A 288,358-nucleotide genomic window follows, 5' to 3' on the forward strand; every position below is an offset into this window, starting at 1 on the left:
GACCATAGATGGCTATGTAATGCAAGCAAACTCTTAAGAAAGATCATATGTAATTGGAAAACTTATCTTCTGATTTATTGGTAAAAAGATACTCAGAAGATGAGCAGTGATTATGTTCATAATTCTTTTCAGTATTTTTCCTCATAGTTATCCCCGTCCCTCCAACCAGTGGAGATGGATGAACAATACCACTGCCCAGGGGTTTATCTAACTGAACTAGTAATCTCATTTTTTCATTTTTACCCATAAAGTTCATGTAGACTTTTAAGTATTATGTTTAATTATAAACAGAATAGAATGCTTTGTAGAGTATTCATGTTTCAATAATCTTGGTAGAATTATGTGCCAATTTAAAAATCTAATTTATTGAGGTAAACTTAGGTACAATAAAAATTGCCCAGGGATGCCCGGGTAACTCAGTCAGTTAAGCCTTCGGCTCCAGTCATGATCCTAGGGTCCTGGAATCGAGCCCCTCATCGGGCTCCTTGCTCAGCAGGGAGCCTGCTTCTCCCTCTCCCTCTAGCCTTCCCCCAACTCATGCTCATGCTCTCTCTCAAATAAATAAATAAAATCTTAAAAAAAATAAATAAATATTATTTAACCCAAAGTCACAATGATTTTCTCCTATGTTTTCTTCTGGAAGTTTTACAGTCTTAACTTTTATATTTAAGCATATGATCCATCTTGAGTTAATTTTTGTGGATAGTATGAGGAAAGGATCAAGGTTTATTTTTTCCTGTATGGCCGTCCAATTGTTTCAGCATTATTTGTTGTAAAGTTATTTGCTTTCCCCATTCAATTGTCTTAGCACATTTGTCTATGTGTCTTGGCACTCTCTGTTCTGATCCAATAATCATTTGTTAATCTTTATGTCTGTACCACACAGATGACTTGATGACTGCAGCTTTCTAGTTAAGTCTTGAAATCAGGTAAAGTCTTTCCACTTTGTTCTTTTTGCAAATTGTTTTGGCTAACCCAGATTCTTTGTATTTCTATGTAAATTTAGAACCAGTTTGTCAATTTCCATTTTTAAAAAGATTGCTGGGATTTTGATTGATATTGTGTTAAATCTATAGATCAGTTTGGGGAGAGCTGACATCTTTTTTTTTTTTCCCATGGGTCAGCTATTTATCACAGTATAATTAATTGGCCCAAAACATTTATTAGATCACAGGTGCTGTGAATCAGGAATTTGGGAGCTAGGTAGTTCTGACTGAGCTAGGTGTCTCAAGGAGGTTGCAGTCAAACATCAGTCAGGCTGCAGTCATGTGAAGGCTTGACTTGGGCTAGAAGATCCATTTGCAAGGTGGCTCACTCATATGCCTGGCAAGTCAGTGTTGGCAGGAGGAGGCCTCAGTTCCTCTCCACATAGACCATAGTGCTGCTTGAGTATCCTCACAACATGGCAGCTGGCTTGCCCTAGAGCAAGTCATCTCTCTGGGACTCTGCCTCCCCATCTTCAATGGGCTCTGAATGCGTCCAGCACAAAACAAGATGAGGTGGAATCCGTAGAAGGGGACTCTGCGGGCGTGGCATAGCTGGGGAAATAGTTTACGTGGCCGGGTCGGGACCAGCAAGGACTTGGACCGAGAGCTGACATCTTAATAATATTGAGTGTTCTGATCCATAACAGGGCATATCTCTGAATTTATTTAGGTCTGTAATTTCTCTCAGCAATATTTTGTGGCTTTTTTTTTTTTTTTTTTTTAGATTTTATTTATTTATTCATGAGAGACAGAGAGAGAGAGAGAGGCAGAGGGAGAAGCAGACTCCCAAGGAGCAGGGAGTCTGATGCGGGACTTGATCCCAGGACGCTGGGATCATAACCTGAGCCGAAGGCAGACGCTTAACCATCTGAGCCACCCAGGTGCCCTATTTTGTGGCTTTTAACATATAAATCTTGTACATAGTTTGTTAAATTTTTCCTGAAGCATGTTTTTTGACACGATCTTAAATGATATTTAAAATTCTTTCTTTACATTAAAAAAATAAAAGTTGTATATATCTAAGGTGTACGACATGATGAGTTGATATACACATCCATAGTGAAACGAGTACAGTCAAGCTAATGGACATATCATCTCCTCACATAATTACCATATTTTTGTGTGTGATGAGTGCACCTGAAATCTACTCTCTTAGCACATTTCCAGTGTTCAATACAGTATTATTAAGGCTAGTCATCATGCCTATGTATTAGCTCTCTAGTCCAACTCATCCTACATAACTGCAACTTGATACCCTTTGACCAACATCTCCTCATTTCCCCATTGCCACCTACCCCAGCCTCTGGTAACCACCACTACTCTCTAGTTCTATGAGTTTGACTTTTTTCTTTTTTCTTTCTTTTTTTTAGATTCCCCATATAACTTAGATGATGTAGTATTTGTCTTTCTCTATGTGGCTTGTTTCACTTAGCATGCTTTCAAGTTTCATCCATGTTGTCACAAATGGCAGGATTTCCTTCTATCTCATGGCTGAATAATATTTCATTGTATATTTATACCACATCTTCTTTATCCACGCATTTTGTCGATGGACACTTAGATTGTTTCCATACCTTGGCTATTGTGAATAATACTGCAATAAACGTGGGAGTGCAAATATCTCTTCAAGATCCTATTTTTATTTCCTTTGGATTTCATTTTCTTTCCTGAATTGGGATTGCTAGATCATATGGTTTATTTTTAATTTTTTTTGAGAAATCTCCATACTATTTTCATAATGGCTGTACCGATTTACATTCCCACCAACGGTATACAAGGATTCTCTTTTCTCCACATCTCAACAACATGTTATCATTTGTCTTTTTGATAATAGCCATTCTAACATGTGTGAGGTATTATCTCATTGAGGTATTTACTTGCATTTCCCTGATGATTAGGGATGTTGGGCATATTTTCATAATACCTGTGTACCATTTGGATGTCTTCTTTTGAATAATATCTATTCAGATCCTTTGCCCACTTTTTAAATTTAAATTTAAATTTTTTCTTTTTCTTTTTTCTTTGCTATGAGTTGTATGAGTTCCTTACATATTTGGGATAGTAACTCTTTATCAGCTATATGGTTTGCAGGTATTTTCTCCTTTCTGTAAGTTGCCTTTTCATTTTGCTAATTATTTTCTTTGCTGTGCAGAAGCTTTTTAGTTTGGTGTTAAGTCCCACTTATGTATTTTTGCTTTTGGTGCTTGTGCTTTTGGTGTTATATCCAGGAAATCACTAATTTTGTTGTCTATTTGTGTGTGTGTGTTTTTTAAGATTTATTTATTTATTTGAGAGAGAGAGAGAGTGAAAGCATGCACACGAGTGTGGGGAGGGGCAGAGGGAGAAAATCTTCAAGCAGACTCCCCAGTGAGCAAGGAGCCCCACAAAGGGCTTGATCTCATAACCCATGAGATCATGACCTGAGCCAAAACCAAGAGATGGACTCTTAACCGACTGAGCCACCCAGGCGCTCCTATTTGTGTTTTCTTGTTGTTCACTGAATTTCTTTCAGAGGATTATTCTCAATTCTTTGTCAGATAGTTCATAGATCTCCATTTCTTTAGGGTCAGTTATTAAAGCTTTATTAGTTTACTTTTGTGGTATCCTGTTTCCTTATTTGTGATCATTGTGGCCTTATGTCAGTGTATGGGCCTTTGAAAAAGTGCAGGCTGGCTTCAGTGGGGGAAGCCCTTCACCAGTCAGCCCATCCAGAGATCCTGGGTGGGGTGTCTGGTGATGTCCGTGGGTGGGTTTGCTGCTGGAATCCTTAGTCAGGCAGATCTGGTGCTTGGGTCAGCAGCTGGGCAGGCTTTGTGCTTTGGTCCAAAGGGACCAATCTGGTACCTAAGTCATTGGGGGGATGGGCCTGGAGCCCGATCCAAGGGCGGCAGTCCTAGAGCCGGGTCCATGGGGTTGGCCCAGTGCCAAGGTCTACTAAGGCAGGCCTGGGCCCTGATTCTGCTGGACCTGGGGCCTCAGGGGTCCCTCTGGCACTGGGGTGTGTCTGGGAGCTGGGGCCAGGGGAACCAGCCTGGAGTACGGGGCCACCCATCATTGGGTTGGGCCCAGTCGTGGGGTCTACAGTGAAGATGAGTATTTGCTTCACTTACTTTCTCCCGTTGGGAGGGTATATCTCACTGTACTGGACTGCCTGGTCTCGAGGAAGGAGTGACAGGAGTAATGTGAAACTGTCTTTCCTACCCTCTCAATGCATCTTTTCTTATTTCTTCACTCTACCCGGGTGCCATAATTCCCACCTGGAATCCTTAGCTCTTGTGAAGGTATTTTCATGTGTAGATTTTTGTTCAAACTGATATTTCTGTGAGGGGTCAACCACTGGAAACCTGCTGATGTCTGAAAGCCAAATGATATATTTTTAAATTTTAAATTATCCATTGCTTGTATATAGAAATGCAATTGATTTTTGTATATTAACCTGTATCCAGTGTCATTCTTAAATCACTTACTAGTTTTAGTAGGGTTTGTCTTTTAGCTTCCTTAGGATATCCTATATATATATCATCATGAGGTCTATGAATAAAGGCAGTTTTACTTCTTTCTTCATAGTCTGTGTGTCACTCATCTTCTTCCTTCTCTTATTGCATCAAGTAAGACAGCCAGTACCATATTATGAAAAATGGCAAGAGTGAATATTCTTTTTATTTTTTTTAAGATTTATTTATTTTAGTGAGAGAGAGAGAGAGAACATGCAGAGGGGCAGAAGAAGATGGAGAGAGAAACTCAAGCAGACTCCTTGCTGAGCGCAGAGACTGATAGTGGGCTTGATCTCATGACCCTGAGATCAGACCTGAGCTGAAACTGAGGGAGCACCACCCAGGCGCTCCAAGAGTGAATATTCTTACCACATCTGCCATTTTAGAAAGCATTTGTTCTTTTACCTTTAAGTATGATGTTACACTAGTTCTTTTTTTTTTTTTTTAAGATTTTATTTATGTATTTGAGAGAGAGGGAGAGAACATGAGCAGCGGGGAAGGGCAGAGGGAGAAGGAGAAGCAGACTCCCGGCTGAGCAGAGAGCCAGACGTGAGACCTGATCCCAGGACCCTGGGATCATGACCTGAGCTGAAGGCAGACGCTTAACTGACTGAGCCACCCAGATGCCCCCTTTAGTTTTTTTTTTTGTAGATGTACTTAATCATGTTGAGAAAGTTCCCTTTTATCTATGGTCAGCTGAAGTTCTGGGTTGTTTTTTTTTTTTATGAATATTTGTTGAGTTTTGTTGCATGATTTTTCTACATCTATTAAGATGTAACTATAAAATGTCTTTTCTGTTTCCCAACACATTAATTTTTCCAACGTTTCTCATTCTTTGTTTAAATCCTAATTTACAGGGTCCCTGGGTGACTTGTTAGTTAAGCGTCTGCCTTCAGCTCAGGTCATGATCCCAGGGTCCTAGGATAGAGCCTCATGTCAGGCTCCCTGCTCAGTGGGGAGTCTGCTTCTCTCTCTCCCTTTGCCCCTCCTCCCTGATTGTGCTCTCTCTCTCTCTGTCTCTCAAAAATAAATGAATAAAATCTTTTAAAAAAATAAATCCTAATTTACTAATTCTTCTACTAATATTTTCTTTTCCTGAAGACTTAAAAAACCCAGTTCTTATAGTGCATGTCTACTTGTAATGGCTTCTCTCACCAAATATACACCTGAGTTGGGTGGGGTAGTGATGGTAAAACACTCCAACCAGGTGTATTTTGTAATAGCTTCCTAGGTGATTCTGATAAATCTCTTCCTGTGAGAGGTTGTGAAGGCCTAGAACATGATAGGGATTCTCATTTTTTTTTTTTTTAAGATTTATTTATTTGAGACAAAGAGAATGAGAGACAGAGAGCATGAGAGGGAGAAGGGTCAGAGGGAGAAGCAGACTCCCTGCTGAGCAGGGAGCCTGATGCGGGACTCGATCCAGGGACTCCAGGATCATGACCTGAGCCGAAGGCAGTCGCTTAACCAACTGAGCCACCCAGGCGCCCCAGGGATTCTCATTTTTATAAATATTTTCCTTTATGTTCTTTCTAGATGATGTAATAAACTAATACTTGGTAATGTCATATGATGGAATATTTAATGACATTGGAAATGCTTATAATTATATATTTTTTTATCATTCTGTAGAGAATGATACCTAAATATCAAAAGCTGGTATCTCTTTTTTTTAAATATCACGGTCCTTTATTAAATTATGAACACTTTCCAATATATTTAAATGTTTTAATAGCTGCATAATATCCCATTTAATAGTCATGCCATAATTTTAGTATTAGCAATTTTTGAAAATTTTAATAATGGAATAATGCAGTATATATTCTTTTATGTCTGACTTTCTTATATTCAGCTTTTTTTGTTTGTTTCAAATTTTTATGTAAATTCTAGTTAGTTAACATATTAGTGTAATATTGGTTTCAGGAGTAGAATTTAGTGACTCATCACTTATATATAACACCCAGTGCTCATCACAACAAGTGCCCTCCTTAACGCCTGTCACCCATTTAACCCATCCCCCACCCAATTCCCCTCCAGCAACCCTCAGTGTGTTCTCTATAGTTAAGAGTCTCTTATGGTTTGGCTCCCTCCCTCTTTTTTCCCCCTTCCTCTATGTTCATCTGTTTTGTTTCTTAAATTCTACATATGAATGAAATCATATGGTATTTGTCTTTCTCTGACTGACTTACTATTTTGCTTAGCATAATACTCTCTAGTTCCATCCACATCCTTGCAAATGGCAAGATTTCATTCTTTTTGATGGCTGAGTAATATTCCTGTGTGTATGTGTGTCTGTGTGTACCACATCTTTATCCATTCAGCAGTTGATGGACGTTTGGGCTCTTTCTCTCCATAGTTTGGCTATTGTTGATAATGCTGCTATAAACATCAGAGTGCTTGTGCCCCTTAGAATCTGTATTTTTGTATCTTTTGGGTACATACCTAGTGGTGCAATTGCTGGGTCCTGGGTATTCTATTTTTAACTTTTTGAGGAACCTCCATACAGTTTTCCAGAGTGGCTCCACCTGTTTGCATTCCCACCAACAGTGTAAGAGGATTCCTTTTCTCTGCATCCTTGACAACATCTGTTGTTCCCTGAGTTGTTAATTTTAGCCATTCTGAAAGGTGTGAGGTGGTATCTCATTGTGATTTTGATTTGTATTTCCCCGATGATGAGTGATGTTGAGCATCTTTTCATGTGACTGTTAGTCATCTGGATGTCTTCTTTGGACAACTGTCTATTTGTGTCTTCTGCCCATTTCTAAACTTGATTATTTGCTTTTTGGGTGTTGAGTTTGATAAGTTCTTTATAGATTTTGAATACTAACCCTTTATCAGATATGTCATTTGCAAATATCTTCTCCCATTCTGTAGGCTACCTTTTAGTTTTGTTGATCGAAGTTTCCTTCTCTGTGTAGAAGCTTTTTATCTTGATGAAGTCCCAATAGTTCATTTTTGCTTTTGTTTCCCTTGCCTCTGGAGACGTGTCTAGTAAGAAGTTGCTATGGCCAATGTCAAAGAGGTTGCTGCCTGTGTTCTCCTCTAGGATTTTGATGGATTCCTGTTTCACACTGAGGCCTTTAATCCATTTTTTTTTCAAAGATTTTATTTATTTATTTGACAGAGAGAGACACAATGAGAGAGGGAACACAAACAGGGGGAGTAGAAGAGGGAGAAGCAGGCTCCCTGCAGAGCAGGGAGCCAGACTGGGGAGGCGGGCTCGATCCCAGGATCCTGGGATCATGACCTGAGCCAAAGGCAAATGCTCAAAGACTGAGCCACCCAGGTGCCCCCTTTTCCATTTTGAATTTATTTTTGTGTATGGTGTTAGAAAGTGGTTCAGTTTCATTCTTCTGCATGTTGCTGTTCAGTTTTCCCAACACCATTTGTTGAAGAGACTGTCTTTTTTTCCATTGCATAGTTTGCCTCATTTGTTGAAGATTAGTTGACCATACAGTTGTGGATCCATTTCTGGGTTTTCTATTCTGTTCCATTGAATCTATGTGTCTGTTTTTGTGCCAGTACCATACTGTCTTGATGACTACAGCTTTGTAATATAGCCTGAAGTCCGGAATTGCGATGCCTCCAGCTTTGTTTTTCTTTTTCAAGATTGCTTTGTCTATTTGGGATCTTTTGTGTTTAGGATTGTTTGTTATAGTTCTGTGAAAAATGCTGGTGGTATTTTGATAGGGATTGTATTAAATGTGTAGATTGCTTTGGGTAGCATAGACATTTTAACAATATTTGTTCTTCCAAACCATGAGCATGGAATGTTTTTCCATTTCTTTGTGTAATCTTCAATTTCTTTCACAAGTTTTCACAGATCTTTTACCTCTTTGGTTAGGTTTCTTCCCAGATATCTTATTGTTTTTGGTTCAATTGTAAATGGGATCAGTTCCTTAATTTCTCTTTCTGCTGCTTCATTATTGGTATATAGAAATGCAACAGATTTCTGTACCTTAATTTTATATCCTGTGTGACTTTCCTGAATTCATGTACCAGATCTAACAATTTTTTGCCAGAGTTTTTCAGGTTTTCTACATAAAGTATCATGTCATCTGTGAATAGGGTGAGTCAGGCAGTTAAACAATGAAGAAGAGACTTCTTCTTCAAATGAAAATTTGACTTCTTCCTTGCTGATATGGATGCCTTTTTTCTTTTTGTTGCCTGATTGCTGAGACTACAACTTCCAGTACTATGTTAAATAACAATGGTGAGAGTGGACATCCCTGTCTTGTTCTTGTTCTGTTTTTCCCCACTGAGGATGATGTTAGCTGTGGGCCTTTCGTACATGGCCTTTATGATGTTGAGGTATGTTCCCACTATCCCTACTCTGTTGAGGGTTTTTATCAAAATGGATTTTGTCTAATGTAATGCTGTATTGTATGCAATATAATGCTGTCCAATATAATGTCCAATGCTGTATTTTGTCAAATGCAAAAGCTGATATCTCAAAGGCTAATAGGGTAGCTGGGGATTTGTACTTTCATATTCTATTTCATTTTTCAAATTGTGTGCAATAAGTGAGAATATATTAAGAAATTCATACAATATGGATAAGAGTATTCCCCAGAAGTAGCCTCCCGCTTTTCATTTTGGTGTATACTGCCCATACTTTTACTGTGTGCATTGAAATACATATAGAAACAAAAATTTAAAAATACAACATATGATCTAGTACATATAATTCAACAATTTGAATTTTTCACTTACTATTTTTCTATTTACTATTTACTATTCACTTACTATTTTATGCCACCACCTCCTTCTCTTCTTCTGTTGCATGATGTTCCCAAAATTAGATATACTATAGTTTAACTACATGCAGATTGTTTCAATTTCTTATAGGCAAAACTGTAGTGGATCGGGTGCCTGGGTGGCTCAGTTGGTTAAGCGACTGCCTTCAGCTCAGGTCATGATCCTGGAGTCCCTGGATCGAGTCCCACATCAGGCTCCCTGCTCGGCAGGGAGTCTGCTTCTCCCTCTGACCCTCCCCCCTCTCATGTGTTCTCTCTCATTCTCTCTCTCAAATAAATAAATAAAATCTTTAAAAAAAAAACCAAAACTGTAGTGGATCTTCATATACATATTTGTTAGTGCATACATACAAGTATTTCTAGAAAGCGGGTACCAAGAAGGGAAACTGCTAGCTCAAAGGCTGTGCATGTTGTACATTTCAGTAAGTACTAACAAATTACCCTCAAAAAAACGTTTTTCTAATTTATGCTATCATTAATAGCACATGAGTTCTCCACACCCTTGCCTACACTTGATATTATAAATGCTTAAAATTTTTGCCAATTTTATAAGGGAAAAGTATATATCTTATTTTAGTTTGCACTTCCTTAGTTACTGAGTTCCACCATTTTTTTAAAGTTTATTTTTGTCATTTGGATTTCCTCCTGTCTCAATTGTCCCCCTTTTCTATAAGATTTATTATCCTTTGTGATTTAAGGTGTTATTTAGATATATTTTGAATATTAGTCTTTTGCTATACAGGTTTCAAAATTTTTCTGTCAGCTCACCGTTTGTGTTTTGTCAGTTTTGAAATAGTCAAATATTTTTCTTTATGACTCTTGGGTTGTTCTTTGATGTCCCTTCCTATCCCATGTTTTCCTAGATTCTAAATATTCTTAGAGCTTATTTTGAAAATTTAGTCTTTTTTTTTTTTAAAGATTTTATTTATTTATTTGAGAGAGAGAATGAGAGAGAGAGAGCATGAGAAGGAGGAAGGTCAGAGGGAGAAGCAGACTCCCTGCGGAGCAGGGAGCCCCGATGCGGGACTCGATCCAGGGACTCCAGGATCATGACCTAAGCCGAAGGCAGTCGCTTAACCAACTGAGCCACCCAGGCGCCCCGTGAAAATTTAGTCTTTAAACTATGTGGACATTAATTTTTGTGAAGACATGGAACCTAATTTGTTTTTCTTTCTTTTTTTTTTTTAAACACTTTTTTTAAGATTTTATTATTTATTTGACAGAGAGAGACACAGAGAGAGAGGGAACACAAGCAGGGGGAGCAGCAGAGGGAGAGAAAGAAGCAGGCTCCCCGCTGAGCAGGGAGCCCAATGTGGGGCTCAATCCCAGTACCCTGGGATCGTGACCTGAGCCAAAGACAGACGGTTAACCGGTTAACCGACTGAGCCACCCAGGCGCCCCCTAATTTGTTTTTCAAACGAATAACTAGTTGTCCAAACACTGTTTATTTAACCTTTCTCCACTGACTTGAAATGCCATCTTCCTCATATGCAAAATTCCCATATATACATAAGACTGTTTCTGTATTATCTTTTCTGTTTCATTATCTATGCTTATCTCAAGGTCATACATTTAGTCTATGGTTTTATGATATGCTTTGATATAGGGCAAGTTCCACCTTCCCCGTTATTTCATTTATAATAAAAAAGGTTTAAAAAAACTCTGTTCTTTGGGCGCCTGGGTGGCTCAGTCGGTTAAGCGACTGCCGTCGGCTCAGGTCATGATCCCAGGGTCCTGGGATCAAGTCCCACATCGGGCTCCCTGCTCCGCGGGGAGCCTGCTTCTCCCTCTCCCCCTCCCCCTGCTTGTGTTCCCTCTCTTGCTGTGTCTCTCTCTGTCAAATAAATAAATAAAATCTTAAAAAAACAAAACAAAACAAAACTCTGTTCTTCATTGTTTAACTGCCTGACTTTCCCTTCTTCCTTGAGTTCCACATGACAGGGAGGTAAAATTAAAAATATCCATAGGCATGGGAAAAGAGAGAAAGGAGACAAAAAAAGAAATGTTCTCAAGATGGTATTTTTTCCCCTATACTTCAAGAAGCTACCCTATGAATTATGCCACATACAAAATAAGGTAGATTTTGTATGTTCAGCCACTGTCTAAATCAAAGCTGTTTCTGGTTTCATTACTAGCCAGTCACCAATGGCAGGGACCATGTATACGTAAAATGTGAATTGATGGGAAATAGAAACATGACTCAGTTTGAGAAAATGAACAAGGACTAAAGTGAACAAAGAACATGGTGAGAACCAATAAAATACTTATTCTTATGGATCCACCCGTCAGGAACTAAAATCTCTTAAGCTTAGTGTGTCTACGGTATCTTGAGTTTTTTCTGCTGCTTCTATTTATGCCACTTGATGTTTTATATGGATTATAGGGGGATCAATTCTTTATTTGATAACTGAAATGACAAAAGAAAGGAAAAGTATTATTAGGGATATTATAGTAATGAGTAACAGAAAATATCATGTTAATTGGAAGTTGGTAAGCATTAAAAAGGGAACTTGGCAAATAAACAGTTTGACCTTTAAATCCAACCATTGTACACAATATGGTTATATTCAATATAAAGTTGTACCTGTTTTCATAGTGAAGCTAATGTTACACCGGTAGGAAAAGCTGTCAGGTGGGCAAGAGTGGCTTTACCCCAACAGTTAATTATTTACAATGAACTTAATTGTTTGTTGCGCGGGGGGGGGGGGGGAGCATGTTGATAAGGCACGATTGTCAAGGGCCTTGGCAGTGTGTACTCTAGTTGCCCTCACTGAATTCGTATTTTACTTTATTATTATTATTTTTTAAAGAGTTTATTTATTTATTTGACAGAGAGACACAGCGAGAGAGAGGGAACACAAGCAGGGGGAGTCTGAGAGGGGAAGCAGGCTTCCCGCTGAGCAAGGAGCCCGATGCAGGACTCGATCCCAGGACCCTGGATCATGACCTGAGCCGAAGGCAGTCGCCCAACAACTGAGCCACCCAGGCGTCCCTGAATTCATATTTTAAAGTGCTCATAATCTGTTAGCTCCATGAAACCTAACAACCTTTGTTTTTAAAACCAACTTTTTTGTAAACCTAAAAGTGTAGCTTTTGAGGAAAAATTGAAAACAGTGTAACTATTTTACGTATCATATAAATTATATAGCAAATTTTCTCTAGGTGGAGTTCATCCCGATAAGTTGTGGGCATTTTCTAGGAAACTGGTGCTAACGAATCTTCTGTCAAGTTGCTTCCAAACTACTCAAACTCTTAGTGGGGCGCTCGGTTAGGAAGTGTGCTTCTGAGTTCGTTCTATAGCGGGCGCTGAGGAGAGGCAGGAGCCTACGGACGCTCTGATGCGGTTGCATACGTTTAAGATCTTCCCGCTCTTACCCGGTGGGCTAAGACTTCTAACTGCCATCTGACTGGTCTGGCTTCCCACTCTGTCTGGTGCCCCCTGGTGCTCATCACCTGTACAATCTTGAGTAGTTGCGAGGAGCGAAGGGGTTCGGAGAGCCTAAGGATGCTTTCAAGGAGAGCATTCCATTACTGTGAACTACATGGATCTAGATTTCCTCTAAGTCCAAAGCCACAGTATAAATTACATGTGTACATTCATGTACCTCTAGAGAAAGGGGATGTTGTTTTACTAAGCCCTCAGGCAAATGAAAGATGGAAATTAAGCTCAATCGACTACATAGCAAAAGTCAACTCGGCTCTCTCTTTGTGGTAAAAGACGCAAAGATACGTGGACCTTCTCTATTCTCGAATCCTCGCTCACCGCACCCTTAATTTTTTTCTGGCATAGCAAAGGATTCAATATGCTCCTGGATTTCAGGAAGGCAGCCCATCTTTGAGAGCCAGACTATCTATCGTGGGGCTCGAGCTGAGAGTGTGGCCTTAATTGTTATGGAAGGGAAGAGGAGAGGAGGTAACACTCCCTGTCTCCTTCTGCAACCCATTTCATCACTATTGATCCCATGCACAATTTTCACAAAATTTCTTTTACCCTAGGGAAGGAGTTTTCAGCCCCTCTGGCTCTCTGAGCTCAGGTTCTGGTTCTCTTTGCTTGCTTTCCTCCTCCACTCCCACACCCCTACACTCAACACTACTGCGGCTCTCTCCATTAAAGATGAACAACAGATCATCTTTCATTGAATGGCAACCTCTTAGCGCTCTCTCGCCTCAGCAGTGCATGACGGGAGTCTCTCCTCTCGTCCTGCCTCCCTCTTCTTTTTTTTCTTCCGGGCCTTTTTCCACAATTAAACGCTAAATAATGATTTTCCTAGCTAGCGTTGACTTAAGGATGGGGTTTAGCGACCCACGGTGACGCTCCCATCAGCCTTCCAGAAGGGGCGGTTTCCAAAGAAAACTACAACTCCCATGAAGCATCAGGCTAAAGCAACCACAGAGCATCACGGAAGTCGTAGGCTCCCTCCTCCCCAATCCCTTTCATGCTTCACAGGCAAGAACTACAAATCCCAGGGAGCCTCGGTACTAGCACGCCTGCGCGAGAGCCCCGAGAGCCGGTGGGGGTGGGGCGCCCCGGGCGGCGGGGGGCGGGGTCCGAGCGGGCTGTGTGGAGGCTTCAGACTCCCGGCGCCATTTAGCGCGGAGAGTTTCCCCGGCGGACGCGGCTCTCCACGCTCGGCCACTCTGCACCCCCATCTTCGGTGACAGAAGGAGCCTGGTGGGGGTGACTACTCTTTCCTCTCCCTAACCCCCTTCACCCAGTCCTCTCGGTCTCCTCTACTCTCGGCCCAGAGAAGCCGCGGAGCTCGGGCCCCGCGGTGAGCGGCCCTCCCCTCCCCACCGTTCCCTCCCTCTGTCAGCCCCCGGCACCGGCCCGGGAGGAGACGGGGGTTTGCCAGGCCCGGGGCGGGCGGGGAGGCCTCGGGGAAGGGGGGGCCCGCTCCTCAGGCACCGAGGCTTCGAGACTTCGGCTCTTCCCGTCCGGGCGATGGGCGCCCTGTGAGACTGGTCCCCCTAGCTGGGGGCGCGTGTGGGAGGAGGCGACCGACTGACTGACCGGGAGCCCCCGGGCCGGCCCTCCCTCGCCGTCCTCGGCCCCTCCCACCCTCTTCGGCTCTGGGATTGCCACCGCTCGGGAGTCCGTGCTCGTCCGTTCCTCGCTTTGCCGCCGCCCCCGGGGCCTAGCCCGCCCAGCTCGGGAAGCGGCGGCGGCGGCGGGGAGCTGGAGCCGCCGCCGCATCCACCGCATCCGCTTCGACTCGGTGCCGGCTCCTTGCCCTGCCCCTCATGACTGCGGCGCCTCTGCTGCTCCAGCCTTCCCGGCCTCCGCTCGCTGCAGGATGGATGCGGACCGTGAGGCGCTAACCCCCGTGGCTCAGCTCCTCGACCGCCCGCCGACGAGCCCCCTCGTGAGCCGCAGCAGCCGCCGCAACTGGGCCCAGTGGTCCGCGTCTCCTTCGGGGCGGCTTGTCAGTGCTGAGTGAGGAGCCGTCCGGGTGCATCCGAACCCGCCGGGAGCGGGAGCCCTAGTAGCGGGACCCGCACACCTCCGCCGCTCTTCGGGCTCGGCCCCTCGCCCTCTCTTCATTCACAAGTTCGAGCCCGCTCGCCTCGCTTCTGCGGACCGACCATGTCAGGCGGCGCCGCAGAGAAGCAGAGCAGCACTCCGAGCTCCCTGTTCCTCTCGCCGCCGGCGCCTTCCCCCAAGAATGGCTCCAGCTCCGATTCCTCGGTGGGGGAGAAACTGGGCAGCGCGGCGCCCGACGCTGGGACCGGCTGGACAGAGGAGTACCGGCGTCGCCGCCACACTATGGACAAGGACAGCCGTGGCGCGGCCGCGACCACGACCACCACCGAGCACCGCTTCTTCCGCCGCAGCGTCATCTGCGACTCCAACGCCACTGCGCTGGAACTGCCCGGCCTTTCCCTTTCTCTGCCCCAGCCCACGGTCTCCGCGGTCGCGCCGCAGAGTACTCCGCCGGAGCCGCACCGCGAGGAGACCTTGACCGCCACCGCCGCTGCCCAGGTAGCCCAGCTACCTCCCGCCTCTGCCGCCCCTGGGGAGCCAGCCGGCGCGGGCCCTGCCGCCGCGACTGCCCCCAGCAGTACCAGCAGAGATCGCCAAGTGTCCCAGCCCAACCATGTGGGGAGCAAAGAGGAGCCTCCGTCGGCCAGAAGCGGCAGCGGCGGCGGCACCGCCAAGGAGCTACAGGAGGAACGGAGCCAGCAACAGGATGATATCGAAGAGCTGGAGACCAAGGCCGTGGGAATGTCCAATGATGGCCGCTTTCTCAAGTTTGACATCGAAATTGGCAGAGGCTCCTTTAAGACCGTCTACAAAGGCCTGGACACTGAAACTACAGTGGAGGTCGCCTGGTGTGAACTGCAGGTATAGCCCCACTTCTTTATTTTACGGTGGTTTGGATCTACATTTGGCTCGGTGAAGCCAGTTTATCGAATTCCTCCTTTACAAGTCATTCTCTTAACTGTTCGCTCTGGCGGGGGGGGGGGAGTGGGAGGCCAACTTTTGAAAGAGATTGAAACTAGAACTTGGGGCATGACCTAGGTAGGATAAGAATTATTGGTAGCCAAAGAGGTTTGCTACTGGGGGGGAGTGGTGAAAATCATCTTAGTACAAACGCATTACCTGCTTGTTACTGTTTTAGTGTCTGGCAAGAAACTCGGAGTTAGTGGGAAAGTTTCTGAGTTAGGAAAGTACAGAGTCTTCTTGCCTTGTGCATTTCAATCTCAGCAGAGGCTCTGCATTGTTGAGCTGCTGGTGTGTTACATGCGAGTTTCCATCCCCGAGATCAAGCTGTACTTTTAAAATAAGAACGACCTTGTTCCTGAATGACCTTACTTGGGATATATCTTAGTTGGTGATTGCACAGGCATTTAATATAAACTACAAAAAAGACTTTCTTCTCTGGATAAATGACTTCGGACTAGAAAGGTTCAATAAGTGTTTGGTATTGTCCCACTTGATGATGCTTAAGGCTTTTGGTAGCTAGAAGTTACCTGACAGGGTAAATTAAAACTAGTAAGGCTTCACCCCATTCACTATACAGTGACTAGTACAAGAGCCCATGTAAAACTGTGTGCTTTGAGATTTGTAATGTCACTATGGTTATTTTAAACTTGTTATGAAAGGTTTTTAAGCCAGACTTTTCCAAGAGTCCAAAGGACTCAAAGTGCTTTGCTTTTAACCTCTCAGGGAGGTTTTCATGGTGTAAATAATGGTGTGTCATTCTGGTTGACAAGTATATTCTACTTTTAAATAGCTAGTTTTGGGCAACTTGTTGCTTGACCTATAGCAGCTTCATTGAACGTTGCTCGCATCCGGAAGTGAACGGAGGTTGTTGGAAGAAGCAGAGTTCCACTGAATGAAAAAGTCAGTTACAGTATACAGGAAAAATGCCATTGTCTGTATTCTTCTTGTCAAGAAAATGGACTGAATGGATCAAAATAGGATATGAAAGTAACTGAATAGTCTAGGAGTTTATTTTATCCATGAATGAATATGTTAGCACTTAACCCTTTGAATGTCACCTTCCAAATGACCAAGGCCATATCAAATGTGAAGGGAAGTTAACTCAACATGTGGAAGGAAGTGAACTTAAAAACTGACAAGTTCTTTAGGAACGTAATAATTTCTTAAGTTTTACAGTAAATGATGTAGAACTTCTAAGGCATTGTGAAATAAAAGCTCAATTTTATGGTGGTTTATATTGAAAAGGGTGCAGACCTTTTTGAAAAAATCTTGTCAAACTATAATTTATTCTTATTGGTAAGTCATACTCAAAAACTTAGGTCTGATTCCTTTTGGTTTACAGGCAAAAATTCTGTTTACACAGGGACACTTTTTTTTTTTTCTGCTTTTGTACCAGGGGTGCCTATTGCTACTGATCCTGGATTTTATTCTTTTGTTAAGGTTTTACACTTGAATAGGTGCTCTATAGATATATTTTTTTAGTTGGTTACCTTACTTTCTTAAGACTGGACCCAAGTAAATGTTGAGCAGTTTATGGATTAATTTTGTTAGTTTCAATTTGAATTTAACTTTGAGGACTTACAGAGTGTAATGTGTGTATTTTCCTTAATCACCCGGAATTTTTTTTTTTTTTAATTTTACTTATTTGAGCAAGCATGAGTGGAGGGGGAGGGGCAGAGGGAGAGGGACAAGCAGACACTCCCCCCACCCCCCACCCCACCCCCCAGCAGGGAGCCTGTTGCGCAGTTGGATCCCAGGACTCTGGGATCATGACCTGAACCATCCAGGCACCCCTCACCTGGCATTTTTTGATAGTTTATTTATCTTGGAACTAATGACACAGTGGGAAAAATCAATTTGTCTAATGTCATAATAATTTTGTCTAAGCTCAGTTTTTCTTTGAACTCATTGCTTTTTGGATTTTTGTTCTCTGTCTAGACATGGGCATGGTCAAATTAAAGAATATCGGATGCTTTATATATAATATCACCATATTATTTTAAAGCCAGTTGAGGATTTGGCTGCAGAACCAAATAAATCCTAGCTCATTGAGTGGTACCCTGGTTTAGAAACTTTCATATGTCATTTGGCCCTGTTTATACAGTTTTTCGTTTTGTTTTTTAAAATGTGATTTTCCCAGCCCCAGGATCCTTTATAGCAGTAGTTGGGTAGTATTTTTGGTTTCTTGACCGGGACATTTTCCTAATAACCTATTCATTAGGTGAGTGTTTGAGTTCTTATCTTTGGATACAAATTAAAGGACAAGTCAAGGGATTATTAGCGCATTGGAAAGAAAGCAAAGCTTTTTCATGAAAGTATACTTCTAACATACATATTTTTCGTAGGAAGATAGGAGAAATACTGTATTCGGTTGTTGAGTTAAAAATCTTAGTGTATTAAAATTGGAAGAAATCTTATGTTATTCTGCCCAACTACTTACTTAATAAAGAACCTAAAATCATGGAGCAGGTAAATGACTTGCTTAGATTGGTAAAGAACAAATTTTAAACTGGTTAGGATCGGGGCACCTGGGTGGCTCAGTGGGTTGGATGTCTGCCTTCAGCTTAGGTCATGATCTCGGGGTCCTGGGATTGAGACCCTCTTTGGGCTCTCTGCTCAGCGGGGAGTCTGCTTCTCTCTCCCTCAGTGCTCTCTCTCTTTCTCAAATGAATAAATAGAATCTTAAAAAAAAAAACTGGTTAGGATCTAATGATTTGGGAAATGTTAAAACATTTCTAGTCTAGTAAATGGCTAATTAGTACATCTCAAATGAGGCAATTGTATTTTGGTGTGGAAGTCACTATCAGATTTCTTCAGAATTCTGTAATCATAGCAAATTCAATACTTTGGTTTGGGTATTGATTTTATCAATTCAAATGTATAAATAGGCTTTTTGGGTTGGAGAATGAGTGAATGTGGTATACAAATCAAATTTGTTTCCATCAAGCTAATTTTTAGAATCACAGTATGCATAGCTATCTATTAAAACAGGTATCAATTCCTAATAAATAATATTAGGTAATACTTTGATACCACAGGATCTTAAGTACTAACTTTGATCTTTTAAGATGCAGATTTCTTTACTTGATTTTATTAGGCAAATGACATGCCTTAAATTTTAATACTCAGTTTGCCTTGGTCAGAAAACGTTACTGCTGGACTTTGCAGAGTTTACATTGCTTTTCTATGGAAGGATCTTAGTTTTTTAAGAAATGTAGCATAATTTTTTAAAGAAAATGTATTTATACACAGAATGATTTTACTTACTTTAAGTACTTTTCTCCCCAAATTGCTTCTAGCATTCACTTGATAACTTGATACATTCACTTTGTATATTGATGAGATTGTTTCCAGATCAACTTGGAAGGGGAAGTCAAATTTTGTTTAAGCTCCAGTGTTCTTAGTGCTTGCTTTGCTCTGGCTTCTTCTTCTTCTTCTTCCTTTTTTTTTGTGTAAATTAAGGGTCATGTCTCATCATGAGTATATGATACTAATTTTTTTTGGACTTAATTTTCTTTTTTTAAATTGAAGTATAGTTGACACAATGTTATATTAGTTTCAGGTGTCCAGGTTTTTATTAATGTTTTATAAAAAGTTTAGCAATGCTGCAGAAATGTGATGTGGTTCTGTGATTAAGAAACCATAATTTATTTCTTTGCTTTAGTTCTTAAAATAACTCCTGAACTGAATCTTCCATTTGAATATTGATGGGTTTTTTGCCTTTATTTTTTACATTTGTGCCAAATTCCTTGTTTTTCAGGATGAGAATCTTCAGTAATTTTCAATCCCAGGAACAAGGTTTCAGGGAATGGTCTTCGGAGTTTTTTTTGTTTGTTTATTTTAAAGTCTCAGAGTCACTGATGAGTATGGGCAACATTGAGATAACTCAGGTGTCGCTGCTGTGCAAATTAAAGAATGATTGGTAACTTGTTTGAAGTAATCCTTTTTCCCTCCTAACAAGACAGAATGGGATTAAAAATAGCATAATTTTGGTTTGGTATGATTTAAAATATATGTAAATTTATTGCTGTAGGAAGTAATCTTTGTGGTACAGGAATTGAGAATTTAAGTTAATTCAATGATTTTCTTAGCGTTAAGGATTTAAATGTTTTCCTTTTCTGTTTACCTTTTTTCTCATCTTAAGTATCTTAAGTATCACAGTTGTTCCTAGTGTAAGGTTGTTTTTGTGTAAAACAAATGAGGAATCTATTGTATGGTGATTGAGTTCATTTCTTGATATTTAGGTTTTAGTGCAAGATCCTGGTCATTTGAAAGACATTCTACTTAATCTCTATGGAAACATGCAACTAAAACTGAGCTCTCAGCTTCGGAAATTCTTCTTTTTTTTTTTTTTAAAGGGGGGGCCAAATTATATTATTACTTTAAAATTTGATTACAACCAATTTTGTTGGCATTAAAATTAGAGGTATTGTAAATTTGAATGGATAAACCTAAAACCAGAAATTAAGTTTGGTAAAAATGGGAATAAGAGTTTTTATTTGGGTTTTCTAGTAGTTTTTAAGTTTTTTAGATAAAGCTGTAAAAGTAGCAAGAGTGGTTATGCTCAAATTATAATTTCTGAAAATGTTAGTATAACATGAAAAAATTTATAAGTTACTAGGTTTTGCTGTACCAGTTCTTTGTATTTATTTTTAGCATCTTGCATTTTATTTGAGGAATTTTTTTTTTTTTTTTTTTCTTAACAGGACTACTGTAGTGTGCAGGAATAGGTGAGACTTACCATGCATGACCTAAATTTAGATTTGAAGAAGGCATTGTTTTCTGCAGTATAACATAGTCATTAAGAACATAACTGAATTCAAATCCTGACCCAGCTAAAGATGTGTCACTTTGGGCAACTTCTGTGCTAGTTTCCTATTGATAAAATGGGATGTAATGAGAGTATCTACTTTATAGAGTTGTTGTGACAGCTGAATGAATTATGTAAATATAAAACATTTGGGACAGGGCCTGCCACATAAGTATTAACTATGATGATACAGCATCTTTTTAGGCTGTCTCTTTGAGGATATTTGTGAATATTTTGTTTGATTTGTCTATACTTACGCTTGAAAATTCACGTAGCAAAACTGTTATTGTTGCTGTCATTCTTACAGGGGGATCTTTGGAGTTGAACATGTTGTCATCAATGCTTTGAAATTCTTTAGCTTTACCTGTCTTCTGCCTAACTGTAATTTCATGACCTGTCACTTTCTAAAATGCCAGCCTTTTTGAATTATTACCTTCCAGAATTTGCTGAGATCGTTTTCCTTTTGGGATCATTCTTATGGTATTCTTTGGAATGATTCGAAATTGTTTATATTCTTTGTCTCCTTAACTAGTCCTTGAGCTCTTTGAAGATATAAATAGATTCTCAAATTACTTTAATAAATACTATGTTCTTTTCTAAGTTAGAAATAGTTGTAGATCTCAGGGTTGTTTTATCCATACTCCTTGCCTCTCTTTGGTCCACAGCAGATTCTCTAATCTTGTATTTGGAGAGTTCACTATAGTATAACACAATAGTCTATAATGGAAAAGACCTCTAAGGCAGAACATTTGGGTTCTCTGTTACTCAATTATCTGACCCTGAGTAAGGAATTTACATCTGTAATGCTGATTTATTAGTAATATGACTTAACTGGATTGTTGAAGATAACTGAAAAACTATGTGAAGGTACTTTGTAAAGTGTTATAGATAATAAAAGGATAATAGTGCTTTAAAAAAAATCCTTTTTTTTTTTTTAAGATTATTTATTTATTTATTTATTTGACAGAGAGGGAACACAAGCAAGGGGAGTGGGAGAGGGAGAAGCAGGCTTCCCACTGAGCCACCCAGGTGCCCCTAAAAAAATCCATTTTTTAAAGGCCTTATGTTGTCACTTGTTACAAATTGGTTGGATATTTTAAACTTCTTAAAGTTGGGCTTTAAGACATGCAATAGAAAATTAGGGAAAAGGCACTGGAGTTATAATGTTTGAGTTAACAAGCTACATTGGAACGATGATATTGCTTTGTTCACTATTTTGTTTAGCTCTGTAAAAGTTAAAAAGCAAAATTTTTAAAATCTGGAAGAGAATAGCACTCATGCAGATTCTAATATTTACACAGATTCTCTCCTCTATCCCCACCCTTTTTTTTTTTTTTTAAAGATTTTATTTATTTATTTGAGAGAGAGAGAGAATGAGAGAGCACATGAGAAGGGGGAGGGTCAGAGGGAGAAGCAGACTCCCTGCCAAGCAGGGAGCCCGATGCGGGACTCGATCCAGGGACTCCAGGATCATGACCTGAGCTGAAGGCAGTCGCTTAACCAACTGAGCCACCCAGGCGCCCTTCCCACCCTTTTCTAATTGACCTCAACTGGATTAATCCAAATAAAAATTAGTAAAAAATAAAATAAAGTTTCTAGTTAGAAAAAATAAAGTTGGCTTTTAGGAGCTTTTTGGTTTTTCAATTTTAGGAATTTTATCAAATCTTAAGACAAAGGGGAGCAGCTTTTCAGACTGAAGAGAAGTTGCCAGAAGCTCTTCTTAAGAGTGTTTTTATTTGGGAGAGGATGGTGTCTTTATCAGGTGGTATACTTAATATTGTGTGTACTTTTTAAAAGGTTGGTTATTGATATTCTACATGAGAAGAATGATGTCAGTAATTTGCTTGGTTTTGTGATTGACGTGATCATATCTCCACCTTAATTTATATTAATTTAGATTTTTCAGATGGGCTCTTTTTTTTTTTTTTTTTTAGAGTGGGGAGCAGAGGGAGGGAGATAATCTTAAGAAGAGTCCCTGCCCAGCACTCAACTTAGCTCACAATCCTGAGAGCATGACCTGAGCCAAAATTACCAGTTGGACGCTTAACTGGCTGAGCCACCCAAGTGCCCCTCAAATGGGCTTTCATAATGAATTTGCTTTTTGACATCGTGACTTGAATCTTGGCATTGCAAGATTGACATATTAATTAAGTGCGCTATACTAAATGAATGTGCTTCATGATTTTTAGGAAGGAATCCTCAGGTAAATTGTCATCACAAAAGCAAATACAATTTTTCTAGGAATTCAAGAATTCTTTTTTTTTTTAAGATTTTATTTATTTGACAGAGGGAGAGTACAAGCAAGGGGAGTAGCAGGCAGAGGGAGAGAGAAAAGCAGGCTCCCCGTGGAGCAGGGAGCCCGATGCAGGGCTCGATCCCAGGATCTTGGGATCGTGACCAGAGCCGAAGGCAGTTGCTTAACCGACTGAGCCACCCAGGTGCCCCAAATTCAAGAATACTTAAGAAATTTAAGAATTTAGGAATAATTTTAAGAAGTGTTTAGAATCTAGTTGGTATAATCATCATATTCAGGTTAGTTAAGAAAAACCACAGTATTTCTGTAGAAATAATTATCTTTTATGCAGCCAAGGTTCAGCTTCTTGGAGACATGATTTTTTTTTTTGGTCAGTATGTGCATGGTGGATGGTCTTGTGTTAATTAAACACAAACTAATACATAAACCAAACAGAGGTGAAACTAATTAGTAAATCAAATCATTGATGTGCACATTTTCTCTATTAATAGAAGTAAACAGCTTGCTTGGGATAATGACAGGATCATATTATTTTTTAAGATTCTATTTATTTATTTGAGAGAGAGAGAGACAGTGAGCGAGAGAAAGCTTGGGGGGGGGCGGGGAGCAGAGAGAGAGAGAAGCAGGCTCCCTGCTGAGCAAGGAGCCTGATGGAGAACTCAATCCTAGGACCCTGGGATCATGACCTGAGCCCAAGGCAGACACTTAACCGACTGAGCCAACCGGTGTCCCTAACAAGATCATTGTAATGGCCAGTAGTTTTGTGCTAAATAACCTGATATCCATCTCTGTGTGGATACTCTCCTTACTTGGACTGGGCATGTCATTGTGGGTTAAGATAAATTTGGGAAATGCACAGGTCATCTCTTTAACGTGTTGAAGAATTCCTAGACATCATTATCATATTTATATTTACATGCTCTTTGAACGTTCCGCACACTCCTCCCACACAAATACTCAGCTGTAGGCAGTGGAGAGTAACTAAACAATTATAAACAAAGAAGGTAAGTAGATTTGCATAGTAGTAATTGTGGAGAATGGATTTAAGGAGTACAAGGTATGTGTAGAGTTTAGCTGGGGTATGAGTATGAGATTTCTATAGCCTGAATGAAGGCAGTAGTAGAGAAAAGGAATCTTTAAATATTTCAGAGATAAAATATTCAGTGTTTGGTGATGAATTGGCATTTGGAGGAAAAATGAAGCACAGATAAAAGGGTAGGGATCTGATTGTGCTGTCAACTGAGGGAAGGAATAAGAAAGAATTAGGGGTGTTGTTTTTTGGGGGAGGGGAAAGGCTATGGAGATACATTCAATTTGACATGTTAAGCCTGAGGTACTTGTGAAACCTCCAGGAAGAAGTTCAGTAGGCAGTTGGATATATTACTGGAGCTCGAAGAATAGGTCCAAGATTCCCAAATGTCTATGTTAGTCATAGCTGAAATAATGCAAGTACATGAAATCATCGAGGGAGAGGATATATATAAATATATAGAGAAAAATAGAGGAAGAGCCAGGGGAGGATAATTTTCCTGGGGCAGAATAGGAATAATTAATGGGTGGGCAATGGAAAAAAAGAGCCCAGGGGTTGGACTAAATAGAACGCTAGAAGAATGGCTGAATCAAGGGAATAAAATTTTAAGAAAGGAATATAGTAGAGAAGTCCAATTTGCATAGTAGTAATTTTGGAGAATAGATTTTAGAAGGACTAGAAAAGAGTTGTAGAGATTAGTTAGGCTTTGGAAATTTATTGTATTTGGCTATTAAGTCATTAATAAATTCAGGATTATCTAAGAGAGGGGATGTGGTGAGCAAGGGTGGATGGAAGTCACTGGTAACATCCTAGATTTATGTATTGTTCGCTAGCCTCTAATGGCTATTTAACTTAATTAAAATGGAATAAAATTTAAAAACTCAGTTCTTCAGTTAAACTAGCCACATTTCAAGTGCTCAAAAGCCATGTGTGCCTATCGTATTGGATGGCACAGATAAAGAGCATTTCTATCATTGGGGGAAATTCTATTGGAACGTGTATCTAGATCTTGGGTTGACTTGTGTGTGTGTGTTTAACAGCTTGATTTAGATACAGTTTACACACCATAAAGAACATACAGTGTGGGGGCACCTGGGTGGCTCAGTTAAGTGTCTGACTCTTGATTTTGGCTCAGGTGATGATCTCAGGATTGTGAGGTCTGTTGTGTACTGGGTGTGGACCCTGCTTAAGATTCTCTCTCTCCCTCTGCGCCTCCACCACGCCCCCCCACCTCTTAAAATACACACACACACACACACATAGTGTATTGCTTTTATAACTTGTTACGTATTTTAAAAATTATTCTGTATTAGTAAAGTAAAATAGTTCCTTTTTTGGAAAAGCTATACAAAGGATGTTATCACAAACTCACGTATACATGCAGAATTAACAGATAAACATTATGTCACATCTGTTCCAGGTATTTGGTGATCTTACAGTTTGAGAATAGTGGAAAATTTGTAGTGGATTTAAGGGAATGGCTGAGGAAGATTAAGAACTATTTCTTTTATTTAGACAAGTTTAAATGAGTATGGGGCAAGAAAGACTGGCTAAGTAGAAGGCATGATCAAGGATGAGATGGATAGATAAGCAAGGAAAGGGCTTTAAAACTTGAAGCATTGAAAAAGTATTTTCTCTGCCTTAGTACCTATCTTAAGGGTCTGTTCTAAGCTAATTATTTTAGTTTTGGTTATTTTTTGTGGATAGTTAGATTTAGTCCAAATAAGTTTTCATACTTCATGCTGTTTATCAACTAGTGTCCAGAATACTCATTGGAAGTAATGTTCTGGTTAAAGAGAGTTTGTTTCTCTCCTATGATCTCTGGCCTTCATGTTTCATTTACATAATAGTATGGTGATATATACTTCAAAAGTGAGCATCTCTCTGAAATGACCCATCTTTGTGTGTCACTTGAAGAAACTGCAAGATTTCAAATAAAATTTTGTTACAAGAAAGATTCTGAATTACTATACTGTTTCTAGAATGTGGTAAAAATGGACTTTTCTGTAACAAAAGCCCTAAATACTGCATACCTTTCTGCAGGCCTTTTTTTGCAAAGTGTTCCTTGCTAATTAAGCTGGAAAGGTATTAGTAATCACTAATACCTATCTAATGAGAGCCTTTTTTTGCAACAGGCACAGTACAAGGCAGATATTTTCTTAATTTTATATTTGAAGAAACTAACTCAGGTTTAATAACTTATTTAAGATCATGGTATATCTTGTTCTTTCCACTGCAGATTACTTCAGTTAAACCAGGAAGAAGAGTTTGAATTCTTGTGGAATTCTAAATCCTTTTGCTCTATTTAGCAGTTATAATTCATCATTGAGCATCTTACACCTTTATATTACACTTCATGAAATAAATCTCTATTTAAATGTTCTTTTAGCCAGTATTTATATGTAGATTCTATAAGGAGGGAGATGGTAGGGTCTTTTTAATTAACTTCTTGGTGTGTTCAGAGTTTTTTAGATGCTATTTACATTCATTGGTTATCACAGGATGTTCTGTTTAGACTTACTTAAGGTAAAGCGGTATTATTTCTGTGGTTTGTGTGTATCAAATTTCCATCTAATAGAGACAAATTGAATGGCTGTAGCGTTAGTAGGATTTTTGTCAGTGGTCTTTAGCAACTTCTGTAAAGATTGTTCATTTTCAAGTATTACATTGTTAGTAAAAATTAATTAAATTCCTAAATTCCTAAAATTGTTAGGTACCAATGCTATTTTTTACTCAACCAGGAAAGCAGAATTAAGAATATTGGAGTACTTAACAAATAGATCAACATGTTAATTGTTATTGTATAACTTCCATAGGACTTAGTTTTACTTATTTTGGAGATTGAAATTAAAGTTTGTTAGGTTAGCTCTTGATGCTGACTTTTTTCCTTGATTTAAAAAAAAATCTTCTTACCTTTTTTTTTTTTCCCCCACTGTGTACTTTGACATATTACAAATGCTATTGAGAAGGATTTGGCTTTCTTGTTTGTATGAGCTCCAAGTAGAAATCTCATTTAAATTACATAATTATGTTTTGAAATCCTTTGGAACGTTTAATTTATTCAGCATTGTTATGGGACTAAGATGTTACCTCAAGTAAGATTTCCAGATAAATGAGATTTTCTTCTTGAAGTATCAAGACTTCTATTAATTTAGTAAAACACTTAAAGTGTATCAGTTGATATTATTGGCCTATGTATACACCAGGACAGACTAATAAACATATCATCCCATAGGCCTGGATTCCTTGATGTTCTTTAGACTAAAATGGTTCTTTGAAGTCAGACAATTCCTTACCCTGTTATACCAGGGGTAATCCAGACTTGGGCACATAAGATCTCACCTCACAGTATGGAAATTGTTCAAAATGTTCTTGTTTTGTTTAGAGTAACTGGGTCTGTAGGGGTTTTCAGCTTCCCTCTTTCATCCTAGGCATAGGTTTAGGCTTTCATTCTCTCTTCCTTCAAGGTAAGTTGCATTATTGTGGATGTTGAGGATGGGGGAAACTTTCCAGCCCGTGGACCATGTCATTCAGGGCCATTTCTAGTAACAGTAAATTTAAAAGGGAAGGCCTTGGAGTCTGCATGCTTATTACCAAGAGCCTTTTTTGTGTGTGTATATTTCTACACACTTTCTCTTAACTTGGTACCATTTAATATTATTGGTAGGGATGCTTTTATCAAGTCAAAAATAGAGCCTGGTATATACCTTCTCTAGGGCATAAGATATCTATTTGCTTCAATTACATTACTGAGAAGGGCCACTTAAGTGGTTCTTCCCAGAACAAAGAAGGTGACACTCAGGTGCATTGCTCTTTTCTGCCTAGACAAAAAAAAGCTACCAGCAATTTTAAAATGGTAGACTCTCAACTTAAATATTAGTTCTGCCTGACCAGGCACCCTATTACATGGAGGTGCTAGTTTAGATACTACTTTTGGTGGACAAATTGTGTTGCATCTGTACCAGCTTCTTTGTCTCTAGATTCCACCCCCCGGCCCCCCCAACATAAGTGGAGGGGGTGGGGCATAGTGATATTCTTCTGGGGAGAATCTTGACCATTTTCTATGCCTCTTACAAGGATAGAAGGGAAGCTTCCATATTTGCCGTAAATGCCACTATTACAGGCTTTCACAGATCTTACTGAATATGTATTATGCTTAAGTATCTTATTTTAGTTTAATGTTTTAAACATCTGTAATCCTTAGCCCTTTTCACAAGATGACTTCTTTTAACAACCAGTACTTAGCTAACTATTACACGACAGAATTTTTTTCCTCTTGTCTTTATGTGATAGATACACTAATAACCTCAGAAAACCTTTTTACTATGAAATACTCAACAGTTGTACCGAATTGGGCCAGAAGCTGCCTTCTGTGTCCTTTTTATTAACATGTCCCTATCGTTTTTTGATGATATCCTTATTTTCTGCACAAGATGTTCTTTCCCCACCCTGGCCCTGGTATAGGGGAAACAGGTTCCTTACAGTATAGAACAAAGATTCAGAAAGCAATGTGTACTCATGGCTATTGGGGCATCACTGTCTCCAGATTTTTTAGTGAAGAGTTAGGAAGTATTTATATATGTATGCATGAATGTTTGTGCGTCTGTGTATATATGTGTGTTTGTGTGTATGTGTATACTTTTTTTTTTTTAAGATTTTATTTATTTGAGAGAGCAGAGCAAGAGAAAGAGCACACATGAGCAGGGGGGAGGGGCAGAAGGAGAGGGAGAAGCAGGCTCCCCGTCTGAGCAGGGAACCCGACTCCGGGCTTGATCCCAGGACCCTAGGATCATGACCTGAGCCACGCAGGCACCCCATATTTGTATATATTTATATCTCTCTGTATATATTGGAAGCCGCAAGTTCACATTGATAGATCTAATTCCAATTCAACTTAGAGTTCATTATAGCTTTCCCCTTTTCCTGCATGTATGCTTCTCTTCTCCAGTAGTGAGAAACTTGGTTCTCATCTTGCTAAATATATGGACGAATTTGCATAGTTCTGTTCATGTAGAAGTGGCATAATAAATATATATTCGATCTTTGCCCCTGGCTCCTGACCCAGAGCTCCTAAACTTCTTGGAATTTCCACAGTGATATCTTGTCCTATGTGTCTTCCATCTGGCTGGCCTTAGATTGCATCCTTAAGCATTAACTGGTAAGTAAACCGTTAGAGTTCTTTGAGCCATTCAAGCGAATTATCAAATGTGAGGAGGGGGTCATGGGAACTCCGATCTATAGCATGTTGGTCAGAAGTATAGGTGGCAGCTATACTGGGACTTCCAGCTATCATCTCAAGTGGGGGCACTTTTGTGGGACTGAGCCCTTAATGCTTTGCACTAACTTCAGGTAGTGTCAGGAATGACTTTCGGAGAATTGAAAAATTTGTTGGTGGTGTGAGAAACACCACACATTTGTCAGAAGTGTTGAGAGTAAAAATATGAATATGAATATAATCTCTTAGCTCCCCTGGACTGAAGTCCCCTCTTGCGACCCTTCTCACTGCAGCAGGGCTGCCTTCCTTTCCTCTAATATCTTCCTCTCTGGCAGTGGTACTCTTTTAAAATTTTTAAAATTAATTTACTGTTTTTACTTTGACATTCTTTCCGCTGTTGCTTTGGGGATATGATGCACTTTTTAGCCTTACAGGAAAACAAGTGATATAAACTGTCCTGATTTTATTTTGAAATTGCAAATATCTTGAAATATTTGGTAAATGCTCTTATTTCACATGAACTGCTAATACATGTTTGGATATATACTAAATGTGTAAACTTGCTGCTTTATTTATATTCTTTAATTATTTCTGGCCATTGTGTCTCCTTAAACTTGTTAACCAATTTAGTGCCTATATCCATATTTTAATATTGAGGAAAAGGTTAAGTTGATTTTTGATATCGATAATATTTGTAGTTTATTTATGTTAACTTTTTCCAAAATAGTTAATTTGTGGCTAGTTCTTCCTGTACAGTAAATAAGGGTGAAAAGATTAGTGAAAATATCTCTAAGTGCTTTATTTTAATAAAATTATAAAATACCTGAGATGCCAAGGTAATGCTTTTCAAAATCTAGATGGTAATTTAATATCCACAGAAGCCTACTTTCCTTTTGTAGAAGGTCCTTTTGATAGTCATTGTTTAGAAAATGGTAATTTGATTTTGACTCCCATTATCTAAGTTATAACTTTACTTGTTTCTAGCTTGGGTTTTGTGATCATCCTTAAATCACACACAAAAAAGATTTTTAAGAAAAAAATTTATAGAAGTAATATATTCTCGATATAAAAATTAGGAAATTAGAGGAAAAAATGAAATCAAAATGACCTGCAGTGAATCCCTTCATCCAAAGATAAGCCTTGTTACCATTTCTAACAGTCTAATTTCTGTGTGTTTGATTTTAGTTTTTATAGTGTGATCATACTGTATGGTGGCAGTTTGCCTGTTTTATTGCATAGCAAAAGCATTTTCCCATTTAAAAATTTTAAGTGTTTAGATCAAAACAACAAATACTGTTGTATACTGTAATCGTAATTGGGTTATGTGTTCCCATAGTTGTGATTGTTTTGTATAGTGGCATAATTTGCCTGATTTACCTCACAGAAAAACTCATTTCTTATGTTAAAAGTTAAAAATTATAGATTAAAATATGTATTATTTGTACACTGTCATAATTGTTTTTGAGACTTTGTACTACTACTGCACATGGAATTGTGATACCAGTTTCAGAACTAACATTTTGATCTTAAGAGTATGTAACACTTGAATTCCTACTTGACTGTGTATTTCTTTTTAATTCTTAAACAGAATTAATTAGAATGTTTGGCCCACAAATGCTAACATTTAGTTACAACTGCGTTTAGGAAATTGGTCATTGATGCATTTGATCACTCTGAACAGAAATTTAAAAGTCATGGTTGATATATTGCAAAGCTGATTAATTTTTTCACTCTCAGTCTTTGTTCAGAGATTTGCAGAAAGTTCATTCACTCCTCTCATGATTTGGGGCATGGTCAAAATATTTTAAATCAGTAGTTTGTTTTTAGAACAGTGTTACTGTGCTGATACAGTTGTTGTTGTTTAAGATTTTATTTATTTATTTGACAGAGAGAGAGAGAGAAAGACAGCGAGAGAGGGAACACAAGCAGGGGGAGTGGGAGAGGGAGAAGCAGGTTTCCTGAGGAGCAGGGAGCCTGATGTGGGGCTCAATCCCAGGACCCTGGGATCATGACCTGAACCGAAGGCAGACACTTAACGACTGAGCCACCCAGGCGCCCCTGTGCTGATACAGTTTTTAAGAGCCAAGTATTAGTACATTGAAAGATCTTTGAGGAAAGTTCTTTGTATATTGACTGAACTATAGGAGAAACAGCTTTAGTGTGCTTTTTTACTTCCTACCCACTCAAGATAACTTAAATCTTCCTTTATTTAAATTTTCATTTGTCTGTTCTAGAGCATACCGAAGATGTTTTGAAAATATAGGAAATTCTTAAATGCATTTAAAGGGAATTACTTCCTAATTTTTTTTTTTTTCTGTTATGGAAGTAATACATAGTCAGAGACATCTTAGAAGACAGGGAAGAATAGAAACCAAAATAACTCCACAAAAGTTCTGTCACTAAAAGACAATGCCAGTGTATCAGTTTGGAATATTTTCCTTTTCTCTCTCCCCTACGATGGGTTTTATATTTATTCAACAACTATTTATTAAACTCCTCGTATGTGCCATTTTATAATTCATTGGTACATAGGAATTAGTATTAACATTTTTTACAGCTGTGTTTAACAGCAGTTCCTTATGCAGAAACACCACGATTTACCCCCAATTGTTGTTTTAAGTTACGTTTTCTCTTATATATACAGTAGGCCTGAGTCTTGTCTGTAAGGTTGTAACTGTGAAATATATTCCCATTTTACTAAAATTTAATATGTTGTGTTGTGACGTCACCTAATTTTGTTGGTCATTATTCCCCTGTACAACTCCTTCTTCCCCCAGTCTTTGGATAGCTGCATACATTCTAGAACACTATCAGGAAAAGGCTTTCCAGTTTTCCATCTACACTGTTTATCAATGACATGCTATTTATATAAGCCTGGAAGGTTCTTTTGAAGGCCAAGTTACAGAGAACCTTGAGTAGTAGGATCTTTCACAGAATTTTTTAAAACAAAGTTCTTAACCGTCATTGTCTCTCTCTTACCCCCACTGCACCACCATCCTCTTCTTCCATATGCCACTCCCAGTGGGCTTGGGGGCAGGGCTATTGATCTTGATCTGGGTGAATCCTTTAAGCCCCTTGTTTTCCCCCAGTTTCTACCTCTTCAACTCTTCATTCTTTCCATCCCCTCCCTCTCTAGTACAGTCCAGCTGAACTTCTCTCTTTGGGCCTGGGGCTTGTCTTCTAACTGTTGGTTCTAAAATAACACAAAAGACCTTGGGCGCCTGGGTGGCTCAGTTGGTTAAGCGACTGCCTTCAGCTCAGGTCATGATCCCACCCAGGGTCCTGGGATCGAGTCCCACATCGGGCTCCCTGCTCGGCGGGAGGCCTGCTTCTCCCTCTCCCACTCCCCCTGCTTGTGTTCCTGCTCTCGCTGTCTCTGTCTCTGTCAAATAAATAAATAAATAAAATAAAAATAAAATAACACAAAAGACCTTGAGACAATGGCTTTGGAGTGGGGGAAAGGAATCTACCTATTGCCTTGTGAACAAAATACAAATTAATACCTCGGATTTCACTATTTACACCTAATTTTTTTAGGATTAAATTTCAGAATGTAATTATTGGTTTTCTAAGGCTATGCACTTAAATATTTTCTACAGTCAGATTGTTTCCAAAAGAGAGATGCTCATGTATATTTTCAGTGCCCCAAGTGAGAGCTGTTTTATTTATCAGTACTATTATTTTAAAAATTTCTCATTGCTTTATATTTATTTCTTAAGAACTTTCCCCATATACTTAATAATAAATTATATATTCTCTTTTGTCTTTTGATATTTTGCCTACTTCCAGGTGCTTTACTCCCATAATCAATTTCATAAATTCTTCAAAGCAAAATTAATAATCCTTTGTTATGTTTTTGGAAAATCTTTTTCCGTGCTGGGAATCAAGTGTCAATAATACAATATTCTCTTTCTTCCTTCATTAGGCTTAATTTTTTTAGAGCAGTTTTAGATTTATAACAAAATTGAGAGAGAAATAGAGATTTTTCTATACACCTCTCTGCTCCCACACATTCATAGCTTCCCCCCATATCAACATCACTGACCAGAGTGGTACTTTTCTCTTTTTTTAACCAAGGATGAACCTACACTGACACATCATAACCACCTAACGTTCATGGTTTTCCTTAGGGCTTTTTTTCTTAGGATGTTATATATTCTGTGGGTTTGGACAAATGTATAATTACATATATCCATTATTGTATCATTCAGATTATTTTCAGAGCTCAAAAAAATCCTTGGTGCTGTCCCTATTCATCTTTTTCTCACCCTCACTCTTAGGAACTACAGATCATTTTACTGTCTCCACAGTTTTGTTTTTTCCTGAATGTCACATACCTGGAATCATACAGTGGTATTCTTATTCTACTTAGTAGTATGCATTTATGGTTATTCCATGGAACCTTTTCATGACTTGATAGCTCATTTCTTTTTAGTGCTGGATAATATTTCATTGCATAATATACCAGTTTATCCATTCATCTACTAAGGGACATCTCGGTTGCTTCCAAGTTTTGGCAGTTATGGATAAAACTGCTATAAACATCTGTGTTGCAGGTTTTTGTGTTGACTTAAGTTTTCAACTCCTTTGGGTAAATGCCAAGGGGCATGATTGCTGGACCGGATGGTAGGATTACGTTTAGTTTTGGAAGAAACTGCCGAAGTTTTCCGAAGTGGCTGTATCATTTTGCATTCCCACTAGCAATGAATGAGCGTTTCTGTTGTTCTACATGCTGGCCAGCATTTGGTATTATTGATGATCCAGATTTTGGTCATTCTAATAGGTGTGTAGTGGTATCTCACTGATGTTTTAATTTGCATTTTCCTGGTGACATATGTAGAATATCATTTCATATGCTTATTTGCCATCTATCTTCTTTGGTGAGGTGTTAAGTCTTTGGCCCATTTTTTAATCAGGTTGTTTTCTTATTAAGTTGTTGTTTTTTGTTAAGATTTTATTTGAGAGAGAGAGCGAGTGAGTGAACACAAGTGGGGGATCGGGGCAGAGGGAGAGGGAGAAGCAGACTCCCTGCTGAGCAGGGAGCCTGACCTGGGGTTCGATCCCAGAACCCCAGGATCATGACCTGAGCCGAAGGCAGATGCTTAACGGACTGAACCACCCAGGTGCCCCTCTTATTGCTGAGTTTTAAGAGTTCTTTATGTATTTTAGATAATCGTCCTTTATCCAGATGTATCTTTTGCAAATAATTTGTTTGTGGCACATCTTCCAGTTCTTTTGTATTATAATAGATTCTGTTTTCTTCATTACTTTTAATTATAGATCTGCACTCTAAAGTTCATAAGTGAATTTCTAATTTCTCATCTTCCCAATCTTGGTATTAAAAAATTGGTTTGTCTTTTTGAGCATATTTATGCTAGAGTATTATCCAAATTTTAATGTAACACAGAAGTAGATTATTTTAATGTTTATTTTTCCTTTTATTTTTCCCAACTCATCATGTGTTTAAAATTTTATAGTTACATTAGTGGTTATTCTCTCATTTCTGTGTTTTTTATTAGTATTTAGAGAGTAAATTAACAGATTACCATTTACTTGAGGTAAATGGCACATTGAGTAAGATGGCTTCGTGTGACACAGAACAGTTTTTAATTTAGTTGTCTTTTAAATTTCTGTCTTATTGTGACAGATTGTGTGTGGCTTTTTTTTTTTTAATGGTGGTTAGATTTTTTTTTTTTTTTAAGTTTATTTATTTCAGTAATCTCTACACCCAGCGAGGGGCTCAAACTCACAACTCAGAGATCAAGAGGATCATGCACATCCAGCTGAGCCAGCCCGGCGTCCCAGTGACAAATTCTGTTTTTATTACCAGTTGCTTCTAGGGTCTAATATGAGGTTTGATGAGAAATTTGAAGCATATGTGCGTTTGTGTTTAAAGGACTTGAGAAAGGGGTGGGAATTTGGAACTATTTATGGGGGTCCTGTGTTTTACATATATTCTCATTTAATTCTTGTGACATGAAGAATTCAATCATTTTATAGGTGGAGAGGCTATAAAAGTTAAATAATTTGCCAAGATCACAACTAGTAAATGGTAGAAGTGGAAGTTGAGCATGGATCTTTCTTGTTTCTTTTTTTCTTTTTTCATTTGTGTTTTAAAAGCTAGCATGCTTTTCTTCAGACTTTGTAATTATCTTGTAGTGTACACTAAAAGGAATAGTTCAAGTTGTTTCTGTGACCTAAAGACCAAATTGATAATTTTTCAGTTTTTAATCTGGTGTTTGAAGTATATGAAATTAAAATTGGATGTCAATGTGTTCCTCCTGTGTATGGCATTTGTAACTGGTCTCATGCTTTGAGAAAGAAATTGTATGGGTTTTCCAATGACTTCCAAGAGGCAGTAAAATAAAATAAGGATCTAGGTAAGAATATGAACTGAAGGAAATTAACCAATAAACCCGTGCTGGAGTCATAATTGTTGACCAGAATGTTTACAAATGCCTCCCAGAAATGGGTGCCTGTTCAAAAGTGTTGCACACAAAGGATTGGACAGATGACCTTTTATTACCACTATTCTGTGAGTTGAGAATTATGTGCATATGTTAAACTCATTCCATGATGTACAGTGTGACTTTTAGTTATTCTCAATGGATAAAAATCAGTCAGCATCTGTGATTTTTCATTTGCAGTTTTAATTTATTATTTATTTATTTTAAGATTTTATTATTTGAGAAAGCAAGTGAGCGAGAGAGAGAGTGAGCAGGAGCACGGGGGAGGGGTAGAGGGAGATGAAGAAGTAGACCATTCCCAACAGGAAGCCTGATGTGGGGCTCAATCCCAGGACCCCAGGACCATGACCTGAGCCAAAGGCAGACGCTTAACCTACTGAGCCACCCAGGCACCCCTCATCTGCAGTTTTAAATAGCTAAAGGGTTAGATTGGCTTCTTTGTGAAAGACAAGATTTTATCATGGAGGTAGATGCTTCTGTTACTTGGAGCCAAACATAATCTGCTAGAATTTTGAGATACAGCTAGATAAGGTCTACCATGGAACTATTACCAGCTATATAATTTCTCATTATTATTCTGAGCTAGGAAACATTTGAAGAGAAACAGTGAAAGCAAAGCTTGCTTATAAGTATGGTATTTCTTTTGAAATGATAAATGGTAAATATTTAGTATCAAGGTTCCTTGTAGTTACTCAAGGAAACAAGTATTAATATTACATGTAGCTATTTTAAAAACAATTTACTACAGACTCCGGAAACTTTAGAATGTTTGGCTTCCAAAAATTTATTTTTTTCTTTGTGTCTTGTCAAGATATATGGCAGGATTATACTATTACACTTAACCTTTTAGTAGTATTTAGTTTTGAGTTGTAGCCACAGGTAAATATGACTCAAACATATTTCAGAAGTTTTGGTGATGGAAGCCTTGTTAGTTGATTTAGAAGGACTTAAAACTTCATTTATTTAGTGCCCTAGCTAGAAATCTGTAACTAGTAGCTGGCTTCTGGTTTCCTAGTGATTTAAATTATATTTTCATCTAAGAGAAATTACATTCCAGCCTAAGTGATTTCATGTCATTGCTTATAAATGAGGGTTAAATTTTGTTTAAACTGTTTAGTTGAGCTGTGGGAAACCAGAACAGGACTATTGTCTAATAGTATTTCACGTCTAGATTTTTCATACCTGTGAGTATGATTTTTTTAAAACTTATTTTACTCCCTGCCCCCGCCCTCCCCCCCCCTCCCATAACACCCTGAGCTCTTCCATCTACATCATCTTCCCTCCACTCCATACCCCAGGCAGGGCGCTGATTGGCTCCAGTGCCCTGCCAGCATACCCCTGCCCCACCCCGCATCGCGTCTTTAGGGCATCGCCTATTTTCATTATGTTTTAGAAAAATGAATGAATGGACTTTGGCAGCTCTTATATTTGGCATGTGAGTGGTACTTGCTTTGAGTTAGAATTCCCTGTTGGGGAAACAATCTCGGTTATGTTGCTGTGAGTATGATTTAAGCATATACACATACACACATATTTATAAATTCCCCTTCCCTTAATCTTCTAAGAGAAAAATTCACATTCAGTCTTGTGAATTGGCTGGACTGTAGATTAAAAATATTGGATTTTCTCTAGTACATTTAAACCTGTACTATAAAAGTAAAAAATAGGACATTTCTCTTTGGGTGTGAAGGACAGTGTGCCTCAGTCAGTTTCCCTTTCCCCTTCCCTGTTTTTGTTTGAAATTTCTATGTACTTCTATACGGCTCAAAAGTCAGAAGAAATAACTTTATAGCTCTGCTATTCCCAATGTTTAGCAATTTTTAAAATCTGGATTTTGTTAGTAATTATTAACAGAATCGTTCAAGTGTAAACAATGATTGTTCTTTATAGAAGTAATTTGAGGCATTGGGGGGCATTCTTTGCAAGTGTTATGAGTTACGGATATTGGGAGAGAGGATGTAGAAATGTCTTTGCTTGTAGTATGAAGTGTTGATAATCTGCTTCCTATTTTCAGTGTTTAATCTTTTTAGCTCTTTGTAGAGATATCACTTATGTTTAGACTTCAATCCTTAAATGTTTCTTTTCTTACTGACTTTGTTGTTGGTGAGTATTTATTTGTCAGGGGATGGGAATAAAATATTTTGCATATGCTTCTCACTCAGATCTCGTAAAATGTTTATGTTTTATATAGAGTGAGGTATACAGATCACAAAAAATATGGTCTGATTTAGTTAGAGTTGTAGTATGTTGCTTCTAAAATTTGGACAAAATATAGAAATTTACGAAGATTTCAGTTATGTTATGGTCCTGGTCGTGCATTTTCAAAAGCAGTGTGTTCCATTCCTAACCAGTGTATTGCATGCACTGCTGAACATAATGGGAAAAGAAAAGTGCCATAAAAAGCTAAGTACCAAGTAACTAGCTGGAAAAAGCTTTTAATGGGAAAGCTGGCGAGGTCATTAATCTGTTAGAATAGTATTTGAGGAAATAGTTGCATGTGTTAAGCTGCTATTTCTTTTGGTTATTAGAAAGCAAAATAGGAAATTCAGAATTAGCATTTAAATGCTGATAACTTTTTTTTTTTTTAAGTGGCTTTTTGCAGCCTAATTTAGTGCATTGAAAATTAGAATGGAAGACTTGGTTTTAATGCTAACTACTGTATAGAAGAATGACCTTGGGTAAGTATGTTGTCTTATTAGTGAATTGAGTGGTAGAATTGTTGAGGATCCTTTCAGCTTTAAGCAGTTGCCTTAAATGTGCCTCATATCCTCTTGAACAATCAAAAAGGAGGGTTTTTAGTTTGATTCAGTTTTATTTCTCCCAACAGTCCTCCAATTAGTAAATGTGTAGTAGATTTGCTGTAGGCAGGCTATGCAGTGTCTTTCAAACCTTTTTGACTGAGACCCATTCTAAGAAATACATTTTACATTATGATCCAGCACATTCACAGACAAAAAGACAAGTTTCACCAAATACTTACTAGTGATGAGTTATGTTTTCTGTTCTATTTCATTAAGGGGGGGGGAGCTTTTTTTTTTTTTTAAAGATTTTATTTATTTATTTTAGAGAGAGTGTGAGTGGGGAGTGGGGGAGGGGCAGAGGGAGAGAGAATCCCAAGTGGATTTCTCCTGGGGCTCGATCCCAGACCCTCAGATCATGACCTGAGCCTAAATCAAGAGTCAGCTGTTTAACCAGCTTAGCCACCCAGGCACCCCAAAAGCAAGGAGGGGCTGGGGGGGACTCTTTATAATCCACTCTCTTTTTTGTTTGCTTTTTTAAAGATTTTATTTATTTATTTATTTGACACAGAGAGAGCACAAGCAGGGGGAACGGCAGGCAGAAGGAGAGGGAGAAGCAGGCTCCCTGCAGAAGAGAGAGCTGATGCCGGCCGGGCTCCATCTCAGGACCCTGGGATCATGACCTGAGCTGAAGACAGACACTTAACTGACTGAGCCACTCAGGCACCCCTATAATCACTCTTTGAAAAATTATTTATTTAGAGTATAAACTTGAAGTCAGATCTTTTTTAAGTTAAATCAAGCAATAAGTTGTTTTTAAGTACTTGCCACAAAATGAAGATATAGAGGCTATATGAATTTTAGCTCCTGCTTTTGTTAATCATAACACAAGCTTTGAACATATTTGTTCCCTCCTAAGAAGCAACACTGATGATGATTTGGGGTAACAGCTGAAGCTAGGCACATGTAAAATTCAAAAGTTGCTTGTCTTCAATACAGATAATTTAATGAACTGTTAGTTTTATTTAACTTCTTTAGTCCCTTATCAATAGACACAATACTAGCATTGGCTGTAACACAAACCGTGGCACTAAAAATCTTTAGCACCTTTTTGGATTTGGTTTTTGGAAGGTAATTTGTGGAGAACACATTTAATTTTCAGGCATACTTGTGCTGTTAAGTGAGTTTTTTGCTCTTGTGTTTTAATCATCAAGATACATTTTTTTTTAACCTTAAATTTGCCAATCTCCTAGTTCTATCAGATTCCTTTATCTCTTTCCCCTGCCTCCTTACAGGATTTGTAGCTTACTTTTTCTAATCTAAGGATTAAAATAAAGTTTTCTAGGGGGACACCTGGGTGGCTCAGTCGTTAAGCGTCTGCCTTTGGCTCAGGTCATGATCCCAGGGTCCTGGGATTGAGCCCCCCAGGCTCCTGGTCTCAAGCCCCGCATCAGGCTCCCTGCTCGGCGGGAAGCCTGCCTCTCCCTCTCCCACTCCCCCTGCTTGTGTTCCCTCTTTCGCTGTGTCTCTGTCAAATAAATGAATAAAATCTTAAAAAAAAAAGTTTTCTAGGAATATTACTTAATATTTGTATGACCCTGAACAAGCCCACTCCCTTAAATTCAGAGCCTTTTCCTTATTTGAAAGTGATAATTTTGTATGGTAGCTTCATTGTATAAGCATGAGAGAATGGAGGAGGGGCAGAGGGAGAGGGAGAGAGAATCTTAAGCAGACTCCATCCCCAGTATGGAGCCAAAGTGGAGCTCGATCATTACTTGAGCTGAAATCAAGTCGGTCGCTTAATTTGACTGAGCCCCAGGCACCTCGCAGGGCTACTAATTTACGGTAAGAGTCAAAATTAGGGGAAAAGCTGTAGCGCAAAAATCCATTGGTTTTCCATTCTAGTTATTGAGAAGTATGACAGTGTACTCTGTATAGACAAATAACATTGAAGAATAACATAAAGCCACACAATATTTTGCTTTTAAAATTAAAGCATAACTTTTAAGCAAAGTATAGTATGTTGTGGTAAATGACATACAATACTAGTCATAACATTTATATTCTGTCCCCAATTCTATCTATATTAGTCCTTCTTTCTCTCTTCAGTGCTCAGGTTAAATGTATCACTTTCACCTTCATTTCTCTGAGGTAGAAACTGTGTGATTACATCTCAATTCTTCATTAAACCTCACCTATTCGGGGCGCCTGGGTGGCTCAGTTGGTTAAGCGACTGCCTTCGGCTCAGGTCATGATCCCGGGTCCTGGGATCGAGTCCCGCATCGGGCTCCCTGCTCGGCGGGGAGCCTGCTTCTCCCTCTCCCTCTGCCTGCCTCTCTGCCTACTTGTTCTCTCTCTCTATCTCTGTCAAATAAATAAATAAAATCTTTAAAAAAAAAAAAAAAAAAAAAACCTCACCTATTCTATCTCAGAAATGCCTCTCCTTCCATCTCCATTGCCTTAATTTAGGCCATTATGTCATCTGTTTTGGTAATCCAACTGACTGTTCAGCATCCAGCTGCATCACCCCTGTGCAAGTACCCACACTACCCAACCCATTCAAACATACAGATCTTTCATTTCCTGTACTGCCATCAGACTCATTTATATGAGACAAAACTTCATGTTACTTTCTATTGCCTAAAATTTAACTTTCCTGACTAAAATTTAGAAATTGAGAATGCATATTGTAGGTTCACAAGAAGCCCTACGTTGAAGAAACCAGTTTAACTTAGTTCTACCAACATTTTCCACATGCATACTCTTGTTAGTATATCTTTTAATATTCTAGAACAGTATTCCCATTTTGGGGAAGATAAAGTCTAAATTCCTTAGCTTGATCAGGTTTTTAGTCTTGCTCCAACAGCATTTTTAGCTTTATCTCTTTTCTATCTTATACAGATAGAGTTATTCAAGGAACGAATATTGAGGATATACTCTCAAGGCACTGCAAAGATCAAGAAGCCATTCTTTGTCCTCAGGTTGCAAATAGTCTTTGTAAAAAGTCCTGTGGTAGCATTTTCTGTGATAAAGTGTCTTCTGAAAGGACAAAGAACTTTCAGGATGTTTTTGGCTACAAGTATCAGAAAATCCAACTTTAATCAATAAAAATTTATAAGTTTTCATAAGAGAGAAGGCATTTCCATATAATTTGATTCAGTTATGTTATTAAAGATCTCTTTGCCATTGTCAGCATGTATCTCAGACCAGTGCTCCTTATGGTCCCATTCCCAAGTGTCTCATGCATCCTGGACAGCATTCAACAGCAGATGTAACAGTTTCTTTTGGATTGTCTCATGCCTCACTGGCCAGAGTTGAGGTCACATGCACACATTCCCCTTGCACTGGAGGTGAGGCCTACCCTTCTTTTAGCACAGGATAGGTACTTGAACCAGGTAAGTGATTATGGTTAACAAGAAGAAGGGGCCTTGGGGATGGCTGGTAGACAGTTGCTAATGCCTGCTACTTAACTCAGTCTTAATGAATGGGGAGGAAGTAGAGTAGAAGGAAACAACTTTTTCCATAAAGTGATTTTAAGCTGAGTTTTGTGGACAAGGGGAGATCAATAGAGAGACCTTTCCTTATCCTTCTAAGCCACCTTTATTATTGCTTATATTTTCTTTTTTAAGAATAGTGAACATGTTTAACATATTTCTCTAGGAATGTATCTTGACCTTCTGTGTATATGTGTGTAAAAGCTGTATCATTTACTTATTTAAAAGGAACATGTAGCAGCTGGTTCAGCTGAATGAAATACGTTCTGTAGGATAAAGGCTTTATAGGAAAACTAATCATTGTTTTAAAATGACAAAAAAAATCTATTGATGTCTCATACCTTAATGTTAACTTTTTTTTTTTAAACTTTAGAAGATACTAAGAATTTACAGCCTGTTTGTCATTTTGTTTAGTGTTTATTCTGTCTCTCTTCCTTCCTACCTTCCTTCCCTCTTTCCCTTCTTTTCCCTTCTCTTCCTTAAGAGAATTCTTTTTGAAATGGAACTTGAGTACATGTTTTGGTTCTCTCTGCCTGATCTTGTCCTTCTAATTTTAGAGGTGAAAATGTAGAGATCCAAAAAGACTAAATGATTTGTTTGAGATCATTTGGCTAGTAGAGCTAGGTTTAGAAGTCATGTTGTTTAGGGAAATGAAATGCAGCTGTAGTGGAAAACTAAGGGAAGTACACTATGTTAAGATTCTAGAGACAATTGTCTTATAATCTTTTTTACCCCAAAAGAGCCTGATATTTTGAAAAGGGGTATAAAACTGTTTTTGCTAGGGCTGGTGGGTTATTATAATTTTGTGGATGTCATAGTACCACAGTATATAGTAATTAAGTAGCACCCTTAGAAATCTACAAATGTCAGGAACAGAATTTTACTATTTTTAAATTATGAACATATGAAAAAGGTCTTTCTTGGACCTGTGAGAAAAATAATTACATGAATAATGAGGCTCTTTTGGAAATTTTAATGTGCATACATAAAATTTTAGTGATACCAGAATGCTATTATAAATATTGGTTCTTTGTAACACTTAGGTGATAGGAACTTTTTGTACAACATGGTCCTTAACTTACCTAAAACCTAGATCTGTGTTTTTCTATATTCCTGGCTTAAGTTAACACTTGTCCCAAGAAGAGATACTTGGCTTGGAGAGCTGCTTTTTTATTTTTATTTTTTTTTATTTATTTATTTATTTATTTATTTATTTATTTATTTATTTATTTATTTATTTATTTATTTATTTAAAGATTTTATTTATTATTTGACAGAGACACAGCGAGAGAGGGAACACAAGCAGGGGGAGTGGGAGAGGGAGAAGCAGGCTTCCCGCGGAGCAGGGAGCCCAATGTGAGGCTCGATCCCAGGACTCTGGGATCATGACCTGAGCCAAAGGCGGTCGTTTAAGGCCTGAGCCACCCAGGTGCCCGAGAGCTTCTTTTTTAAAAATAAGATTATATTTCATAGGTAATCTACCACCCTAACATGGTAAGCCATTTTATTTTAGTTCATCAGGTATTTATTAATGATTTACTTTGTGAAAGATCCTGAGGAGGGCAGATAACATTGTCTGTGTTTACAGCTTACTTAGCACAGGATGTTGTACTTGAAATTTATAACTATTAATATGATTGATGCCTTTTCTGATAATTTTCTATTTCTAATCTTAAATTGGGGGAGGATGTTTGCTTTTTAAATCTAAAATACATATGGTGATACAAGAAACATTTATTAGTCCAGGTTTAAGACATTTCATAATACTCACACTCTTACCTCCAGACCCCCTTACTGAATAGTTTTATTTTACTCGGGACCTGTAGCTAGACCAATGGAGGAAGGAAATTAGGGGATTCCTCATTACATCAAACTGACTGTCTGCCTTTTTCCCCACCTAGACCTAAACACTGCTACTCCTGTATCCCCAGGCTCTCAAAAGTGAGAGATGAGAGAGTTCATTAAAGTTTTCTGGAGGGAGAAATTAGCTACATAGAAGTGGTGGAGGGAAATAATGTATGTTGTAGGCTGAGGAAGAACAGAAGTCTAAAAGTAGAGAACTTGGCAAAGAACTATAGTAGTATATGTATTAGTTCTGATTAATAAAACTATTTTTTCCATTTTTGTAATATTGTTATTCTTATAAGACAAAAAACATACAAATAGGAAAGGGTTTACACTGTTTAATATTAAAGCCGTATGTACATGTTTACAGCAGAAGCTAAAAGTTCCTTCTTGCCCCTTACTGCTTTCACTTTGCCCAGAGGCAATCATATATTTGTGTGTGCTTGCAGTTCTCCATACATTTATATCAATATATGTTCCCATTAAAAAACAAAACCAAAAAACTTGTAAATACTGTTCTTTGACGTGCTTTTTCTTTTCCTTAACTCTGATTCCTGGCAATCTTATCAGGTCCTGTAGAACTCTGAGGAAAAGAGACATCATTTGGATTCAAATACTGCTAGCCGGGGCGCCTGGGTGGCTCAGTCGTTAAGCGACTGCCTTCAGCTCAGGTCATGATCCCAGGGTCCTGGGATCCAGCCCCGCATCTGGCTCCCTGCTCAGCAGGAAGCCTGCTTCTTCCCCACCCACTCCCCCTGCTTGTGTTCCTGCTCTCGCTATTTCTCTCTCTGTGTCAAATAAATAAATAAAATCTTAAAAAAAAAAAAAATACCGCTAGCCATTAAGCCTCTGTTTTCTTCATTTGTGAAATAAGGGTAATGATAGCATCTACCATTTAGGGTTATTACAAAGATTAAATGAGACGTATATGGGCTTTTTAGCGTGGTAGTTCTTGGTAAACTAACATGTGGTAGCTACTATTATTAATAAACAAGACCAGTACATTTCTATATTATGCTCCTATACTTAAGAAATGAACTTGTGGGGTGCCTGGGTGGCTCAGTCGTTAAGCGTCTGCCTTTGGCTCAGGTCATGATCCCAGGGTCCTGGGATCGAGCCCCATGTCGGGCTCCCTCCTCCGCAGGAAGCGTGCTTCTCCCTCTCCCACTCCCCCTGCTTGTGTTCCCTCTCTCGCTATGTCTCTCTGTCAAATAAATAAATAAAATCTTAAAAAAAAAAAAATGAACTTGTAGCAATAAAGCTCAATCAGCCTACCCTCTAAATCTAGAGAATAAAATCTTTATGGGGCCTACCAGTGATGGCAGTGATGACTGTTACCAAATGATTAAAGGGCTGTTTCATGAAGAACAAATCAGACCTTTCTCTGTGGTTTTTAGAACCATTGAGATACCAAATTATTAGCTGTTTATGGAAGAACTTTATAAAGCAGAGCTTACCAAAGTTTGATGACCTGAAAAGTCTATAAAATGATAAAGGAGAAAACATACAGGTCTTCCTAATTGTCATATATTAAAATAAGGACACACCCACAAAAGAGCTAAATAGTAAATTTAGGACAAAAATAAGGATTATATTTCTCTATTCAGTGGGTAGTAAACATTGGAACTAATTATTTTAAGTAAAAAGAGAGGGTGATAACAGTTTTAAAAGGATTTAGATAATAGAGATTCATATTGAGTGATAGTATTGTTTTAGAACTCCCTCCACAATTCTTTCTAAAGGAAACAGACCATTTCTTCTTACTGTACAGTATATATGTTATTTTCTAGCACTGAGAACATGGATTAAATATGGCAATTCTGAAATTGGTGATGGTTTGTATTACTTTATTAACTTGATGTTTGTATTTTTAAAAACAGCTTTATTGAGATAATTCACATATATTACAACTCACCCATTAAAGTATACAGTTCAGTGATTTCTAATATAGTCACAGAGTTGGTGTAGCCATTATAAGTCAGTTTTAGAACTTTTCATCACCTGCCAAAGAAACCCCATTTCCCCCATTTCTATCTAACCCTTCTAGCTATGGGAAACCACTAACTTATTTTCTGTCTCCATAGATTTGCCTATTCTGGACATTTTATATAAATGAAATAATACAATATATGGTCTTTTGTGACTGGCTTCTTTCCCTTAGCATGTTTTCAAGATTTGACAGAACTGCTGGTAAGGGGTTTTGTTTAGGGGTACTAACTTGTGCTTTAATTGCCCCCACTATTTGCGTTGATTTCTTTAGAATAAACCTTAATTTTCCCCCTACCACCCAAAGATAAACTCTTGACTGAGCATTTTCTCATGTACAAGGAAGGGAATGGGCATTGATTAGTATGCCCTACAGACTCTTCCCTTTTTTTAATTTGATGTCCCATTTCTGCTTTACTGAGCCTTAATGTTTTTGAGGAAAGGATTGGCTCCCTTCTTAGATACCCTCTATATTCTAGGCTGTTACTTTTTGGGTCAGAATGTCAGCATTTGCCAGACAGCTTTTGCAGAAGGCTCCTCTCCATCCTTTTACTGTTTTGCATTTAGTATTTATTTCTCAAACTTTCTTGGGTTACTGTGGTTAATGCGGTCTGGAGGGAAAGTAAGATAAGATGTTTATAATTTTAGTTGGAATCTCCTGCAAACTTCTCAAATGATGTTAATGATGTTGAATCACCTTTCTGTATGGAGTTGACAGGCTTGTTCCTTGGTGTTTGTTACTTAGCAGAGCTTAAAAACTCATGTATGGGGGTGGGGAGGTTTTAAGATGGTAGCTAACAGTTGCAAATACAGCCTTTCTTATTTTTTTCACTAAAATAATCATGAAATCAGGAATGAATGACAACTAATATTACTAGGAATGAAAATTGATAGACCTAAAGACAGAACTGGGAATAAGTGTTACTAATGATGAGGCAGATTCAGCCAGATAGAGGAATACTACGTAGATTTCAGCACATGGAGTTTATATTGACTTTTTTGAAATGAAGATCACCAGCAGGAAAAAAAAATCCTTATCTATCCTCATTATTTGTTCAGAAGTGTGACCTGGAGCCTGAGCTAACCAGAAAGTTGATCAGCCATCAACTTTACTCACTTACATGAGATGAACTGAGTGTCCTTTTTCCATGCCTCTAGTATGTGCCCCTCACAAATTTTCTGTATGTAAACATATCAGTAAATGAGGTTGGGGGGGAGGAGGAATGTATAGGTGGTAATTCTGTTGTACATGTAGTATACTTGGGATTGTTATCCAAAATATGGTATATATACTTCTAGAGATAGAAGATATTTTTAGGTGATATATGAAAGAACATTTGAATACTTACAAATTTTTTAAGGGGCAGAGGGGGAGAGAGAGAATCTTAAGCAGGCTCCATGCCCAGTGCAGAGTCCGACGTGGGGCTTGTGTTGGGGCTCAATTGCACAACCCTGAGATCATGACCTGAGCCAAAATCAAGAGTCAGATGCTTAACCGACTGAGCCACCCAGTCTCCCCACTTACAAATTTGTTTTAATCGCCGGCAATACTAATTGGTTAAGAGGATGCCAAATTATATACTAAATAAAGTGATGTCATAAATAAAAATCAAGTAAATATTATTTATAGCTGGTATTGGTGTTGGAAAAAAATTGTGGAAATGATAGGCGAGTGACAGAACTTTGAGAAACATCACTAGATAAAAGCTTACTAGGAACTGGCACTAGTATTGCTATTTATGTATATCACAATATAAATATGATAAGGGAATTTGACTTCCACATGTTTGACAGGCCATAAACCGTGAAAGATCTGTGCTGTCCGCTTTATTCCCATGGCTTATTCATTTCTAAAGGACCAATAATTGATAGACTAGAAGAAAATTTTCTGAGTTTGAAAATAAAGTTCTTTGTACACAGACACAAAGAACTCACTTTGTTCTAATCAAAAACCAAGGAAAGAGGCCCACATCTTAGATACGTTCTAGCAAAATAATTGAACTTAAAAATTGGGGGAAAGGGAAAATTATAAATACCAGTGTATAGAAGTGCTATTATTTTTTAAAGATCTAAAATCAGATTCTTCACTCCAATGTTAGATGCTAGAAGACCATGGCATCTACTGTGTTTAAAGGGACTCTAGAGTATAGGGGCGCCTGGGTCACTCAGTAATTAAGCGTCTGCCTGCGGCTCAGGTCATGATCCTAGGGTCCTGGGATCTAGCTCCGCATAGGGCTCCCTGCTCAGCAGGAAGCCTGCTTCTCCCTCTCCCACTCCCTCTGCTTGTGTTCCCTCTCTCACTGTCAAATAAATAAATAAAAATCTTAAAAAAAAAAAAAGGGACTAGAGTATTGAAACAAGAATTAGGGTATCAAAGATTGGAGTCTTTTATAATGAAATGGTTAAAATTGGAAACATGGCTATAAAGGGAATATAAGTGCCATGTGACCAATAGTCTGTGGCATCAAAAAGGAAGCAATAATCAATATTTAGATTACTTTAACAACTAAGAAGTAGGTAAGGAAGGTGGTAAACATGTTTTGAATTCCAATGTAAGGCACTCCAAAGAACCTGATCCTAGATATAAGTTAAAGAATGTTGTTGGAGGGGGCGCCTGAATGGCTCAGTTGTTAAGTGTCTGCCTTCAGCTCAGGTCATGATCCCGGGGTTCTGGGATCCAGCCCCTCCTCAGGCTCCCTGCTCAGTGGGAAGTCTACTTCTCCCTCTCCCATTCCCCCCCGCTTGTGTTCCCTCTCTCGCTGTGTCTCTCTCTCTGGCAACTAAATAAATAAAATCTTAAAAAAAAAAAAAATGTTGCTGGACAACTTAAAAGTAAGCACTAATAGATTTAAATAAGGTATCTTCCAAACCACTAGGAGAAAAAATCAAAGTAATTCCATCATATGTTAGGTTGAATTATATGATATAGCCTGTATTCAACCATGATGACGGACAAAAAGACAATTTTATTTGGTTCAACTTTATAATATGGTTAATTATATTTCTGCGTTTTTAAAAAATCCTGAAACCCCCACCCCTCTTTGAGTTTCTCAAGTGCAAGTGCTACACCCTTCTTATACTTTGAATTGATTGTGTTTTAGCATTGTCTTCAATAACCTTGTATATAATTTCAATAAGAATTTGGTTTTGCAGGGCGCCTGGGTGGCTCAGTTGGTTAAGCAACTGCCTTCGGCTCAGGTCATGATCCTGGAGTCCCGGGATCGAGTCCCGCATCGGGCTCCCTGCTCAGCAGGGAGTCTGCTTCTCCCTCTGACCCTCCCTCCTCTCATGTGCTTGCTCTCTCTCATTCCCTCTCTCTCAAATAAATAAATAAAATCTTTAAAAAAAAAAAAGAATTTGGTTTTGCAGAACTGACCTTAGGATAAATAACATACTTTTTTTGATAGTTTTATTATGATTGATTATGAGATACCTTTGACTTACTGCTGAAACCGTAATACTAACCATATCTGATTTCCTTTCATTTCTATTTTCCCCCTTCTAGAAATAAAAGAAGGCAATGGAAAAAACTCTTAATTTTTAGTTACTCTTTGGAGAGAAGTATGGAAGTATAGGGGATTGGAACTGATATCTATGACAGGGTTTAAAGGCTGAAACTGGGGAATTGTTTATTTCTAAATGAAACTATTATATGATTCTCTATAAACTGAAAGTTCATTGTTGAGATGGGTGGTAAACAAGATACTTTTGAAGCTGCGATTGTTTTCCTTGTCAGAAAAACTTTCCAGCCAACCTGAGGCCATATATAAAATACAGTTAGATCTAATTTTGTAAAATTAGGTGGGTATGTTCAATAAATAACTTTCCTTTACAGTATCCATAGTTTGAAAATGATTTAGCTAAAAGTAAATGTGCATGTTCTTTTTTTTCTAATTGACAAGCAGTTTCTAAAAGTATTCTAACTCAAGGATTAGTTTTATGTATTGCAAATTATAATAGGTAAATAACGGTTGCTTTGAAAATCCATAATTATTGTTGCTGATTTGACCAGGATATTGCTGCTGATTTGACAAGGATATTATTTAGTCAGGTATACTCGAAGAATGGCCTTCTCTGTTGGGATAGGAACATTAAAAAAAGATCATAAGCAAAAAAGCCAGATTTGGAAAAAGTTCAGAAATAGCATTTATTTAAAAATCAAAATATATAAAGCAGTATCATTCATGAATGTGTATATATGTTGTAAAAACTTTAAAAATATACATTAGGGTGATAAATGCCATATTCCAGACAGTAGCTAGGTATGGGGAGGGGGAGAAAGGAATGACATTTTATTTTATATAAAATAACCTAAAACAAATATGGCAGAACATTAAGATGTGACAAATACAGAAGGTGCATACATATATATATATATATATATATTCTACATTTCTCTTTGCTGAGAAAGTTCATGTAAAGTTTCAAAGTATTTAAATTCCCATATACCCACTGATCATATTGTAACTGATTTTTTTAAAAAGATACATTAAAACCAATTCATGGGGTGAAATGACACTTGGTTTAGGTTTTAATAATAATGAGAACTAGTCTAGTTCCTAGTTAAACTTATCGAGAGGTCAGTATTGAGGTAGAATTATTTACTTGTCTTGGAAATAAGAAAATGTGAGATTTGTAACTTATTTTTTCTCTTATTTAATAGGGAGTTGATAAGATGATTAGTAGATATTATTTTTCTCTTAAGTGTAAAAGAATTATAGACAATATCATATAGGTTATACACAACTATGAAGTCAAAACACACTTTTGATTTAAATGCAAATTAAAATCAACTAATCAACTAAAATCAAATTAGTGCTTAATTCGTAGTCTGAATCAAATTGTTGCAGTAAGTCTTCCTTTATAAATAGCTTAGTCTTACGGGAATGTCTTTTTCAGTTACAAATTATAACTGTAGCAATTTTGTCTATTTTTTTTTTTTTAAGATTTTATTTATTCATCCCCGTTGAGCAGGGAGCCCGATGCGGGACTTGATCCCAGGACCCTGGGATCATGACCTGAGCCGAAGGCAGACGCTTAACCATCTGAGCCACCCAGGCGCCCGATTTTGTCTGTTTTTTAAACATTTTTTTTTTAAAAAGATTTTATTTACTTGACAGAGATCGAGATAGGGAGAGAGTGAGCCTGTGTGCACACACGTAAGCAGGGGGGAGTGGCAGGCTCCCTGCTGAGCAAGGAGCCAGATATGGGGCTCAATCCCAGGACCCTGGGATCTTGACCTGAGCCGAAGGCAGACTCTTACTGACTGAGCCACCCAAGTGCCTCAGCAGTTTTCTTCCTTTCCTTCCCCTTTCCCCTTTCCCCCTTCCCCCTTCCCTCTTCCCTTCTTTCTTTCATTGACAGAGAGAGACAAGAGAGGGAACACAAGCAGGGGGGAGTGGGATAGGGAGAAGCAGGCTTCCCGCTGAGCAGGGAGCCCAATGCGGGGCTCGATCCCAGGACTCTGGGATCAAGACCTGAGCCGAAGGCAGTTGCTTAACCAACTGAGCCACCCAGGCGCCCCAGCAATTTTATCTTTAAATAATAAAGGAATTCAGAGTAAATAATTGGGGGAATTTGCTGACATTAGGACACGCCAATCTTCTGCAGCCAAAATTAATTTCTTAGCAAAATTAACAATACATGGAGGGCGCCTGAGTGGCTCAGTTGGTTAAGCGACTGCCTTCGGCTCAGGTCATGATCCTGGAGTCCCTGGATCGAGTCCCGCATCGGGCTCCCTGCTCGGCAGGGAGTCTGCTTCTCCCTCTGACCCTCCCGACCCTCCCCCCTCTCATGCTCTCTCTCTGTCTCTCTCTCTCAAATAAATAAATAAAATCTTTAAAAAAAAAATTAACAATACATGGAATTTATAAATTGCCCCTTAGCTTATCATTTGGTTGCTAATGTAATTTGTAAAATAAACTGCCTCGTGAAATCTTTCAGTCAACTAGTTGAGTCAGAATATACACATATAAATTTGTATTTGTCTAAGAGCACAGAAATCTTTTACTTATTCCTGATATGTCTGTAGTCCCAAATTAAGGAAATGCTACTTCTGATGACTTTCTCGGTAGTCTCTTTCACTGCAGTGTAAAAATGGCCAAATGTGAATTATATTCAGGAATACGTATGAGATAGTAAATCCCTATGAATGGAGTAGCTGCCATAAAAACAATGTTCTTAGGGATGCCTGGGTGGCTCAGTCTGTTAAATGTCTGACTCTTAGTTTCCGCTCAGGTCATGATCTCATGGGTGGTGAGAGATTGAGCCAGGCATTAGGCTCCGGGCTCAGCAGGAGTCTGCCTGAAAGATTCTCTCCCTCTGACCCTCCCCGTGTGCATGTTGATGCTCTGTTTCTCCAATAACTAAGTCTTTTTAAAAATGTTCTTTAAGTATTTTGATAGTTTAAAAAGTTTACATGCAGTATGTTAAATTCTCAAAATAATTCTTAAGAAAGATGATGTTTCCATTTTACAGGCAAGAAAACTAAGACTCGTGTCAGTTCAGCTATAGGAGTGCAAAAGAAGAGATAAACATGGCATATGAAAATATAGGAATCCCTCCTATCTGGTGGGTTATTTTGGAAAGTGTTGGGGGGAAAAAGGTGAATCTGAGTGGCTTTTGAATTTGGATTTAATGTAATAGAGTACTTTTCAAATATACTGGTCATAAGAAGTACTTCCTCTGGTGATTGATTCACTGGGGCTAGGGTAATGCTCCTGGAATCCTTAGTTGACAAGTGCCCCAGAAAATTCTTATAATTAGGCACAGTTGGCTAATTTTACACTCGCTCTTTCTGAGCAAGGGACTTGGCATGATAAAAATAGTGTTTTGGAGCACATCAGCCTTCAAAAGGATAGATTGACGTAGGAGAAGTGTAATGGTTGTTTTGATATGAGATAGTTGTATGTTTTACTAGTATGTGTCAATGGAAATGAGATATGGAGAATGATGGAATTATGGAATTACAAGGATTGAAAAAGTTCCAGTCTTATTGCTTAGGAAAACAAAGAGAAACTAGGAAATTGAAATTGTTAATAAGCTAATTTGTGGAAGAAACTTTGTAGGGTTGGAGATATATTGAGTCTTGGGTCATAAAATGTGCATTAGACCTTTGTAAATGCTAATTCGAATTCCAGAATTAGTAAAGCGTTACATTAAAATAGACCCTACCAAACATGAACATAAAACTGCGTTAAGGCAGGTGCGCTTATGCATATGAGGCTTTTTGTTTTTGTTTTTCTTTACTCTTTGAGTCTTACTTCTTTCTGCATTTCTGGGTCTCCCTGTAAAGTGTAAATATTTATTCCCTGCCCCCCAAAGTGGATTTGAAAAGAAGGGAGAGGTTAAGATTGAGCTGATAGGGAGAGGATCCTAGAAGAAAAAGTGATACGGAAGTATTTCAATTTAATATGAATGGGTATATTATACTCAAGAACCCTCTCCATGTGTATGTGGTGTGCGTGTGTGTGTGTCTTTTTAAAGAGTTTTTGAAATTGTGCTTTGGTCTTATTTCCTTAGGTCATGCCTATTGAAAAGCTAATGCATTGTGTTCTTATATACTGGACTTAATTTTATCGATTTCTTTTCTGGACAAATGAGACAAGTTTTGGATATCAAGCTCAGTGAATTCTTTGAGATTCTTTTTTTTTTTTTTAAGATTTTATTTATTTATTTGACAGAGACAGAGACAGCGAGAGAGGGAACAGAAGCAGGGAGAGTGGGAGAGGGAGAAGAAGTCTCCCCACAGAGCAGGGAGCCTGATGTGGGACTTGATCCCAGGACTCTGGGATCGAGACCTGAGCCGAAGGCAGTCACTTAACCGACTGAGCCACCCAGGCGCCCCTTCTTTGAGATTCTTGCTTTGCAATGTGCACCTATAGCATTTGCTTTCCTGTGGTGGCCGATTCTTAACAGGAAGATCCACTAAGTTTCAGTGCTGATAACTCCATTTGAGTTTTCAGTTACGTTTTGTTGGTCTCCCCTTTGGAAACCCTCCATTCCCCGTTCAAAAAACTGGAAACTTTCTCATACCCACTGCAGGGTATCATTTATCTCTGAAGTGTAAAATTTCCTTCCTATAGTGAGCAAGAATTTTTTTAATCTTTCAGTCCACATTCAACTTACCTTCTTGTCCCCTTCTCAGTCCTTTTGCTTTCTTTAGAAAGTTTTAGTCTAAGGTCCTACCTATAGCAATTGGAGTTTAGCTCTCTCCGTTAATTGCCTTCACATTCAAATTAACCTATTTCAATAAAAACTTTTGAATTTATGTGGATGGCTTAGTAGTATTCTGAGTTTTGCTATTACAATGGATATTTTAAGTGATTTAGCGAAAATAGTTTGCTATTTTTTAATAGGACTGTGTTTACTTTTTTTGTGTGGTTCATCTATTATAAGTATCCGCTATATTTGTAGCATTAACATAAAGCTTTCTGTTTGTGCCAGGTTCTAGATATGTTTGAATTATCTGGCTTTTGTGCCCCCTACCCCCACAAGTAGATAGGCGGAGAGAATCTCTTAGGCTCCAAATTTACATATTTGTGGCCCAGATTTGGGGATGGATTGGAGAATGCTTAATGAGAACTCTGTAAGTTAGTCTGGTTTGAGAAAGCACTCTTGACTTTTTTGTGTAAGTAGATCATTTTTTCTTGCTGCTTTGAAACAAATTACGTTTTTGTAAATAAATGAAATACAAATAAAGATGAACCAGAATGGGAAGAAGGGATTGATTGGGAGTTAGAACAACCAGGGTTTTTTTGTTTGTTTATTTGGTTGGTTGGTTTTGTTTGGTTTTTACTGTTATTTTGATGACCTTTTTTTTGTCTCTGAAACTGGTACTCACTCTTTCAGAATAAAAGACTCCATGGAGAAGCAGGTGATACAATGTTATTTTTAAAATATCCTTCTACTCTCCCCCAACCCCATAATTATATCTATTGACCTATTGAGTAAAATTAAGCTAATGTAGACTCTTCTCTATGGGATAGACCCAGTTCCTCTCTAAGGGTACCTGATAAGAAGGCCATAAAGAAATTTGTAGTAGAAATTTACTCTGTAGATTTGGCCACTTAAAATCCAGGTTTAATTTTCATATTGTATTTCAAAACACCTTAATAGCCCTGTTAATAATTTTTTGTTGTTAACATTTAAGAGTTTTTGCATGAGAATCATTATTTTGCTTCTCTCATTTATTTTCCCTTCTTTCCCCAGGCCTCCAATCTCTTTTCTGAAATTTTCAAGACAAAGAATACAAGTTACCTATGTAATTTTTTTTTTTTAAGATTTTATTTATTTATAGAGAGAAACAGCGAGAGAGGGAACACAAGCAGGGGAGTGGGAGAGGGAGAAGCAGGCTTCCCCAGGAGCAGGGAGCCCAATGCGGAGGCTCGATCCCAGGATTCTGGGATCATGACCTGAGCCGAAGGCAGACGCTTAACGACTGAGCCACCCAGGCACCCCACCTATAAAGTTTAAAAAGCTAAGTATTTAGTAGATAGAAGTATTTAGAAGTACAAAATATATTTTTTAAAGATTTTATTTATTTTATTTATTTGAGAGAGAGAGAACAAAAAAGAGAGCACATGAGAGGGGAGAGGGTCAGAGGGAGAAGCAGACTCCCCGCCTAGCAGGGAGCCCGATGTGGGACCCAATCCAGGGACTCCAGGATCATGACCTGAGCCTAAGGCAGTTGCTTAACCAACTGAGCCACCCAGGCGCCCCAGTACAAAATACTTCTATCATCTTGAAATTGTTATTAGACCACGTAGCCCTAGGAGAGATAGATAACACCAGACATAAATAGTTACTTATGTGATTCCTTTCTTTCAAAATAGGGAATAATTCTTTTAAAAAAAAAATTACTACTTTACTAAGTGGTAACTGAAACCCATGCTGCACTGGAAAGCAGTGTTTCAAACTGCTTTCCCCCTGAAGACAAGTTTTTATTTCTATATCCCAACACCCACAATTAAGCGTCACTTTAAAAGATGTAATAGATGCCCAGGTCTTTGCTAATAAGTCAGAGTGGTGCAAAAAGTGATAGGAGGGGGAGGACTCCAATATTGACTGAAAACATTTTAATCTCAGAATTCCAGGCACTTCTCTCCACCCATATTTTGATATGTAAACTTATCATCTGTGGTCTTAATTTAGCAGTAAAACTTTGACTATTGCTAAAAATAAAATGCTACAGAAGCTTAAATGCTAATAAGACTTGAGAGCCAGATATTTTGGGGGTACAGATGTTAGCCAATAAAATTAATTAATGAAAACCAATCTCAGGGCACCTGAGTGGCTCAGTCGTTAAGCGTCTGCCTTCGGCTCAGGTCATGATCCCAGGGTCCTGGGATCGAGCCCCGCATCGGGCTCCTTGCTCTGCGGGAAGCCTGCTTCTCCATCTCCCACTCCCCCTGCTTCTGTTCCCTCTCTCGCTGTCTCTGTCTCTGTCAAATAAATAAATAAAATCTTAAAAAAAAAAAAACCAATCTCACTTTCATTGCACAGTTTGGAAGATTTGCTTCTGGGGCTAACAAAATAAACGTTAGTTAGGGTTAGGATTGCTACTTTAGGAAATACAATAGTGAAATTTGGGGATAAAGAGAAAATGCCTTTAGAGGATGTTTAAAATAAGCTTCTTAAAAGCAAGCAAATGAAGATGTGTGATTTGCTATGAGGCCATCATACCAAATAGTAACATCGTGATTTTCACCCAAGAAGAAATTGCATCAGCAAATAATCTACTGAGCACTGTTATTTGGATGGTACTGAGATGAACAATTGTTTCAGTTATTGCCCAGCTCCCCACCTCCACCCCTCAGCAGCCTGGAACTGTGCATATTATGGGAGGCCATGTGACAGTGATCCTTGGTTTTGTTCATTTAGCCTGTCAAAACAATTTTATGTAGGTGGAAAGAAATGAATGAAATGAATAGAGTGGGTTAGCTGCATCAGCTCTAGTTTACACTGAAGTAAAAGAATGATAGTGTATCAAGCCCCCAGGAATATTCAGCTTGATAATGTTGGGGAGAAGGTACTAAAAAGCAACAGTGGCTAATCTGTTCAAAATCTCATTTGATTATTCTAAAATTTTATCATTGTCTTCCCGATAATTTGATTGACGGTTGCTAATATTTAAATAATATATATTCCTCTTACTCTGTGTTCAGTTATAATTTAGTAAAGTGATAAGTCCTTTTCAGCGATCCCTAGTTAATAGAAATATCAACATGGCTTTTCTGAGAACATTGTTTTAGAAGCTTCACAAAATGTTAAAATGTTTGTTCTAGTATAGTAAATGGAACATGAGCTTTGAATCAAATCCTCATTTAATTCTTGGTTCTTTTTTTCCTGTGAACTTAAGGGATATATTAAATTTTTTTTCTGAGTTTGCTTATCTGTTAAAATAGTCATACTATCTAATATCTCACAGGTTTTTCCTGAGGATTAATGAGAACAATTAAACAACCAGCTGCTAAGTAGCAAACACTTAGCAAATATTTTTGAAACCCCGCCTGTTCTTACAGGTCTGTGTGCTTGTTGGTTTTGATTGGTTTTACTGTTGTCTTAAAAAATTTGGGGGATGCTAAAATAATGTCATTCTGAGGTATTTTATGAAATGCTTTTAGATAAAAAATAGAAGACTTAGTTATAGGTAGAGCAAGTTGACAAATTATTGAAAGAAGCACCAAGTTACTTGTTTGGGTTTTTTCCCCACTTGGTTGATAATCTGTACTCATGTAATTACATATTTCTAATTTTAAAGATCTAATAAGGTTCTCAGACTTCTTAAATCATTAGTTATTTTCAAGGATGATAAAAATCTGCACAATAAATATTTAAAATAGCCTCTTACAGTATAGATGACTTATAGGCAAAATTAGATAAAAGTTAATATTTTGATAGAATTTTAAGACTGCCATTTATTGTGTTTACAAGGAAACAGGTTGTAGTTTTTTGGTGAGGAAGAAGTCCCTGTTTGAGCTTTTTTCCCCTTTTTTTGTGCTTTGCTATAAATAAGTAGTTGGCAGCTTTTTTACAATGAGCTTTTACAAATTATTTTTAAAAATCAAAATGGCTGTGACCTTTACAAGTTGGTCATTGTATTAGACTTAGAGAGACTCAGTGGCCCAATTTTAATTCTCACCTTTCTTTTAAGTCATAGAAATTTCTTTTATTCCTGGGGAAATGCTAACTGCACATTAAGGATATACACATACTTTTTTTTTCTTGGAAAGCACTTTCATGGATTCATTCAATACCTGGCTGTTGAATAAGTCATTATACTAGGTTGTCAGATACTAAAGATAGAACACTGAAAAAGCATTTTGTCACTGCTTTTAAAATAAGTCTCAATGTAGTATGACTTGTGATTAAGTGCTATAAAAGAGGCATATACATAGTTTATAAAAAGGTGTGTGTGTGTGTATAGGGGGTATGATGACCTAGAGTAAAGGACAGTTAGGGGAGGTGTCTCTGAGGAAATGACTTGAATTGATCTTTGAAGGATGACTGGGCATTAACTAGGCACAAAAGGTTGATAGAAGGGTGTCCTAAATATAGAGGAAACAGAATGTATGAAAGACCTGTATGGGAAGAAGCATAACATGCTTAAGAATGGAAAAGGTTAGAGTGATAAGAAATTAGGCTTGAAGGGTGGGCAAGGACCATATTATGTGGGACCTCATAGGTCACAGTGATTTTCCCCTTTGTCCTAAAGGCTGTAGAAAGTTATTAAATGTTTAAACAATATCATGACATACAGTATTTCATTGAATCTTAAACTCCAGTAGTGTGACACATTCTAATTTCAGATATAAGAAAAATGTGAAAAATAGTATTTCTAAAAATTATGTAGACATTCTTTAGAATTGATTAAATTGGCACTTAAAACATTCTGGCTATATATGGACAAAATGGAAAACAGGTTATATAAGGGTAAGATTAGATTTGGGAAACGACTTAGTAGGTTTCAGAAGAGATCATGATGGCTTGACATAAGATGGTGATACTAGAGAAAGATATAAGTAAATTACTTAGAGTTTCAGCAGAAAATTGACCAAACCGTGTGTACTTTTTTTTTAAGATTTTATTTATTTGTCAGAGAGAGAGGGAGAGAGAGCACAAGCAGGGGGAGTGGCAGGCAGAGGGAGAAGCAGGCTCCCCGCTGAGTAAGGAGCCTGGTACAGGACTTGATTCCAGGACCCTGGGATCATGACCTGAGCCGAAGGCAGATGCTTAACCGACTGAGCCACCCAGGCATCCCAAGCTTTGTGTACTTTAAAACATTATTGAAAACTCTGAATTGTAGATATGATAGACAGTCTCTAGATTTTTTTTTTTTTAAGATTTTATTTATTTATTTGACAGAGAGAGACACAGCGAGAGAAGGAACACAAGCAGGGGGAGTGGGAGAGGGAGAAGCAGGCTTCCTGCTGAGCAGGGAGCCCGACGCAGAACTCGATCCCAGGACCCTGAGATCATGACCTGAGTCAAAGGCAGACACTTAACTGACTGAGCCACTGAGGCACCTCAGTCTTTAGATTTTAAAAACAATTAAATTTTAAGTAACAACATAGAATGATTTGTGTTAGTGTCATATTTCCTATCTAGTAACAATTTCTGTTTAAAATTATCAGTTGAGAGAAAACACTTCACAATTGAAGGTTCAGACGTAAAGGTTTTTTTTTTTAAACTGCCTAAAGATTTTGTGAAAGCCCTATACAGAGAATTATTCAGACTTAAAATTAACTTCCTATTTGTACAACAGTGACTATATTTATATAATTTATATGTAAGCTATTACTCGTGAACAGTATTCTCCCTTATCCTTATTCCGAGTTTCAGCTACAGTGGTCTACTGTAAGTGATATATTTCCCAGCAGTTCTAAACTATGGGTGAATAAAATTTAAATAAAATAAGTTCAAGTTTCAAAGCTCACTGTTATTAAAGTTTGAATCTCCTCAACCCGGTTCTATATCTTACATTTCCAAGTTTACCTTTAGCACTTTTTACAGATTCTTGTGGTCTTAAGCATTTCAAGTATTATGTGACCAGAACCGTGGGTACTTTCATGCCCATGATCTCATTTAATCCTTAGAGTATCCTGCTGATATGGTTCTTCTTTTCTTACATGGTTAACTCTAGCTTGTACACAATCATGTATACAGAATTGGGTCTTTTGTGATATGTTCTCAGAATACCCAGTTTTTTCCTCTTCATCATACTTAATAAAATTCATGCCTCTGCCTCTTACACTGTAAAGTCTAGGATAGCAGGAACTTTGTCTCTGATGTTCATTAAATCCTGTTGTCTGAGACAGGGTACCCAAATACTTATTAAAATTAAGCAAACAGGGGCACCTGGGTGGCTCAGATGGTTAAGTGTCTGCCTTCGGCTCAGGTCATGATCCCAGGGTCCTGGGATCGAGCCCCACATCGGGCTCCTGGCTCAGCAAGGAGTCTGCTTCTCCCTCTCCCTCTGCCTCTCTCCCTGCTCATGCTCTCTCTCTCTCTGTGTGTCTCAAATGAATAAATAAAATCTTTAAAAAAAATAAATAAATAAAAATAAAAAATAAAATTAAGCAAACATTTATGAAGATGTACAATAATTGCTAAAAACTAAAATGGATATTGCATGCTACAGAAGATAAGAATACTCATCAAGGGGGCTCCTGGGTGGTGCAGTCAGTTGAGCCTCGACTCTTGATTTCAGCTCTGGTCATGATCTGATGGTTGTGAGATCGAGCCCCCAGGGGATTCCTGCGCTCAGCATGGAGTCTGCTTGGAGTTTTTCTCCCTGTACCCCCCAGAACCCTGCTTGCTCTCTTTAAATAAATCTTTAAAAAAAAAATACTTATCAAGAAAATCAAGAAAGGCAGACTATATATTAAAATATAAAAAATAAACGTCTATTAATTGTAGGTAGAACATCATAATTCATTTGGCTTATGTGATTACTGTCTTCTAATTGTTTTGAGCTGGATTAGCTTCACAATTTCTTTAAAATAAGTTTTCTTAATTCAACTATAGTAAGGTTTAGTAATGTATAAGGGGGTCAACAAGTGATCTAGATTTTTCTTCTGTTTTCTATATAAATTTTCCTTAAATGAGGAACATTTAGGAATGAATGTATGGTAAATAAGATTTTTTTTTAAAGTATATTGGGAGGGGCGCCTGGGCAGTGCCATCAGTTAAGCTTCTGACTCTTGGTTTCTCCTCAGATTGTGATCTCAGGGTCCTGACCCCTGTCAGGCTCCATGCTCAGGGTGGAGTCTTGAGACTCTCTCTCCCTCCCCCTTAGAATAAATAAATAAATCTTTAAAAAAAAAATGTGTATTGGGGAACCCTATCATAGGTCAATAAATTGAAAGCCAAACAAGCTGAAAACTCTTCCCACTGTAAAACACCAGATATTTTGTGGAAAATTTTTATTAAAAGAACAATAAAAACCTACCCTAAGCTTGTGGGAATTTAAGGATAATCTCGAAGGTCTAAAAACTAAGAAGAAACGAAAAACCAGAGTGGGAGAAGTGTGAACTGACAGGAGGATTTTTCTGGGACAGTTGCCAGTCTTGTTAATAACAAAGAGGCATGGTTTTACCATCTATCTAATGGTAGATGGAAGTCTTAAGCCCAAGCAGGTACTGGAATTGAGATGCAATGAAGTTGTTCCTTGAAGAGAGCTACACCTTTAATGAAAATACAGACTAGAGAAAAATTCCCTTTCTTTCTTTTTTTTTAAGATTTTACTTCTTTATTTGAGAGAGAGAGAGAGGGGGCACAAACAGGAGGAGAGGCAGAGGGAGATGCGTCTCGATCCCAGAACCTGGAGATCATGACCTGAGCCGAAGGCAAACGCTCAACCATGTGCGTGCGCCACTCAGGTGCCCCAAATTCCCTTTCTAAGACAGGAAAAGACAAGCTTCTTCAGGTCAGGTGAAAGAAAAGTTTACCCTTAAAATTTATAAACAAGGACCTGTATTCACACAGGTGATTATGATTTTGAACTGATTGCATGGAGTTAACGGCCAAGGCTAGTAATATCCCTAGGGCACTAGACCTAAGCAAACTCCAAACCATCTACAGGGATACACCTGTAACTGAGGATATTCCAACAGACAAATCACAGTTTAAGATAATCATTTTAAAAAAAGAAGAAGAAGAAGAAGGTAGCGGGAGGGGAAGAATGAAGCGGGGGAAATCGGAGGGGTAGACGAACCATGAGAGACGATAGACTCTGAAAAACAAACTGAGGGTTCTAGAGGGGAGGGGGGTGGGAGGATGGGTTGGCCTGGTGGTGGGTATTGAGGAGGGCACATTCTGCATGGAGCACTGGGTGTTGTGCACAAACAATGAATCATGGAACACTTCATCTAAAACTAATGATGTATGGGGATTAACATAAGAATAAAATAAAAAAAAGATAATCATTTTATTCAATATTGTAAATCACATGAAGAAACAAACCCACCACAAGTGAATCAAAACAGTAGGTAAAATTAAAGCCCCAGTAACTCAGATAAAAGATTGAATTGAGCCTTTAAGGTAAGTTATTTTTAAAAAGTTAAAGGACTAAAAACATCAAGTTAGTGTTGGAGGGGGGTAGTGAATGACTGATTTAATAAAGACCTGAAAAGAGATTCAAGAAATGAAAATGCATTGCGATTAAAAACTAAATGACAAGTGCTACTTTCCTCAGTTATCTGCCTTTAGATATTTTGACTTTATCTTTTCACTGTCTATTCTCTTCAGAACAGGAACATTTTAGGAGGATAACCCAGGACAAAACAGCTCTGCTGCCATAGATCTGAGTCTCAGTGGACAGGGTATATGACTTGTGGATGATTGTAGCCCCTAGTTGAGAGTGGGAATAGAAGTGATTAAGGGCTGTGAAAAGGGGCTTTTATGGAACTTTGAGAGAAGCCAAGTTTGCAGTGATCATTTGGAGATGGAGCAGGACTCCGGAATAGAGGAAATTCCAAGGAAGGTGCTCGGAAAACTTATATGTTCATGAAGCAGGGAATGGGGTGAGGTTGGAGGGGTTCTTTGCAAATTGAGCTGACAGTTATCATGTCTCATTCAAAACCCATGTGTTAGGGTTGCCACTGAATGGGGAGGGACGTATCCTTTCCCCAGGCGTTGGGCCTGGTGAAATGGCAGCAGAATTCCTTCCCCACTGAAGCAGTTAAGTGCCGAGCCTTTTTGTTCCTTTTTTCCCTCCTCGCTTTATGATATTAGTGAGGAGAGTAGGGACTGGAGTGGTGACTGAGTTCCTTTTATCAAACCCTTTGGTGGGTACTTTTGGTGACAGACTGACAATTTTATTTTCTTTGTGGATGTCCAAATATTTGCCCTTCTTACCTATATACCTAGCCCTCCAAGACTTGTATGGTCAGTGGAAGTGTTCATCTGGTTTGTGTTCATTCATCTCTTATTTCTGGAGCAGGGACTGAGACCTGGCCACATGTCTTTTGCATCCCTTCCTCCTTTGGACTATTTATTTGTTTGTTCGTTTGTTTGACGGAGAGAGAGACACAGCGAGAGAGGGAACACAAGCAGCGGGGAGTGGGAGAGGGAGAAGCAGGCTTCCCGCTGAGCAGGGAGCCCAATACAGGGCTAGATCCCAATCATCACCTGAGCCGAAGGCAGACGCTTAACAACTGAGCCACCCAGGTGTCCCGTCCTTTGGACTTTAAAGTTTGATTAATTAAAAAAAATTTTAAAAGAGGTAATAAGCAGTTTAGATATAATGACTCAAGAGAGACTTAGCGAACAAGAAGGTAGATCTGAGAACATTGCCCAGAAGGTATAAGAAATGGAAAATGAGAGAGAAGTTAAGATAGGAAGGATAGAGTAAGGTTGTGCGCGTGCACACACACACATACACACACCCTCACACATAACACATAAATCTTACAAAGAAGAGAAAGGGAAATAGGAGGAGGCAATTTTCAAAGACATAATAATTGAGAATTCTCTGACTTGAAGACAAATATTTGAAACTTTTGGCTGAGAAACACAGCCCCATTATATATACATAAAACTAGGTGCATGGTACTGAAAGTGCAGAACACAATTAAAAAAAAAAAAAGTCTTTGGAACAACTAGAGAGAAAATACAGATAAATTTACAAAGGAGAACATTTATACTGACAGCTGCAGTAGACACCAGAACACCACAAAACAGTATCTTGAAAATGCTGGAAGAAAAATAAGCCAGCCTGGAATTCTACATCCATCTAAACTGTCATTCAAGAGTGATGATGAAGTAAATATTTCAAACAACCTAGGATTATACCACTAATGGAACGTTTATTGAAAGAATTTTGAAAAATATATTTCACAGAAGAAGAAAAATGAACCCAGATAAAGAGAATAGGGAGCAAAATGGAAAGGCGAACAAGAAGATATGTGGGTATATATAAGTAAGCATATACTGTTAAATAACAATTATAATGTTATCTTAAGGAGCAATAGGATAAGAGGGAGCTAAAGTATTAGGGAAATAATGTATAAGATGGGAAGAGATGATGAGAATAGTGTTTTTTAGTGGTATGTAAATTTATAATAAATTTTTAAAAATTAATATATACAGCTTAGGAAAAAGTTGAACAGATGATACAGTCTCCATATCATTACAAATTATATGCCTTTAATTAAAATTCTTGATAATGTTCTGATAGTTTTAGTTGGCTTATGCTATAATTTCTACATTATAAAAATAAAAGTCTTATTGGAAAAACAAATAATTAAGATAATTTAGAAAATAAAGTTGAGGAAGGTGTTACAGGAAGTGGTTCTGCCAAGAATGAATTATTTTAAAACTATAACAATTAAGAAAATGTGGTATTAGTGCAGAATAGACAGACCATTGGAATAGAATATAGAATGCAGAAATAGAATTACACTTATATGGGAAGGATGGATTGTTCATCAAATGGTATTAGGTTATTGGTTGATATAGAAAAAAACAGCCAATCCTTCTTTTATCCAACCAAATAAATTCCTCAACGGATAAATTCCCAAGTATGGCGAACAGAACGTTTATATTTTAAAAAGAAGAAAAGGTATGGCCTCAGTGTCTGGAAGAATTACTGAATAGATAAAGCCCACCTACCATAAAGTAAAAGATTAATTGAACTACAGTGAAATAAAAATATCAAAATCAAAAGACATCATAAGCAAGGTGGAGACACAAACCACAAATTGAGAAAACATTTGTAACATAAAATTAATAAAGGATTTGTATCCAGAATATATTGAGAACTTCTACAAAAAAGGAAAACAACAAATGATAAGATTAGGCATCTCACTGAAGAAGAATCTCAAGTAGCCTGCAAAGAAAACAAAAACTTTTTTTCATTCTTGCCTCTAAAAATGTAAATTAAGCAACAGGATATGAGTTTATACCCATCACATTGATAAAAAGTTAATGTCTGATAATACCAATTACTGGTGACCCTGTGTAGCAATGGAAACCTTCATACAATGCTATTAAGAGAGTACATTGGTATAGTCCCCTTGAAAAGCAGTTTGTTGATAGCTATGAAAATTGAAGGTGTGGGGCGCCTGGGTGGCTCAGTCGGTTAAGGCTCTGCCTTCAGCTCAGGTCATGATCTCAGGGTCCTGGGATTGAGCCCCACATTGGGCTCCCTGCTCAGCGGGGAGCCTGCTTCTCCCTCTCCCATTCCTCCTGCTTGTGCTCTCTTTCTGTCAAATAAAATCTTAAAAAAAAAAGAAAAATTGAAGGTGCCTTTTTCTTATGATTCAGTAATTCTCAACATGATAATAGATGTTCTTTTTTTTTATGCCTCATATCTCTTTTGAAGGCTAGAGTAGTGTTTTAAGTCTATACAGTAAAATACATAGGATTATAATGGAAACTAATTATACTAAAATAGTTATAAAAATTTTAAAATTTATGATATAGTATGCATTGTTAGTGTATACTAATCAGATCAACTGAAAGATCTAATAACTGTCAATTTCAAAGTAATGATTAATGTAAATGTTATTTTGAGACAATCTATAACCACTGTTATGTGATATCAAAATATCTAGGGCTGTTGGTGACAAAAATCACAAGGATTACTGAATACTCTCAGGTATATATATTCATAATTGATGTATGGGCTTATTTCCAGACTTCCAATGCTATTCCTTTGATCTACATATCTATCCTCGTGCCAGTACCACACTGTTTTGATTACTGTAGCTTTGTAATAAGAACCTGTGTCCTAGAGACACATTTAAATGTATATCCAAGGAGATTAATAGTGTAACACCACTATAGTATTGTAGTAGCAAAAAATGGGGAATAGCCTAAAGATTAATCAATAGGAGATGATATAAATTGTGATATATTTAGGTAACAGGTAACTGTGTAACAGTGATGATGAATAAAATCAAGTTATAATAATATGGTAGATACCTTGTAGTGTCTCCTTATATACCATCACAGGTGATCTCAAACAGTACTGAGTGAAAAAAAAAGCTTTCAAAGAAAACATACTCTATAACATCATTTTATGAAATTTTAACATTTTAACCAAAGCGTAAAAACCTATATGGCAGTGGTATGTCCAAATTCAGTCTAGTAGTTACTCAAGGGTAAGGAGTAGTGATGGGAAGGACAATCTTGTTACATAGGGGGCTTTTAATTATGTCTATAATGTTTATTTAACTGTGATGGACACATTGTATGCCTGAAATCTTTTGTTAAAATATGTATTGCATGATTTGACAGAATATTAATAAGACAGATAGTTTCAATTTTAATATACAGAATAATTTGGAGTTTGTGTATATGGGACCTTGTCAAGGGAAGATCAGCAAATTAAGTGCTTTCCCCCAGTTCATCTCAGAGAAGTGAATTAACCTAAGAATTGCCAGGTGCTTTAAACATGATGAAAGCATACCTAGTAGATTATTTAATATATTCATAAAGAAAATTCTAATCAAAGCAAAGACAGAACTAGAATTTATATTTAGATCTTTGCCTCCAAAATCTCATACTTGTTCCATGTTGTTAAATTGCATATATTGCATAGCAATGAATGATATATTTTAGAAGTGGTAAGTTAACTGTACCCACAAAATGATACTGTATCTGAGGCATATGTTAACATAAAGACATTGAAATAATCTCAAGCATGACATTATAATCCAGTTTTCTTAAATATACTTTAGATTGTTCTCACGCTCATGAAAGGCTGAAGAAATTATTAGTAACTTTAATGTTACAGCATTCCTGGTTTATTGATCATTATAATTTAGTATACGTTTGGCATTTGAATTTATTATTGTGGAGTTTTTTTCTATTTGAACTATTTTATTTAAGTATAATTAGCAGATAGTGCTATATTAGTTTCAGGTGTGCAGTATGATTCAACAGTTCTATACATTTCTCAGGGTACATCAAGATAAGTGTATTTTTAACAGCATTTAAATTTGTGTGACTTGGTGTTCTGTTATTTTAAACCACATTCTGTTTTGGTTTTGATTTTAGGATCGAAAATTAACAAAGTCGGAGAGGCAGAGATTTAAAGAAGAGGCTGAAATGTTAAAGGGCCTTCAGCATCCCAATATTGTTCGATTCTATGATTCCTGGGAGTCCACAGTAAAAGGAAAGAAGTGCATTGTTTTGGTGACTGAACTTATGACATCTGGAACACTTAAAACGTAAGTCTATCGATGTTATAAAAGTTGACCAAGAAGTTTGAAAGAACTTGAATTGTCTCATGTCATATTTTATCAGTCCTGCTTTTGTTGCCCAGCATACCAAGAAGGGAACAATCCCTCCAATTCTTGGTAGCACATTTTCCTGCCCACTAAGTCCTCTGGTGCATAAAGTGATTTGATAATTATTTAATGGTAATATTAAAATAAGTTATCACAGAATAAACCTAGTTCTTTTAAATCATGTTGCTTTGCAGTTCTAAAATTGAGTGGCTAAGGGATCACGAACTCATATGACAATGTAGCCCTCTAGTGGTTAAAATGAGGTTGAAGCTTATTTGAGAAGCTTTCTCCATTTACTTTACCACTGTGTATTGGATAGTTTTTGCCACATCTATGCAACTGTTACGTCACATTGAAATTGTACTGTGACAGTTATTACTAGATAAATCCATTTGCCATAGTATCAGAAATTAAAGCCGAAATAGCTAGACTCGTCGTTTCTTTCAGGAGAACAGGTCAAATGCAGAAATTTCTTGTTCTCCATTTGAACAGTTCCCAACAAGGAATTCCCTTTCCCTAAAAGAGTTTTAAAGTAAGAATGGGAGTTTGCCTTTGAAATCCCAGGTCTCTCAGATTACCTGTACTCAGAGAGGAAACTACGGTCGACCCTTGAACAATGTGGGGGTTAGGGGCAATTGACCCTCCATCTAGTTGAAAATCCAAGTATAACTTTTGAATCCCTCAAACTTACTTAGTAGCCTACTGTTGACTGGAAGCCTTACTGATAACATAAATGGTTGATTAACATGTATTTGTATATTATATGTATTATATACTGTATTCTTATAATAAAGTAAGCTAGAGAAATAAAATTATGAGAAAGTACATTTGCAGTACTATACTGTAAAAAGTCTGCATGTAAGTAAACCCAGATAGTTCAAACCTGTGTTGTTCAAGGGTCAAATGTAGTATAAATTATATGGTTTAAATTTTCTATTGTGGAGGAATTGGACTTTTAAAAATTGTCTCTTTAGTATGTATTCATTCCTTACTACTTTCTTTAATTAATACTACTGAGCTAATTCATCCCAAATCTTTGAAACAGTTTTGTATCTCCTGGATGTAATGACTTGCATGTGCTCTTGGATGCTCAAGATTAACACATTAAAAAGCCGACGGATTATTTCCCTCCTGCAAATTCTAGTTTCCCCACCTAGCTTCTCCAATATTTATGGCAACACCTTTATCCTAGTCATCCAAGCTGATTGCTATATGTCTCTTTCTTCCATTAGATTGTGATCTCTAGCACTATGCCTGAAATTTAGTAAGTATTTGAATGAATTAAGGAAAATTGTGCGGTAGTAGTTGTGTATATCTGTACCTTGAGATTCTTTTCACCAGTTTGGATACTTTAGTGGGCTGTCAATAATCTGTCAGGCATACCCTACAAGAGTACCCTATGACAGTTTATTTGTTTTAAAAAGTTTGAGGGACTTTGGGTAACATGGTAGGCTAAGCCTCTGTGGAATTGTCCCTTAATTGGTGGAGCACACAACTCTTGATCCTCGGGATCATGAGTTCTAGCCCCATGTTGGGTGTAGGGATTACTTAAAAAAAAAAAAAAAAAAAAAAGCTCAGGTGTAATTAGAAAAGATCCAAAGAACTTTTAGAAATAAGAATAAATACTTAAAATTAAAACTTCATTGATTAGGTTAAACAGCAGACTAAATTGAACTGAAAAGAATAAATATGAAGATCAGAAAGCAAAAAGAACACAAGACATGGAGTGAGAAGACATTAGATTTAATTATCATTCTAGGAGGAAAGAATCAAGAGAAAGACTTGATGTGTATATAGTTCTAAGCAAATAGATTTATTTAAAAAAAAGATTTTTAAAATTTATTTGACAGAGAGCACAAGCAGGGGGAGTGGCAGGCAGAGAGAGAAGCAGGCTCCCTGCTGAGGAGGGAGCCCGATGCGCTGGATCCCAGGACCCCAGGATCATGACCTGAGCCGAAGGCAGACGCTTAACCAACTGAGCCACCCAGGCACCCCCCGCCCCAGCAAATAGATTTAAAACAAATCCATATTCTCATATAGTTATATATGACTTTTATACAGCCATTAAAGCAAGTCCTATAAGCTGCTTCTTGTTAATACTTTGTTAGCAGTTCAAATGAGTAGCAGGACATTAAGTTGTTTTTCTTCACAGTACTTAATAAAGTTGACTGTAACAAACAAAGAACCAAATCCATATTCATACCTGGAAGAACACAGAATAATTAGGAATATTGGTAGCATTTAGAGAGACAAATGGAGCGAAAGGGATGGGAATTGGTTCCAACATACATGCTTTTTGGACTTTTTAAGTTTCTACCTTTGTTCCACATATTTATTAATACCTAAATTGAAACAAATAAACACCCATACCTGAAAAATAATATGGGTTAGAAAATTTGATTCAGGAAATATAAATAAAGCTAGATTTTTTTTAATTGAGATGAAATTCACAGAACATAAAATTAACATTTTTATTTATTTTTATTTTTTTTGAAGATTTTATTTATTTAACAGAGAGAGAGCGAGAGCAGGAACACAAGCAGGGGGAGTGGGAAAGGGAGAAGCAGGCTTCCTGCCAACCAGGGAGCCCAATGTGGGACTTGATCCCAGGACCCTGGGATCATGACCTGAGCCAAAGGCAGACGCCTAACTTCTGAGCCACCCAGGCGCCCTAAAATTAACATTTTTAAAGTGTACGATTCAGTGGCATTTTGTACCTATACAATGTTGTATGACCACTATGTGATCTCTCAAGTTCTTAAACATTTTCATCACCTCAAAGGAACACTGTACTCATTAAGTAGTTATTCTCCATTTTCCTTCCCATGCAGTGTATTTACTCTTTAATTGCCCACCATCTAAGTTGTTGGCATTTTTCTTTCTAAGCTTAAAGTTCTCTTTTCCCATCATTTCTGTTGGCCTCAGAGCTAAGGGAACAAGAGAGTTAATAGAAAGAGCACTAGGGCACCTGGGTGGCTCAGATGGTTAAGCATCTGTCTTCAGCTCAGGTCATGATCCCAGGGTCCTGGGATCGAGTCCCACATCGGGCTCCCTGCTTAGCACGGAGCCTGCTTCTCCCTCTCCCTCTGCCCGCTGCTTCCCCTGCTTGTACACTCTCTCTCTCTATCAAAAATAAATAAAATCTTTAAAAAAAAATAGAGTACTAGACAGAGTAGGAGTGATGAGTTCTACTCCTAGCTCTGCTTCTGCCCAACTGTGATTTGGGGCAAAAAGCTTCCCATATCTGGGCCTCAGTTCTCCATGTGCAAGATGAGGAATTGTACTGACCTCTAGGATTTATGGATAGGAATTTTTTCTGTGATAAAAAACAGGGCATCTGGGTGGCTCAGCCAGTTAAGTGTCTGCCTTTGGCTCAGGTCATGATCTCAGGGTCCTGGGATCCCTGTCAGGCTTCCTGCTCAGCGGGGAGTCTGCTTCTTTCTCCCTCTCCCTCCGCCCCTCTACCAACTTGGGCTGTCTCTCTCGCACTCTCTCTCTCTCAAACAGAATCTTAAAAAGAAAAACATATAAAATTTGCCATCTTAGTCATTTTTAAGTGTGTAGCTCAGTAATATTAAGTATATTGACATTGTTGTGCAATCATTTTTCAGCACTCTTCAGTCCTACAAACTGAAACGCATTAAACAACTCCCCATTTCCCCCTTATCCCAGCCCTTGGCAACCACTAACTGGTTTTTGTCTCTGGTTTTATCTGATCAAGATATTTCATATAATTGGAGTCATAAAATAATGGGGCCTTTTGTGTTTGACTTTCACTTAGCATAATGTTTTCAAGGTTCACGATGTTGCACATATTAGTACTTCATTCCTTTTTATGACCACATAATATTTTGTTTCATGGATGTACCACAACCATTCCTTTGTTTATAGACATTTGATTTGTTTCCACCTTTTGGCTATCATTAGTAGTCCTGCTGTAAATATTTGTGTATAAGGTTTTGAGTATATATTTTCATTTCTTTTGGATGTATGCCTACAAGTGGAATTGCTAAGTCATGGTAATTCTATGTTTAACTCTTTGAGGAACCACCAAATGGTTTTCCACAGTGACTGAACCATTTTACATTCCCACCAACAATCTGTGAGTTTCAGTTTCTCCACATCCTTGCCAACACTTGTTTATTATTTTCATAGCCATCCTACCAAGTGTGACATAGTATCTCATTGTGGGTTTTGATTTGCATTCCTAGTGTCTAATGATGTTGAGCATCTTGTCATGTGTATGTTGGTCATTTATCTATCTTTGGAGAAATGTCTATTCCATCATGTCTTTTGGACAAATCTCTGTTCAAGTTCTTTGCCCATTTTTAATTTTTTTTATTATTGTTGAGTTGTAAGAGTTCTTTATATATTCTGTAAGCCTTTCTCAGATACATGATTTGCAAATACTGTCTCCCATTCTGTAGGTTGTCTTTTTACTTCCTTGATAATGTCCTGTGATGTATAAAGTTTTTAATATTGATGAAGTCCAATTTACTTGTTTTTTCTTGTTGCTAGTACTTTTGATGTTGTATCTAAGAATCTATTGCCAAAACCAAGATTGCGCAGATTTACCCGTAAGTTTTCTTCTAAAACTTCTACAGGTTTGTCTCTTATATTTACATTTGTTTCAGTTTGAGTAAACTTTTATGTATGTGTGAGGTATGGGACCCAACTTCCTTCTATTGCATAGGGATGTCCAGTTACCCAGCATTGTTTGTTCAAGGGACTGTTCTATCCCTATTGAATGGTCTTGGTACCTTTGTCAAAAATCATTTAACCATAGATGTATGGGTTTATTTCTGGACTCTTGATACTATGCTGTTAGTCTGTATATCTGTCCCTAGCCAGTACCACACTATTTTGATTACTGTAGCTTTGTAATATGTTTTCAAATTGGGAAGTGTGTGTTCTCCAATTTTGTTTTCTTTTTCAATATTGTTTTGGCTAGGGGTGCCTGGGTGGCTCAGTCAGTTAAGAGTCTGCCTTCAGCTCAGGTCATGATCCCAGGGTCCTGGGATCGAGTCCTGCGTCGGGCTCCCTGCTCAGCTGAGAGCCTGCTTCTCCCTCTCCCTCTGCTACTCTCCTGCTTGTGCTTTCTCTCTCTCTGTCAAATGAATAAATAAAATCTTTAAAAAATATATATTGTTTTGGCTATTTGAGGTCCCTGCAATTCCATGTGAATTTGAGAATTAGTTTTCCATTTCTGCAAGAAGGCTGATAGAATTTTGATAGTATCTGTAGATAGAATCAAATATATTTATAGATGCATTGACTCTGTAGGTCACTTTGGGTAGTACTGCCATCTAACTAACTATATTAAGTTTTCCAATCCATGTGACAAGATGTTTTTACATTTTATTTAATTTTTCAACAGTGTTTTCTAGTTTCTAACGTATAGGCCTTTTACCTCCTTGGTTAAATTTATTCCACTGTATTTTATTCTTTGGGATGCTTTTGCAAAATGGAATTGTTTTCTTAATTTCCTTTTCAGGTTGTTAATTGTTGGTGTATGGAACACAACTAATTTGTGTATGTTGATCTTGCAATCTTGCAACTTTGATGAATTGTTTTATTAACTCTAGTTGTGAGAGTGTGTGTGTGTGTTCTTTGGTATTTTCTTTATATAGGATCTTGACATCTACAAATACAGTTTTACTTCCTTTCCAATTTGTATACTTTTATTTCTTTTTCTTGCTTAGTTGCTCTGACTAGAATTTCTAGTACAATGTTGAATAACACTGGTTATCCTTGTCTTATTTCTAATCTTAGTGAGAAAGCTTTCAGTGTTTCATTATTGAGTATGATGTAAAGTTTGGTTTACATCAACTTTGGTTTGTTACAATCTTTTCATAATGTTCTTTATCATATATTCTCTGCTATTCGTAGTTTGAGTATTTTTATCATGAAAGGTATTGGAATTTATCTACTGCTTTTTCTGTATCGAGATGATCATGAGGGTTTTTTTGTTGTTTTTTTTAATCTTTGTTCTACTAATGTGTATTATGTTGACTGATTTTCTAATGTTGAGGGATACTTCCATTTTATGGATAATTTGTACTTGGTGTATAATTCTTTTACCATGCTGTTAGATTCAGTTGGCTAATGTTTTCTTGATGATTTTTGCATCTGTATTCATAGGAGATATTGGTATGTAGTTTTCTTGTGGTGTCTTTACTGACAGGGCAAATGAGTGACTTATGAAGTCATTTTCTACTTTTCTGCTTTTTGGAAGCGTTTCCTCCTTTTCTACTTTTTGGAAGAGTTTGAGAAGGATTAGTGGTTTTCCTTTAAATATTTGGTAGAACTCAACAGTGAAACCATGTAGTCCTGGACTTTTCTTTGTTGGGAGGTTTCTTGAGGGAATGTTCCATGTGTTCTTAAGAATATGTATTCATCTGTTGTTGGGTGTCATGTTCCATATATTTCTCTTATGTTTAGGTGGTTTATAGTATTATTCAAATCCTCTACTGCCTTAATGATCTTCTGTCTAAATGGTCTATCCATTTTTGAAAGTGGGCTATTAATTCTCCAACTTTTACTGTAGAACTGTGTACTCCTCCTCTCAATTCTGTCAATATTTGCTTCATGTATTTAGGAACTCTGATGTGTATTATGTTTATAATTGTTATAATCTTGATAAATTGACCCTTTTATCAATACATATTCTTTATCTCTTGTATCAGTTTTTTCCCCTTATGTTGAAATAATGCAAAACATCTATTTTCTATATCAGATAAGAACACAACTAAGTAATCCAATTCTACTGCAGCATTATAAAAATCATCCCTTCACCACAGTGTAATATTTAAATGCATCTGCACAAGGGTACACACTCTATAAAAGGGATAAGGTTGCTGCTGCCCTGCCAAGCACTTCCAGTCCCTACCCAGGTCCTACTGCAGTACTGGTGGTCCCAGTGGTTTTATCCAAGTAAATTGTGTTTAAGAAATAAAGCATTTTAAAAAAACAAGTCAGAATGCCTCAGAAACCATATCTCCAACTCAGAATTCATCTATTTAAATGTTATATTTGCTTCCCACTAATAAACCTTTATTTCACTCAGCTGGAGCAATAAATCTTCCACACTGAAGTATCTTCCTTGCCCAATTAATCCAAAGGAAAAAAACTGAAATGATTAGTAAAGAAAAATGTAGGGACTAACACACCCTTTTAATATGTTTTTAAATATTTTTATTTAAAGGTTTAAAAAGTGTTTAAAGTTTGTAATTCCTAGTAGGAAGACATTATCCGAATGAATACCCTAATGGCAAACCACAGTAGAAATATTTCAGTTGCACGTGGGGCAGAGAGATGGGGGTTCTCTTCACAGCACCCCAGCTTTCTTCATGAGAAGGTCAGAGGTACACTGGTTTGTATTATTGTGACATCCATTAGGTGATCGAAGTTGCTTTTCCTTCAGCCAGGGCTTTATTTGTCAGAAGGGCATTATGCTTGACCTCCAAGTTTGGCTGACAATTTACTGATGAGATTCATAACCTTTGGGTTGCTCTGATATTTTGACATATTCGCTGGGTTCTGGGCCACATTCTGGAAGGCCACCATAACTTCTGGATCCTGCATGGCTACAAGAACCTCTGGATCACTAAGAATTTCATTGAGCCCAGGTATTCCTGCCATTCCAGGCATCCTCCCTGCCATTTCAGGCATTCCTCCAGGGAAATTACCAGGCATTCCCCCAGGAAAGTCACCTGGGAAAGAGCCATACTGAGCTCCTGATTGTCTTCTGGCTTCTTCCTCCCTCTGGGCTCTCTCATGTTCTTCCCGAGCCTTCTTAACCCTTTCTATTCTTTCTTTGATCTCTCGCTCTTCACGTTTTTTGCTCATACTTTCTCCGATGTTAAGCAATTTTCTGGGCCCTCAGTTGAACTCCCTTCAGCATTGCACTAGCTTCTTCATCGTAATCCAGTTTACAAGCAAGGGCAAGATCGTGTGCTGCTTCTTCCCAACGGCCCAGAAATCTTTGTGCTTTCCCTCGCCACTTACAAGGCTGAGCTGAATCAGGATTTATTTCAATAGCTCTGTCACAGTCTCAAATGGCAGCATTTGGCTTCTGTAATTTGATGAAGACACTGGCTCTCTTGGCATACGAAATGGCCAAGCGAGGATTCAGTTTGATGGCATCTGTGAACAAGTCAAAGGCCTTCTGTAGTTGACCATCATTTAGGGCATCAGTGACAGCCACTTTTTTATCATTTGCCCGATCCATCATTTCCTCGGTTATCTCTACATTTTCATCTCCCATTTCTTGAGGGGCATCAGTATCTGGTTCAATCACACCTTCATTGTCATTTTCTAGATCACTTTCCCCACTTGATGGTTTGTCTGTCTTTATGTTTTCCTCCACCTTCTTACTATCTGTTTTTTCTTCCTTGATACTGTCTTCTGATTTAGTTTTATGAGTGGCAGGTGGTATTTTACCATCCATGTTCTCCACGCACTCCCGCAGGAAGCTCATTTGCTCAGTTTGCAGAATACTCGGATTTTGCTTCCACATTTTCTCAAAGGCCCAAAGATCGCTCACTTTGCAGGGGTCCATGGTCCAGAGGCGGTGGCAGATGTTGCTGAGGTTGCAGCCCAATTCCAGGCGCAGGCACTAGCTCAGCATGATCGTGTTTGTATCAGTTTTTGATTTAGTCTATTTTGTCTGATATTAATATAGCCACCTCATTCTCTTTTGGTTACTGTTCACATGGAATATCTTTTTCTGTCCTTTCATTTTGTGTGGGTCTTTGAATCCAAAGTGAGTCTCTTGTAGACAGCATGTAGTTGGATCTTAGGTATCTCCATTCAGCCATCTCTGTCTTTGATTAGAAAATTTAATCCATTTATACTTGAAGTAATTGGTGATAAGCACTTTTTGCTGTTTGTTTTTTGTATATTTGACATCTTTTTTGTTCCTTGTTTTCATTACTGCTTTTTAAAAAAATTTTTCTTTGTAGTGTACCATTTTAATACCCTTCTTGTTTCCCTTGTATATATTTCATAGATATTTTCTTAGTGGCTACCTTAAGGATTACAATTAACACCATAAATTTCTAACAGTCTAGTTTGAAATGTTACCAACTTAGCTTCAGTAGCTTCAAAATCTTTTCTCTTATATAGCTTTGCACCTGTTTTGTGTTTTTGTAGATTTTGCACAGATGCAAATTGCATCTTTATGCATTGTGTTCCCATTAATACAGACTTATAATTATTGATCTGTGTTTGCCTTTTAAATCATGTAGGAAATGAACAGAGAGGTTACAAGCCAAAAATACATTAATACTGGTTTTTATATTTAGCTAAGTAGTTATCTTTACCAGAGATTTTATTTTTTCCTATGGCTTCAAATTTTTGTCCATTGTCCTTGCATTTCAGCCTGAAGGACTTGCTTTAGCATTTCCTGTAGGGCAGGTGTACTGACAACAGTCCCTCAGCTTTTGTTTATCTGACCATGTCTTAATTCTGGCTTCATTTTTGAAGGATATTTTTTGCTAGATATAAAATTCTTGATTGACAGGTTTTCCCCCCACCTTTCAGCACTTTCCTCTGCCTTCTACCTTCTATGGTTTCTGCTGAGAAGTTGACTGTTAATTTTATTGAGGATCTCTTGATTATGATGAGTTGCTTCTCTCTTGCTTTCAAGATTCTCTTGTCTCTGGTTTTCAACAGTTTGAATGTAATATATAAATGTGAATCTCTTTGCATGTGTCTTTCTTGGAGTTTGTTGAGCTTCTCAGATATGTAGATTCATGTCTTTTATCAAACTTAGAAAGTTTGTGACCATTATTTTATCAAATACTCTTTCTGTTCCTTCTTATTTGGGGCTCCCATCACACATATGTTGATCAGCTTGGTGGTACCCCACAGGACTGTTAGGCTCTTTTTTTTTTTTTAATATTGTATTTATTTATTTGACAGAGAGAGACACAGTGAGAGAGGGAACAGAAGCAGGGGGGAGTGGGAGAGGGAGAAGCAGACTTCCTGTGGAGCATGGAGCCCAATGCAGGACTTGATCCCAGGACCCTGGGATCATGACCTGAGCCGAAGGCAGACGCCCAACAACTGAGCCACCCAGGCGCCCCAGGACTATTAGGCTCTATTGAGTTTTCTTTATTTTTTTTTTCCTTTCTGCTGTTCAAACTACATGATTTCAGTTGATGTGTTTTCAGGTTTGCAGCTTCTTCTGCTTGCTCCATCTGCTGTTCAAACTTTTTAGTGAATTTTTCATTTTAGTTATTTTTCAGTGATAGAACTTCTGTTAGTGTCTGTTTAATAATTTTTAATTATTATTATTATTAGCTAAAATTTCCTGTGCTCTAGTTTTTGGCAGCCATTGTGCTTAACATTTAGTCCTCCAATTTTGTGGGATGAGTACCATAATTAACCCTATTTAACCATGAGTTGGTTGTCAGTTTATATTAAATAACTCAGCATTGAAAAGCTGATTAGGAGCTATGGTTATGAGGGCAAGACTTTTCGACTACTAGGCTTTTCTTCAAGGTGATTGGGCATGAGTCAGCCATAATGAAGGACTTAGAGATGCTGTATTAGAGAGACCCTTTATTTATTTATTTAGTCGGTCTTCTGCACTGATGGTACTTTTCTTGTTTGGTTCTGGTGGTTCTTAACTAATATCCCTATCTTTGGCACCACTTTTCATTCTCAACCATATTTAGCTTTTTGTCCACAATCTCCTCTTTAAAACAATGCTACAGTTATCATGTATATACCTATGTCCTTATTTATTTCTGTACAAATAGGTTTCTAAAAATGAAATGTGACTCAAAATATATAATTTTAAATATTTATTTTATTTTTTAATTAAATGTATGCATTAGAGATTGAGTAGCCAGTCAAGCAGTAGCAGGAGTTCAGGCTTAAGAATTCACTTGCCATCTCTATCTTGTAATAGTTGTATAACTTTGGGCTCACTGTCTTCATCAATAAAAAGAAAACTTACTACTCTCTACCAGAAAGCAGAAGTGACTTTGTTATTAGTATTGTCTGAAATGTATGCCATATATCAAAGGTTTTTAAATCCAATGTGTTTAAAATTGGACTTTGTAAAAATTAAAAACTTCTGTACATTGAAAGATATTATTAATAGAGTAAAAAAGCAACTCACAGAATGGGAGAAAATACTTGCAAATCATATAACTCAAAAGGGATTAATATCTGGAATATATAGAGAACTCCCAAAATTCAACAACATTAAAAAACCCTATTAGAAACGGGCAAAGGACCTGGATAGACATTTCTCCAAAAAGATTTAATGGCCAACAAATACAGGTCATTATGGAAACATAAGTCAAAATCACAATGAGATACCACCTCATATCTGTCAGAATGGCTATTATCAAAAAGACAAGGAAAACAAGTGTTGGCAAGGATGTGGAGAAAAAGGAACCCTTGTGTACTGTTGGTGGACATGTAAATTGGTGCAGCCATTGTGGGAAACTATATGGAGGTTCCTCAAAAAATTAAAATTAGAAGTACTGTAATTTGAAAAAATATATGTACCACCTGTTCATTACAGCTTTATTTACAACATGAATGGATAAAGAAGATGTGGTGTATATGTATGATGGGTTATTAATATTGTTCATCCATAAAAAGGAAATTTTGCCATTTGTAACAATGTGGATGGACTTTGAAGGCATTATGCTAAGTTAAATAAGTCAGATAGAGAAAGACAAATACTGTATGATCTCACTTATATGTGACGTCTAAAAAAATTTAAAAATACTCAAAACAAGAAAAAACTGAACTCATAAATACAGAGAACAGATTGGTGATTGCTGTAGTTGGGGGCACGGGGGTGGAGTGTATGTAATGGGTGACAGTGGTCAAAAGGTACAAACTTTTAGTTATAAAATAAGTAAGTCCTGGGGATGTAATATACAGCATGGTGACTACAGTTAATAATGCTGTATTACATGTTTTAAAGTTGCAAAGAGTAGATCTTAAAAGTTCTCATCACAAGAAGAAAAAACCTGTAACTGTGTATTGATACATAGTAACTAGACTTATTGTGGTGATCGTTTTGCAATATATATAGATCATTTTGAATCATTACGTTGTACATCTGAGACAAATATAATGTTATATGTCGATTATATCTCAACTTAATTACCATATGACCGAACACTTCCACTTATGGGTTCATACCCAAAAGAATTGGAAGCAGGGTCTTGAAGAGATATTTGTATACCCATATTTATAGTTGCATTATTTACAATAGCTAAAAGGTAGAAGCAGCCCAAGTGTCCATCAAGAAAAGAATGGATAAGCAAAATGTGTGTGTGTGTGTGTGTGTGTGTCTGTCTGTCTGTCTGTCTACACACACAGTGGAATAGTTTTCATCCTTAAGGATGGCAAGGAAATTCTAACATGGGCTGTAATATGAGTGAACCTTGAGGACATTATGCAACGTGAAATAAGCCAGTCACAAAAGTCACATACCAATACTGCTTGATGTCACTTTCTATGAGATACCTAGAGTAGTTGATTCATAGAAACAGAAAGTAGAGGGGTGGTTGCCAGAACCCAAGGGGGGTTGGTTTTGGGGAGTTATTGTTCAATGGGTATGAAGTTTCAGTTTTCAAGATGAAAAGAGTTCTGGAGATAGTTGGTGGTGATGATTTCATAACAGTATGAATTAATTAATATCACTTTAAAATGGTAAGTTTTATGTATATTTTATCTTACTAAAAAATGGGAAAATCCACTGTGTTGAATTTTCTCAAAAAATAGAGGTGGAACAGTTAGAGTCTAACTCATTTTATGAAGCCAGCATAACACTAATACCAGAACCTAAGATATTATGGAAAAAAATTTTTAAAGAACAATGTCCTTCATGAATATTGATGCAAAAATCCTTTACAAAATAATAGCAGATTGGATCCAGCAATCACAATACATCAATACCAGAGGGTTTATCCCAGGATCACAAAGTTGGTTTAACATTGAGTGAATCAATGTTATTCAGCATTAACAGAATAAAGGAGAAAAGCCATATTTTCAAAATCTGTCAAAAAGTATTTGACAATTCAATATCTATCTATTCATGGCTAAAAACTCTTAGCCAAACTAGGAATAGTAGGGAACTTCCTCCAGCCTATAACTAATATGTCAAACTTAACCATTGCCTCTGAGATTAGGAACAAAGCAAGAATGCTTGTTTTAACCACTTATATTCACTATTGTTTCAGAGGGCCACCCATTGCAATAAGGCGTAAACACAGGGAAAACTAGTAAAAGGCATAAAGATTGGAAAGGAAGAAATACCACTGCCCTTGTTCGCAGGTTATGTAATTGTTCACATAGAAAATTCCAATGTTTCTAAATAAATTTAATGAAATTATAAGATACAAGGTTAATATATAGTTATCTATTTTATATACTTGATCATTTTATTAATTTTATTTATTCCATTGTAAGTTGTAGACATCAGTATGCTTCACGTAAACACTTAAGTGCTCATTTCATTAAAGTTCTAATATTTATATGCTTTGTTTTTCCTTACAGTAATATTTAAATATGATGAAAAGTGTAATCGATCATAATGGTATCATTCTATGAATTTTGACAAAGGCATATTCACTTATGTAATCAAAATCCTGTTAAGGTATAGAACATTTTTATCTTAGTAAATGCCCTTATGGCTCCTAGGCAGCCCTTCCCTCACCCTACAGAGGTAATATGTTTCAGTATTTTTTTAAACCATAAAACCAATTTTCACCATTAGTTTTAATTACCTCATCCAAGTGAAGTAGAATTTCATTTTAGTTCCTGTATTAGCTTTTTAGTTGAAACCTTCTTGTGTTGTTTTGTTGTTGTTTTTAAAAAGCAATTGCTTTTGAGATTGTGTTTATATCTTTAACTTTTCACAATAAACTTTGGGTTGATATTGTACAATTTCATGTAAAGGAACCTTGCTACAGATAAAGTTTCAGTTGTCCCTGATACTTGTTCTTTGTGCTATAATTTTTATATATGTTACATTTAGGTATTCTATAGACCCTATAATACAATGTTATAAATTGTTCTTTAGTTAGGCATGTGTATTTTAAAGATACTAAGAGGCAAATGTAATTTTTTATATCTTCATAATTCTGAATATTTTCAGATGTCTGAAGCCAATCCACAAACTTTATCTTTCCAGCAGTGGGTAGCATCAGAAATCTCTGTTCTATTCTTTTAGCATTAGCTGGGCTGCTTGGAATCTGCTTCACAAAATACGTATTTCAGAGGTCAACCAGAGATTTGGGCAGAATGAATATTCAGGATTTGGGGCTCCCTTTTATACCACCCTTCTGGGATTTCCCTCCTTTTTTTTTTTTAAAGATTTTATTTATTTATTTGACAGAGAGACACACAGCGAGAGAGGGAACACAAGCAGAGGGAGTGAGAGAGGGAGAAGCAGGCTTCCCGCTGAGCAGGGAGCCCGATGCAGGGCTTGATCCCAGAACCCTGGGATCATGACCTGAGCTGAAGGCAGACGCTTAACTGACTGAGTCACCCAGGCGCCCCTGGGATTTCCCTCTTTTACTTTCTAGATCTCTGCTGTCCACTGGAACTCTGTGCTGATGGAAATATTTTATAATCTGTACTATCCTAAATGGTAGCCACTTGATACATGTGGCTGTTGAACACTTAAAATGTGGCTAGTGCAGCTGAAAAATGGAATTTTAAATTTTAATTTATATTTGTCTAGTGAATACTATATGGAACAGACTATCATTATAGAAAGTTCTTTTGGACAGCACTGTGCTAGCTGCTGTGGTCATCTTGAACTCTGTCTTCCTGTTTCTCAGCTAATAAGACTACAGGCTTCTGTTTAGAATTGAGCTGATCTGCATGTTCAGGCTGGCACCTTCCCTCAACTGTGAAAAGATTTAGAAAATAGGAAGCTCAAGCAGTGCTTTCTTTCCCCTCATGTGAACTCCCTTCCAATTTATGCCTAATTTTGATTGCTCTCAAGAGTCTTGAAGTAGTTGTTTTTATATTTTTTACTACAGTTCTGTGTCCAGTAAGAATTACTCCATTTACCAGAAGTCAAATTCCACCCCTTAACTTTTATTTTTTTATTGTTGTTGTTTATTTTTTATCTCTTCTAAGTTATTTTATTAGTTAACCCAGTTTTAAGGAATTCACTTTCTGTGCTTTGTTGTTAGAATTCATTTACCAACCACTTGTTATCCTTTCCCCTTTAACCTTGCTAAAAGTATCACTAACTTTTAAGGTTACTGAATCTTAATAGTGTAAATTTGATATTCCCATCTCAGATATGCTAGAATTAATGGAATTCTTCAAAGCAGTAAACTCATATCATTGATAACCTGTTTGGTGTGCTTTGCCTTCTCTAGGTACCTGAAAAGGTTTAAGGTGATGAAGATCAAAGTTCTAAGAAGCTGGTGCCGTCAGATCCTTAAAGGACTTCAGTTTCTTCATACTCGAACTCCACCTATTATTCACCGAGATCTTAAGTGTGACAACATCTTTATCACTGGTCCTACAGGCTCAGTCAAGATTGGAGACCTAGGTCTGGCAACCCTGAAGCGCGCTTCTTTTGCCAAGAGTGTGATAGGTATGTTTCAGGTGTGCCTTGCATCCTAACTGGTTTTCTGATAATCCTTTTATTTAGAAACCTGACCCTGTCAAAGCTTTTATTATGTGAAATAAGCCTTCAAAAATTCCTAGCTTGAACTCAAGAAGTGATCAGTTTTACTTATGAGATGTGGAGTTCTCTATATGCTTCTAGAATCATCTGAAGACTAACAATGTTTTGTAAAGTTACAAAGTTACGTGAAGAGAAGTAAGGTGAACTTTGTTGACAAAACCTTATGTAACTATCAATCTTATTGGGTCATTCGGTTGATGTGTAGTATTATGTACTTAATAGAGTTACTTTCTTATAAAAGAAATTAAATTTATATGTAGTTTACTTTCTCAGAAAGTGTTAGATATATATGTATTCAAAAGTTTCTACCTGTTAAGACTTTGTTTCAAAATGTGAAAATGAGTTTATTCCGAGAACTTGGTTTTAACTTTTCTTACTCCTACTCTTCAGAAGATATATCTGAAACAGCTTTTCAACCCAATATTATTTGACATTTGGGGTTGGATAGTTCTTTGTTGTTTGTAAGGGCTTTCTTGTGCATTATAAGATTATTTAGATGCCAGGAGCACATCCCCTTTCCAGCTCCCCCACAGTTGTTACAACCAAAAATGTCTCTGGACTAAATGTCCCTGGGTAACAAAATTGCCCCCTTGTTGAGAATCACTGATCTAAAGAACGAGGCTGTCCTTTCAGACTTTCAACTAAATGTTAGAGAGTTGCAGCTGGAAAAATAATTTAATGCTTATTATTTTGATAAACTTTCACTCTCTGAAGAGGATATGACACTTTGAAAACTTGAAATCTTTACAAATACTCTATTCTCCCCCCAAAGGTGGTGACAGCAAGGAAACCATTAATTTTTAAGTGGGCTAGAATTTTATGTATTAAAAGAAAACCATAGAACACCAGTAATTTGTACATTCTTATAAAATAGTGTTCTCCATAGAATATTATGTGACTTGGATTCGGAATGCTATTTTTAAATTTTCTTAAAATAGATTAACAAGAAGAATTGGAAAAGAGTTATTTAAAGCTGAATTTCCTTTTTGCCTTCCTTACAGGAAAAGGAAACATTTCTTTGTCTTTGGCTCCTTAAAAATCTCTAACCCAAGAGAGTTTTCCCCCTCTTTTTTTGTTTAAATCGTAGTATGTAAGCCTATTCTTGGAAATGCCCTATAGTTTGAGGTATCCAGACTTAATTTCTTTGGAAACATTGGAAAACCTGGTCTGTGAGACCACACTATTCTTATAACTCACTCTGTATTTGAGTTTTCCATTTGTGTGTATTTATTTTTTGTCTATAAAATCTGTTAAGATGCCCTTCACTATTTTTCTTGTTATCTGCAGTAGACTTATTTGTGTACTGCAGGTGGTATGGTAAGTAGGTGAAGAAAGGGGCTCTGGTGAATGGCCTTTATAGACAATTACACTTTATTTTTTTCTTTTAAAAAACATATTGAATGTTAGATTTTTCACTGCAAGGCCTCCTTAAAAGTGAAACTGATCAGGAGGAATGTTAATGGCCAAAGACTAGCTATAAATATTAACCTTACAGCTACCATACAGTAGGGGGCAGACAAGTATTTTGATCTTTTTTAACCCACCTTGTCTTATTGGTAGATGCCATTATATCCTCTTTATTTCTTGCTAGTCTCTTACTTTTCCTTCCATTTGTTTTCGTTATGAGTTATATCAGTTTTTCTCTTATCCAAGTCTCCATTTTGACATTGTATAACAGTAATCCGTTTGAAACAGTAAATAGACACTTGACCCTGTTCTAGTTTCTTTTATGAAGGCCATGCAGCAAAGAGACTAAGATTTTCTTCCTCTTCCCTGCCCCCACCACTCTTCTCTCTTCTCTTCCCTCCTTCCACTTCCTTCTATCTCACAGGTCAACCCCTCTGCTTCTTCCCCAGGTGAGTAATATCTGTAGCCTCTGCTCACATTGAGTCTGAATTGTTCTTTTAATTTAAGGTACCCCAGAGTTCATGGCCCCCGAGATGTATGAGGAAAAATACGATGAATCTGTTGACGTTTATGCTTTTGGGATGTGCATGCTTGAGATGGCCACATCTGAATACCCTTACTCAGAATGCCAAAATGCTGCTCAGATCTACCGTCGAGTGACCAGTGTAAGTCTTAGCATGATTAGTGAGCTTAAGTCACACCAAAAAAGGAATGCCAAGCTGGATGTCATCGAACCATGCAAAAGAGAACAATAGAAAGCACACTCAGTTGTTGGGGGAAGAGGGAGTTGAGGGATTTTATTGCTTCTGATTTAGTGAGAGCAAAAATAAAGATCAAAGAAGTACCAGTATATTCTGGATTCTCCTTGCATACATTTAAAACTTTATTTTGAGATATATTATGTTTAAAAATACTCTCATTACTACTTTTCAAACCCTAACTTATTCATCTAGGTTCTCATTCCCTCCAACCATAAAACAAATTTCTGAGTTAAAAATAATGCTCTTAACTCAAGTTGCTTTGTTCACAGATCTTTCCCTAAATAGTTTAAAATTGATTTATGAATTTATTAAATCATTTATAAGTACCACAGAGTTCAAAGCATAACAGTAATTTCTGGATCATCTAAATATCCTAATCTATTAAGATATTTCCCCTGATGTTTCAGAGATGTCTGTTTACAGTCGGTGTTTTGTGGACCCCGTCAGGGTCCACAGAAGATACTTTATTGTTATGTCTCTTAATTTACAACTGTTGCCCCCTCCTTTCTTTTTCTCAGGCTGGGTGAGGGCAGGAGAAATGTAGTAAATGTAGTTTGTTTAGCCTTCAAATAATTCTGTGATAAGTATCCTAATCACTATTCTATTTTGCCCTTAGAAAGTTCATCTGCTTTGCTTCTTAGATAGAGTTCTGTATCTATATTCCAAAGTTCAGTATTCCCTATTCTTCCCCCCAATGCCTAATAATTTACATTATCACTTTTTTCTTTGGGGGTAGGATGGGGTATTCACTGGATGGTTCCTCCCTGTGTTTTATTTAGAATTCTTGAAACCTCAAGAAGTACATTTGATTCCTTGTTTTTCTATTCACCATATCCTATTTATCAGGTTCTTGGTTCAGAATAACTCTTAGGTATAGGCCTTTTTCATTCCCATTGTCAGAACTCTGCTTTCACATCTTACTTACTTCACACCTTACACTGTCATCCTGAAGTAGTTAACAGTATGAATTTGTTTTTCTGCTTCACTTGAACTAGTTGAATTTCCTTGCTATTTCTTTTTGGTGTAAGAAACTTACATGATACCAGTTTGCTTATGAAAGCATGTACAAATTCTTATTATAATCTTTGCTGTTCCTCATCTTTATCTAAACACCTTTTTTTAGTGAAGCCGGTCCTCTTTATTATCTTGCATATATGCCACATCCTTTCCTTTTTTCCTCTCCATTTGTACATGCTCTTTACTTTCTGTGTGTGCTCTTCTACTATCCAGTCAGTTTTTATATACAGGATTTAACAGACTTCCCCCACAAAATTTTATCTGATGGGCTTCACTACATAATGATTTTTGCTTTCTCTGAGCCTCTCAACTATTCTGAATCATAGCATTTTATTTGTAATTGATTATTTTACTTAGGAGTTCAAAAATTGAATTAATCTAAAGCATTTAAAATGGTGCTTAGCATATAATAAGCACTATATATAGGTGCTTGCTGTTTATTTTTATTGCTTTATATTCTCCTTTAAGATTTGTAATCTTATCTTTACAAAGTATTTGTTTAATTCTGTCCTTATCTTTAGCACTATCCCAAATATAAGTCTCAAATGCAAATACACGCAACATTTTCTGAATCCCTGCTACATGCCAAGTCCAGAACCTGACAACAGGTAATTAAAGATGAATAACATATATATTCCCTGTCTTCAGAAAACTAGCTCCAATATAGAAGATAAGTGTGTAAGCAAACAGTTGTAATTACAGTATGATGATAAGAGCTTATTGACTTTTTGTCTTTTCTCCTTTGGAAAAATGCCTATTCAGATCCTTTGCTTGGTTTTTAATTGGGTTATTTGTCTTTTTATTATTGAGTTTTATGGGTTCTTTATATATTCTAGATAGAAATCCTTTATGAGATAGAGGATTTCTAATGTCTTCTCCCATTCTGTCAGTTGTATTTTTTTTTTTTTTTTAAGATTTGTTTATTTATTTTGAGAGAGAGAGCCAGGGGGAAGGACAGAGAGAGAATCAGAGAATCTCAAATCTCAAATCTCCACCCTCAGTTCGGAGCCAGACACGGGGCTCAGTCGCTCGACCCTGAGATCAAGACCTGAGCTGAAATCAAGAGTCAGACACTTAACTGACTCAGCCACCCCAGACACCCCAGTTGTCTTTTCTTACTACTGTCACTATATTACTAGTGCCCTTTAGGACATAAAAGTTTTTCATTTTGATGAGGCCAAGTTTATATATTTTATCTTTAGTTTTTCTCATGCTTTTGATGTCATATCTAAGAATCCATTTCCAAACCTCAAGTCATGAACATTTACCCCTATGTGTTTTCTTCTATGAGTTTTAGTTCTTATAATTAGATCTTTGATTCATTTTGAGATAATTTTTGTATGTGGTGTGAGGTAAGGATTTTAACTTGATTCTTTTGCTTGTGACAACTATCCACCTGTCCCAGTACCATTTGTTGAAAAGACTATTATTTCTCCATTGAATGATTTCACCCTTGCTGAAAATCAGTTGACCATAGGCACATGAATTTATTCCTGAACCCTCAGTTCTGTTCCATGATCTATATGTCTTGCTTTGTAGTAAGTTTTGAGTTGGGAAGTTTGAGTCCTCCTATTTATTCTTCAGGTTTTGGCTCTTCTTGGTCCTTTGCAACTCTGTATAAGTTTTAGAATCAGCTTGTCAATTTTTGCAATTCAGCTGGAATCCTGGTACATATGGCATTGAATCCATAAATCAGTTTGGAGGTTTGCCATCTTAGAACATGGGATATTTTTCCATTTACTTAGATCTTTTGTAATTTCTTTCAGTGGTGTTTTGTAGTTTTCAGAGTATAAATCTTGGACTTTTTTTATTAAGTTTATTCCTGAGTAATGTATTTTGGGGGGGATTCTATTATAAATGGAATTGAGTTTTTTATTTCATCTTTTCGGATTGTTCATTACAAATACTGTTGGTGTTTGCATACTGATTTTGAATCTAATAAACTTACTGAATTTATTCTAATAGCTTATAGTAGATTCCTTAAGATTTTCTATATACAAGATAATTTAATCTGCAAATATAGTTCTTAAAGAAACATAAGGCTTGGCAAGTGTGGGTATACGCTTTACTTGTAAGAAAGAATTGGGGGAAAAAAGGCTGACTCTTAGTTTAATGAACAGAATTTAGGGATAAAGTTGAAAAAACAAAAGACTGAGTAATGGTTGGCTTCTAGGAATTTTCTAGAGAAAAAAGAGACCTATCTCTTGATATGTCAGATTCCTCTCCCGTAGTAATTATACAGTCTGTGTAAGAGAAGATAAACATGTAATTCTCAACTTTTTCACTGAAATAACCAATGAGAGTTTGTTTTTAAAAATTAACTACAGGAATAATAAGTAAAATTTTATAAGTGAATTACTTTTATTTTTTTTTTTACTTTTCCTAAGGGTAATTTGCTGTTTTTTTAAAGTTGCCTTGGATTTTATTTCCTTTCATTAACTCTCCTGATTTTGCTAGAAATGACAGAATAGTTGACAAATTAAAATACTGAATTAAAACAAATCTGAACCACCCAGTTGTTTCTATAGGTCCTGTACAAATCCTTGTTTGAATCCAAATATGTGAATTTAATCATCTATTCTATTATATCCTATTACATTAAGCTACCTTACTATGTCCACACATATTGATTAATTTTTTTTAACCTAACTTGCAAGGAAGAGTTGAGGTTTGGGGTATAGGGAGACACAGGAAATGTATACACCTAAAGTGTAAATTGGTTCACCAAGTGTTTGGGCATAGTTTTCAGGGGCTGTTATAACAAAGAGCCACAAACTGGGTGATTTAAACCAGCAGAAATTTATTGTCTCACAATTCTGAGGCCAGAAGTCCAAAATCAAGGTTATAGCAAGGTCATACGGAGGGGAAAAATTTTGGTTGCCTCTTACCTTTTCTGATGGTTTGCTAGCAGTCCTTGGCATTTCTTGGCTTGCATCTGCAGCACTTCTGTGTCTATCTCACGTGGTGGTGAGGATCCAGGATGACCTCACCTTAACTGATTATAATTGCAATGATCCTGTTTTCAAATAAGGTCAGATTCTGAGATACTGAGGGTTAGAATTTTAACATATCTTTTGGGAGGGCAACAATTCAACCCGTAATAGTTCAATAGTTCATGGGTTCATCCAACAAATATTTAAGTCTACTCTGTTCCAGATTTTTTTCTAGATACTAGGTATTAAATATTCTTGTTAAGTAAAACCCAAATCCTTGTCTCTTAAGAACTTATTAGGTGAGGGAGAAAAGACAAGCCAGATAGTTACCATATGGTATAAAACCAGTTATTCTTGGGATAGCTACTTAATGGAAGCATTAGAGTGGTGCCTAATTGAGTTTGAACAGGTTGGGAAAATGATGTTAAATAGGGAGAGACTAAGTTAATAGTGTTGCATGTGAGAAATCTATTATTTGTATGTCTGTAGAATTTGGAAGTGGGAAAAGAAAGAAATAGGATAAGAGAGGAAAGGAAAGCTTAAACTATACTCGAGCATTGGGGGAACTATTGCAGTACTTTAAGACTGGGTGGTAGGTGTCATAAGATCAAACTTAAATTTTAAATTTTTAGAAAAATTATTCTGGGGGTGCCTGGGTGGCTTAGTCTGCCTTCAGCTCAGGTCATGATCCCAGGACCCTGGGATCGAGTCCTGCATCGGGCTCCCTGCTCAGTGGGAAGCCTGCTTCTCCCTCTCCCACTCCCCCTGCTTGTGTTCCCTCTCTCACCGTGTCTCTCTCTGTCAAATAAATAAATAAAATCTTTTAATCAATCAATCAATCAATCAATCAATCAATCTGGCTCCAGAGTGGAGAATGGATTTATGAAGGACTAAAAGCTGAAAACTCAGTTAAGAGGCTGTGGGAATAATCGAAAGGAATGACTGATAGACTGAAATAAGGATTTGTAGTAGAGATAGCCAGAGTGAAAGGATGAGAGGTTTATTTTCTTTATAAATTAGAATTCAATTAAGCTAAGTTATTTTTCACTTGCCATTTATGAAAATAAATAATACAGAATAAATACCCATTGTAAATACATATCCTATTAAGAAGATGGATCTTGATCATTAAACTTGATTATAAGGTTAAATGTATAACTTTAAGACTATAAAATTATAAATTTGCATATGGAATGGTTTGTGTATTTTATTTACTAACTTACAATCTATTACTTTTCTTCATTCTATCATACTCTAAACCAGGGATTAGTGAACTATGACCTATGGGCCAGATCAGGCTGGCCATTTTGGTACAACCCATGACTAAGAATGGTTTCTGCATTTTAAGTGATTGGGGGAAAAATCAAAAGAAAAATATTTCATGTCATGTGAGCACTTCAGTGTCCATAACTAAAGTAATAAAGCATAGCCACACTGATTTGTTCTGTATTATCTTTGTTTTCACACATTACAATGGCAGAGTGAGTAACTGGAACAGACTGTGTGGTTCCAAAAGCTTAAAATATGTACTGTTTGGGCTCTTAACAGAAAAAGTTGTTGACTGCTATTCTAAACACATGTCACCAGAACTTCGTAAAAAAATTCTCCACTGAAGAGTTCTGTAAGTAATTACTAATCTGTAAAAGTGGTGATAATGTTCCTCTATTAGAATGCTGTTCACCTCTGTACTTACAGTAGATGTGAGAATCTCAGTGCAATCAAGTAGCTACTTAAATTATTAGCTCTGAAAATTTGTGGGCACTCTTTTTCTCTCTGTCAGAAGAGAAATTTCACTTTAATTCTGTGATGAAAACATAAGAGGTTTTAACATAAAAGCATTTTTTCAGTGGCCATACTTATTACTGGTATTGGTCTTAGAAATAACCTCTTAAACCCAATTTTACTGCTTGAGGTGATCATTCTGGACTTGAAACACAAAGGTTTATGAACCAATATCTTATTTACTTGACAACAATACTAAATTTTTTTTTTAATATTTTATTTATTTGTCAGAGAGAGTAAACAACGGGGGGGGCAGCAAGCAGAAGGAGAAGCAGGCTCCCCGCTGAGCAAGGAGCCCGATGCAGGACTCGATCCCAGGACCCTGAGATCATGACCAGAGCCGAAGGCAGACGCTTAACCAACTGAGCCACCCAGGCGTCCCTGAATGTTTTTTTATATCAAACAGACTGGATAGATGAAATACACATTAGGTAGCCATATATTTAAGCACTCTCAGCCATACCAGCCTCCTTTGTTGGTCTTATAATATTTCTATTTTGAAATGGGGGTAAATTTTGTTATGTACCAGCAGACAATGGCTCTGCTGTTTTGTAGGCCGTTGTTAGAGACACTGAATAGGTATTGACTGGGCTGTCTCTGTTATTTAGTGATAAGTGTCTCTGATTAATCTTGCAAATTCACTTATTATTTTTCTAAATCAAGGTTGGTATTGAAAATGTCTCAAGGGATCATGGAATTTTAGGTTTCTTTATGTAAAATGAAGTATAAAAATAACTGCTATTTACAGAAATCAAGTTATAAATTATATGGTAGTAACAGTTTTTTTAAATGCAAGATGTATAGGTGACTGACACTAAATTTTATGCTTGTTCTATATCTAATCCAACAAATATGATTAGCTGATTAAAAGTAATGACTATAAGGATGAGTAGGTGGAAAACATAGCCAAATACTGTTACGGGTTTTTTTTATATTTTTATTTTTTTAAGATTTATTTATTTATTTGATACAGAGAGACGGCGAGAGAGGGAACAAAAGCAGGGGGAGTGGGAGAGGGAGAAGCAGGCTTCCCGCTGAGCAGAGAGCCCGATGTGGGGCTCGATCCCAGGACCCCGGGACCACGACTCGAGCTGAAGGCAGACGCCCAATAACTGAGCCACCCAGGCACCCCGTAGCCACACTTGATTCAAAAGTTGCTCATTAGAGGCTGAGGACTAAAACCAGTGTTTCAGAGTTCTTTGGCTTCAGATAGCACAGCACTGCCATCAGATCAGATAAAAATTTATAAGTAATTACTTGATAAAATAAAAAAAAATTTGATTTTTAAGAAAAGGCATTTGAGACACTATACTAATAAACAAATGTATCTTTATTTGTAGATACAGACTCAAGCTCAAAATCCCCTTCTTAAATCATTGAGTTTTTCACGTTAATTTAATAGAACTGAGAAAGACCAGTATCACTTTTCCATATTCTTAGTATAGTATCTACCCTGTTTTCAGTTTTTCACCATTTTTTAAAGATAAAATTCACATACCATAAAATTTATCATTTAAATACTTTAAGGTGTACAATTCAGTGTTTTAATATATTCATATTGAACCTTTCCATCAGCCCCAAAAAGAAATCTGATACCCATTGGCAGTCACTCTCCATTCCCCCTTCCACTGAGCCTCTGTCAGCCACTAATCTACTTTATGTCTCTGGATTTGATTTGCCTGTTGTGGACATTTCTTACAAATGGAATCATATGATATATGACCTTTTGTGTTATACTTTGTTTTTCTGTTATGCCTTTTGTATTACGCTTTGACTTAGCATAATGTTTCCAAGGTTTATCCATGTTGTAGCATGTATCAGCATTTCATTCTTTTTTATGGCTGAATAATATTCCATTGTATGGCTATACCACATTTGTTACGTTCAACAAATTTTATTTCTTCCTCCTTTTCTCATTGTTAAACTGTTTGAACTGATAGCCACCCTCCCTTCTGGAGAGGGACTGGGAACAGAAAGGATGAAGTATATAATGTCTTAAAAGATACTGTCCCAGAGCCTGATTTACCAAGTCTTTGTTTATACAATATTATATTGATAGCATAGCATATGGAACATTGTAGGCACTTAGTAATATTTTGAAGAATAAAAGATTTTTGATTAAAGGAATCCCAAATATAGTCAGTTAGACACTATGTAAGTTTGGAAGTTTGAATTTACCTTGCAAAAGAGGAATGAAACTTAAGGCCACCTTTGAAGTATTAACAAAATTATCCTAAAATGATATTGAATCGTAGCAAGTAGAAACTGATACACATATAAAAGCAATACATTTTATAGGATGAGTAAAACTATTTGGTACAAATAGAGCTGGAAACAATGACTTTAATAGTTAGAAAAAGTCAAACTTCCAGGATATGAAGTATATTCAAGAAAGTCACCTATACACATACTTTTCCATCGATTCTCAAATCTCATACTTGTAATTTCTTTTTAAGATTATTTATTTTAGAGAGAGAGCACAAGTAGGAGGGGCAGAGGCAGAGGGAGAGGGAGAGACAATCTCAGGCAGACTCCGTGCTGAGTGTGGAGCCCAATGCAGGGCTCATTCCAGGACCATCAGATCATGACCTGAGCTGAAACCCAAGAGTTGGACGCTAACCGACTGTGCCATCCAAGCGCCCCTCATTGTTGTAATTTCTAAACAACTATTTTATAAGTAACTCTTTCCATTATGAGGCTAGGTCTGTATTTTGTTGAAGTGTTTCACCATAATTTTTACCTTATGATCACTCACACTTCCTTCTCTGAGATTTCGTATAAGATCATAATTTCACTTGTTAATACCTCAAATGTTTCGAAGTCCCTGGGTGGCTCAGTAAGTTGGGCAACTGCCTTTGGCTAAGGTCATGATCCCAGGGTCCTAGGATCAAGCCCCGCATCGGGCTCCCTACTCCATGGGCAGCCTGCTTCTCCCTCTCTACCATTTGTGCTCTCTTACACACTCTCTCTCTCAAATAAATGAATAAAATCTTTAAAAAAAAAAATACCTCAAATGTTTCAGGACAATTCCTGATTCATGAGTCCTTCTCATTGAGACCCATCATTTTCAGTTTTTAGAGCTATAGGTTTCCTTCGCTATCCACAAGCAGAGCATTCCTGTGAAATCTTTTATAAGTTGAAAAAGGCATAAAGTGAAGGAATAATTAACTTATATTTATATCAAAATATTTTGAGTACTCGCAAACCCCAAAAATAACCACTCTCAGACTTTTCTAATACCTTAGGACATATCTTGCTAATAGTTACTTAAAATAAGTCAAGATAAAGCACAGGTGTTCATAGGCACAATTCAAAGCTATGTAATTTGGATGCTGGATGTAGCTCCCAGGGGAAGGAGTTTGGCATTGCCATTCTTGCTGCTCAGGGTATGTACTGTGTCTGTACTGGCTCATTGTAAAACAAGCCCTGAATCCTGTTTTCACTTTTTGCCCTTTTTCATAAAAGCAAAAGCCCTCTTTGGTTTTCTTTTGGTTAGTGAAAACAGGTACTAATGTAGATCTTTCATAAAAGCAAAGTGGCGTAATGCAAACTTTCGAGAAGCAAGGATAACCATTCCTTTAGATTTCTTGAGTGAAGGGACTTAATATGCATAATTGGAAGAAGGGACTTAATATGCATATGCTCAGCAATTGTTTTCTTGACCTAGAGGAGACTAAATAAAAAGGAAGAAAAATCATAATTGACGATAAAGAACTTGGTTAGATTATACAACATTGGAAAGGCCTGGTAGAGGTTTAAGATTCATCCATTAAGATCTTTGAGATTAACATAGCAGCTGCCAGACTTGAATGATTTAGTTCAGTGGCTGTCAAAGTCTTTTTATCAGGACCCTTTTATACTCATAAAAATTATTGAGGACCTCAAAGAGTTTTTGTTTATTTGTGTTATACCTATTTTACCATATTAGAAATTATCACTAGATTTTATAATGTATCAATTAATAATATAATAAGCCCAATATATGTTGACCTCAATAACATTTTTGCAAAATACTATTTTTTCCAAAACTAATTTTAAAGATTTAGTGAAAAGAGCAGCATTTTTATATTTTCGCAGCTCTCTTTAATGTCTGGTCAGAAAGAAGACCATTGAGTTCTCATATCTGCTTCTGTATGAAATCAGTTGCAATATTTTTTATTTGGTTGAAATGTATAAAGAAAATCTGGCCTCACGCAGATATGTCATTGGAAAAGAAGTACCTTGTAGGTCCCCTGATAGAGTTTTGAATACTACATGTTGAGAGTCTCTAATTAGATCTTTGCTATGCAAAGTGTAGTTCCCAGATCAGCAGAATTGGTATGCTAGGGCACTTGTTGAAAATGTAAAATTTCGACCCCATCCCAGACAGATCAATCAAAACCTGCATTTTACAATATCCAAAGATGATTCATGTGTACATTAAAGTTTGAGAAGTGTGGGGCGCCTGGGTGGCTCAGTTGGTTCAGTGACTGCCTTCGACTCAGGTCATGATCCCGGAGTCCTGGGATCGAGTCCCTCATCGGGCTCCCTGCTCTGCGAGGAGCCTGCTTCTCCCTCTGACCCTCCCCCCTCTCATGGGCTCTCTCTCTCTCATTCTTACTCTCTCAAATAAATAAATAAATCTTTAAAAAAAAAAAAGTTTGAGAAGTGTGAGTGAGAATAGTGATCACCTGAGGTCCTTTCTAGTTCTGTGTACCATAGACTAAATAATATAATACCAAGACATTAATTGAAAAGTACTATTCCATCATTCATGAAACTTTTTTACTAGCAGTCTAAGTAACCAGACTGATTTAGAAATTTTACCCTATTTAATTGCATTTTTTCTGACTTACTTAGGAATTGCTTTTTTTAAAAAGCAAAATAATAAGTCAAGCTGTAGAAAAGATGGAGTAAAAAGCTTGAGGAGTTCTTTAAGTCAGTTGGAACTATGTTAGAATCCTTAGTTTCTAGGGGCTCCTGCGTGGCTCAGTTGGTTAAGCATGTGACTCTTGATTTTGGCTCAGGTCATGATTTCAGGGTCATGGGATTGAGCCCTAGGATGGAGCCCACTTAAGATTCTGTCTCTCTCTTTCCGTCTTCCCATCTCCCACTCTAGCACGCACACGTGCGCTCTCTCTCTCACTCTCAAAAAAAAAAAAGAATCCTTAGTTTCTAAGCATACTGCAGGCATTCACTTGTGCTTTATTTTTCCTCTAGCTGTGAAAATTTAGTTCTGTATTATCTATAGTCCCTTATTCTGTTCTGTCAATCATTAAATTTCTTACCTGGGAAATGTCTTGATTTCACCAACCTCCATCCCCATCTTCTGGCTTCCAATGAAGAATAAAAATAGCTGTGTCCTTTTTTAGTTTTCTAAAGTTTTTCTCATGTTTTGGGTGCTAAGATAAACGTGGGGGATTAAAGTAAATCCCTAGATTATATAATGATATATAATTATATAAGCAGTTAGTGATGACTGTTGTGATGAAATACACCTTGAGTCTGCCTTGGATATTAATCTAACTAATTTTATTAAAGTAAATGTTAGCATCAGTGCCTAACTATTGCACATTTATTAAGGAAGCATGCTTGGTTATCTGTTGAGAGATCATAGGGCTCCCTAATGCAAATTCTCCTCGCCCTGCCATTCCGTCACCACCACCAGCACCAGCCCGTGCCCTTACCACTCCATATTTCTGGTTTTCATCCCAGATCTACCATGTATACCCTATTAGTAATCAGTAAACATTGAAGTAGTAATTGCACTAAAGTAGATGGATTTTATAGACATAAAGAAGTAGGGGATTTGATCTCCTTCAGAGGGTCAAATGACAGTATTCCTGAAAAAGTATGTTTAAGTTGAGAACTTTATTGGCCCCCTGTCACAGAGGTGGTGAGACAAATTTTATATGAAATAATTATCAGAAACTTCAGCCCCCTGGCACTTTTTACTGGAAATATTTTAGGATTCTTGGAAGAAAGTCATGACAGTATCATTCCCTCTTCTATGTTCCCATCATATGCTACCTCTGTTTTATTAATATAATAATTAATATATTGATATTAACTATTGTCCCCCCATTAGAACTGAGCCCTTCAAAGACAGGTTTCTTTTTTCCTCTGTAGGTCAGTTCACTACTACGTGTCTGACCCTGCAGTGGTGCACTGTCATACAAATAGTGAGTAATAACAATGTAAATATTAATAAATATACATTCTTTGTGCCAGACATTGCATTAAACACTTTGCATATATTAACATAATTTAATTCTCCCAACAGCCTGGAGTGGGAAGTGAGTAATTGCTACTCTTACCAGCATTTTGTAAATAAAGGTCTCAAGCCCAAGAAGGCTAACCCAAGATTATATATCTAGAAGATAACAGAGCATTCATGTTATTTCTGTTATTATCTGATTCCAGATCCTGTGCTCATACCAAAATACTATACCGAATCCATAACTGTCAATTACAGTATCAGTCTGTGACCTAAGGTTATTTAAACCTGTCTGTGTAAGTGCTGATGTAGAGGGGGTAAATGTAGACTGTGGTTTAACAATTACGTTCTACAGTGCACTGATAATAAATTGTTATATGTCATTGTACATGCAGTTTATTCAGGCCTGTACTTGAAATGTTACTTGCTCAGAGAGCTTTCCCTGCCCACCCTCTCTCAAATATTTTTCAGTGTGCACACACTTTACTGCTATTCCTTCTATTCTTTTCCTCATGGCTTTTTTTTAAGATTTTATTTATTTATTCATGAGAGACAGAGAGAGAGAGAGAGAGGCAGAGGGAGAAGCAGGCTCCCAAGGAGCAGAGAGCCCGATGCGGGACTCGATCCCAGGACCCTGGGATCATGACCTGAGCCGAAGGCAGACGCTTAACCATCTGAGCCACCCAGGCGCCCTTCCTCATGGCTTTTATCGCAGCCTTACAGCATTCATCTAAAGCCCCAATTAGAATACAAATTCTATGGGTTGGGGGTTTTATTTGACTTGTTCTTTGGTCTATTCCTAGTGTTTAGAGGTTGACAAGTCACAGGCACTCAGTTTTTGTGAAATGAATACAGAACTGCAGAGAGTAAAAGCCAGTTTTCCGTTGCTGTGGAGAAACTGGGCTCTGGAGTTGGGTCTGCTTAAGTTTAAATCCCAGCAATGTCATTTCCTAGCTGTGGTACCTTGGTCAAGTTATTTAACTTCTCTGAACCTAAGAGGTTTTTGAGGATTAAATGAGAAATGCATGTAGAACATATATGCCTGGTATATAGTTATCAGTCAGTACTTAGTAGGTATTGCTGTTGTTATCATTAACATCATTATGATATGCTTAGTAGTGTAATAAGTTGTCTCTTCTTCCATTCTTTATCCAGTGACATTCAGTAATTTGCAGTTATTAAAATGTGTTTAATGAACTTAAAGTCAAGTTTTAGAGGACAGTGAATGCGCCAACATTTATAATCTTGCTTCTTGCCAATAACCTTGGAAAGTGCTTTACATATACTATCTTAATTTTATCCTGGTAAGTAGATAATATCTTTATTTCACAGATAAGAAAATAGAATCAGAGGTTAAGCGTTTTGTCCCAAGGACATGAAAGAGAAATAGTAGTAGTAATAATAATAATAATAATAGTGGTGATGATGGTGGTGTCAGAAATCAAGCATCTTAACGTGACATTAATACAAACCTTAAAATTTTTTCTTTGCCTGTTTTTGCTGGTTTTCTTTTTTTTAAGCTTTTATTTATTTAAGGGAGAGAGACAGAGAGAGCATGAGCTGGGGGAGAAGGACAGACTCCCCCCTGAGCAGGGAGTCCGATGCAGGGCTCGATCCCAGGACCCTGGGATCATGACCTGAGCCGAAGTCAGATGCTTAACTGACTGAGCCACCCAGGTGCCGCTGTTTTTGCTTTTTTAACTTTTTTTTAGACCTCAAGGGGAAAAAATAGCATAAAAAATATTAAGGTACACGGACAGCATAAGACTGGTATTACAGGTTTGAGCCCAGTATAGAGGGTTCATGATCCATGTTTAAAGGAGAAAAGGTTCAGTTATCTTGAAAATCTGCCATTGGTAATGAGAAAATCCAAATAAGAGTAGTAATGTCGTTAGCACAATTTTTGTCTGCTATTAAAAGAATAGAAACTACAATAAGCAATGGCATCAATTTTTTTATATGAAGGATAGTGCACTTGAGGTTGGAGCCACACACAAGCTTTCATGTATCCAGAGAGTAATGAGCCTTGGGGAATCATGAGGTAAACTAATTTCCCTTGACAGAACTAGCTAGATTTGGTAGAGAGTTTGAAGAGGTTTGTTTCCAATGGGATCATAAAGTATGTTCAAATTCCTGTAAACTAATGGTTCATACCAATAAGAATCTGGCTGAATCCAGCCTCATAACAACCAAGTTAGAAATAATGGGGATTTTTAATTACTTTGTTTGTGTAATTTGACTTTGTCACTGATTCTGTTAGCCATTGGATTGCAAGGTTTGAACATTCTGTCTGGGAAAAACAGAATTAAAGCAGTTAGGGTGAAATTCCTTTTAGTTTTTTATATAACAGATTAGAGTTTACCCCACTTTTTTTTTTTTTTACAGAAACAAGTGAGGCTGATTCCTGATTAGATAGTGTTTGAAAATTTGAGGAACGCTTTGTATTTTTTTCTTTAGCAGCTAGAATTTTTTATGCTATCCCAGAGATCTGAATCCACTGGAATTAGCTGAAAGTGGTTCCTTTATAAATTTTATTCCTGTTATAATCCAATAAATTTGGATTCTACATGTAAAAGAAAACTTTGTGTATCATGGGCTCTATCTTGGGAGCATTTTGCATGATTTTCAGAGGCATTCCATTATACTGTGATTTGATTAATATTAAAGGTTCTTAATCAGACTGTTAATATTAAAACAAACAGTTCTGGGTATCATTCTTAATGTTTTAGATACTAAAGAACAATTGTAAAATCCTTATTTCAGAATTTCTCAAAAAGCTGGGGTTTTTTAGACTCACTGAATGTTGATATATAATTCATAAGGCATTAGACTATAGACTTAAAAACCAGTGGGATGTAGAGAGATAGTTTCTGTATTTAAATACATTATAACAATGATGAGTGTCCTGGTATCTTATAAATAACTAACATGCCAAAAGATTCATATATAGATGCTTTGTAGCTGCTGCCTTCTCATTATATATGAGTTGTGGTATACTTTGAAAGAAGTGTAGAACTCAGGTGGCTAAAAAAGGGGGGAGTAGAAAGAGTACTCTTGTCAGTGAAAATGTGCACTAAGTATTTGGTGAACAAGTAACCAATTTGGACTTACTTTGGGGAGATAAGAGTAGAGAAGAAGGTGGAAGTTGGATTGTGAGGGTTTTTCACACTAGATTAAGGAAATTAAAAAGGACTGTAACATGGACTAGAAGTAACATTGAACTAGGCATTGTGGGATCTGGTTTCTAGATTTTGCTTTACCATTGCAAGGCCCTTACTATTTTATTCTGGGTGCTGAAGATAATACAGTGTTTCTGGCGGGTATCTAATAATGAGTAGGCTAGACGAGATACTCCATAGATGCCAGTTGAATTAATTAATTCTCGCTTTGACATGGCATTAATCTCTCTGGGCCAAAATTGTCTCATTTGAACAAGGAGGGACTCTCACTCAGATTCTTTCTAAATCTGTGATCTCATGGCCGTCTTTAGATATGGAGAACTTTTAACCAGTTTTGAGTAGTGTGATGTGAGTTAAATGATGTCAGGTGACTGGAAATGGCTAAATGTTAGATGATTAAGTGAGGCTGGATGATTGAGCTGGCCATAATGTAAAATACACATTGGAGATGGAGAGAATGGAAACAGTGAAACCCATCTTAAATTGGTTAAGTTTAAAGAGGTGAGGTATTGATAATCTGGACTTTGGTGGTTACAGTTTTTATGCAAAAGAAGCAATGATTTTGAGAAGTAACAAAGAAATTAGTAAAAATCTAATTTTGCCTGGCCAGAGATATTTGACTGTTGGAGGGACAGTTAGGAGTGCTAGTAGCAGAAGTGTTTACCAGTTGCTTTTCTTAATGTTTGTTTAAAGAGCTCATAGAGAATAATAGTACTTAAATATTTTGGGAGAAGCATCATCTAAAAATGACTGTTTTCTATTCTAAATCATGGAAATAGAGATGATACCACTGAAAGAAATGAGGAAATGTAGAGAAAAGCACTGACTTTAAGAGGAATTAGAGCTTAGATGTGTAAACTGTTGTCCATATGTGAATGGTATTTTTATTGTATATGTTGAAAATTCTTATTTTGATATATAGAAAAGACTGGTCTTTATAGATCTAGATATTTGTGCCTACATTATACATTTGTCCAAAAAAACCGATCTCACTGTGGTTTTGTGTGTTGCCCAGCAGTTTTAAAAGCCAAGCAACAAATCACCTGTTTTCTAGCTCTTTCATTTTCATTTAGCTAAGCATAGTCCTAAGCAGGCTTACTCAAACATTTAAGTTAAAGGTGAGGCTGGACCACATTATTGTATTTCTGACCAAGACCTGACATTCTAGACTACCTACTTAGTAGTGATGAATTGTGTTGAACCAGAGATCAGTGGCAACTACTTTAAGATAGCTTGTTAGGGGGCGCCTGGGTGGCTCAGTCGGTTAAGCGTCTGCCTTCGGCTCAGGTCATGATCTCAGGGTCCTGGGATCAAGCTCTGCGGGAAGCCTGCTTCTCCCTCTCCCACTTCCCCTGCTTGTGTTCCCTCTCTCGCTGTGTCTCTCTCTGTCAAATAAATAAATAAAATCTTTTTTAAAAAATAAATGCATATTGAGGCTTTTAATAGAAGGGAAGGGGGAAGAGTAAATTCTTACCAATTCTGTGTACTAATTCACAGCTGTTTATTTTTTTTAATGTACCATGAGAGAGTAGTAAGGCTTTAATATCACCTCTTTTTAAAGTAGGTAAATATTTAAATTAGGTAATTTAGGTAAACTGTTACGCACAGTTTTCAGGCGAGTTTAAGGGATGTGGCCCAGGTTGCACACACACACTTGATATATGAGAAGTACACCTGAGAACCCAAATCTGGTATTGTGATTTCCTTGGACAGTGTTCTTTTGGCTGCATATTCAGAGTTTACATTTTGGTTGTTGAGCCATTTTCTTTTAAAAGCACAGTTACAACATGATAGGGGTGAGGGACTGTTTAGATAAATAGATTTCTAGTGTGGGTTTTGATGTCAAGGAGGCAGAACCTGTGGACATAATGGGTGGAGCTTTGACCAAGTAAAAATCTCATTTTGCTTGTTCCGGGATCTGTTGCTTTTGGAGGAAAAGCAGGAGGAGCAGTAGCGGAACAGTTTCCCTGCTGTTCAGCATGTAGGCTTGTTTAAAGGGCCAATCTAGAATAAGTAGATTATTGGCTGAGCAGAGTTAAACTCATGTCTGAGAGTTAGAGAAGCATGGCTAGTGTTAAACAAGAAGCTATGCTTCAGTCTGACTTTGATGTCTGCCTTGCTTATGCTGTAGGCTAATTTACTGTTAATTTCCATCTTATCAATTTACTCCCTTTTCCTCTAACTGTAACAAGTCTATTTAGTCTTTTATGATGGATTTTACAAAGAAAGACTTTTGCTCAGTGTTTGTCATCATAAATTCTCATTGCTGCTGCTGCCCTCAAAAGGATTGTGTAAAGGAGGTGGGTAAGAATTTCTGATATATACAAAAGGTGTATTGTAGCCATTTGGTAATATATGTAGCAATATTAAATTGTTTAGAATGTTTTTTAAAATACCTGCATTTTTGTGGTTAATTTCCACTACATTTTGTATGAGGAAGACGGAAGCTTTTCTCAATTCTAAATGGTGAGGAAAGATTTTACTTTTATGAAAGTATAGATAAATGTTACCCTAACACATTTGAAACCTGAGCTTTTAAGAAGCAAGTGCTGGCAGTTTTAAGAGCTAGAATATTGAACCAGAGAATATTATATTATGACTCACTTTTATTTTTCCAGCAGATTAGTTGGCAAGCCATAAGTATATAGAATTAAAAGAAAAACTAAGTCTGTAAAATGCATGTATGTCTTTTTCATTTTTCTTAGTTCAAATCAACATTTTATAAACATATCAACTCTTAGTGTGACTTTGGGGGGAGCCACAATTGTTTCCCTTCCTTCCTTCCTTCCTTCCTTCCTTCCTTCCTTCCTTCCTTCCTCCCTCCCTCCCTCCCTCCCTCCCTCCCTCCCTTCCTTCCTTTTTCTTTTCTTTCTTTCTTTCCACTCTAAAATTACACACAAGTGGCCTTTGTTTTTGTTTTAAGACAATACATAATTTTGTATAAACTCTGAAGTAAATGGATATACATTAGATGCTCAAGAAGTACTTTTGTTTAATGCAGGGAAACATGCTACTCTCCCATGTCAAAAAAACATAACATAGCACTATTTGCCTAAAGAGAGATCTTGTGAATTACAAAAGTAAGCAAGGATATTTCTAGAGCCAGTGAGTTGCTGGCTGTAGAAGAATGGAGTAAGAGGGTATGTCTCTAACCAGATTTTTCTTATGTGTAAAATATTAGCCCAATTTATCTACCTTAGTACTCTTTTCTTCTGATTTTGTGTTTTTAAATCTCATTCAGAACTAGTGAGCAAAACTTTGCCTTTACTGGCCAGAACTGCACTAGAATAGTACTTAGTGGGGTCAAATCAGGAAATAAGGGAAAGAGGTAACATTAGGATTTTAAAGGTTCTAAGTTGATTGTCTTTGTTGAAGTATATGAACTAAAAGGGAAACAGATGAAGACAAAATTTTATATTATCAAAATACTTTCTCATCATTACTTTGTTTTGTCTGGTGCTTAAAATCATGTTTTAGAGTAATCTACATCATTTTTTAACTTAAAAAATCATCAGTTACCAAAAATATTTTTAAATATATTGAGTTCTTTCATTTCTTACGAAGCCTATAGGTATGATGAATGTGTCAAAACCTGTACTTGTTTATTTTATTTTTATTTTTAATTTTTTTAAAGATTTTATTTATTTGACAGAGAGAGACACAGCAAGAGAGGGAACACAAGCAGGGAGAGTGGGAGAGGGAGAAGCAGGCTTCCCGCGGAGCAGGGAGCCCGATGCGGGGCTCGATCCCAGGACCCTGGGATCATGACCTGAGCCGAAGGCAGCCACCTAACGAGTGAGCCACCCAGGCGCCTCTGTACTTTTTTATTTTAAGCAGCTTTTTATTATATGTCCCAGATGACTTTTCTGTAGGTCACTTTCAGGGTTAGTGAGGTTTCATGCTCATTTTTACATTTTGGGGGTCACTTACAGTATACAATCCCCATATATTCTTGCTTCTCAAATGATTCAGAATACTTCTGCTAGATATTTTGATAATCCTGGCTTCTTGATGGTAGCTGACTGGTAGCTGAAATTTCTTCTACCCTTTTCATTATCTAAGTGGGTAACAGTAAGCCGCATTAATCTTTTAATACCAGCTGCTGGTATGTTATATCTCAATTTTATTGGCTACCTTGGCACCTGTAATATGTTTTTTAAGTTGGCAGTGGCATCACAATGTTATATAGCATTGGTGTGGAATTTTCTATATTTGAATCTTGAATAGGTTGAGAAAGCAGCTTAACCTAGTAGATTCAAGGTGTTACACGATTCACAGTTGCTGGTTTGCTATTACGACATTATATAGCTCATTTGTTCAGCTAGTATTTCTATTTGTAAGTAGGAATTCCTATTTGTAGAGTAGTGAATGTGAATATGTTTGCATGGGTAGGATTAACAAGAGTATTACTTATTTTTAAGGGTAACAAAGGATAAAAGTAGGTTCACTGTAGATCTTGGTGATTATTTTTCAAGAGAATTCTTTGCTTCCTTTTAACCCTAAGCTTTATTATCTTTGGTGATTGCCTCTGAATTCAAAAGTGACCTTGGGTCAGCAAACTTAATTCAGAGAGCTTTCAGTCTAGATACTACATCTGATTTTAGCTGCTGTGAATATAGGATGGTAAGTTGTACAGATATTATCCCCATTTGCTAGACAAAGAATCTGAAATCATCTTTCCAAGATGCCTGTGCTAAATTGGAACAGAAGAGTCTTCTAATATAATCAGTGCATGTGTGTCTTATTAATATGTAGTTTTACTGCCTGAAGACCAAACTACATACCCCTAAAATATATATGTTTATAGAAGAAGCATTTCTCCTAATCATATTCTATATTTTCTTTAGCCATTTTCCTGTAGTATTTGAATTGTCTTTACATGCAAAGGCCAAATATATATTAAGTGTCTAATTTTACCAAAGAACATTCTTTCAGATAATTTTCTGTCAATAGTGAATGTTCTACAAACTTAATGTAAAGTATTTTAGGTTGTTCTTCACATTATGTTTATAAATAGCATCTTTAAAGTTTGCTTTTCTACAGTTTTACATGTTTATTGTAGAACATTAAAAACAAACAAAAAACAAAATCTCCAGTGTTTCTACTACCAGAGAACTTTTAGAGTACGTCATTCATTTTTTTTCTTAAAACCGTTCCTATTTTCTAAAGCCTTAGTTTGAAATATCATACCAGCTTGCTCAATTAAAGCAGCCTTTTGCTTCAGCAGCATTATTTTCTTGTTCTCATTAGAATTATTATATGAAGACAGAGACCAGTTGGGAAAACTTAGCTGGATTTGAAAAATAAGAAGATTGAGGAAGATTGTGACCTTTTAGTCAGTACTTAGAAACTAACCTTTTTAAATGCATGGATTTAACTTTTAGGGTCAGCCCTGCTGACACTTCTTTGGTGTAGAAAGTTAGCCCCAGAGGTAGAGGTAGACTCCTCCAAATCAGGAGTTTTTAATAATGCAATTGAGTAATTGATGAGAATTATCCCATCACAACTCCAGTATTTAAAGACTTTTTAGTGGTAACCATTTGATGCATTTCATTTCAATCTATGAGAAGTTACATGCATTCCTGTGATTTATCAAATTATTATCATTAATTCTGTTTTAATTTGTCTTGTCACTGAGACTATAGATGATTAAACTTTATATACTATATTCTAGCTTTTCTAGTCCCCCTCCCTCATTTTCCATTCCCTGTGTTTTATGTGTTTAGAGACTTACAGTGCCACTTGGGCAGTATATTAGTGCAGCTGCTCCCTGTGGTTACTTAGACAAGGTGGGAAGAGAAAATGAGATGTTTTCTCCATATCACCTTTTAGGAGTATTTTGTTACATCTTACATATATTTTCCACACATTGCTGAAATTTTTATTTGCAAAAAATTTACACTTATGAAGATTCTAAAATACTGCTAGGATACTACATAGTATTACATATAATAGCGGTATTGAGATTTCTTCTGAAATTAATTAGAAATCTTGTCTTTTATATGGATCTGATATATCACTTTTCATTTTATGTTTCATATGTACAAGACAATTTGTTCTTCTTTTATCAAGCTAAACCAATCCAAATCCTTAACTCCTATACTTGTTGAGGTTGTTAGAGTACTATGATAATAGAATACCTGCCAAACTAAGCATGTGAATTCATGCCCATTCATGGATTCATTGTTAAATACTGCGTTAATTAATGTGTTAGGGAACAAGGCTGCACAAAAGATCTAACCTTTTAGAACATTTGGCCCTTCTCTTTAGCCAGTAACTTCCTTTACCTGAAACACAGCAGAAGATATGACAACAGCCTCAATTTTTCCTTACCTACATATGGAGGCCATGGAAGTAAGTGACCACGCTATCTATTTCTTGTTTTCTTGTGGGAGCTAAATTGCTACTACCCAACTCTGACCCTGCAATGGACCAGCTCCTGTAGGCAAATCAGAAAAAAGCCAGGATGGTGAGAGGCTAATCTAATAGAACCTTAAGAGGCAATTCAAAATCAAAGTTCAAAGAACCTGCCTTTATTAATGTGTTTTTGTTGCTATTTTTATGTTTCTCAGGGAGTGAAGCCAGCCAGTTTTGACAAAGTAGCAATTCCTGAAGTGAAGGAAATTATTGAAGGATGCATACGGCAAAACAAAGATGAAAGGTAAGTTGCCACTTTTGACTTAGGTGTTGCTTAAAAACGTAAAATGTAATGATATGCTCTAAATACAATACTCAATCTGAAGTGTATTCAGTACTTCACTTGTGTCTCTCTCTATTTATGTCATGTAATATCTTTAAAAGTAGAGTTCTGGGAGTGCCTGGCTAGCTCAGTCAGTAGAGCATGCTGCTCTTGATCTTGGGGTGGTGAATTCAAGCCCCCATGTTGGGTGTAGAGATTACTTAAAAAATAAAATAAATTTTTTTAAAAAATCTTAAAGAGTTCTGTCCATTTAAGATAGTATTGAGATTTGATAGAGTGAAATGTTGTAAAAATGTGGTATGGTAGAGTTCAAGTGAACCAGAACCACCTTAAACATAGTGCTGTATTCAGTGAGAACTACTTCTAAAACATGAACTACTTACAAAGCATCAACATGATTTATAAAATTCAGTAGGGTTCAGTCTCTCTGACCAACAGATCTGTACCTAATTCTTTACCCGTTGAATTCTAAAAGGTGAAATAAAATCTTGGCTCCTTAAAATAAGATCAGCTACACATCTTGATTTGCTGTCATTGTGCCATAATTTTGAAGAGCAAAACATCAGCATTCCTTTCAGTAAAAAGAGACAACTTTGCCCAAAGCTTAGGAGGAGATTTGGCTTAGTCATTTGTACTAATAGGACTTTTCTCAGAGGAGTGGCAAGTATCTGATCTGTCATATAGCTGATTCATCACCCGTTAGGCATGGCAAAGATCCAGTGTCTGTTTTTGAAAAATAATCTACCCACACCATCCCCCCTCACCCTCCAAAAAAGAAAAAGTAGACCAGCCAGTATAAATATAAATTGTAAGTTGAGCATAATCTACCTCCTGAAGAATGTGAGCAATCAGGTATATCAACCAAATTAAAGAATTCTGTATCTTCACTTCTCCGGTCTCCTACTATTTTCATAACTTTGTTATTTATCTTTAAGGCTGTTCAGTAGAAATTTAGTTTGGGTTTCTAATTTTATATACAGTGTTTGGAAAGGAGAGTCCCTGGGCGCCTGGGTGGCTCAGTTGGTTAAGCGACTGCCTTCGGCTCAGGTCATGATCCTGGAGTCCCGGGATCGAGTCCCGCATTGGGCTCCCTGCTCAGCAGGGAGTCTGCTTCTCCCTTTGACCCTCCTCCCTCTCATGCTGTCTCTCATTCTCTCTGTCTCAAATAAATAAATAAAATCTTAAAAAAAAAAAAAAAAAGACTAAGAATTATGGAAAGGAGAGTCCCTTATCTAAGAACTTTTTTTACTATAAACAAAGGAGTATTTGTTTCCAGTCTTAGAACATATTACTCTGTTTCTTTTTGGATGGTACAGTTTACTAGATTACTGGTATTTTGAAACCATTTATCTAAAGAAGATTATTCCACATTCAGACTTCTTGCCTAGTACACAAACTGTTGAACAAGGAATTGAGAGAATTTATTGTGGTAAGTAAAGTTGTAATAGAAGGTAAAGAACTAGAAATCAAAAAACTTATTTTCAAATTTTGATTCAACCATTTGAGGCTTATAACCATGAGCAAGATTTTCACCCTCTCTGAGCCTTTGTTTCCTAATAATCAGGAAATAATATCTCATTGGATGTTGGTCAAGGATCAGATGGGATCATAAATAAGAGGAGTATTTGTTAACTATAAATTCTACATAAATTATGTGGTATTTTGAAGCTATGACATTCTGTATATTACTTGCCATTGTTAGTACATTGTTAACTAATATGAGATTAGATCACTTAGATTAAAAAGTATTGCTTTTAGCTCTTATTTATAAATGATGTTGTATAACTTGAGAGTAAAACTATAATCACTGTTCACATGGAGCAATGTAGAAATGAGTTATAAACTTGGTTTTTTTTACAGTCTTTATTATTCCAAGCATAACAGTTATCAGCCACACTTGAAAATTATGTTTTCAATCTAATGTCATTTTGTTTTGTTTTTGTTTCATTTCCCTCTCTTTGGAAGATATTCTATCAAAGACCTTTTGAACCATGCCTTCTTCCAGGAGGAAACAGGGGTACGGGTAGAATTGGCAGAAGAAGATGATGGAGAAAAGATAGCCATTAAATTATGGCTACGTATTGAAGATATTAAGAAATTAAAGGGAAAATACAAAGACAATGAAGCTATTGAGTTTTCCTTTGACTTGGAAAGAGATGTGCCAGAAGATGTTGCTCAAGAAATGGTAAATTAACATGGATGGAACTAAAGGGTATTATGCTAAGCAAAATAAGTCAGAGAAGGACAAATATCACAAAGATTTCACTCTTATGTGGAATTTAAGAAACAAAACTGATGAACATTGGGAAAGGGAAGGAAAAATAAGATGGAAACAGAGGGAGACAAACCATAAGAGACTCAATTATGGAAAACAAACAGGGGTGCTGGAGGGGAGGTGGGTGGAGGGATGGGGTAACCGGGTGATGGGCATTAAGGAGGGCATTTGTTGGAATGAGCAGTGGGTGTTATATGCAACTGATGAATCTCTGAATTCTACCTCTGAAACTAATAATACACTATATGTTAATTAAGTTGAATTTAAATTTAAAAAATGGTAAATTAGCATTGATCCATCATTTAAAAATTTATGTATATTTATAAACGTATTGTTGAGCAAAAAAGTTTATGAAGCAGTGTGGATGGCAGATCTCATTGATAGAAAATTGTGTTGATTAATGGCCCTAAAAGTTATTTGTAATTGAGGAAAAGATATGTACATGTAGATATGTAAGGATGGATAGATGGATGGCTGGGTAGATCTAGAATGCATCCTGAAGTAATGTGAAAGTCTATGAGGTTGAATGACTCCTAATTTATATAATCTAATATATATATATAATATATATATATAATAATCTAAATATCGATACATTTGATGAGTCATTTGGATACACTCTATAAATACATAATGAATTGTTTTTACTTTGAGGGAGTTTTCAAGATCAGTTATTAGTAGGCAGCCTTTGATGAATCACTTTATGAAGTATATCCAAAAGGTGACTTTTCAGAAAAGAAAGACTTCACCAATTTTATGCTTGCGATAGTGCTTAAAATAGCCAGTTAATATGCAGAGATACTCATAGAATATCTCTACTAGAATTTATAAGAACTATTCAATAGAAGTTGCCTCTGAGAAGGGGTTGGGTATGAAAGAGATACTTATTTTAATTGTTAGTTTTTTATACCTTTAGAGATTTGTGTGTGTATGTTTTTTTAACTTTCATGTATTGATCACAATTGTTTTATCTGGTTAAGTTGTTGCCTAGGGAAAAGAAGTAAAAACAACACAGGTTAATATTAATAGTTACATGTGAGCAGGAAATAGAGTGACTAGAATAAAAGGAGACTTATTGTTTTATTGTTGTAAGAAGTGAAGGTATAACTACCTTGAGTTTCTACAAAGTTTCTACCTTGAGTTTCTACAAAGATGATGGCACCCATCCCGTAAGTATCTACAAAAATGGTTGAGAAATGCATAATACAGACAAGTAATTTCACAGTTTGGTTAAGAGCAGTCATTGGAGAGGTCTTTCTCTTCCCCTTTCTTCCTACTTTTTCCCCAAAGGTGCCTTTTTTGTTTTATATTTGGTTTGTTTTCTTTTGATATCGTACTGCTTCCTAATGCACTCTTTTATCCTGTAGGTAGAGTCTGGGTATGTCTGTGAAGGTGATCACAAGACCATGGCAAAAGCCATCAAAGATAGAGTGTCATTAATTAAGAGGAAACGAGAACAGCGGCAGTTGGTGCGGGAGGAGCAAGAAAAAAGAAAGCAGGAAGAGAGCAGTCTCAAACAGCAGGTAGAACAGCAATCAAGTACTTCCCAGGCAGGAGTCAAACAGATCCCGTCCGCCAGCACTGGCATGCCTACTGCTTCTACCACTTCAGCTTCAGTTTCTACGCAAGTAGAACCTGAAGAACCTGAGGCAGATCAACATCAACAACTACAGTACCAACAAACTAGTATATCTGTGTTGTGTAAGTATTTTGGGAAGTGCACAAGTATGCTAAGAATACTCCTAATTGACTTTTCATCTTCTTGTTCATCATTTTGCACTGGCCTCTTGGTTTGAAACATGAATTCACCATATAATAAGAAATTTGAGGGGCGCCTGGGTGGCTCAGTCATTAAGCATCTGCCTTCAGCTCAGGTCATGATCCCAGGGTCCTGGGATCGAGCCCTGCATCGGGCTCCCTGCTCAGTGGGGAGCCTGCTTCTCCCTCTCCCACTCCCCCTGCTTGTGTTCCCTCTCTTGCTGTGTCTCTCTGTCAAATAAGTAAAATCTTAAAAAAAAAATTGAAATGATCACCATCTACTTTTTGTTTCTATTCTAACATCCATCACTAATAGACTAGAAGGACAGAACAGTAAGGAAATGTGATTAGGATATAAAATAATTTTACAGGTTCCAACATCTTGGAAGTTCCAATTTGTAGATTTTTACTTTTCATAATTCCTTAAAATAAAATGTAATCATGAAACTAGTATTACACTCTATGTTAACTAACTGGGATTTAATTACAAACTTTTTTAAAAACTTAAAATCTACAAAAATAAATAAAATGAAATGTAACTAGTAATGAAAAATGAACAAGTTTATCTTACCTATTTGTAATTGAACCTGTTAGTCTGGTTCAGCTTTTTTTTTAGCAATGCTGAATAACATACAAACTAGAAATGAATGAGGTTGTTAGTTTTTTATTGAACTGTCTGCTTAATACAAAGAATGCACTGGTCTCCAAAGTTAAGACTGATGGCTTACAGCATTCCATTTTATTTCCCTTATTCTTCAGGTAATAAGATTCTATGATAGCCATGAGGGTTTGTTTGTTTTTTTTAAGACATCCTTTTTTCCATATGGATCCTTCGTGTTTTTAAGCATAGAAATCTACTTAGTTAAAAACTAGTATTCATGTTTTATTTAGGTCAGGTCTTTGCGAAGAAAATACTAATTAACCCTAAAGTCATGGGTTTGTGATGGGAAAATATAAACTTCCCTTTTGTGATTTGTCTCTCTGTTTTGTGACAATTTATTTCTCCTTCAGCTGATGGAACGGTTGACAGTGGTCAAGGATCTTCTGTCTTCACAGAATCTCGAGTGAGCAGCCAACAGACAGTTTCATATGGGTCCCAGCATGAACAGGCACATTGTACTGGCACACTCCCAGGGCATACAGCTTCTGTTGTCCAAGCACAGTCTCAGCCCCATGGGGTCTATCCACCCTCAAGTGTGGTAAGTAACTGCATAAAAGAGTGTAAGCCTATAATGAGAGCCAATAGATGTATGTTAAATTCATATTCTTTCTACTATCCAAGTAATAGCATGAGTCTGAAGTAGAAAGTGTAAATGGTATATTTCTGAAGGAAATAGGAGTACAATTAGAGTAGTTCTGGCAGGCTAGGACATAAACATTACTGTGTGAGAATTAGCTAAAATTCGTATGTGAAGAAAGTATGTACAAGATTTAGACTAATCTGCATTTGATTAAAGATCATGCTCTCTTTAGCACTTTAGAGTTGAAACTGTTCAAAACAGCATTAGTTGGACATACAGATGATTTGGAGGTGGGCACAAGGAGACTTTTCAAAAGCTTACTTACTAAAAGATTACTGAGCATTTTTTGTAAGATTTCTTACTGTATAAAACAAAGGTAAGACATTCAAACCATTATAGAATGCTGCATGTGAGTACTTCAGAGTGAAGGAATCCTTTATTTGTATGACCATTTAATTTAGCGCTTGTGTTTAGTTAACCATTAGTTGCTATGCGTGTTCCTGCCTTAAAGTCTGTGTTGGACACAAATTCCTTCCCCAGTATACATTCATTTGCTTTTTCTCTTTATTTGGTATTGTTTTATTACAGATTTATTTTCAGAATCAACTTACAGAGATTATTTCTTGAAATATTTTATGCATTTATATATACATAAACACACACACACATAGCCCCATCTTTTACATTAGCCATTTTTGCTTCTCATATAGAAAATGTTAAAATAGATCTCAGGTAATACCCTATTTCTTTTGTTGACCCTCCGTGAAGTCTTCAGAGATAAATAAAGTACATCATCTGCCTCAGGAAAGAATTGGAGAACAACTGGTCACTGTATAGCACTTGTTTAGTGAGATCTTTAAGCAGATAGATTTTTTTCTTTCTCAGAAAGCTTTTAAATCTGAGTGTTACGGAACTTCTCTTCATTAAATGAAAATCTTTCTCAAGAAAATATTTCTGCTTGCTCTGTTCTTTTATCCTACAGCTTGAAATAAAAGATGTTTTTATGTTTCAGAGTCCATTCATCAGTCTTGAGATGAATGGCCACAGTAATACAAACTACTAATACACTGTTTTAACAGTCTACTTTTCTGGCCTTTAAAATAATTAGGTAGGGTAGAAGAACTTATAAAGACTATGTAGATGTATTTCTTTGTTCTGACATATTATTTGTCAGCATTCATATCCGTTCCTACTATTGTCCTAATTGATTTTTTGTGGATCATAATAACTAGATTTTTTAAAAACTAATCTCTTGGCTTCCCTTATCACTGGTGTCTGTATTTTAGAAAAGGAAATAGAATGATCATGAAGATTTTAAATATTTGAGCCACAAACATCCTGTATTTATTGATGCTCTAGAGGACTGTTAATGACGGCCTTGCCTTTTAATTTTCTGTGGAGGTAGCATGAGAAAAGTTATCAAATATTGAGGATTTTTTTAATCTTATGATTCCATTTCTTTCTTATTCCAGAAAGAATTTATTGTGGCTTACAATAATATATCAATGTGGAATATAGAAAAATTAGAGTAAAAAAGAAACAAGGGTGGAGAAAAATAGAACCAGGAATGAACTAAGTACGATAAGTATACTGATACTTTCGTACTTGCTACTGGTATTTGAGCCACAAATTTGGCTCAAAGCATTCTGTGCAACCAATTTTGGAAAAGAAAACATGATTAGTGACACAGTTCACAATACCTAAAGGAAAATAACGAGTTTTCTCAGGATAACCTTACAGTATTAGGTATACTGCTTTTTTGTAGCTATATTAAAATTTTTATGTTAAGGTGCCTCAGACTTTATAAACCTAAGTTGAATCATATGCCAAAAAATTGTTAAAGTTACTCTTTAGAGATTCACATTTAAGATAATTTTCCATTCACTACTTTAGTAAAACTACAGAATGTGTCTATATCTATCACGCATTACTTCTAGAAAACTAATGCTTTTCCTACTAGAAAATGACTTTCTACCCTCTACAGATAAAAATAGGAAGTGGAATAAATAAAATACTCTGAGCCAACAACTTTTTTTAGTCTGATGCCTTCTAAAATAGAATTGAAAAAGGTTTTCTGAGGTTTCCAGAGTTCCTGCAAAGTAATCCAGTCATAAAGTCTTCTACACCTTATAATAATAAGTTTGCAGAAAACTGCAAGCCAATGTTCATTGTATTCCCTGTTCTACTACCTCAGTCGGCCATTCTTATTCATACATTCATAACAATTGATGTTATTTCAGAATATTTAGGAAGAGAATTGATCATTATCATGGTTGTTGATACCCTGTACTTGACCAACAGTATAGAGAGAATAGTTGTGATCTACCAGTTGTGCTTTGTGGAATTATACCTCTCTTCAAAAAAATTGGATTTGTGGGATTGGGGGAGGATGGAACACTTCTTTATGTCAGCTATGCCCTATTTTCATTGTACATTTGGTTATTTTGTTTTCAAAGTACTGTGTTTTCATGTATGTGTTTGTTTTCTGTTTAGCCTCGTCATGGCCGTAGCATGTCGGTTTGTGTTCCCCATCTTTCTGCTGTTCCCTCTCTGTCCCGCATCTCTCCCAGTGCTCCTTCCACCCCACCACCAGTGCTGTCTGCACCTCTTTCTCCTTCCCTCCTTCGGACTGCCCCTGAGGAAACTTTTGCCGAAAAGCTTTCTAAAGCATTGGAGAGTGTCCTGCCTATGCACTCTGCCTCTCAGCGCAAGCACCGACGCTCCAGCCTGCCTTCCCTCTTTGTCAGTACTGTATGTAACCATAAACTTCCTGACAAATGAAAATTTATTGCCAGTGAATACATCCAGGCATCAAGAATTTTAATAAAAATTAAATAAATAAAAGGACTATACTTAGTAATATATTATGCTTTTAGGATACCTGTTCTTCCTATAGGAAACTTTTTTGTTACAAGGCTTTAAGGAGGGGAAAAAAAAGCAAGGAGGTAATGAGAGAGAATGCTAATAACACCCTGGGCACATATGAATATGTACACAATAAAATTTAGCTTTCATTATATTCTCCTATCCTCAACTGACCTATACAAATCCTTGCATTTTCATATATTAGTGAGGAATACATATTACTTCATTTTAAATTCATTGGCTTAATCAAAAGCAAATTTTCTCTTTAGCAGAAATTAACCCAAATACATTTTCTCTTCACTTTATTCTAAAGAGACATTCGTGAAGCTGGATGAGTCCATTTTTTCCCCATAGTGAAGAGTAATTAAAGAGTGAAAGTTGGTTTTTAATTTGTTAGCTGTTTAAAATGATGGGTTGGCAAACTAAAAGGCCATATGTTCCCTCGTGGAAATTTTTCTTAGATTGAATAAGGTGGGATCTTGACCCTAATGAATACATTAGATACACATGTAGTACATAAGATTTTCTTTGGCCCCGTTTATATCTATAAAAGATCTGTCTTTTAAAGTTTCATTAAACACTGTGGGACCTTGCTGCTGCTTTTCCAGATAGAGAATATAGTTATTATTCTGATACAGTAATACCAATATCTGCAGATTTTTACTTAAGAGAGTGAGTAACTATATAGTATTTTATGGCTTTGGGATTCTCCTTGAATAAACAGTAAAATGGAACATTCTCGTTTGAAATAAAGGCCCTCTTTTAGTTGTTGTGAAGAAGTAACAGTTAAGCTATTTTACTAATTTGATAGGGACCATCCCTACTAAAAGAATGAAACCAATCTACTCTTTTTAAAAAGAGTCCATGAAAGTACACTGTTTGCATTTGGCAAGGTGTAGGATTCTAAATTTAGAGTCTATGTCTAGAACTGCCTCTAAATAAAAAGTGCTATTAAATCAGTGTTCATTATATTATCCTTTTCACTTGATTTGAACACCAAATTATTCAACCCTTAACTAGGATCAGAAAAGTGGACATTCAGTGATTTGGCATCTGCAACATGTTTCATGTAGCAAAAGTAACCGCATCTAGTTTGGGATAGATGGGAAAAGGACATTACTGTCAGTAGTCAGTAGTGTGTTTTTTGCTGTCCACCAAAAATACCTCTTTTCTAGTTAGAAGGCATACTATTAGTTGATAAGAAAATAACACTGGAGCCTCTAGCACAGCACCAGATAAGAAGATAGAGTATAGGAAAACTTTGTATTGCAGGTTAAATTGAAGTATCTTCCATTTTAAAAATGTTGGGATTATATTGTCTTATTGTCTTCACTTAACTCTTACTATTTTAACTCTTTTTCCACTCGTGTAATTTACATTAAATCTTAAGAGTGAGCATATTAATTGGGGGTAAAAACAGAATAGACACTTAGAAAGTTCTTCCATTTCCTTTGAGAGAGGATGTTGTGGAAAAGCAGCTCTTACCTAACGCGAAGAGTCCCACAGACTAATTTTACTGACCCTGGATGTATTTAATGGATTTTTACTATGCACATAATTTTCATAAGCATTGTTATTTCTTTATTAATTATAAATTTGGTATAACCATTTCATACGGTTACACAGAGCTACCCAGTTTTGCATGTCTTACTGTAATTTCACATATGAATGTATGAATTACTTGTCTTATTCATGTTGATACAGCCTCAGTCCATGGCGCATCCGTGTGGGGGGACCCCAACATACCCAGAATCACAGATATTTTTCCCAACTATTCATGAACGTCCAGTTTCTTTTTCACCACCTCCCACCTGTCCACCGAAGGTGGCCATTTCCCAGCGGCGTAAGAGCACCTCCTTCTTGGAAGCCCAAACTCGCCACTTCCAACCCCTGCTGAGGACTGTTGGCCAAAATCTTCTTCCACCTGGTGGCAGCCCAACTAACTGGACACCAGAGGCCGTAGTTATGTTGGGCACTACAGCCAGTAGGATAACTGGAGAGCCATGTGAGAAACAGGTCCATCCTATGTTTGAACCAACTCAAGTTCACGGTGACTATAGACCTGGACTAGTACTTCCAGAAGAAGCTCACTATTTTATTCCTCAGGAAGCAGTGTATCTAGCTTACCAGGCCCAGGTGACAGAACAGTATGAGGGTATTCCATACAACTCACCAGTACTGTCAAGTCCTATGAAACAGATACCTGAACAGAAGCCAGTACAAGGGGGCCCTACCTCAAGTTCTGTCTTTGAATTTCCATCTGGACAGGCTTTCCTGGTAGGACACCTTCAGAATTTAAGATCAGATTCTGGATTGAGTCCAGGATCTCCCCTCTCTAGTATTTCTGCACCTATCAGTACAGATGCTGCACGTTTGCAGTTTCACCCTGTCTTTGTTCCTCATTCTGCGCCCGCTGTGTTAACTCGTAACAATGAGAGAAGCAATTGTGTATTTGAGTTTCATGTTCACACTCCAAGCTCCTCTTCAGGAGAAGGAGGAGGAGTTTTACCTCAGCATGTTTACCGAAATCGACAGGTTGCAGTGGACTTGAATCAGGAAGAACCACCTCCTCAATCAGTTGGATTACACGGCCGCCTACAGCCTGTGACTGAAGAACAGCGTAATTACCATGCCCCAGAATTGACCGTTTCTGTGGTAGAGCCTATCGGACAGAACTGGCCAATAGGAAGCCCAGAATATTCCAGTGATTCCTCACAAATTACTTCTTCAGACCCCAGTGATTTTCAGTCACCTCCCCCTACAGGGGGAGCAGCTGCACCTTTTGGCTCTGACGTCTCGTTACCCTTTATCCGTCTGCCTCAGACAGTGTTCCAAGAATCCCCACTTTTCTTCTGTTTCCCCCAAGGAACCACATCTCAGCAGGTTTTATCTGCCTCATTTTCTTCAGGAGGATCTGCACTCCATCCACAGGTTATAGGAAAACTTCCACAGTTCTTTTAAACTACCCTACTATGCATCATTACATTTAAGTTTTCTATCCCTCCTTTCCATTTATAAGGATTATTTTTAATTTTATTAGTAGAGTTTCTCCTTTTGGGGGGGGATTATAAACTACTTGTATATAAGAACAAAATATGAGAGAGAAGCTGCCTCGTTTACCTATAATGTGCGCAAACCCTTGAAAAAGAGAACACAAAAACTAGAATTTTAAGCACTCGTCAAAATCAGTTCTATTTGTACATAGAATAATTTCAACTTGTAGTGAAAATGTAAATGGCTGAAATGTAGAGTTAACTCCGCATTGATTATTTATAAATGCTAATGTGAAGTATTTCTTTCTCCTTAGAACAAACATGACTAGTTTTTTAAAAAATAGAAAGGATAACCTCTTTTTTCTGTAAAACGAAAAGAATGGAAAATGGGAAATTTTTTTAAGACTATTAAGAGTACACAAAATTTTCGTAAGTGTGGAAGAATCTTGAAAGACAGAAAGGAAACATCTTAAGAATATAGGAACAAATGAAAATGCCTTTTAAAATGGCATCATTTGAACAAGTCACTGTATATGTCCCAATAAAATATTAATCCATAAAATTGACTGTTTCTAATTTTTAGCAACAAAGTTATAATCTAGTGTGGGTGGTGGGTTTTTGTTTTTGTTTTGTTCTTTAAGAATTTGTGATATGTGTTGCAAGCTAAGAAACATATCTCAGGCCTTGGTTCCTTCCTCAACAAATTAAATTTTGTTATTTATATATATGGGTGTATGTACTCTCTTGTGAATAAAGACAAAGTAATGGACATAATAGAATTCAACAAGTGGAGTCAGTATTAACTATTTCATATATTCCATATATTTTATCAAATATATAAATCTTAACAAAATCAATATAGGAGTCTTTCCAATTATATATTCAAGGCATCATTTGGATCTTCTAAATTTTCCACTCTTACAAAGTATTATATGTTCTTGATACTTCCTTCCTATGTTCTTCCCTCATAAGGGGAATAAACAACCCCAAAAGTGTACATAAAGTATCAGTTATTTAGAATAGTTCTAAGAAGCAAAAAGATCCAGAAACTTGAAAATGATGCTGCATGGTATAAAATTACACTGCATGCAGGGTACTCACGTTAATGCAGTAGTTGTTAGCCTGTACTGTAAATCCTAATGCACTGCCAGCCATTCTTCTTTAAACATTCCAAAGTGAAATATCAGGTGGTTAATTTACAAACCTACTGCAGCAAGAATGTATACTTAGTAGTAGTTAAGATGCAGTAGAATGTGATGTCAGATCCAAGTAAGCTTTAGAGAAACCCCTCTAGACTGAAATGGAACACCAAAGGTGGGCCTTTTCATTTCCTTAACTTACTATATAAAATCCTGTATTCATTTCTCACTTTCTCATTTATCTTAACTTAGACAACTTCTAGGTCAGGGTTTCTCAAATTCATCACTACTGATATTTTAGGTTGGATAATTCTTTGTTGTGGGTTGTGGTTCTGTGTTGCAGGATGTTAACAGCATCCTTGGCTTCTAATCATTAGATGTCTGTAGCAGTCACCTCCCTCAGTTGTGACAACCAAATGATCCCTGGAAGGGCAAATAACAGGTTTTTTACATTTTTGGTAAAAGTCACCATGGCCCTACAAAGAAGTAGCAAAAGGAACCAAATTAGCATTATCAAATACCCTTTTGTCTTCAATTGTTCAGATATGGAATTTTTTCACATCGGTAGTCATACTACTATTTTCCTAATTATTATATTTTCAGTAAGAATTTTATTATGAATTTTAGTATTTTGGCCAGGTAAAATTATAGCTGGAGCACAGCAGTAGTAGGTTTTAACCATCAGTGGTTTTTGTGTGGGATCAGGATATGCTCTGTGATGTAATCCTTCTCTAACCTTTTCTTACAAAAGATGCCCCAGTGGTCTCTCCCATACATACTTAATCAAGCTAATACTTTATTTTGCTCAAGCACACTTTCAGGAGTTTAAATATTTATTGCAAAAGCCTGACCTCTCTATATACTTACGTAGGGCTTCGCTAATTTGTTGTATTCACTTCTTTCCTTCAGGCACAGGGGCAAAGCCAGGGTCAACCATCCTCAAGTAGCTTAACAGGGGTTCCATCTTCCCTACCCATACAACATTCTCAGCAGGTGAGAACAACTCATTGCTACATTTTATGGATTAACAGTAGCCAAAACACTGTTTAACATCTTTTCATGAATTAGATTCCTGATGTAAATAAAGGCTTGCTATGTTTTTGAAAGAAAAATCAAGAGGCATAACATTTCTTGTGTTCTTGTGTTTCTAAAAAGATTTTAGAAAATCGTTTTTGTTTAATGTATTTTTAAACTACTAAATTAGACATAGCATTGAAATTCAAAGGAATCATTGTTAACTGATACATTATTCATCTGCCATCTGAAATAGATGATTCTACACATAATTTAACAATACAAAGAATATCAATTTTGTTTTTATATTTGTGACTTACCCTTCTATGAGCATTTTGCCATTGCTTTCATTGTATTTGACTCTACTAATGCTAAACTCCTATTTAATTATTTCTAATCTGTGGGATGGGATATAAGATTTTATGCTAAGAGAAGCTGAACAACTACTTTAGGAACTTTTTAAACATTGCTTAAACTTTTGGTTTGGGGAATATAATTCCCCAGGGTTCAAGGAGCTCAAAAAATTAGTACAGTGTTGATGTATTCAACAGCAGAACTACTAATTCTGAAATTAAACATCTGTAGTTCAGTACTGATATTAGTTAATAGTAATTATTTGCATGGGAATAACGCTTTTTTGGCACTATTGAATATTTATTAACTGTTTCAAATAAAATCTGTAGTCACTACATGTGTCATAAAAACTTCCTGATGAACTATTTCATTGATAGTTCCCTACGAAGTGTGTCTTCCAACCACCAAATCATAAATTGGTTTCTCTATTAATTTTTTAAACAACACTTTTAATTCTTATTACAAAATAGTCTCCTCCTAGTCCAGCATGTGATCATACAGTCATTTGATTCTAGTTTAAGATTAAATGTTCCTTGTACAGGATTAGTTTGGTTATATGTTCATTTATTTGGTGACCCAACAGCCCTGTCTTCTAGAATTTGCTTTGTCTTGCTTTTGTTCTTTCAGAGAAGTAGCAAAATCTGTATATAATTATAGTTAAATTTGAGTAGTCATATTTTTGCCAACCTTAACAAATTCTATTTTAATTGTTATTAATAATCCCTAATAAGAATACAAACTAAGGGGCCCCTGGATAGCTCAGTCAGTTAAGCATCTGACTCTTGATCTCAGCTCAGGTCTTGATCTCAGGGCCGTAAGTTCAAGCCCTGCATTGACTCCATGGTAGACACGAAGCCAACTTAAAAAATAGAATACAAATTAAAAGTTACATAAAGATGTTTGAGGACAGAAGCACTATCATGGATACCACTGTCCTCGTTTGTTTATCTTTGGACACAGGCCAACACTAATAAACTGAGCAAATTTAAGTGTGTGCTCTGTTTTTCCTTTTCCAAAGGAATTTCTTATATATCTTATATGTGGGCATATATATGTATACTTACTAGCAAATAAAGATACTAGTTCATTGGTAAGAAAAATATGTGGTGGTAAAGGAGGGCAATTCCATAAAGGTCAAGCTAAAAGAATTAGTTGACTCTTCTGGGAAAAAAATGTAAATATGGCTATTGCTATATATAATACAAAATTTATGTGTCAGTAATGCTTTTTTAAGATAGTTTTATTTTGTGAATTATTTTAAATATAGGATGGTGTTTAAGTTGAGTAGAACCATAAAACTGAGCCCTCAATTTATATAAATATATGCAGTATAGAATACTTCACTTTTTTAGGATTACATAGCCAGTAAGTGGATAGAACTAAAAACTACAAGTCAGAATTCAACATTTCTAGAATAGTGAGGGTTTTTTGGTATTAAGGTTCTACAGGGACTTCTGATCCTGCAGAGGTGCTCAAGAAGCTGCATTTATTTGTTTCAGCTACTGAGGTTTTATGTATATTTTTAAAAAGGTTGTAAGCCCTTTGTACTATATGGGTAGGCAGAGGGAGAGGGAGAAGCAGGGTTCCCGCTGAGCAGGGAGCCCAGTTTGGGGCTCGATCCCAGAACTCTGGGATCACAACCTGAGCTGAAGGCAGACGCTTAACCAACTGGGCCATCCAGGCGCCCCAGGTGTTTATTTTTAGAGGTGAGTTTCACTTTACATACTATCAGTTTCCAACCCCATTTTAGGAAACCGTATCTCTAATTTTATTAGAGTGAGGAAAGAAAAGTACTTTAGCTAAAATTTATTTTATTTCATGGGTTTCTGGAATGTAACCAATAAGGGATTGCTTTTTTCATGTTTTTATCAAGAGTCCTTTCCAGTGCTATGCTGTATCTTAATGAGGTACCAAAAAATAGCTTCCTCCTACTAGAAAACTTAGTATTTCTTTGCCATATGCCATATAGGCCGTAACCCAGCTTACTTAATAATTTCTTCCAAAGGGTCTATCAAGATGGACCGATCAGATATCATTACTTTCAGAGGAGCCTAAATAATCTAGTAAACATATCTGTCAACTCCTACAAAACAAATAAGTGTGGGGCGCCTGGGTGGCTCAGTCGTTAAGCATCTGCCTTTGGCTCAGGTCATGATCCCAGGGTCCTGGGATCAGGCCCCTCATCGGGCTCCCTGCTCAGTGGGAAGCCTGCTTTTCCCTCTCCCACTCCCCCTACTGTGTTCCCTCTCTCGCTGTGTCTCTGTCAAATAAATAAAAAAAATCTTTAAACATAAAAAAAAAACAAGTGTAGTAGGTAAGATTATATTCAGTGTGCAAAGCACTTTGCCTATATTTTTATTTAATTCTTACATGAACCCTATAAGTATACTGTTACTATTTTCATTGTGCAGATGGGAAGGCTGAGATAAGATCTGGAAAAGAGTAATTTATCCAAGCTTACACAACTTATGAGAGGTAGAAACAATTTAAATCCAAGTTGCCTAACTCCACAACTCACCGGTTAACTACATCCCAATTATGACATAAAAAGAGATAAATTACATCACTTTCATGCAGGGAGGGAGGATATCAAGAAGGCTTTATGAAAGCGATAGCATTTTTTTTTTTTTAAGATTTTATTTATTTGACAGAGAAAGACACAGCGAGAGAGGGAACACAAGAAGAGGGAGTGGGAGAGGGAAAAGCAGGCTTCCCGCCGAGCAGGGAGCCTGATGCAGGGCTCAATCCCAGGAGCCTGGATCATGACCTGAGCCAAAGGCAGACACTTAACAACTGAGCCACCCAGGCATCCCAAGAGATAGCATTTAAACTGGACTCTGATTATACATTAAACTCAGATGTAAGAATAAAGAATATTCTAGACCAAAAGGGAAGTGGGGGGGACAGTGTAAGCAAGAGAAAAAGCACAAAGGTAGAAAAATTTAAGACAGAAACAAACCTTTTAGTTCAGTTTAGCTAGAACATAAATAAGTGAATATAAGGTTCATAGAAGAACTGTTTGAGTCCAAATCTTGATGTAAGCATGGGGTGAGAGAGGTAATCATATGCCCATATATAATGGAATTTTTTTCCTCAGATTTTCCCCTTTCCCTTAATAAGGAAGGAAATCAGCATATATTTAAACCTTTATCATACTTCTATATTACAGGCTTTCACTGTCCCTTTATTTTGAACAATAACCAAAAAAAAAATGTTAATGGAATAAAACAAAACATGAAAACACATATGCCTGTAATGACCTTAAAATAGTATATGTAGTTGGAAATGTTTATAGACAGTATCTGACAGAATTGGTTTTAAAATAAAAGCCAAGAAGTTAAACATAGATTTGGTCCTTATTCTTAGGAGAACAACTTGACTATTCCAGGTGCTATATGTCATTGTAAACAACTTGCTTAAAGATCATTTTAAGGAGTTAATACAAAGATTACATGAATATAAACCTGTAAGACAAAAGCAAAAAAAAAAAAAAAATCCAGCTGTCCTAGTATTTTTTAAGATTGATTTATTTATTTTAGAGAGAGCGAGCAGGGCTGGAGAGGGGCAGAGGGAGAGGAACAGAATCCCAAGTAGACTCCTCACCGAGTGCAGAGCCTGCTGTGAGGCTCAATCCCATGACCCTGAGATCATGCATGACCTGAGCTGAAATCAAGAGTCAGACACTCGGGCACCTGGGTGGCTCAGTCGGTTAAGCGTCTGCCTTCGGCTCAGGTCATGATCCCAGGGTCCTGGGATCGAGCCCCGCATCGGGCTCCCTGCTCTGAGGGAAGCCTGCTTCTCCCTCTCCCACTCCCCCTGCTTGTGTTCCCTCTCTCGCTGTGTCTCTCTGTTGAAAAACAAAACAAAACAAAAAAATCTTTAAAAAGAGTCAGACACTCAACTGACTGAGCCACCCAAGTGCCCCAACAGCTGTCCTAATATTATTTATGATGCGTGTCACTGCAAATTTTACCTCAAGACACAAGTTACAGGGAAAGTATTATGCTATGCTCCAGAAAACTGGAGGCTTCACAGTGTAGCTGCAGTGAAGATAAAGAGACTGGTTTATTCTGTGGGAAGAATTTGAGAGAGGTGGAGCAGTATTTCTAAGTTAATACATTTATGTAATATGCCATCTTATTTAGGTATGTAAATTAATGACTTACATAATGGGTAGTGTTGCAGTGTAAATCCCTTAAAGTTAAAATATATTCAGGTTGACCAAAAAGATTTTCTAGTTTCTTTCTTAGTGGAAATATGGAAAATTATTTTATATTCAGAGTTGCCTTATATTTGGATATATATGATATATCTTAGTTGCTGAAAATAAATGTTACATAATTCGGTCACCATTTGCTCCTGATTTTTTTTTTTTTTTTAAGATTTTATTTATTTATCTGACAGAGAGAGAGATAGCGAGAGCAGGAACACAAGCAGGGGGAGTGGGAGAGGGAGAAGCAGGCTTCCTGCCGAGCAGAGAGCCCGATGTGGGACTCGATCCCAGGACCCTGGGATCATGACCTGAGCCGAAGGCAGACGCTTAACGACTGAGCCACCCAGGCGCCCGCTCCTGATTTAAAAATGTTAAAATAAGAATACGTTGTCAGAAAAAATTAAAGAATAAAACAAACATATGACTGCTGTCACCATCGTGTTTCAGCATTTTGGGGGGTGATTTTAATTGATACAATAAGAACAAAGTAAGAAATATCAGGAGAGCAAAAATCTTATTTGCACATTATCATCTAACAAAATCTAGGATGTTCATGAAGGTGGCCAGATTCATAATATACATATAAAACAAATAAAAACAAGTCCTGGGGATGCAATGTATAGCATAGTGACTACAGTTGCTGTAGTAGTGTATATTTGAAAGTTACTAAGAGAGTAGATCTTAAACATTCCCATTGCAAGAAAAAAATTGTAACTGTGTGGTGATAGATGTTAACTAGGTTTATTGTGGTGATGTTAACTAGGTTAACTAGGTGATAGATCATTTCACAATATATGCATATATTGAATCATTATATGTCAATTAAATTTATTTTTGTATATACCCACACATATAAACAAATAGCTTATCTTTTTACCAGCAGTAGCCAATTAGTTGTATCGACCAGGATATATGTAAAAGGCTACTGGTTGCAGCATTATTTTAAGTAGCAAAAGAAAAAAAAATGTTCATTTTTAGGATATTGATACCATTGATAAATGAGAATAGCATGTTAGAGAACAGTATTTATAGAATGGGCATGCTTTTGTTTCAGAAAACATGTCATTGTGTGTAAATGACCACTTACAGGGGTGCCTGGGTGGCTTAATCGGTTAAGCGTCTGCCCAACTCAGGTCATGATCCTAGGATCCTGGGATCGCCCCATGTCGGGCTCCTCGCTCAGCGGAGAGCCTGCTTCTCCCTCTCCTTCTGCCTCCCACTCCCCCTGCTTGTGTGGGCGCACTCTCCTCCTCTGTCAAATAAAATCTTTTTTTTTAAAATGATCACTTATATGTAGAGAAAAATCCATAAAGGTGATGACCAAGCCACTAAATAGTTTGCCTCTGGAGATACGGGGCTAGGGTATTTCATTTAACTTGATAATCTGATAGGTTAGTTAAATTTTTTATTACAAACAGCTGTTTTTGTATTATTTATTTATTTATTTATTTGTTTTTTAAATTTTATTTTATTGAGAGAGACAGAGAGAGAGTATGAGAGAGGAGGGTCAGAGAGAGAAGCAGACCCCCTGCTGAGCAGGGAGCCCGATGCGGGACTTGATCCTGGACTCCAGGATCATGACCTGAGCCGAAGGCAGTCGCTTAACCAACTGAGCCACCCAGGCGCCCCGCTGTTGTTTTTGTATTAATAACAATTTTAAATTACTTGTAGGTATCAGAGAGTCTTGAAAGTCAGCTATGAAGTTCAGATTTTTGCTGGGTTAGTGAGAGCCATTAATTTATTACAAAATTTACAATTATGTGCCATGCGTTAAGTTTAAGTGTATTATACTAGAATGCCTAACACATGGTTGATTCCTAAATGTCACTTATTCCCTTTGTCCTACTTTGAATTGAGTGATAGTGTTATTTTCAAAGAAGGAAATACCTTTTGGCAGTAAAATGAGCAGTCTCTAAGGTATTACAACTAGTAAATGGTAAAGCTAAATTTCAATGCTCTTCTCAGTATTTCTCAATAGCTGTAATCAGAGCTATTCTTCAAATTAGCTACACAGTTGATAAAATAGAGTAAGAGAAAGATAAAGTAGGAGATTGGATTTGTTTAACATAGGACCAAAGTGTGAGAGGTGATAACCAAGAAATAGGGTGAAAAAATGGGGAATGGGGGTTGGAGGAGAGAGGATCTATTTGGATATGTTATCTAAAGGTCTTTGTGAATGACCTGCTATTGAGGTAAGAGGGATGATAGGTGAAGAACCAGTGGTGACTCAAATTATGAAACATTGGTTAATTGCTCTTGGTTGTACCATCACAAACAATACCAGAGGAAAAAGAAATAAATGTAAAGGGGAATTGATGAATTTGGGTTTATGCATGTCTTGATGACTAATATTGTCATTTACAGATACAGAAGACCTTAGGCAAACATATTTCCTTAGACCCATGCCATTAATGACTTGAAATAAAACTGAATAATTCTATTTTATTTTCAGCAGCAGGGAGTACAGCAGACAGCCCCTCCTCACCAGGCAGTGCAGTATTCACTTCCACAGACATCAGCCTCCAGTGAGGCCACTACTGCACAACCAGTCAGTCAGTCTCAAGCTCCACAGGTCTTGCCTCCAGTATCAGTTGGAAAACAGGTAAACTCTCAATTTCTACAGAGATGCTAAAAACGAATCTCCATATAACTTTTTTCATGGATAGGTTTCTATCTTCTCTAATGGTGAAATACCAAATTTGGCTATATTCACCCCAGAAGTGAATTGACAGTTGTTCCTTTTGTGCACATGCATTGGTTAATATAAATAGGTACGTACTGACAGCATTCACAATCCAAAAATGTTTAACTTTTAGGTTTATTAGTCTAAAGGCCGTTTGACAGGTATTTGAACTGGTGGGTTAAATAACAGTGCTTATTGAATGAACCTGAACATTTTCTAGAATTGCGTCAGCGATAGCTGACATTCTAGGTTTACAACTATGCTGTATTTTTCGTGTAGATTTATGCATTTTTTCCTCCTCCATTGCCCACTGACAGTAAGTCATAAAAACCCCTTTATATAGAATGGTGTTTGTTCTAAGTCGTCCTTTTAATCACTTGGAAAGTGCCCTTTGGAAGGTATAGTCTATTGAATGACCTTTTTTGACTTTAACATTGGGACTTGTCCTTGTATTTTGGCACAGTGTATTGTTTCTATCATATTTCAGACAGATACTGTAATTGTAAAATGCACCATTATTTTATGTAGCCAAGTACTGACACACCATTAATTGCAAGATATATCTCAGTTTCACAAATGTTAAAATGACCAGGTGGTAGAGAGGGATGATTGCATCCTAGAATCAGTGAAATACAGTACTTATATACCTACTTTCATGGCCAATGTTAGGCTTCAGAATTGTAGAAGCAACATGGATTGGAATCTAATTCCAGGGAGGAGGAATTCATTTGAAGTCCAGTAACTACTATAATAGCAGTCATAGATTTAGTGACAACAAACATGCCAAAAGATTAGGGTATGTGAAATATATCTAAATAAATCTGTAAAAAAAAAAAACAAAAAAAACCCTTTGCCTATGGAAGTGTCCTCTTCTTATTGTTAAATGAAGAAGCATGAGCAAAATTTCTACAACAGAAGATTTGAAACAGCCAGTCTATCAGCCTCTTTGTCTCCTATTATCCTTTCCCTATTCTTGTGTGGCAAATTAACTTACACTAATGTATGCAGGGTTTTGGGGGGGTTTTTTTTCCCTTCTTTTTGGCTAATACATAAATCTTGCTTTTGGCAGCCTTGCTTTTTTTTTTTTTTTTTTTTTTAAAGTCTGTCTGTTTTGTTTTTCTTTACCTTCCCAGCTTCCAGTTTCCCAGCCAGTACCAACTATCCAAGGCGAACCTCAGATCCCAGTTGCGACACAACCCTCAGTTGTTCCAGTTCACTCTGGTGCTCATTTCCTCCCTGTGGGACAGCCACTCTCTACTTCCTTACTCCCTCAGTACCCTGTCTCTCAGATTCCCATATCAACTCCTCATGTGTCTGCGGCTCAGACAGGTTTCTCATCCCTTCCCATTACGATGGCAGCTGGCATTAATCAGCCTCTGCTCACCTTGGCTTCATCTGCTACAGCAGCTGGGATCCCAGGGGGACCAACTGTGGTTCCTAGTCAGCTTCCAACCCTTCTGCAGCCTGTGACTCAGCTGCCAAGTCAGGTTCACCCACAACTTCTGCAACCAGCAGTTCAGTCCATGGGAATACCAGCTAACCTTGGACAAGCTGCTGAGGTTCCACTTCCCTCTGGAGATGTTCTATACCAGGTATTGTGTTGGCTAGCAAAAAGGAGGGCACCAGAGGGTTTGATTCTAATAGTAGACCATCAAGGACTTGAAAGCCTAATAGTTGAATATCAAAGTAACTAGCAATAACAAAGGTGTAGCTGATATCAACTAGAGAAGCTAATAGAGTAAAATTCAGAGAAAAGATAGGGTAATGATGTCTGATGATTCATTTCCATTTTTCTTAAGACATTTCTTAGAGAAAGATGGTTCTGTTCTATTTGATGTAAGCTGACTGAATGCTAGATATGGCTAATAATATATTATATCAGGGTACTCTTTTTTTTTTTTTTATAGGTAGGGTAAATAGAGTAGCCAACGTGGTACCAATAAAAAGCTTCAGATTATCCTGTTATGATATGACTAGAATGACTGATACCTTGAAGAGTTTTTGCATTCTCCCACTTAAGATTACCTAGAAAGTTGATATTTTTCTAAAAAGAATTATGTTTGGGGGCGCCTGGGTGGCTCAGTTGTTAAGTGTCTGCCTTTGGCTCAGGTCATGATCCCAGGGTCCTGGGATCGAGCCCCGCATCAGGCTCCCCACTCCCTCTGCCCCTCCCCCTGCTTGTGTTCCCTCTCTCACTGTGTCTCTCTCTGTCAAATAAGTAAAATCTTTAAGAAAAAAAAAAAAAGAATTATGTTTGTTCCTCCTGTTTAATCTCCAGGAGGGCAAAACCCAGCAATTTATAGTTGTAGAGTACTGTCCCCCAAATTGAAACCGGTCTACCATTTCAAGAATCATGTTTAAATCTTCTTTAAATTATTAGAGATTGGGCTACTACTATTCTTCTTTGCTGTGTGCTTTTTTTGTTGGGGTCTTTGGGGGGTTTTTTTTGGTGTTTTTTTTGTTTGGTTTGTTTGTTGGGTTTTTTTATGCATGTCTTACTGTTTTGCTAATTTGATGACCCAACCTGCACTAACTCACCTTCCTCATTTCTGTCACAGGGCTTTCCACCTCGACTGCCACCACAATACCCAGGAGATTCAAATATTGCTCCCTCTTCCAGCGTGGCTTCTATTTGCATCCCTTCTACAGTCCTATCCCCTCCCATGCCGACAGAAGCACTAGCTACACCGGGTTACTTTCCTACAGTGGTGCAGCCTTTTGTGGAATCAAACCTTTTGGTTTCTGTGGGCAGTATAGGAGGACAGGTTCAAGTGTCCCAGCCAGCAGTGAGTTTAGCACAGCAAGCCCCCACTACATCCTCCCAGCAAGCAGCTCTGGAGGTAAATGGAATTACTGCATGTTTATATATAAAACATATATACACATGGGATAATTTGACAAAGAAAAAACATAGGTTCCCCTGTTTTAGAACTCAGTTGGAGACTATTTTCAAACTAACTTCTAAATGACTTTTTCTTCCAGCAGAATGAAATGCCAATGTGGGGGCCTTGTTGCCACTGGCTGTTCTGTTGGGAAGTGAGTGTGCCTTGGAGAAGATTAACCCTATTAGCACTTCACTTCTCTAGCTAGTACTTTAGCCATTATTCTTGTCCTTTCACAAAGTCTTGCCATTGGCAGTCATAAAAGTATCTTATCCTGCTGTGCTCCCAATAATCATTTTTGCCCTACTAGGAGAAAGATCTGAATCTTTGCACTTTGCTCTGCCTGCCCTGTTGCACACTTCTAGGAAGATGCTGGCTGCATGCAAGTTGTACTTTCTCACTACCTAGCAGCTATGTCGGCTGATGTCACACCATGCAGTCGATACCAGAGCCTTAGTTTTAGAAACTTCCTTTGGAATTTTAAGACCACTGTCTCTAGATGCTGAATACTGAGAATACTAGTAAATTTAGTGCTGCTAGGACTTAGACGGGGGGATAAGGAAAAATAAAAAAAGAGTAGCTTATTGGAGATAATGAATAACAAATAAAATGTGTTACTGCCAAGAGTTGCATTATTCTCTCTATTTACAGAGTACTCAGGGAGTCTCTCAAGTTGCTCCTCCAGAGCCGGTTCCAGTGGCACAAGCACAGCCTACCACTTTGGTCTCCTCTATAGACAGGTATGTAAAAGTAAATTCTCCTTCCTTGCCTGGCAGGTAGGATGATCTAAAACTTCAAAATATTAAACCTTTAGGGTGCCTGGGTGGCTCAGTTGGTTAAGCGACTGCCTTCGGCTCAGGTCATGATCCTGGAGTCCCTGGATCGAGTCCCACATCGGGCTCTCTGCTCAGCAGGGAGTCTGCTTCTCCCTCTGACCCTCCCCCCTCTCATGTGCTCTCTCTCTCTCTATCTCATTCTCTCTCAAATAATAAATAAATAAAATCTTTAAAAAAAAAAAACAAAATATTAAACCTTTAAACACTTAACTTTTTTTTTTTCTCCGAAGTGCACATTCAGATGTTGCTTCAGGAATGAGTGATGGCAATGAGAATGTCCCATCATCCAGTGGAAGGCATGAAGGGAGAACTGCAAAACGGCATTATCGAAAATCTGTTAGAAGTCGCTCTCGTCATGAAAAGACTTCACGTCCAAAATTAAGAATTTTGAATGTAAGTTTTACTAATTTGTGGGTTTCGTATAGTTACTTAATATCATTTAAATATCTCCAAGGCTCAGGTGTATTGATGAAAGTTTGGAATTTTCTAATCACCCAATAATATTGGTAAATTCCATATTTTTATAGTAAGACATTTATTTACCTTTTAGAAAAAGAGTTTTAATTTGTAGAACAGAGACTTTACATTCCTTCCAGACCCTTCAGTGGAAGATGAGGAAGTAGCCCAAGGGCTGGTATTTTCTTAATGTTTTCTTGCTACCAGTTTAAGAGGTAAATACCAACAAGTCTTTAAGTGGTAACATCAGGCTTAAGTTCAAGTGATAATCTGCATTCTTTTCTCAAATTCAGTAACAGCATTGAATATGGCTTCTGCAATATTAAGTACCTTTTTTTTTTCTTTTTAGGTTTCAAATAAAGGAGACCGGGTAGTAGAATGTCAGTTAGAGACTCATAATCGGAAAATGGTTACATTCAAATTCGATTTAGATGGTGACAATCCTGAGGAGATAGCAACAATTATGGTATGTCTGCATTTGGAGCTCCAGATTTTGCTTTAGTACTTTTTCAGTATCCACTGCCCTAAGAAAATGTGCAGTATTTTGTAATCTCTTTTGACAGTTATGTATTTATTTCAACGTGAATATAATTAGCTCAACGTGAATATAATTAGCACACCAAACATGGGATTTAGAGATATTTTTGTCTAGGACATGTCTAACTCTAGGTATTGAAGAACTAACTTACATAGCAAGTAGATAATGATACAGGTGGTATGCAGATAGGACAAAAGTCATGAATAAGTAGCAACTGGAATGACTTAAAACATGAGTAACACTGTACTAAACAGACTGACATCACATTTCTTCTGCAGGTGAACAATGACTTTATTCTAGCAATGGAGAGAGAGTCATTTGTGGATCAAGTACGAGAAATTATTGAAAAAGCTGATGAAATGCTCAGTGAGGATGTCAGTGTGGAACCAGAGGGTGACCAGGGATTGGAGAGTCTGCAAGGAAAGGATGACTATGGCTTTGCAGGTTCTCAAGTAAGTTCACCATTCCCATAGAGAAGCTTTGTTTAATTAAAATAATGCTGTGGTGTTAAATCTGCTATGCACAATGGTCAGTGATACCACATTATATTTATGACTGAGATTATCAAACATTTATGTTCTCTTTGCATGTGGCCATTTGCTTTGCCCAATCTTTAAGATAGTGTTTGAGAATGAATTTGATCACTTTTGTTTGTTGTAGAAATTGGAAGGAGAGTTCAAACAACCAATTCCTGCATCTTCCATGCCACAGCAAATAGGTGAATTTCTTTTCTTTCCATGTTTGCTTTTACCTTTGACCTAAGAAGTTGTATGTATACTCATAATGAAATCTTGAAATCTCATGTTGGTGACAATATATAAATAATGCAATTACGTGGTTTCTTTTTAACCAGGCATTCCTACCAGTTCTTTAACCCAAGTTGTTCATTCTGCTGGAAGACGGTTTATAGTGAGTCCTGTGCCAGAAAGTCGATTACGAGAATCAAAAGTTTTCACTAGTGAAATATCAGATACAGGTAAGGAATTGCTTCTACCACAAACTTCTATTACTCCTACAGTATCTCTGCTATATTGGAAGTTTGGTTATCAAGCAGTACAAATGATGACATAGACAATAAAGAAGAGTAGAAAGTTAAGATTATAAACAATAGACAAACATATGGGGGAGGGAAATAGATGATGAATAGGGAGGATTAAAAGACAAGAACCATCGCTTCTCGGCCTTTTGGCTAAGATCAAGTGTAAAAGACAAGAGCCAGAGAGGAGAAGGTACTAGATGCAGCCTGTGTAATAGATACTGTATCCATACAGTAGTATGTGTTCGTTTCTCCATTTAGGATTATTGTAGATGCTTTGTGGTGACTTGTTTTTCCTTTTTTCCTCTTTATTAAATTTTTTTGCCCCTAGAAATAGATCTTCATACAAGCTAACTTATTTTGATCAAACTGCTCTTTTACTTTGCTGTTTTAGAGCCTGTCATTTCCTTAGAAGTTTTAAACCTTGTTGGTATGTGGCAGTGTTGGTAATCGCAAAATAGATTGTTAGGACAATTTTGAATCCACCCTTTTAAAATGGACTGGTTCTGAATTTTGTGTTTTCCTTTGCAGTTGCTGCCTCTACTTCTCACGGCGCTGGAATGAACTTGTCTCACTCTGCTTCATCCCTTAGCCTACAGCAGGCCTTTTCTGAACTTAGACATGCCCAAATGACAGAAGGGCCCAACACGGCACCTCCCAACTTCAGTCATACAGGACCAACATTTCCAGTAGTCCCTCCTTCCATGAGTAGCATCGCTGGAGTCCCAGCCACAGCAGCAGCCACACCTTCAGTATCAGTCCCTGCAGCTAGCAGCCCCCTTACTGACATTTCCACATCAGTAATTCAGTCTGAGATTCCAGTGCCCACTGAAACAGGGATCGGTGGAGTTGCCACCTGCGCAGGTGTGATGCCCTCGAGTGGTCTCCCTGTCCCACCTGTATCTGAATCACCAATATTTCCCACTGTGGTTTCGAGCATCACAGTACCTGCAGTTGTCTCGGTATCAGCAACATCCCAGCCAGTTCAGGCTCCCACATCTGGGAGCGCGGTTTCCAGCATAGGCACTTTGCCCTCTCTGCCGGCTGCAGCAACTTTAGCCCCTGCAGGGGGCAGTGCTGCCGCGCCGGGTGCTAAGCCCGCACCTGTACCGTCGCAGCAGGTGGCAGGCAGTGCTGCTGGCGCAGCCACATTAGCCTCTCTTCCTGCCACCGCTCCGTTCCCAAGCTTAGCTTCACAGCCGTCTCTTCAGCTTAGCAGTAGCACCTCTGCTCCGACTCCAGCTGAAACAGTGGTGGTTAGTGCACACTCACTAGATAGAACATCTCACAGTAGTACAACTGGATTGCCTTTGTCCCTCTCTGCATCACCGTCTCCCTCCCCTGGAGCAGGATTGTCTACTTCCGTTTCTCAGCCTGGTGGGATGCATCCTTTGATCACCCCATCAGCTATAGCTTCTACTCCTGCCCTTCCTCAAGCAGCAGGACCTACTTCTACACCTTCATTACCCCAAGTACCTGGTGTCCTACCCTTGGTACAGCCTATTGCCAGCGTGCCTGCCGTGCAGCAGACACTAATTCACAGTCAGCCTCAACCAGCTTTACTTCCCAACCAGCCCCACACTCACTGCCCTGAAATAGATGCCGACTCACAGCCCAAAGCTCCTGGAATTGATGACATAAAGACTCTAGAGGAAAAGCTGCGGTCTCTCTTTAGTGAACACAGCTCATCTGGAGCCCAACATACGTCTGTCTCACTGGAGACTTCACTGGTAGGAGAGACCACTGTCACACCAGGCATCCCAACCACCGCTGTTGCACCAAGCAAGCTCATGACTTCCACTACAAGTACATGCTTACCACCAACCAGTTTGCCACTGGGTACACCTGGTTTGTCAGTTACGCCAGTGGTCCCACCTGGGCAGGTTTCTACCCCAGTCAGCTATGTGTCAGCCCCAGTCAGCGCGACACCAGGAGCGAAAGCTGGACCTGCTCCGTCGAAGCCACCTTTAACTAAAGCTCCAGTAAGATTCTTGTTCTGAAATAATTTGATAAATATGATCATTCTTCCCCCCACGCCCATAAGTGCATTTTTTCAACTCAGCCTTGCAAAGTAGAAATGTAGTTATAAAGACAGCCTGGCCTGTATTAGACATTCGGTATTTATTAAATAATTTGAAAATGATTTTAGGATATATGGACGTTGAACACAAGATGCTTTTGTCTTTTGAAATATGGCAGGATTTGGGGATTAATTATACTGCCTGGTTTTCTAAGGATGTATAATAGGTACAACACAGACGTCTCTTCCTAACTGGTACCAGCTAAAGAAATCTGTCTCTCAAAAGGAAGCTGAATGCTTCTGCTAGCAATTACACAGAGCGCTAGCAGTTCACAGCCTTTGTTTCAGTGAGAATGAAGCAGAAGCAAACTTTCTGCTTTGCTTAGATTCCACAGATACACAATTTGGGGGTTATAAAAAATTGGAAGCTGGCGATGAATTTCATACAGAGGAAAAAAGACTCTAATCCTAGGAATAAAATAACTAAAATATGTTTTCTCATTCTGCTGTGGTGGATTTCCTCTCATTCTGCCGTCTTCAGTCTCCCTGATCTGCTCCAAGTAACAAGATTGTGTTTTTTCTACTATATTCTGTGCTTCACTCATCTTTCTGCTTTGCCATTGACTGTAAAATTCTTTTTATAGTAGGATAATAATAGAGGCTGTGTACAAATTGTTTACTAGTAATAGTATCCTGATGACTTTTGTTATCAGACTTGACCTTTGGTTATTTCTGAACTGTATTGTTTTCTCAGAAAAATGTTTTAGGAAAAGCCAGATGATACTATGCCAAAACAGTGGCTCAAGAATACTGGACTATGCCTCTCATGTCCTTAAAGCCTTTGATTCTCTTTTCCCTAGGGAATAACCTTTTACTAAATTTTGCTATTCATTTTATTGGTATGCAGTAGTAACCCCTATAACACTATCATGGTTATAATGTCCTTTATTTAAGATAGATACCAGAATATAAGCTAGGTGACAAGCATGTCTTAACTATAGATATATTTTACTCTTACGTCTCTACATTGGAATTAATTGATTTGCTCTCCAGTATGCAGTCTTTACTCTTAGTGTCTCATGGACTTGAATTTCCCTTCATTGTCTGTAGGTGCTGCCAGTGGGTACTGAACTTCCAGCTGGTACTCCACCCAGCGAGCAGCTGCCACCTTTTCCAGGACCTTCACTAACTCAGGTGCCCTGCCCCAAGACTTGGCAGATTTCTTTTTGTACCCCTACTTTTCTTTCACAAAGCTTACTTAAATTCTCCATTGCATGATCTTGGCTTCTGGCTTCTCTTTGGTTTTGACTTAGTAACAACTTTCTTTTAAAACAGTATAGGTAATTATCTAGGCCCTATTTAAAGTAAGAAGCTTCATAGTTCTCTTGTTCATAATATTGCTTCAAGTCCTCTAGAAAACATTTGATATTAATACTTCTTCATATTTTAGGAAGGAAGAAAATGGCAAGGTTTACATTTTACCAGACAAATATAATTCTTCTCATTCACAGTTTTGTGGAGTGAAATTGCATCTAAGGACTGAGATTAGGTTCTAGACTACTCTGGAAGTAAAAACTTACAAGTAATCAAAATTAACTTTGAAAGTTCCTTAAGAAAAGATACCACACTGATAACTGATAATGCCCCTTTTCTGTGAGCTCAACCAGTTTTTTCTTGAATGTTTGACATTTCTTTCATTGACAACCTAATAAAGTAATTGACTTATGTATAGGTGGATATAAGGGTCATGCTTCATGAAAAATACATATTATATCTTTCAGTACAAAACCCACACAGCTCAATTAACATGAGATTACTCATACAGAAACTGAAACCAGTGACATGAATATTAATTCGCTATCTCACGCTCAGTTCTGATCATTGGGTAGAACTGCCTGCAATATTTAAATTACCATTTCCCTTTCCCACCCTACTCCACCACCCCACACATTTAGTTGAATACCCATAAAGAAAGTACTTACTATGAATTCATTATAATGCTTCTGCCTTGAGACAGAGTAGTAAACATTGAAACTAAATCAGTGATTTATTTTAAAATTGTATCTAAGGAAAACATGATAAATTTCTAACTTGAGAAGTCTGACTTTATCCCTACTTATGTAATCCTAGATGTACAGTAGAACATAACTTAAAGAACTTGCCAGAATAAAGTAATAACTCCAAAGAGAACTCAATCCATCAGCCACTAAATTTTGGAAAAAATACATTGTGAAATTCTGTAAATTAGGGGTTTTACACCTATTTTCTCTTAAAAACATACATTGAGACTCCTAAGGGGGCTCAAATGTGACACAAAAGAGCAAATAAGATGGGGAGGGGGTGGTGAGGGTAAGTGGATAATGCCTGTATATAGAGGAAGGAAGATAAAGCCGCAGAAGAATGGGTTGATAGAAGCCAATAGATAGATGTGGGATTACCGTCTGTGTCAAAGGTAAAAAGTTAACGGCCTTGGGGTGGATGGTAGTAAGACGTGGTTAACAGGATGGAATGTCCAAACCTCCAGTGCCTTCTTGCTGCAATCTGTAGGGTGTAAGAAGTATAGATTATTAAGACTTAAAGAAATACGGGCGCCTAGGTGGCTCAGTCATTAAGCGTCTGCCTTCGGCTCAGGTCATGGTCCCAGGGTCCTGGGATCAAGTCCCGCTTCGGGCTCCCTGCTCCGCGGGAAGCCTGCTTCTCCCTCTCCCACTCCCCCTGCTTGTGTTCCCTCTCTCGCTGTGTCTCTCTCTGTCAAATAAATAAATAAAATCTTAAAAAAAAAAAAAAAAAGACTTAAATATCCCTTGATAGTGACAGGATATATTAATGCCATTCATAAAGACAAGTTCTCAGAAAGATGTACCAAACTGAAAGGAAAATAGGGGAACATGTGATAGAATTAATCTACTGATAGATCTTGATACATTTATCTGAATTTTTTTAAAGATTTTATTTATTTGAGAAAGGGAGGCAGAGAGAGTGACAGAAATACAGCAAGAGAGAACACGAGCAGGGAGGAGAGGGAGAAGCAGACTACCCGCTGAGCAGGGAGCTGACACGGGGCTCCATCCCTGGACCCTGGGATCATGACCTGAGCCAAAGGCAGATGCCTAACTGACTGAGCCACCCAGGCGTCCCTATCAGAATGTTTTTAAAGAGAGGACAAATAGAAACTTTTCTATCACTTCAAGTAACATCAAACATAGAAGGTAAGAAGACTTCAAAACTGTAAAAACATAAATGTAACTGAATTTCTCTTAGGCTTGGGAAATTGACATAAATCATTTAAGCAATGTACATTAAATTTAGCATATTGAGTTTTATATTCAGTGAATAGATAATATGTTGTGTCAATCTAAAGCATCAAACAGTATTCGTATATAGATTGGCTATATATAGTGGCTCTGACTATGCCAAAGACCTCTATTTATTGTGCTTGTTTTCATTCAGTCCCAGCAGCCTCTGGAAGATCTTGATGCTCAGTTGAGAAGAACACTTAGTCCAGAGACTATTGCGGTGACATCCACAGTTGGTGTAAGTTTTGAAAATCTTGATGACATCTTTCCATAATCCTAATATATTATATTCCTAGAGGATACTGTAACCTATTAATACCGTTAACACCTACAGAGTTAAAAGTATTAATTCAGAGTCTTTGCTTGTTCCAGCAAACAGAAATAAGGCAGATGAATGTAAGATTAACAACTGACCCAGTGGTGTGATTGTGGAAAAGATTTTATTTATTTGAAAGGTACTTTTCTTGTCTTACCTCTGGCTAGAATTACACCATAGATCAATCCTATGGATTTTGCATTTATGCTTTGGAGGAAGCTGTACTTTTTTTTTTTTTTTTTTTTAAGATTTCATTTATTTGACAGAGATAAAGTGAGAGAGGGAACACAAGCAGGGGGAGTGGGAGAGGGAGAAGCAGGCTTCCTGCTGAGCAGGGAGCCTGATGCAGGGCTCAATCCCAGGACCCTGAGATCATGACCTGAGCCAAAGGCAGACGCTGTAATGACTGAGCCACCCAGGTGCCCCGGAAGCTGTACTTTAAGTAAAAAGTTTTAACTTCTTCCTTTTAAGCTTGTGACACAATGTTCTGATTAAAACTATTTTTCTTTGGGGGCACCTGGGTGGCTCAGTCGTTAAGGGCACACCTTTGTTTCAGGTCATGATCCCAGGGTCCTGGGATCGAGCCCCGCATTGGGCTCCCCGCTCAGCGGGAAGCCTGCTTTTCCCTCTCCCACTCCCCCTGTTTGTGTTCCCTCTCTCGCTGTGTCTCTCTCTTTGTCAAATAAATAAATAAAATCTTAAAAATGTATATTTTTTTTCTATGAATACTCAAGTTAAACACTAAGTATCCCATGAGAAAAATGAAGAAAACAATATAGAAACAACTCAGGATTTCTTCCTTTTAAAAACTTTTTTAGGGGCACTTGGTTGGCTCAGATGGTTAAGCGTCTGCCTTCGGCTCAGGTCGTGATCCCAGGGTCCTGGGATCGAGCCCCGCATCGGGCTCCCTGCTTGGTGGGGAGCCTGCTTCTCCCTCTCCCTTTACTGTTACCCCTGCTTGTGCTCTCTCGCTCTGTCAAATAAATAAATAAAATCTTTAATTAAAAAAAAACCTTTTTTTTTTTACATCAGACTTCTTTTTAGGCTGAAAAAAAAAAAAAGAAAACTCCCTTGGATGTAAGTGTTTCTTCACATATACTATATTTCTTTTGCCCTTTATAAAGACCAGAGGCAAGGCAGCATGACAAAAGTTTAAAGAGCGACTGAAGCTAAAGATTTTATGGTATCTATGTGTATGTTTTGCAGCCTGTGTCCATGATGGCTCCAACAGCAGTTGCAGAAGCAGGAGCACAGCCTCAGAAGGATGGTGAGAAGCATCCTCCTTCTTATGTACCATTTCCAGTCCTCTCTATAATCGATCATAGGGGTTACTATTTCAAAGATTTTCTTAAGAATGTAGGTGTATTTGAGATAGTTTTAAAAAGCATTTTTATATATTTCATAACTGAGGAGCATCAATACTAATATCTAGACCATGTCATACTAGCAAATTAATGAATCTTTTATATTGTTTTTGTTTGTTTTCAAGGGGGACATGCAAAGGACAATGATAGTTTCTCGGAATAAGACCCTTTGTTGTTAGCTGGGCCAGATCCTTGCTAAGAGAGATAGGAAATTGAGGCAGGCATACATACAAAAGTTAATTTACCTTAACCTCTTGGCTTTTGTGACACTAGGTAGAGATAGAGATAATCTTAAATAACATGGATGGTAGAAATACAAATGTAAGATTTTAATCAGCTTAAGCATTTTTATCTATTTCTGGAGTCTTTAGAATTGGCATGTTCATATGTATATTCTCTTTAGGCATGTTTCCAGCTTAATTTTGTAAAAATAACCCATACCAACAATTTAAAATTTTCATGAGCATGCACTAGGTCATAAGTTCATATCAGCGACTTCTTTTCTAAAGTTTTATTGTGAATCTCTTTTCATGACATCACCAGTCCCCCAGAAACTAGGAAATTTAAAGCTTTTATTTTGTCACCTTTTCCCTTAGAACCATTTATATTCAAAAGTGGAAATAATTCAATATGAGCTGTACTTACTCAGTGTGATTTTGTAGAGCACTTGCTTAAATATTTTTCCTTTTTATATAGTTTATTCATTCTCCTCACTATCACCTACATAGATATATTTCCCTGTATAACTATTAGTAAGATTTACCTGGAATGCTCAGCTTTCTTTCTTCCTTAAATTCTAAATTTCACTTCAAACCTCTCTAAAATATTTTCAAGACAATTATCTTCTGAATTAGCTCTCTCATTTTAAAAGAAGTGACTTGAAAATCAGTGGAACAGACCAGAAAAGTCTAGAAATGGACAAACTGTAAGAGAATGTAGAATATGAAAAAGGTGGGCTTTCAACCAAAAAAAATTCCAAATGGATCAAAGATAGAAAGTGATACTGTAAAACAGTACTGTAACAAAACATAAAAGGAATCTTTTTCTTTTTCTTCTCCTTTTTCTTTTTTTTTAACTGTCTAGAGCAGGGTCAACAAACTTTCTGTAAAAGGCCAAGTATATGTTTCAGGTTTTGCTGGCTGTATAGTCTCTGTCGCAATTACTCGAATCTCCTATTGTAGCCCAAAAGCAGCATAGACGATACATGAATGAATGAGTTTTGCTCTGTAGTCTAACAGTATTTATTTACAGAAACAAGCTATGGGCTGAATTTGGTCCATGATCATAATTTGCTGATCCCTGATGCAGAGACCGGTGTTATTACTACATTTAATACTCAGCCCAGAAGCAGTAATAGATTCAAAATTTTCTTCATGGAAAAAATGCCATGAGGTCCAAAGATAATAAAAAACTGGGTTGGGGGGGATGTATTCATATCACAAAAAAGACTAGTAAGTGATAGGATTTCTTACCTCTCACTGGTAAATTCAGAAGTTTAATAGCCACTAGTGACTTGATACAACCTCTTTGGAGATCAGTTTAGTAATGTCTATCAAAGTTTTAAATGGGCATGATTCAGCATGTCCATTTTTAGGTATTTATTCCACAGATCTATAAGAAAATATTTGTTAGAGCACTTTTGTAATAGCAAGTTCTGAAAAACTTAAATGTCCATCAGCATAAGTCTGCTTAAAATGTGGTACATTTGCATACATATAGTAGGCAGACAAACCTAAAACACTATGCAGCCATTTAAAAGAATGAGACAACGATATGGAATGCTGTCCAAGATACATTGTTAAAATATCAAAATCAGTGTTGTATAAAATACAACTTACTAGTTGTGTAAAATAAAGTGCTGGTATATGCCTACATTATCTCCAGGAAAAAAACCTCAAAGGGTTGTCCCTAGAGAGGAGGACGTAGGTGACTTTAAAGTTGCTCAAAACTACGTATCAGTGATTCTGACACCTCTACTTCTTGTTCTAGGATTTTGCCTAAGTATTGCCTAAACCAGTTTGTCATAGTGATTTTCATTTAAAAAGAAAAGACCCATTTGGGTCTTTAATATCCTAGGTAAAATCTCATCCTTTCTCTTCGTTTACTTAAATCTATCTATCTTTGAGTTAAAGAATGAGTAATTGAATTCTTACTGCCTGTTAACCATAGTTTTTGTAGTATCTCTTCTGTTGTCCTTGCCTCAAACAGTTTTCCTCACCTGATACATAGTTTTATTTTGCTGTATTTCTAGCCAAAGGGAAAGGAAGCTAACTAAAAAGAGATACTAATTTAAGTTCTTTTTCTCCTCCATGTACTTGTTTCAGTTTCTCATATTGTAGAAGGTCCTGTCCTAGCAACTAGTTCAGGAACTGGTGTTTTCAAGATGGGACGATTTCAGGTAAGACAACCACTTTTCCTTGCCTTGATTTCCTCTTTGGGTGAATAGGTATATAATAAAATGATTACTTAACTTTGGGACATAATTGCCAATTTAATGATATATCTCTTTTGTATAGCTCTTTATCATTTTCCCCTCTTAAAAATAATACATGCAAAAAAAAAAAAATACATGCTGGGGTCCTTGGCTGGCTCAGTCAGAAGAGCGTGTGCCTCAGTCTCGGGGTCACGAGTTCGAGCCCCATGTTGGGGGAAGAGATTACTAAAAATAAGTAAGTAAGTAAACTTTAAAAAATGATAATAATACATGCCAATTAAAGAAAATATAGACTACTTAGTGTAGTAGAGAAACAGGAAATTATCTGCTCATCCCCCCACCTCCCTTCCCCATCCAGGATTACTTTTTAGGGTATGTGTTTCCTTCCATTCCTTTTTCTGTGCACATGTGTGTATCTACAGTTGACCCTGCTTCTTTGAATATTTCGTGGCTTTTCCCCCCATCTTTTGTTAGTCATTAGGTTGTTTCTGATTTTTCCAACATAGTAAAGTAACAGGAAACATTTTTGTATATAAAAACACTTTCCATGTTTAGGATAATTTTTTAGAATTAATTTCTGAAGTGAAAGTACTGACTGAGCATCAGGTGACACCATATCATTATATTTTCCCAGCTGGTCCAACTAGTGAAATTTTTTTTTTTTTAATTGCTTTCACAACTGCTTTCCAGTTATTCTCAGGATAGCACTGGGTGTTGGGGATAGTAGTGGATCCTCCTTATAGTCCCATTTGGTGTGTTGATTCTTGAAGCTTAGTTGGCATTTGTAGTTTTTATATTCACAAGCAACCTTCAAGATTCTATTCCCTGTTGTTATTTATATTTCCACAAAGACATAAATCTAAGTCCTGTGTATAACATGAGATATGAAAGTAAATTATTTACTTAGTAAGCTTAGCCAGCTGCTGAGAATCTGTATATCTAATCTATACATCTCAGTACAGATTTGTTGTTTTCTATAATGGTATTCCATTTATTTTCACAGTGAAGATGGAGGGACTTATGTAAAGACATACTTTCCGGGCACCTGGGTGGCTCAGTCAGTTGGGCGGCTGCCTTCGGCTCAGGTCATGATCCTGGAGTCCCGGGATCGAGTCCCGCATCGGGCTCCCTGCTCAGCGGGGAGTCTGGTTCTTCCTCTGACCCTCTTCCCTCTCATGCTCTCTCTCAAATAAATAAATAAAATCTTTAAAAAAAAAAAAAAAAAGACATACTTTCCATATGTAAAGACTTATGTAAAGACATCCCAGCCTATTCACTGGAAAATAAAGTAATTTACTTTTTTAAGATTTTATTTTTTAAGTAATCTGTACACCCAGTGTGGGACTTGAACTCAGAACCACGAGATCAGGAGTCACATGTTCTACTGACTAAGCCAGCTAGATACCCCTCAATTTTTTTTTAAGGGCCATTTTAAAAAATTGAATATTGGAGACTTTGTTTTTTAATCTCAGTTTGGTCTCTTTCTATCAGGTTTCAGTTGCAATGGATGATGTCCAAAAAGAGGGTAAAAATAAGTCAGAAGATACAAAGTCTGTTCATTTTGAATCCAGTACTTCAGAGTCCTCAGTGCTATCAAGTAGTAGTCCAGAAAGTACCCTGGTGAAGACAGAGCCTAATGGGATAACCATCCATGACATCTCATCAGATATGCCAGATAGTGCCCACAAAACTCCTGCGTTGGAAGCAAAGTCAGAAACTGGGCAGCCTACCAAGGTAGGACGTTTCCAGGTGACAACTACAGCAGACAAAGTAAGTCGTTTCTCTGTATCAAGAACTGAAGACAAGATCACTGAGGCAAAGAAAGAGGGGCCAACAGCATCTCCTCCTTTTATGGATTTGGAACAGGGTGTTCTCCCTGCTGTGATACCAAAGAAAGAAAAGCCTGAACTGTCAGAGCCTTCACATCTGAATGGGCCATCTTCTGACTTGGAGGCCGCCTTCCTTAGCAGGGATGTGGATGATGGTTCAGGTAGTCCACACTCCCCCCATCAGCTGAGCTCGAAGAGCCTGCCTATCCAGAATCTAAGTCAAAGCCTTAGTAATTCATTCAACTCCTCTTACATGAGTAGTGACAATGAGTCAGATATTGAAGATGAAGATTTAAAATTAGAGCTGCGAAGACTACGAGAAAAGTAAGTATATTTTCTTCTGTGAAAGAATAATGGCAGAACTGTGTTAAGACCTAGCTCCTGGTGCCTAGATTAGTATTCTTTTCACTGCAATATGCTTGTATCTCATTGCTTTTAAAGAGAGGGTGATATGCAAAAGCTAGTTATCTGAATGTAGTTCTCCTTTGGTCTCTTATATTTATAAGGACCCATAGCATTTCTACTTCTAGAACTTCTTCACCTTTTGTTATATTGTTGTTTTTGTTAATAGCGCTCTTTATCATTATTAACCTAATCTAATTTATTTACTAGTCTACCAAATGAATCCAGTAATGGCACTGGGATGTAGATTATGTTGGCAGGTTTTATAGGTCATATTTGATAAACTGGATCAAAGTAGCAATTCAGTACTCCTGTGTATAGCCTCCAAAGTCAGGAAACCTTTTCTCCTAACACATTGTCAACTTATTTGTTGTTGTTTAGGAGCTTATTGGAATTTGGCTTGGGTAATGGAGGCCAACAATATGAGATGACACACTAGAATTTCAAGGCAATAGAAATTAGGTTAAGTATACTGGGGTGGGGGGGAATTCATGAGTAAGTAATTACTTGAATGGAGGTTAAAGAATATGTTATTAAATCTTATTTGAACAAAAGTGGTTATAATGTTTTTGAATTATGTTTGGTTATCTTTCATAGGCATCTTAAAGAAATTCAAGACTTGCAGAGTCGCCAGAAGCATGAAATTGAATCTTTGTATACCAAACTGGGAAAGGTTCCCCCCGCTGTCATTATTCCCCCAGCTGCCCCCCTTTCAGGGAGAAGAAGGCGACCCACTAAAAGCAAAGGCAGCAAATCCAGTCGCAGCAGTTCCTTGGGGAATAAAAGCCCCCAGCTTTCAGGTAAAAAGCCATGGACCAGGTCAGCCTTGGCTGTCCCAGCTTTTGTTTCTGTCTCCAACTCTATATGTAACCTATTGAACATTTGTTGTTTTTGTTAAATTTCAAAGGAGTTTGACTTTCCTAATATTCTTGCTTCCTTGACTTTTACACTCTCCCTGTTTATAGTATCTCTTTTTGTTGAGTCTATGAAAGTAGACTGGATGAGTACAGTGGCTTGTTCCATTGTGATCCATATTACTATCTACTGGTAGCCATTTATGGTTGTCCTTAAAGATAAACAATTTAGCATTACCTGGTTACTCCTATAACTCACATTTCACCAAAATCACGGACAAATGAAAGAAAATACACTGTTCTTTGTTTAGTAAAGTTTAGGTAGATTTTTCCTTTCAATGAATGAATTACTCATAATTGCCGCTAGGATGACTGTAAATTTCATATATGTCTTAGGTGGTAATTTTCTTGATTAAAGTTATTTCATTTATCTATATTGAAGTAAAGAACTTGCTAGTGGTTGTAATAAAAAAATAGTTAAATCACAATATCTTGTAACTATCTTGTAACAAACTACACAGTTTGTCTACCCTTCAGTGAAATTATGATGTTAACAGATAATTAGTTGAAAAGTGAAAAAGCCTGAAATAAGTTTGTACCTCTATTTGTTCTCCAGGTCTAATATAAATATGTTGGAAAGCAGTTGTAAACTTCTTAGCAGCTTTCCATTCTCCTGGAAGCTTTCAGAAACCCAAACCTCTTCTCTAGCACATTAGAACCAATTCAGTAGTGGAAATGTGATTATAAGGGATATCAGCTAATTTAGATTCTGATCCCAATTTTGACATACTTTTTGAGTGGCCTTCTATTCCACCAATTAGTAGGGAACAGTCACGTTCGTCAATTTCAAGGCAGACGACTAGGAAATAAAAGCCACCTGCCACAAATAATTTTAAATATGCATTACTCTGTAATCACTTGTGTCAGTTTTGACAACACTTCTGTATTTGATCTGACACATGCTTGGAAAAAAGACTAAGCAGAGACTGCCCCCCACCAAACCTGTTGATGTCGTGCTCCAACTCAGTGTTTTATAATAGTGTTTAGGAAAGCGATCATGGAATTCTCTCATACCCACGGAATGTTCTCAGCTGAGACTTATGAACCTTCTAGGCTATCTAAAGCTACCTATAGCCCTAGTGCCTGTTGATTCTCATGTCATTCCTCACTTACCTTCCCGTGAGGGAGGCCTTTGTTCTTTGATCAGTTACAGCTTCTGACTTGTGATTAGTCACTTAGTGGGACACACTGGAGTAATGAGAATAGTGCCTATTAAGGGCAAGGGGAAAGCTGTACATGTTTCCTCATGCTGCTTTATCTTTTGGCAGGTAACCTGTCTGGTCAGAGTGCCACTTCAGTTTTGCACCCCCAGCAGACCCTCCACCCTCCTGGCAGCATCCCAGAGACTGGGCAGAATCAGCTGTTACAGCCCCTTAAGCCATCTCCCTCCAGTGACAACCTCTATTCAGCCTTTACCAGTGATGGTGCCATTTCAGTACCAAGCCTTTCTGCTCCAGGTCAAGGTAAGCAATCAAAGCAACCATTGTCTTCTAAAAACTGCAATATCTGTGGCAGAAGCCTGAAGAGGAACTGTTGTTAAGGTCAGTTGGAAAACCAGGTGACCAGAATATAGCCTGTCTGTTGTACCCTCACAGATCTTGAGCTGGAAGGGGAAGTTGAGTAATCATTAGATTAGATGAACTCATTGCTCTTATCAGATGAAATGGCTTTTTTCAAAGGATTACAGCAAAAAGTTGCATGTGTGACTTATGTGAGGACTTTAACCAAATTAATGACTCATTTGGGATTTGGATCATACACTTTAATACTAGACTGAGATTTCCTGAACCAAAATCAAAGGAGTTTTAGCAGTTTCTGAACGCTAATGCATTTTCTTAGCCAGTGCAGACTTTTTAAACTTTTAAGTATGGGAGTATAATACTAAGATAAATAGCCCTACAATTCCATTATTTATCTGTAATCTACTTCCTAAATATAGTTTTATTTACTAATGATCATTTGAAACTTTCCTGTTGAGGAGGGAGCTGCTAGCAATGTAGAACAACAATTGGAAGGACTTAGGTATCTGGGTGAAAAAGAGTAGGAGAAGATATAGGTAACTCGCTTAGGGGCTTTTGCTACAACATCACAGAAATCAAAGATTAGATCGTCTCTTCACAAGGTGAATATACTTGCTTGCTAGGAGTGCAGACCAGCTGGCATTATTCCCACTGGGAGGAGCTTCAGCATTTGACAGAGGGAGGGAATTGAGACCTGATATTTCCTGTCCTAGATATCTGGCCTTTCCCTGGAAGCTTGTTCTTCTGTGTGCCGTCTTAGCGCATTTCACCACTCCAGCCTCGAGTTTCTAACATCTTGTAGTTGTGTTCTGTCTCTTCTCTCTCTGTTTTTCCCTGTTTTCCCCCCTCTCACAGGCTGTGCGAAGTTTAACTGTGCATCTGAGCAGGTGACATTCAAACCTGGTGGCAGGAGGACCCGATTTCTGAGTACGCCCTGCTTGGCTCTTTGTGTGTAACACCTTTACTCCTTCCTCGTCCTTGTTTTTCTGCTGCTTGGATCTGATGTTTCATGAAGTCCATTTTCATTTGTCTCTTTGTATATCATCTACTCGGTGGCTTGGCTGAATTACTATTACCCTCAGAAGTTTGGGTCTCTATGTTAATTATGATAAAAGATACAGAGATAATAATAGGTTTCTATAAGCTTAAAAAAAACCTTTCTGGTAGAAGTGCTTCTTCATAGATCCGTGACAGAGTAGCAAAGGTGGTAATGTTGTAGAGACTGCTGGGTCATTTAGAATAAATGAAGACTGAAGTCCATAGTCACATCTGCCCCTTGCTCTGGCATTAGAAGTGACAGAGAACATCTTGACCACTGATATACTTAGATCCTGGCAGTAAGGGAGAATTACACCCTATTTTTTTATTCTTTTTCCGAGTAGGTTGAAATCTTTTTTTCTTCTCAATTAAGCCTAACCATCTCTCAGTTCAAATGATGCTAGAATCTGTTCATTGGATCCTTTCACTCCCCCACCCCCACCCTCTAACTCCATAAAATTGGTAGTTCAAAAAGGGTTTCCGTATAGTTACTCTCATTAAGCATTTATTCTTCTAAGGACCAAAGCCCAGCACCTGCCAATGAAAATGGTCTTTTTAACATGATTGCTAGGATTTCCTAGCTCTCTTCTTCTTTTTTTTTTTTTTTTTTAAAGGTTTTATTTTTATTTTACAGAGAGAGAGACAGCCAGAGAGGGAACACAAGCAGGGGGAGCAGGAGAGGGAGAAGCAGGCTTCCCGCAGAGCAGGGAGCCTGATGTGGGGCTCGATCCCAGGACCCTGGGATCATGACTTGAGCTGAAGGCAGACGCTTAACGACTGAGCCACCCAGGCGCCCCTCCTAGCTCTCTTCTTAAAAGCAAGGTACAATAGCAAATCACCCAACTTTCTCAACCTGTCCTCCCCAAAGGTAAAATGAAGATGATGCCTGTCTCCTAGGGCTGTTGTACAAATCAAATGAGATCATGTGCACAAACACGGGCAGCACTTGGGAAGCACACGTCATTTCCTTCTAAATCAGCCAGTGCCTACCTGGCACATAGTAGGTAGTCAATAAATGTATATTGAAATAAAAATTTAAAAAACAAAAGCAAGGCTCAGGTAGAAAACCTTTGTTACAGTTGGGTTAAAGATCTTCTCTGTTGAGGCCTCAAACTTCTGATGTGGTTATTGAAGTGCTTTTTAAATGCATGTGCAAAAAGGTCATCACTGTTTCTGAGTGTGGTCCAGAGGTCCTTGGGCCTCACGAATCACCAGTCCAGGACTACTGAACAAAAGACATGGAAGGTGTTATCCAATTTGGTAGCTTTCCAAAGCATGTATGGTTTTTGGGTACTCAGATCGATAACTTTTCTGGTTAGACCAGGCTGGACCAGGCATGTTAGCACTTTGACACTTAAATAAGCATTTAATTTCTTTGTCCAGCTGGCAAGATGAAAAGACATTTAATAGTAAGAGGCAAGTGTTGTAAAGTAGGATGTAATATGTCAGGCCTATATTATACAGCCTGAGATGTCTAAGAGGGAAGAGAGAGAACCAAGGCTTTTTTGGGAAACATAATGTGAGAGATACACTTCAGATTAATTAATTAATTAAATTCTCACACACTCTTAAAGGTAGGTGGTGGCACACTTGTAACATCAAATGAAAGTGGTTAGAAATATTAAATCTTATCACTTCCTTTTGGGTCTAAGAAGAAAGGCCCTACATCTGTTGAAGGCACTTGAGTATATATCATATAAGCCTTGGTGAACAAATTGCAAGAGGCAGATTTAAAGCAAATATGGAAGGGAAAACAGGTACTTAACAGACGTGGGGTCTTTCTAGTTGGGGATGCGTTATTCTGTGCTCTCAAAATAGATAATGGTTTGGAAGCACGGCTTGGCTTAATGCTTTATTTATGTTCAAAAGTTGCTCGTTTTCCACATACTTTTAAAGACTTCTGGAGGGGAAGGGGTTAGTGTGTATGTCTAGGATTTGGAAATATATTAGCCAATTTAAATTGACTCAAAACTGTAACAGTGGTACTGTCAGTCTACTGGGGTAGAATTGCTAATGCATCTAATCGAGTGCTTTTTAACAACCCAGCAGGAGAAACAGAAAGTGGGACAGGGTCAGTGGAAAGACTGCTTGAGTATTTGAAATTCAAGCAGTAAGACCTGAGAGACTAGAGTTCCTCCCCCATCCCAGAACCTTAGTGCAGAGCATTATTCTCAGATACAAAGATTGGGTGTGGAAGCTCCGCTATCAGCCAGGTACCTCCATCCATCAGACACCCATGTTAAGGCTAAGTAAGATACGTCCCATAGAACTTTACCTATAGCAGGGGCTCCCGGGTCCCACCAGTCTGTCTCTCTTTCTGCTTTCTCTTGCTGGGACTTTGTGTGCTGTTTGGAGATTCTAAGTATTTTACACTGATGTTTCTTTATCTTTAACACATTGCTCTCTCTTTGTGCTTCAGGGAAGATGGTGAAAAAAGTCTGTCCTTGCAACCAGCTCTGTAGTAATTATCTTTTCTTTCTCTTACTTTTGGTCCTTGATTGCAAAGCCGGTTATCCATGAGTTCTTGGAACCCTGAAGCTTTACAACGTCCTCATTCCCAATTTTCATCTGTCTAGTTCTGCACCTTTTTCTAAGGTTTTTTAACATGCTTAATTGCTGACCACTGGTGGATTAAGAAATCACCTCATAGTCTGCTCTCATGTGAGGACCCCCTGTGAGCTGGCTTTGTGACAATTAAGGATTGATAATGCCCATAATATATAGAGAGATCAGGGATGCCTGGCTCTTTTGGGAAAGAGAGTCCTTTAGTCAGGAGATAACGTGCCAGCCGCTGTTCTGCCCACTGGGAAATCGGCACTGATCCAAACATAGAAAAGTCCATAGCCACCCATCATAGTGGGAGACATCTGCTGGATTGGTGAAGAGAGAAGCACTACTTTACAGAGTTGGCTTCTTAGACTGGTGGCTTCTCATTAAAGTGCAGACTGTTCAACTACCCAACCGGCCACCTAGAGGGTCAGTCAGAAAACTGACTAGTATTTGGGATACTAGGCAATGAGCTGTGACTCAGAGTAAGTTATTGTTACTAGGATCTGGTGGTGTGGTGTGTGGGAAATGTATTATGGCAGGAGAAAATTTAAAAATGGATTTTGGGTGGTGAAACATACACTACTTAGAGCTTTGCAGCAGAACTGAGAACGGTTTCAAGGTTACTCAGTATATTCTCTGGAAGGCAAGTAGCATTCTCAGAAATACCTGCATTACAGGTAGTGTTCTTAAACCATTTACTACTAAGATGGACTAAATGCACTATCCATTCTCCTAGCTTTCATAGTCAAGTCAGCTTTTGCCAGGCGTTAATTTCTGGCCAGAGTGGGATGTGTTTATTTCCTTTAATGGGAAAGCCTGTTTTCAGAAGCCAGAATGAGAAGGGTAACTGTATGGTTGACCCCTCCCCCCATCATGGTGTATAAACCCCACTTCAGAATCCAGTAATGTGTAAGACAGATTAAAATGAAAAATTAAATTTGATTATAAAGGAGCCTCACGGCATCAGAGGCGACTAGAGAGGTGTGACTCCGAGCATGAGCTCTTTGTGAATAAGCAGTGTTCACCTCTACTGAGCTTCTAGTATTTGGCTTTTAATAGTTCTGCTTACTTGTGATTGTTTCTGGTTTTCATTTTGATTCTCTCACTCATCATCAAGCTCACCAAGCAGTTATTACTCAAACAGGAAAATAGTCCTCATGCATGTGATATGCTTGCTTTCTAGATTTTATCACTATCACGACTGCCACCGTCATTGCTTGTGCTTCCCCACCACTGTCTGTCTTGCTTTTCAAGGCAGGCTGTTCCTGTGCTTTTATCCTTTTCCACTTGGGTTTCCTGTACCATAGGGGAACTTACTCTTCCCTTTACGCTGTATGTGCAGTAGCTATCCCCTTGTGGCTCCAGTGGGCACTAAGAAGTGAGCTAATACACACATTGCAGTAGATCCATGTCTTGCCTTGGTGGTAAGAAGCATGTGACCTTCCTCACTCTGCAGCTTCACCTCAGAATTAGCTATTACTCTAATACAGACATGCTTGTGTGTGCCATTCCCAGGGCCGTGGGGTTTAAACTTGACTTGAGAACAACAATGGATTATCAAGGGCTTGTAAATGGCAGAGTTGCTTCGGGCATGCTGCTGTGCTCTGGTGCTGCTTGGACCTGGAAAGCAGGAATATGTATGCATTTTTTTTTAGCCCCCAGCGTTACTTGGATATCTGAAGGCCTAGTGGCTCACAACTTACCTTAGTAGCTTTTATTTATTCTGCAGCAAATGTGAGATCTGGTAAGAAAGTGGGGGGTGAGGGAAGAAAAACAAGATCATGACTTTTCTTTCCCTCTTCCCTAAAACTTGCCTCTTCGAATAATCTTCAGTGTGCCCTCCAGCAGAGCCGAAATCAGGCAGGACACAGAGCCTTTCTTCCTTTCTCATCAAACCATAGAAATAGAATTCCTTCATCATAACCTCAAAGCTTCCTCCTTCCCTTTGCACTCCTACCTCAGCTGAATGTTCCTGTTGCTTCCATGTGCGAGTGCTTGCTCTTCTGGGAAGGAAGAGGAGGGGTGAGAATTCACGAACCAATTGAAACTGAGGTCATCTTCAGGAAAATCATGTCTTCCTGGAGTTGAATGATTCAGGCACACCACAGAGAACCTTCCTCAGGAGTAATCTTGGTTCTTAACTCATAGGCAATTGGGAGAGGTCAAAGCATTCCTCCCGAGTTTATATTTATGAATTTGTGTGTATGAGTCCAGGTGAAAAAGGTTTTTGAACAGAGCATGCTATCTCCTCTCGCTCGCCTCTTTCTGTTAAAGAATGGCTGAAGACTGTGGCATAGCATCCACATGGTTTGGGAACCCCATCTTTTCCTGGGCCAAGCAATCTACCTTTGCATTCCTTTAACTCCTGCTTTTAACCCTGCCTCAGGGCTCAAGAAATCCTCTTCTTTTGCCCTGCATTCTGCAGCATTCTAGAGCCTCATTGACCTTAGCGCACCTCCCTCATCAGTGTGGTGCTGGGAATAGGGTACTAAAAAGTTTCAGTACTCTAAGATACCATGTGAATGGGCTGAAAGAGGTCCCTGCCTGTTTGTGCCTACTATCATCCGGAGTTATTTAGCCTCATCCGCCACAACTCCTGAAGAGAGTCTGTTTTCATTACCCTGTTATGTTATGCCAGAACATGTGGCTAAACAAACCCTTGGACCCTTCCCCTCTCGCATGCGTTCCCAGCTTATCCTCTCCTCATTCAGTGGCTTGCCATTCATCATCCTGTGAAGTTTTCCCTCTTCCTGACGTTCTAACCCAAGCTTCTTATAATGGTTGTATTCTGGTGCTTCCTCTAATTCTAGGGACCAGTAGCACAAACACCGTTGGGGGAGCAGTGAACAGCCAAGCCGCCCAAGCTCAGCCTCCTGCCATGACGTCCAGCAGGAAGGGCACGTTCACAGATGACCTGCACAAGCTGGTAGACAATTGGGCCCGAGATGCCATGAATCTTTCCAGCAGGAGAGGAAGCAAAGGACACATGAATTATGAGGCAAGTCTTCCCTTTTTGTCATTTTCCTAATCTAGCAGAGTATCGCTGAGCACACATCTGAAGCAGAGGTGGTATCAACTACCTAGCTAGTGCTTAGCCTTTCATGCTGTAGCCTTCTGTAGCAGCTCATAAATTTTAACACCCAGTTACCCTTTTATTTGTCTTTGAATCCCTAGCTCCCTGTCAACTCAGTTTTTTCTCCCCTTTTCTCTTAATGCCCTGAATTGCATACACGTATATACACATGTACATGACTCTGCCCACTTCCAAGCGCACCCTTACTTGGCAAGTGTAAAGAGCCAATAATTATGAAAGGTTTGGTTTTGGTTTTACTATACCCTGTAAGGCTCGAACAGCCCCAGTTCTAGAATTAGATTTCAGTACCACCCATTTCACCTCTGGGTTATACCCACACCAAACTTGACATGTAGTTGTTTTGTTTTCAGGGCCCTGGAATGGCAAGGAAGTTCTCTGCACCTGGTCAGCTGTGCATCTCCATGACCTCAAATCTGGGTGGTTCTGCCCCCATCTCTGCAGCATCAGCTACCTCTCTAGGTCATTTCACCAAGTCTATGTGCCCCCCACAGCAGTACGGTTTTCCAGCTCCCCCCTTTGGCACTCAGTGGAGTGGGACAGGTGGCCCAGCACCACAGCCGCTTGGCCAGTTCCAGCCTGTGGGAACTGCCTCCTTACAGAATTTCAACATCAGCAATTTGCAGAAATCCATCAGCAACCCCCCAGGTTCCAACCTGCGGACCACTTAGACCTAGAGACATTAACTGGAGTAGATTTGGGGGCAGGAGATGGAATGCTGAAGGGGGCGGGGGGGGGGACGGGAAAGTAGCCTATATACTAACTACTAGTGCTGCATTTAACTGGTTATTTCTTGCCAGAAAGGAATGTTTTTAATACCGCTTAGAGCCCTCAGAGTTGAGAATCTCCCTCCCCCTTCACCATTTACTGGAGTGGAACGAGAAGGAAAGAGCAGCTTTCTTGTGATGGGGCGGCTTCAGACCATGCTTTCCTGTTTCTCTACACCCAATAGTGAGGGCTAGAAAAGAGAATCATGTATCAGAAAGCTACGAGAGAGCTCAGTGGAAAACCAAACCCCATCTTTATTTCAGATGGGTGGAGCTCTTAATTTTGGTACCCACCCCAAATCCCTTATTCCCTCAAGAATCTAAACCACAAGACAAAAAAAAACACAAAAAAACAAAACAGAAAAACTTTTGGGCTCTCTTCTACCCTGTTCCCCCCTCCCTTTTTTTTTTCTTTGTTTCTTTTTTCTTTTTTTTTTTTTGCTTTAGAACCCAGTGAAAAACACCAGGGGACTGAGGTTTCAACCCTTTCTTATGATAGGTCATTAGTGCTTTAAGCAAATGATATTAGCAGCTTTGACTGCAGCATTAGCAATTAGGAAAAAAAAAAATTAAGTCCCCTGCGGACATGTAACTTTGCCATCAGTTTTGATGTGGAAACACTGTGATATATAAATGTTGTTGGACAACAGTAGTTTTAAGAATAAAATATGAAAGGTTTAAAAAGTTGGAAAAAAAAAGCAAGCTCTGTCCTTTACTTATTGAGACACTTTAGCTTTTTCCTTTGTATTTCCATTGTAGTAGATAAATAAATGTGAATGTAAGATTGTATAAATTACTGTACTTGAATACTTCTGTTCTCCCAGTATTGCTTGCTGGATATTTTAGTGCCTTGGACTTCTACTGCTTCTGCCATTAGCACCAACTTCTCATCAGACCCCAGATCAGCAGAGGGCATATGGAAGGATATTAGGTCCATGTGACCCCAGCAGAGGATTATGCCAAAGGGAAACTGAGTTGTTTTTTTTTTTTTTTTAAGTCATTCAATTTTGTCTAGAGCAGGTGTAAGATGAGCAGGGTGAGAAGTTAAGTTGACATCAGTGGTTGAAAGCAGAAAGTTCTGTTTCAAGAACAGTAAGGAGGGGTGTGGTAACAAAACTGAGCAATTTAAAAGCATAAGGGTGGTGTGTGATAAATGAAAGAAAAAGAAAGACTAAGAACGGGAGAACAGACTTGTCAGGAAGATGTGTGCTGCCTGGCCCACAGGGTGCCATGAGCCTTACTTAAGCCAGGCTTGACAGACAAGACCTAGTGGAAATGGCTAAATATAAAGGGAAGGGGGTGGGGGCTAGTTTTTAAGTTGGGAAATGTTGATAGTGAAAAGTTACAGATGGAGAAAGATGCTCTAAGAAAAACTTTGGATTGCTTTCCTCTTGTTGCAAATGTATCATGCATTTCTCAGCTTAGGGTACTGTATTTTGTGGAAAGTGGACCCACATCTGAATTAAGCATTGTAAGAAAGAGTGGCTTATTCCTACTCGTTTCCTATGTGATGTCCAAATGGTTGCAGGATCATAAATCTGTTGTGCCACCTCTATTTCTAGAATTGCAACTGATATTCTCACATTCTCATATAAACAAATACTCCCCTTAAGTAATAACTGCAACCAATCAGTATTATATAGTGCTATGCCTAGTTGTAATGGGCAGTTCTATTATTTTCAGAGCTTTCAGGAAATACTCTCCTAATTGGCTATGTTTGGGATCTCTGTTATCTCCGAAGATGGGGAAAGAAGCTAGGACTCCTCTAATTTTTTGGGTGCTTCTTCTCTTGACTCTTGAGTTGGGAAATTGACACATTTCCAATCTCTTACCCACCTCAACAGCACATCCCAGGAATCACCACAATACGGGGAGCCTGGTTGGCTGTCCTATCCTGTTGTTCCTTCATGGGCCCTGTTTTCTTTAGTAAGTTAGCCTAGGTCCCAAAGATGCAAGTGAAAGCTGAAGGTTTAGGAAAGTAGAAATGAAAAGGACAGGGGTTCCAAGCCCTGCTTCAAAGTTGTTTACTTATTTATTCTCTGCTTAAGATTCTTGGGGAGATGGTAAGAGTAAGGATAGAACAACGAAGGTGCCAAGTAAATGAGAAACAGACCACCTAAGATGAATGAAACCATACTTTCTACTAGAGGAACGAGGGAACCAAATGCAGCACATAATTTTTTGTTACTTTGGTTTTATTTTGAGATCACTTACACACAAAAAGTAAGAACTGGTTTTATTTACTGTTGATTTTTTTTTCCCCCTCCTGTGGATGAAGTAACTGAAGCCTAGAGGAATGAACTAGTGCTACTGAACTGTTTAAATTATTTTTGTGTTAATAGTACACTTTGAGTATCTTTTTCCACATTACAAAAATCTTTCTGAATTATAAATGTTTTCCTTACATTATTTAACAATGTACACTGTTTAAAAAAGCAAATAAACGGAATTCAAACCTTGGGGGTTTCTCAGCAGCCGTTAATTGTACATTTTGCACTAACTCTGGGTGTTGCGCTTCTTGTAAGATTGCGCTTTGTGCTTCAGTTTGTTACCTTTGTAGACTTATTTAATGAAACCATTCAAATAAACCAAACTTGCTTTTGAGCTGTGGGGTTTCATTTCCAGCAAATTCCTTTTTCATGATCTCATTAGCTCAGTTTTCAGTTGTGTGCAATTTATAACTGGATTCCTGATTCCGGGAACTTTTTTAAAGCAGCAGTTCTGAACTAAACTAAGATTATGCTTCAGACAAGGGAGAGATTTTTTTTTTCTGGAAAAAAAATGGTAAGGATATCAAAACCAAAAGATGAACATATGACCAAATCCATGTAATGAGAGGTGAGATAAAGGGGAAATCAGGGTAAGCTAGAGCCTCTTCATCTTCCATAGGAATAGAAATGTCTGGCTGCCTTCCTGTACTTTAAGAGTTCCTTGCCTTGGGTTCATAGTTTCCCACAAATGGATCTGTGATCTAAAAATTAATAAAAGCCACAGCTTGAAGATGAGATAAAAGGCACAGCCCAAGATGCATCTTAAAAAGAACCTGCAAACTCATTATGGGGGTGGGGGGGCAGATTATGAAACATTTGAAACTATGAAAAAAACCCATTTATGTTAAGATGGGTTATATCTCACATCTGAAATGGAGAAGTACACCCACTTTTATTTTTTGTTACAAAGGAAAATTTATTTTACTTTCTTAAAATGCCTTTTCTTCGGTCTTAGATCATTTCCTTGATTAGGTAAAAAACTGCAGGATTGTGACACCATAAACCTATAAACGCGAGATTATCATAGATGAAGATCGCAGCCTGTATTGATGCAAGGTAGTTAAAAAACACTGTAGCTTTTGTTTTCGGAAGGATACACAATATGGTGTGGACAACATTAAACACCGAGCGCCAAGGTGAAAGGCAGATATTACAATAATTTCACATAGGCAGCTGTAAAAGCTGGTGCTTAGTAATAATATTGCTTGAAGGCAGGTAGGCACTGGGGATTCCTAAAATTTCTATACATACTAACATAGTAGCTTAGGAATAAATAGTGAAGAACGTTAAGAGCCAAAGAAAAGGTATTTAATCTCAGAGCCTCCCCGCTGCAGTGTATGACAAGCTTTTTTAAAGCGCTTGTTTTCTGACTGCTCAGCTTTACCTACACAAGGCTCCAATAGTCAAATCCTCTGGTAAAGTTCAGAACGAAGCAAGGTAAATCCTTGGAAATAAAGCTCATTCCCTGGGAATGATGAACAGTTTTATGACCTAAAAGTAGTTTTTGAAAGTCCCTTTGTGACAAAGTCCAAGGATGTGACCTGAGCCTCCATTAGGATGGATCCAATTTCCTTTTCTTCAAGTCCTGGTTCTTCCCATAGATACCACAGTTTCCTATGGGAGAAAAAATAATTTAAATGTGGCTGCTGTGATTTTTCAAATAAGGAATAAACTGACAGCTAATAATTTCTGAACTGTGTTTGTTAACAATCCTAACTTAAACTAAAAAGCCAAGAACGAAAATTGTTATGAGGGCAGATCCTTCTGTTAACGCTAGATCCAGCTGCAATAACCAAACACGATGGGCCTGATTTAATAAGGAAAAGCTCTTCATTCATTTCGTGGTTAAACTTCCTACTACTGTAAAGGGTTACTAGGGGCTACACCTCTAGTCAGGACCTCAAAGGAAAAGCTGTGGCTCATAAACCAGTTGTTTTCTTGGACTGCTGTTCCTCTGGCATGATAGCACCCAACTTCTTCAAATGGAATGTCATGCTTCCTTTAAAATGCAGAGAATTAAACCCAAGTTCTCCTTTCAATTTTTGTTCCTAAACACTTCGCTACCTGTTACATCTTGGTTGCTATTGTGAGTTTGGAGGTGCGAGAGTCCAGATTTTGCTTGTGGATTCTGGTGGCAGAGGTTCTGTGGGGTCCTGTCCCAGGTCACCATCCGGTTCTTCAGGACTGATGTAGCAGAGGTCTGGAGCAGTTCTGGTTTAGACAAGGGCTTGACATCACTGTCGCTTGCATCTGGATCCATATCCCACATTCCGAGACTGTCTGTGAGGACCGAGATCATGAGAAAATGCAGCATCAACCAGTGCTCCCACATAAAGCACTGGGGAAAACTGGTCATGAGAAATTCCATGTCGTGCGTGGCCTACGACAGCTCCTGGGATTTCTCTTGCCCCTACCCCTAAAAGTACCGTGAAGCTTCTCTTAGGACAATAGAGGAGTTGAGTGTGTGCTCTCAGAACTGCCATCAGTCCATTAGGGGTCCTCTTTTTTTCCCAAAACTTCACGGGGCTATCCAACAGATAAAAATGAGGGGTTTTATGCCTCTTTTAAAATGTGTTAGTGACTACCGAAAGTGCATGTCCTAGGTACTTACTGATCAATGCTTAGGTCCTGCCCGGAGCTCTTACTGACCTGTAAGGAAGTCCTCTGTGAGTGGTTCGGAAACGGCAGTTACGGGAGTGCTGTGCTTGCGAGGAGCTGCTGACAGTGCTGCTGGAGTTCAGACAGCGAGAGCGAGCAAGAGCGAGAGGAAGGACAAAACCAGAGAGTCACGTAACTGTTGGAGCGAGCACCTCAGAAGTGCAAAGCTGCCTAGAGTTCCACCGGTTCCTCGCACAGCCAGTAGGAGATTCGAGATTCCTGATCCCCGTCCCTACCTACAGATCTACAAGAAGCTAAAAAGACTTTTTTTCTTCTCACCAAATTGCGGGGGGGGAGAGTTCATTTCTCCTTAAGCAGCAAAAATAGAGGGGTTATTAGAAGCTATCTGGTCCACTTTTTACTTTTTAAAGCTATAAGCTTTGCTCGAAAAAATCTTAAGCAGAAATTCAAAATGTAAAACCAATATAAACTGCGGCTCTGGCTGTGGGATCCGGGGTGGGGGGCGGCCTCCCCGCCAGGAGCTTCTGCAATGGTTTGGAAGCTCAAGATCCAGAATAATAGTTACTATTAAGAACATCCCCAACACAGTAAGCTTTTTTTCCCCCCCTACATTAAGCCTGTCAGTGCTGAGCGGAATATTAATGAACTAAACACGAAGAAAGTCCTCTGAATCTTTCTTAGGGAGAAGCTGGGCAAAAATCCAGCTGGTCTGGGATAAGCCCTTTCTTTGTTTTTACTCTCTGGGAAAGACTAAAAAAAAAAAAAAAAAAATCTGCTACTACCACCAGGCCTGGATCAAGTAAACTGATGTTCATGGATGAAGCACGGCCCAAAGCCCCCATTATCGTCAGACAATTCTGCCTTCTGTTCACGGACTACTCAGAAAAGCTTTCTAGCAAACGCGGCCAAAGTACCTGGAAGGAAAAAAACCGTTCTCTACCCTGAAATTTCTAGTTCTAGATTATGTCAAGGGCCATTTCCTTCCCTAAAAAAAGGAGTGCCTTTAAAAATGGGGAAATGCAGGGCAGGACTTCATGATCGTAGTGCTCAGCCTCCTCTACGCGGCGTGGAACCTGAGAGAAGGCCTTCGAGGGCTGCTCGGCGGCGAACCGCCGCTCCCAGCCTCCTCACGCACGCGGAGGCTCGGGCGCAGCGCCGGAGCGGACCGCTGAACCTGCCGCTGCTCCTCCTTCTGCTGCCGGAACTGCCGCTGCAACTGTTTCTGGCGCAGCTTCCGCTCGTACGTGGCGTCGCTCGCGGCGGCAGACGGCCGCAGGCTGCATCCCAAGAGAACGAGGCGGGTGAGTCCCCAGCGAGCGCAGGGAGCAGCGGGAGCGGCGGGCCGGGCCGGGCCGGGCCGGGCCGGGCCGGGGGGGCGCGGGGAGGGCACGGCGCACAAGCCACCGCGCTGGCTCAGCCCGTGAAAATGGAGGAGGGGAGGAGGGGAGGACGGGGAGGGAACCAGGGCCACACCGGCAGCTGCTGGCCTTCTCCTCCTGCACCACAGTGGGCGGATCATCCGAGCGGCTAGGTCTGCAAGGCGAGGTCACCTCCGGTGGTTCAAGGGATCCCGGAGCCACGTTCTGCCGGCAGCTGCTGTATCTTGCTTGTTCCACAGATGGTTCAAAATCTTGTCTCTTTGCTCTCGTTAGATCCACTTCAAGAGGCAACTAAAAAGGGAAGAAAGGGGCTAAATACCTTCTTCCAACTGCACTTGCCCTCCTTTGTCCCCGCCGTAACCTTCTAGGTTCCTGGAAAATGGCATCTGACAGTCCTCCATCCATCATTCCCTCTAGGTCCTGAGAAGCTGAGACAACGGATCCACATTTCACCTTGTATTTTTTTTTTTTTAAGATTTTATTTATTATCTGACAGAGAGAGACACAGCGAGAGAGGGAACACAAGCAGGAGGAGTGGGAGAGGGAGAAGCAGGCTTCCCGCCGAGCAGGGAACCCGATGTGGGACTCGATCCCAGGACCCTGAGATCATGACCTGAGCGGAAGGCAGATGTTTAACCAACTGAGCCACCTAGGCGCCCTCACCTTGTATTTTTAATTACAGGAGGAGAAGTAAAACAATTTCGTGTTCTACTTTATACCATTCTGTATTAATCACGTTTTGATAAAAAGGAATCTTACTTTATGATTCAGGGCAAATGGTCTGTAAACCCTAATTTGAATCTCTCGTTGTCAGCCGGATCTGTCTGATGCTGTCTACTTTTTCTCTTTTTCATGGAAATGATCACACGGACTCTTTGTGGAGGCCTACCCTTTCTCTGCCCTTTCTCCCAGGACTTGCCCCGAAATACAACACTCATCACTGAAGAAGCCTCGGGTTGCTGTGGCACAACTAAGTGTCCTTCCAATGACAGGAAGGGGAAAACTTGCAAAGCACAGGTGTAGGCTGCTAGCCAAGGCCGCTGGAAATCTCCCAGTTTGGGGTCGTTCCTGCATCTCACCAAATGTGAGAACTAACGATACTTCATGGCATTTGGCACAATGTTTTACTTCCAGGCCCTAAGCACTACAGAAACCCAGAGCTTTTCACTTGGGAGAACTTCTCTCTCAATTCATATCGATAGAATAATTGAATAGGAGAAATTGAGACAACTACCATTTTGATAAAGATAACCTGAAAATGAAAATTGTATTATGAAATTTCTTATCTACATTGGAAAGTAAATAAGTAGGTTAAAAATAACTGAGCTTGGGGCACCTGGCTGGCTTAGTCGGTAGGGCCTGCGACTCTTGACCTTGGGGTCGTGAGTTCAAGCCCCCATGTTGGGGGAAGAGATTACTTAGAAAATAATAATAATATATTTTTTATTTGAAATAAAAATAACTGAGCTTATGCTACAAGGATGAACACTGAGGACATTATGCTAAGTGAAGTTAAGGCAGTCACAAAAGGGCAAATATGTATGGTTCCATTTATTATGAGGTATGTACTTAAGAGTCAAAAAACAAGACAGAAAGAAGAATGGCAGTTGCCAGGGGCTGTAGGGAAGAGGAAGCAGGGAACTGTTGTTACAGTTTCAGTTTTATAAGAAAAGAGTTATAGAGATGGATGGTGCCGATGGTTGCACAACATAACGAAGGTATTTAATACCACTGTCTGTTCACCTAAAATAGTTAAGATGGTAAATTTCAGGCTTTTGTTGTTGTTATTTTGTTGCTTTTGTTAAAGATTTTATCTATCTATCTATCTATCTATCTATCTATTTGGCAGAGAGAGAGAGAGAGCACAAGCAGGGGAGCGGCAGGCAGACAGAGAAGCAGGCTCCCCACTGAGCAGGGAGCCCGATGTGGGGCTCAATCCCGGGACCCTGGGATCATGACCTGAGCCGAAGGCAGACGCTTAACCATCTGAGCCACCCAGGCACCTCAAGATGGTAAATTTTGTTTTGTATAAATTACTGCAAGTAGAAAAAATGGGGGAAAGTGAGCTGTGAAAAAAGCTTAAAAGACACACAATGCTGAGTGCTGTCAAGGATATGGAACAGCTGAAATTGTACACTGCTGTGCAGAAGTATGAAGTTGTACAACCACACTGGAAAACTGGAAGAATCTGTTAAAATGAAACATGCCTATCCTCTAACCTGACCCAGTAATTCCCAAGATGAATGGGTGTGTATGTGCACCAAAAGACGTGTACAAGAATGCTAACAGCAGCCCGATTCAAAACAATGAAGAACTACCAAAAAACTCCACTGTCTATTATAAAGTCAGAATGGAAAAATGAGTTGTGCTATGCTCATGCAATAGAAAAGTATACAATGAAAATGCTACATGCAACGTGAATTAATCTCGCAAACATGTCGAATGAATGCCAGACACAAAACAGTCCATGTGTTTGGTTCCCAAAAGTACAAAAAGTCCAAACTAATCTATGTTGCTAAAAGTGGTTTCCCTTAGTAGTGATGAGAAGGGGAGTCCTTGGCAGTGACATCAAGGACAGTACTGAGACTTCTGGGACACTGGTAATGTTTTATCTTGATTTTGATGCTGGTTAAGTGAATGTGTTCATCACACTGAACATTTATGATTAGTGTACTTTTCTACATGTTTATATGTACACTTTAATACTTCAGTGAATTTTTATAAAGAACAATTTCATTTATATAAAGTTCAAAAACAAGAAAAAAAATCTACAAGACTGGGGCACCTGGCTGGCTCAGTCGTTAGAGCATCCAACTTTTGATCTCGGGGTTGCAAGTTCGAGCCCCACGTTGGGTGTAGAGATTACTTTTTTAAAAAAGAAAGAGGGCGCCTGGGTGGCTCAGATGGTTAAGCGTCTGCCTTCGGCTCAGGTCATGATCTCAGGGTCCTGGGATGGAGTCCCGCATCAGTTTCCCTGATCAGTGCAGAGCCTGCTTCTCCCTTTCCCTCTGCCACTCCCTCTGCTTGTGCTCTTCTATCTGTCAAATAAATAAATAAAATCTTTTTTAAAAAAAATAATAAATAATAAATAAAAAAAGAAAGAAAGGGGCGCCTGGGTGGCTCAGTCAGTTAAGCGTCTGCCTTTGACTCAGGTCCTGACCCCAGGGTCCTGGGACCGAGCCCTGCATCCGGCTCCCTGCTCCACGGGAGGCCTGCTTCTCCCTTTCCCACTCCCCCTGCTTGTGTTCTCTTTCTCGCTATATCTCTGTCAACTAAATTAAAAAAAAAAAAAAACAACAACTATGAGGCTGAAAGTCAGAATAGAGAAGTCAGGACAATAGTTACTTTTCAAAAGAGAAGTCAAGGTAGTGAATGGGAGGGGGCAAATGGTACCCTGGGGTGCTGGTAAGGTTTTAGTTTCTTATCTGGGAGATAAGTAACTCTGTTCACTTCTAAAAATTCATCAGGCTGTGCCATTACAAATTACATAGTTTTCTGTGTATATATCACACTTCATTTTTAAAAATCTTTAAAAAAATAAAAGAGTGAAAAAGAAAAGGAAAAGGATGTTATCAGAATGGTAGACTCGGAAGCTCCAGGCGCCCCCTCCTCCTAGAGACACTGGGTTAACAATATACAGACTAGAATACCTTTGTGAGAACTCCAGTGGCCAGCTGAGAAGCTACAGGCCTCAGGCCAGCATAAAACCAAGACAAAATTCCAGCAAAAGGGGTAGGAAAATTCATGGGTGGCATTTTGCATGCCCACTCAGGCCCCTGCCCCTGCCCTCATCCAGCATAGAGCAGTACAACCAGGAGGAAACTTCCCATCCTGGGCTCTGCCTCTGGGATGGAAACAAAAGAGTAGACTGTACCTACGATGTTGTGGCTGGTCTGGGGGCTGCCCAAGGCATTGGTTTCTGTCTCACCTGACTCAGCATGCTGATGGGACCAGCAGAGTTTTAAAGTCACTAAAAACAGAGATAAGCACCAGAACAAATTGGACCTACAGGGGTGCAGTCAGATGCCAGGAGGAGAAGGAGATCCTAAAAGGTTTGGGAGGTCCTAGGACCTCTAGCTGGGCTGACTGTTTAAGGTCTTCCCCTGCACAAAACCAGTACATAAAAACTGGGAAAGGTGGTTGTTTTCTCAAATGACACATCTCAACAAAAGATCACAAGGCATAGAAAGAAACAGGGAAATGTGGCCCAAACAAAGGAACAAAATCTTCTCCAAAAACTGACCCCCCCCCAAAAAAAATGCAATCTATGTGCTACCTAACAATGAATTTTAAATAATGGTCATAAAGATACTCAATCAGCTAAGAGAGAACACACACAACTAAATGAAATCAGGAAAATGATGCATGAATGAAATGAGAAGAATACCAACAAAGAGAAACTATAAAAAAGCAGCTAACAAGTTCTGGAACTGAAAAATATAATAACAGCTGAAAAGTTCACTAGAGGGGTTTTACAGCAGACTTGAACTGACAGAAGAAAGAATCAGCAACATGAAGACAGGTCATTTGAAATCATCTCCTCAGAGAAGCAAAAAGAAGAAAGAATGAAGAAACATGACAGAGCCTAAGGGGCCTATAGGACACTCATCACGCTATATATTAAGAGTCTCAGAAGAAGAGAAAGAGAAAGGGGCAGAGAGATTATCTGAGGAATTAATGGCTTAAAACTTCCAAAATCTAAGGAAAGAGAAGACATACAAATTCAAGAAGCTCAAAAAACTACATCTAGGACAAACGCAAAAGCCTCACACCAAGGCACATTATAATCAAACTGCCAGAAGTCAAAAACAGTATCCTAGTAACAAACTACCAGAAAGAGAAATTAAGAAAACAAACCCATTTATAATTGCAACAAAAAGAATAAAATATTCAGCAATAAATGAATCAAGGAGGTAAAAGACCTATAGAGTGAAAACTGTAAGACATCGATGAAAGAAACTGAAGAATAAATAGAAACATATTCCATGCTGTGGATTGGAAGAATTAATATTGTTAGAATGCCCAACAAACCAAAACAATCTCCAGATTCAGTGCAATCCCTATCAAAATCCCAATGGCATTTTCCACAGAAATAGAACAATCCTAAAATTTGTATGAAACCACAAAAGACTCCAAATAGCCAAAGCAAACTTGAGAACAAAGCTGAAGGCATCATGCTACCTGATTTCAAACTATATTATAAAGCTATAGTAGTCAAAACAGCATGGTACTGACATAAATACAGACACCTAAAACAAAGGAACAAAATAGAGAGCTCAGAAAGAAACCCATGTTTATACAATCAACAAATTTATGACAAAGAAGCCAAGAGTGTACAATGTAGAAAGGACAGTCTCTTCAATAAATGGTCTTGGGAAACTGGACAGCACATGCCAAAGAATGAAACTAGACCACTATCTGACACAATACACAAATATACTCAAAACGAAGTACAGACTTGAGTGTAAGACCTGAAACCATAAAACTCCTAGAAGAAAACACAGGAGATAAGCTCCTTAACATTGGTTTCGGTGATGACTTTTTGGATCTGACACCAAAGCAAAGCCAACAAAAGCAAAAATAAACAAGCACGACTACATCAAACTAAAATGCTTCTGCACAGCAACAGAAACTGTCAACATGAGGGCGCCTGGGTGGCTCAGTTGGTTAAGCGACTGCCTTCGGCTCAGGTCATGATCCTGGAGTCCCTGGATCGAGTCCCGCATCGGGCTCCCTGCTCCGCGGGGAGCCTGCTTCTCCCTCTGCCTCTCTCTCTCTCTCTCTCTCTCTGTCTCTCATGAATAAATAAATAAAATCTTTAAAAAAAAAAAATCCTCCAAATTCTAGCCCACCAAATTCAATAGCACATTAAAAGAATTATACACTGTGACCAAGGGGGATTTATTCATAGGATGCAAGGATGGGTCAACTCCACAAATCAATCAGTGTGATACACACCACAGTAACAAAAGAAGGGACAAAAGCACATGCTAATCTCAATTAATGCAGAAAAAGCATTTGATAAGACTCAATACCTTTTTGTGATAAAAATATTCAACAAACTAGGAATAGAAGAAATATACCTCAACATAATGAAGGCCTTATATGAAAAACCCACAGCTAACATCATACTCAATGGTGAAAGACTGAAAGCTTTTCCTAGGAACAAGGCAAGCTTTTCAGGAACAAGGCAAGGATGCCACTCTTACTACTCATACTCAGCATATCGGAAATCCTAGCCAGAGCAATTAGGCAAGAAAAAGAAATAAAAGGAATCCAAAGTGGAAAAGAAGTAAAATTATCTCTAGATGCAGATGACATGATCTCATGTGCAGAAAACCCTACAGACTACCAAAAAAAAAAATTATTAGAACTAATAAACAAATTCAACAAAGTTGCAGGATACAAAATCAACACACAAAAATCAGTTGTGTCTATACACTAGTAATGAACAATCCAAAAAGAAAATGAAGAAAACAATCCATCTACAATAGCATCAAAAGAATAAAATACTTAGTAATAAACCTAACCAAGAATGTGAAAGACTTATACACTGAAAACTGCAAAACATTGCTAAAAGTAATTAAAGAAGCCACAAAAAAATGGAAAGACATCCCATGTTCATAAATTGGAAGACTTAATATGGTTAAGATGCCCATATTACCAAAGTGATCTACTGCTTCGACACAAACCCTATCCAAATTCCCATAGCATTATTTGCATTAAAAAAAAATCATCCTAAAATTCATATAGAATCTCAAAGGACTTCAAATAGTGAAAACAATATTGAAAAAGAAGAACAAAGTTGAAGGGCTCATACCTTCTGATTTCAAAACACACTGCAAAGCTACAGTGATCAAAATGGTATGATACTGCCATAAATACAGACACACAGTCCAATGGAATAGAGAGCCCAGAAATAAACCCTTGCATAAATGATCAAATGAATATCAGCAAGCGTGCCAAGACCACTCAATGGGGAAAGGAGAGTCTCTTCAACAAATGATGCTGGGAAAACTGGATATCCACATGCAGAAGAATGAAGTTAGACCTGTATCTTACATCATAAACAAAAATAAATTCAAGATAGATTAAAGACTTAAACATAAGACCAAACCCATAAAACTCATAGAAGAAAATATAGGGGAAAAGCTTGATGACATTGGATTTGACAAGGATTTCTTGCATATGACACTAAAAGCACAAAGCAAAAATACACAAATGGGACAATGTCAAACTTAAACATTTTAAAGGCAACCTATGAAATAGGAAAAAAAAAATTGCAATCCTGTCTCTGATAAGGGGTTAATATTCAGAATAGATACAGAATTCCTATAACCCAACAACAAAAAATTAAAATCCCCAATTTAAAAATGGGCAAGGAACTTGAATAGACATTTCTCCAAAGATGATATACAAATGGTCAAAAAGCATATGAAAAGATGTTCAACATCGAAACTTATCATCAGAGAAATGCAAATCAAACCCACAATAAGAGAGCACCTCACACCCACTAGGATGGCTGCTATCAAAAAAGCAGAAAATAACAAGTGTTGGTAAGGATGTAGAGAAATTGGAGCACTTGTGCACTGTTGGTTGGACTATAAAATGTTGTGGCCACTACAGAAAACAGTGTGGACGTTCCTCAAAAAACTACCATATGGGAGAGCCAAGATGTCCACCGACAGATGAATGGATAAAGAAGATGTGGTAGATATATACAATGGAATATTATGCAGCCATCAAAAGGAATGAGGTCTTGCCATTTGCAACGACGTGGATGGAACTGGAGGGTATTATGTTGAGCGAAATAAGTCAAACAGAGAAAGACATGTATCATATGATCTCACTGATATGAGGAATTCTTAATCGCAGGAAACAAACTGAGGGTTGCTGGAGTGGGGGGTGGGGTGGGAGGGATGGGGTGACTGGGTGATAGACACTGGGGAGGGTATGTGCTCTGGTAAGCGCTGTGAATTGTGCAAGACTGTTGAATCTCAGATCTGTACCTCTGAAACAAATAATGCAATATATGTTCAGAAAAAAAAAAAAAAAAGAAGGAGGAGGTAGCAGGAGAGGAAGAATGAAGCGGGGGAAATCGGAGGGGTAGACGAACCATAAGAGACGATGGACTCTGAAAAACAAACTGAGGGTTCTAGAGGGGAGGGGTGGGAGGATGGGTTAGCCTGGTGGTGGGTATTGAGGAGGGCACATTCTGCATGGAGCACTGGGTGTTATGCACAAACAATGAATCATGGAACACTTCATCTAAAACTAATGATGTAATGTATGGGGATTAACATAAGAATAAAAAAAAAAAAAACTACCATATGGGGACGCGGGGGTGGCTCAGTCAGTTAAGTGTCCAACTCTTGATCTGAGTTCAGGTCTTGACCTCAGGGTGGTGAGCTCAAGCTCTGTGTAAAAAAAAGAACAAAAACACTACCATATGATCCAGCAAACCCACCTCTGGATATATCCAAAATAACTGAAAGCAGGGTCTTAAAGAGGTATTTGCAAAACCATGTTCATAACAGCACTATTCTCAAGTCAAGAGATGAAAGCCACCAGATGTCCATTGATGGAAAAATTAAAGAAAATGTGGTGTATGCATACAGTGGATTATTCAGCCTTAAAAAGGAACATAATTCTTTTTTTTTTTTTTTAAGGACTTTATGTTTAAGTGATCTCTACACCCAACATGGGGCTTGAACTTAAACCCTGAGATCAAGGGTCCCACACTCTACCGACTGAGCCAGCCAGGCATGCCGAAAAAAGAGGGTACTTCTGACACAAGCTACAACATAGATGCAACTTGAGGCCATTATGCCAAGTGAAATAAGTCACAGAAAAACAAACAGTATGATTCCACTTGCATGTGGTGTCTAAAGTGGTCAAATTCACAGGAACTGGAAGTAGAATGCTGGTAACCAGGGGCTGTGAGAAGGGGAAATGGGGGGTTGTCCTATGGGTGTGAAGTTGCAGTATCCCAAGATTAAAAGTTCTGGAGATCTGTTTCATCAGTGAACTATACACTTAAAAATGGCTAAAATGGTCAATTTTGTTATTTTTTTACCACAATAATAAAAAAACCCCCTAATATCGCTCATAAACACAGATGCAAAAATTCTTAAAATATAAGCAAGCGGAGGCCAATAGTGTATAAAAGGATTTTAACAAGGGAAAGTGGCGTTTTGACGGCTGCCAAGTGCCACTCCCGGCTGTCAGGTGTCCCCAGGCGGCAGCCGTGGGCGGCGGCACCGCGGGGCTCTTCGAGAACGCCCCGGCCCGGCCCCGGCCCCGGAGCCGGCAGCCACTCCGCCGGCCACAGGCACGCTCCGCCCCCCCCTCAGCCCCGCCAAGAGCGAGGCCAGGGCCGCGCCATTCCGGACCCCTGTCTCCAAAGGCCAAGGCGCGGCTCGCGTGATAGGCTCGGGCAGAGCCAAGGGCATCTACGCCGCGGCCCCTCGAGCGCAGGAGCAGCAAGAAGGCTGAAGAGGTGGGTTCTTGCTGAGTGTTGCTAAGGAACCACCGGGCGCTGCCGGGGCTCTGTGCTCCTTTTGAGGTTTCACAGACCGTTCCGAACACAGCTCTCGGGCGGAAGAAAGCAAGTGGCACCGATTCTCGAGGCTTCAATTCCTCCAGCAGGAAAATAAGGTGACTGGTTCCTGCTGGCTCTGGTGGTCAAACAAGTCTGAAATGCACATTCCAGACCCTCGAAAGAGCTGAGTCTCCCCTTCTCTCTCCCTCCCGGAATACTCAACCCATGCCAGCCGGAAAATAGTCCTATCTTTACTGTGCTGCATTCCATCCATCCATTTCTAACATACCTGGCGGGGAAGCTTATTTAGTGACCTCAGACAGTCTTTGTCCAGAATACAATTTCCAAGTGCATTCCCGAAACTTCTAAGGGTAAGGAAAGAAAAAAAAAAGAGCGAGAAACAGGTTGAGAATGATTAGGTGTAAATATCAGAGACCAGATACCTTTGTGGCAAGGTGCTTCTCAACTGCAGCAGAGGAGATGGTACCTAATATACATGCAGTAACGTTTCCTGGGCACGTGCCATGTTCACGCCCTCTGTATGAGGCTCTCAGAATACAGCACAGGGCCTAACAGTCACCAGTCTCTGCCCTCAACAAGAGGTAAGGAGGGGTGCCTGGGTGGCTCAGTTGGTTAAGCGACTGCCTTCGGCTCAGGTCACGATCCTGGAGTCCCGGGATCGAGTCCCGCATCGGGCTCCCTGCTCGGCAGGGAGTCTGCTTCTCCCTCTGACCTTCCCCCCTCTCATGTGCTCTCTCACTCTCTCAAATAAATGAATAAATAAAATCTTTAAAAAAAAAAAACAAAAAAAAAAACAAGAGGTAAGGAGGACGAAAAGACTAAGAAACCACAAAACCCCATTAGCACCAACTCCAGAGCAGAGAATTCTTTTTCCAAGGACGGTTCCAATTCCCCAATAATAGTGGGCAACACACACTTAGGGCACATCCTCCTCCATGACTGAAGTTCTTTACTTGGGACATCTGGCCTCCTGTATGGGTTATGGTACAGCAAGTTTTTAGTGTAGGTTCATACATGTGTGATCCAATTCACTTCAATTCTCAAAGGCCATGTAAGACCCCAAAAAAGGTTAAAAAAACCCTTGTTCTATGCACCTAAGTTGTACATACCCAAGGAAACACTGTTTAGGTGTTTTAAAGAGAATGGGGAAGCTATCTCTGTCCTTGTGTGGAAAGGTCTCCAAGACACACGACTGAGATGGGGGTAAGCAAAGTGAAGTACAGAGTAGAGAATATAGTATTCTACCACTTGATCCCAAAGAAGGCAGACCTAAGCATAAAGAAGCATGGGGAAAATACGAAGTGTAGGAAACAGGGCCGAGGGGGACAAGGGGGAGTGAGACGTGGGTTATTTTATTATTTTATAAAAATATATATATAAATTATAATTTATAAAGTTATTTTAACTTTCGTACCACGTGAACGAATTATGTTTTAAACAAACGAACAGGAAATAAAACTGACGCAGGTTAAACCCCAGCCCTTGTGCTCACCTCAGCGCTCGCTTCAGCCCGTCGGTCACGGCCTCCTTCCTGGCCTTCTCCAAAGACAAGGCTTTTGACTTGAGGCCCTCACTGACACCATAGCCCACATCTTCATGATATGAGCCATCCTGCGGGTAGAAAAGGAGTTCAGACTCCAACATGAAAAGCTGCAGCCGCGTCCCTGGTTCCACAGCTTTTCTCGCCCTCAAGGGCGTTCGCACCAGGCGCACAGAACCCAGGCGCCTTGCTAAAGGGCACACGGGCACAGAGTTGGAAGAGAATTAATTTCCAGCACTACCTTCTAGACCTGATCTCCGCGTAAATGTGCAAGACAATTCTCCCTTCCCACTTCCTCTTTCACATAAAAAAGGCACATATCTGGGGCGCCTGGGTGGTTCAGTCTGTTAAGCATCTGCCTTCGGCTCAGGTCATGATCTCAGGGTCCTGGGATCGAGCCCTACATTGGGCTCCCTGCTCAGCAGGGAGTCTGCTTCTCCCTCTCCCTCTGCCTGCCGCTCCCCCTGCTTGTACTCTCTCTCTGACAAATAAATCAATAAAATCTTTAAAAAATAAAAAATATAAATAAAATAAAATGAAATAAAAAAGACACATAGCTAACCCACCCTAAGTCTTACTAAGGTGCATTACCCCAAGGTATAAAAACCTCTGGGACACTAAACAAAAGGAAAATGTGAAATACTGTATTTAACAGACTCTTAACGACTGGATAGCAAATCTTTTTATGGGTTAGGCAGGTATCCATTTCTTGGCTTTCACCAAAAATGAAGGTACACCTGATCAAGTTATTAGCTGATAGAGAACCAAATATAATTTTGGATGACAGGACTCTGATTTTTGAGGTATAACTCAGAAAGCTTATTCAAAGAAATGAGTGACACTGTAACAACACTCTCTCCATTCCCAGTTTATTTATGTAAGGTTTTTCAGTACTAATTATAAAAATGAGAAGTTAGAATAGAATTAATGCTGAATGTTCTATCTAGGAAAAAGTAATATTAAATGATGGACATATAAACTATCTAAAAAGAAAAAAAGCTTCATCCATCTTATTAATAAATGCATTTTCCTGGGGCCCGTGGGTGGCTCAGTCGGTTAAGCATCTGCCTTCAGCTCAGGTCATGATCCCAGGGTCCTGGGATCAAGCCCTGCGTCGGGCTCCCTGCTCAGCGGGGAATCTGCCTCTCCCTCTGCCTGCCACTCCCCTACTTGGGCTCTCTCTCTCTGACAAATAAATAAATACAATCTTAAAAAAAAAAAAGAAATGCATTTTCCATAAAAATTCATTTTTTTTAAGTATATAAATTTTGATGTAGTTATTTTGTCCCCCTCATAGACCCAATTGACTGATTAATTTTGTGTTAATAATACCTGTAATAGTAACTCAATCCAGAAGAAATTTTTTATAATTTAGAGCCTTAAGGTCACTGAAAATTTACCCAAAAAAATTACTTTTAGGGGCGCCTGGGTGGCTCAGTCGTTAAGTGTCTGCCTTCAGCTCAGGTCCTGATCCCAGGGTCCTGGGATCGAGCCCCGCATCGGGCTCCCTGCTCTGCGGGAAGCCTGCTTCTCCCTCTCACACTCCCCTTGCTTGTGTTCCCTCTCTCGCTGTGTCTGTCTCTCTGTCAAATAAATAAATAAAAAATCTTAAAAAAAAAAAAACTTTTATATACACATACATACACACACAGAGGAATATGCTAAGGTTATTAATAAAAGGTTCTGAACACATATAATATATATAAAATATATATTCCAAACATATACATATATTCCAAACATGTATTTTGTTTATACATATATACATATACATACACATATATACATACACACACACACATATATATATATACTGACAAAAGCCAATGGGGAGATAGAATGGAAATATGAGTTTGAGAAGAAACAATGTAAAATTTCTCATGATTAAAGAATTAGCTGGGGCGCCTGGGTGGCTCAGTTGGTTAAGCGACTGCCTTCGGCTCAGGTCATGATCCTGGAGTCCCGGGATCGAGTCCCGCGTCGGGCTCCCTGCTCAGCAGGGAGCCTGCTTCTCCCTCTAACCCTCCCCTCTCTCATGTACTCTCTCTCTCTCTCTCATTCTCGCTCTCTCAAATAAATAAATAAATCTTTAAAAAAAAAAAGAATAGCTTGCTCGTGTATTTTTTTAAGTGGATGACAGTATTTAATCGTTTATGATATTTAAAATCCATTGGTACATTTAAAAAGGATGTAACAAAATATACGTGGAATAAAGGGGACAAAGGAGACACTTATCCTGATGAGCCGTGAGAAATGTACGGAAGTGTTGAATCACTATATTGTACACCTGACACTAATATACCACCATATGTTAATTACACTTGAATAAAAAAGGAAGATAAAAATGTAACAGATTTATTTTAGAATGTCAGATTTTACAATATGCTAAAAAACATACCGTTGCAACTACAGGTTTGCCCTGTTATCCAAAAGTAGAATGTTCTCATGAAAACTTTCGTAAGCCAAAATGGCATAAAGCAGAGAATTACCATTAATTTATATGGAAATGCTTTCTGAGCATTCCCAGATGCAAAAAATAACCTCTCTTAGGCTTTTCTGATACCTTAGGACACATCTTGCTAACGGATGCACAAAACATATGGAGATAAAACACAGATGCTCACAGATGGCGTTCAAAGCTCTGCCGAGATGCTGAGTGTGGTTCCCAGGGATGGACTCGCGGGGCCACTCTTGCCACCAGGCTGTGCCTTTTTTCATAAAAGCGAAAATCTTCTCTGGATTTCTTTCAGTTAAGCGAAAACAGGTACCAGCATAGGTCTTTCATAAAAGCAGAGTGGTGTAACACAAAATTTTGAAATGCAGAGGATCTGCATTTATATTTTGGGTGAAAATTTTTAGGTGTCAGCTTAAAATGTGCAGGAAAACACAAGTTTTTCAGAATTCATTTAGGGGGCACGTGAGTAAGAATGTTTGGGTACCACCATCCTAAGGAACACTGGCTGAGCCCCAGCTCTAGAGCCTAGCTCTCTAGGCCCAGGCCAGAGAATTCTCTACCTGCTCATTCTCTCTTACCACCCACCCGGTCCTTGGAGGCAGTGGGTCTATTCCATCACCCTCACCTTCAACTGGACTCTCACAAATGCACAGACTGCCACGTAGAACTTGCCATTGTTAAGGTCAACAAAATCTAGGAGTGGGAAAGAGAACCAGTTGAAGAGGATACTGATCCCTGTGCCTCACCCATATCCTGCTGGCAACAAAATACACCTACCCTACATCCTCACCCACAAAATACTCTCATCCGAAATTAGTACCAAAGTAAGGGAAATGAAGAAGTCACTGTTGCCAGGAAACATACCCACATTCTGCTGTGTGATAGAGTGTGCCCAGCCATTGTAACCAAACATCTCATTGGCCAGATTAATTACCCTGTGACCTTCAATGTAACATACCTGGGAAAAGAAATTAAAGAGGAAAAAAAAAGCTTATTAAAATTCCCTGCCATACTTAAATGAGAATCAAAATTTACTTAATTTACTCCTTACCAGCTTTTTTGGCAAAACTGCCCTTTAACATTCCAGGGAAATTCTCAGTGAACTTATTTTAAAGATCTTCCAGAAGGAACCAGTTAGAACTAATGTTTTGTCTGGAGGGAGGGACTAGACTCAGAGGGGAAAGATATCCACTCACCTAGCAGTTTCCAAAACTCACAGTTTCCAAAAAAGTACAAGTCTCAGGCTGACATATATTATTGAAGACCAAAAATATACACAGAAGTGAAAATTAGAAGCAAAAGGTAAAAGAAACATTTTTAAAAGACGGTGTAACAATCCCAAGATGGCAGGTACGGAAGTCTCAAGACAACACTTCGGTCGCTTCAGATGACAATGACGGCTGGAACCCATCCCCTCCCAAAGACACTAGGAAACATCTAGCAACGGTTAGCAGGAGACCTTCTGAATCCGTGAAGACCCAGAGAGGGAGCGAGATCCTCTGAGTAGCCAGCTAGAGGGGTACCCACTTTTCAAGCATATCAACTCTCCTACCCTCTGGCCTCCTCCAGCCGTGCGGCTACTGATGTATTCCGGGCCCAGCCTCTGCCTCAGAGCATTCTGGATGGCCTGGTACTCTTCTGCTGTGTACTGATACTGCAATCCAGAGAGGAAAATTAAATTGACATTTCCCCCATTCCTACGTCAGCAAGTCTTCAACTTTTTGGTCTCCAGACCCTTTACACTCTTAAAAAGTATTGAGGACCCTAGGAGCTCTTGTTTACAGGGTTATGTCTACCAATACTAGGTATTAAAACTGAGAAACTTCTAAGGCACACCTTCCATCAGCCGTCAAAGCAGCATCCCCCTAGGCCGTGCGTGCTCTGGAGAGCCCCACTGTTCACTCAGAGAGAATGAAAGGAAAAGGCAAGAAGTATTTTAGTATTATTAAGGAACTCTTCTTGACCTCATGCACTCGGAAGAGGTCTGGTGAACCTCTGGGGGTCACTGGGCCACATTTTGAGAGGCATTGCCCTGGTGTCACCACCCTCCTGACAAAACTTTCTCAAGCCAGAATTGGTAAACTAAAACGTCCCGCCTCAGAGTCTGTATATATGTTTAATGCCCGCAAGGGAGTAGGGGAAATACCTCTTCTCTAATTCAACAATTTTCCATCCTACACGTACATAAATATACTACTACTTGTTTTGACTTTTGTCCCCTTGGTAGTTTTCCCCTTGCCCTATTTAAATGAAATACCTTTGAACCAACAGATCTCTGGTATAGACAAAGATGGAATCGAGCGGACAAAGCAAGAATCTCTTTTATATGCACAGAATATCTCCACAAAGAATATGACACCAGAATCTTTGGAACTGGGTGAAATGCGGATAGGAGTGATGGGGAAAGAGTATAAGCCTTTTCATTCACATATAGTCTACGTTTCATTTTGAATGTTTTACCACGTGAATATGTAATCTATCCAAAAAAATAAACAAAATGTAAATCTAAATGTAATCCCCAGTACTAATGCTAAAGTTCCACAATGCCCTGAGAGTTTATCAGACTCCCAAAAAATGCACCTAACGGAAAACCCACTGACAATAAATAGCTTCCAAGTATATGACGATGCTCTACAAATTACTTTCTCCTACCTTTTCACTTAACCTCATTCTTCCCAGGTATGAAAAACACACAGTTACCTGTCCAAAGCATAATACAGAGTTGCCACCAGCAGAGGAAGGATGGCTGCCACGGCCTCCAAGAACTGCTTCCTCAGCCCCAGACATGTTGATTCCGGGTGACCTCTGTAAAAACAGAAGATTTAAAAAGATCTCAAAGAATGCTAAAAGATAAAAAACAGGAGCCTCTATTCAAAATCAGATTAAATCATCCATATGTAGTATCCTACAAGTCGCTTTATTTACTTAACACTTTATTTGTAAGCACTGCCCCAATCAAGGACTAAGTTCCTCAGTGCTTAGCTACCCTCCAACATGGCATTGAAAATCCTTTAGGGACCACTTATACCCTTCTGTTAAAATTCTTGCTAGGGGGCGCCTGGGTGGCTCAGTTGGTTAAGCGACTGCCTTCGGCTCAGGTCATGATCCTGGAGTCCCAGGATCGAGTCCCGCATCGGGCTCCCTGCTCGGCAGGGAGCCTGCTTCTGCCTCTGACCCTCCCCCCTCTCATGTGCTCTCTCTCTCTCATTCTCTCTCTCTCAAATAAATAAATAAAATCTTTAAAAAAAAAAATTCTTGCTAGGGTGGGGGCGCCTGGCTGGCTGAGTTGGTAGAGCATGCGAACCTTGATCTCAGGGTCATGAGTTCAAGCCCCACGTTGGGCATTGAGCCTACTTAAAAAAACAAACCATGAGGGTGCCTGGGTGGCTCAGTTGGTAAGCGACTGCCTTTGGCTCAGGTCATGATCCTGGAGTCCCGGGATCGAGTCCCGCATCGGGCTCCCTGCTCCTCAGGGAGTCTGCTTCTCCCTCTCCCGCTCCCCCCTCTTGTGCTCTTTCTCTCTCTCACTCTCTCTCTCAAATAAATAATAAATAAAATCTTTAAAAAAAAAAAACCATGAAATGTTTGCTAGGGTGATGGTGTTATTAAAGGTGATTTTTATAATTAGAATGTATTATAATTGCAGTATTTATCATTGAAAAAGTCAAAATTACAAAGACACTCCAAGGGAGATTAATCAAGCAACTGATTACTACTACTATATGAACAACATGATCCTGGCCTCAGTGGGGTCAAAAAGGGAAGTATAAGCCAGGGGCACCTGGGTGGCTCAGTCAGTTAAGTGTCTATCTTCAGCCCAGGTCATGATCTCGGGGTCCTGAGATCAAGCCCCATATCGGGCTCTCTGCTCAGTGCAGAGTCTGCTTTTCCCCTCTCCCTCTGCTCATGCTCTCTTTCTCTCTCAAAGAAATAAATAAAATATATGTGTTTTTTAAAAAAGGTAAAAGTCATAATAACTGACCGACTTTCCAGGAGCTAACAAGCTGGCTGGTAGGGGAAGACTAACAGGGAAGTTAAAGAGCAAGAGAGAGCAGTGTGGACAGCCCTAACATTCAGGAGGAATAAAGCGTTAGACCAGTTAGGTCTGTTGCAGCATCATCATCACCTGGGAACTTACTAGAAATGCAAACCCTCAGGTCCTGCCCTAGACCTCCTGGATCAGAAACTAGAGCGGAGGCCCAGGAGTTAGTGCTTGCCCAAGGCACCAGGTGATTCTGACACAAGCTCAAGTTGGGGAGCCAATGCATTAGACTGAGACTATGCAAATGTATAGTCCATTAGAAAACAGAATTACCCTCAGAAGCACCTGCAACTGGCTGACCCACTACCTGACTGACCCCTACACCCGTCTCAGAGCAGATGGATTCAATATTGTGCCCCAGCCTTTCTGTCCCTTTCCAGCGTTCAAGATGTGGAAGCGAGGACATGGTGGGTCCTCCGGTGTGAAATTCCGGATTTCCCTGGGTCTTCCCGTAGGAGCCGTGACCAACTGTGCTGACAGCACAGGAGCCAAAAATCTGTAGATGATCTCGGCGAAGGGGATCAGGGATGGAACCGGCTTCCTGCTGCTGGTGGGGGTGACATGATGATGGCCAGAGTGAAGAAAGGCAAACCAAGTTCAGAAAGAAGGTATATCCGGCAGGTAACTGGACAACGCAAGTCCTACTGGAGAAAAGCCGGTGTGTGTCCCTGTTTCGAAGGCAACGTGGGGGTCACAGTGAACAGTAAAGGCGAACTCAAAGGTGCTGCGGTCACCGGACCAGTTGCAAAGGAGTGTGCACGCGTGTGGCCCAGGGTTGCAGCCGCTGCGGGCAGCACTGCAGGATTCTTTGGTGTGTTCAAAAAAATTTTTAATTATGTGCTCCCAATGTTTGTCTTCCTATTCTTTTCTACCGGTCACCTTTCTTTTTTTTTTTTTTTAAGATTTTATTTATTTATTTGACAGAGAGAGACACAGCGAGAGAGGGAACACAAGCAGGGGGAGCGGGAGAGGGAGAAGCAGGCCCTCCGCTGAGCAGGGAGCCCGATGCGGGGCTGGATCCCAGGACCCTGGGATCACGACCTGAGCCGAAGGCAGGCGCTTAATGACTGAGCCACCCAGGCGCCCTACAGGTCACCTTTCTTGACACCACCCAACCCTTGCCTCCTTTTGTAAAATGAAATCACTCGGTGCAAACTGGCTGTGGGTGTGTGCAAAATAAAGATAAACAGTACTTGGCAAAAAAAAAAAAAAAAAAAGTTGTGCCTCAGCAAACTTGCTTGCTGTAGTCTTCAGGTTATTTGCTGACAGTAAAACTACAGAGCTAGGAATGTTAGGTGGCGGGACGCTCCCATGGCGCCGCAATACAGCGTTTAGGGGCTCAAGTTCCAAACGTCAGTTTCTGGCTATACACCCACTAGGTGCTTGACTAAGGGAAAAAAATCACACAATCTCTCTAAAGGATGTTCTCTCATCTAGAAAATGGACAAAGGAATAATACCTGCATTTCCTCCGGGTTCTGTCGAGATTAACATGATACTGCTTGAAAACTGCATTAGAATAGGACACACAAGAAGTCCTAAAAGGTTAGCTATTGCTAAGTGCGTCTTAACTTTCTTATGTACAGTACGATGAAAATGCAAAAGATTATTTAAATGATCATAAAACACTACATTTCAACTAAGAATGATCAATTATTTCTAATCTGGCACTGAAAAAGTAGAAGGGTGGCCTACACTAGGTTAATTAATTGTCTAAAATGGTTATAACAGGGGCGCCTGGCTGGCTCAGTCAGAAGAGCATGCGACTCTTGATCTTGGGGTCGTGAGTTCAAGCCCCATGTTGGGGGTAGAGAGTATTTAAATAAATAAATAAACTTAAAAAAATAAAACAAAAAATTGTTAAAATAGAATCAATATATTATATACCTGAAACTAATATTATACCCGTATGTTAACTAACTGGAATTTAAATAAAAACTTTTAAAAAAAGAAACACTTCACATATGCTGGGATAGCTACAATAAAAAAGACAGAGAATAACCAATGTTAGTTGAGGATGTGGAGAAATTGGAACACACACATAAACACACACACATACACACACACAATCTATTAAAACAGGTTGGGTGCCTGGCTGGCTCAGCTGATAGAGCACTAGACTCTTGATCTCGGGTTGTGAGTTCAAGTCCCACGTTGGGCACAGAGATTACTTTTAAAAAAAAAACAACCAACAGGGGCACCTGGGTGGCTCAGTCATTAAGCATCTGCCTTCGGCTCAGGTCATGATCCCAGGGTCCTGCGATCAGGCCCTGCATTGGGCTCCCTGCTCGGCGGGAAGCCTGCTTCTCCCTCTCCCACTCCCCCTGCTTGTGTTCCTTTCTCGCTGTGTCTCTCTCTGTCAAATAAATAAATAAAATCTTAAAAAAAAAAAAAACCAACAATTTAAAATTGTTACAACAGGAAATAGTGGAATAAGGATCATATTTAGAATGCAATTGTAAATGCCAGAAAAAATAGTTAAAAGAACAAAGTGGGGAGAGTGCCTGGGTGGCTCAGTCAGTTAAGCGTCTGCCTCAACTCAGGTCCTGATACCAAGTCCCACATCAGGCTCCCTGCTCATCCAGGAGTCTGCTTCTCCTCTACCCTTCCCCCTCCCCCCAGGTGGCTCAGTTGGTTGTGTCCGACTCTTGATCTCAGCTCAGCTCTTGATCTCAGAGTCATGAGTTCAAGTCCCTACTTAAAAAGAAAGAAAAGAATGCAGCGGATCTGTCTCCGACGGGTGGGACTGGGGTGGAGAATAGTGTAGCAGGGATCTTTTTCCAAATAAAACTTTTAGCACTATTTCACTTTCCAATATGTACATGTATTATTTTAATAAAAATTAGAATAAAAAATTTAAAGACCTGTTATATAAAGCAGAGGTCAGCAAACCTTTTCTTTAAAGTGCCAGATAGTAAATATCTTAGGTTTTGCAGGCTACGTGGTCTCTGTCACAACTATACAACTTGGGCCTCTGAGCCAAAGATAATATGTAAACAAATGGGTGTGGTTGTGTCCCAATAAAACTTTATCACAAAAAGAGGTGGCAGATTTGGGCCACAGGCCATAGTGTGCCAACCCCTGCTATAAAGCATGCTTTGAACGTTACAGTCAGACGTGGTTCAATATCCCACCCCACCTAATACATAATACATTATTTAAGTTGGGCAATTACTTAAACTTTCTGTGCTCCAATTTCCTCATCTGTAAAAGGGAATATTAGTAAAATCAACCTCATAAATGTGTCGTATTAAAATGATGTGATAAGGGGCACTGGGTGGCTCAGTTGGTTGGGCGTCTGCCTTTGGCTCAGGTCATGATCCCAGGGTCCTGGGATCGAGCCCTGCATCGGGCTCCCTGCTCAGCGGGGTGTCTGCTTCTCCCTCTCCCTCTGCTCCTCCCCCCGCTCGCGCTCGCTCACTCACTCTCTTTCTCAAATAAATAAAATCTTTAAAAAATAAAATAAAATTATGTGATAATAACAGTATCCAGCAAAAATCATCACTGGGTACTAAAAAGTTGTGGGGGAGACTCACAAAGTTTCAAATGAGCACTTGTTCACTTATTTGTTAAAAATAAAAGGGTATACACTGGGACTGTACCTAATGCCACTGAGTTGCACACTTAAAAATGGTTAAAATGGTTAAAAATTTAAGTTATGTATATTTTGCCACAATAAAAAAAAGGAGGGAGAATAACAACACAATCAAGGTTTATATCTCCTTCAGGCAGGATCTAACCCAGTCTGGGGCCCTGCCCATCCCGTGGCTGTGTCATCTCAGCACATGTGACCTCCAAGGTCATCACTGCAAGGGGAGAAAGTTGTTAAAGTCACACCAGTTCATAGCTGCCTTAGGCCAGAAGTGATATGCATCACTTGTGGTCACAGTTCACCGGACAGAACTTGTGACAAGGCTCCAACTTAATTGCAATGGAGGCTAGGAAATGTAAGAAAGCATTTGGTGAATACTGTCTCTTCTGCATCCGTTTTCCCCCCTCCAGTGTGAGCCCCTAGAAGGCAGAAGATTCTTGGATTCTTCTTGGCCCCCCAGTGAGTAGCATGGTACCTTGTTCCTAGTAAGGGGTCAGGGAGGGAAGTCTTTGGTGAGTGATTAAATGAATGAATGGATGGAGGATGAAGTACATAGTGTAGGATACAGAGACAAAGTATATTTTTTAATTCTTTAGAAACTGATTTTATAAAGCAAGAGTTACACTTCTCACACTTAAAAAGCAACTTGCTGGGGCGCGTGGGTGGCTCAGTCGTTAAGCATCTGCCTTTGGCTCAGGTCATGATCCCAGGGTTCTGGGATCGAGCCCCACATCGGGCTCCCTGCTCGGCGGGAAGCCTGCTTCTCCCTCTCCCACTCCCCCTGCTTGTGTTCCCTCTCTTGCTGTGTCTCTCTCTGTCAAATAAATAAATAAAATCCTAAAAAAAATAAAATAAAAAAGCAACTTGCTACTTTTCTAAACAGTATCTTAGAAGTCAACCTTTTATCACAGAAAAGGACAACTTCATCTCTGCCCATAAAGTAAAACACGGAATCATTCTTTTTTTTCCCTGCCAGTTACTACTTTGAGAAAAAGTTGACTGCCTTCCTTTCTAAAACTGTCTACAACCATTTTCCTATTATAAAATTAAAATATCTTTATTGTAGAAAGCTTTACACATATATCAAAAAATACGGAAGTAAAATTTGACTGGATCACCACCAGTAACAGATAACTGTCTTTTTTTATATGTGATTGAGTTTATGTGTGTATATTTTATGTGTGTGTGTATGTATGTGCATACTTGCTAAACAAAAGTAGAATCCAAATTTATCAGGCGTATCTTACGCAGCAGCTCAAATCTTCTTGGCCTTGCCTGTCTCTGAGGCCCCTGACCACTTTTTCTACCCCGGTTGCCATGAGGTAGACCAAATATGCATGAGTTCTAACTGAATGCACAGAGGCACCACCACTGGTCCCTTACTTCCTGCTCATGCTGGATGCCTCTCTCCCACCCCTAGCTTCCCTCTCACCTTGAAGGTGTGAGAACCTGTGGGACCCACCTGATGCCCACACATGCACAACCTGGAAGTCTGAGGGAGGGAATATACCATGCAGCAAACCTTTTACCAATGAGATACAGAAGCTGAGGGGTAAATTCTTCTCCCTACTTTCTTTGGGGGGGTTGTCCTGGGATACGGAACTTCATACACGCTCCTGAGAGACAGCGTTAGGAGATCAAGCAGTCAGTTGTACTTGTTACCAAGGGGTGGCCAGCTTGGAAATGTACCCTTGAACGGACTTACTCTTCCTTCTCTCCTCAATCTCCCTCTCCCTTACTTCTGCTTCCTGAAGAAATCATAGCACATAAGGTTTTGCCTCAAGTCTAGGTTCTGGGGTCCCCAGATATAGAGATACCATGGATGCTCTGCCAACTCTCCCTTCAGCTCTTACCACAAACGTGCACCCTGGCCTAACCGCCGAACGCCAACATATGTATCTCTTTATCTGAGGGCCTTTTTTGGCATCTAGGGCCCATTTTGTACCTGTTCATGGTAAGTTGGAAGAGCCAGAGAACCGATGCCCTTGGGAGCAGCCCTCCAACACTGACTGATGGGAGACCCTAGATCTCTTACCCATTTTGTGAGATAACACTGAGCTGTGAGTTCTACATTGGCTCGAGTTCCCCAGTGAAATTAGGTTTGGTTGCCCACTGGTGGTAACTGGCTTGACCATGCACCCTCACCCTCTGATGACTGCCTTTTCTTTCCTGTCTCACTCCCCTCTCCTCTACCAGTCCATCCTGGACTCTTCTCTCAGATAAGCTACTTACATTTGAAGAAAAATGTAGGGGGAGCAAAAGATACCTTTACAATGGAGAAATCTAACAGATGCTACCTTAATCAGGTAATCAAACATAATGTCACCAGTAATAGTCCCATGATAAGCTTCCTGATGGATACACGGAAAAGGTCAAAACATCACTTAGGGAGTATTCCTACTAATTTAATCATGACTCTAATCAAGAGGAAATAAATAAGTTGAAATCTACAAGGCTTGGACTCAAACCATGTCAATGTCTCAAAAAATAAAGCAAGTGAACTCTTCTAGATCAAGAGACTAAAGACACACAATGCACAACAACAACTACAGTGTGGTCCTTGAGAGGATTTTAGATCAGAAAAAAAAGCTGTAAAGGATAGTCTGGGACAGAGGTGATTCTGACGATGGACGGCATATTATTCAATGGTATTGCATTGTTGTTAAACTTGCGTCACAGTTATGTAAGAGAATGATCTCGTTCTTATATATGAGGAAGTAGTATGAGTGAATTGTCATGTTTTCTGCAACTTACTCTCAAATCATTCAACTAATAAAATGTGTGTGTGTGCGCAAAGAGGAGGAGAGGAAGATAAAGCAAAGTAACAAATTTATAAATCTAGGTGAAGGATATGCAGGCATCCCTTGTATAACTTTTCCAAAGGCTTCAAATGTTTCAAAATAAAATGTTAGGAAAGACTTCCTGCATAGCCACAGATATGGTAGCTACATAAATCCAAATATCCCAATACATCTAATGCAGACCAAAAAGAGAAACAAATAAAACCACAAATATCCCATATCTTGTAATATAATTAGAAGACTGAAAATACTGCAAGCTTCAAACTGCCTGGAATTAGAAAAACATCAACTTCTGGTGGAGATATTTCTCAAACACACATCCTAACTCTTCAAGGAGAGTAAGGCGGGACATAGATGGGAAGAGAAATGCATAGGAGAGAGAGAGGAGTAGGATGGAGAGCCTAAGATGGACCTAAATTGCTCCTGGGGAAAAAAACCCCACACTAAGTATGCAGATACTGACAGGGAGTTCTGGTAGGTCAGAGCAGTCCAGGAAAAAAGTGTATACACAACACAAGGAGGCAGTATTTGAAAGCCCATGTTTCTGGGGAGAAGATGGCAAAAAGGAATGAGCTGCCTTTTGAAACTGTGCTGTGAAGGGCGGAGAGCGCAGAGTATAGACCCTATAAGACAAGAGAAAATTTAGAAGTCAAAGGACATACAACCATGTCCCCTTTTTTGGCTTTTTGCCTTCTAGTAAAGAAACCATACTCACTACACTTACAAAAGAATAGGAACTGTTCTTGAACACGGAATCTCGTAAATCATCTATCAATCCTGTTCACAAAATACAAAATTAAAGATAAAAAAGAGTCAGTGAACTTGAAGATAGTGCAATAGAAATTATATAATCTGAAGAGGAGAAAAAGACAGACTGAAAATAATGAAAGAGTCTCAGGATCCTGTGGAATAATATAAAAACAGCTAACACAAATATAATTGAAGTCCCAAAAGAAGAGGTTAAAGAGAATGGAAAACAAAAACAACAACAAAAAAATTTAATGACTTGAAATTTCCTAAATTGGGTGACAGGAATAAATTTTTTAGATTTAAGGTCAGAAAACCTCAAGCAGGATAAACACAAAGAAAATCACACCTAGACACATTGCAGGCAAACTGCTGAAAACAAAAATAAAGAGAAAATCTGGGAAACAAAGAAAAATGGCACATTATATACAAAATAACAATAAAAATGATGACTCCATCTTACAATAGAGTTAAAAAGGCATACTTAGGAATAAATTTAATGAAAGATGTATAAGATCTCCCCACTGAAAACTACAAACAGTACTAAAAGCAACTAAGACTTAGTAAAAAGGGAGATATACCATGCTCATAGATTTTAAGAGTCAATACCATTGAAATGTTAATTTTTCCCAAATTGATGTAAAGATTAAATGTCATCCCAGTCATAACCATAACAGACTTTTTCATAGAAATTGATAAAATGGGGGCGCCTGAGTGGCTCAATCATTAAGTGTCTGCCTTCAGCTCAGGTCATGATCCCAGGGTCCTGGGATTGAGCCCCGCATCAGGCTCCCTGCTCAGCGGGAAGCCTGCTTCTCCCTCTTCCACTCCCCCTGCTTGTGTTCCCTCTCTCGTTGTGTGTCTCTCTGTCAAATAAATAAATAAAATCTTTAAAAAAAAAAGAAATTGATAAAATGATTCTAATACTGATATGGAAATGCAAAGGAACTAGACTGTCCAAATCAATCTTGAAAAACAACAAAGTTGTAGGACCTACACTATGTGACTTCATGACTTACTATAAAGCTACAATAATTAAAATTTAAGTAATTAAAACTATCACTGAAGCAAATAATACATTATATGTTAATAATTTAAAAAATAAATAAATAAAAAAGTAACTAAAACTGACATAAGAATTGATCAGTGGTGGGGCACCTGGGTGGCTCAGTTGGTTAGGTGACCAACTCTTGGTTTTGGCTCAGGTCAGGTTTCAGGGTCAAGGTCTTGGGGTTGTGGGATCAAGCCCTGCATTGAGCTCTGTGCTCAGCGGAGAGTCTACTGGAGACTCTCTCCCTCTCCCTCTCCTTCTGCCCCTCCCCCTACTCTTACACGCACTCTCTCTAAGATAAATAAATCTTTAATAAAAAAAAAATGAGGGGCGCCTGGGTGCTTCAGAAGTTAGGCGTCTGCCTTCGGCTCAGGTCATGAGCCCAGGGTCCTGGGATCGAGCCCTGCATCAGGCTCCCCGCTCCGCGGGAAGCCTGCTTCTCCCTCTCCCACTCCCCCTGCTTGTGTTCCTGCTCTCGCTGTGTCTCTCTCTGTCAAATAAACAAAATCTTTAAAAAAAAAAAAAAAAAGATCAGTGGAATAGGAAAAAAAAGCCCAGAAACTAACCACCATTTATACAGTCATCTGAATGGCAATCTGAATTGCAAAGATACAAATGTAATGCAATGGCATTTTCAACAAATGATGGGACAACTGGATATCCATATGGGGAAAAAATTTTATATTTTCCAGAAAGTATTTTTCACACAATTCACAAAAACTAGAGATGGATCATAGGCCTAAATATAAAAGCTACAACCATAAAATTTCTAGAAGAAAATATAGAACTATATCTTCACATCCTAGAGGTGGTCAAGATTTCTTAGACAAGACTCAGAAAGCAGTGACAATAAAAAAAAAAAAAAAAGATAAATATGACTACACCAAAATGTAATACTTTGCTTATCAAAGAGCACTCTATGAAAATGGATACGCAACCATAAAACACTGATATCCAGGATATAAAAAAGATATAACTCCTGCAACTCAATAATAAAGACAAGAACCCCAATTTTAAGTAGTCAAAAATCTGGGCAGGCGCTTAAAGGAAGATATCCAAATGTCAACAAGCCCAGAAAGTGTTCAACATCATTAGTAATCAAGGACTAAAATTAAAACCATAATGACATACCCCTCCATACCCTCCAGAATAGCTAAAAATAAAGACTACAGCACCAAAATTGGCAAGGATGTGAAGCTACTGGAATTCTCATACACCGTTGGCTGGAAAAAGAATGATAAAACTATTCAGCTGTAAGCACATGCTACCCTCCATGAATAAAGAATCATGACTTAGGTTCAGAGGGTAGAACAGCCGGCCACTACCTACAGCCTTCCCAATCTTAACATTTCAGAAAAGTACTAGAGCAAAGAAAGAGTATTTCCAATGCCCTAAGAATACTAGAGTATAGATTTACTCAACATAAATAGTAAAGGAAAGAGAATGAAGATTCAGGGAAGGAAGGCAGAGAGAATTCCTCTTCTGAAACACCTTCTAAACCTTTCCATTATATAAACTTTTCATATACTTAATGACTTTAAACCATTTTCTACCTCCTTAAGTTAATGAAAACCTCGCCCTCCTGGGGGAGACTCCTGAGCCCTCAAGTGGCAGCTATTGATTCTTATCCCAGACATTTCAGGGTAAAGAGGTGAACTCTTTGTTCCCCTCACCGCTGACAGACCATTACTATGCTACCCTCTTCCATAAAGCACGATTCCTTTGAAGTTTACACCATCTGACTGTAGCCCTATTCAACAGCCTTGATTTTGCAATCTACTACCCTAATTACAGTTCTCATTCACTAGACTTTCTGGAATTTAGCTCTGTCTTTTCCATTCCAAGACCTGCCTTCATGCACATCCAAATGGAATGCACATATCGAACCTCTGCACTAAGCACCAGGTCCACGTAGCTCCCTCAACTTGAAATCTTCACTAAGACACCTCAAATTCAGGAGCACCTGGGTGGCTCAGTTGGTTAAGCGTCTGCCTTCAGCTCAGGTCATGATCCCAGAGTCCAGAGATCAAAACCCACGTCAGAATCCCTGCTCAGCAGGCAGTCTGCTTCTCCCTCTGCCCCTCACCCACCCCACTCATGCTCGCTCTCTCGTTCTCTCTCTCAAATAAACAAATAAAATTTAAAAAAAAAGACACCTCAAATTCAATATGTATAAAATTCAGCTCATAATCTACATACTTCCCCACCTTAGGCCATCATCAGTGTTTTCTCAGTAAATGGCACACACAACTATACAGCTGCATGAGGCAGAAACAGCTTTGTATTTAATTTAGCTGCTCTCTCACCCAAACATCAAAAAGGCATTTTGATTCCACTAGATCAGTATCTCTTGAACGCATTTTCTCAATTTCTACACTCACTGCCCTAATCCAAGCATCTGCTGTACCATGAGGAGACTCCACAGTAACTACCAACTGATCTCACTGAGTCTATGCTCACATATTCTGTACTGCACACTGCAATCAAAAAGACTTTTGTTTTCAAAGAACTTTGTGCTTCATTCTCAGCACATGCAGGCAGCTAGGCACAAAGCAAATAATATTTGTTGAATAAAATCTATGTCAGAGTGAAAAACCAATAAAGACTCAAATAATCAATACCCCTTATTCTAACAACTCTATGGTTTTACAGCTTAAGTAGAATACTTATAATTACTGATATTAACTGTTCCTAGCCTATAGCCAGAATAAAATATTCAGTCCATGACCAGAGGCTCCCAAACAACATATTGAAATCATGGTTTCAATGGTGCACTTACTCTCTTTATTATACATACTGACATTTCTAAACAGGGGATAACCATTATCTTCTGGTAGTACCTAACTATTGAGGCACATTATGACCAGACAAATAAATAAGCATATAAAAATATGATCATTACCCTTAGAAGGATTCTAATTTCTTGTTCAATAGCAGATTGAGTTTCTGGACTCAGTTTCCCAGTATCACTGTAGGTCATAACTCCAAGCTAAAACAAACGAAAAGAAATTGAACAGAAAAACCCTAAACCACTAATAAATGTAACAGAGGAAGTACTATCCTATACTTAAGGAAACATCATGGGGACAAGGAAGAAATTCAATATAAAAACACCCTTGAGGGCAAAGAAATTTCATCATTCTTCTGAAAGTATAAGACTAAAATTAAAAATATAAGAGAAAAAATTTAAAATAATAAGTATGGCTCTGAGTACCTTCTTCGAAAACCTTTGCAGCTATTCCAAATCCAGAAATCCACAATGTAATGTATTAGAAATGATTCATGAAGCCACAGTGATAATGTAGGAGAGTGAAATATGTGGAAAGGGTAAAGTAAGCAAGCTCAGCAAATAGGTGTTTTATGTCATAAGAACAGAAAATAGAATATCTTATCATTTGCTTAACTCATGAGATACTGTTATTGTCCAAGCAGCCAGAATGGAAAGTGAATACTATATGTTATTACTCAAAAAACAAAAACAGTTTAGTTTAGAATAAGCTGTGACAAATCTACTTGAAATGAGACGGGCGGGGGGGAAGTAAGTGTTACCAATTTATAATGAGAACCCTCTCTCATAGGGCGCCTGGGTAGCTCAGTTATTTAAGCGACTGCCTTCGGCTCAGGTCATGGTCCCAGAGTCCCGGGACTGAAGTCCTGCATCGGGTTCCCTGCTCCCTCTGACCCTCCCCCGTCTCGTGCTTTCTCTCTCTCTCGCTCGCTCTCTCTCAAATAAAATCTTAAAAAAAAAAAAAAAGAACCCTCTCTCATAAACAGACCTTGGCAAATCATCATTTGATACATGAGGAAGGGTTAAAATTAGCTATTACCTTTTCACTCATTCCAAATTTGGTAACCATCCGCTTTGCTATTTTAGTTGCATTATCAAAATCACTGGAAGCACCTAAAATTTTAAAATATACATAGAACTCAATTTTTTAAAGTATTTTTAAATCAGCAAGCACAATTTGAACTAAAGCCATTCTTTACAGCCAACCTGTTGTGATATGGTCAGTTCCAAATATAAGCTCCTCAGCTACTCTTCCTCCCATACTAACGTCCATCTGTGCAAGCAACTGAGCTCTAGTTTCATTCCATCTGTCATTCTCAGGCAAAAGGGACACCTAGACAATTGAAAACAAAGAAAAACTTCAGACACAGTTTGAAATACCTATATTAATAATCAGAATTATCATTTGGCTCTTGCTATAGTACTTAATATCATGATGCTGACAGCTCAAAAAAATTGAGTAGAGATGGTCTCAGGCGACTAATGACAAAACTGGCAATATACAAAATAAGAAAAATTCTTTATAAGGCAAAAGTTCATTTTATATGTAATGCGTATATGATGCTGCAAGAGGATGGACTTATACCCAGGTGCACAAAAATGCTTAAAATGTCTATCATTAGAAAGGTATGAAAATGAAACTTGTACTCGATAAGAAAAATCTTAGAAAAACTATGGAACCACTGACATAGTTTCTTTGTGGAGGGAAAAGAGCAATTACCTATTTAAGAATGATACTTTGTTGTCATTCCAGATTTAAATTTCATAATGTAAATATATAATATTTGAAATATTAGTATTCTTTATTAGCAGATGTTTCACCAGTATCTCTGATTTCACAATGGTTCAGAAGGTTAAAGAAGAAAGTTCTCAGCAAACTTAGGAATTAGTTGAATTTTCTTTTTAATTATTTTCATCAATAATTTCCTACGTAAGTTTTTGGAGAGTGTTACTTGAAAGAAAAGAAAAAAAAACTACAAGATACTTACATGTCCAAGTGTTGGCCCTCGTGGCATGATTGTAGCTTTGTTGATAGGCATTGCATCTTTAGTATAATATGCAATAATAGCATGACCAGATTCATGATATGCTGTGATGGTTTTGTTTTTGTTATCAATTTCCACACTTCTACGTTCAGGCCCTAAGGATAAAAATTTAACTGAATAAAATTATTCTGTTAGGAAAGTATATTTAGATGAATGAAACCCACTTGCCTTTAAGTAATTCTTAGGGTGACATGACTTAATATCATTAACAAATATTTTAAACCACAATAACTTGACAAATGACAACCAAAATTGTAAGAGCTGTCATCTTACTCCTTACTATCAACAAGGAAAAAGTTTAATTCTATTTCCAGAAAATAAATTTAAAGAAGAAATGTCATAACTAACCTGTTCTGAAGCCAATTCAAGATTTAAAATCAAATACTGAAAATTAGTAAAATTATTCTTTTATCAGCAATATCAGACAAGAGGAAACACATGGGCACCCCTGCCCCCAAAGAGTATAATCATACAAACTATATTTGTTCTGTAAGAGGCCCAATTGTGTGGCTATTTTTGAGTATGTGTTTTCTTACTCCTGTACCTTTCTTTTTTATAACCTTTTTCTCAAAAAGAATTTATTCTTTAACATAATGAACAGTGTTAAGACAGGGAAAAAGAAAAAAGGGGAGAGAAAACCTACCCATTAGAATTTTATCTTTGGAAAACTCTAGTTCCTTCATGGTAACTGTTTCTTTTCCATCCACAGCTGCCTTTAATGCAGCCTGGTTCACAAGATTCTCCAACTCTGCTCCAGAAAAGCCAACAGTACCTCGAGCTATAATTTCTGGATCAACAGCTACACAGACAAACACAATATTAAAATTCCAGAACAACTCTTCAGAAACAACTCGCATTCCAAAAGAAAAAAGAAAACAGCTATCCTGAACTAGAACTTAAAATATTTATTTCACTGTAACTATAAAATAAACTTATTTTTCTAGAGGAAAAAGCCAAATGTGCCATTAAATATATCATTAAAACTACCAGTGGGACAAATCACAGAAGTTCTTAAAGAACTTTGTGGAAAAAAAAAAACAAAGAAATTCAGAGTTGCCAGACTTGATTTATAAACCTTCAAATTATAACCTAAATTGTTACTAGCCTAAGCACAAACTGAAAATGTATACTCAGACAACAGTTTATTGGGGCACCTGGGTGGCTCGGTCGTTAAGCGTCTGCCTTTGGCTCAGGTCATGATCCCAGGGTCATGGGATCGAGCCCCACATCGGACTCCCTGCTCAGCGGGAGGCCTGCTTCTCCCTCTCCCACTCCCCCTGCTTGTGTTCCTGCTCTTGCTGTCTCTCTCTGTCAAATAAATAAATAAAATCTTTAAAAAAAAAAAAAGACATTTTGTTTTCTGAATTTCATCTTGAAATACTTTATACATAAGTATTCAGTATTTTATGTACATTTATAAAAGCTCCCATTATAAGAAACATATCTGGTTTTACAAATTGATTCACCTATCTTTGAAAATACTGCAGCTTAATAGCTGCATTTATTACTTAAGTGGGTCCATAATATTTTCGTGTGTTTTGTTTTACAGTTTGCTTCTTTTGGGCCCAAAGTGATTATATGTGTTTTTTCTACTATTACATTCATCTTAAAAACAGTTATATATATATTTATCTTCAAGTATTATTTATCTAAGTAATCTAAAGAAAACAGTCTTTTTTTTTTTTTAAGATTTTATTTATTTATTTGAGAGAGTGAGTGAGAAAGAGAACATGAACAGGGGCAGCGGGAAATGGAGAATCAGACTCCCCTGCTGAGCAGAAAATCCTATTCAGGGCTCAATCCCAGGACCCTGGGATTACGACCTGAGCCAAAGGCAGCTGCTTAACAGACTGAGCCACCCAGGTGCCCCAAGAAATAAACTTTTTAAAAAGGACATATAAGGGGCGCCTGGGTGGCTCAGTTGTTAAGCGTCTGCCTTTGGCTCAGGTCATGATCCCAGGGTCCTGGGATTGAGCCCCACATTGGGCTCCCTGCTCGGCGGGAAGCCTGCTTCTCCCTCTCCCACTCCCCCTGCTTGTGTTCCCTCTCTCGCTGTGTCTCTCTCTGTCAGATAAATAAATAAAATCTTTTAAAAAAGGACATATAAATGGAGAGAAAAAAAGGACATATAAAAAACTGGTCTTTTGAGACATTTGTCAAGTAACCACAAACAGGGCAGAATGAAATATTACCATTTTATAGAGATAATAATAAAGTTTATTACTGGAATCAGACTTACACTGATCAAACTTTATTTTATTGAGATACCATTTCAAAATTTCTGTTCGACCTTTTACATCTGGTCTTGGAACTGTAACCTGCATGTCAAAACGACCAGGACGTATTAAGGCACTAAAGGGAGAAGAAGAAAATATAAATTAATAATCTGAGCACACTGAAGGTCAAATTAAATAGGACTGACACTCTAAAGTCAAGATGGAAGGATAATGGCAACCAGAGGTGAGACTGGAGTTTTGGTTTTTATTTTAATTCCAGGACAGTTAATATACAGTGCTGTATTAGTTTCAGGTATACAATATAGTGATTCAACAATTCCACACATCACCCAGTGCTCATCACAACAGGTGCACTCCCTAATCCCCATCACCTATTTCACCCTAGATTGGAGTTTTGAACATAAATATTCAGATAACTCCTTGTAAAACAGGACTCAAGTAACAGTTTCAATAACCAGAAGGCAGAACAAAGGTTGACAGAGAGAGGTAATACACAACCCTCAAAAACAAAAACACGCAAGCCAGTCACTCAAGGAAAAATAATTCTAGAGCAGTCTATTATGAGAGCTACACTGTGATAGCTTCCTATCACAACTGCTGTAAGTACAGAATGTTAAACTACAGACTTAGGCAAAGATAAAACTGTTAGATCAAATTAAAATATGAGTAACTTCTATGATAAAATCAAAAATTTAAAACTCTAATAAATTTTATTTTAAAAATGCTCTCCACCACCCCCAAATTCTGTGATATAAAGTTGTCAGAAGATTAATGACTTTACTGAAATTTAAATCACGTATCACAGAATCTCAAGTAGATAATCGAGTGGTTTTTAATATATTCAAAGTTGTGCAATTATCAACAATCTAACTCAAGAATATTTTTATTCCCCCACCCCAAAAGAAACCCCACAGCCACCAACAGTCACTAGTCTCCATTCTTCCCACCCTCTGGCAACCACTAATCTACTTTCTGTTGCCACCGATTTGCTTATTCTGGACATTTCATATAAAAAGAATCATATGTGATGTTTTGTGATGAGCTTCTTTCTCTTTTAAAGTTCATCCATGGTTCAGTATGCATCAGTACTTGTCAAAAAAGTCTTTTAATACGTACTTATCTAATGCCTCTGGGAAGTTTGTGGCTCCTATTATGATAACTCTTTCATTGGGTTTAAAACTATTAAAAAAGAAAAAAAGTAACGTTTCACTGAATATTAAGAGTACACATATAGAAATGCTCTACACAAAACTGTTTATCATTAAACTTAGTAACAGCAAAAAAGAGGGACTGATCTTTTTTATACCCAAAGTGATAAGACATCTCTATTATTTTTTAAAAGGAACAAATGTTATTAGGCCAGTACACTTCAATAAAAATGCTAATAATAAGTCACAAAGTCATCTATGATTACATGCCTTCACGGTATTTGTTCTACTTAGGAAGACATGACCTGACAGGAAAGGCTTGGGTAGGGGTGCCTGGGTGGCTCAGTCGTTAAGCGTCTGCCTTCGGCTCAGGTCATGATCTCAGGGTCCTGGGATCGAGCCCCGCATCGGGCTTCCTGCTTGGCAGGGAGCCTGCTTCTCCCTCTCCCACTCCCCCTGCTTGTGTTCCTTCTCTGGGTGTGTCTCTCTCTGTCAAATAAATAAATAAAATCTTAAAAAAAAAAAAAAAGAAAAGGCTTGGGTACCTGACTCATTTGTGAAAAATTATTCTCAAGTTTACCAATTCAAATTATTTCCTCCTAGACTTCCTGTTTGGTTCCAAAATGTCTTATATGGTTTTAAGAAGTTTTTCCTTCTTTCAAAGCAATCCCACATCTTGCTCTTTATATTATAAAAACTGATACAAACTTTTAATCTACCACAACACTAATACCTAGTCACAAATTGTGTAGGAACCAGCATACACTCTTTACATCTCCAAATAGACTAGTATTCTCAACTGGAATCATCACTTTCCTGTCATCATACAATTAATGAAAAAAGGTATAGAGATCACCAATTAAGAAGAGTTGATATGTCAATCACTCCATTAGTAATGCAAAGAACACAATACAGAGAATACAGCTTGCCTTGACTTCTTGCACAGGGACTACTCTGTTGCCTACATTTTTTTCTATTTCTTTCTCTTTAAGATTTTATTTTTAAGAAATCTCTATACCCCATGTGGGGCTCAAACACACAACTACGAGATCAAGAGCTGCATGCTCCACTGACTGAGCCAGCCAGACACCCCGCTATTTCTCGAATGTTACCAAATATATCACCATATACCAAAGACAGAGGACGATTCAATTACCCATCCATTTCAGCAAGAAGTTGATTTATAGTCTGCCTTGAATATGGGTGCATTGGAGACTCAATTCGCTTCCCACCAACAGAATCTAATTCATCAATAAATATAACACAGGGAGCATTTGCTTTTGCTTCCCCTAGGAAAAGAGAAAAGATTCAAGTAAGTTTAATGAAATCAATACTTTTTGAACAAAATCATGTAAGTATTAAAAACCTGTAAGCCTGTCAAAAGCCAACAGAAGACATTCATTAAGGAGAAAATACACAAAAGGAGATCTTTCTTTCTTTTAAAACTGACATAAGAACAGTAGCCTCGGGAAAAAAAACTGTACCATAGAAAATGATATATAATAAAAACTAAGTATTCATTCTTCCACTGTACAAACCATATACAATCAGACTGGAGGCTAATTATTCTTTAATTACATGCTATTGAATTGATGAATAAGATAAAAAGGATAACAACAACAACAAAAAAAACCCAGCTTTTCAACAGGCCCCAACCTCATCTAACACTTCTAGCTCTTCTATTTGGGGAAAAAGCACGGTTCTGTTTTAGCTCACACATTAAATTACCTAAAACCAAAACCCCACAATGGCTAGGTCAGCTATCAGTCATAATCAAGTAGGAAATAAAAGGTAAGAAGCCCTCTTTCCCTTAAATTAACAAAATTTCGTATTATATGAAAGATACATTAAAACATACTAAATAGATTTCTGATACGGCTGGCTCCCACACCCACAAACATTTCATCAAATTCTGATCCAGAAGCATAATAAAAAGGAACATCAGCTTCTCCAGCCACAGCTCGAGCAAGAAGTGTCTTCCCTGTCCCTGGTGGTCCAACTAAAAGTATTCCTAAAAGAAAAAATAAATAGAATGGGTCAAATTAAAAAATAAAAATAAACCCTGATGTGAACCTATAAAAGTTATTAATTAATGTATATATAGTTTTGAGGTTGAAGGCACATGACCAATATTTTGAAACAAAACATACGTCTCTACTAATGATTCACTTCAGGATCTTCAAAACTAATTTTTCTCTACCATTTCTATCTTGAGCGAATGGAATATAATAAACTTATTTATCACTAAACAAGATAAAACTCACATAAACACAGATTAAGAGATTAAACAACCAAATGTGACACATGAACCCTTGACTTGATGCTCTTCCATAAAAAACATTTAAGAAATTCTAGGGACATCTGATGCAAATTTGAAAAAATATTGGAGTACAAGATATTAAGGAAATAGTATTTAGTTTTATTTGGTAGGATAAATTATTCTCTTTAGGATAATGTCCTTAGTCTTAGGTGATACACAGCAAAGTATTTAGATGTATAAAGTAATTAATGTCTACAGCTTTGTAACTATTCCATATGTTTGAAAATCTTCCTAACAGCAGTATGTTTTTCATAAGTGGGAATAACAGAATTCTCTGGTTTCCACAACTTTTCATTTTTCATGTAAAAAAAAAAACTGTATTAATGCTATATTTTAACATAAAACTCTTTTTAAAGGAAAGTTGCTGAAAAATACCCTTAAGACTATCCTCTTGTATTGCCATGTTATTGTTACTCTTAGCTGGTTTAAATCATCATATCAATTTCTGTAGGATCTATTTTGGTACCTGAGAATTTTCCCACAATTTTATAAAATATCCCTTGTGATTAGAAAAAGTGTAACTACTTTATGACTTTAAACGTGTTCTTTATGATGTTATAGTATTGACTTTAATAAATGAATCCCAAATTAGCAGAGATTCATGCAAACATTTTTATATACTGCTGAACACTGTCAGTAGAGATAGTGGGCAGCATAAAAACAAACCTTAAATATGAGTCCCCCCTTTAACTCACCAATTCCATTTCTAGAATTGGAATCTAGAATAATAAAAAAATAAATAAATGAGTAAATATAGAATTTATTCTAAGGAGATAATTAAGCATGTGGGCAAAGCCTTGAGATATTAAGATGATTATCACAGTGCTGATTTTATTATTTTAATTAAAAACTGTTTTAGTTGATACACAGTTACATTAATTTCAGATGTACAACATAGTGATTTGACAAGTTTATACATTATGCTGTGCTCACCACAAGTGTAGCTACCATCTGTCACCATACAATACTATTACAGTATCACTGACTATATTTCCTATGCCTTTTATTCCTCTGACTTACCCATTCGACAACTGGAAGCACGTTTCTCCCTTTCCCCTTCACCCATTTTGCCCAGCCCTCACATTGCTAATTTTAAGAGCAAAACATTGGAAACCATAAAAGTTTAATATAAGTGGTTAAAGTATAGTACAATCCTACGGTACAAGGACACCACAAAGTCATTACAATCTTGTACCCAGTTCCAGCATACGGTTTTCCCTCACACCCACAAACAGTTCTCCAACACCAGATGGGCATCTTAATATTCAACTCAATTCTCATGCTACCTACCTGGAGATAGCATCAAATACTGTAAGTTAAGGACTTGGTCCCAAAAGACGGCCTCTATCCCCAACCCTCACCATGTCATCTGCAAGACCAGGTTGTTACCTGTGCTTCTGACTGACATATCATAGACAGGAGGTTCCAGGGACCCCTTTCTTGGATTTGATTAATTTGCTAGAATAGCTCAAAGAACTCAGAGAAACATTCTACTTACTCGATTACTGGTTTATTATAGAAGGATACAATTCAGGAACAGTCAGTCAGATGGAAGAGATGCATAGGGCAAGGAAAGGGAAAAGGATTGCTGAGCTGCTATGCCCTCTCTGGATATGCCACTCTTCCCACATCTCCACATGTTCACCAACCTAGAAGCTCTCTGAATCCTATCCTTTTGGGTTTTAGTGGAGGCCTCATTACATAGGCATGACTGACTCAGCCTCCAGCCACTCTCCCCTCCTAGTCAGGAGGGTAAGACTGAAAGTTCCAGCCCTCTAATCACATGGCTGATTCTCCTGGCAACCAGCTCCTAACCTTAGGTGTGTTCTAAAAGTCGCCTCATCAACACAACAGAAGACAAATCTATTGCTGTCATCACCATGAAACTACAAGAATGGGACTAACACTAAATATATATTTCTTATTATAAATCACAAGAGTCATTAAAAATCATATTAACTGTGAGAAAACATGAGACAAAGGCAAACCGAGGAACATTCCACAAATTAGTATGTATTCTGCACAATTTTTAAGGTCATGAAAGATCCACACACACTCCCATAAGAAAAGGCTGAGGAGGTGAGCCTGGGTGGCTCAGTCAGTTAAACATCCGACTTCGGCTCAGATCACGATAAGGTCGTTAAGACTGAGCCCCACGTGGGGCTCCACACTCAGTGTCTGCTTTAGATTCTCTCTCCTCCTGCCCTCCCCCAGACCAACTCCTGTGCTTGCATGTGTGCTCACTCTCTCACATAAGTAAATGGACAGATAGCTAGCTAGCTAGACAGACAGACAGAAAGACAGACGGGCAGGCTGAGGAATTTTTTCAGGTTAAAAGAAAAATCTAAGGGTGCCTGGGTGGCTCAGTAGGTTAGGCAGCCAACCCTTGATTCTGGCTCAGGTCATGCTCTCAGGCTCCTGGGATTGAGCCCCATGGCTGCTCTGCACTCAGGAGGGAGTCTGCTTGAGGATTCTCTCTCTCCCTCTGCTCCTCCCCCCACCTGCTCTACCTCTCTCTCTCTTTCTCTAAAACAAATTGATTTAAAAAAAAAGATTAAAGAAAAATCTAAATGTGTAAACCTGGATTGAGTCTAAACCTGGGGTTGGGGGTGGGGGATGGGAGGACCCCACTACAAAAGATATTATTAAGAGAAATGCAGAAATTTGAATATAACTGAATTTCATCATAGTTCTGAAACCATGTTAAATTTCCTCATTTTAATAACTATGTTGGAGTTACATAATAGAATTTCTTTTTTTTTTTTTAATTTTATTCTTATGTTAATCCCCATACATTACATCATTAGTTTTAGATGAAGTGTTCCATGATTCATTGTTTGTGCACAACACCCAGTGCTCCATGCAGAATGTGCCCTCCTCAATACCCACCACCAGGCTAACCCATCCTCCCACCCCCCTCCCCTCTAGAACCCTCAGTTTGTTTTTCAGAGTCTATCGTCTCTCATGGTTCGTCTACCCCTCCGATTTCCCCCGCTTCATTCTTCCCCTCCCGCTACCTTCTTCTTCTTCTTTTTTTTTTCTTAACATATATTGCCATAATAGAATTTCTTATTTATAGGAAATACATAATGAGGTATTTGGGGTTAAAGGAGCATGATATCTACAATTTACTCTTAAACAGTTTAAAAATACATTTATGTAGCAGCGCCTGGGTGGCTCAGTCGTTAGGCATCTGCCTTCAGCTCAGGTCATGATCCCAGGATCCTAGGATCGAGCCCCACATCGGGCTCCCTGCTCAGTAGGAAGCCTGCTTCTCCCTCTCCCACTCCCCTGCTTGTGTTCCCTCTCTCGCTGTGTCTCTCTCTGTCAAATAAAGAAAATCTTAAAAAAAAAATACATTTATGTAAAGAAAGTGAGCAAATGGGACAAAGTGCTAAAAAACTATTGAGTTTTGTTAAGAGTACAGAGAGTTCTCTGCACTATTCTCACAACTGAAATTGTTAACAAAACTCAAAATCCCCTTCCCCTCAAAAAAGGTTATACAACGTTCAGAATGAAGACTTATTTGTAAAATAGCAATTAAGAACTAAACTTTAAGCTTTTAAATTGGTAAAGATTAAATTAGTAATGGATTACAGTATTTTTTTGACGTCAAGTCATGGTAAAGGGAAGATATCTTACCTTTTGGAAGTTTACCTCCAAGCACGGTAAATTTTTGTGGATTTTTCAGGAATTCAACAACCTCCTGTAATTCTTGTTTAGCTTCCTCCACCTAAAGTGATATAATTTATCAAACAATTTTAAGTAATGATTAGATTATCAAGGCCTCCTCTTTGAAAATAGTAAATTTAACTGGAAATTAACTTGAAGGCTCCCTTATAAATGCACACACAAAAGGGATTTCACCCAACTCTTTTTGCCAATTATGCGGTCTCCTTACATATCTCAACAAAAAACATTAACTTCTTACATTTTTTTTTAAGATTTTATTTATTTATTTGACAGAAAGAGACACAGCGAGAGAGGGAACACAAGCAGGGGGAGTGGGAGAGGGGGAAGCAGGTCTCCCGCAGAGCAGGGAGCCCGATGCGGGGCTCGATCCCAGGACTCTGGGATCCTGACCTGAGCCGAAGGCAGACGCTTAATGACTGAGCCAGCCAGGTGCCCCAACTTCTTACATTTTCAAGTAGTGCTTCCCCCAGTTAACAAGGACTTATATTCACAACTCTAGTTGAATGTGTCAGCGGCATTTGGTATCAACAGAAAGACTCACCTACCAAGTTTCAAATCCAGAACTTTTGACCTGGTTTATAAGCTTCAAGGGCAAATTATGTGAGCTTAATACATATCAATGAAAAGGGAGTCTGTGTTTAAGTTATAACATTAATTTATGATTAATTATTAGATTATTTTCATTATAAGGAATTACCACTAGATTATAAATGACTTAGTTCCTTACAAATGCCAAAGGGTGGAGACTAAAATTAAGCCAAAGTGCACGGATACTGCTTTGTAAATGGTTCTGGCAAAAAATGTTCAAAAGATTTAATCCCCCAAATACAAAAACCATGTAGAATTAAGGTCTCTCGCAAGAATAAAGCCCAATCTGGTCAAGAAAGATGGCATGTAGAGTATTAGCTCAACTTTAAAAACTCTGATATAAGATTAAGAAAGCTGCCTATCAGGGGTGCCTGGGCGGCTCAGTTGGTTAAGCGTCTGCTTTCGGCTCAGGTCATAATCTCAGGGTCCCTGGATATCAGGCCCTCCACTCAGTGGCAGATCTGCTTCTCCCTCTCCCTCTATGATCTCTCTCTCTCAAATAAATAAAAATCTTAAAAAAAAAAAAAAAGCTGCCTATCAGAAATTAGTTAGCATACAACCAGAAGTAACAAATACAAGTACCTAGAGCCAGAATGATATCAAAGATGAGTGCAGAAGACCAGATATAAAATAACAGTGGTGGCAGTATGCTGAACTGGAAAGCAAAGACCCTTAGAGAGGACAAACCACCATGACTTGGCTCTACCACAGAATATAGACCTAGTGTTCTAGACTTCAATTTTTCAAGAAAAAAACAGACATTAAAAATGTTAGCTATCAATTTAAATTAAAAGCACATTTATGTGTGTACTTTCATGTATTTATTTTGAATTACACTGGCCTAATCATACATTTGTAGCCAATTTGCAACCCTACATTAGACAACTTTAAATAGTTCTCAGTGGGAAAAAAAGAACTCAAGTACATTGGTCAGGGTTAAAAAGAAACTACCTGACAAGAAGTGTACTAAAACATGAAACATCTCTGGGCTGAAGGGCATTATTAAAATCTAGAATTAAACTCATGACTCTCTTAGATTCCTAGATAATTTTCTAGGACGATTTCTAGGAAGTATACAATCATTAAAGAGTAAACAGTTTTTAAAATTAGGCTTAGAATAGTCTTTGAAAGTTATTGATTACATTATTAAAACTTAATAAAATGTTTGTAAAGTTAACAGTTGTAAGTAAAGCTCTGTCCACTCCTAAGGAGAAATGCGTACATATGTTCACCAAGAAACGTAAAAAAAATTCACAATAGCACTCTTTAGGCCAAAACTAGGAACAACCCAATTTCTACCTAATGTGGAATATACAATATTGTGATATTCATAGAATACTATGCAATGGGAATGAATGAAGTACAACTTTATGTAAAAACATGGATGGATCTCACAAACATCATGTTGAGTGAAAGAAGCCATATACACTATGTAAAATTCAAAAGCAGGCCAAATTAATGTATGTTATGAGACAGAACAATGATTATGCTTGCAGTGGGAAAAAGGGACACTAGGAAGTTTCTGGTAATATTTTATTTCCTGAGCTGGGTGCCAATAATATACTGAGTTCACTGTGTGAAAATTTATTAAGGTATAGATTTGTGATTTGTGCAGTTTTGTGTGAATGCTAAGCTTCAATAAAATTTATGTTTATAAAGAGATTTGGGGGGCACCTGGGTGGCTCCTGGGATCGAACCCCACATTGGGCTCCCTGCTCAGCGGGATTCAGCTTCTCCCTCTCCCTCTGCCCCTCCCCCACTCGTGCTTGCTCTCTCTCTCAAATAAATAAAAATCTTTAAAAATATATATGTATATACATATAAAAGAGATTTGGCTCTTTATCTATTAAAATAAGCTTTTTAAACATTCAAAGATACCCATATACTAAAAGAAGGCCAAAGTACATTTGGTCAAGGTAACAAATAACTTTCCATTGGAGGAAAAGGAAAACAAATTAGCTGTCACCTACTAATCAAACTACATTTTCTCTGCCCAAACTCTGTGTCAGGAAAATTACCAATTGAGGTATATAAAATCTATACAGGAAAATAGAGTTTAGGGAACAAGGCAATGAATAAAGTTATAAAAGCCCTTATTAGTATTTTTATGGCAGCTATATATAAAATTATTCCTACATAACCAGAAATTCTAGGCAAGGAAATGACATTCCTATACTAGCTCTTTAAGATTTGGTAAAACTGATCACAGGTACCACCTACTGGCATACCTATTTTAGTAAATGTTATAAATTACTTTGGTGTACATAAATTTAGATTTTATAGCAATGAGAGCAATATAAAATTATAACAGTAATTATATTTGTTTAGATTAGCACAGGAAACTGTGACAATCTAAAAACTTTGTGATGTCCCCATTTCTAGTATTATCAGCATGTCTTCTTTAGCTTCGTAATCAGAACTGGACTCATTCCAAAAGAAGTGTAGTATATTGAGTAACTGAAGTATATACATTGCAGGGAGAAAGTAAGAATGCCTTGCTGACCATAATCTCAGCACAGGTTCAATGTAGAGCAGGCTGACTGCACATCTTAAACAAAATGGGAAGAGCCCTCTGCACTAATGAGTCAAGTTTTCAAATACTCACTGCACTAACCTCTTCCCCAATTATTCTCTTTCTGCAACTCCAAGAGGGTTCACAGCTGTTTAAATTGCAAAGGGAAGGGAAGGAATACTTGGTATAAAACTATCATAGTGACCCCTGATACTTAATTCCCTAATGGTCGAGGTTGTGAAAAATATTTATGCATAGATAGGGAAGAGTGTGGAAAAAGGAAGAGCTCTCATTCTATTCTATATTAAAGTGGCCTTTTTATTGGTCGGCAAACAAGTCAGGCACATTAACTCTTCAGGATCTTTTTCTCTCTTTCTCTGGCTAGAAGTGTTCTTTGCTCAAATACATGCATGGTTTAGGCACACCTGGCTGCCTCAGTCAGTAAAGCATGTGATTCTTGATCACAGGGTTGTAAGTTCGAGCCTCACATTGGGTGTACAGATTACTTAAAAATAAAATCTTATAGGGCGCCTGGGTGGCTCAGTTGGTTGGGCGACTGCCTTCGGCTCAGGTCATGATCCTGGAGTCCCAGGATCGAGTCCCGCATCGGGCTCCCTGCTCAGTGGGGAGTCTGCTTCTCCCTCTGACCCTCCCCCCTCTCATGTGCTCTCTCTCTCTCTCTCTCTCTCATTCTCTCTCTCAAATAAATAAATAAAATCTTTAAAAAAATAAAATAAAATCTTATAAAAAAAGATACATGCATGGTTTACCCCATCATCTTCAAATCTTCACTGAAATGTCACCTTCTCAGTCAATCATACACTGAATCCATCCCCATTTAAAACTGTGACCTTTCTCTCAAAACTCCCAATCCTCTTTATGCTGCTCCGTCTTTCTCCCATCACTTTTGAACATACTCTAGTATTTCCTTATATACAATATCATGGTCTAGTTTCTGTTAGAACTAAAAATCCATGACAGCAGAGATTTATTTATTCTATCCCAGTATCTAAAAGAGGTCTGGAGAATATGCGGTGAAGCTAAAAGGTCCAAGGTTCTAATCATGGCTTGGTCTGTTCTAGTGTCCAGCCCCGATTCAGAAGCCCACCCAGAGTGGCCTCAGTACAAAAGACAGTGCTATCACCCAGGAAATTCCTAGGGACTTAGAAGCCCTGTGTTAGACATCAGGATCAAAGACCAAACTATAGAACCAAAGATGCACCCAATGCTCTTGTCACTTAGGGAATTACAAGAGTTTTAGCGCCTGGAACTGGAGGTAGAGACAAATATATATTTATTTTCTATTTTACACCTTTAAAATCAAATACTGGCCTTACATAATTAGATAATAGAGAGTAGGGTAAATTTTTTAACTTACTCCTTTAACATGTTCAAAGGTGACATTTTTCATCTGGACAGGATCTACTGCAGAATCAAGCCCCGTTGTTGTCCGGAAGCGGACTAAAGAAGAAAAAAAAGAAATGTTTATATATTTCATAGATTCATAAAATTCCAACCACCTTATTATTCAGAGGTAAGAAAGTAGAGAAAAAAAATAATATATTTAAGTATTACATACATACATTCATAGTGAAGTAACAGAAAGTACATCTTCTGGATTTCTAGACCATGTTCAAGGAATAAATGACTCACATTAAAATGACATCTTTATACCTTCCAATTAAAATGAAAACTTGGGGCGCCTGGGTGGCTCATTGGTTAAGCGATTGCCTTCGGCTCAGGTCATGATCCCGGAGTCCCGGGATCGAGTCCCGCATCGGGCTCCCTGCTCGGCAGGGAGCCTGCTTCTGCCTCTGACCCTCTCCCCTCTCATGTGCTCTCTCTCTCTCGTTCTCTCTGTCTCAAATAAATTTAAAAAAAAATCTTTAAAATGAAAAATTATTTCCCTCTTCTATAATATCTAACAAGAGAAATTTACACCAATCATTCTCAAACTCCACCGTGCCTAAAAATCACTTGAGAAATGTAGTAATGCAAGTTCCCAGGCCATGGCCCAGAATTTCTGGTTGGTAGATTTAGGAAAAGGCCCAGGAGTTTGCAGTTAAAGATTTTATTTCTTTATTTGACAGAGAGATTGAAAGTACAAGCAGGGGGAGTGGTAGGCAGAGAGAGGGAGAAGCAGACTCCCAGCTGAGCAGGGATCCCGATGCAGGGCTCGATCCCAGGACCCTGGGATCATGACCTGAGCCGAAGGCAGACGCTTAACCAACTGAGCCACCCAGGTTGCCCCAGGAGTTTCCATTTTTAACAACCACTCTAAATTATCCTGATACAACTGGTCAGGGATGCACACCATGAAATACATTGCCTTAAACCTAGCATAAGAACTGGCACTGGCTTTTTTTTTAAAAAAAGGGTAAACCTTAAAAGAGATTATTTCACTTTTCATGTAGCCTCCTCCTCTAGCAACTGTTATTACTTGCCCTCAGATGATATATGTCAGTAATGACATCATTAAGAAAGTGAAAGTTTGGGGGCGCCTGGGTGGCTCAGTTGGTTAAGCGACTGCCTTCGGCTCAGGTCATGATCCTGGAGTCCCTGGATCGAGTCCCGCATCAGGCTCCCTGCTCGGCAGGGAGCCTGCTTCTGCCTCTGACCCTCCCCCCTCTCATGTGCTCTCTCTCTCTCATTCTCTCTGTCTCAAATAAAAAAAAAAAAGAAAGTGAAAGTTTGGAAGGAGAGTAAAATACTTAGAATGAACTACAGAGAATTATTACAAAGCTTTCTTAAAATCTCTCCCCTTTGGTTAAACTTCCCTACTAAAAAGATGTAAGTGAGTAAATAGAGCAATTTCTAATTTCCTCAGAAGACAAAAAATATTGTCTTTAAGACAGAAATTTAGATGCAAAAAGAATCAACAGGCAAAATATACAGTTTTGTTGAAAACACTTAGCATATCAAGAATATACAAGTTAGGGGTGCCTTGGGTGGCTCAGTCGTTAAGCGTCTGCCTTCGGCGCAGGTCATGATCCCAGGGTCCTGGGATTGAGCCCCGCGTCGGGCTCCCTGCTCGGTGGGAAGCCTGCTTCTCCCTCTCCCACTCCCCCTGCTTGTGTTCCCTCTCTCGCCGTGTCTCCCTCTGTCAAATAAATAAATAAAATCTTTAAAAAAAAAAAGTTGGAAGAGCAAATGTAATATAGTAATTCTACAATGGACACTAATAGTTTTAGCCCACTAAATTGTTTATTCAAGGATCTACACAGATGGGCTTAATAAATAATGCAAATTAAATTTGTAGCCAAACCACTTGAAACTTATAAGAAATTATAAGGCAATGTACTTCATATTTTGATATATATTTTGCTTAATGGAAAAAATTAAGAAACATAAAATAGTAACCACAGCTAATCCCACCCCTCCAATATCACACAGTGTCCCTACACTGGTTCTGTTTTGAAAATAAGTAGACAAAAGAAGATGACTCTAGCTATATAAAGAATATTCTGGGGCGCCTGGGTGGCTCAGTCAGTTAAGCGTCTGCCTTTGGCTCAGGTCATGATCTCAGGGTCCTGGGATCGAGTCCCATATGGGGAGCCTGCTTCTCCCTCTGCCTGCCGCTCCCCCTGCTTGTGCTCTCTCTGTCAAATAAATAAAATCTTTAAAAAAAATAAAAATAAAAAATAATATTCCTGGATGTTAAAATCTCATCTCAGGTTTTATTCCACAAAAAAACTTAAAATACTGGGGTTACATGCAAATTCTGGGATAAAGTCCTGATCCAGATCAACTGATATTCTTTAATTGTATACCAGTTTTTTTCTCTCAAGGTAATCAATCATAAAGACCATAGAGAACCCAGGGTAAAAACCGAAGAGCTGAGAATGCAACAGGAACCACTTAAAATGGACATTATTCATTTTAGACTGGCAAACTGAGAAAATATGAGACTCATTTAAGGCAATTTTTAATTGTATACTAAATTTGTATATATATATATTTTTAAGATTTTATTTATTTATTTGAGAAGGGGAGAGAGAAAGCACACAAGTGGGAGGAGGGGCAAGGCAGAGGCAGAAGCAAACTCCCCACTGAGCAGGGAGCCCAATGTAGGGCTCGATCCCAGCATCCTGGAATCATGACCTGAGCCGAAGACGGACGCTTAACTGACTGAGCCACCCAGGCGCCCCAAATTTTTATGTATTTATATATTATACATAAATTTTCATAAATTTATTAGTGTGTCTTTGAAATAGGGGACTATTTCACTTTGTATTGCTATTATAAAATTCTTCTATAAAATTGGACAGGTATAACTTTCTAAAAGTCTAGAAAAAGAACCACTAATAGAAGCTAATCTAACATTTTTGCTATAACATAATCCTTGGAACTTTAACAAAATATTATTGTCTCAAAAATAAAACTTGAAATATGTACAGTGTCTGAAGGAACTTTTCCTGTAATCCACAAAGCAATGTAAATATAATGAGCCCTGAGAATGCAGATGGCATATAACCATAATAGATTAAAACTTTTCTACTTTAATGCAAAAAAGCAATCTCAATTGACCCAATCTGTGAAGTGCTGACTTAGGAAAGAAAGGCCTAGACACTAGAATGGTAAATGCTTCCTCTCTCCTAAGTCTAAGGCAGACTAACTATGAAAAAAAAAAATTGAGTATTTAAAAGATACAAAAAAAAAGTCAGATAAATGAAAAGAGCCTTTACCAGATAAAAATGTTTTTTTTAAGAGTCCATAAATGCCAAATAGCAGCAGAACGAAGAGAATCAGACGAGTTCGTCTCAGAGAATCTGGAGGAGAAAAAAAAAAAACCTTAAATCAAATGACAACAATGACAAGTGACAGCTTGATGAAAAGTAAGCATTAGGTTATTGATAGTAATCATATTCTATCACATGCAATTTTGGAACCTGGCATTCCTTTGTATAATTGCCATGATTTCCTTTCAGCACCCTGTGACCAAAAACCTCATCAAGGCACTCATGCTTCTGTCCTTGACGTTGCTTCTCATTTGAGAAAAGGGAGAGTGCCAATAGATTTTCCATTTTGACACAGCTTAAGTTACAAATATAATGGAATACAACCAATGAAAAGGTGCATACTTGTTAGAAAAAATATTTGTAATCACTTAAAGGTAGGACTATGACTTCCTTTTAGATATTCTTCCCAAATATGGATGGTGTCAAATCAACTTACCATTGGTTTTTTGCATTAGTGCTTGAGCTTTCAGAAAACCCTCTGCAAAACCAGTTTTAAATGCATCTTGGTGAGCTTCAGGTATATTTTTGGTTTTCATGAGTTTGTCCAAACTCTCAACATCTGATCCTCTGTCCCGCAAAAGGAACCCCTAAATACACAAACAATGCATCAGTACTGACTATATAGATAACACTGCCCAACAATATAATGATCACTCACAAAAAAATTCATTCAAAAACTCTAGAATTTCTAATTTTTATTGTCCATCAGAAGAATTACACTAAGATTCAACAATAAATTACTTAATCAATGGCTAAGAAACTAACTTTGGACTTTACACTTGCATCAATCAATTAATATAAAGGAACTCTCTGTAAGAATACTATACTGAAAACAATAGGTCACCTGTGGACTTTAGGGTTCTAATGGTTTGATGTTCACACTCCTTTATCTCTACTAGACAAAAAACCTCATTAAGTTATTAAATGTTTACTGAGTACCTTTTATATACTTGGCCTTGTGTAAGTTCTGAAAATGTAAAGATAAATAACCAATGATCTGAATGTTCTCAGTCTACTAGGGAGAGATACACAAATAACTAATTTTTTGAAATCATTTTGATATTATGTTAGAAGTTCTAGGTCTGGGGACACCTGGGTGGCTCAGTCGGTTAAGCATCCGACTCTTGCTTTCGGCTCAGGTCATGATCTCAGTCATGGGATCAAGCCCAACATTGGGCTCTGAACGCAGCAAGGAGTCTGCTGAAGATTTCTTCCCCTTTCTTCCCCGCCCCCACCCTGCTCCTCTCCCGCTCGCATGCATTCTCTCTCAAATCAATCAATAAATAAAGTCTTAAAAAAAAAAAAAGAGGTTCTAGGTCTGGTGGTAAAATAAATGCTACCTCAGGAAGCTAGGAAAGGCATTACAGAGAAATAGGATTTCTAAACCAAAGGAAATGCAAAGCATAAACAATCTGACATAGCCATGAAGTAAAAGGCTTTAGCACTCAGGAACTGCGAGCTATCTTTTATGACACGACTTTAAAATGCCAAGAGACAAGTAGAGTAGAGGTTCAGAAGGAGTGCCATATTAAAGATAAGAACAGAAAAATGATAGGCAGAGGCCAAATGGATACTACAGCAGGAATCTGACAATAAATCAGAGGAATATATTACATTAAAACATTTTAGACAGATGGTGGGTTGGTGGCAGTCTGAAAGCTGGACTGAAGGTAACAAAACTAAAGGCAAGGAGACTAAGGGGCGCCTGGGTGGCTCAGTAAGTTAAGCATCCGACTCAACTTCCACTCAGGTCATGATCTCAGAGTCGTGAGATCAAGCCTCACGTCGGGCTCCGTGCTTGGTCGGGCTCCATGCTTGGTCGAGCTACACCCACTGATGATTTATACACCCACAGAGTCTGCCTGAGATTCTCTCTCTCCCTCTCCCTGCCCCTCCCAAAATCCGTCCCTGTGCGCTCTCCCTCTCTAATAAATTCTTTTAAAAAAATAAAGGCAAGGAGACTAAATGAATGTTTACTAGAGTCCTTTAGGCAAGAAATGGTTATACTCCATCTATGCAGTGGAACTGGGAATGAAAAGAGACAGATCTAAGAAATATTTAAGAGGCTGGATCAATAGGACTTTAGTGATTAATGGATGTGATGATTAATGGATGTGACAGGAGAGAAAAGATGAACAAATCAAAGTTGATCAACAGGTTTCTAGCTTGGGTGGATGCTATTCTAGAGAACATACAGGTAGATGTGTAGGAAAAAAAAAACAAAAGGAGATGTCTAATAGGCCAAAGGAGAGACATGACTGGGGCACTCAGAAGAGTTGTAGGTGTAATGATTACACAGGTAATTAATCCTTTAGAAAATCAACTGACCAATAAAAGAAATCAGATATTGAATGTTCTCATTTTAATAATTTGAAAATTACTGCTTTTTCAAACAACAAAAAATGTCTAATTACCTTTACAAATGATGGTGTTATATGCTGTGTCTCTGTCAATCTTTCAGAGGTGGACTGTAAACGTCGAGTTCTTGATTTCAAAGTTTTAAAACCCCGAGACTGTATGAAAACTGAACAGAACAGTATCACATTTACTTCTCGTTGCACATTTTTATAAGAAAAATGACTAGGATTCAAAACTGACACCAAGCCCATACAACCTAAGTTTATTATCCCATTTTTTAACATAGTCCTTTGCCTGACATTTCACTACCCTGGTAATTAGAGTCATTAAAATGGATTGAATCTATAAAATAACTGTATAGTCTCTTGGTAATTTTAAAATGTGAAAAAAAAAAAACAAACAAACCCACTGATGAGTATCAAATAAAAGTCAGTGTCTAATTCCTCAAACCCCAATCCCACTTCCCCAGAAGTGACCACTGTTAACAATTTCACGACTGGGATGCCTGGGTGGCTCAGTCAGTTAAGTGTCCGACCCTTGATTTCAGCTCAAGTCTTGTTCTCAGGGTTGTGAGTTCAAGCCCGCACTGGGCTGCACACTGGGCATGGAGCCTACTTTAAAAAAAATTTTAAATGAAAGAATAAAAGTTTTGAAGAATGCCTGGGTGGCTCAGTCAGTTAAACGTCTGCCTTTGGTTCAGGTCATGATCCCAGGGTCCTGGGATCAAGTCCCACACAGGGCTCCCTGCTCAGCAGGGAGTCTGCTTCTTCCTCTGCCTGCAGCTTCCCAAGTTTGTACGCTCTCTCTGACAAATAAATAAAATCTTAAAAAAAAAAAAAAAAGCTTTAAAGAATAAAAGCTAAGGGATGCCTGGGCAGCTCAGTTGGTTAAGCGTCTGCCTTCGGCTCAGGTCATGATCCCAGGGTCTTGGGATCGAGTCCCGCATTGGGCTCCTTGCTCGGTGGGGAGCCTGCTTCTCCCTCTGCCTGCCGCTCCCCACTTGTGCTCATTCTCTCTCTGACAAATAAATAAATAAAATCTTGAAAAAAAAATAATAAAATAAAGAATAAAAGCTTTGAAAAACAATTTCATGACTACACTTCTATGTATTTAAACATATGCTCTTTCTATAAAAATAGTATATAATTTTTTGCAATTATCTTCTTGCACTTAACAAGAAATATTATCACGGATATTTTTCAGAACAGGTCAGATAGTACATTCAATTTAATGGCTGTTAATATTTTTCCAATTTATCAGTGTATAGCAATTTGAATATTCAACCACTTTTCTACTATGGACATTAGTTGTTTCCTGTTTTCTTATTGCTAAAAATGGTTCAGTTAAAATTCTTTCAGCATGTGTAGACTAAATTCTTAAAAGTGAAACCATGAGGTCTGAATTATTTAACACTAAGAAACTGCCCTCTAAAAGGTTGTTATTGATTTATACACCCACTGATGAATAGGAGTATCCTTTACTCCACATCCTTTGCAACACAGATTAATATACATTTTTAAAAAATTTTTAAGGATTTTATTTATTTGTCAGAGAGAGCACAAGCAGCGGGAGCAACAGGCAGAGGGAGAAGCAGGCTCTCTGTTGAACAGGCAGCGCGATGCGGGACTCGATCCCAGGACCCTGGGATCATGACCTGAGCTGAAGGCAGCCGCTTAACTGACTGAGCCACCCAGGCGTCCCTATAAATTTTTTTAATTTGTACAGATCTGATAGGCAAAAAGCAGTGTCTTGTTTTAATTTGTATTTCAGATTAGAAATGAGGGAAAATTTTGAAAAACACTTACTTTCCTTGAATATTTTCTTTAGTAAATTGTTAATCACTCATAACCTTTCCCATTTTCATGAATAAAAGGATGCGTGCTATGTATACTAACTTTAAGGCACATATATTTGAAACATTTAATGCCTTGTCTTTGTATGCAGCAATTTATAAAGTTAATATAGTTTTATCTTTTAATCTTTAGTATTTTCTGCATTGTGTTTTGATTAGAGAGCCTCACCCCCAAACTGTGATTTTAAGAGTCTACTGGGGCACCTGGGTGGCTCAGTCAGTCGAGTGTCCAACTCTTGGTTTCGACTCAGGTCCTGTTCTCGGGGTCATGGGATCGTCAGACTCCACATTGGGCACGGAGTCAGCTTGGGATTCTACCTCTCCCTTTCCCTCTGCCCCTCCTCTCCCTCTCTTCCTCTCCAAATAAGTAAATCTTAAAAAAAAAAAAAAAAAGGAGTCTACTGACTTTCAACTTCATTCAGACCTTTACCTATTTGCAACTTTTTTTTTTAAGATTTTATTTATTTATTTGACAGAGAGATACATAGTGAGAGAGGGAACACAAGCAAGGGGAGTGGGAGAGGGAGAAGCAGGCTCCCCGCAGAGCAGGGAGCCGGATGTGGGACTTGATCCCAGGACCCTGGGATCATGATCTGAGTCGAAGGCAGTCGCTTAACCGACTGAGCCACCCAGGCGCCCTATTTGCAACTTTTTTAAGATTAAAAAAAGAATCTGATTCTCGTTAGGCCCAAGTTTATTTTTTTATTTTTAAGTAATCTCTACACCTGACTTGGGGCTTGAACTCACAACCCCAGATCAAGCATTGGATGTTCTACTGACTAAGCCAGCCAGGTGCCCCATTTTACACCCAAGTTTAAAATCAACTTCTTGGTTTTCATAGCAAGTGTTTAGGGTTTTGAACAGGGTTGCAGTGAATTAATAAATCTGGACGTAAATTAAAACTGTTACAGTACCGAGTCCTTTTAAAGAGGATTATGGCATTCTCTCATTTTATTTTACTCAGCTCTTGTATTTCCTTCAGTGAAGTTTCACATGCATATGTGTGTGTGTGTGTGTGTGTTTCTTGTCAGGATAAAAGGTTAAATGGGTTTGGAAGAAACTATAAATAAAATCCGTTGCTAGAATATAAGAAAGATACTGATTTTTACGCATTTATCTTATATGATACCAGAGTAGCCTTTCAGTTGATTTCCTTAAGTTTTCTGGTAAGCAAACATATTACCTGGTAAGCAAAAACAATTATAATTTTGCCCCTTCCATAAACTTCTATAACTCCTCTTTTTTTTTAAGATTTTATTTATTTATTTGACACAGAGAGAGCACAAGCAGAAGGAGCGGGAGAAGCGGGCTCCTGCTGAACGGGGAGCCTGATGCAGGACCCAATCCAGGACCCCGGGATCATGACCTGAGCCGAAGGTAGACACCTAACCAACTGAGCCACCGAGGTGCCCTCTATAACTCCTTTTAAAGCACATTGTTTAAAACTTCCAAATTACTCGTAACAAAAACAGGCTATACATATCTTATTTCCCATATTAATAAGATCCTAATAGATTTCCTTAATAAATTTTAAAACTTCCTATTCTAGTTTTCTACAACTTTGTAGGAAGTGTGACAATTAAAATCTATCACATGCCTTTTTCATACACTTGAAATAATATTGTTCTTTTCTAATCTATTAACATAAATTAACATACTCCTAATATTAAATCACTCATATTCCTTAATCATATTTTAGAGCACATTTCTGTACTTCCTTTTTCAGATTTTATTTAGGATTTCTGTATTTATATTATTACGTGAAATTGCAATCTATTATATTTTTTATGCTAATATTTTAGTATCAGTAATCTCGTGGAATAAACAGGAAAGCCTATTCTATTTTGGTCCTGGAAAACAGAACCCATAAACCATAAAACCATCTGAGCCTAGATGCCTCTGGGGCAACGGGGTTATATTTGAAAAATATTATCTTTCAAATTTTATAGTTACTGTCTTATGTCTCTTCTTGAGTCAATGTTGTTAATTTATAACTTGGATAATTGTTTCAACATGTTTTTATTTATACATACTCTTAAAAGTTTTAAATCTTCATTATCTGTGGCTGTTACCACTTTTCACTTCAATATTTTCACAATGTTTTTAATCAGACTGTTCTATTTTCTTGTTTTCTCAAATTAAATCTGTTCATTTAAGTATAACTTTCTTCGTGTTGTATTCATTTAATGTTTTATACATATTAATTTCTCACATTCATTTAAAGAATTCTCAAAATGAATGTTTAATCAATTTATTTTCTTTCTTATTTCCTAATAAATTATACAATGCCCTCATAGCATCAGTTGGCCCTCAACTCAAAGATTTTGATGTTGATTTTCACTGTGGTTCATTACTAATTGTCTGTAATTTCAGTTTCTCTTTCCCTCAGCCACAAGACACTTAGAAAAGTATCTTTAGGGCGCCTGGGTGGCTCAGTTGGTTAAGCGACTGCCTTCGGCTCAGGTCATGATCCTGGAGTCCCAGGATCGAGTCCCGCATCGGGCACCTTGCTCAGCGAGGAGTCTGCTTCACCCTGACCCTCCCCCCCCCCATGCTCTCTCTCTCTCTCTCTCATTTTCTCTCTCTCAAATAAAAAAAAAAAGTATCTTTAAATTTCCATAGAGTTAGGAATTTTTTAAGCTACCTTTTCTGTTATTTGATTTCAATATTATATGATCAGAGAACCTGACCCTGGGTTATAACTTTCTGAAAATTAAGATATTCCTTATACCCTAATACATGCTCAGTTTTTATAAGTCTTCCATGAAGACTTCCATTTGTAAATATATCATCCTTCTTTAAGAATTCTTCTGTCTTCTGCATTAACCATTTTTTTTCAGGGCATTACTGATCTCTGTGCCCTACTTGGCACCTCTCTTTCATGTTACAAGTTTTCCTCAACATGTGGAGATTCTTGCTGATCCAGTTGTAATTGTAAAGAGAATACAGTAATCAGTACTGATTGTAGATAGGTTTCCTCAAAACTACGAAGGTGGCATGGACTTATCATGAGTAAGCACGGTACATTTAGTGTATGATTCAGATCCATTATTTTTCCCCTTGGCCTCAATGCTCATACACAATCTTCAGAGACAGACTTCTCTACACACACACACACACACACACACACACACACCCTTTATTACCAATGTGTCTTGTGCCAATTGTAGCATAAAAGTTACAAGCCCTATCTACTCTGGGACTGGCCCACTTTTGGCAATCTTTCAGTTCACCTGTCATCCCAGAGCCCACTCTTATTGACTTGGAAATGGGGTTATTTCCTAACTCCTACCGGAAATAACAGCACACACCTCTTTTGTGTCACTCCACTCTAAGTTCCACGAAGGTGGGTAACATATGTCTTTTTCATTTATAATTATCACTGTTACCTAACAGCTATCAGTAGTGTCTGGTATTAAATAAATATAAATGTATGCATATTTGATTTTGCTATCAATGTGATGTCATCTATTTCTTACCTTATGGAAAGTCCTCAAATTTCTGATCCACTGATGAAACCCCTCTGCTGCTGCCCTGACTTTTTCTGCATTTTAAATTTTTTTCTGTCCTTACAGTTGATTGGAACAATTTTGAAAATGAAATTTTAAAAATATAGGGAAGTAAACAAATGTGCTTAGTTAATTATGTTGAAGGTATAGATAAGTTCCCTGAAGTTTGATTTACTGTGCCACTTATCACTCACATTCAAAATTCAGCTACTATATATTTTCCAAATTAAAAAATAAACATACCCAAACTAATTGACTCTAAATACTCTATCAGTTCTACCATGAGCTACAAATGACTGTTTATAACATTAATATGATTAAGAAAGATAAATCAGAATCTGTTAAATAAATCTATCATTTTTTTCAAAATAAATACAGTTGTTGTTTCATACCTGGCCAGCACTGAAGATCTGAACAAATACTTTTAAGAGTTCTTGAATGTTGTCTGTACAAGCAAGAGGAACGTAAAGTACGAAACATATCTAAGTAACCTGGAGGAAAATTGAAAAAAGTGAGTTTTCTATTTACCAAGCTACAAAAAAGTCACAAAATACAGTAATTTTACCAAATATTATAAAAACAAAAGTATGAGTTTAGCCTTTTATTTGCTCATATGGCTTTGCTTTTAGGAGTTTTTAAAAACACTGCTAATCTAATTATAGTTCTTCATCTCTTTACTATCTATCAGTCATCCATTATATTATCTTTTTTATCTGATATATGACAAGAGCTGCCAATGAAATTAAATTCAAACCAAAAGGTAAAAGATACATATATTTACCTAAAGTAACTTTTTGTTAACAGTATGAAGAGATAAAGAACTGCTACCTCCTAGGGATGATTTCAAAAACTAACAAATAATGTGATTAAACACTGTAAGCCAGAAGCATAGTTATCTTTCTCTCTCAAAGCTTCCAGTCAATGGCTTGGAAAACAGTTCCTTTCATAGCTGGAAGCCATCAACTTTGGTGATCCTTTGAATTCCCATTGTTGACTAATGGGCCCCATCCTACTTTACACCCATGATCCTAGGGAAAAAGTAAACAGGAGCAACAGAAACTGGTTCCCAATATCCCAGTCAGAATTCAGGGATTTTCCTAGGAATCAACAAACCCCTTCCTAATACCTCTGCCTGCTTAAGCCAAGAAAAGAGTATCAAGGAACCTTAAAAGGAAATGTAAATATGCAGACCAGAAGAGCAATACTACTACAACTACACAACAATGAGAGTAACAAAAATTTTACTCTACTGAACACTTACTATGAGCCAAGTAGCATAGTATGGGCTAAATAAACTATTTAGATTATTTCATTTGATCCTGCAAAGTGAGATAAGGAGTTGTTCCTCATGCTTCATATGAGAAAATAGCAGTTTAGAGGAATAAAGTAAATGCCACAGCCACTCAGTGGCAGGACTGAGTCTGATCTTCGTCTGCACCTCACCCGTAACCATTGAGCCTCAGGACTTCTCTCAGGAAGGAGGTAATAGAACATAAAAAATAATAGAAGCAGATTTTTAATCCAAGTCCCCAAGCTCAAAAACTTCATTTTTCTCACTCTTGAATTCTTTACTTATCCTACAACCCATTTTTGAAATAAAGGCAATAGAATGATTTGTAAATGAATTAAGTTTGTACAAAGTATGGCTTCAAACCTTTACCACAAAACTAATTAAACTTGCACTTTTGTTTCTGGGCTGTTATAGCTTGTACTGATTTTTAAAATCTGTTCTTCCATCAATAAAAAAACAAGTATTTGGATAAGTTCTAACATTCATTGTTTAAGTATCATCCAAAAAGAAATTCATGAAGCTGAAACCCCTTCTACAAACTACACACTTCTTGTTAACACCTGACTGTTACAAGACTTAAATAAGAAAATAGAGACATTCTTTTAAAAAAAAGGACTATGACTATTTCTTCAATGTATTCTCAGAAACCAGTACAGTTCTTGGATCTAATGTTTGTCACGTAAAATTAAAACAATACTCCGCTATTCCACAATCTGTGTAGTATGCTATAGTAGATCCTGGGACAAATAAAGAACCCTAGTGGAAAAACTAGCAATTTAGGAAGATTAAATTTCATTTGGTAAAGTCTAAATACAGTCTATACTTTAGTTAAACGTATTGTACCAATGTTAATTTCTTAGTTTTGACAAACACACCATATTTAAGCAGGCAGTTAACATTAGAGGAAGCCAGGTAAAGGAAAAATAGGAACTCAGTACTATCTTTGCAACTTTTCTGTAAATCTGAAATTATTCCAATATGAAAAGTTATCAAGGAAAGGAAAGGAAAGAGGAAAGGAAAAAGGAAAGGAAAAGAATGGAACGGAACTCAGGAAAGAACCTGACACACAGTAAATGTTAATAAATGCTATCTGTTAAATTATTAGTAACTACGACAGCTTACTTAAATTGGAACAAAAAACATACCAACCTACCATATTTATTTTCAAAGAAGGACTGTGCAGAGACATGAGATGTATGCCAATGGGAAGAAATGTTCTTGCCTTTACAAAATCCAGGAAGTAAACTGTCTACCAGTTGATCAATCTGTCCAATTTTTAATTCAGATAATCCAAGGTCTCTTAAATTAAGTACAGGCTGTAAAAGATTGAGTCAACAAAGTTAGCATTATTATCAAGATATTTAACTTAAAGAGTTCTTGTTAGTTGAAAAATTATGGATTTAAAAAAAATCTAACAAAGGTATTGATTCCTCTTTTCTTTCTAATATTTAAAAACTAAATTGAAAAAAAAAATAAATTGGTGCAAATATTTTTTTTACACATTTTATTTATTTATTTGTCAGAGAAGAGAGAGAGAGCACAAGCAGGGGGAGCAGCAGGCAAAGGGAGAAGCAGGCTCCCCGCTGAGCAAGGAGCCAGAAGTGGGACTCCATCCCAGGACCCTGGGATCATGACCTGAGCCAAAGGCAGACGCTTAACCCACGGAGCCACCCAGGTGTCCCTGGTGCAAATATTTTTATAGTTCTAGTTTTATGGAGGTCAGTCATGTGGGGTTTGATAAAGATTAAAAATATTTTCCAAATAGTGTCTCTAAGTTATGGACATTTAAAGCTTCCTTCAGTTTCTTTTTTTTTTTTTTTTAAAGATTTTATTTATTTATTTGAGACAGAGAGAATGAGAGACAGAGAGCATGAGAGGGAGGAGGGTCAGAGGGAGGAGCAGGGAGCCCGATGCGGGACTCGATCCCGGGACTCCAGGATCATGACCTGAGCCGAAGGCAGTCGCTTAACCAACTGAGCCACCCAGGTGCCCCTAAAGCTTCCTTCAGTTTCTAATGTCCATAAACCAAAACCCATTTGATTAAAAAAAAAAAAAGGGTATGATATTATCAGAACCAAGCCCTGAACATCTCACTCCTCTGGTTTCAGTGCTGAGATCCTTCTTTGAACTGAGAGGTTCTATATTACCCATATCTAACTTCTAATAAGGAGGAAAACTGAACAAAGTAAAAAATGTGTGAAAACCAGGCAAGCAAATACACTCACATTAAAACAGTTCTAAACTAACTACAAATAGGATAGAAGTGAGTTATTTTCTTGTCCACAGGAGCTGTCAGGCAGACATGAAAGACAAATAAAAATAAGCCCCAGACAGCTAAAAGTTCAAGCAAGGGAAGCAAAAATAAACAGAACAAGTATCAGCTTCTGAAGACTGATGTGAAGTTAGATCCATAAAATTTCACACACAAAAAAATGAAGTTAGATCCATGGATTATATAGCTTTGGACTGATGTCCAGGGGTTTCTCACTTACTAGCTTTGTGAAAAATCATTCGTAATCTTAGAATCAATTTCCTCATTAGTAAAATGCCTATGAAACATGCCCTGCCTATTTCACAACAAGATGGTATGGATCAATGGAAAAGATCATGCCATGCTCATCTGACATCCTAACACAAAGACAAGGATAGTTAAAGCATGATGAAATAAAATATTTAAAAGAGCTCTTTATTAAAAACTACACAATGTAAAGCATATTATTAAAATGAAAACTGCAGGACTACAATACTCAAAAGCTACTTTTCAAAAGTTTTTTTTTTTTTTAAGATTTTATTTATTTGACAGAGAGAGACACAGAGAGAGAGGGAACACAAGCAGGGAGAGTGGGAGAGAGAGAAGCAGTTTTCCGCTGAGCAGAGAGCCCGATGTGGGGCTCGATCCCAGGACCTTGGGACCATGACCTGAGCCGAAGGCAGACGCTTAACAACTGAGCCACCCAGGCGCCCTCAAAAGTTATCTTTTATTATTTTTTTTAAGTAGGCTCCACACCCAGCATGGAGTCCAACATGGAGACTAACGCAGGGCTTGAACTCGCGACCCTAAAATCAAGACCTGATTCAGCTCTGATCAAGAGTCAGATGCTTAACCGAAGGGGCCACCCAGGCGCCCTTCAAAAGCTATCTTTTAAAATGGGAAGCCAAAACGTCTATTTACAATACAAAGACTTCAAAAGGGAAATGCAGATTCTTAACTTAAAATTATTTCCCTTTCTTACTGGCTGTCAGGTCCTTGGAATGTAAAGAGAAATAAGGTACATGTAAGCACAGCAATTATCATACAACATAATAACTGCTATTACAAAGATATTTAAAACAAAAGTGGTAAGAGAACAGAGAGCAACTAATTTCCTAAGTCAGATACAGCTGCACTGAGGTAACACCTACTTTGCAAAATGATGGGAAGCCTTGGGGTAAGGGACAAACAAATATCATCAAAGCACCTGGAATGTTTCAGATGTTGTCCAAAGATTAGTGATGGAAGAATGAACTAGATGGGCAATGCTCAAATTGTAAAGAGGCTTGTCTGAATTTAATTCTATAGCTAATATGATCAGTTTTGTTTTATTGCAAGAAAATACAAGATAAAGATAGTAAACTGGATAAAAAATGGCTGATGGAACAAGAGAAAAATGGTACGAGCCTGAACCAAGCCCTAACTAAAAATAACAAATTACAGACAATAGACATACGAAAAAACCAATAGAGGATTGACAGGAAGAAGGGTTCTGAATGAACAATCTAGTTAATCAATTTATTGTCTCCTAGCTCCTCTTCATCCTTTCTGTTAGCTCCATGAACAATGATCTGGGCTCTTTAAATATTTTTTCTTTGCCAGCTGGGACAATGTTAAGCTTTGTCAGTAAAGAGCACTGGAGACTCTGTAAGAGCAAAGTGTCTTTGTTCCTGGTTCTGGTGTGCTCATTCAGCAGGCTCCTATCTGAAGCAACCATGGTTTCTCTAGCATCTGGCTGCCACTTGTGTACCTTCTCCAAAACTCGGCCCCTACAGTCAACAGCGGCTAGCACTAGCAGCTTTTCAGTAAAGGACATTCCCATGAACAGCTTTCCCTGCTACCAGGAATGGCAGATTTCCAGCAAGTGCAGCGAGCGTGACACCAGTGACTTAGCCACTCAGGGAGCCAAGGCCATACCCTCTTCCAATAAGGTCAAGACCTCAGCCCGCAGGTGAAGAACTCTTCCTGCCATGCTCCATCTCGGATCTAAGAGTATTAGCTACTCCTTAAATCTTCTAGTACCGTGTATTTTAGAGTTTACTTATTACTAGCCAATCCCTAGTTATCCCGATCCCCTAAAAAAATAGGGTTTTAAAAATATTAAACTAAAAAATGACACTAATTTTTAGCATTAAACTTTCACTGTTCAAAAAACTATGTGGTTTCTCTCTCCTGGTTGGAGCCAGACTGCTAAAGAGGGGCTAAATCCACTGTAAGTTCAAATATACTAGAAATGTGAGAATAGCCAAGTTTGGACATCTTAATTTTGAGGTCCCTGAAATTCTCTCCAGAGGGGTATTTTAACAAGGCACTAAATAAATGACTTCAAAGATTTAAAGTGAATTTAGGGTTGGAGATATCTTTGGGAGTTATCAGCATATATATACACACACATAGGTATGTGTGAATATGGGTAACATGACTTGGGAGAATGTGCGTAACAAAAATTAGATCAAGGATAAATGCACAGCACACCAAATATTTAAGGGGCTGGCAACAAAAAAAACCAGCCAGCAAAACAGAAAGAGAAAAACCATCATCAATGTAACATCACTCAATACATGGGAGTATTTTGAAAATAGTGAATGTTCAGCAAGACCAGATGCTAAGGAAATGTTTAAAAAGATGTGGCTTTTTAAAAAGGCCTGAATTTAGCGTGAAGGAATCAACGACTTTAGCAAAATAAGTCTGTAAAATGGTACAAAGTAATAGCCTAACTATGATGAGATGTAGTGTAAGAATAAAAGTTTAGCAAGTACAGTTACAAGTTCAGACTACTATTTCAAGAAGTCTGAAAACAAAAGGAAAATAAGTCAGTAGCTTTTGAAGGAAGTTGAAAGGAAGGTTTTTAAAATTACATTGTGGAATGGATGTTTGGATAAGTAAGACTTGATGAAAGCAAAGCCACCACACAGCAAAGGAGGTGAGAGTAAAGATGAGGTAGGATGCTTAAGGAGAGGGGTGCCTGGGTGGCTCAGCTGATTAAGCGTCTGCCTTTGGCTTGAGTCATGATCCCAGGCTTCTGGGATCGAGCCCCACATCGGGCTCCCTGCTCAGCAGGAAGTCTGCTTCTCCCTCTCCCCACTTGTGCTCTCTCTCGCTCGCCCTGCTCTCTCTCTCTCAAATAAATAAATAAAATCTTTTAAAAGAAAAAAGGATGCTTGGGGTGCCTGGGTGGCTCAGTAATTAAGTGTCTGCTTTCGGCTCAAGTCATGATCCCAGGGTCCTGAGATCCAGGCCCATGTCGGGCTCCCTGCTCAGCGGGAAGTCTGTTTCTCCCTTTCTCACTCCCCCTGCTTGTGACAGCGAGAGAGAAAGAGAGAGAGAGAGCAAGAACACAAGCAGGGGGAGTCGGAGAGGGAGAACAGGCTTCCCGCTGAGCTGGGAGTCTGATGCAGGGCTCATGACCTGAGCGGAAGGCAGAGGCTTAACGCCTGAGCCACCCAGGCGCCGAAAATAAATAAAATCTTAAAAAAACACACAAAAAAAGGATGCTTAAGGAGAAAGAAAAAGTTCTGTAAAGCAATAAAGAACACTCACTAAAGACAAACAACAGGACACCAATTCCGTATCTGAAACCACTAATCATAAGCCCAACACTGGCTTCTAGAGTTTAGCTACTTTTCAAGCCCCTAACCTAGCAATTTCACTTAACGAAATAATCTTCAGTAACACAGACAGTAAAAGTGATGTTGTTTATAGCAATAAAAAATTGGGAACAATATCCAACAATGGGATATCATACAATGAACACTTTGAAGTCATTAAAAATATAGAAAATGGGGGCTCCTGGATGGCCCAGTCGGTTAAGTGTCTGCCTTCCGCTCAGGTCATGATCCCAGGGTCCTGGGATCGAGCCCTGCATCGGGCTCCCTGCTCAGTGTGGAGTCTGCTTCTCCCTCCCCCTGCTTGTGTGCTCTCTCTCTCTCATAAATAAATGAAATCTTTAAAAAATATAAAGAGAGAGAATGTATGGCATAACAAGTCCATAAAAACTATTAAATGAACAAAGCAGAATTTAAGTCAGCATATACAGAATGATCCAATTATAAAATTAAAAAGTACAGGGACGCCAGAGTGGCTCAGTTGGTTAAGCGTCCAACTCTTGATCTTGGCTCCGGTCTCAATCTCATGGTCATGAGTTCAAGCACCACACTGGGCTCCATGTTGGGCCCATATGGAGCCTACTTAAAAAAAAAAGTGTACGAGAAAAAGAGACTTGACATGTAAATACAAAATGTTAATAGCATTATCTCTGGGGAGCAGGATCACAGGAGAATTTTATTTCTTCTACCTATACAGTATTTTCCAAGATTTCTAAAAGGAACAGAATATTGCTATATGTAGCAATTTTGATACATGTATTTTCATCAGGCAGGCTCTCTTGGACTATAATTTGGGACAGGGTTATCACCACAGGAGAAAGACAATGGATTGCCTATAGAAAGAAGCAATAGGAATTAGGTAAATGTTATAAAAGGAAAGTCTAAAGACGTTGAAGAACAAACTTTTCATCTAACTAAAATTTTATCCCAAGACTGACTCCAACCTTCCCAAGAAGTGAACACTTTTTCAACTCCTCCTCTACTATTCTTTGCCATAGCCCCTGATATCAGGACTAAGAACATAAGTTACTTATGGATTAAAGAGGTTTTTAGGAAATTTAACTAGAAATGATAATGTTTTCTATGAAAAATGTATTCTGAGCTACATGCAGCTATCTTACTAATAAACCCTGTAAACACAAAGGTTCCTAGGCTGCGAATTCCCTGTATCCTAGGAAACACTGATTTTGTAATCCTCTGAATACTGAAAGTAGTTTCATAGTGTATGTATTTCACCTTTAGGTACCTATATTCTAACTGTTCAGCTACACTGAACACGCCCATAAGGCAGCAGATGGTAACTTCTTACTATTCCACCTTCCTTGAGACTTGGGAGGTAATTATGGTCAGTTAATTGTGGGTTCACTGCTACTGCTGGAGCAATACAAAATATCTAAATGGTATCACACAACTAGTAATCTAGGAAGTGAATACCAAATACACTTCCACATGAATTTTTTTTTTTTTTAAGGTAGGGTCCATGCCCAACGTAGGGCTCAAACTCACGACCCTGAGGATTAAGAGTCGCCTCCTCTACCAACTGAGCCAGCCAGGCACCACTGCCACAGGAAATTTTTAATAAATGTTAAAAAAATAAGACAAAGTAACTTTTCTATATGTACAATAAAGTCAGAATTAGACATCTTTAATCATAAAGGAGATAAGCTGAAGATAGGAACGACCTTGTCACAAGTACCTAACCATAGAAAGACATTTCAGACATGTTTCCAACATACTAAATCAAAAACACGGTAAAAACTATTTTTAGTTTCTCACACAATCAGGGTAAAAACTATTACCTCATTGCCAGCAGCCTCATGGTCAGGAACTACATCTCGATGGTGGTTTTGCGAAGCTGACACACTGACAGAAATAGATGTGTTTTTTGGTGAATGGAAGGCATTGATGAGGTGACTCAGAGGAACTGTAACCTAAAAGAAGATAAAAGTTGAAATTCAGTAGTGTGCTTTTTAAAATTAAAACAGAGAAAATCTTTTTATTGTCAGGATCTGGGATTTGTAAAATGTAAAACATACACTGTATATCAGGACTATATATTAAAAAATGAAAACACTCAGATGTATTGCTAGCAGGAAAAAACAGGTAAATTCTTCCAGGACAGTACTCTGGCTATATGAATCAAAAGTATTAAAAATATATATTTTATTTCCCATTAATGTAATTTCTAGTAGTTTATTCTAAGGAAACAATCTGAAAAGTGCTTGTATATGCATAGATGACAATTTTCATTAAAACATTTAAAAAGCACTGGAAGAGGGGCGCCTGGGTGGCTCAGTCGTTAAGCGTCTGCTTCGGCTCAGGTCATGATCCCAGGGTCCTGGGATCGAGCCCCGCATCGGGCTCCCTGCTCCGCGGGAAGCCTGCTTCTCCCTCTCCCACTCCCCTGCTTGTGTTTCCTCTCTCACTGTGTCTCTCTCTGTCAAATAAATAAATAAAATCTTAAAAAAAAAAAAAAAAAGCACTGGAAGAGCAGAAATGCCCACCATTAAAAGAGTGGGCTAAATAAATGATACCACCACAAAATGAAGTATTTCAGACTTAAAAAAAAAAAGTAAGCACATATCCAGAATTTTATTCTTCTCAACTTCCTCACTGCACCAACCTGTTCTCATCCTATTCTAAGTCACCATTATCTATATGCAGATTTTCACAATAGCCCTCCTAACTACTCTCCCTGAACCTGCTCTATTAAAAACAAAATCAGGGGCGCCTGGGTGGCTCAGTCTTTAAGCCTCTGCCTTGGGCTCAGGTCATGATCCCAGGGTCCTGGGATCAAGCCCGCATGGGCTCCCTGCTCAGCGGGAGGCCTGCTTCTAACACTCTCCCACTCCCCATGCTTGTGTTCCCTCTCTCACTGTCTGTCAAATAAATAAACAAATCTTTAAAAAAAAAAAGAAAAAGTCAGATCTCATCGCTCCTCTGCTCAAAACCCTCCAATGGCTTCTCTTCCCACTCACAATAAAAGCAGAAGTCCTCAGCACTATGACACAGACAGCCCTCTATGGTTATTACCTCTCCAAATTTATCCACCGCTATGTTCTTCGTTCTCTTTCCTCCTGCCATATTGGCCTCCTTGCTGTTCCTGGAACACACCTAGCAAGCCCTCCCTCAAGGACTTTGCATTGTTTTATTCCCTTTTGTCTAGCCTGCTCTCCGACTTCCTTCAATTCTTAACTCAAATGTCATCTTTTGAGTCTTTTCCCTAGCCAACCTATTTAAAATTTCAACAACCCTCCCCTAAAAAATATTCCTTATCCCTTTTCACTACTCCATTTTCTCTTCTTGACACTTTCAGTATCTAACACACTTTATACCTAATCTACTTGTTTATCTATACGTTGTTTATTTCTCGTTTCTCTCTCTCAACCAATTCTGACACCAGCTGGTTGTCCAACAATCCAAATCTGAAATTAATTACCCAGTGTTACTATAGAACCCATAAGTTAAAGGCTCAGCCCCGGGGTGCCTGGGTGGCTCAGATGGTTAAGTGTCTGCCTTCGGCTCAGGTCATGATCCCAGGGTCCTGGGATCGAGTCCCGCATTGGGCTCCCTGCTAGGCAGGGAGCCTGCTTCTCTCCCTCTGCCTCTGCCTCTCTCTCTCTGACTTTCATGAATAAATAAATTAAAAAAAAAAAAAAAGCTCAGCCCCACAAGTCTGTTCCCATTTCAGATACCAGTCACAAGTCCTAAGCCATTCATACTTCTGATCTACCAGCTATAAATCAGGGTTTCCTCAACCTCCTCCCCAGGTTTGATAATTTGCTAGAACAGCTTATAGAACTAGGGAATATACTTTACATTTACTGGTCTATTAAGGAAGGAAGGAAGGAAGGAAGGAAGGAAGGAAGGAAGGAAGGAAGGAAGGAAGGAAGGAAGGAAGGAGGGAAGGAAGGAAAGGAGGGAGGGAGAAAGTGGGAGAGAGTAAGGAAGGAGAAGAAAATGAGAAAGGAGAGGAGAGGAAAGGAAAGGAAGGGAAGGGAAGGAAGGAAAGGAACGGGGTGCCTGGGTGGCTCAGTAGGTTGAGCATCTGCCTTCAGCTCGGGTCGTGATCTCAGGGTCCTGGGATGAAGCCCTGCATCAGGCTCTCCACTCAGCCGAGAAGTTGGCTTCTCCCTCTCCCTCTCCCTCTGTGATCTCTCTTGCTTTCGTGCTCTCTCAAATAAATAAATAAAATCTTAAAAAAAAAAAAAAAGGTAGGAAGGAAAGGCCAGATGAATAGGCACAGCCACAAGGGTGCAAAAGCACAAGATGTGGAGTGTACCACCCTTCTGCATGGTGAATCTTTGCACTAAATCTCACTGTTGAAGAGTTTCTATAGAGATCAATCCCTAGGCCAGCCCTCCCCTCCCAAAACCTAGGGGGTTAGGCCTGAGAGTTCCCATCTTCTAATCACTAGGTCTTTCAGGTGACCAGCTCAGCCCTGAGGCTGTCTAAAGACCCTATCCTAAGTCACCTCCTAAGCGTAATTCCAGGTGTGATCCAAAGGGGTGCCTTAAGACACTCCTATCACATAGGAAATTCCAAGGGTTTCAGGAGCTTCATGCCAAGAAATGGAAACAAAGACCAAATATTTACTTTTTATTATATACCAGTCTCCCACCAAAATGTTAAGTCTGATGTGGCAAGGGATTTTTTTCTCTACTCTATTTTACTTTATTTATATAATTATTTAATGTAAAACTGTTAACAGAAAGAGTTAGGTGTCCCTGGAAAAAAGACATAACTTTCTTGACATAAGGCCCCCGAGCCATCTTATGAAAGAATATAAGAACAGCCACTATCAGGCCCGGAGTCTAATCTTTAATCTCATCAGGGACAATAAATCCGTGGTAAAGCTCCCAGAGTTCAAAAGTGAAGACTGACCTTCTTGAGTTATGTTTGCAGGATCTAAATCCCTTTAACCCTCAGATATTGAACTAACTGGAGCCAGAAAACTGATGATACTATCCTTTGCTTGCCCTTGTGACTCTGACCTGGACTCAGTCACTTTAAGATGACTTTTGCCCCAATTCCATGATGTATTCCCCATTCCACAAGCCTCGTCATGAATATGCATGAACCCTTACCCTAAAACTTTCCCAATTTTGTTATTCAGGGAGACACTGCTTTGGGAAAGATGCCTAATGTTCTCCTTTACTTGCTGCAAGTAAAACCTTCCCTTTTCCCATTCTTTGGCTTGGTTGTGTCTCTTGGTTTGACATTCACCAAGAGACAAACCCAGTTTTCAGTAACAAAATGTTTTTACACAATACTCACATAACTTACATACTTTAGATTTTTTTTTATTTTATCCATACTGTATCCCAGTGCAACAATAATGCACACACAGTAGATGCCAAATAAATATTTCTTGCGTAAATGAATAAATTAAGTGGGTTCTTACCATACAGGCATACCTCATTTTATTGTGCTTCACTTTATTGCACTTTGCAAATACTGCATTTTTTTTATAAATTGAAGGTTTGTGGTCACACTGCATCAAGCAAGTCTTTTGGCACCATTTTTCCAGTAGCATTTGCCCACTTCATGTCTCTTTGTCACATTTTGGTAATTCTCACAATATTTCAAACTTTTTCATTATTATTATATTCATTACGGTTACCTATGATTAGTGATCTTTGTTGTTAATACTGTAGTTGTTTTGGGATGCCACGAACCACACCTATATAAGACACTGAGCTTAATCAGTAACTGTATTCTGACTGCTCTACCAATGGGCCCTTCCCATCCCTCTCCCTCTCCTTGGGCTTTCCCATTCTCTGAAACACAATATTGAAATCGGGGCAATTAATAACCCTACAATAGCATTTAAGTGTTCAAGTGAAAGGAAGAGTCACACTTCTCTCACTTTCAATCAAAATCCAGACATGATTAAGCCTGATAAGGAAAGCATGTCAAAAGCCAAGATAGCCTAAAAGCTAGGCCTCTTGTACTTTGCCAAGTTGTACAAGCAAAAGAAAAGTTCTTGAAGGAAATTAAAAGTGCTATTCTAGTGAACACACAAATACTAAAAAAGCAAAACGGCCTTCTGGCTGAAAGTTTTAGTAGTCTGGATAGAAACCAACCACAACATTCCCTTAAGCCAAAGCCTAATTCAGAGCAAGGCCCTAACTGTATTTAATTCTATGAAGGCTGAGAGAGGTGAAGAAGCTGCAGAAGGAAAGTCTGAAGCTAGCAGAGGTTGGTTCATGAGGTTTAAGAAGCCATCTCCATAACATAAATGTGCAAGGCGAAGCAGCAAATACTGATATAGAAGCTGCAGCAAATTATCCAGAAGATCTAAGTGACACAGATTACTAATGAGTAACTATACTAAACAGATTTTCAATGTACAAGAAACTGCCTTCTGGTCTAAGATGCTATCTCATAACTAGAGAGAAGTTAATGCCTGGCTTCAAAGCTTCGAAGGACAGGCTGACTCTCTTGTTAGGGACTAATATAGCTGACTTTAAGTTGAAGCCAATGTTTATTTACCATTCTGAAAATCCTAGGCCCTTAAGAATAGTATTGAATCTATGCTGCCTCTGCTCTATAAATGGAAAAACAAAGCCTGGTCGACAGCACATCTATTTACAATATGATTTACTGAATACTCTAAGCCCCCTGTTAAGAGACCTACTGCTCATAAAAAAAGGATTCCTTTCAAAATATTACTGCTCATTGACCATATACTTGGCTACCCAAGAGCTCTGTTGGATGTGTACAACCAGATTAATGTTGCATTTACATCTGCTAACACATCCATTCTGCAGCCCATGTGTCAGAAGCAATTTTGACTCTCAAGTCTTATTATTTAAGAAATACATTTTGTAAAGGCTACAGCTGCCAGAGAGTGTGATTCTTCTTATGGATCTGGGCAAAGTGAACTGAACACCTTCTGGAAAAGGATTCACCATTTCAGATGGCATTAAGAACTTTTTCATAGGAAGAGGTCAGAATATCAATATTAACCAGGGTTAAAGTTGAGGGGGTTAAGACTTCAGTAGAGGAAAGTAACTGTAAATGTGGTGGAAAGAGCAAGAGAACTAGAAGAACCCTGAAGATGTGACTGAAGTGCTGCAATCCCATGATCAAACTAAGAGTGATGAGTTGCTTCTTATGGATGAGCAAAGAAAGTGGTTTCTCTCTTTTTTTTAAGATTTTATTTATTTGAGGGCACCTGGGTGGCTCAGTCGGTTAAGGCTCTGCCTTCAGCTCAGGTCATGATCTCAGGGTCCTGGGATCAAGTTCCACATCGGGTTCCCTGCTCAGCGGGGAGCCTGCTTCTCCCTCTAACCCTCCCCCTTGCTCATGATCTCTGTCTCTCTCTAAAAAATAAAATCTTAAAAAAAAAAAAATCCTTAAAAAAAAAAGATTTTATTTGTTTGAGAGAGAGTGAGTGAGAGAGAGAGCGCGCGCAGGCACACAAGATGGGAGGGGACGCAGAAGGAGAGGGAGAAGCAGACTCCCCCACTGAGCAGCATGACCTGAACTGAAGGCAGACGCTTAGCCAACTGAGCCACCCATGTGCCCCAAGAAAGTGGTTTCTTGAGATGGAATCTACTCCTGGTGAAGATGCTGTGAAGATTGTTGAAAAGACAACAAAGAATTTAGACTATTACATAAACTTAGTTGATAAAGAAGGGTTTGAGAGGATTCAGTCCAATAATGAAAGAAATTCTACTGTGGGTCAAATGCTATCAAATAGCATCACATCTTACAGAGAAATCATTCATGAAAGGAGGAGTCCATCAATATTGCAATCTTCACTGTTGTCTTTTTTTTTTAAGATTTTGTTTATTTATTTGAGAGAGAGCATGAGAGGGGGGAGGGCCAGAGAGAGAAGCAGACTCCCTGCTGAGTAGGGAGCCCAATGCGGGACTTGATCCTGGGACTCCAGGATCATGACCTGAGCCGAAGGCAGCCGCTTAACCAACTGAGCCACCCAGGCGCCCTCACTGTTGTCTTATTTTAAGAAATCGCCACAGCCACTCCCCACCTTCAGTAGCCACTACCCTGATCAGTCATCAGCCATCAATTGTAAGGCAAGACCCTACCAACAAAAACATTATGACTTGTTTAAAGCCATAATCTTTCAACAGATTGATGGCTGTTGAAAGATGGGGGAGCCTGGGTGGCTCAGTAGGCTAAGTGTCCAACTCTTGATTTTGGCTCAGGTCATGACTCAGTGTTGTGAGATGGGAGCCCGGTATGGGGCTCCACACTGAGCAGTGAGTTGCTTGAGATTCTCTCCCTCTCCTTCTCCCTCTGCCCCTCCCCCCACTCACATGCGTATGTGCTCTCTCTCTAAAAATAAATGCATCTTTCTTTTTTTTTTTAAAGATTTTATTTATTTGACAGAGAGAGACACAGCGGAGAGAGGGAACACAAGCAGGAGGAGTGGGAGAGGGAGAAGCAGGCTTCCCGCGGAGCAGGGAGCCTCATGCGGGGCCCGATACCCTGGGATCATGACCTGAGCTGAAGGCAGACGCTTAATGACTAAGCCACCTAGGCACCCCAAAACAAATGCATCTTAAAAAAAAAAAAAAGCACAGGGACACCTGGGTGGCTCAGTCGTTAAGCATCTGCCTTTGGCTCAGGTCATGATCCCGGAATCCTGGGATCGAGCCCCGCATCAGGCTCCCTGCTCCGTGGGAAGCCTGTTTCTCCCTCTCCCACTCCCCCCTGCTTGTGTTCCCTCTCTCGCTGTGTCTCTCTCTGTCAAATAAATAAATAAAATCTCCAAAAAAATAAAATAATAAAATAAAAAAATTTTTAAAAAAAGCACAGATGATGGTTAGCATTTTTAAACAATAAAGTATTTTTTAAAGTATTACATTGTTTTTAGACACCTAATAGATCATAGTATAGTGCAAACATAACTTTTAGATACACTGGGAAATCAAAAATTCATTTGTCTCATGTTACTGTAATACTTGCTTTACTGTGGTAGTCTTCAACCAAACCCACAGTATCTTCAAGGCATGCTTGTCTACCAGGTTTTGTACTACGTGCTTTACTTATATTATCTCATTTAATCCTTATGACAAGCATAAACATTATTATTTACTTCAGTTCAGCAAGAATTTAGACAGGTTCAGTGGCATGTTCAAAGTCACACTCAGCAAGTTAAGTGTATGAACAAAGATTCTAACCAAAATAATCTGACTCCAGATTCCACTTAGACTTTTCATCTCATAGTTACTGATAGAGAAATAAATTCACAATATGTTGTAAAATAAAAAAATTGTTAAATGTAAAACTGTATCTTTTTTTAAAAAAGTATGCACACACAGGGCACCTGGGTGGCTCGAGTCATGGTCCCAGGGTCCTGGGATCAAGTCCCGCATTGGGCTCCTTGCTCAGCTGGGAGTTTGCTTCTCCTTCTCCCACTGCCCCTCCCCCCATTGTTCTCTGCCTCTCAAACAAATAAAATCTTCTAAAAAAAAGTATGCATACACATATTTGTATAGAGGTAAAAAGTATGAAGGAGGGGCGCCTGAGTGGATCAGTCATTAAGCGTCTGCCTTCGGCTCAGGTCATGGTCCCAGGAGTCCCGCATCCGGCTCCCTCCTCAGCAGGAGGCCTTCTTCTCCCTCTCCCACTCCCCCTGCTTGTGTTCCCTCTCTCGCTGTGTCTCTCTCTGTCAAATAAAATCTTAAAAAAAAAAGTATGAAGGAATATATTCTAAAATATGATATCTGTGCAATGAGATTATGGAGGATTTTTATTTTCTTACCTGTATTCTTCTTTTTGGCATTTTTGGCAATGAGCATGTATTACTTTTAGGGTGAGAAAGAAGCAATAAGCTCTTTTAAAACTACAGGAATCAAAATTATTTTAAGATACATACTTTCTGCCTATTTCTTTGAAAAGCTTTATTTCAGTTACAGCTCTTCTCATTCAAAAAAGGATTTAAATTGCTAAAAGATAGTTTGATCTCTTCTCAATGAAAAAGTTCACCTTTTGTATCTTTCCTAACTTCAGTGTAAATTCAGGCATATTCATGGGGCGACTGTGTGGCTCAGTCGGGTAAGCGTTGGCCTTCAGCTCTGGTCATGATCCCAGGGTCCTGGGATCGAGTCCCACATCAGGCTCCCTGCTCGGCGGGAAGCCTGCTTCTCCCTCTAATCCTCTCTCCTCTCATGCTGTTTCTCACTCTCTATTTCTCTCTCTCAATTAAATAAATAAAACCTCAAAAAAATTAATTCAGACATATTCAGTGGATTAAGCAACCAGGAATTACAAGTGTTTACCATCTTTCAAAGCATAAAATGCATAAGGGTCCTATATGAGCCCAGTTAAGCCTGCCTATAGTACACAAAATAACTTCACCATCTCTACCAACATCACATACCACTAACTCTCCATCCAGCTGATGATAAATTCTCCTAAAATTGAGTCTTCTTGATATAAACTTCTTGAAGTTCAATTTTAAAAGGTTTAAAGGTTTAAAAGGTTTTCAACAGGTCAAGTCAGACTTCTTTTTCAAACAACTGGTAGGACTCCTCCAGATGTAAGTTAGTAAAACAGTAAAGTTTGATAACCTTTGGTTATGTAGAAAATCTGAGAGAATTTTTTAAAAAGCTACTAGAACTAATAAATGAACTCATCAACTTTGGAGGACACAGAATCATTATACAAAAATCAACTGTATTTCTACATATTAGCAACAAAAAAATTAAAACTTAAGAATTAAAAATTAATTTTAATTAATTAAAAAATTGAAACTGCATTGAAAAATAAAAAATAACGACAGGTAATATCATAAAAGATAAAAAGACCTATACACTAAAAACTACAAAATATTACCAAGAAAATTAAAGACTTATAAAAATGGAGAGAGATAATCTGTTCGGGGTTGAAAAATTCAATATTGTTAAAATTATTCTGTAGTTTCAACTGAATCCAAACCTGATCTCCAGAAGACCACCAGAGTTGTTTTGTTTGTTTGTTTGTTTGTTTGTTTGTTTTTAGAAAATGAGAAGCTGACTCTAAAATTCATGTGGAAAACATAAATAAATAAAATAAATACAATTCATGTTCTGGAAACACAAAGGATCTAGAATAGAATTGCAAAAGAACCCTGAAAAAGAACAAAACTGGAGGACTAACACTAACTACCTGATTTCAAAAATTATCATAAACTGGTAGGAATTAAAACAGCATGATATTGACATAAAGAAGGCCAAAGAGATCAATGGGACAGAATAGAGTCCATAAATAAAACCACACACAGGGGCGCCTGGATGGCTCAGTTGGTTAAGCGACTGCCTTCGGCTCAGATCATGATCCTGGAGTCCTGGATCGAGTCCCGCATCGGGCTCCCTGCTCAGCAGGGAGTCTGCTTCTCCCTCTGACCCTCCCCCCCTCATGTGCTCTCTCTCTCAAATAAATAAATAAAATCTTAAAACACACACACACACACACACACATATGGTCAACTGATCCTGACAAAGACACAATGGCATGAAGTGGAGAAAATATAGCCTTTTCAACAAATGGTGCTGGAACAACTGGATATCCACATGCAAAAAGCATGAACCTGGATCCATACCTTGCATCATAAGCAAAAAAAAGAATACAAAATGGGAGCGACTTGGTGTCTCGGTTGAGTGTCTGCCTTGGCTCAGGTCATGATCCCAGGGTCCTGGGATCGAGCCCCATGTCCAGCTCTCTGCTCAGCGGGGAGCCTGCTTCTCCCTCTCCCTCAGCCTGCCGTTCCCCCTGCTCATGCTCTCTCTCTCGCTGTCAAATAAATAAATAAAATCATTTAAAAAAAGAATACAAAATGGATGACATGGATCACATGGATCACAGATCTAAAAGTAAGACCTAAAACTATAAAACTTCGTTTTTAAACTACGAAACTTCTAAAAGAAAGCATGAGAGAAAACCTCTGACTTTGTGCTAGGCAAAGATTTCTTAGATAGGAACACCGAAAGCAAAAATCCATAGAAGAACAAATGGATAAACTGGATTTCATCAAAAAGAAAAACTGCTCTTCAAAAGACACTGTTGAGACAATGAAAAGTCACAGATTGGGAGAAAATCTTTACAAAAAAATATAGGTGAGGGGCGCCTGGGTGGCTCAGTTGTTAAGTGTCTGCCTTTGGCTCAGGCCATTATCCTGGGGTCCTGGGATCGAACCCCACATCGAGTTTCCTGCTCAGCGGAGAGTCTGCTTCTCCCTCACCCACTACCCCTGTTTGTGTTCCCTCTCTAGCTGTCTCTCTCCCTGTCAAATTAATAAATAAAATCTTAAAAAATATATATAGGTGATAAAGGAATTATATCTAGAATATACAAAGAATTCTCAAAACTCAACAAATATGAAAACAACCTAATTTTTAAAATGACAAAGGATTTGGATAGTTCAAAGCAGATATACAGATGGCAAATAAGCACATGAAAATATGCTCAACATTAACAGTTATTAGGGAAATGTATATTAAAACCATAATGATATATATATTACATACCCATCAGAATGGCTAAGATTTAAAAAACTGACAATACTAAGTGTTCATGAATATACAGGGAGAAATTAGAACTTTCATACACTGCTGGTGGGAATGGAAAATGGTACAACTACTTTAGAAAACAATTTGGCAGTTTCGTAACAAGGGAATATAGAGACATGAGACTTATGGGTGATAGATATGTTGACTGCCTGAATTACGGTTATGGTCTCATATGCATATACATATGTCAAAACTATCAAATTATACACTTCATATATGTGCAGTTTACCTAACTAAAGCTGTTGGGGGGAAAAAAAGCTCTATTATAGGAAAAAACAACTAAAACAGTGGCTGAGACACAGATGGAAAGAAGGATATGAAACATGGGCACCTGGGTGGCTCAGTCGTTAAGCGTCTGCCTTTGTTTCAGGTCATGATCCCAGGGTCCTGGGATCGAGCCCCACATCGGGCTTCCTGCTCGGCGGGGAGCCTGCTTCTCCCTCTCTCACTCTCCCTGCTTGTGTTCCCTCTCTCGCTGTGTCTCTCTCTGTCAAATAAATAAAATCTTTAAAATAAAAAAAAAAAAGAAGAAGAAGGATATGAAACAATACAAGATGAAGCTAGAGTACTGTGGTCTTTCACCTTAGAGCAATGAGAAGTAATAGCTAAGCTTTAAGCAAGGGGGTAACGTGATGAAACATGAATTTTTAAAGATTATGATAACTATGGTTGCAGTGTAGACCAAGATTCTGGGAGGTGGAATGACAGGAAAAACAGTCCTGAGGTTATTTCAGTATTGTAGGAGAAAAATAATGGTAACCTGACCTTGGGTGAAGGCACAGAAGAGAAGCGGAGTTAACAACACATCAGGTGTGTTGTTTGCCATTCCCATGACAAAACATAGAGTGGAAATTATAGCCCTTTGGCTGAGAGTATTCAACAGTTCTCTATTCTCATATAAAACATATTTCTGAGGTGAGTAGCTCATGAGTGTTGTGTGGTACAGCACTATACAAGATGGGCACATATTACTACAGTAATATACATACAAAGGCTTTCTACTTATACAATGGTCCTACCTTTACGATCCTGGCCAACTTGTACAGTTAGCGACTTGCAACTCATATAATTAGAGCAAGGCAACTTGGAATCCTCTGAAGCTGTTCCAGATGACTCAGTTAAGTCAAGGTCATCCATAAAATTAATTTGCTTTTTGACCTACAAATAAAAAATACTATTTCAAAATGTCCCCCAAATATTCATAAAATATACTAAGTGTAGAGAGATGATAAATACCCATCTTTTTATAAGAGCAAAAACATAGGTACTTTTTAAAAGAACTGATCTGTATCAAAACGACCTTTATCAATAATTAGTACTTCTGAAAAACTTTTTCACAATAAATGTCTATACAACAAAGGAAGATTTTCTGTTTTCACTATGCCCTTCCTAAAGTAATTTTTTACCATGGAATAATATTTCTAATAAATATTATTTATCAAAGTAATATAATAAAGCCAAAATTAAAAAAAAATAAATGAAATAGAATTATGCATATTTTTTTACCTCTTTCTTTTCATGAGATGTTTTCTTTGCAGGTCTAAAAAAAAAGACAATTCTTTTCAGGCAAGTATTAAATACTTAAAATACAAAGAATATCTAAATCATATCTAAACAATATTATTAATAATACTAACTAAGCATTAAATTTAGATCAAATGGACATAAAGCAAAGGAAAAGCATAATGTTACTTGCATTATTTGATACGAAGAAATATACCACATTTTTTGTTGTCATTTTCAATAAAAACAAGCTTTTATTGGCTCTAAAATCTACTGGGAAAGTGCAAGTTAGGTTCTTATATGAAAGAAACCCATTTTTAATAATCATGATACTAGTGCTTTGAGGATTTACTGTACAACTACTATGCATTATTATGAACCCCTTACACATCTTAAAAGTATTTTAAGCCTCACAACAATCTTATAAACATGGGTAATTATATTAGGCATTTTACACAGGAAGAAAATGAGGCACAGAAATAATTAACTTCCCCAAGCCCATACAGCTGGTCAGGAGTAGACCCAGAATTCAAATCCAGGATATGTGCCTTCAAAACGTGTGTTTTACAGTATGTGGTGAAGGTAATATTTAAGAGTTTCCAAGTAATATGACAGCAAATGAATCTACTATTATTCCATTTCTAGCTATAATTATAAATAATTTATGGATCTAACACACATTTTTTTAAAATAAGAAGACTCCATACCTAGGCAATATTGAAAATCTACTTTCCATAAACTAAAGATCTGCTTCTTCTGAAGAAGTTCATCAATGGCATTCATCTATTTATTCAACTGTTTATTCACAAATATATACTTACTGAGCACACAATATGTGTCAATGACACTGTTGGTACAGGAACCATGGCTTTTGTCATTTAGAACTTTATAATCTAAAAGTAATAATCTATGATAGATTAATAGTTTATTTTTCAATTATAAAGTCTTTCCCCTTTCCCCAGAATCGAAACAAATATTAACTTAATGCAACCAGATACTTCAAAGTCCCTAACAAAACCATAGCTATTCATGATTCTGTCAAAGGCACTGAATATCTAAAATCATCAAGGAATGATTAGTTCTACTCAGAATGGCCTAAGAGTTTGTATATTTACTATCATTTATATACTTTTAAGTCTATGAATGATACTCTCTGCACATTCAATTATATGAGAATACTCCACTGGGGAACCAATTCTGAATCAACAACTTCTTGCCAAGGGACCTGGGTGGCTCAGTTGTTAAGCATCTGCCTTTGGCTCAGGTCATGGTCCCAGGGTCCTGGGATCGAGCCCCGCATCGGGCTCCCTGTTCAGTGGGAGTCTGCTTTTCCCTCTCCCACTCCCCCTGCTTGTGTTTCCTCTCTCGCTATGTCTCTGTCTGTCAAATGAATAAAATCCAAAACCCCCCCCCAAAACCAAAAAAACAACCTCTTGCCACAAAACTACATGAATAGGAATACTAAGGACAATTACTGTAATCTTTAAAAGATAATGTAATACAGGGGAGCCTAGGTGGCTCAGTCATTAAGCATCTGCCTTCGGCTCAGGTCATGGTCCGGGGGTCCTGGGATCGAGTCCCACATCAGGCTCCCTGCTCGGTGGGGAGCCTGCTTCTCCCTCTCCCTCTGCCTGCCACTCCCCTTGCTTGTGCATTCTCTCTCTCTGTGTCAAGCAAATAAAAAAATCTTAAAATAGGGGCGCCTGGGTGGCTTAGTCGTTAGGCGTCTGCCTTCGGCTCAGGTCATGATCCCGGGATCCTGGGATCGAGTCCCACATCGGGCTCCCTGCTGGCTGGCAGGGAGCCTGCTTCTCCCTCTCCCTCTGCCTCTGCCTGCCGCTCCCCCTGCTTGTACTCTCTGTCTGTCAAATAAAAAATAAAAAATCTTAAAACAAAAAAGATAATGTAATACAATCAATAAGCTTTCTAATATTTGGAAATGCAAACAAAATTAAATGACCATGTCTATCTCTATCGGATCATTTCCAGCAGCATACAAATGTACTCTAAAAGCTCCCATCTTAAAATTAAAAAAGAAAGAAAATTCCCTTGAATTCCACATTCTTTTTCAGTTATCATCCATTTCTCTATTACCTTTCCCCGTAAAAATTCTCTAAGGAGTTGTTTATACTTTTTCATTACAGTCCAGCTTCCATGGTGACTATTGAAACTGCTCCTTGTCAAAGTCACTTGTCCTCATCTTAACCTTTCAAGCAGTGTATCTGATATACTTGAGTATTTCTTGCCTTAGCCTGTACCTACACGACAGCGTTTTATTTCCATAAAAAGTAATCACTGCTAAACTTCCTTCAGAGGGAAATAAAGAATTTATAGATTTTACCTTACTTCATCCTGATCCATTTCACTTGAAGTGCTGTCATCATTCACTTGTACTGGACGAGAAGGTAGGGAATCCGCCTTCTCAAGCCCTGGTGTAATCACAGATACTTCTGATGTCCATTTTTCATTTTCATCTTTCCTTACTCCCTTCATATGCAAACCAGGATCACTACTTTAAAAAATCCAGTTAAAATATCCATTAAAAAGCCAATGTTTTCTAATAATTTTACTGGTAAAGAATAAAAACAATTTTTTTCTAAAATTCTGTTACCCATCTCAATGAACATTTATTAATTCACAGAACAGTTATGAAATCCAACCATATACAAGGAAATACACATCCCTTGCTTCAAAGACAGGTAAATATACAATTACAATACAATGTCATTTGTGGGGACAAAACTGCTATGGATCTCTTTGTAGGAGCTGTGGAATCAAGGACCATACACCAAGGACCTAGGAAAAGTCTTGCCTACCCATGCATCGGGTAACGGGCACACTCACTACATGTCCAGCTGTGGACCCAGCAATAGCCCATAAACTGGTTCCAGCCCCTTCCTCTCAGCCACATCTGGGAGCCCCTGGAAAACACTGTCTTAGATAATCACCCATGGATGAGAGAGACTTTTTGGAAAACCAGATTTCCTGCAGAAAAGTTCCGGCACACCACCAGAGCAAAAAAAAAAAAAAAAAATTCAGGCTTGGACACATTGGAAAGGTAGTCATTAAAGGCTACTTCAAAAGCAAAGACAGCAATGCCAAACTTCAAAGAATATAAAAAGTCAAGGATATACGACACCAAATCGTCCAATAATTGATCTCAAAAACATGGAGATCTGTAATTTATCCAAAAAAAGAATTCAAAATAGCAGTTTTAAGGAAACTTAATGAGCTACAAGAAAACACAAAAAGCCAATTCAGGGGTGCCTGGGTGGCTCAGTCAGTTAAGTGTCTGACTCTTGATTCTGTCTCAGGTCATGATCTCAGGGTCATGAGATCCAGCTATGCATCCTGCTTATGCTCAGTCTGCTTGTCTCTCTCCCTTTGCTATTCCCCCCACTCACACACATGCTCTCTCTAAAATAAATAAATAAAATCTTTAAAATAAAGCCAATTCAAAAAAATGAGAAAAACACTATATGAATAAAATGAGAAGTTTAATAAAGCATTGGAAGGGCACCTGGGTCACTCACTCAGTTAAGTGTCTGACTCTTGATTTCGGCTCAGGTCATGATCTCAGGGTCGTGGGATCGAGCTCCGGGTCTGCTTGAGATTCTCTCACCCTCTCTCTGTCCCTCCCTTGACTTGCTCTCTATCTCTCTCTCTCTCAAATAAATAAATAAAAATCTTTTTTTGAAAAAGAGCCTGAAATAGTAAAAAAGAATTAAACAAAAATTCCGGAGCTGAATAATAGAGTGAATGAAATGCAAAAGAGCAATAGAAATCACTGACACTAAAATGGATTAGAAAAAAAAAAAATCTGTGAATTTAAATTTTTCAAATTTTAAGACTTTCAAATTATCCAATCAAGGAGGTGAAAGATACGTACATGAAAAACTACAAGTCTTTGATAAAAGAAAGAGCAGAGACACAAATAGGAAGATATCTTAGTTTATGGATTGGAAAAATTAATATTATATATCCACATTATTCAAAGCCATCTACAGATTCAACGCAATCTCTGTCAAAATTCCAGTGACATTTCTCACAGAAATAGGAAAAACAATCCTTAAATTTGTATGGAACGAAAAAGACCCCAAACCGCCAAAGCAGTCCTGAGAAAGAACAACAAAGGTGGAAGCATCACACTTCCTGTTTTCAAACTGTTACAAAGCTATAGTCACCAAAACAGTATATGGAACTTGCATCAAAACAAACACAAAGACCAATGAAACAGAATCAAGAACCCAAAAATAAACCCATTCATATAGTCAAGAACACTTAAAGAAGAAAAGATAATCTCTTGAATAAATGATGCTGAGAAAACTGGATATTCACATGCAAAAGAATGAAACTGGACCCCTAACTTACATCACTCACAAAAATTAACCCAAACTGATTAAAGACTTAAATGGACAACCTTAAGCCATAAAACTCCTACAAGAAAACAGGGAAAACACTCCCTGACATTGGTCTTGGCAATGATTTTGGATATGACATCCAAAGTACAAGCAACAAAAGCAAAAACAATGGAACAATGTTTCTCCACAGCAAAAGAAACAAGCAACACTCTAGTTCCATTTACGTCAAGTATAGGGGAAGGAAGGGAAAAATAAGTTAAAAACAAAGAGGGAGGCAAACCATAAGAGACTCTTAACTATAGGAAACAAACTGAGGGCTGCTGGAGGGGAGGTGGGTGGGAAGATGCTGTAACTGGGTGATGGGCATCAGGGAGGGCACTTGCGATGAGCATTGGGTATTACATGCAAGTGATGAATCAACAGCCCTGAAACTAATAATACAATATAGGTTAACTAACTTGAATTTAAATAAGATCTAAAAAACAAAAAAGAAACAAGTAACATAATGAAAAGGCAACCTACAGAATGGAAGAAAATATCTGCAAACCACATATCTGAAAAAAGGTTAATATCTAAAATATGTAAGGAGATCACACAATTCAACAGCAAAAAACAAATAATTCAAATAAAAAATCAGCAAAGCACCTTAATAGACAGCTCTCCTCAGAAGATACTCAAATGGCCAAAGGTACCAAAAAAGGGGCTCAACAACACTATTCATCAGGGAAACGCAAATCAAAACCACAATGATATATCTATCACCTCACACCTTTTAAATGGCTTTCATCAAAAAGACAAGAGATACCATTGGCAAAGATGTACAGAAAAGGGAATCCTTGCACACTGTTATGGGACTGTAAATTGGTACAGCCACTATGCAAAACACTGTGGAGGTTCCTCAAAAAACTAAAAATAGAACTATCATATGACACAGTAATCCCATTTCTGGGAACATTTCTGATGGAAATGAAATCATTATCTCGAAGAGGTATCTGCACCCCTGTTTACTGCAGCATTATTTACAATAGCCAGGACAGGGAAGCAACCTGAGTGTCCATCAATGGATCCATGGGTTTAAAACATGTGGTATATATTTACAACGGAATATTTTAGCCACAAAAAAGAGGGAAACCTTGCCATTTGCAACAACATAAATGAACCTGGAGGGAATTATGCTAAATGAAATAAGTCACACAAAAAGACAAATACTGTATGATCTGACTTACATGTAGAAACTTAAAAAAAAAAAAAAAAATTTACATCCTGGTGCTTGCCAGGGGTAGGAGGCTGTGGGAAATGGGTAGATATTGGCCAAAGGATACAAACTTCCTGTTACAAGAGTAGCAAGTTCTGAGGGTCTAATGTACAGAATGGTGATTACAGTTAACAATATTGTATTATATATTTGAAAGTCGCTAAGAGAGTTGCTAAAAAAGAAATGATAATTATGTGAGATGATGGAGTTATTAACACTATTACCATTTAACTATATAAAAGTGTATTAAATTAATATAGGTATACTTTAGACTTACACAGTTATCTGTCAATTATACCTCAGTAAATCTGCAGAAAATTCAAAAATATTCATATGTCACTATATATATCACTCAAAAATAGCAATAACCTGGTTAATTTTGTTTGAAAATAAAATGATTTGGGGGTGCCTGGGTGGCTCAGTTGGTTAAGTGTCTGCGTTCGGCTCAGGTCATAATCTCCAGGTCCTGGGATCTAGCCCTGCTCCAGGCTCCCCACTGAGCTTCTACCTCTCCCTCTGTCCCTCCCTCCTGCTTGTGCGCTCACTCTCGCTGTCTTTCTCTATCTCTCTCTTACAAATAAATTTAAAAAATTTTTAATTTTTTTAAAGAAAATGATTTGGTAACTTTTGTATACTTTTAGCCTAGTATTTAATCCTAATATAAAAAGCTAGATTTGCCAACAGAAAATTATAATTACTTTTTCATGGACTAAATGTATGCAAGAGAATATGAGCAGCATATAGCTACATAAATTTACAAAAGACTGAAATTTCCCAAAGGAAATTATTAATTTAGGAATTGAACATGAGCCCCTAAGAGCACTGAAAACAAAAACAGAGCCAGCAATTATTGTTTTAAAACTGTTACCCAGATAACTCTTCTAGTTAAAATTTAACATCCAAAAAAGAAGGATCTTCCTGAAGGCAATTATTAAACAATTCTTCTTAACCCAAATCTCAAAAATAAATCTATAATTACAGAATATGAAATAGCTTACTTTTTGAACACAGTTGATAGAAGCAACTTTTAAATAGAAAACATGTAGTTAAAGTCACCTCAAACTTGGGGGGGGACCCAAATATGAAGCCATGGGAACAAGAAGCCACCACAACCAGTTTTAAACGTGTGTGACTGATCAATGCCCACTGGCCTCACTCACCCACCAAGCAGTGTCAGTTCCTCCCTTCTAAAAGAAAGCCAATAGGAGACAAAACCGTTCCATACACGTGCCTCATGTGCCAACCAATCAACAACAGTCTCTCTCACCCAAATTACCATGGTGTTTCAGATGATGACAAACCACTTAATTCTCTGAAAGTCCCCCAAACCTTCCACTCTACTCTTCCCAAAACCCTGTATAAGAATAGCAGACTGCTCTGTCAGAAAAGACTGTAAGTGACCGGCATAGGTCTATCTTACTAGTAGGCAATAAATTCCAACTTCCTCTTTTTATTTCAGATATTGAGGGCTTATAATCCTTTGGCAAGAATTTTTAAAGTCCTATAATTTACCACCATATTTCATTTTCCTTAATAAAATATAAAGGAAGTTTGCTATTCCTCTGATCCATTTTACCATAATTAAAACTAACCTAAATACCAGTAAAAGAATAAATAGCAAGTAACCACAATATTGGGCCCCCCCAAAATAAAAAAAATGCATACAACTGACAGATTAAATTGTCAGAATGGACCCATATCAAACTTTCTTTTTGTTTAAGTGAGAGTTAGTATGATGTTAAAAAACAATACATGCAGGTTAAACTCCATTCACTCAATAAACATTTGTTGAATAGAACTATATATGCTAGAACATTTTCTAGGCACTGAGGACATGGCAATGAACAGATAAAAATCCTACTCATGAGTGAAGTAAACACAATAACAATAAACTACACAGGCAAGATAGTACTAGAGGAGAAAAACTAAAGCAGAGAAATCAAATTTTGATGTGCTGTAGGGAAAGAGGTAATCAGGATAACCAAGAAAGGCCTTGCTAAGAAAGTAACTTTTAAGCAAAAAATTGAAGGGGGTGGGGAAAGGAAGGAGCAAGAAGCAAGCAAGGCATGAGGGTATTGGAGGGAAAAGCACTCCAGTTAGAGTCAACAGCAAGTACAGAGGGATGCTCGAAGTGTTTATAATGAGGGGAAAAAAAGTGAGAAATTCAGTGTGGCTGGACAGCGTGAAAGGGACAGAAAATAGGAGGGAGGCAGTAAGGGATAGGGAGAGACCAAGATGAACAGATCATACAAGGCCTTGTAGGTGTTAGAAAGAACTTTGGCATGTACTCTGAGTGAAATAGGAGGCAATTAGGTTTTGAGCAGAGGAAGACATAATCTGACTTACGTTTTAATAGATCCACTGTGTTTAGAATTAATGGAAACAGAGAAAAGACAAAAGAACAAACAAGAAGACCAATTAGTTAATTATTACACTTATACACACAACAGATGATAGTGGCTTGGTCATGGAAGATGTGTTTGGTTCTGGATATATTTTGAAGGAAGACCTGACAAGATCTGCTGACAGATCAGATGTGACATGTATGAAAAAGAAAAAGACATGAGTCAAAGATGATACCAAGTTTTCTGGCAGAGCAACTGGAAGAACTGTCATTATTAACTCAATTAGGAAAGACAAGAAGGGCAGGTATTAAAGAATATCAGTAGTTCGATTTTGGACATGTTAAGTTCGTATTACTCAATAGCTATCCCAAAGAGCTATCAAATAGGCAGTTTGATATGTAGGTCTGGACTTATGCAGAGAGATTTGGGCTGGAGATATAAACCTGAAGATCATTAGAATATACAAGATAGTAAAAGTCAAGAGAAAGAAAATCAAGGACTGAATGAAGGCACCAATCTGTGAAACAGCCATAGTTTTGCTTACTGTGCTTTTCCTGGCAACTTTCCATAACTGACTCCCCTCCCCCTATCCAATCCCCATCCCTTGTCTTTAGGTGATGGCATTTAAGGTGGTGGCTTGGGCCATTTTGGGGAGTTACTCAATTTTCCTGGGTATCTGCCACGTATACAAGAGGCATACAAGCTATTAAATTTCTGTTTGTTCCTCCCCTATTAGTCTGTCTTTTATCATGGGGTTGGTCTCATCCCAGAACCTACACGGGTAAAGGAAAAATTATTTCCCCCCATCTCCTAACTGGTTTCCCTGTTTCTGCCCTTATCTCCATTATAATTTATTATCAAAACAGCAGCCAGAGTAATCCTGTTGATAGATTAATCATATCAAATCATTCCTCTGCACCAATCCCCCTTCACGGCTTCCCATTTTGATAGTGTGATTTATACTAAGAAATCTATATTTTGGTCTTCATCCACAGTTCCTGCCTCAAAGCTCCCAAGATCCTTGGAATTTCCTAAGTGACTTGAGCAATGGGATCATCTTTTGTTATATTTGGTATTTTGTCCTCAGTTCCTGAAATAGTCTCCGTGTGGAAAAAAGGTGAACTGTGGGTCTTTTGTAATTCATAACAAACTCCTTTGAACCACATCTGAGTCGATGTTAATGGGGGCATTTGGGGAAAGCCCCTAAGGATGGAGGCTGGTTGCCAGGGAAACCAACCACAATTAGAGGGTGGGACCTGTCAGTCCCACTGCCACATCCACTTCTGGAGGGGCAGGAGGTAGACTCAATCACCAAAAGCCAATGATTTCATCAATTTGGCCTATGTAATGAAGCCTCCATAAAAAAATTCTGAACTGCAAGTTTCAGCGTGCTTCTGGGGGGGGTGAAGCAGAACACTTCCAGGTGCCAGGAGGGTGGCACACTCCAAATACCATGGGGACAGAAGCTTCTGTGCTCCAGATCCTTCAAGACCTCACTCTCAGAATCTCTTTATCTGGCCATTCATTTGTATCCTTCAATATTCTTTGTAATAAACCAGTCACCCCGTAGGTAAATTGGTTTTCTGAGTTCTATGAGTGGCTCTAGCAAATTAATTGAACCCACAGCAGGGGTTACAGGAATCTCTAACTTCAGGCTGAACGGTGAGAAGCACAGGTAACAACCTGGATTTGCGATTGGCATCTGAAGGAGGAGGGGGCAGTCTTGTGGGACTGGGCCCTTCACCTGTGCGATCTGACGCTGTCTCTGGGTAGCAGAGAATTGAGTTAAACTGTAGGACACCTAGTCAGGGCCACTGTCTGGCACTGTCCCCTTACCTCTGACCTCTCCGCTGCTCTCCCCTTCTCCCTCTGCTCCAGCCACACAAGGCTCCTTGCTGAGCCTGAGACATCCAGGCCCACCCCTTCCTGCTTCCTGTTCTTTCGCAGGAACACTTTGTTCCCTGATAGATCAGAATGGTTCCTCCATCAAGCCTGCAGGTCTTCACCCCAACATCATCTCTGAGAAGCTTTCCTCGACCACAGTGTCTAAAATTACAGTCCACTTCCCTGCTCCACACACCAGTTCCTCTGCTCCCTCCCTGCTGTTCCTTCCTTAGCACACACCACTAACTGCTTTATTACATAGTTTGCTTGCTTATCATTGGTTTCCTGACTAGAATGTAAACTTGACAAAGGCGGGCCTTCAGTCAGTTTGTAGATTGCTGCTTGCCCAGGGCCACACTCTGCCCAAAACCCAGGACTGCATCCCTATTCTAGCCTCTCCCATTCCTCCCAGAGCACCAACACAGCCCTCCTAGCCCGGGGCCGGGGGGGGGGGGGGGGGGGGGGGATTAACATTGGCATCAGTGGTTCCTTTGTTCAGGCACCGTGTATTAACTGAGCACCTGGCACTGTCATTTTGCCCACTGAGCACAGCCAGTGTTTTTTGCTGGCGAGCTCCACACCAGGCAATGCCAAGGAATCCAAGGCAGGAAGTCATTCCTAGCAGTAAACAAGCAGAACAGGTTAGACACTGTGCCCATGGTGTTATTATGGGCCATTGCCAATATGTGCTTTCCACAACCACCAATAAACCAGGACCTGTGTCTACCCTGATCTATTTTCACAAATGCACCCACTTACGCTGAGCTGGCAGCATTGTCTCACTGGGTCAGTCTCCACCATGGGGCAAGTACCGTGCTGGTCCTTTCTTCTCACTCCGGAGCCTCAGTGTGCCGGGCTTGCCTCTCCAAGCCGGCCTACCAGGCACCATGAAGCCCTTGACTTAGGGAACTCTAAGTGCTTGCACAGTAGCTAACCTAGTGCTGGCCACTTACTGATCTTAAAGGGTTTTTGGAAGGAAAAACACATTTTTCCAGACTCATCAGCTCTATGTTATCCGAACAGACACAATATGGGCAGAGGGGGGCAAAGGATGATGAAAGGGAGGAAATGTGAAGAAAGGATCAAGGGATAACAACGACGTTGGCAAACACCTACAGGGTACTCTGTGTATATATGTACGGCGCTCGTCTACACACAGTACGCACATGCACCCCTTTCGTGTTCACTCTCAGCTACACCGTCCACCGCCGTCACGGCGGTTTCCCCACGAGGTAACTGCGACAGAAGTCTTTAAGGAACTCGCCCAACTCAGGGGCCCTGCAGAGGGTCGCAGGATTTGAACCCAGGCACTCTGGCTCCAGAGTCCGTGTTCTCAGTTTATGTGAATACACTTAAGAAATCAAATCAGCCTGGGGCCTGGAGCGCGGGAAGCGGCGGGCGGGGGGCGCGGCGGAACAGGACGGGGCTCGCTGCCTCTGCCCGCCTGCCTCGTTGCTGCTCGGCGCCGCGCGCTCTATCCCGGACGCCCGCGGGCCAGCCCGCCGCTGAAATGTCCCCACGAAAGCTGGACCCGCCTCGATACCCCTGCGAGGTGCCTCCACGCCACCAAGCTCTCCTCGCCTTCTTTTCTCCGGAGCCTCTGCGCTCAGCCTCCCGCCAGGCCAGCGCACTTGGGGGTCGGGGTGGCGTGGATTCCAGAGCATCTTCCTTTTCACACGAACACCCTCCCCACGCCAGGTTAGAGCCGGAGCTCGGCGACCCTCGCCTTCCTGGCCTTCCGCCCTGTGCTACAGGGCAGCTTCAGGAGGAGGAATAGTGCACCCTTGCAATAAGCAACCAAGCTTGGGACCTCATGAGCCTTGGCTCCAGGGGCAAAGCCATAATAGGAAGGAAGCGGGCGGCCTGATGAATTGCATACACCTGCCACTTGACCACAGACGTAGGCGTTTCGTGGACCAAAAAAAAAAAAAAAATCTTTGCAGAGATTAAACAGCCTACATTTCTATTTAGTATGAAGATCAGAATCCAGGCGTTAAGTTTTAAGCTCTACAGGTAGTGTGGAATTTATTTTTACTAGGTTTCTACAACAGTGAGAGAAGCTGCGTAATAATGAAACGGTTGTTCAAATTATGTATCATGTATGGACAATGGTGAGTATCTTTTCTAACATCATCAGTATGTCATTTGCTGGTTTTAGAACTAAGTATACCATATTTGCATTTCAATATATGGTCTACAGGAAAACAAAAGATTTTCTCTCTTATAATTATGTGAAAACGAAGTTAGTTTGATATTGGAAGCTCAGAATACAAAAAGGAAATGACTGTAGCATTAACACAACTCTTGTATTTAAAGACAAAGATGGAAGGCCCCAAATGGCTCCCCTTCCCCCAAAAATGTAACCAATGCCAACATGATCTTCTGTAAAGGTCTGTTTTCCTTTGAGAAGATGGAGAAGAAAAAGAGTTACTTTGACTCTACATAGATTTTTGTTTTCAAAATCGAACTTCTAAGTCTCTTGAGGGAAATTTTTTTTTAATTTATTTTATTTTTTTTATTCTTATGTTAATCCCCATACATTACATCATTAATTTTAGATGAAGTGTTCCATGATTCATTGTTTGTGGATAACACCCAGTGCTCCATGCAGAATGTGCCCTCCTCAATACCCACCACCAGGCTAACCCATCCTCCCACCCCCCTCCCCTCTAGAACCCTGTTTGTTTTTCAGAGTCCATCGTCTCTCATGGTTCATCTACCCCTCCGATTTCCCCCGCTTCATTCTTCCCCTCCCGCTACCTTCTTCTTCTTCTTCTTTTTTTTCTTAACATATATTGCATTATTTGTTTCAGAGGTACAAATCTGAGATTCAACAGTCTTGCACAATTCACAGCGCTTACCAGAGCACATACCCTCCCCAGTGTCTATCACCCAGTCACCCCATCCCTCCCACCCCACCCCCCACTCCAGCAACCCTCAGTTTGTTTCCTGCGATTAAGAATTCCTCATATCAGTGAGATCATATGATACATGTCTTTCTCTGTTTGACTTATTTCACTCAACATAATACCCTCCAGTTCCATCCACGTCGTTGCAAATGGCAAGATCTCATTCCTTTTGATGGCTGCATAATATTCCATTGTATATATATACCACATCTTCTTTAGCCATTCATCTGTCCATGGACATCTTGGCTCTTTCCACAGTTTGGCTATTGTGGACATTGCTGCTATAAACATCGGGGTGCACGTACCCCTTTGGATCCCTACTTTTGTATCTTTGGGGTAAATACCCAGTAGTGCAATTGCTGGATCATATGGTAGCTCTATTTTCAACTTTTTGAGGAACCTCCATACAGTTTTCCAGAGTGGCTGCACCAGCTTGCATTCCCACCAACAGTGTAGGAGGGTTCGATGGGGACCTATCTTAACGTTCAATGACAATGACAATGTTTCGAGGATGGCAGAGCAGTGACTAGGAACCCGGGTCCTTGAATGACCATATGGAGCAGAATTTCCCTAACAGCCTGGAATTCTTACCTGAACATTTAAAACAAACAAGCCAACCAACAAACAAACGCCAACACTTTACTTTCTTCAGCAGTTTTAAGTTTATAGAAAAATTGAACAGAAAGTACAGAGATTGCCTATAAGCCCTCCCCCTCACCCCCAGTTTCCTCTATTAGTAACATCGTGCATTAGTGTGGTATATATATCACAGTGGGTGATTATCATTAACTGAAGTCCATAGGATACATTCGGTTTCACTCTTTACATTATAGATTCTATGTGTTTTGACAAACGTATAATGACATATGCTACCATTATAGTATCATACGAAATAGCTTCGTTTCCCTAAAAATGTCCACCTCTTCATCCCTCTCCCTGCCCCACCACAACTCCTGGCAACCACTGATCTTTTTCTGTCTCCATAGTTTTGCCTTTTCCAAAAGGTAATATATTTGGAATCGTGCAGTTTATGGCTTTTTTCTCACGTTGGTATTTTTAGGTGAAAGAAAAATAAGCCTCAGTGCTTTTAAAGTCACTTAGTTCCTTTGTAATTATAGCAGCTTAATCTTTATCCTAATAAAGTGAGTACAGGCAGAGAACAGGTTTAGAGGATGGTAACCTACATGAATAGAGACTGTCCCTGGGTGGGGTTATGGGAGACTAGCCTTTTAGGATATTTATTTCTCCTCTTTAGAATCTACTTATGAATCATGTAAATGACGATCTACTAGTGAAATCGTCAAAAGAATTTTTACAGACTTTGAAGAAAAATTATATGTTCTGAAAGACAAATAGTAAAATTTATTTACTGGATGTTTGTATAACATTTTAATTGTGTCCTACTAAACGTATTGTGTGAAAATCTTGAATAAAGGAAAATAGTTCTGGATCATGTGTGTAAGGAAAGTTTATATAATATTTTAAGTTATGTTTCTTGGCACCTAATTAACTTTTAAGCAGGTTTTATACATGGAGACCAGCACTATTGGGTTTTACATGCTTCAAGCTGCCCAAATACCAGTTTTTTAAACAGCACCCAACCAACTAAATTGTCATTAGTACTTCAGGGGTGTTAATTGATAGCCTTTTTGTATTTTCCAGTTTATATTACTACATATGGACCTAGAGATTTACATAGACATCATTTTGATATATTGCTGCTAAGGCTATTGTCAATGTTTCTATATATTACAATTTTTATAGTGCCATAAAACCTACGTATAATTTTAAGTACTGATTCATAGCTCTTTCCTCATGGTGAAATAAGATTTGCCTAAGGCTTTTCACCTTTTTTGTTTATTTTTGATTTACTTTTTGAAAACAGTCTTAAAATTAGAGAAAAGAAAAATTAGAGAAAGAAAAAAGACCTTTTTCCCCCAGCATCATTTGCAAGTAAATTGTTAAATTATGCCTGAGTCCCATAGCATTTATATCCTACAAGTCAGTACATTCCACATGACTACTGTACAACCCTGACAATCAGACAATTAGCTCTAATACAATTAACCCTTGAATAATGTGGGGGTTAGGGGCACTGACCCTTTGCAGTCAGAAATACGTGAATAACTTTTGACTCCCCAACTTTTGACTTTACTAATAATGTGCTGTGGACCAGAAAACTTACTGGTACCAGAACAGTCAATGAAGCTGTGTTTTGTATGTTATATGTATTCCATATTATATTCTTCCAATAAAGTAAGCTAGAGAAAAGAAAATGTTATTGAAATCATAAGAGAAAATACATTTACAGTACTATCATGTATTTATTGAAAGCATGTATTGTTGAAAGCATCTGCATATAAGTGCACCCATTCAAACCATGTCAACTATACATTCTATCATTTTTTTTTAAAGATTTTATTTATTTGACAGTGAGAGCACAAGTAGGCAGAGTGGCAGGCAGAGGGAGAGGGAGAAGCAGGCTCCCCACTGAGCAGAGAGCCTGACATGGGGCTTGATCCCAGGACCCCGGAATCATGACCTGAGCCCAAGGCAGACGCTTAGCCAACTGAGCCACCCAGGCACCCTGTACATTCTATCATTTAATCCTCATATATTTTTTAAAAGATTATTTATTTATTTATTTGACAGAGAGACACAGCGAGAGAGGGTACACAAGCAGGGAGAGTGGGAGAGGGTGAAGCAGGCTTCCCGCCAAGCAGAGAGCCCAATGCGGGGCTCAATCCCAGGACCTGAGCTGAAGGCAGACACTTAACAACTGAGCCACCCAGGCGCCCCAATTTAATCCTCATATTTTTAAGTTTTGTCACTTGTCTGTAATATCCTATACGCAAGGAAGGTCCTGTTCAGAGCCATGTATTTAATTCAGATGTTGTGTCTCTTAGTTCTTTCAGTTTAGAATAGTTCCTTAGTCTTTCCTTAATTTTCACGACTTTTAATCTCTAAACAGTTAATTCCAGTAATGTAGAATGTCTTTCAATGTGGGTTTTTCTTATGTCTCCTTATGATAAAATTCAGATCAGGGATGCCTGGGTGGCTCAGTTGGTTAAGCAACTGCCTTCGGCTCAGGTCATAATCCTGGTGTCCTGGGATCAAGTCCTGCATCAGGCTCCCTGCTCCGTGGGAAGCCTACTTCTCCCTCTGCCTGCTGCTCGCCCTGCTTGTGTTTTCTCTCTCTCTGACAAATTACAAAAAAGAAAAAAACAACACCAAGAAAAAAAACAATTTAAAAAAAATTCAGATCAGGGGTGCCTGGGTGGCTCAGATGGTTAAGCATCTGCCTTCAGCTCAGGTCATGATTCCAGGGTCCCGATATCGAGTCCCACATCGGGCTCCCTGCTCCTTGGGAGCCTGCTTCTCACTCTCTCTCTCTCTCTCTGTCTCTCATGAATAAATAAATAAAATCTTTAAAAAAAATTCAGATCATACATTTTTAGCAAGAGTATGAAGTGGTCCTCTACTCTTCTCATTGCATCCTATCATGTGACCTACAATTTTGATTTGTCCCATTGTTGGTCATGTTAGCATTGATCCTGGAGGACATATCTGCCAGGTTTCTCCTCTGGAATGTTAACTTTCCACTTTATAATTAATTAGTATTTTAGGGGAAGTACTTTGAGACATGTAAATATCTCCTTTCTCAGACACCCTGTGCCAGGCCACGTCTCCTGCAGATGATTGACTGCCCCCACAGTCTCTGAAAACCCATGCTGGGCTGTTCTTTCCCGTCAGTCTGTGATACCACATTCTATGTTGTTGATGTTTCAGGGGAGTTCCAACACTGTGCAGGGTGGCTCTCCCACTTTTATGCCTTCCCCATTCTATCCAGGCTCCAACACCTCACTCTGGGCCACCAGAGCTCCCTGTTTCTGTTTCTATGCTTTTGAACGGAAAATTCGGGAATAGAAAGAAGAAAGGGGGAAAAGGCTCCATAGGTCTTTTATACTCAACTTGTCAAGCTTTACAAAGCAATGATTCTGATAAGAATTGCATTGAATCTATAGATAGTTTATAGGGAAATGACATAATACTGAGTTTTCCTAACGGTATTTTAATTGATTAACTCTCAATGTTTAAAAAATTTCTTATACAGGTCCTGCAGATATTTTTTAGATTTATTCCCAGTTAGTTAATACTTTTGACCCCATTATAAATGTTATTTTTAAAAATCAATTTCATTTCCTGTTTGTTGCTAGCTTATAGAAATAAAATTATTTTGCATATTGAGCTTAGATTCACCTATCTTGCTAAACTGTCTTATTTTATTGTTTCTCACAATTCTGGAGGCTGGGAAGTCCAAAATCAGGGCACTGACAGATTCAGTGTCCCGTGAGGGCCGGCTTCCTGGTTCATGGAGCTGGTCTTCCTCCTGTTTCCTCAGAAGGCACAGGGCCAAGGGGATCTCCTTATCCTTTTATCCTTTATATATAAGGGCACTAATCCCATTCATGAGGGCTCCACCTTCATGACTTAATCTCTTCCCAAAGCCCCCACCTCCAAATATTATTACATTGAACGTTAAGATTTAATACATGAATTTGGGAGTGAGGGGACAAATATTCAGTCTATAGCAAGGCTTTTCCTTGTTCTTGGCCATGTAGGCTTCCCCAATATGGCTGCTTACTTCATGAGGCCAACAAGGAGAATTTCACTGCAGAGAGAGCTCAGTCCTCTTTTAAGGGTTTCACCTGCTTAAATCAGCCTTACATAGAATAATCCCCTTCTGATTAACTCAAAATTAACAATTATATCTGCAAAATTCTGTTACATTTGCCATTTTCTAATGGCTAGAGTCAAGTCACAGATCTGGGCTACACTTAAGGGAAAAGGATTATAAAAGCTGAGAACACCACAGGGCATTTATTATGGGGTCACCTAGGCTCTTTCTGTTACAATTATATTGACAAAGTTCCCTTATACTACTAGTTTTCTAAGTTTTATCATGAATGTTGAAAGATAATAGATGTTTGTTTTGCATATATTGAGGTAATTTTTAAAAAATTTGTCAATGTGGTGTATTACATTATGTGCCCATGTGAAACCAACCTTGCATTTCTTAGGTAAACTGAATTTAGTTGTGATTTCATTCATCTGTTTCATACATTGCTACTCTTGATATGATGATATCTTGGTGACAATTTTCTCCTCTCTGTTCATGAATGATGATAATGCAAGGAGTTTTGAATACTTTTAACTCAATTTACATGGCTCAAAACATGTGTATTGTTGCTTTGTGTTTTAATTCTCTCTTGTATCTTTAAAAAATACTCGACATTTTTGGGGCGCCTGGGTGGCTCAGTTGGTTAAGGGACTGCCTTCGGCTCAGATCATGATCCTGGAGTCCCTGGATCGAGTCCTGCATCAGGCTCCCTGCTCAATGAGAAGCCTGCTTCTCCCTCTAACCCTCTACCAGTCATGTACTCTCTCTCTCTCTCTCATTCTCGCTCTCTCAAATATATAAATAAAATCTTTAAAAAAAATACTCGATATTTTTATAACTTTTATGTGATACTGTCAGCCTCCATTTAAACTGAACTACATATTTATTTTTTTTTCCCTCTCCTCTTGCATCTCAGAATTTCTATTTGGGATTATTTTTCTTCTGTTTGTTTATGTACATTCTTTAAAATTTCCATGAGTGAGAAATGCCAGGTAATGAATCTCAGTTTAAAATGTCTTTATTGGGTGCCTGGGTGGCTCAGTTGATTAAGTGTCTGCCTTTGGCTCAGGTCAGGATCCCAGGGTCCTGGGATTGAGCCCCACTTCAGGCTCACTGCTCAGCGTGGAGTCGGCTTCTCCCTCTCTCTCTGCCCCTCCCCCCACTTGTTCTCCGTCTCTCGCTCCTTCTCTCTCACTCTCTTTCAAATCAATAAAATCTTTAAAAAATAAATAAAAATGTCTTTATTTCCTCTTACTCTTGATATACATTTTCACAGCATAGAGAATCCTAGGTGCGTAGTTATTTTCTTTGATCCTACAGAAAATGTCATTCCACTGCCCTTTGTCTTTCATAATTGCTCTTTAGAAAATAGCTGCCTGCCTGTTTCTCCTTTGAACATAATCTGTTCCCCACTCTGCTCCTTTTCCCCACAATTTTTGGTTGCTTTAAAGATCTTACTCTTGGGGGGGAAAAGAATTCTTTTTCTTTGTGTGTTTACTGCAGTTATGCTATTATGTGTCTAGATTTGGATGTCTTACTATTTATCTTAATATTAATAATGTTCCATAATTAGAATTCCATTTACAGGAGCTCCAAAAACCATAATATGCCTAGGCATAAACCTAACCAAACAGGTAAAGGATCTATACTCTAGAAACTACAGAACACTTATGAAAGAAATTGAGGAAGACACAAAGAGATGGAAAAACATTCCATGCTCATGGATTGGAAGGATAAATATCATTAAAATGTCTATGCTACCCAGAGCAATTTAAACTTTCAAAATACCATTGACATTTTTCACAAAGCTAGGACAAATAATCCTAAAATTGCTATGGAACAGAAAAGACCCCAAATTGCCAGGGGAATGTTCAAAAAGAGAACCAAAGCTGGAGGTATCACAATGCCTGATGTCAAGCTATATTGCAAAGCTGCAGTCAAGACAGTATGGTATTGGCACAAAAACAAACTCATAGATCAATGGAATAGAGTAGGGACCCCAGAAATGGACTCTCAACTCTACGGCCAGCTAATCTTCGACAAAGCAGGAAAGAACATCGAATGGGAAAAAAAAAAGACAGTCTCTTCAATAAATGGCTCTGGGAAAACTCGACAACCACATGCAGAAGAATGAAACCAGACCATCCTCTTACACCATACACAAAGATAAAATGGGTGAAACTCCTCAATGTGAGACAGGAATCCATTAAATCCTAGAGGAGAACATAGGCAATAACCTCTTTGACATTGGCCACAAGAACTTTTTCAAGTCACGTCTCTAAAGGCAGGAGAAACAAAAGCAAATATGAAGGTTTGGGACTTCATCAAGATAAAAAACTTTTGCACGGCAAAGGAAGCAGTTAACAAAACTAAGAGGCAATCCAGAGAATGGGAGAAGATATTTGCAAATGACATTTCAGATAACGGGCTGATATCCAATATCTATAAAGAACTTCTCAAACTCAACACCCAAAAACAAACCAGTCAAGAAATGGGCAGAAGATATGAAAAGACAATTCTCTGAAGAAAACATACAAATGGCTGAGAGACACATAAAAAAATGTTCAACATCGCTAGCCATCAGGGAAATACAAATCAAATACCTTACACCAGTTAGAATGGCCAAAATTAACGAGACAGGAAACAAGTGTTGGCAAAGTTGTGGAGAAAGGGGAACCCTCTTGCACTGTTGGTGGGAATGCAAGCTTGTACAGCCACTCTGGAAAACAGTATGGAGGTTCCTCAAGACATTAAAAATAGAGCTACCCTATGACCCAGCAATTGCACTACTAGGTATTTAGCCCAAAGATACATAGGCAGTAAAAAGAAGGGGCACATGCACCCCATAGTTCATAGCAGCAATGTCCACAATAGCCAAACTGTGGAAGGAACTGAGAGGCCCTTCAACAGATGAATGAATAGAGAAGATGTGGTACATATATACAATGGAATATTAGTCAGCCATCAGAAAGGATGAATACTCACCATTTGCATTGACATGGATGGATCCTGGAGGGGATTCTGCTAAGTGAAATAAGTCAAGTTCCTATGTTGACCACAAGGAATAGAGCAGAGGACCACAGGGGAATGGAGGGAAAACTGAATGGGAAGAAATCAGAGAGGGAGACAAACCAAGAGAGACTCTGGACTCCAGGAAACAAACTGAGGGTTACAGAAGGGAGGGGTTTAGGGGGATGGCGTAAATGGCTGATGGGTATTAAGGAGGGCACGTGTTGGGATGAGCACGGGGTGTTATATGCAACTAACGAATGGTTAAACACTACAACAAAAACTTATGATGTACTGTATGCTGGCTAACTGAACATAATAAAAATTCATTTGGCCTTTTGAATCTGTGATTTGGTGTCTCAGATTAAACATATTTAGACTTCCTTATCTAGCCTCCATATTTCTTAACCTCTCTTTCATGTTTCCATGATTGTTTTTTGGTCTCTTCCCTTATATTCTCAATTATTTCTTCTCTTTTCCTAGTTAATTTTCACCTCTGCTGTATCCAGTCTGCTGTCTTACGTATCCATAGAAATTTAAATTGGGGTCATTGCATTTTTAAAATAAGTTTTCTTAGGGTCTTTAAAAAATCTATTTAAATAATATAGTTTTTCATTATTTGAAGAATATGGTGTTGTTTTTTTTTTTTTTATCATTAACTGAGGATCTACTTCAGGGGAGGAAAAGACGGTGGAGGAGTAGGGGACCCTTTTCCAACTGGTCCCAGAATTGAGCTGGATATCTACCAGACCACTCTGAATACCCAGGAAATCAGCCTGAGATATAAGAAGATATATCTGGGGGCGCCTGGGTGGCTCAGATGGTTAAGCATCTGCCTTCGGCTCAGGTCATAATCCCGGGGTCCTGGGATCGAGCCTCACATCGGGCTCCTGGCTCAGCGGGGAGTCTGCTTCTCCCCCTCCCTCTGCCTCTCCCACTGCTCATGCTCTCTCTCTCTCTGTATCTGTGTCTCAAATGAATAAATAAAATCTTTAAAAAAAAAAAAAGAAGATATATCTGGATCTCTACAAACAATATCGCAGGCAGTTGATTTTGAGGTATGAAGCGGGGGGCTGTGATTCTGCAGGCAGATATCAGAGGATAAACGGCAGCAGGAGGGAGCCTGGCCATCGGGAATCCGACACCACTAGTGAGCGATAGCCTCCCATGCTGGGGACGGGGCACAGATTCTCACACCGGTAGCAGCAGGGAAAGGACTTTAGGGCAGCCCCCAGACTGAAACCTGGAGTGGTGGGGTGCATGGGAACTGGGGGCAGCTGTCGGTTTTAGAAACACAAAGGGCAGAGATGTGCCCTGACCAGGAGGCGAGGACTGGGAGTGCTGCTGAAGGGCACACAACCCAGGACACTGTAGTTCATAGAAGCATAGACAGATGCGGACATAATGTGGCCTGGAGAGCTCACTGAAGAACAGACTGCAATATTTCTGCTCTGAGGCAGAGGGTTGGAAATGATCTCTTCCGCACTGGCTCTCAGAAGAGACATAGAAAGCCACCAGGAAAAGCCGCCAGAGAACAAAAACCCCACAACCAGTTTTCACTGAGCCCATCCCCTGCCACAGGGGGCAGGGCAACTGCCCAAACAGGGTTGCCTGAGTAACAGCACGGCAGGCCCCTCCCCCAGAAGACAGGCTGGAGAACAAGAGGCCAGCAGCCCTAAGGTTCCTATAAAACGTGCATCTTGCTTGGGTCATGGTCAATAATTTGGACTCTGTACATTCCCTCAACCACCCCTCAACAGAATGACTAGGAGAAGGAACCCCCAAAATAGAAAAGACTCAAGAGACTGTGTTTTCTGCCACATATTTATAAATGGATACAGATATAACCAAGATGTCAGAGATGGAATTCAGGGTAGCAATTGTGAAGACAGTAGCCAGAATGGAGGAATTGATTAATGGCAAAGTAGAGTCTCTAAGGGCAGAAATGAAAGCTGAACTGGCAGAATTTAAAAATGCTATCAATGAGATCCAATCTAATCTAGATTATCTAACAGCTAAGGTAAGCAAGGCAGAAGAAGGAATTAATGATTTAGAAGACCAATTAATAGACAAGAAGGAAAAAGAAGAGGCCAGGGAAAAACAACTCAGAATCCATGAAAATAGAATCAGAGAAATAAGTGACACCATGAAACGTTCCAATGTCAGAATTACTGGGATCCGTGAGGGGGTGGCGAGAGAGGACAAGAAGATATATTTGAGCAAATATAGCTGAGAACTTCCCTAATCTGGGGAATGAAAAACATATTTGTGTCCTAGAGGCAGAGAGGACCCCTCTCAAGATCAGGGAAAACAGGCCTATGCCCTGGCATGTAATAGTAAAACTTGCAAATCTTAGAACCAAGGAAAACATCTGAAGGGCAGTTAGGGGGAAGAAATTGCTTACAAACAGAGGAAGTAACATCAGAATAACGTCAGACCGAGATGCAGGGACCTGGCAACTCAGAAAGGGCTGGCAAGACATATTCAGACACATGCAGCCAAGAATACTTTATCCAGCAAGGCTTTCATTTAGAATGGATGGAGAGATGCAGAGCTTCCAAGGGCAGGAGAAACTGAAAGAATATGTGACCACTAAGCCAGCCCTGCAAGAAATATTCAGGGGGGTTCTATAAAAGGAGAAAGACCCCAACAGTGATATACGACAGAAATTTACAGGGACAACCTATAAAAACAACATCTTCACAGGCAGCATGATGACAATTAATTCATATCTTTCAATAATCACTCCACGTGAATGGCCTAAACGCTCCCATAAAATGGCACAGGGTCGCGGATTGGATCAAAAGACAAGACCCATCCATATGCTGTCTACAAGAGACTCATTTTGAACCTAAAGATACATCCAGACTGAAAGTGATGGGATGGATATCCATCTTCCATGCCAGCGGACCTCAAAAGAAAGCTGGGGTAGCAATTCTTATATCAGACAAATTAGATTTTAAACTAAAGTCTGTGATAAGAGACACAGAAGGACACTCTACCATTCTTAAAGGGTCTATCCAACAAGAAGATCTAACAATTATAAATATCTATGCCCCCAACATGGGAGCAGCCATCTACATAAGCCAACTGTTAACCAAGATGAAGAGTCATATTGATAACGGTACGTTAATTGTAGGAGACCTCAATACTCCACACTCAGCAATAGACAGATCATCTAAGCAGAATATCAACAAGGAAACAAGAGCTTTGAATGACACACTGGACCAGATGGACCTCATAGATATATACAGAACATTCCACCCTAAAACAACAGAAGACTCATTCTTCTCGAGCGCACATGGAACTTTCTCCAGAATAGACCACATACTGGGCGACAAATCAGGTCTCAACCGATACAAAAAGATTGAGATTATTCCCTGCATATTCTCAGACCACAATGCTCTAAAACTGGAACTCAATCACAAGAAGAAATTTGGCAGAAATTCAAACACTTGGAAGCTAAAGACCACTCTGCTCAAGAATGTTTGGGTCAACCAGGAAATCAAAGAAGAACTTAAACAATTCATGGAAACCACTGAGAACGAAAACACATTGGTCCAGAACCTATGGGATACTGCAAAGGCAGTCCTAAGGGGGAAATACATAGCCATCCAAGCCTCACTCAAAAAAATAGAAAGATCCCGAATTCACCAACTAACTCTACACCTTAAAGAACGAGAGAAAAAGCAACAAACAATTCCTAAGCTATGCATTAGAAGAGAAATAATTAAAATTAGAGCAGAAATCCATGAATTAGAAACCAGAAACACAGTAGAACAGATTAACGATCCTAGAAGTTGGTTCTTTGAAAGAATTAATAAGATCGAATAACCACTGGCCAGACTTATCCAAAAGAAAACAGAAAGGACCCAAATTAGTAAAATTATGAATGAAAGGGGAGAGATCATGACTAACACCAAGGAAATAGAAACAATTATTAGAAATTATTATCAACAACTATATGCCAATAAACTGAGCAATCTGGATGAAATGGAGGCCTTCCTGGAAACCTTTAAGCTGTCAAGACTGAAACAGGAAGAAATTGACAACCTGAATAGTCCAATAACCAGTAACGAGTTTGAAGCAGTGATCAAAAACCTCCCGAAAAAGAAGAGTCCAGGGCCTGGTGGATTCCCTGGGGAATTCTACCAAACATTCAAAGAAGAAATAATACCTATTCTCCTGAAGCTGTTTCAAAAAATAGAAACAGAAGGAAAACTTCCAAACTCATTCTTTGAGGCCAGCATTACCTTAATCCCCAAACCAGGCAAAGACCCCATCAAAAAGGAGAATTTCAGACCGATATCCCTGATGAATATGGATCCCAAAATGCTCAACACAATCCTAGCTAATAGGATCCAACAATACATTAAAAGGATCATCCACTATGACCAAGTGGGATTTATCCCAGGGATGCAAGGGTGGTTCAACATTCGCAAATCAATCAATGTGATAGGACACATTGATAAGAGGAGGGAGAAGAAACATATGGTCCTCTCAATTGATGCAGAAAAAGCGTTTGACAAAATACAACATGCTTTCCTGATTAAAACTCTCCAGAGCATAGGATAGAGGGAACATTCCTTAAGTTCATAAAATCCATCTTTGAAAAACCCACAGCGAATATCATCCTCAATGGGGAAAAGCTGAGAGCCTTTCCCTTAAGATCAGGAACATGTCAAGGATGCCCACTCTCACCACTATTATTGTTCAACATAGTACTAGAAGTCCTAGCAACAGCAATCAGACAACAAAAAGAAATAAAAGGTATTCAAATTGGCAAAGAAGAAGTCAAACTCTCTCTTTTTGCAGACGACATGATACTTTATGTGGAAAGCCCAAAAGACTCCACCCCCAAATTACTAGAACTCATCCAGCAATTCAGTAATGTGGCAGGATACAAAATCAATGCACAGAAATCAGTTGCTTTCTTATACACTAACAACACAACTGTAGAAAGAGAAATGAGAGAAACGATTCCATTTACAATAGCACCAAAACCCCTAAGATACCTCGGAATAAACCTAACCAAAGAGGGAAAGGATCTTTACTCTAGGAACTACAAAACACTCATGAAAGAAATTGAAGAAGACACAAAAAGATGGAAAAATATTCCATGCTCATGGATTGGAAGAATAAACATTGTTACAATGTCTATGCTACCCAGAGCAATCTATACCTTCAATGCCATCCCGATCAAAATTCCAATGACATTTTTCAAAGTGCTGGAACAAACAATCCTAAAATTTGAATAGAATCAGAAAAGACCCCGAATCGCCGAGGAACTGTTAAAAAAGAAAAAGAAAGCTGGGGGTATCACGTTGCCAGATTTCAAGCTATATTACAAAGCAGTGATCACCCAGAGAGCATGGTATTGGCACAAAAACAGACATAGGGACCAATGGAACAGAATAGAGAGCCCAGATATGGACCCTCAACTCTATGGTCAAATAATCTTCGACAAAGCAGGAAAAAACATGCAATGGAAAAAAGACAGTATCTTCAATAAATGGTGCTGGGAAAATTGGACAGCCACATGCAGAAGAATGAAACTCGGCCATTCTCTAACACCATTCACAAAGATAAACTCAAAGTGAATGAAAGACCTCAATGTGAGACAAGAATCCATCAAAATCCTAGAGGAGAACATAGGCAGTAACCTCTTTGACATCGGCCACAGCAACTTCTTTCAAGATAACATCTCCAAAGGCAAGTGAAACAAAAGCAAAAATGAACTTTGGGACTTCATCAAGATGAAAAGCTTCTGCACAGCAAAGGAAACAGTCAACAAAACAAAGAGGCAACCCACAGAATGGGAGAAGATATCTGCAAATTACAATACAAAGGACTGCTATCCAAGATCTATAAAGAACTTCTCAAACTCAACACCCAAAAAACAAATAATCAAGTCAAAAAATAGGCAGAAGACGTGAACACTTTTCAAAAGAAGGCATGCAAATGGCTAACAGACACATGAAACAAATGTTCATCATCATTAGCCATCAGGGAAATTCAAATCAAAACCACATTGAGATACCACCTTACACCAGTTAGAATGGCAAAAATTGACAAGGCAAGAAACAACAAATGTTGGAGAGGTTTTGGAGAAAGGGGAACCCTCTTACACTTTTGATGGGAATGCAAGTTGGTACAGCCACTTTGGAAAACAGTGTGGAGGTTCCTCAAAAATTTAAAAATAGAGCTACCCTATAACCCAGCAACTGCACTCCTGGGTATTTACCCCAAAGACACAGATGTAGTGAAAAGAAGGGCCATATACACCCCAATGTTCATAGCAGCAGTGTCCGCAATAGTCAAACTGTGGAAAGAGCTGAGATGGCCTTCAACAGCTGGATGGATAAAGAAGATGTGGTCCATATATACAATGAGATACTACTCAACCATCAGAAAGGATGAATACCCAACTTTTACATCAACATGGTTGGGACTGGAAGAGCTTATGCTAAGTGAAATAAGTCAAGCAGAGAAAGTCAATTGTCATAGAGTTTCACTTATTTGTGGAACGTAAGGAATAGCATGGAGGACATTAGGAGAAGGAATGGAAAAATGAAGGGGGGGAAATCGGACGGGGAGACGAACCATGAGAGACAAGACTCTGAGAAACAGACTGACAGTTTTAGAGGGGAAGGGGGTGGGGGATGGGTTAGCCTGGTGATGGGTATAAAGGAGGGCACATACTGCATGGAGTACTGGGTGTTATCTTAAAACAATGAATCGTGGATCACTACATCAAAAACTAATGATGTATTGTATGGTGACTAACATAACATAATAAACTAAACTAAACTAAACTAAAATAAAATAAAATAAAATAAACTACACTAAAAAACAAACAAACAAACAAAACCCTGAAGATCTACTTTTAACAAGAGATAAAGGTTAAGGGTAGGGACCACTAATCAGAAAATGGGAATGACTACACTTTTGTTCTGTTTTATTTTTTAACTTTAAAATGTAAAATGTGAAAACAAACACCCCACTAAAAAGGACAACTACAGGCCAGTATCTCTGATGAACATGACTAGCAAATCAAACTGAACAATACATTAAAAGAATTATTCACCATAATCAAGTGGGATTTATTCCTGTGTTGCAGGAGTGGTTCAATATTTACAAATCAATGTGATACACCACATTAATAAAAGGATAAGAACCATATGATCCTCTAAATGGATACAGAAAAAGCACTTGACAAGAAACATCATCTGTTCTTGATAAAAAAAACCCTCTACAGTGTAGGGATAGATGGAACCTACCTCGATATCATAAAGGCCATATAGGAAAGACCCTCAGGTAATATCATCCTCAATGGGGAAACACTGAGAGCTTTTCCCCTACGGTCAGGAACAAGACAGGGATATCCACTCTCACCATTACTATTTAACAGTACTGGCAGTCTTAGCCTCAGCAATCACACAACAAAAAGAAATAAAAGGCATCCAAGTCAGCAAGGAAGAAGTCAAACTTTCACTATTTGCAGACAACGTGATACTCCATGTAGAAAGCCTGGAAGACTCCACCAAAAAATTGCTAGAACTAATACATGAATTCAGCAAAGTCACAGGACATAAAATCAACATATAGAAATCTGTTGCATTTCTATACACCAATAATGAAGTAGCAGAAAAAGACATCAAGGAATTGATACCATTTGCAATTGCATAAAAAAAAAAAAGATACTTAGGAATAAACCTAACCAAAGAGGTAAAACGTCTTTTTTCTCAAAACTACAGAATCCTTATGAAGGAAATTGAAGAGGACACAAAGAAATGGAAAATCATTCCATGCTCATGGATTGGAAAAAGCATTGTTAAAATGTCTATGCTACCCAAAGCAATCTACACATTGAACACAATCCCTATCAAAATACCACCAGCATTTTTCACAGAACTTGAACAAACTATCCTAAAATTCATACAAAACCACCAAAGACTCTGAATAGCCAAAGCAATCCTGAACAAGGAAAAACATAGCTGGGGGCATCAAGATTCTGGATTTCAAGCTACATTACAAAACTGTAGTCATCAAGACAGTATACTACTGGCAGAAAAACACATAGATCAATGGAACAGAATAGAAAACCCAGAAGTGCATCCACAACTACACAGTCAACTAATCTTCAATAATACAGGAAAGAATATCCAATGGATATTCAACAAATGGTTTGAGAAAACTGGACAGCAACATGCAGAAGAATGAAAGTGTACCACCTTCTTACACCATACATGAAAGTAAATTCAAAATGGTTGAAGGACTCAAGTGTGAGACAGGAAACCATCAAAATCCTGGAGGAGAACATTGGCAGCAACCTCTTTGACCTTGGCTGGAGCAGCTTCTTACTAGACACATCACCAGAGGCAAGGGAAACAAAAGCAAAAATGAACTATCGGGACTTCATCAAGTTAAAAAGCTTGTGCGCAGCGAAGGAGAAAAAACTAAAAGGCAGCCTATGGAATGGGAGAAGATATTTGCAAATGGCATATCTGATAAAGGGTTAGTATCCAAAATCTATAAAGAACCTACCAAACTCAACACCCAGAAAACAAATAATCCAGTTAAGAAATGGGAGGAAGATATGAATAGACAATTTTACAAAGAAGACATGCAGGTGGCTAACAGACACATGAAAAGATGCTCAACATCACTCATCATCAGGGAAATGCAAATCAAAGCCATGATGAGATACCACCTCACACCTGTCAGAATGGCTAAAATTAACAACCCAAGAAACAACATGTGTTGGTGAGGATGTGGAGAAAGGGGAACCCCCTTGCACTCCTGGTGGGAATGCAAACCGGTGCAGGTACTCTGGAAAACAGTATGGCGTTTCCTCAAAAATTTAAAAATAGAACTACCCTATGATCCAGCAATTGTACGACTTGGTATTTACCCAAAGGATACAAAACTACAGATTCAAAGGTGTATAGTTCCCCTGATGTTTATAACAGCATTATCAACAATAGCCAAACTCTAGAAAGAACCCAAATGTCCATTGACTGATGAATGGGTAGAGAAGATTATATAATGGAATATTATTCAGCCATCAAAAAGAATAAAATCTTACCATTTGCACCAGTGTGGATGGAACTAGAGTGTATTATGCTAAGCAAAATAAGTCAGTCAGAGAAAGACAAATACCATATGATTTCACTCATATGTCGAATTTAGGAAACAAAACAGATGAACATATGGCAGGTGAAAAAAAAGAGGGAACCAAACCATAAGAGACCCTTAACTAGAGAGAACAACCTAAGTGGTGATGGAGGGAGGTGGGTGTGGGATGGGCTAGATGGATGATGAGTGTTATAGAGGGCACTTGTTATGATGAACACTGGGTGTTGTATGTAAGTGATGAATCACTGAATTCTACTCCTGAAACCAATACTGCATGGTTTGTTAACTAACTAGAATTTAAATAAAGACTTAAAAATGTGCAATGTGATGAGTTGATATATGTATATATTGTGAAAGGATTCTCACAATCTAGTTAATTAATGCATTCTGCCCCCTACATATTTATTTATTTGTTTGTTTGTTTGTTTCTTTATTTATTTATTGGTGAGAACACTTGTTTTAGTTTCTTAGCAAATTTCAATTATACAACACAGAATTATCAACTATAGCCACCATGGTATGCATTAGATCTTCCAACCTTATTCATGTTATAACTAAAAGCTTGTGTGCTTCTACCAACCTCTATACATTTTCCCCACTCTCCAGCCCCTGCAACTACCATTCTACTCTGTTTATAGGAGTTCAAGATCAAAAACATTTTTTTTAGATTCCACATATACATGGTATCATGCAGTGTTTATCTTTCTCTTGCTTAGCATAATGCCTTCTGAGTCTATTCATGCTTTTGCAAATGATAGGATTTTCTTATTTTAAAGGATAATATTCCTATCTATCTATCTATCTATCTATCTGTCTGTCTATCTATCTATCTATCTATCTATCTATCATCTATCTATCTATCTATCATCTATCTATCATCTATCTATCTATCTATCATCTATCTATCATTTATCATCTGTCATCTTCCATCACATTTACTTTATCCATTCATCCATCAATGGAAACAGGATTTTTCCCATACCTTGGCTGTTGTGAATACTGCTGTGAACATAAGAGTATAGATGTCTTTTTGAGATAATTTAATTTCATTTGAATAAATATACCCAGAAGTGGGACTCATGGATCATATGGTAGTTCTATTTTTAATTTCTTGAGGAACCTCCATACTGTTTTCAGTGGCAGCTGTACCAGTTTACATTCCCACCAACAATGTATGAATGTTCCCTTTCCTCCACATTCTCAGTGGCATTTGGTACCTCTTGTTTTTTTATTTATTTATTTATTTTAAAAATTTTATTTATTTATTTGAGAGAGAGAGAATGAGAGACAGAGAGCATGAGAGGGAAGAGGGTTAGAGGGAGAAGCAGACCCCCCGCTGAGCAGGGAGCCCGATGCGGGACTCGATCCCGGGACTCCAGGATCATGACCTGAGCCGAAGGCAGTCGCTTAACCAACTGAGCCACCCAGACGCCCGGTACCTCTTGTTTTTTTGATAATAGACATTCTAACAAGTATAAAGTCATTTCTCATTGTAGTTTTGCTTTGAATTTCTCTAGTGATTGGTGATGTTGAACACGTTTTCATGTATGTGTTGGACATTTTTATGTCTTGGAAAAATGTCTATTCAGGTCTTTTGACCATATTTCAATTGGGTTTTCTAACTATCTATTGAATTACATGAGTTCCTTGTATATTTAAATATTAATCCCTTACTGGTTATGGTTTGGAAATATTTTGTCCCCATTTCATAAGTTGCCTTTTAAAAAGAAAATTATGTTAATTACTCAGTGCTCATCACAAGTACCCTCTTTAATTCCCATCACCTATTTCACCCATCTCCCCACCCACCTCCTCTCTGGTTACCATCAGTTTGTTTTCTATAGTTAAGAGTCTGGGTTTTTTGGTTTGTCTGTCTCTCTTTTTTTCCTCTTTGCTCATTTGTTTTGTTTCTTAGGTTCCAAATATGAGTAAAATCGTATGGTATTTGTCTTTCTCTGACTGCCTTAGTTCACTTAGCATTATATTCTCTAGTTTTATCCATGTTGCTGCAAATGGCAAGATTTTGTTCTTTTCTTATGGCTGAAAAATATTTCATTTGTATATACCACATCTTCTTTATCCATTAATCTATCAATGGACGCTTGGGTTGCCTCCATATCTTGGCTATTGTAAGTAATTCTGCAATAAATATAGCGGTGCACGTATCCCTTTGAATTTGTGTTTCTGTAATCTTTGGTTAAAAACCCAGTAGTGCAAAAAACAGAAACAAAAACGAACAACAACAACAACAAAACCCCAAAAACAAAAAACCCAGTAGGGTAGTTAGTTCTATTTTTAGCTTTTTGAGGAACATCCATACTGTTTCCCACAGTGGCTGTACAAGTTTGCATTCGCACCACCAACAGTGCGAGAGGGTTCCTTTTTCTCCACCTCCTCACCAACACCTGTTATTTCTTGTGTTTTTGATTGTAGCCATTCTGACAGGTATGGGGTGATATCTCATTATAGTTTTGATTTGCATTTCCCTGATGATACATGATAAGGAGCATCTTTTCCAAATATGTGTGTTGGCCATCTGTATGTCTTCTCTGGAAAAATGTCTGTGTCTTCTGCACATTTTTAAATTGGATTATTCATTTTGTGTGTGAGTTTTATAAGTTCTTTATAGATTTTAGATTCTAACCCTTTATTGGGTATGTCCAATTTAAAAAGTCAGAATGGCTTTGGTGTGATGTTTAGGGTTTTCTATATATAAAATCACGTCTTCTGCAAATAGATACCACTTACTTTTTCCTTTCTGATTTGGAAGACTTTTAATTTTTTTCCTTGCTGATTGCACTGAGTAGGTGTGGTGAGAATGGGCATCCTTGCCTTGTTCCTGATCTTAGATGAAAAGTTTTCAAGCTTTCATCATTGAGTGTGATATATGTGGGCTTGTCCTGTATGGCTTTTATTATGTTGAGGTATGTTTCTTTCTATACCTAATTTGTTGAGGGTTCTTATCATGAATGGGTGTTGAATTCTGTCAGTTGCTTTTTATGCATCTACTGAGATTATCATATGATTTTTATCTTTTATTCTACTAAAGATGTTATTTGTTATCTATTATTATTATTATTACTGTTTTTTATTGATTTGCATATATTGAACCATCCCTGCATCACAAGGTGGAATCCTGCTTGATCATAGTGTAGGATACTTTTACTATGATGTTGAATTTGGTTTGCTAATATTTATTGAGAATTTTTGCATCTACATTCAGAGGGGATATTGGTCTGTGGTTTTGGGGTGAGTTGTTTTGTTTTGTTTTTTTTCTTGTAGTGTTCTTATCTGGGTTGGTGTCAGGACAATGCTGGCCATGTAAAATGAATTTTTTCCTTCCTCTTCAAATTTTTGGAAGAATTTGATAAGGATTGTTGTTAATGCTTCTTTAATGTTTGGCAGAATTCAACCCATGTAACCATCTGGTCCTGGTCTTTTTGTTGCTGAGAGGTTTTTGATTACTGATTCAATGTCCTTTACTCATTATTGGTCTGTTTGTATTTTCTATTTCTTCATGATTCAGTCTTTATAGGTTATATGTTTTTCTGAGTTTATATGTTTCTTTTAGGTTTCCAATTGTTGCCATAGAATTGTTCACAGTAATCTTTTATGATACTTGTATACTTGTGGTGTCAGTTATAATGTCTCCTCTTTTGTTTCTGATTTTATTTCGTTAAAAGTTTTTTCTATTTGAGTATAGATAACACAGTGTTACATTAGTTTCAGGTGTACAACATAGTCATTCAGTTTCTCTATCCCTTATGCTATGCTCACCAGAAATGTAGCTACCATGGTTTTTGTTTTTGTTTTTGTTTTTTTTTTTTTTGAACCACTTAAAAAAAGAAAAGATTTTATTTATCTATTTGAAAGAGGGAGCACAAGACACGGAAGAGGGGCAGAGGAAGAGGGGGAAGCAGACTCCCTGCTGGGCAGGGAGCCCAATGCAGGACTTGATCCCAGAACCCTGAGATCATGACCTGAGCTGAAGGCAGATGCTTAACTGCCCCTATAGCTACCATGTTTCACTATACAAGCAATCACAATAAGATTGACTCTGTTCCCTATGCTGTGCCTTTTATTTCCATGACTTATTTATTCCATAGCTAGAAGTCTGTATCTTCCACTCCCCTTCATACATTTTCGCCCAACCCTTCACTTCTACTCCACTGGCAACCATCAGTTTATTCTCTGTACTTATAGGTCTGATTCTGCATTTTGTCTGTTTATTCATTGGGGTTTTTTGGATTCCACATTTGTCTTTCTCAGTATGACTTAATTCAGTTAGCATAATACCCTCCATATCCATCCATTTTGTTGCATATGTCATCATCTCATCCTTTTTAAGGCTGCATAAAATTCCATTTTGTATTTCTTCCTTATCCATTTGTCTATTGATAGACACGTAAGTTGCTTTCATATCTTGGCTATTGTCAATAGTGCTGTAATAAATAGAGGGATGTATATATCTTTTCCAATTAGTGTTTTCATTTCCTTGAGTAAATAGTAGTGGAATTACTGGGTCATATGGTATTTCTACTTTTAATTTTTTTGAGGAACCTCCATATTGTTTTTCACAGTGTCTGTACCTGTGTGCACTCTCACCAACAGTACGCAAGAGTTCCTTTGTCTTCACATCCTCGCTAACACTTACTATTTCTTGTGTTTTTGATTGTAGCAATTCTGACAAGTATAAGGTGATATGTTATTGTGGTTTTGATTTGTATTTCCCTGATGATGAGTGATGTTGAACATCTTTTCATGGGTCTTTGGTCATCTGTATGTCTTCTTTCGAAAAATTCCTTTTCAGGTCCTCTGCCTATTTTTTAACTGGATTTTTGTTTGTTTGTTTAGTGTTGGGTTATAGAAGTTCTTTATATACATTAGATTTAACCCCTTATTGGATATATCTCTTGGAAATCTCTTATTCTGTAGGCTGTCAAGCCTCCAGGCTTGCTGGAATGGACAGATTCAAAACCTCTTAGTGTTTATGCTGTTTACACTGTCTACAAAGCACAAAGATGGAAGGATCTTCACATGGTACATCATTAGAAGCAACATAATGAGGCCTATTATTCCCACTGCAGATTCAGTGTGGCCACTGCTGCCTTTCACTGACCAAGCTTCAGAGCAGGAGTCCCCTGTTGCCTGTTTCTCCCAATGGTGTTTGCCAAGATCTCCACTTTAGTGGGATCTCCAGCAGACATTCCCATGCTGTGAGCCTAGTTGTAGTGTGCTCTTAAGGGGTCAACATGAGGTCAAATAGATGCTCTGTAGGACCCTCTCCTGCTCCTCTGAGATGGTCTGGTGATGAGAGTAGCTGGCCTTGATTGAGAGCAGTGGCACTGATGAGTCCCCAGACTGTGGTATGGCCTTCTAGTGCTTGATAAAGGAAATAATAAAAATATTGCAGCTTTTACTTCCAAAATTAATCATGAGGGTAAGAGTGATGATAAGTAAATAAGGTAAGTCTTTAATGACTGTCAATATAAGGAATTGTGCTAACTCAGGATCAATAAAACATTGCTCTTGACTTCTCCCTCTTTTACTATCTAGCACAAGGATTCACAAATTTTGGAGTGAATGTTAAGATCCGGGAAAGCTGGGAGTGACATCACCAAAATAGCGATGTAGGAGACCTCCATCCCTTCACAAAGATCAACAATCAGACAGCTATCCATGAACAAAAATGGCTCTGGGAGAGCTCCGGAGTCCTCTTAAGAAACTTTAGCAACAAACACAGTGGGGAAAAAAAACTTGAGAATAACTGCATAAGAAAAGAAGAACCCTTCATTTTTGCCTGCATCATCTCACCCCTCAAGTGGGCACTGCTCAGTTCCAAGAGGGAAATCCCCAGCCAGAAAGAGTTCCACTTACCAGAAAAGGAAAAGCAGAGGGAGTGACCAGCTTCCCCAGCCTTCAGGGTACCACACAAAGGTCGCACTTCACTTTTACCCCATCCAGAGACCAACAAAGGGGAGATGTACAGAGATCGCTAGGAACAAGAAGAGACACAGGAGCTACCTAATAGCTGCCATGCAGCAGGACCCTCTGCAGAGAAACGCAGCAGCTTTTGCAACTGAAGAAATCAATAGCCAACTTAGCCTCCATGGAACCCCTGCAGTTTTCACCAGCTTTCACCCCACAATGTACTGGCCTTTGCTGACACCAGTTGTCTGAGTCTCTTCCCACTACTTCCCCTCTCTGGCTCCCCAAAGAGCCTGGAAACTGCACCAGCGGTCAGCCCAGGCCTCTGTAGTTGCACAATTGTAAGATGCCAGCCTAGGCCCTCGACACGGACCCCACCACCATGTGTGCACTTGGGCCTAGCCCATCCAGCTGTGCACTTGCACACTGCAAGCCTGACAACTGTCACTGGCCTCCACTGAAATGTGCATGCCTTGGAGTAAGATTGTGGAGGCATAGGGGAGCACACCAACAGCCAGGACTTGTGTAATTGCTTGTGGGCCTGGATTAGGCCCTGTATTCTATCACTGGCCTGTGCCACAGCTAGCCCCTCCAGCTGTGCACCCACACACCCTAGCTGTGACTCCTGTCAACAGTCTACAGTGCTGTGCGCCCATGGCAATACCCAGCGGCCACAGTAGTGCATGCCAGTGAGCCTGTAGTTGGGCTTGTCCTTCGCTGCCTGCCCTGACCCCACCACTACATTATGTGCCCAACTGGCACATGACACTACACAGGCACCAGCAGCTAAACCCGGCAGCCAAGTATGTCACCACAAGCTCTGGCCACCACCACTACCTGCCTGGTCCCTAGCCATTGTTCCTGGAAGTGCCACTGAGGACCACAGAATTATCACTCCTGTGGACTGCAGTACCCTGAGCCAAAGAGGCCCTTTGCCACCCACACCCCACACTTGGTGTCCTGCATCAACGTGCCCCCACTCCGAGGTAAAAGTCTTTTATTACCAAAGTCAGGACATAAAGTTCAGAAGAGGTGACTACTTCAAAACAGACTGTTATACATATGAGATGTTTCACATAAGCCTCATGGTAACCAGAAAGCAGAAACCTACAATAGATTCACAAATGATAAATAGAAGAGAGTCAAAGCATACCACTACAGAAAATCATCTGTTCAGAAAGGAAGTCAGTAAAAGAGGAAGAATGGTATAAGGGAACTATAAAACAGCTAGGAAACAATAAGATGGTGGAAATAAGTCTTTACCTATCAATAATTTCTCTAAATGAAAATGCATTGATTTCTCCCATGAAAAGACATAGAGTGGCTGAATGGATAAAATATATAAGACCCAAATGTATGCTTCCTACAAGAGACTCGCTTCAGCTTTAATACACATAGGCTAAAAGTGAATGGGTCGAAAAATATATTCCATACCAGTGGAAACCAAAAGAGAGCAGGGGTAACTATACTTACATTAGACAAAATAGACTTTAAGCCAAAAATAGTTAACAAAAGACAAAGAAGGTCATTATGTAATGATACAAGAGGCAACTGATCAAGAAGATACAGCAATCATAAATATATATATATGCATTCAGCATGAGAGCACCTACTTCAAATACAACTAGATCTGAAGAGAGGGGTGCCTGGGTGGCACAGTTGGGAAAGCATCCAGATCTTGGTTTCAGCTTAGGTCATGATCAGGGTCATGAGATGGAGCCCCACATCAAGCTCTGCACTCAGTACAGAGTCTGCTTAAGACTCTCTCTCCCTCTGACTTTGTTCCTACCCTCTGCACACACTCTCTTTCTAAAATAAATAAATAAACCTTAAGAAAAAAAAAGTTCTGGCAAGAGAAACAGACAATACTATAAGAGTGGAAGGCTTCAATACCCTACTTTCAACAGTAGATAAACCATCCAGATGGAAAATCAGCAAGTAAATAAATGTTGGGGGGGGAAGGGCAATAATAAATATCAGAGCAGAAATAAATAAGAGACCAGAAAAATAATAGAAAAGATTAACAAAACTAAACAAAATTTTGGCTATACTTAAAAGAAGAAAACAAAAATTTGGCTACACAAATAAATAAAATCAGAAATGATTTTCTATTTCTTCCTGATTCAGTTTTGGAGAATTATATGTTCCTAGGATTTTATCCATTTCTTCTAGGTTGTCCTAATTTTTCACACTATTCTCTTATAATACTTTGTATTTCTGTGGTACCAGTTGTTACTTCTCCTCTTCCATTTCTGATTTTATTTATTTGGGTCCTTTCTCTTTTTTTCTTGTCACAAAATACCTCAAATAGACATAGAAACCTTGAGGAAAAAAAAAAAACCAACAAAGCTGGAGGTATCACAATTCCAGATTTCAAGATATACTACAAAGCTGTAGTAATCAACACATTATGGTCTTGGCACAAAAATAGACACATAGATCAGTGGAACAGAAAAGAGCTCAGAAACAAACCGGTACTCATGAGGTCAGTTATTCTCTGACAAAGGAGGCAAGAATACAAAATGGGGAAAAGACAATCTCTTCAATAAATGGTATTGGGAAAACAGGACAGCCATATAAAAGAATAAAACTGGACCACTTTCTAAAACCATACACAGGGGCACCTGGGTGGCTCAGTCGGTTGGGCGTCTGCCTTTGGCTGGGGTCATAATCCCGGAGTCCTGGGATCAAGCCCCATGTTGGGCTCCCTGCTCAGCGGGTGCTTCTCCCTCTGCTCCCTGCCTGTGCTCTCTCTCACTATCTCTCTCTCAAATAAATAAATAAAATCTTTTATAAATAAATAAATAAATAAATAAATAAATAAATAAATAAAATCATACACAAAAATAAACTCAGAATGGCTTAAAGACCTAGAAGTGAGACCTGAAACCATAAAAATTCTAGAAAAGAACACAGGCAGTAATTTCTCTGATATTAGTCATATCAACATTTTTTAAAGATATATCTCCTAGGGCAAGGGAAACAAAAGTAAAAATAAACTATTGGGACTACATCAAAATAAAAAGCTTTTGCACAGCAAAGTAAACCATAAACAAAACAAAAAAGACAACGTACAGGGGGGTCTGGGTGGCTCAATCTTTAAGCATCTGCCTTCGGCTCGGGTCCTGACCCAGGGTCCTGGAATCAAGCCCCGCACTGGGCTCCTTGCTCAGCGGGAAGCCTGCTTCTCCCTCTCCCACTCCCTCAGATTGTGTTCTCTCTCTTGCTCTGTCTTTCTCTGTCAAATAAATAAATAAATTCTTAAAAAAAAAAGACAACCTACAGAATAAGAGATTTCCAAGAGATATATCCAATAAGGGGTTAAATCTAATGTATATAAAGAACTTCTATAACCCAACACTAAACAAACAAACAAAAATCCAGTTAAAAAATAGGCAGAGGACCTGAAAAGGAATTTTTCGAAAGAAGACATACAGATGACCAAAGACCCATGAAAAGATGTTCAACATCACTCATCATCAGGGAAATACAAATCAAAACCACAATAACATATCACCTTATACTTGTCAGAATTGCTACAATCAAAAACACAAGAAATAGTAAGTGTTAGCGAGGATGTGAAGACAAAGGAACTCTTGCGTACTGTTGGTGAGAGTGCACACAGGTACAGACACTGTGAAAAACAATATGGAGGTTCCTCAAAAAAATTAAAAGTAGAAATACCATATGACCCAGTAATTCCACTACTATTTACTCAAGGAAATGAAAACACTAATTGGAAAAGATATATACATCCCTCTATTTATTACAGCACTATTGACAATAGCCAAGATATGAAAGCAACTTACGTGTCTATCAATAGACAAATGGATAAGGAAGAAATACAAAATGGAATTTTATGCAGCCTTAAAAAGGATGAGATGATGACATATGCAACAAAATGGATGGATATGGAGGGTATTATGCTAACTGAATTAAGTCATACTGAGAAAGACAAATGTGGAATCCAAAAAACCCCAATGAATAAACAGACAAAATGCAGAATCAGACCTATAAGTACAGAGAATAAACTGATGGTTGCCAGTGGAGTAGAAGTGAAGGGTTGGGCGAAAATGTATGAAGGGGAGTGGAAGATACAGACTTCTAGCTATGGAATAAATAAGTCATGGAAATAAAAGGCACAGCATAGGGAACAGAGTCAATCTTATTGTGATTGCTTGTATAGTGAAACATGGTAGCTATAGGGGCAGTTAAGCATCTGCCTTCAGCTCAGGTCATGATCTCAGGGTTCTGGGATCAAGTCCTGCATTGGGCTCCCTGCCCAGCAGGGAGTCTGCTTCCCCCTCTTCCTCTGCCCCTCTTCCGTGTCTTGTGCTCCCTCTTTCAAATAGATAAATAAAATCTTTTCTTTTTTTAAGTGGTTCAAAAAAAAAAAAAACAAAAACAAAAACAAAAACCATGGTAGCTACATTTCTGGTGAGCATAGCATAAGGGATAGAGAAACTGAATGACTATGTTGTACACCTGAAACTAATGTAACACTGTGTTATCTATACTCAAATAGAAAAAACTTTTAACGAAATAAAATCAGAAACAAAAGAGGAGACATTATAACTGACACCACAAGTATACAAGTATCATAAAAGATTACTGTGAACAATTCTATGGCAACAATTGGAAACCTAAAAGAAACATATAAACTCAGAAAAACATATAACCTATAAAGACTGAATCATGAAGAAATAGAAAATACAAACAGACCAATAATGAGTAAAGGACATTGAATCAGTAATCAAAAACCTCTCAGCAACAAAAAGACCAGGACCAGATGGTTACATGGGTTGAATTCTGCCAAACATTAAAGAAGCATTAACAACAATCCTTATCAAATTCTTCCAAAAATTTGAAGAGGAAGGAAAAAATTCATTTTACATGGCCAGCATTGTCCTGACACCAACCCAGATAAGAACACTACAAGAAAAAAAACAAAACAAAACAACTCACCCCAAAACCACAGACCAATATCCCCTCTGAATGTAGATGCAAAAATTCTCAATAAATATTAGCAAACCAAATTCAACATCATAGTAAAAGTATCCTACACTATGATCAAGCAGGATTCCACCTTGTGATGCAGGGATGGTTCAATATATGCAAATCAATAAAAAACAGTAATAATAATAATAATAGATAACAAATAACATCTTTAGTAGAATAAAAGATAAAAATCATATGATAATCTCAGTAGATGCATAAAAAGCAACTGACAGAATTCAACACCCATTCATGATAAGAACCCTCAACAAATTAGGTATAGAAAGAAACATACCTCAACATAATAAAAGCCATACAGGACAAGCCCACATATATCACACTCAATGATGAAAGCTTGAAAACTTTTCATCTAAGATCAGGAACAAGGCAAGGATGCCCATTCTCACCACACCTACTCAGTGCAATCAGCAAGGAAAAAAATTAAAAGTCTTCCAAATCAGAAAGGAAAAAGTAAGTGGTATCTATTTGCAGAAGACGTGATTTTATATATAGAAAACCCTAAACATCACACCAAAGCCATTCTGACTTTTTAAATTGGACATACCCAATAAAGGGTTAGAATCTAAAATCTATAAAGAACTTATAAAACTCACACACAAAATGAATAATCCAATTTAAAAATGTGCAGAAGACACAGACATTTTTCCAGAGAAGACATACAGATGGCCAACACACATATTTGGAAAAGATGCTCCTTATCATGTATCATCAGGGAAATGCAAATCAAAACTATAATGAGATATCACCCCATACCTGTCAGAATGGCTACAATCAAAAACACAAGAAATAACAGGTGTTGGTGAGGAGGTGGAGAAAAAGGAACCCTCTCGCACTGTTGGTGGTGCGAATGCAAACTTGTACAGCCACTGTGGGAAACAGTATGGATGTTCCTCAAAAAGCTAAAAATAGAACTAACTACCCTACTGGGTTTTTTGTTTTTGGGGTTTTGTTGTTGTTGTTGTTCGTTTTTGTTTCTGTTTTTTGCACTACTGGGTTTTTAACCAAAGATTACAGAAACACAAATTCAAAGGGATACGTGCACCGCTATATTTATTGCAGAATTACTTACAATAGCCAAGATATGGAGGCAACCCAAGCGTCCATTGATAGATTAATGGATAAAGAAGATGTGGTATATACAAATGAAATATTTTTCAGCCATAAGAAAAGAACAAAATCTTGCCATTTGCAGCAACATGGATAAAACTAGAGAATATAATGCTAAGTGAACTAAGGCAGTCAGAGAAAGACAAATACCATACGATTTTACTCATATTTGGAACCTAAGAAACAAAACAAATGAGCAAAGAGGAAAAAAAGAGAGACAGACAAACCAAAAAACCCAGACTCTTAACTATAGAAAACAAACTGATGGTAACCAGAGAGGAGGTGGGTGGGGAGATGGGTGAAATAGGTGATGGGAATTACAGAGGGTACTTGTGATGAGCACTGAGTAATTAACATAAAAAATTGTTTTTTTTTAAAGGCAACTTATGAAATGGGGACAAAATATTTCCAAACCATAATCAGTAAGGGGTTAATATTTAAATATACAAGGAACTCATGTAATTCAATAGTTAGAAAACCCAATTGAAATATGTCAAAAGACCTGAATAGACATTTTTCCAAGACATAAAAATGTCCAACACATACATGAAAACGTGTTCAACATCACTAATCACCAGAGAAATTCAAAGCAAAACTACAATGAGAAATAACTTTATACTTGTTAGAATGTCTATTATCAAAAAAACAAGAGGTACCAAATGCTGCTGAGAATGTGGAGGAAAGGGAACATTCGTACATTGTTGGTGGGAATGTAAACTGGTACAGCTGCCACTGAAAACAATATGGAGGTTCCTCAAGAAATTAAAAATAGAACTACCATATGATCCATGAGTCCCACTTCTGGATATATTGATCCAAATGAAATTAAATTATCTCAAAAAGACATCTATACTCTTATGTTCACAGCAGTATTCACAACAGCCAAGGTATGGGAAAAATCCTGTTTCCATTGATGGATGAATGGATAAAGTAAATGTGATGGAAGATGACAGATGATAAATGATAGATAGATGATAGATAGATAGATGATAGATGATAGATAGATAGATAGGAATATTATCCTTTAAAATAAGAAAATCCTATCATTTGAAAAACATGAATAGACTCAGAAGGCATTATTCTAAGTAAACAAGAAAAAGATAAACACTGCATGATACCATGTATATGTGGAATCTAAAAAAAAATGTTTTTGAACTTGAACTCATATAAACAGAGTAAAATGGTGGTTGCAGGGGCTGGAGAGTGGGGAAAATGTGTAGAGGTTGGTAGAAGCACACAAGCTTTTAGTTATAACATGAATAAGGTTGGAAGATCTAATGCATACCATGGTGGCTATAGTTGATAATTCTGGGTTGTATAATTGAAATTTGCTAAGAAACTAAAACAAGTGTTCTCACCAATAAATAAATACATAAATACATAAATACATACATACATACATAAATATGTAGGGGGCAGAATGCATCAATTAACTAGATGGTGAGAATCCTTTCACAATGTATACATATATCAACTCATCACATTGCACATTTTAAAAAATCTTTATTTAAATTCTAGTTAGTTAACATACCATACAGTATTGGTTTCAGGAGTAGAATTCAGTGATCCATCACTTACATACAACACCCAGTGTTCATCATAACAAGTGCCCTCTATAACACTCATCATCCATTTAGCCCATCCCACACCTACCTCCCTCCATCACCACTTAGGTTGTTCTCTCTTGTTAAGAGTCTCTTATGGTTTGGTTCCCTCTTTTTTTTCACCTGCCATATGTTCATCTGTTTTGTTTCCTAAATTCGACATATGAGTGAAATCATATGGTATTTGTCTTTCTCTGACTGACTTATTTTGCTTAGCATAATACACTCTAGTTCCATCCACACTGGTGCAAATGGTAAGATTTTATTCTTTTTGATGGCTGAATAATATTCCATTATATAATCTTCTCTACCCGTTCATCAGTCAATGGACATTTGGGTTCTTTCTAGAGTTTGGCTATTGTTGATAATGCTGTTATAAACATCAGGGGAACTATACACCTTTGAATCTGTAGTTTTGTATCCTTTGGGTAAATACCAAGTCGTACAATTGCTGGATCATAGGGTAGTTCTATTTTTAAATTTTTGAGGAAACGCCATACTGTTTTCCAGAGTACCTGCACCGGTTTGCATTCCCACCAGGAGTGCAAGGGGGTTCCCCTTTCTCCACATCCTCACCAACACATGTTGTTTCTTGGGTTGTTAATTTTAGCCATTCTGACAGGTGTGAGGTGGTATCTCATCATGGCTTTGATTTGCATTTCCCTGATGATGAGTGATGTTGAGCATCTTTTCATGTGTCTGTTAGCCACCTGCATGTCTTCTTTGTAAAATTGTCTATTCATATCTTCCTCCCATTTCTTAACTGGATTATTTGTTTTCTGGATGTTGAGTTTGGTAGGTTCTTTATAGATTTTGGATACTAACCCTTTATCAGATATGCCATTTGCAAATATCTTCTCCCATTCCATAGGCTGCCTTTTAGTTTTTTCTCCTTCGCTGCGCACAAGCTTTTTAACTTGATGAAGTCCCGATAGTTCATTTTTGCTTTTGTTTCCCTTGCCTCTGGTGATGTGTCTAGTAAGAAGCTGCTCCAGCCAAGGTCAAAGAGGTTGCTGCCAATGTTCTCCTCCAGGATTTTGATGGTTTCCTGTCTCACACTTGAGTCCTTCAACCATTTTGAATTTACTTTCATGTATGGTGTAAGAAGGTGGTACACTTTCATTCTTCTGCATGTTGCTGTCCAGTTTTCTCAAACCATTTGTTGAATATCCATTGGATATTCTTTCCTGTATTATTGAAGATTAGTTGACTGTGTAGTTGTGGATACACTTCTGGGTTTTCTATTCTGTTCCATTGATCTATCTATTTTTGTGCCAGTAGTGTACTGTCCTGATGACTACAGTTTTGTAATGTAGCTTCAAATCCAGAATCATGATGCCTCCAGCTTTGTTTTTCCTTGTTCAGGATTGCTTTGGCTATTCAGAGTCTTTGGTGGTTTCATATGAATTTTAGGATAGTTTGTTCAAGTTCTGTGAAAAATGCTGGTGGTATTTTGATAGGGATTGTGTTAAATGTGTAGATTGCTTTGGGTGGCACAGGCATTTTAACAATGCTTGTTCCAATCCATGAGCATGGAATGATTTTCCATTTCTTTGTGTCCTCTTCAATTTCCTTCATAAGGGTTCTGTAGTTTTGAGAAAAAAGACGTTTTACCTCTTTGGTTAGGTTTATTCCTATGTATCTTTTTTTTTATGCAATTGCAAATGGTATCAATTCCTTGATGTCTTTTTCTGCTACTTCATTATTGGTGTATAGAAATGCAACAGATTTCTATATGTTGATTTTATGTCCTGTGACTTTGCTGAATTCATGTATTAGTTCTAGCAATTTTTTGGTGGAGTCTTCCAGGCTTTCTACATGGAGTATCACGTTGTCTGCAAATAGTGAAAGTTTGACTTCTTCCTTGCTGACTTGGATGCCTTTTATTTCTTTTTGTTGTGTGATTGCTGAGGCTAAGACTGCCAGTACTGTTAAATAGTAATGGTGAGAGTGGATATCCCTGTCTTGTTCCTGACCGTAGGGGAAAAGCTCTCAGTGTTTCCCCATTGAGGATGATATTACCTGAGGGTCTTTCCTATATGGCCTTTATGATATCGAGGTAGGTTCCATCTCTCCCCACACAGTAGAGGGTTTTTATCAAGAACAGTTGATATTTCTTGTCAAGTGCTTTTTCTGTATCCATTTAGAGGATCATATGGTTCTTATCCTTTTATTAATGTGGTGTATCACATTGATTTGTAAATATTGAACCACTCCTGCAACACAGGAATAAATCCCACTTGATTATGGTGAATAATTCTTTTAATGTATTGTTCAGTTTGATTTGCTAGTCATGTTCATCAGAGATACTGGCCTGTAGTTCTCCTTTTTAGTGGGGTGTTTGGTTTTCACATTTTACATTTTAAGGTTAAAAAATAAAACAGAACAAAAGTGTAGTCATTCCCATTTTCTGATTAGTGGTCCCTACCCTTAACCTTTATCTCTTGTTAAAAGTAGATCTTCAGGGTTTTGTTTGTTTGTTTGTTAGTGTAGTTTAGTTTAGTTTACTTTATTTTAGTTTAGTTTATTATGTTATGTTAGTCACCATACAATACATCATTAGTTTTTGATGTAGTGATCCACGATTCATTGTTTTCATATAACACCCAGTACTCCATGCAGTACATGCCCTCCTTAATACCCATCACCAGGCTAATCCATCCTCCACCCACCTCCCCTCTAAAACTGTCAGTCTGTTTCTCGGAGTCCATTGTCTCTCATGGTTCGTCTCCCCGTCCGATTTCCCCCCTCATTTTTCCATTCCTTCTCCTAATGTCCTCCATGCTATTCCTTACGTTCCACAAATAAGTCAAACACTATGATAATTGACTTTCTCTGCTTGACTTATTTCACTTAGCATAATCTCTTCCAATCCCATCCATGCTGATGTAAAAGTTGGGTATTCATCCTTTCTGATGGTTGAGTAGTATTTCATTGTATATATGGAACATATCTTCTTTATCCATCCAGCTGTTGAAGGCCATCTCAGCTCTTTCCACAGTTTGGCCATTGCAGACATTACTGCTATGAACATTGGGGTGTATATGGCCCTTCTTTTCACTACATCTGTGTCTTTGGGGTAAATACCCAGGAGTGCAATTGCTGGGTTATAGGGTAGCTCTATTTTTAAATTTTTGAGGAACCTCCACACTGTTTTCCAAAGTGGCTGTACCAACTTGCATTCCCACCAACAGTGTAAGAGGGTTCCCCTTTCTCCAAAACCTCTCCAACATTTGTTGTTTCTTGCCTTGTCAATTTTTGCCATTCTAACTGGTGTAAGGTGGTATCTCAATGTGGTTTTGATTTGAATTTCCCTGATGGCTAATGATGATGAACATTTGTTTCATGTGTCTGTTAGCCATTTGTATGTCTTCTTTTGAAAAGTGTTCACGTCTTCTGCCTATTTTTTGACTTGATTATTTGTTTTTTGGGTGTTGAGTTTGAGAAGTTCTTTATAGATCTTGGATAGCAGTCCTTTGTCTGTAGTGTCATTTGCAAATATCTTCTCCAATTCTGTGGGTTGCCTCTTTGTTTTGTTGACTGTTTCCTTTGCTGTGCAGAAGCTTTTCATCTTGATGAAGTCCCAAAGTTCATTTTTGCTTTTGTTTCACTTGCCTTTGGAGATGTTATCTTGAAAGAAGTTGCTGTGGCCGATGTCAAAGAGGTTACTGCCTATGTTCTCCTTTAGGATTTCGATGGATTAGTATCTCACATTGAGGTCTTTCATCCATGTTGAGTTTATCTTTGTGAATGGTGTTAGAGAATGGCCGAGTTTCATTCTTCTGCATGTGGCTGTCCAATTTTCCCAGGACCATTTATTGAAGAGACTGTCTTTTTTCCATTGCATGTTTTTTCCTGCTTTGTCAAAGATTATTTGACCATAGAGTTGAGGGTCCATATCTGGGCTCTCTATTCTGTTCCATTGGTCCCTATGTCTGTTTTTGTGCCAGTACCATGCGGTCTTGGTGATCACAGCTTTGAAATATAGCTTGAAATTGGGCAACGTGATACCCCCAGCTTTCTTTTTCTTTTTCAACATTTCCTTGGCGATTCGGGGTCTTTTCTGATTCCATTCAAATTTTAGGATTGTTTGTTCCAGCACTTTGAAAAATGTCATTGGAATTTTGATCAGGATGGCATTGAACGTATAGATTGCTCTGGGTAGCATAGACATTTTAACAATGTTTATTCTTCCAATCCATGAGCATGGAATATTTTTCCATCTTTTTGTGTCTTCTTCAATTTCTTTCATGAGTGTTCTGTAGTTCCTAGAGTATAGATCTTTTACCTCTTTGGTTAGGTTTATTCCAAGGTATCTTATGCTTTTTGGTGCTAATTTCTCTTTCTACAGTTGTGTTGTAAGTGTATAAGAAAGCAACTGAATTCTGTGCATTTTGTATCCTGCCACATTACTGAATTGCTGGATGAGTTCTGGTAATTTGGGGGTGGAGTCTTTTGGGTTTTCCACATAAAGTATCATGTCATCTGCAAAAAGAGAGAGTTTGACTTCTTCTTTGCCAATTTGAATACCTTTTATTTCTTTTTGTTGTCTGATTGCTGTTGCTAGGACTTCTAGTACTATGTTGAACAATAGTGGCGAGAATGGGGATCCTTGATGTGTTCCTGATCTTAAGGGAAAGGCTCTCAACCTTTCCCCATTGAGGATGATATTCACTGTGGGTTTTTCATAGATGGATTTTATAAGCTTGAGGAATGTTCCCTCTATCCCTATACTCTGGAGAGGTTTTTTTTTTTTTTTTTAAGTTTTTTTTTTATTCTTATGTTAATCCCCATACATTACATCATTAGTTTTAGATGAAGTGTTCCATGATTCATTGTTTGTGCATAACACCCAGTGCTCCATGCAGAATGTGCCCTCCTCAATACCCACCACCAGGCTAACCCATCCTCCCACCCCCCTCCCCTCTAGAACCCTGTTTGTTTTTCAGAGTCCATCGTCTCTCATGGTTCATCTACCCCTCCGATTTCCCCCACTTCATTCTTCCCCTCCCGCTACCTTCTTCTTCTTCTTCTTTTTTTCTTAACATATATTGCATTATTTGTTTCAGAGGTACAAATCTGAGATTCAACACTCTTGCAAAATTCACAGCGCTTACCAGAGCACATACCCTCCCCAGTGTCTATCACCCAGGAGAGGTTTAATCAGGAAAGCATGTTGTATTTTGTCAAACGCTTTTTCTGCATCAATTGAGGGGACCATATGGTTCTTCTCCCTCCTCTTATCAATGTGTCCTATCACATTGATTGATTTGCAAATGTTGAACCACCCTTGCATCCTGGGGATAAATCCCACTTGGTTAGTGGTAGATGATTCTTTTAATGTATTGTTGGATCCTATTAGCTAGGATTGTGTTGAGGCTTTTGGAACCCATATTCATCAGGGATATCAGTCTGAAATTCTCCTTTTTGGTGGGGTCTTTGCCTGGTTTGGGGATTAAGGTAATGCTGGCCTCATAGAATGAGTTTGGAAGTTTTCCTTCTGCTTCTATTTTTTGAAACAGCTTCAATAGAATAGGTATTTTTTCTTCTTTGAATGTGTGGTAGAATTCCCCAGGGAATCCACCAGGCCCTGGACTCTTGTTTTTCGGGAGGTTTTTGATCACTGCTTCAAACTCGTTACTGGTTATTGGACTATTCAGGTTGTCAATTTCTTCCTGTTTCAGTCTTGGCAGCTTAAAGGTTTCCAGGAAGGCCTCCATTTCATCCAGATTGCTCAGTTTATTGGCATATAGTTGTTGATAATAATTTCTAATAATTGTTTCTATTTCCTTGGTGTTAGTCGTGCTCTCTCCCCTTTCATTCATAATTTTATTAATTTGGGTCCTTTCTCTTTTCTTTTGGATAAGTCTGGCCAGTGGTTTATCGATCTTATTAATTCTTTCAAAGAACCAACTTCTAGTTTCCTTGATCTGATCTACTGTGTTTCTGGTTTCTAATTCATTGATTTCTGCTCTAATTTTAATTATTTCTCTTCTAGCACGTGGCTTAGGTGTCGTTTGTTGCTTTTTCTCTAGTTCTTTAAGGTGTAGAGTTAGTTGGTGAATTCGGGATCTTTCTATTTTTTTGAGTGAGGCTTGGATGGCTATGTATTTCCCCCTTAGGACCGCCTTTGCAGTATCCCATAGGTTTTGGACTGATGTGGTTTCGTTCTCATTGATTTCCATGAATTGTTTATGTTCTTCTTTGATTTCCTGGTTGACCCAAACATTCTTGAGCAGAGTGGTCTTTAGCTTCCAAGTGTTTGAATTTCTGCCAAATTTTTTCTTGTGATTGAGTTCCAGTTTTAGAGCATTGTGGTCTGAGAATATGCAGGGAATAATCTCAATCTTTTTGTATCGGTTGAGACCTGATTTGTCGCCCAGTATGTGGTCTATTCTGGAGAAAGTTCCATGTGCACTCGAGAAGAATGAGTCTTCTGTTGTTTTAGGGTGGAATGTTCTGTATATATCTATGAGGTCCATCTGGTCCAGTGTGTCATTCAAAGCTCTTGTTTCCTTGTTGATTTTCTGGTTAGATGATCTGTCCATTGCTGAGAGTGGAGCACTGAGGTCTCCTACAATTAATGTATTGTTATCAATATGACTCTTTATTTTGGTTAACAGTTGGCTTATGTAGATGGCTGCTCCCATGTTGGGGTGTAGATATTTATAATTGTTAGGTCTTCTTGTTGGATACGCCCTTTAAGAATGATAGAGTGTCCTTCCGTGTCTCTTATTACAGACTTTAGTTTAAAATCTAATTTGTCTGATATAAGAATTGCTATCCCAGCTTTCTTTTGAGGTCCGCTGGCACGGAAGATGGATCTCCATCCCTTCACTTTCAGTCTGGATGTATCTTTAGGTTCAAAATGAGTCTCTTGTAGACAGCATATGGATGGGTCCTGTCTTTTGATCCAATCCGCAACCCTGTGCCATTTTATGGGAGTATTTAGGCCATTCATGTTGAGAGTGATTATTGAAAGATATGAATTAATTGTCATCATGTTGCCTGTGAAGATGTTGTTTTTATAGATTGTCCCTGTAAGTTTCTGTCGTATATCAATCTTGGGGTCTTTCTCCTTTTATAGAACCCCCCTTAATATTTCTTGCAGGGCCGGTTTAGTGGTCACTTATTCGTTCAGTTTCTGCCGGTCGTGGAAGCTCTGCATCTCTCCATCCATTCTAAATGAAAGCCTTGCCAGATAAAGTATTCTTGGCTGCATGTTCTTCTCATTTAGTACAGAGTATGTCTTGCCAGCCCTTTCTGGCTTGCCAGGTCTCTGTGGATTGGTCTGATGTTATTCTGATGTTCCTCCCTCTGTACGTAAGGAATCTCTCCCCCCTAACTGTCCTTAAG

At 38.4% G+C, this 288,358-nt stretch overlaps 3 protein-coding genes and 1 pseudogene across 10 annotated transcripts; 2 read left to right on the forward strand and 2 right to left on the reverse strand.

Moving 5' to 3' along the window:
* The first annotated feature begins 13,798 nt into the window (after positions 1 to 13,798).
* WNK1 (WNK lysine deficient protein kinase 1) lies at positions 13,799 to 157,349 on the forward strand. Of its 8 annotated transcripts, none has more exons than XM_045874090.3 (28): positions 13,799 to 15,580; positions 67,026 to 67,198; positions 82,633 to 82,853; positions 84,861 to 85,018; positions 106,794 to 106,882; positions 108,887 to 109,106; positions 110,564 to 110,897; positions 111,966 to 112,153; positions 116,765 to 117,991; positions 120,102 to 120,185; positions 127,226 to 127,375; positions 130,015 to 130,296; positions 130,990 to 131,078; positions 131,405 to 131,567; positions 131,980 to 132,096; positions 132,447 to 132,620; positions 132,829 to 132,886; positions 133,022 to 133,144; positions 133,736 to 135,186; positions 136,335 to 136,418; positions 138,675 to 138,758; positions 140,043 to 140,103; positions 142,525 to 142,598; positions 144,126 to 144,787; positions 145,463 to 145,665; positions 147,048 to 147,242; positions 153,698 to 153,885; positions 154,332 to 157,349. In XM_045874090.3, the coding sequence occupies exons 1-28, from the start codon at positions 14,822 to 14,824 to the stop codon at positions 154,647 to 154,649; spliced, it is 7,929 nt and encodes a 2,642-aa protein (XP_045730046.1). In that variant the 5' UTR covers positions 13,799 to 14,821; the 3' UTR covers positions 154,650 to 157,349. The 8 variants fall into 8 exon arrangements, with proteins under 8 accessions (XP_045730046.1, XP_045730052.1, XP_064447796.1 ...); XM_045874096.3 differs by lacking the exon at positions 116,765 to 117,991 and adding an exon at positions 128,590 to 129,048 and having other exon boundaries at positions 13,801 to 15,580; XM_064591726.1 differs by lacking the exon at positions 116,765 to 117,991 and adding an exon at positions 128,590 to 129,048 and having other exon boundaries at positions 13,801 to 15,580; positions 127,229 to 127,375.
* On the reverse strand, positions 74,708 to 75,818 carry LOC123844078 (hsc70-interacting protein-like; annotated as a pseudogene).
* Positions 155,721 to 225,689, reverse strand: RAD52 (RAD52 homolog, DNA repair protein). Its single transcript, XM_064591730.1, has 28 exons — positions 225,538 to 225,689; positions 219,036 to 219,198; positions 216,984 to 217,082; positions 211,287 to 211,396; positions 209,309 to 209,459; positions 208,819 to 208,902; positions 205,512 to 205,594; positions 200,983 to 201,073; positions 196,879 to 197,031; positions 196,177 to 196,309; positions 194,989 to 195,051; positions 193,875 to 193,987; positions 192,279 to 192,434; positions 191,579 to 191,730; positions 190,797 to 190,923; positions 190,630 to 190,703; positions 189,705 to 189,791; positions 177,271 to 177,375; positions 176,123 to 176,224; positions 175,435 to 175,528; positions 175,196 to 175,263; positions 172,068 to 172,186; positions 170,844 to 170,919; positions 161,108 to 161,304; positions 160,745 to 160,911; positions 159,665 to 159,733; positions 159,080 to 159,295; positions 155,721 to 158,629 (listed from the first exon to the last, which is right to left on the reverse strand). Exons 3-28 carry the CDS (start codon positions 217,069 to 217,071, stop codon positions 158,568 to 158,570), a joined length of 2,940 nt encoding a protein of 979 aa, XP_064447800.1. The 5' UTR covers positions 217,072 to 217,082; positions 219,036 to 219,198; positions 225,538 to 225,689; the 3' UTR covers positions 155,721 to 158,567.
* On the forward strand, positions 179,001 to 180,205 carry LOC123842844 (large ribosomal subunit protein uL14-like). Its single transcript, XM_064593498.1, is given in 3 exon segments — positions 179,001 to 179,139; positions 179,142 to 179,486; positions 180,198 to 180,205. Coding segments are annotated over 3 exon segments (492 nt in total).
* Positions 225,690 to 288,358: the final 62,669 nt, after the last annotated feature.

The sequence above is a fragment of the Mirounga angustirostris genome, unplaced genomic scaffold (assembly GCF_029215605.1).
Source record: "Mirounga angustirostris isolate CCGP_5_RB_7025 unplaced genomic scaffold, mMirAng1.0.hap1 SCAF_5, whole genome shotgun sequence".
NCBI lineage: Eukaryota > Metazoa > Chordata > Mammalia > Carnivora > Phocidae > Mirounga > Mirounga angustirostris.

Excerpts from the sequence above, each read along its gene's own strand:
- WNK1 (XM_045874090.3), top strand. The coding sequence starts at position 14,822 with ATGTCAGGCGGCGCCGCAGAGAAGCAGAGCAGCACTCCGAGCTCCCTG. Across the intron at positions 132,621-132,828 it reads ATGGCTTTGCAGGTTCTCAA|AAATTGGAAGGAGAGTTCAA; the intron begins GTAAGTTCACCA and ends TGTTTGTTGTAG. Across the intron at positions 140,104-142,524 it reads AGCACAGCCTCAGAAGGATG|TTTCTCATATTGTAGAAGGT; the intron begins GTGAGAAGCATC and ends TACTTGTTTCAG.
- RAD52 (XM_064591730.1), bottom strand. The coding sequence starts at position 217,071 with ATGTTTCGTACTTTACGTTCCTCTTGCTTGTACAGACAACATTCAAGA. Across the intron at positions 193,988-194,988 it reads TTCCCAGAGGCATTAGATAA|TGCCTTAATACGTCCTGGTC; the intron begins GTACGTATTAAA and ends TTCTCCCTTTAG. Across the intron at positions 175,264-175,434 it reads TATCACACAGCAGAATGTGG|ATTTTGTTGACCTTAACAAT; the intron begins GTATGTTTCCTG and ends TCCCACTCCTAG.